Source organism: Chelon labrosus (genome assembly GCF_963514085.1).
Source record: "Chelon labrosus genome assembly, chromosome: 3".
In the NCBI taxonomy this organism is placed as follows: domain Eukaryota; kingdom Metazoa; phylum Chordata; class Actinopteri; order Mugiliformes; family Mugilidae; genus Chelon; species Chelon labrosus.
Genome location: NC_140339.1, coordinates 25,115,785 through 25,396,594, shown reverse-complemented (window position 1 = coordinate 25,396,594; position 280,810 = coordinate 25,115,785). Strand labels below are relative to the sequence as shown.

General features: G+C 40.2%; 17 protein-coding genes and 1 pseudogene across 24 annotated transcripts; 11 read left to right on the top strand and 7 right to left on the bottom strand.

Moving 5' to 3' along the window:
• Positions 1–21,741: 21,741 nt before the first annotated feature.
• alx4a (ALX homeobox 4a) lies at positions 21,742–37,351 on the top strand (the record flags this gene model as incomplete). Its single annotated transcript, XM_084540819.1, is given in 4 exon segments — positions 21,742–22,289; positions 36,288–36,307; positions 36,309–36,416; positions 37,031–37,351. Coding segments are annotated over 4 exon segments (801 nt in total). The 5' UTR covers positions 21,742–21,937.
• Positions 37,352–41,519: 4,168 nt separating this feature from the next.
• ext2 (exostosin glycosyltransferase 2) lies at positions 41,520–60,673 on the bottom strand. Of its 2 annotated transcripts, XM_084541694.1 has the most exons (16): positions 60,414–60,673; positions 59,637–59,993; positions 59,327–59,550; positions 58,544–58,633; positions 57,478–57,594; positions 57,122–57,317; positions 56,568–56,707; positions 56,382–56,475; positions 51,771–51,902; positions 48,225–48,414; positions 45,487–45,653; positions 44,726–44,869; positions 44,458–44,586; positions 43,728–43,810; positions 42,627–42,800; positions 41,520–42,507 (listed from the first exon to the last, which is right to left on the bottom strand). In XM_084541694.1, the coding sequence occupies exons 2-15, from the start codon at positions 59,949–59,951 to the stop codon at positions 42,662–42,664; spliced, it is 2,160 nt and encodes a 719-aa protein (XP_084397820.1). In that variant the 5' UTR covers positions 59,952–59,993; positions 60,414–60,673; the 3' UTR covers positions 41,520–42,507; positions 42,627–42,661. The 2 variants fall into 2 exon arrangements, with proteins under 2 accessions (XP_084397820.1, XP_084397819.1); XM_084541693.1 differs by having other exon boundaries at positions 41,520–42,800.
• A 1,020-nt stretch (positions 60,674–61,693) lies between these two features.
• Positions 61,694–98,788, bottom strand: dagla (diacylglycerol lipase, alpha). Its single transcript, XM_084541564.1, has 20 exons — positions 96,699–98,788; positions 82,362–82,463; positions 82,042–82,253; positions 81,752–81,853; positions 81,512–81,650; positions 81,312–81,399; positions 80,799–80,933; positions 80,624–80,701; positions 79,994–80,118; positions 79,488–79,638; positions 78,385–78,468; positions 76,088–76,165; positions 75,751–75,831; positions 75,391–75,533; positions 72,809–72,877; positions 72,653–72,725; positions 72,081–72,289; positions 70,774–70,900; positions 66,619–66,785; positions 61,694–65,855 (listed from the first exon to the last, which is right to left on the bottom strand). The coding sequence occupies exons 2-20, from the start codon at positions 82,454–82,456 to the stop codon at positions 64,751–64,753; spliced, it is 3,261 nt and encodes a 1,086-aa protein (XP_084397690.1). The 5' UTR covers positions 82,457–82,463; positions 96,699–98,788; the 3' UTR covers positions 61,694–64,750.
• A 4,539-nt stretch (positions 98,789–103,327) lies between these two features.
• On the top strand, positions 103,328–105,004 carry polr2l (RNA polymerase II, I and III subunit L). The gene is made up of 3 exons (XM_084575009.1): positions 103,328–103,489; positions 104,005–104,109; positions 104,505–105,004. Exons 2-3 carry the CDS (start codon positions 104,015–104,017, stop codon positions 104,611–104,613), a joined length of 204 nt encoding a protein of 67 aa, XP_084431135.1. The 5' UTR covers positions 103,328–103,489; positions 104,005–104,014; the 3' UTR covers positions 104,614–105,004.
• A 100-nt stretch (positions 105,005–105,104) lies between these two features.
• Positions 105,105–111,614, bottom strand: LOC311486047 (cleavage and polyadenylation specificity factor subunit 7-like). The gene is made up of 9 exons (XM_084541803.1): positions 111,065–111,614; positions 110,354–110,557; positions 108,851–108,954; positions 108,562–108,707; positions 108,113–108,458; positions 107,854–107,957; positions 107,116–107,260; positions 106,735–107,009; positions 105,105–105,429 (listed from the first exon to the last, which is right to left on the bottom strand). Exons 1-8 carry the CDS (start codon positions 111,143–111,145, stop codon positions 106,739–106,741), a joined length of 1,401 nt encoding a protein of 466 aa, XP_084397929.1. The 5' UTR covers positions 111,146–111,614; the 3' UTR covers positions 105,105–105,429; positions 106,735–106,738.
• A 1,116-nt stretch (positions 111,615–112,730) lies between these two features.
• On the top strand, positions 112,731–115,194 carry LOC311486154 (butyrophilin-like protein 2; the record flags this gene model as incomplete). The annotated part of the gene is made up of 3 exons (XM_084541915.1): positions 112,731–112,785; positions 113,742–114,068; positions 114,893–115,194. The coding sequence occupies 3 exons, from the start codon at positions 112,731–112,733 to the stop codon at positions 115,192–115,194; spliced, it is 684 nt and encodes a 227-aa protein (XP_084398041.1).
• Positions 115,195–117,855: 2,661 nt separating this feature from the next.
• dkk3a (dickkopf WNT signaling pathway inhibitor 3a) lies at positions 117,856–121,519 on the top strand. The gene is made up of 6 exons (XM_084541914.1): positions 117,856–118,270; positions 118,482–118,586; positions 118,669–118,728; positions 120,815–121,040; positions 121,124–121,280; positions 121,402–121,519. Exons 1-6 carry the CDS (start codon positions 118,073–118,075, stop codon positions 121,487–121,489), a joined length of 834 nt encoding a protein of 277 aa, XP_084398040.1. The 5' UTR covers positions 117,856–118,072; the 3' UTR covers positions 121,490–121,519.
• Positions 121,520–123,157: 1,638 nt separating this feature from the next.
• Positions 123,158–141,501, bottom strand: usp47 (ubiquitin specific peptidase 47). The gene is made up of 28 exons (XM_084541407.1): positions 141,204–141,501; positions 136,490–136,684; positions 135,327–135,440; positions 135,038–135,191; positions 134,849–134,945; positions 134,608–134,753; positions 134,411–134,490; positions 133,191–133,340; positions 132,949–133,044; positions 132,712–132,864; positions 131,852–132,013; positions 131,307–131,438; positions 130,379–130,455; positions 130,128–130,183; positions 129,922–130,034; positions 129,709–129,810; positions 129,364–129,571; positions 129,069–129,184; positions 128,838–128,957; positions 127,888–128,710; positions 127,459–127,634; positions 127,290–127,370; positions 127,060–127,175; positions 126,845–126,963; positions 126,498–126,628; positions 126,322–126,369; positions 126,106–126,236; positions 123,158–125,402 (listed from the first exon to the last, which is right to left on the bottom strand). The coding sequence occupies exons 1-28, from the start codon at positions 141,246–141,248 to the stop codon at positions 125,228–125,230; spliced, it is 4,116 nt and encodes a 1,371-aa protein (XP_084397533.1). The 5' UTR covers positions 141,249–141,501; the 3' UTR covers positions 123,158–125,227.
• Positions 141,502–143,740: 2,239 nt separating this feature from the next.
• clec3a (C-type lectin domain family 3, member A) lies at positions 143,741–145,048 on the bottom strand. Its single transcript, XM_084540726.1, has 3 exons — positions 144,845–145,048; positions 144,667–144,753; positions 143,741–144,289 (listed from the first exon to the last, which is right to left on the bottom strand). Exons 1-3 carry the CDS (start codon positions 144,948–144,950, stop codon positions 143,892–143,894), a joined length of 591 nt encoding a protein of 196 aa, XP_084396852.1. The 5' UTR covers positions 144,951–145,048; the 3' UTR covers positions 143,741–143,891.
• A 1,462-nt stretch (positions 145,049–146,510) lies between these two features.
• On the bottom strand, positions 146,511–158,052 carry vat1l (vesicle amine transport 1-like). Its single transcript, XM_084574997.1, has 9 exons — positions 157,767–158,052; positions 157,115–157,248; positions 156,742–156,953; positions 156,251–156,393; positions 154,361–154,464; positions 153,758–153,813; positions 153,428–153,622; positions 149,114–149,197; positions 146,511–148,118 (listed from the first exon to the last, which is right to left on the bottom strand). The coding sequence occupies exons 1-9, from the start codon at positions 157,979–157,981 to the stop codon at positions 148,020–148,022; spliced, it is 1,242 nt and encodes a 413-aa protein (XP_084431123.1). The 5' UTR covers positions 157,982–158,052; the 3' UTR covers positions 146,511–148,019.
• A 1,309-nt stretch (positions 158,053–159,361) lies between these two features.
• bola3 (bolA family member 3) lies at positions 159,362–161,718 on the bottom strand. Its single transcript, XM_084574544.1, has 4 exons — positions 161,475–161,718; positions 161,227–161,350; positions 160,919–161,007; positions 159,362–160,722 (listed from the first exon to the last, which is right to left on the bottom strand). The coding sequence occupies exons 1-4, from the start codon at positions 161,541–161,543 to the stop codon at positions 160,657–160,659; spliced, it is 348 nt and encodes a 115-aa protein (XP_084430670.1). The 5' UTR covers positions 161,544–161,718; the 3' UTR covers positions 159,362–160,656.
• A 998-nt stretch (positions 161,719–162,716) lies between these two features.
• Positions 162,717–179,083, top strand: LOC311485509 (polycystin-1-like protein 2). The gene is made up of 41 exons (XM_084540977.1): positions 162,717–163,260; positions 163,855–164,013; positions 164,114–164,302; positions 165,441–165,551; positions 165,825–165,972; positions 166,059–166,288; positions 166,387–166,797; positions 166,889–167,016; positions 167,135–167,282; positions 167,935–168,136; positions 168,481–168,592; positions 168,677–168,818; positions 168,963–169,190; positions 169,467–169,609; positions 169,709–169,888; positions 169,981–170,118; positions 170,543–170,689; positions 170,780–170,904; positions 170,999–171,119; positions 171,519–171,647; positions 171,730–171,955; positions 172,094–172,284; positions 172,383–172,613; positions 172,778–172,879; positions 173,004–173,182; positions 173,268–173,414; positions 173,531–173,730; positions 173,886–174,112; positions 174,200–174,416; positions 174,498–174,970; positions 175,298–175,394; positions 175,482–175,622; positions 175,711–175,896; positions 176,228–176,558; positions 176,887–177,020; positions 177,128–177,255; positions 177,357–177,517; positions 177,820–178,030; positions 178,148–178,249; positions 178,336–178,467; positions 178,640–179,083. Exons 1-41 carry the CDS (start codon positions 162,939–162,941, stop codon positions 178,802–178,804), a joined length of 7,494 nt encoding a protein of 2,497 aa, XP_084397103.1. The 5' UTR covers positions 162,717–162,938; the 3' UTR covers positions 178,805–179,083.
• Positions 179,084–180,669: 1,586 nt separating this feature from the next.
• On the top strand, positions 180,670–213,462 carry nfat5b (nuclear factor of activated T cells 5b). Of its 5 annotated transcripts, none has more exons than XM_084541378.1 (13): positions 180,670–181,040; positions 196,513–196,638; positions 199,737–200,364; positions 201,183–201,369; positions 202,398–202,588; positions 202,882–203,054; positions 204,223–204,357; positions 204,447–204,499; positions 206,199–206,331; positions 206,659–206,733; positions 206,959–207,020; positions 207,293–209,111; positions 209,304–213,462. In XM_084541378.1, exons 1-13 carry the CDS (start codon positions 180,968–180,970, stop codon positions 209,534–209,536), a joined length of 3,888 nt encoding a protein of 1,295 aa, XP_084397504.1. In that variant the 5' UTR covers positions 180,670–180,967; the 3' UTR covers positions 209,537–213,462. The 5 variants fall into 5 exon arrangements, with proteins under 5 accessions (XP_084397504.1, XP_084397503.1, XP_084397505.1 ...); XM_084541377.1 differs by having other exon boundaries at positions 180,671–181,040; positions 206,959–207,056; XM_084541381.1 differs by lacking the exon at positions 196,513–196,638 and adding an exon at positions 199,214–199,276 and having other exon boundaries at positions 180,969–181,040; positions 206,959–207,056.
• Positions 213,463–214,899: 1,437 nt separating this feature from the next.
• On the top strand, positions 214,900–223,167 carry LOC311485769 (lysine--tRNA ligase-like). 2 transcript variants are annotated; one of them, XM_084541382.1, is made up of 15 exons: positions 214,914–215,057; positions 215,695–215,862; positions 216,122–216,254; positions 216,360–216,525; positions 216,607–216,700; positions 216,889–217,075; positions 219,288–219,413; positions 219,654–219,773; positions 219,929–220,091; positions 220,891–221,064; positions 221,229–221,314; positions 221,391–221,476; positions 221,549–221,675; positions 221,781–221,924; positions 222,487–223,167. In XM_084541382.1, exons 2-15 carry the CDS (start codon positions 215,723–215,725, stop codon positions 222,556–222,558), a joined length of 1,818 nt encoding a protein of 605 aa, XP_084397508.1. In that variant the 5' UTR covers positions 214,914–215,057; positions 215,695–215,722; the 3' UTR covers positions 222,559–223,167. The 2 variants fall into 2 exon arrangements, with proteins under 2 accessions (XP_084397509.1, XP_084397508.1); XM_084541383.1 differs by lacking the exon at positions 215,695–215,862 and having other exon boundaries at positions 214,900–215,057.
• A 3,196-nt stretch (positions 223,168–226,363) lies between these two features.
• On the top strand, positions 226,364–231,236 carry LOC311485474 (lysine--tRNA ligase-like; annotated as a pseudogene). Its single transcript, XR_014699920.1, has 7 exons — positions 226,364–227,340; positions 227,581–227,700; positions 227,858–228,020; positions 228,913–229,139; positions 229,214–229,338; positions 229,444–229,587; positions 230,258–231,236. The product of XR_014699920.1 is annotated as a lysine--tRNA ligase-like (transcript).
• Positions 231,237–234,415: 3,179 nt separating this feature from the next.
• On the top strand, positions 234,416–239,067 carry gcshb (glycine cleavage system protein H (aminomethyl carrier), b). Its single transcript, XM_084542015.1, has 5 exons — positions 234,416–234,629; positions 235,704–235,783; positions 237,780–237,843; positions 237,942–238,073; positions 238,227–239,067. The coding sequence occupies exons 1-5, from the start codon at positions 234,479–234,481 to the stop codon at positions 238,322–238,324; spliced, it is 525 nt and encodes a 174-aa protein (XP_084398141.1). The 5' UTR covers positions 234,416–234,478; the 3' UTR covers positions 238,325–239,067.
• Positions 239,068–240,797: 1,730 nt separating this feature from the next.
• rpl13 (ribosomal protein L13) lies at positions 240,798–244,827 on the top strand. Its single transcript, XM_084541441.1, has 6 exons — positions 240,798–240,845; positions 241,304–241,421; positions 242,230–242,371; positions 243,511–243,684; positions 244,148–244,204; positions 244,625–244,827. Exons 2-6 carry the CDS (start codon positions 241,318–241,320, stop codon positions 244,781–244,783), a joined length of 636 nt encoding a protein of 211 aa, XP_084397567.1. The 5' UTR covers positions 240,798–240,845; positions 241,304–241,317; the 3' UTR covers positions 244,784–244,827.
• Positions 244,828–252,443: 7,616 nt separating this feature from the next.
• On the top strand, positions 252,444–280,533 carry cpne7 (copine VII). Its single transcript, XM_084540777.1, has 15 exons — positions 252,444–252,792; positions 256,466–256,648; positions 257,580–257,654; positions 261,396–261,470; positions 264,995–265,078; positions 265,168–265,257; positions 265,515–265,613; positions 265,808–265,894; positions 266,274–266,333; positions 266,940–267,073; positions 272,855–272,909; positions 276,992–277,043; positions 277,787–277,920; positions 278,733–278,969; positions 280,001–280,533. The coding sequence occupies exons 1-15, from the start codon at positions 252,619–252,621 to the stop codon at positions 280,151–280,153; spliced, it is 1,692 nt and encodes a 563-aa protein (XP_084396903.1). The 5' UTR covers positions 252,444–252,618; the 3' UTR covers positions 280,154–280,533.
• Positions 280,534–280,810: the final 277 nt, after the last annotated feature.

The window sequence follows — 280,810 nt, the reverse complement described above, 5'->3', positions numbered from 1 at the left end:
TACCAGGTTGGACAAATATTATTCATCACTTAATCATTCAAAACCTGCACATGGGCAAATTTCGCAACAATATTACTGTGACCGAGGATGCATGAGTAAATGTCTCCTCAGTCACATTAAACTTTCTTGGATGAATGAGCAAACAGCTTTTCATTTTTAAATGTTTCCAGTGTCAGAAACTATATTTAAGGAGGAGATGGACAACTGGAATTAAAGAATACGTCACCACTGCTGCTGTATTTGGTCCCACATTTGTGTTGTTATATAAGATGCCTATTATCTTAGCTAAATAACAAAAGATAAAATTAAATGTGTCAGCTTATAATTCAGTAGTAAGTGAGCTCAAAAGACCATTAAGGCTTCAAAAACATGCTTTAAAAACACCCGCAGAGAAAAGTTCAGGCATATTCGTTGCATTGTTGTTGTTGGATGGGCAGCTATCACTGTGAGGAATCAAGTTCATGAGAAGGTGGAGGAAAGGTAAAATATGACCTCTACTTCCTGTTCTGCATTGCGTGACTGGTGTTGGCAAACCTGAGCACTGGGTCAATAATAACGTGGTCTGCACAGTGACAGGAATCCAACACACGAAATGATTTTATCTGGAAGCGTGAAACCAGAGCAGACCTGGCACCTCTGTCCTACAGTGCTCGGCCCACAGGGCATCTTTGGAAGCCAGCTCGGGGAAAAAACACCAACAGAAACTAAATTTGGAAAAACATCTGTCAGTCACCGACATGGTTTGGACAGATCTCAGAAGTTTCACAATTAAATCAATTCACACAGAAGAGATTTCATTCTCAAATGTCTTTTATTATTTCTGGGACTGTACAATTGTCTTAAATAAAAGTGCTTAACATATATCACGCAATATATTACATCACAGCTTGGAATATTTAAGATGAATCTTCTAGATCAAGCATAATAAAATTTGAAGAAGGAAAAACAATGCATAATATAAAACATTCTTAGTCAAATTCTTATGGTGTATAGAAGTACATTACAACTTCTATATGCTACGCTAGTATGAATACATAAAGACACCCAGAAGATGCACACAGTCTGACTAGGAAAGTCAAACAATGCTAGATTTTAGTAGTTCCTCATCAGAGATGACAAGAGATGCGTTGATCTGAGCTATTCACTGCTTTGAAACATTTTGTGGTTTTTGTTAAAACTCAATCCATTTTTCTCTGTCATGTTTATTTTGTGTTGCGATCTGAATAGTTTAAAAATAAACTCTGTGCCAGATATCCTCCATTGTTGGTCTGTGTATTGGAAGAGTTTTGGACTTCCCATGTTTCCTCGGGTGAAATCTATCCCCTCTGGAAAACCAAAACAAAAGTAAGCAAGTCAAACAAGGAACATACTTCTATGCAACCTGACCATGAAGATGGTATCAACCTCCAGTTGTGTATGGCCACAAAAATGTCTGACCTCCTTGAATATCTAGTACAATTAAGTTTGTGTTGCAACAGTAGAAATGAACTCTATCAAATGTGGAGCTGTGCTATAACAGCAATAGATCAATAACTATGAAGTGAGGAAAAGTTGAGGCTTTCGTGAACTGATTTTATATAGCACCCGTCTAACTGTATATGTGAAATATGAAAAGGCAGGGTGATGGGGAGGACTTGTACGGAAAGGAGTGTATGACTAACTTGGAAACATAGTGTCTAAATATGAAACGTAATACACACTCATCCCATGCCAAGTCAAAGCTTACACAAACAACTGCAGACCTGTGCAATGACAAACGCACAACTGTTTTAAATGTGTGTGCAGAGCTCTCATACGTGCATGATTGTTTCCGATAAGCATTCATGCAACATCAGGACACACAGGCGGCTGATGTCTGGTTTACATCCTCAACAAAAGTCTCTGTCACGTCTGCCCAGTATCCCAGAATTCCCTGGGCTTCTGGTGAGGCTTGTGCACCGAAAAAGAGAGTATCTGGACCCTGTCAGTGTTTCCCCGAAGACCTCAATTATACAGGGCACCTTAATTAGATCAGCTTTGATTGTTATTTCAAATGATGGGAATAACATGGAGTTGTGTGTTTGCCATTCCCACCCATCTCCTGCTGTCTTATTGCCGTTGGTGCGCTGTGTACAATTCTGTCTAGCTCCAGTGTCTGGAGCTGGTGAGTCAGTGGGTGTTGTGATGTTGATGAAGGGCTGACGTGGCAGGTGCTCTGCTGATGATCTTGGGTCAGACTCTAGATTGAGCTTGAAGAGCTTTCAAGGAAAGGAAGGGTTTTTGACATTGTGCACAAGGCATCTGCCACAGTGTGTGGATTTGTACAGAGTAACAAGCAACGTCAGACTCCATTACGGACAAACACACCCTGGCACGCACACAGTGACACCCCCACAAGAAGAGTACCAGAAGTAAAACTGGTACACCACAGTGATGAGGACCAAGTTCCACAACAGGTCTTCATAGGAGAATGTGAACAGAGTGTACAGGTTTTTGCCTGGCTGGTAAACTTTCACATCTACCGAATGAATATTGTGTACGCGTGTTTGCAAGTGCATATTTACACATGCCCCATGTTGTCAAATGTTGTATGTGCCACAGAGATGTTGCATGTTTGTTTTTTGTTTTTGTTTTTAAAAAAAGAGCACGCTTTTAATGATCTTTTGGAAACCTTTTTTTTTTTTTTTTTTTTACCATGGAGCTCCTATTACTGAAACTGTGTACATCATTTTAATGTTCTCACAGCAAGGGTTTGATTCCCAGGCTATGAGATTAGGGTGGCAAACGACCTCAATGTGCAAATATCTTGGTATTCATTACGTGACGCAACAGTCATTTTCTCTGATTATAAACTATTAGTACCAAATGGTACTTAAAAACGTTTTAGTGTTGTTACATTTAAACAGTGTGTTTTGAATTACTTCAGCAGTTTTGTTCACTTATTCAACCAACTTTACAGGGACTATTAAAACTATAAATATGAATGAACATTTGACTGATTTTAATAATAGTTTACATTAGAAAGTTCTTGTTAATTTGAATGTGTGAAACATGAACTAGAGAAAAAGAAAAAAGGTGTTTCTGGAGAATAAATTAAACACGGTCTTTTGGATTTCCTTTTCAACATGTTTATAGATACTCACGTACAAAGACAGACAACAGACAAACATCATTATTTACTTATAAAAGCGTGCAGTCAGTCGTCCAGGGAGAGGCTGTGGCAGGCAACCAGAGAGAGAGGGAGTAGTAAATGACTGACATATGAGGAGCAACATGTTATTAAGTAGTTAAAGCTGAAAATCAAGTGTTACTGGTGGTGGTGTGACTATGCATTCATTGTGAAGCCGCTGTATGCTGCTTCAGGTAGAAAAAAAATAGAAAATTGAGCTTGGCTACTTTCCCATTGTCAACCATTAAACTGATTGGGTGTATTAAGTCTGGGCAAAATATCCTGAACATCTATTTCTAAAACTGATAACACAGCAGAAATTTCAAAGGGCAGCCCCTTCTCTTACAGTCTCTCTGAAGCACTCGTGCAGTTATGCAGCAGCATGTGTAAGCAGTAACTGTGTCAAACTTGGATTGAGTCAGCTCTGGATTTTAAAAGTGGTCTTCACTGACAGAGGAGCAAGTTAGCAGAAATCCAAAATAAGTCTTAGTCTGTTTAGAGATTTGACTTCTTGGACTGTGACATTCCTTGCTAATTAAACCCAGTAAACCCAATCACTCCGATGACACAAGCAATGAAAGCAGCAAAGAAAGACAAACCAAGATAGATGAAGGAGAATAAACTCTGTACCCACCACCTTCACAGACAAGTGATGAAATAAATCAAGAATGGAACCATTATGTTAAATAAAATTATAATGCTGGGATGTGGGATGGGGATACAAATTACTTTCTGACTTGCTAACCTGTGAGCAAGTCCATTTGTTAGGCTTGCACCAACAAGACTGTTAAGCATGAAGTGCTGCGCTTCTGCATGTGCAAACTGTATGCATATTGGTCAAACATGACATCTGTTTGGCTTGTCTTGCTTTGACTTATGTCAAGCTGTGGCTGATCCCTCCTGTTGCTCTGTGTCTACATGGGAAAGAGGAGACAGCAGAGATGCTTGGATTTTGCGCTCAAGCTGAGGCCTTTGATGTCCTGTGACCCTGTGATCTTAAAATAATTTTTATTGCTTATTCGCAAAAACTCTTCAATTCTGTTTATTGAATGCTTTTCAAAAATGAATTGGATATATCTCTGCTAACTCTCTTTCTTAACTCAGTCAAGGAACTGTAAAAAAAAAAAATGCTGAAACTTCCATCATGCCCGATCCGTTCATATCAATAAACATCTCTGGAGGTCAGGGGGTACAAGTCTAGATCCTTGAGGATAGGAACAGAGCTGTGGTTCTGGTTTTAAACACAATGTATCTGCCACAGTAGGAACAGAGAGCAGTTCACTGAATGCAGGCTCTCCTGTCAGTGAAATAAGGCCAAGCCATGCAGATAGCCAGCAGGGCTTGTTTCCCCCTGTCAGTGAAGAGAGAAGACCATGAACAGCGTAAATAAAGCACTTCCTCCTCCTTCTCTGCCTCATGGTTTTCATTCTCTCCTTCCACTCTGTGCATCTTCTTTGCGATCTTATACTGACAAAAGCATGCACAGTAACACACCGACTTAGGAATGAAAGCAAGTCTAAAAGAAAGCACATTAGAAATGACAAAAGACAATATCCAATTACATGCTGGCAGAACTACACAAGCAAAGATTATCTTTACACACTGCACTTGATTGTTATTGAGTTTATTTCTGCATATTTGAAAAAAGAAATATGTTTTGACATAATTCCTCTACAGTGTGGCTACTTTACTGGAAGCCTAAAGTATGCAGAACAAAGTAATTATATTGACCTTAAAGATGCAATCAAGAGAGTTCGCTTCTCTTTGTTCCACAGGACACTCTTAAGCACTTGTGTTTGCTGCTTGTTCTACAAAACAAACAAAGACAAGCAGAGCTGGAACAATGATTAGAGAAATCAACAAATCCTCAACAGGACATGAGCACATGGGCCTCTAGGCTGGATCAGGTTCTTTGGAAAGGGTGAGTCAGTGATGTTAGAGGGCAAAGGGTGAATGCGAGGCGGGAAGGGGGGTGGTGGTGGTGCGCAGGGGCACTGTGGGACCAGAGGTGCGAATTTCAAGCCGACAGAGCAGCCTCTCTCAATTTAGTTTACCATATCCGTCATGGGAACATCACTTGTATTTTCTTTTCATTACAAGACCAATCTCTTCACAATCCTTCCAAACAACAGTGGAATAACAGCTTATTTGCTCTGTGTGGCCTCTGAGGAGTGAGTGTAGCCCGTCTGGAGGTCCGCGGGATCGTTTTTGGGCTCTGTGCTCAGTGAAGGTGGAAACCATTTTTGCATTCATTCCCTCACTCACTCTTTTTTCTCTGCTGAGAGATCTTACAGGTGCACAATTAATAATGTTATATATACTTTATATTCACGGTGTATGTACAATATCAAATTAAAAGTGGTCTCAGAAGAAGCCACTTGGATGAGTTACATCCAAGTGGCTTCTTCAGAACTGAAGAACTTGGATGAGTGGTGAAAACTCAAACAAGCCCAACTGGCTTTGTTTAGCCTTATCTTAGATATGACGTGGCTGTCTCAGGGTGACCTGAGCGTGTGTAGGCTGAAAAAATTAACAGACAAACAGCAATAATGATTTAGCTCTGTAACTAACTAGACTTTAGTAAAAAGTAAAAAACAAATAAACTAAAATAGTGCTGAATATTTTGCTGTGTAGCTGCAAAATTCCCAAAGAGCAAAATGGGATGGACATACAGTATTTTTCCCAGTTTGAAAACATGAGCAGATGTTTCCCTGTCTAGTTTGTTTTGGCCGGACAGGTGAGTGATGCTGCCGTGGCTTGGTCCGCCTGTGCACAGCTCAGTTCTTTTTCGGCCTAATTCTCATTCCCACACATGGCCTGGTTCTGATCAGATCTGACAGAGTGTGCACAGAAGACATCCAAAATCCCTCTCTGGGTACGTGTGAAACACTTTAGGGTCTGTTTAGAGTTTCCCTGAGGACTTGTTTAAGATGTGTTTAATTGCTCAGATGGACCTGCCTTTGGGGCTTGGCGGGGTGGGTACTAGTCTGAAGAAGAGATGGATGAAAGTTGATGATGGCAGGACAGAAATAACTCTAGAGGAGTTTGTGAAGCTCTCATGCTCACAGTAACATGACTTGGCAAATGTGATGACAAGCTTTGATATTGTATCAGTAAAAGTCCGAGTTAAGTAACAGAGGTTTCTTCTATATATCCTAATAGATATATCTCCACAACATTACAAGCTAGTTTCCTCCAGTATATATAGTCTGAGAGAGGTAATACAATCAAAGCAGTGTTGGAGAAAATTCACATAATAACATTTTATTGAAGCTATGTGATATGATAATTTAGGGAGCTCTATTTGCTGAAATGCGTATGGTATATCTCCGCCAGGAGTCCTTGAAATAGTTTCCTGCCATCACAGCATGTGTGAAAAAGAAGAACATCAACCGCTCATTTTAAAAATCACGTTAACACCAGAGTGGAACTGGAAAATGTCTGTTTTGAAAAATAAATCCTGTACTTATCTTGTGAGTGAATCAAAGGGATCTTCTGAACGTTATGTTGGCAATTATTGTCTGCGGACTGCGGCGCTATCCATTTGAAACAGCCAGACACTCTGTGTACCCCTTTTTTTTTGTCTGGGTTTAGCTTTTAATGTAACTGCAATCAACCACAACAAGATTTTTGAGGCCCAGCATTCATCCCTTAGAAATCCCACCAAACGTGAGTAGTATTGGAATTCCGGAGCACCATGCCAACCGTGAAGCCTCCCTGCCTCTCACAAGCACTGCGTGGAGGGGCAATTTTCCTCCGGCTGAACTTCCCAAAGCTGCCTCACCTGGAACCAATCTGTAACACAATCGAAGGGTCCTGACTTGAAAGCCCATTCCTTCCCTTTGATAGTCTCCTCTTGGTAGCCTGCATGGTGCTGGAAACAGGCCCTTTGTAATCTGCAGATACAAAAGAGCCACGGATTGAGACGAGTATCCACCCATCAAAGTGTATTATGCAAATAATTGAGAAATAAAGCTCAGATACCCTCTGGTTTTTCCTGCCTTTTTTTCTGGAATGATAGGGAAATTGGGCTGGTGTTTGGAAATTTTAAGCATTGTTGTCATCCCCTACTTTCCACTAGATAATGCCACGTTTTCCCCTTTATATTTGATGTTATAGCCTTTGAAATAATAGTGGAAGGATGTCAGTGCACCTATCGGTCGACCCTTTAAATGACAGGTGTGATTCAAGCACAAGGCTACGACAGCTTTCTTTCTAGTGTAGCTCTAAAATGTACCCCCACCAGGGTTCTCAAAGCTCTTCCTATAGGCACGGGGAGCAATTAAAGTTTAATAGCTGTCCATTTAGGGCTCCTGGGAAATTTTGTCTTGAGTCAACATGCCAAAGCTTATTTCCTTCCTTCACTTCTTCCTCTGTAGGCAAAAGCTCCCTCAAGCAAAACTGTGTTACAGACCCTTCTTCACTGATGTAGTTTGTGGTTTTGTTGTCGGTAGTGCGGTTTCCTGTTTAAGAAAAAAAAAAATATGTGAAATAACAATAAGAAATTTCAAAAGATGTGCTGCAAAATACAAACCAGCCTTTTTTTTATATACAATGGGTGCACTAGGATACATCCGTACATCCAAAAAGGTTATTTTTGCGCTCAGTCCTTTGAATAGCCATTTACTGGCTCATACATGTGATTTCAATTCAGTGATTAGCTGCAATTGAATCAGCGGCAGAGGAGCAGAGCTTGTGGATGTAAAGCATGAAATGAAAAGGACATTTGTTCGGGGAGCCCTCCTTCCACACAGTCACAGTCCCTAAGTTTGGCAATCAGCAAGTCACAAGCATGTGTCCACGCTGTGCCAACTGTGTGCTCTGTGCTGCCATGCACTCCAGTGTGAAGTCCAGCCAAATTGTACACTCTTCTGTTCTTTCCGTAATCAACTTATCCTGCTCTGCTTTTCATGTTTCTTGTTCTCACATGCTTTTTTCCTTTATTGAGAATGTAATTTTCAATTGAAAGGTGACTTGACTTGTACAAAGGCTTGGACCTTAGTTCAAAATCGGGTTGAACGCCTCTTTTATAATAATCCTTTGTAACCTCTGTTGAATACTTGACTTGCCAAGATAGGCATACAATTAAGTTTAATCAAACTCTAACTCCTAAGGAAAGTTGAATAATGATTTTGGACACTAAATGTTCTATATCAGCACTACTATATGTATTTCATGCCTGTCCTTACCCTAAGGGAGTTACTTGACAATGGTTTTCATACTGAGAACCTAAAGAGACAACCACTGAGCCAACATGCCTACAATATTGGAGGTCATGAGGAAAATACCCCTCAGAGAATCTTGCGGGAGTGCTGCAGTATGCCTGGAAAAATCTGAAAATGTATATTTAAAGCTATCCATAGTCTATAGAACCTCTGAGAGCAAAAAAACAGCTACACATCCAGGGACATTTGATTTCTTTCATTAGCAGCAACACACTGACTTCAGCAAACACTGCATATTGCATAGAGTCATATTTTTGAAACACTTTATATTCATTTTTTAAACTATCCACTCTTCTTGTGCATGTGACAAATACACCTGTAAGTCATTAAATCCTTGAGTCACTTGCTATGAATTTCATGATGTTATTAGTCCCTTGCAGTGATGCTCCTTAAAACGTTTTAACATTTGAACTTCATTGTCTTATTATCGTATGACAGAAGAGTGCCGCACCACATGGTTGTCGCATTATGTTAAAATTATTGCATCACAAGATTCCGAGTGTCTTTGAGCTCCATTCAGTGCTGTGTATGTTTTTGACTCCAGGCAAGTCCGCTTCCTCATTTATCTTCTCCTTCCTCTACCCCCTCTGACTGGTCACCTCTCTCTTTCAGCCAGCGGATGTCATTTCCTACTAAAACAAATTGATTTGCCTTGCTTTTTCCTGCTTGCCTTCGGTTTGCTCTGATTCATTTGCAGACCATGTTTGAGTTCAGGCTTGTGTAAGTACATTTATTTTTGGAATCTAGTTAGAGAACAAATACAAACACAATGTGGATTTCAAACAGTATTGCAGTGCAGACAAAGTGGTTCAACCCTATGGTTAAAAAAGTAAGACAATGGCTCTCTGTGTTTATCTGAGCAGACTCAGGTCAGAGTGATCCAAGTCTCTGCTCTGTGCTTGTAAGATCAGACTCTTTTGTGTTTGACTTGCATGACCCCAGCCTCAGTAAACAACACATGCACCTCTAATTAGAATCACTTGGTCACCCTGAAGCAGGATGAACAGGGCTTTGTTGCCAGCATGGCAGCTCCCACAACTTGAAATATCTTCAAGGAGGTGGCAGGACCACAGAAACCAAATGAAATGTCATGACCTGTGACAGTCACAGCACTTTTATAAGACTTCTGGAGGTAATAATTTGATTATCTTAAAATACTGAGAGCAAAAACTGACTGTTTCAAAGTCAGCACTGATAAAAATGATCAGCATTTAGAGTCAACTGCGCCAATTTGGTCTCTGATCTGAAATACTGTACCAAATGTGTTAACAAGTTTTTAGAATAACTGGATCAGTAGACTTAATTCCACTTAATCAACGCTTTCCAAAGATTTATGGCATTATGTTGTGGCATATTTGTTAAGAAAAAGTGTACTAGGTGTTCCTTTGTTGTTCTTGCATTTCCTTGATACCAACACGCAGTCACGATCATAAAGCATGTGGCTAGACCATCAGAGATGTACAGGTTCTGATTTCTGGATAAATGGATTGTCTGTCTCCCTCATGACAAATCAGACCTTATGTATAAATGACCGAAATAGTAACCACTCATTCTTGAACGATTTCTCAAACTTCCTTAAGTGAATAAAACACCAGTTAAAGAAAGGAGCATCTGCGTATGTGAGAATGTCCCCTCAAATTAAATGAAGAGCATGACTCTGATTAAGATCCTGTTTGAAAGAACTTTTTTTTTTTTCTTGCAGCTTCCAGGACATTCCAGGATATTAGACCAGTGAGTGGGCTCTCTGTTTTCTCTTGGTGCTGACCTTTGCTTGGAAGGTCACTTGGGTTTCAGTGCTGATCGTCAGTGCTGTTTCACTGCCCAGTGCCTCAGTAGCTTGAGAATCATCATCACAGACTAGATGTGCTTGGCTTATTCAAGACTGACGTCAAAACCTGGAAACAGAAATGAATAAGCTCAATCAGTGTTAGCTTCTTAAGTTTAGTAATTTAATATGCGCCCTGTTTGCAATTAGGCTACTGATAATGTAAGCAGTTTAACTGATTGTATATTTATTTATTGTCTCTTCATCCTTGCAACACAAAAGATAAAAGATATCATCTCCTTATCTGTATTGGAAAAAGGAGAAACATTTGTGAGGATAAACAAGTTCACAAACACAACTTTTATGAACCCGTTCTACAGCCTCTCTAAGTGTTTAACTGTTTTTTATTTATTTATCTTTTTTTTATGCATTAAGTCTCCAGAGTATCTCTCTGTGTGAGGCCCCAGCCCACTTTTTCTGACTCTTTTTAATGTTTTTTTGGAGCTGGGCGTCCGCACAGACAAAAATGGAGGACTTGCAAAACCCATAAATCTGTCTCTTATCAAATGCTTACCTCTAGAACAAGACAGAAGGTAAAGATAATACATACTGTAGCTAAAAATGAAGATTTTTTGAGACAGATGTCAGCAAAGTTTCTGACATTTTTATGACACAGCATAATCTTTATAACTATTTTCAGATATGAGCCTCAAACCCACTGCCATAAAATGCATACTTTAAGAGAAATACAGTTCTGCTACCTGTGGTGCTGCTAAACAGGCTTGCAGAAGGTCTATGGTAAGATCTTGGTTATCACTTGGTAAACAAGAGTTCTGATAACACCACGTGTCCTGTGAATGCCATTTGGGGTAATTTACTAATCCATCCACTGATGTACAGTTGAGAATATTATTTCTTCTCATGATCGAATCAAATCAAATCAAATCAGATCAGATCAGATCAGATCAGATCCGATCCGATCAGATTAAATCAGCTTTATGTCATTTGCCATAAAATCCAGTGGGCAGCCATGCAAGGCACCATGGCTATGGAGCTGCGATCTCAGCCACAGCTCTCCCCAGATGTCATGCAAAAGGCCACATTCATGTTTTCCAAATGGCGGCTTTAAGTTTTATTACTACTTTTATTATGATTTTCAGCCACACTAAATTTCTGTGTGACTTTTTCTTTACATCTGTGCACATGTTAGGCAGCAGTCCTGCCCTTTAACCTCTTCCCTAAGCATCCCGCACGCTGGTGTGGCCCTGGTCTCTGGAGTCATGATGATGTCCGGCGGCCGGAGTTCGTAGGTCACAGTGATGACAGCAAGCACCTTGCTGCGAGACTTCTATCTGCCCACCAAAAACAAACACAGGAGGGCCCGCTCCAGCCCTCCCACAACACACCCTGTCCATCTCTGACCGAGTCTCTGAGATTAAACGCTAAGGATGAACAGGATGCTGCCTTCTCTAATCAAAATACTGTCAGGGTCAAAGGTTGAGCTGGGAGATCACAGTCAACTTTTATCCCAGCTACATTGTTCCAGAGAATGTGGCTTTACTTTGGCGGGGAGGGAGAGTCTTGGCTGTTTTCCTTTGCTGGACTCCAGTTTGAGGAGCTTATCACCACCACCTGTTTGTCTCTATCTCTTCACTGCTTACACGGCCTGTCTTCCTCAGTGAACGAGCTGAACGTGCATATCATAGTTTGCTTAGCCCGTTGCCACTGTGACACACCTTCAGGAAAGCAGGCAAAAACTGCAATACAAAGATCGTACCTTTTGCCATTCATGCCAGAAAGTGACAATACAAACTAAAATTAAAGGTCTTACAAGAAAACAGCATCAGGATTCTAGAAACACAGCAAGACCCCTTTTCTTACCTGAGTAGGGGCCCTATAAATTGCACCTTTTGCTGCATCTAACACTCCATTACTTCCAGTCTCCCTCCATTAGCACCATCAACAAAGATTTAAAATGGCCAAAACAAAAAATGGACTAAAAATAAGACAATCTGATTCATTTTCCCCTAATGAATGCAATGAATTTCAAAGCAAACAGTACAGAGTATTTTGCATCAAGTACCATTTTGTGTGTTGTGTGTGTGTTCCGTCAATGAATCACTGAGTACTTTACTTATTTTACTTTACTTACAAATTTCCACACTGTGGGATAAATTAAATAAAATCTTATCTTATCTCTGTGTGTGCAGATTAGAAGTCTATGACTAATTTCTTTGATTGCAGCCATGATTACATTCACTGGTTAGTAAAGATGATGTTCATTAAACACTGAAAATATCATCATGCCCAGCATCTGACAGTTTGAACAATACAAATGGGAATTATGCTTTTATAGCCATGAGCAAGGAAAAGAAAATCTTTCAAACTGAAGCATTCAAAGTGCAGTACAGGCTGTGCCCATCATTGGGTGGTGTAGATCTCTTAATTAAACTGTGGATGAAGAAGAAAATCAAACTAATAAAACAAAGAAATGAGTATGTAGTTTTTGGGGCAAAAGACCTAAAGTCGAGGTTTGGATATGTATACAGTGAAGAACGTGATTACATGTTTCTCTGCTTGATATGATCAGTATTTGCTATCATATTAGTCAGGCAGTGCAATCTGAGAAATTGTCTCTTTTGTACCCACAGTGCCCAAAAGTATTCAGTTGAAGCTTAAATTAATAAATAAAAAAATATCAGAGAACATGAAAATTTGAGGTTAATGTGAATCCAGATACATCATGTTTCATATGACTAGGCTCTAATAAACCAATAAGGGTTTCTGATATAATAAGCTATTCGCTATTGAAACAAATCACTTGGAAAACCTCATAAAACCAGGCCAGATACATTATGGTTTTATATCAGCTTTCATTTTTGAGTTTCATGGTGAGGAACTGAAATTTTAGCAACAAGGTTGAGGTTAGTTTGAGGGAGAAAAGCTCCAGTTAGTGACCTTGTAAATATCTATCCATATACTGCATTTAAATTGAAAACAGTTGGCCTCACTGACTGTCAATGAAAGTCAATCTCATCTTTAAAGAATAAATAGAAGTTAAACTCTTTTTTTGGCAGTATAGCTTCCCTTCAGTGGTTTTCCAGACTTTAACAAGCAAGTGACTCCATGTTTGGGCTTTGACGACATCCACATTTCTTCCCTGTCTGGGAAGCCCTGAACTATTTTTGTATTAAATATGAATTTGAGTGCGTGAAACAACAAACTGCACAATGAAAGGAGAGCTGATGGAACCCCGAAAAAGCTGACAGCATCAGCCAGCACTTCAGCATCTGGACATTTACAAAGACAGGGTGGTTGGGAGGGAGAAAACAAATTACTGGACATTTGTGTAATTTATTCAGAATACGGTGCCCTCTAGATTGCAGCCTGCAACCTATTTGCACAGCATTATCTCTCAGAAGTGGTTGGATTGGGTGAGGTGCCAGCGCTGCATCTCTGAAGACTCTTTATACTGGTACATTAGAATCACATGTACCACATAACTTGCTGTATACTCAACTTGCAGTTTAACTGATCCTGAGAACATATTTTCAGAGTATGTATCCCGCAAACAATGAAAAGATTTACCAAAACAAACAAAACAAATGAGTCTGGCTGTGGCTCCAAGTTATTATTCAACAAACTAATCTAATGTATGAATGTGATTTGTCTTTTCTTTGAAAGTCGGCCACAACATTGATTTTAATGAAAGTGATTGAAACAACACCCCGCAGCACACATGTCATCGCGGGCCTCCAAAATATACACGGTAGCACATTTTGAAGCGCTGCCATCACATTTGTTGCTGTGAACTGTGCATTCACCACGTCCAAACACTAGACCTCCCTAAAGGTTTTCTGCCCAATCAAGCCAATACAATTACTGTTGGGAAATACATTATTGGTGGGGCACACATGAAGAAAGAGAGTACCAAACACATCAAGCATCAGCTGTTCAAATGCCAGCGTGTGACTCCTAAACAGTCAAAAATTAGTGTAACGGCAACAACTTTATCCTTGTCTAATACATTCTCAATGAAGGGTTGCCTCCCTCGCTGTTACTATGACATTCTGTCTGTGTGCTGGCATATTATTAAAAGAGGTGGACAATGTATCTTGCTTCTACTCTACACGATGTTGACACGTTGGCAAGAGTGTACATATTTGCAGCTTGATTCTTGTTTTTAAAGCAAACACCATGAGAAGGTCACAGGTAAACCTGAACAATTAGCAGCTTGTAAGCAGCTCAGCACTTCACAGCAGGCACATATGTGACCGGTAATGGAGGCCAGTAATGAATGTTTTCCCACTAAAAAATTTTCACATGCAGCGGCAAAGGAATACAGTCAGTAGTGCGGGATGGTGCAGTGGACAGTGGGATGTGTCACTCGGTCCCAGAAGGAGCACCCCGACTGTTGAATGAAACACACACAGTTGGATGAGTAATATCTTCCAGAGGTTATCTGATTGCAAGAATCTGCTAACTCTAGCTTTAACCGCTCTCCCCAGAAACACACACTTCTCTCTGCTTTGCGTGCTTTGTGTGCCAGCTGGGTGTGCTCTGAATTTGATGAAGCAGGATAATTCTCTCAACTGATCATATCAGCAAAGGAGGAATCCCAAGATCAACACCAGATTCTGGAGGTAGTCACATATGGGACACATTCTTCCAGATCCTAATAAACTTTCATCTGTGGATTTTGTGTATGTTGTAGGGGCCGGATGGGCTGGGCACCAGCTCCAGGCCTCCTATAAGATCTGCAGAGCCAAAAAGTCAAGGTGTTTTAAAGAAGGCAGATGGAAAATAATAGCCGTGAAGTGACTCCACACTGAACTGCACAGACATGCATGTTCAGTAAAAATGCTTTTACATACAGTGAGTACTATCCACACAAGGACACGTCAAAACATAGAAGAGAGAGGGAAAGAGACTGCACAAGAGGAACACAAATTAAAACAAGATTTTTTTCTTTTTACATCACATGTACTGTATATTTATTGAAAATACATTTGGAAATCAAATTCTCTGCTCATAAACCAGAAACACTGAGGTCCTCTGTGAGTTTACCTGTTATCTTTTAACCTGACCAGATGTTTAAAACTCCACCACAGGAAGTCCAGCAGATGTTTCACTGGCACTGTGTGCAACACTGTGTACACTACGATTATATACCAACCCAAACTCTTCACAAGAACGAAGCCACAACAGATGCTTTTCCTATCTCTACCTCCGCAGGCTTTTTATATTAAATTCAAGATAAATGCAACCATTTTTGCTTTTCCTTCTTTCTTTCTTTAATTCAATCAGAAAATCTGCTGACGCAGTTCAGCGGCCCGCTCATGTGAAACCAATTTAAGGCAGCACATAAATGTCTGCTGCTGCATTTCAGACAGACAGAGAGGCTGCTCATCCTCACCCTCATGGACTGGCCATGGATGTGTCAACCTGCAGGTGTGTTGTAACCACTGACGCAGAGAGGGACTCACACGTTTAATAAACCTAACAGAAAAATCACACAACCTGACTGTGAGTGAGCAAAGCAACAGTTTTATCAGTATGTCCTTTGTCACAGGCAGAAAGATGATGTGGTGGCTTGTAATCTCAGCCAATCATCTGTATGTTTGATTTCAGTGTGATTTCAACAATTAATTACCTATAATGTGTCACCTAGCTGGTTTTTAGCTGGAAAAACATAAATTATGTGAGACAGCAATGTAAACAAGAGGCGGGCAAGGAACTCGGATTCACTCCTGTTTTTCCCTTCTGCAGACCTTGGCTGCTATTTCAGTATTTATAAGAAATTAATGTAAATGCAGTTTTACACTGAGCTGCAGTATTAGTTAGCAGTTTTGTTTATGCCAAAACACAAAAGTAAATGTTTCACTTTAAAAGACCCCTGAACATAAGCTCTGTTGTGTCTTCTCTCTTACAAGGTAGCATTTTTCAAAGTCTTACATGAGTTGTGCAGTAAAACTAATGCTCATGTATCTGTGTTTCATTTAGTGAATCAGAACATATATTGTGATTTATGGTTCACTGATGTACTATGATTCAGAAAGCATCAACGAGATTCATGCGTCTGCGCAGAATTTTGTTCTATTTCTCTCGCATTCATCGGCACACACATCTTCTTATTGCCGCCCTTTGTGCCAAACACCACAGCGAGGACTCACACAGTAGCCTGATTTACAGTTCAACTGAATGACACACCACCAAACAAATAGTAAAAGCAGGAATGTATTTGCATACCTACACATTTTATGCTTTAATAAAGCATAACTTCACCTCACTTCAGTGTAAAGAAACTACTTTTGAAGTCATTCTTGTACCACAGTAATACAAAGACGACAGGGCTACTCCCTAATGATAAAGGATTGGTTGATTCCACCAAATTAGACAGATGCACTTTTTATGAACTGACCAAAGAGTGAACTGAGGATGTTGCTGATCTTAGTTGCCTTTGCTCTCTAAAACGTGTCATTAAAAATGCAATTCAGAGGACCTCACTCACAATCCTCAAATCAGAGGCACTGGCTGAACCGGTGGTTTCAGAACGTCTCTGATACACATTTTTTTAGGACTTTTAAAAGGTTTAAATCCAGATCCAGTAACTACAGGCAAAATCACAGTAAGGAACAATGACGTTGAAGTGTCTTAATAGTAACTGGAAAAGTGTTCTGGTCAAAGTGTTCAACAAACCACTGGTGCCATATTGTTATGCCACACTGAAAACATTGTAATAGGATATGACAGGAGAATAATTCTTCTTTTATGCAGATACACCGCAAATATTTGCATGTCGCAAAGCTTGGCTCATTTTTACACAACAAAAGACAGGAAATGCGGTCAAGACTAATTACAGTCTTTAGGGAGGGCCACTCATCATTATTATTTTGAGCCACTACCTGGTGGCTGGTGCCACTGTAATGTTATTCCAGGCATATATATTTAGGTCCACATGCAACGTGTTCAAATAGGCACAGGCTGATCCGTTTTGGCTTCAGGAACTCCAAACCTCAGTTGTACACACAAGCAGTGTTATGATCCCCAGTTTGTGGAGAAAGTCTGTGCTTTCATTCAGCGAGGTGCCTAAACAGGCCTCGTGAAGATGGAATGTCTCTTTTTATGTGAAATTAAATAAGATCAGCTTATGGGCCTCTCTCCTTCCTGTTCCGCTTTCCGTTTTATGTTCATTTCCATTCCCGAACAAAGCCGTCTCTCCACGGTGTATTAATGCCCATCAAAGGCCTCAATCAAGTTGCTTTGCCACAGGCTAAAGTAAAACTGGAGAGGCTAAAGTTTAATGCTGTCAGTGCAGCGAGGATGTGGGCTCATGTCCCTTCTCTGTGTTTTTTTTAACCCCTACATTCACATATATCTGGTTAATGGAACAAGGCATCGGAAAACAGCACAAGCGAAAAGGCCATTTCAAGGTCACCGACTATGACAACAGTCTCACTCATTGTGCTACTGGGACAATGTCTTTATGTATTTCACAGAGAGAGCGGAAAATTCATCAAATAAAGGATAATTACACAGAGCTTCCTAAAAAATTTGTCACGGCTATGAGTCAATAGACTCACAGTTTGTATCCGGCAACGAGAAAAGATTAAGCTGCCGGCTGTCTGCTGACATTTTCTCTTCCTAAGTGGAATATTGTGCTTTTGTATCAGTCTTAATTTAACTTCCCTATTAACCCTACATGATGTTGTTGTTGTTTTTAACTAGAGCAGGTACAGTGCATGTAATGAATTGATCAAACTATGCAACACAGATGGATTATACAGTTGTAAACATATTCAATTTCTCCCATTTTACCCAAATAAACTGTAAATATTAGGTAAAAATACTCTTAATCCTGTAATTTATTCATATAACAATACCACAAATTAAGATTAAATAAATCCTCCGCTGTCTGCCACTGATTATTCAAGACGCTTTACAAAACCTGTCTGAAAACCCGGCCTGAAACCCCCAGAGCAAGTATGAAGGCGGCGGTGGCAAGGAAAAACTCCCTTTTAACAGGAAGAAACCTTGAGCAGGACCCAGCTCATATGGAGGGACCCATCTGCCTAAGGCTGGCCAGGTAGAGACAGAAAAAGAGAGAGAAGAGAAAAGATAGGAAGAATGAGATAAACGTACATCTGTTATAGATACATACATCTGACTAAAGCATTCATATAGAATCTAATCGTGATACAAATACAAGATATGGCTGGTGCATGTTACATGACGGTTCAAGAGAAACTGTCACAATTTATAATTGTCTATAGAAAATAAAATACATATATATTTATATAGTATTTAGTAGATGTACTTTAGATTTTATTTGTTCACTAAAGTCAGTTACTTCTGTCTAAAGGAAAATGCTTGTGTTTCTCAAAGTAAAATATGATGACAGTGCTTTATTTTCTTTGTGTATGCGTGTGTGCATCTGTGTGTGTGTGTGTGTGTCTGTGCGTGTGTTTTATGTTCCATTATTCACCGCAGGTGGGCCTACTGTTAGGGGGAAGCTTTCACTCATGGTGCCAGAAAACTGACACGCAAATAATGCTCCACTAGTGAGGACCACAGTCCCTCATGCTCTCTCTTTGACCATCCCTGGCTGCAGTGAAACAGACTCTGCATGGTTCTGATAATAAAGCAATTACAGTTAGTAAAACTGGGGACACTTTTCACCGGGAGATAATAGGAGATCAAATTGCACTTGCGGCCAAAGCATGAAACGCCCTCTAAACATGCCAGTGGAAATTCAAAGCACACGATATTTCATCTTTATTTACAGCGGTTGCAGACATTCTGGAGCTAAAGCTGAAGGCAGATTAGACAATGTGCCCCGCAGAAAATGACACATTCAACTTCTTATCTGTGAAAAGATGCATTCATTATTTGACTTTCCAGTGGGGAATATTAAACTCCTTCAGTGAGTTACAACCGCATCAGAAAAATGCTGCAAAACATGACACTTTATTTCTTTGCAGTGTAGAAATTAACCCGCAACCTCTGCCTGAATTGGTAAATCTGTGTAAATACATTATTAAATTACAAGAGCGTTACCTAACATGAGTACACTGCTAAGAATAGCACAGACAGAAAGTATACTGTTTCAGCAGGTTGAAAACTTGGTTAAGTGATCATTAAGTCTGGTTCACTGCCATAAATCATGCGGCTGACATAAGGAGAGGGAGAGAGAGTTTGAAGTAATTAGTTCGACTGTATGAGATGAAACATAAACTCATTTTATCTTTTCCCCTGGAGACAGCTTAGAGCTGAGTGTGAGCTGGGTTTTCAGAGGACAAACACTGAGTTAGACATACAAGTGTATGGACACCTTTCAGTCTCATGGATTTCATTTGAAATCCAATCAAGCAACTGCTGCATTTCTACTCCTCTTTCACTCACTTGCTTTCTTCTCTTTCTCAAACACATGTGCTTTGTGTGCATGTGTCCACCATGTGTGCAGGACTGTTGGAATACGTTTGTGTCTTTTGTAATGTATTGTAGTACGTACCGCATGAAGCTTCTAACTGTGAGTCCGTCAGCTTTTCTGCGGGCTGCCCCGTAAGCTCATGTCACATTTCACATTTTCCACAAAACCTCTGCTGCCCAAGAGTGCCAGTGCAACATCCACACAGAAGAACTGCAAACATCATGTGCAAGAACGGAAGGTAAAGAGTGTTGCATCTGAACACCTCCAGCAGAAGATGCAATAAATCAGTTTGTTTATTTTATTTGTTGATCTTAAAATTTAAAAAGACCGTGAAAAGTTTCTGAAAACACATACTCAAAAGGAACTGGGGCTAGATTGTATATATTTAAATCTCAAGGCACACTTCAAAAGATTACTGGGTGATCATGAAAACATTGTGTAGGTATCATGCTGGGATGTTTTAAACCTATTACTTAGAAAGTTTTGTTTTGTTGATTCACTGAGTTTCCTTTTCCTCGATTCCTATTTCAGTTTGTACATGGCCGTAAATGATTTAGCAAAAAAAATGTTTTTAAATTGTAAAAATTCACCTCATGTAGTGTAATGTAGTGGCAGCCTAACTGAATGAATGAATACATTTATTTAATTATATATAATGTAATATATTTGTTATTACTGTGGTAATTTGGGGAAATAATGATTAAGATTTGAGGGACAAACATAAATAAATACACATAACAGTGTTTTCTTGTGTGCATAGTGACTCTTATTTCATCCATAATATACAGGTATGTGTGCCTTAATCTCACTGACATGGCACAGCTTTTAGAAGCCAATAAAAACGAATAAAAGCTTTCATTAAAAGAAATTAAGTCGTATCTGAAAATTAATTGTACATCATAATCGTTTAAGGTTGACAACTTGATTCTTAAAAGCGATGGACAAAAATAACAAAATTAAAGGCTAAGTATAAAACATCACAAAAGTGTGGGGATATAAGTTTCTTGTTGCAGGATTCAGAACCTGTGACACAAAAGGTGGATTCGGGGCACGTTAAAAAAAAAAAAGAAAAGCTCTGAATGTCGTCCTGTTAAAAGCACACAAAATATACAGACAATAAGTAATCCTTACGCATGCCTTCTGTGAAGTCGTTAAATATCGACGAGTTTCCTGCTACTACGTTTTAAAAAGACGCATTGATCTGTTTTTGTTTAATCTTACAGGGCTTCTAAACTTTCCATAATGTTGCGCGAGGTTTGGGCTTTAAACAGTCACAGATTTCTGCACACAAGAAAACGGGACTTGCAAATAATTACCCAAAGAAAACAGAGAGAGAGAGAGAGTAAAATAATAGCCTAAATCTGGATATCAGAATGTTTATGAATATTGTTAAAATTAGGCTGTGGCATTCATTTGTTGGAAAAAAAGCTAAACGAAACGCCAAATTAATGACAGTCATAATTCAAATAATTCAACCCAGTTGGGCCGTAACTTTAATAAGCCTGGATGGCAACATCATTTTGCGGTAGCATTATCACTGTCATTATAATATTTTACAACAAATTTGTCATGGCAATCCTAAAATCGGAAGAAATATAAAACACCTCTGCAAAGTTAAAATTCCCATATCGTGACAGATCAAATTGATGATTTTTATGGATGAAATAAATATAAGTAAGATTCGAGTGACGCTAAATTTCGTTCCAAATAATAATGAAGTCATAAAACAGCTCTTTTAAACTCAAATTCAGAAGCCGCAGAGCTGGAATCGGCTGAGTGTGGGTGATTTGCCCTTGATGAACCATTGCGAATGAAGCGTAAAATTGTGCCCTCTCCGCCCCAGTGCCATCACTCATAGCCTATATTCATATCCAAATTGCATTAATGTCATGTGTTAAGCCCCCCGCCCCTGTTTTGCAAACTTTTTTTTTTTTTTTTTTTTTCAAATAAACGACCTTACTCGCTCATGTCATCGGCGTAATCACTTGGGAGAGGTCTTTAAGGCAGGAGATCTTGGTCCCATTCTCTAAGGAAAGACGGGCTTGTGTAACTCTCCTCAAACCTGAGGGGGAGTTTTGGAGTGTTTGGTCAACGACAGTGGTTCCTGGAAAAGATCTGAATCGTTTTATAACCAAACCCAGCTGCGGTCTGGTGTGGGCTGCAGTCTCTGCATGCATGCGTGTGTGTGTGGGTGTGTGTGCATTCTCATTTGAATGAGGTAGAGAGAGAGGAAGGGGTTTCTGCGCTTCCCTTTCCAAGAGAGTGATAAGGAGGGAGAGTGAGCGAGAGAGAGAGAGAGGGAGGGAGAGAGAGAGAGAGAGGGGGAAAAAAAGTTTGGTCTTGTTCTCCCCTTGACTCTTTTTTTAGGCATGAACGCCGAGACCTGTGTTTCATACAGCGATATGACATCCATGGATTCATATTATAGCACCTCTGCTGCGCAAGGTAGGGATCACCAGACGGACCACTTTAGGACATTCCCAGCTTCTGACACCAAATACAGCCCCACCGCCTTCCTGCCCAACAAAGGTCAGGCTTACGGAGAAAAGTCCCGGAGCCCCTTCCAGCAGGAGTGCCAGTCATTGGATGCCGCCACAGCTGGGCAAGGCACTTTCAGCAAATACCACCTCTTCATGCAGAGGTCTTCATGCAAAACACCCCCCGAGGAGGACAAACTACACCAGGAGAGGGGACACAACGGAGCGCTCATCTCGTGCTATGGTGAGTGCAAAAAAAAAACTGGGATGAGGCAAAACGACGAGGGTTAAATTTGACGAGTGTTTTCTTCACTGATGAGAGGAATCGGGTTCGAAACAGCAGAACACAGTGGAAGTTAAGAAGTAGGTCATGCAACAAAAGTCACTCCAGCCATTCAGGATGTTTTCTCTCTTTCTGAGTGCGTCTGGGAAACATTACTTATATCATTCCATATGTGATTCGCCATTTTATTGCACAGGTTTGAACCTGTCAGTCACTGCCCAATGATGCACTTGTCACCACAAGCAGGTATAAAAAGTTTAGATAGCACATGGCACTGTTGCAAAACCTGGATCTGAACTGACAGACATCAGTTATACGATGCTTCTTGATGAACTGGTTGATATATCGCTTATAAAATAATAATAATAATACTACTAATAATAATAATCTAATTCTACTTTCTGTCATCCCTACGTGAATCTGTCTCGGGGTCACCAGCAAACTTTTTCCCCACTGCAGCACCAGCGCAGGACATCACAACTCGCAAAGACGCGGCCCAGCAGTTATGTGCGTAACACAGTTAAGAAGAGGCGTAATCTTCCCGACTATCAAATTGTCTCTTTGGCCATCAAAATTAAATTAGGGCCCGTTTAATGCGATAATCTGCATTACAATCCTTAATATTGGAGTTGAGTCGCACAATTGAATTAGCAAGTTTTCAGATGGCACAAATAGTGAGCCCCAAACTGATAATATTTTCATTTCGCTGCGCCGTCTGATTGGCTCCAATTAGATTTAATTGCGCAGAGGCGCTGCTGTGATGGGTCAATGAACGCGGGTGCGAATAAAACTTTGACCCTCGTTGGGCAGGCGGCCACTTTGAAGCAGCATTAATTCTTGTTTTTTTTATTCACGTCAAAACTCAATTTCCTCCGAATTAAAATACTCAAGGGGGCTAGATTTATCGAGAACTGCTGTCCAAACAGAGGAGTAACACGCTTTTGGCAAATTGACCGTAACTGCTTCTCTGATTGATCATAAAGGAGAATACACTCGGAACATACTAAATATATCAATGCTAAAAAGACTAAAAGACTCAGAAATCGGAGGATGGACATCATATATGTCATCATTTTTACTGATCTGACATTAAGTCTTAATCACAACATTTAGCTGAAAACAAAATCAATAAAATAAATTAAATAAAATCAGTTTTACTTTTGAGGTTATGTGGACAACTTGACCTTTGCTTTCTTAATTTAAATCACAGCTCATGTGTTTTAAACACATCCAGTAAGCAGACCTAACATATCCGTTTAAAGTCTAATTTTACAATTAGATAAAACGAACAATACATTTTGTGACCATATGACCTACAAAAATAGTGAATTCACATAATTTGTTATTTACAAAATAACACGTTTAAATAAATGATTTGAGTAACAACATTAGACTTTAGATGGAAGGACGTCTTCTTTTACGCATGAAACCCTCGCAACCTTTTTATTAAATGAATCAATCAATCTTCTTTTAGTGGAAGTACATTTATTTTTTTTTTTGACAGTTTCCGGATGCTGGCCTTCTAAAAACCACTTTACAGCTCCATAATGTCAAGAACGGAGATCAATCTTTTCAGAAGTTCATACCGGTTATTTAAAAATGGTTGTTAAGTTTTTATTACCCATTAACATTGACACAGATCCGCGGTAAACTTGAGATGGAATAAAAAAATTTATATTAGGTTGTAAATAAGCCGCAGTTATTAGACCCTGAGTATGAACTCACCTTTTTAGTCGGGACCATGAGGAGAAAGAAAGAAAGAAAGAAAGAAAGAAAGAAACCAAAAGCTCTTTTAAAAATCTAAATGTCCCAATTCCTCTACAACACTAGGGCTCAATTTATTTATGTATTTATTTATTTGTCAGTCTGAAAAGAGAAACTGGTGATCTACTGCAGATCTACTTCAGTTCTACTTTGGTTGAGAAAAAAAAAATCCTAGTTTTGTTCTTAATTCAGTTTTTGAGTTAACTATAAGTTCATTAAGTTCTCTGGTTAAAATATATGATGATTGAACTGAGACTGAAGAAGGCAAGAAAAAAAAGGAAGAAGATCTGTGACAACTCAGATGTCAAGTGCTTTTATTTTTCTGCTCATGGCGACTTAACTCCCAGACACAAACATCCTTTAACTCTTCAGAATGGAAGAGAATTATTTTACAGATGCACAAATAAAACTGTTACACATTTTAAACACCTTGAAAATCTTGGATACCGTTCTTTGACACTGGGGCCTGTTTTCCTTCTTATTTTCGCTGACAGAAAGTTTATTCTGACTTCTACTGCTACACCACTGACGGACATAAACTGAATGCAGCAATAAAATATTCTGAATTTGCCTTCTGTGAGAGAAAAAAAAAAGACAAATAATTGCTGCTGTTTTTTACGGGAAAATTCAGAAGCATTTTAACTTCCTGGTTCATTTCTTTTATTAAACCTGCATTGTACAAACCATGAGGTGTAGTTCCAAATTGTCAGAGATTTGCTGTGTTGTTATAATTTGCGGCTTGATCCGATCAGTCAAAGGTGATGTGATGACTGGTCTCAGAGCTGCCTGGAGTGAAAGCTGCGAGCTATGACTGAGACATTTTTTGACAGATGGAAAACAGCATGACTGTCTAATGAACGTTTACATACATTAGAGTTACTAAGAACACAGTTATGATGTTTATACTCAACATGCTGCCAATCATGTCGTTACACGAAACCAACAAGGCAGCTCTTGGAGCATGAACAGCTCTGAGCTCAGGTTTAGAGCTGACAGCATCTGAGTGGAACTGGAAGAAAATGGATGAGAGAAAAAGATTACAGGCTGATCATCCCCAAGAGTAAAACAACGAAACAAAAAATAAACAGTAGTAAATGTAGATTGGAAAACCACTTCAATAAGAATAAAAATCCCACATTCAAATGTTGACCCAAGCAAAAATTACATAAATATTATTAGAAAACTGTATCAAGTATTAAAGATTAGATTTTAGTTAATCAGCTATTTTCCATAGTATGGAAAGGGTCAAATTGTAGCATTATAATGCATGCAAAAAAGGGTTAACTATGGAAATCAAGTAAAATGTATCTTTGAAATCTAAACAAAGAAAAGCCTCACAAAGTGGAAACAGCCCACAAAAGGGAAGGCCTTAGGTTAAAATATAAAAGTGACGTGATTCATTTACCATCTCAAAGTCAAAACTTCACGCAGGAAGAAACAGGGCCTTATTCGAGGATGATTCAATCTTTGCGATCCTCCAGAGACGACACACTTCGTCTTTTGATGTGTCCGCGTCTCCTCTCAGCGTCTGTGTGCTGACCTTTAGCTCGGCTTCCCTGCCCTCATCTGTTTGGAGAGGAGGGCGAGTTTTCCTTTCGTGCACGCAACCGAGAAAATCCATTCGAAACCCCCATTTGAAACTCTCTGGTGGTCAAGACGCACCTTTTTGCAACATTTGGAATTGGACTTTTACACAGTGGACATTTAAGTGCACCGTTAAAAGGAAGTATGTTACTTTGTTGCATTGATGGTGTCAAGCTATAGGCCTCAGGGTAATGGGTTGGCTATTATCACATCTCCTGACACACTCATGGTACAATTTGAAGACATTAAAAGATGCTGTTTATTCCTGTTTAATCTGTAATAGATTTTTTGGGATAATGTGAGAATTCAATACAGTTCTTCCCTGTAAGTGTGAATATTTAATACCCTACAGAGGAAGTTAAACAAACGACCTGAGCTAACATCCCGGCGTGATTACACTGCCTTGAGTGATTTTGTCACTTACCCATCTACAGCTTTTTTTCTTTTGCAATTTCACCATTTTTAATCCAACATAACCACTGTAGCCTCTCGTAATGGCCATGTGTGGTGATTGGTTCGAGCGGGGCGTAATGGGAACCAGCCATGCAGCCCAGACAACTGAGGCACACTTCAGCAAGTCAGTGACATGAGTGGAGGTGACAAGGACTCAGGATCATTTTACCATTTAGCTTAAAGTTTGGCAGGGTAATTTACATTAGGCTCAGTTTGCACGGCCGAGTAAGAGCAGAAGAGTAAAAAGGCTCATGGAGTCCAGGACTTGCGTTGGTCTTTTTGTCACTGCCTCATGTAAACTGAACAGTCAACACAGAACCAGAACGGCAGAGCCAAAAGCTTATTTCTACCAACTGTAGATGTAAACCATTTTTCTTACACCCGATCAGTTTTATTTAACTAATGATCTAAATAACTATATACTATATTTTCAAAGCTTTTTAAGATATGTTTTAAGGTGTTACTTATGCACAGTCATATAGTTTCACCAGTGTTGCAAAAAAAGGATATGCAGTGTAATTGACTTTCTAGCTGTTATTTAATTATTTTTTTTTTAATTCTTTAAAACTAATGATGTACTGAAAGAAGACATTTTTAATGTGCACAGATTTTTATTTTCATACTTTATGTTTTGCCAGTGCTTGCTCTTGTCGGTCTGTCACACTGCCTTATTTCTCTTTCATGGGCGAGTCCTTAAGACAGTGATAATTTACTTGTAGATTTCACTGGTGTCTGAACAGATGTATATCTGCCGTTGGATTTTATTCTGTGAAGCTGACAATGTGGGTTGCGATTTCAAAACTTGCGGGATTGCTGCAGGACAAGTCGTTAGGATTGATGTCTTTTGGAAGTTGTCAGATAGAAACTGGTTGCAATTTGTGCTCTCAAATTGTTGTTTGAAGATGTGGATTTTCACTTCCTGTATCCTCAGTAGGGAGAAACTGTGTCGCATTTTCTGAACTGAGTTTTCTAGAAAAGTATTTTCCATTTTGCGTGCATGCAAGTTTTTCCCATTCGGGCGGAATGCTCTGCTTCGATCAGACAACAAAAACACAAGATGGAGGAGACTCTGTTTTGCTCTAAAGTAGTCAGGGAGAAACATTTGGAAAAGAGCTGGTGGAAAGGAGAGACACACACCAAGGGGGGGAGTGTGAGAAAGACAAAGAGTGAGTGAGGGGTGATTTATCAGTTGTTGGCTGTATGTCGTTTTTTGTTATAGTCTGAAATTTGCCAAGCCTGCAGAGATGGATCGTGGCTCTGATCATTCAGCAGTGTTGAATCCTAAGGTCAATGGCTACCAGTCGTATGGCCACAAAAACAAATAATGTGCTAATGATTCCTGTCTTTCTATGTGTGAGACACCTCCATTGCTTCCAACGGAGAAATGGAATTATAGTGCACTGCGTCTAAGGGAAACATGCGTACGTTACGTTTGTGTGTTGTCCTAGAGCGATGACTGACTCCAACTGACATTACACCAAGCAAGTACAGCGCCAAGCTATTCATAGTCGTGTTATTTGTACTTCCAAAAGAGACAAGGTCAGATATCAAGAACAGAGGGTCAGAGAAACCTTGTTTGCAACTACAGCAGTGGAAGAAATGTTGACCTCTTTTACTTTAAGTTGCTGTACTCAATATTTTAACATTAACGACATATCCTGACAATTTGAAAACAACATGAAAGGGGTCGCCCAAGGTGCTGAACATACGGAGAACCAGATTAATGTTAATGTTGGTTCACTCTCACTGTTCATATAGCAGTGACAGCAAACAAAAACAACAGTCAGACAAAGTCAGCAATCAGCTGGAAAACATAATGATCCTCGGGTAGAGACCAAAACCAGAGCAAAAAGGGAAATTTGGAACTTACATTGGTCAAGTCAAAAGATACTCAAACGAATGATAGTGTGCTTAAAACCACTGGGTGTGTAAATAGGCAGCCTAAAAGGTTCTCCTACTTAATATTTAGTGACATAAATAAACAACATAAATCAATGTTGCGCCTACAAATAGTTTTTGCTGCTGCCAAGAGGTAAAAAAAAGACCCCCAATTATTTTTGTTTATGTAAAAGAAGCATAATTATGGTAATGGAAATTCTAAGCAAAACGTACGCATATCAACATTTTCCATGTCTGTGATATATTATGCACACATGTGGTAATAAGAATAAGAATATTTTTTTCTGCTATAATTGTCCTCTGTAGAAATAAAGAAGTTGCATCTTTTACAGCTGAGCCAAAACAAAACAAAAAATCCTAAAAATATATTTGATGCACGCCTTTCTTTTCCGTCATCCCCATTTTTTTTTTCCAGCTGTTCACCTCTTTCCTTCTTCACAGTTTTCCCTGTTTGAGATATTTCTTTTTCAGTTTGAGCAACATGTTGTTAATCTTTCTCAGTCGCCGTGTGGTGTGTAATTTATAGTGTTTCCTCTTAACACAGTGAGCTGACCCCAGTCATCCCAGTCAATAAAGAGGCAGGGAAGGTGCCCTGTCGCTTTACAGCCATTTAAATTACACTTTGATGTTGCCCCCTCGTTTTCAACTGTGAATTATTAGCTGTCTGCGCTGAGTGTCTGGCCCACAAGAACGCCATCTTGGCACCGACAGACGTCACAATACAGTGTGTAGGGCACAGTGAAATAACAACTTTTGACGACATGAACGTATTAGAAATAAATATTAAACTGTTGGATATGCTGCATGCAAAAATTGAGACGTATATTTAGGTATATGTAAACGGCTGTGATTGTGTAGTCAGGTAGGAATATTCATGTGGAAATTACCGCTCAGTTTTGATGCACTTTTTGTGCATTTAATTTCTACAGACCTGTCTCTGGGCTCACCACACGGAGCTGCAGGCACGTCTCTCTTCACTGTTCATAGTAACTGGAACAGATGCTGACTGTTTGATCCACTGCAGAGAAAATAGAACATTCTGTGGTTGCAACTAGAAACATTTTTTCATCTGGAAAAAACAAGAAAGAAAAGAAATTTGGTGAGTGAGTTTGTTGGATTTTCGTCGGGTACAGGTGTGAGCGAAATAAGTCATTTGTGCACATGACTATTGTGAGGTTTTAATGTAGCATATGTTTTTTATAGTCGTCTTTCCCGCCTCCATCCAAAGATCCTGACAGACATAGTTTTCTGTAAGGCTTTCTTATGTTCTTTATACATATGGCGTTCCCCACAGGAGGGCCCTCTGCTGTTCATATTTTGCCAAGTTGAAGAACCTCACGACTACCACACGTCGCATGGATAGCATGCGGGGGACTGTCACAATATTCCACCCTTGCCAAAAAATAGCAGTGATGCAACATAAACAACTGCCTTTGATCAGAGCGAGGCCTCATGGTTTTGAACAGCACTTGCGTTGGGGATGTCAGCCAGGGAAATATGATTTAATAACTGTATAGTATTTAAGCCTGGATAAAACACATTTGCTCCCTTCAAGCTCAACAGGATGTGTTAGTCATGGACAGCGAGGCATTAGACATGCAGCAAGCAGTCTCAACCAAAACACAGCTCTTTAGCCCAAGTCCACGGCCAGCTTTGTCAGGCAAACATCAGAGGAACGTGAGCCTCCTTGAACCATGTTGGGTTGAAATGCATTAGGTCTTATGCATGTTTCTGCAGTGACATGCTGCAGGATTCAGACTCTCTTGCATTGCAGAATAAAATGAAATAAAACAAATACAACAACTTTTGTTGCCAATGGGCTCCTGCATGCACAGCCGTCGAGAGCGCGGCTTTAGTTGGAGTGAATAAAAACAGGCTGAGTGCCACTACCAGACCTGGGCAGCAAACCCCAATTCTATTTTAGTACTGACCGTTGTAATACTGAGTATCAAAAACAGTCAAGTATTCAAAGGAGCTGATTTTTATTCTACTTCGGTATTTACTTCTTAATATTTTTTAAAGGTTCTTGTTTTAAATATTTATATTTATCTAAATGAAGTAAGCATTATAAGGTATTATTTTGGTATTGGTACTGACATGTATTGTATTGGCCAACATTCAACAGTTAACATTAAACATTAAAAACACAGCAATTACCTCTTACTAATATTGAGGCCTCAGTAATTTCATAACATAAAATGCATTTATACTCAGCCATAGAGTTAAGTATTAAACGGCCTGTTGTCAGAACGTCTTTAAGGAATCGGTTTCCATCTGTGGAGGTTTTATGTTTCATAATGAAGAAAGATTCAATTTCAGCAATTAATTTAAACACACACAGGGAATACTTTCTGCACAAAATATTTAAGTGTTGGTACAAAACAAACCTGCCGTTTGACGTTACTGACGTATGAACGGAGCGAAATAACATCAACACAGCAGTTTTGGGTCTCTCTGTAATCACATACAAGACTGTGATCTGCATGCAAAACAGAAGAGGTTCAAGTGTCACATAAAGACAGAGAAATGTAGCCACAGACAGACAAATCGAATATATTTTCAAATTATAGAAAATATGTACAGAAATATTAGTAGTAACTCTTGTTGTCAAAAAGCATGAACTTGAAAGATACACTTTCTGCTATGGAGGGGGAGTCAGTGCGGGACAAGCTATCACTTCACCTCACCTTGCAGTACATTACCCAACATGGCTGTGAATCGAGGGTGACCGAATGTTTGTGAGACATCTTCTGAGTTCTGAGAACACACACACCTACCAGCTCTAACCTGACAAATTGTTGGGTGAGCGGATGAGCTGAGATGTCCTGAAAATAACTTCAAGTGAGACCCCACTAGATTAAACCCGAGAGAGGCCGCGTGTGTCCCACACACACTTTCAGCCATTGCAGCCTCATGGTAGGAACGTGTACTACTGAAACGATGTGTTTACAGACTGCTTAGTTCTGCGCGGGGCAGCAGCAGAGGCAAAGGAGCTACCAGCTCAGACATTGGCAGAGGCAGTGGCTGTAAAAATGTATGATCAGAGAACCGCCTGAGGTTTTAAACTACAGCCACAAAGAAAGCAAGTGTGTGAGACAGAGAGAGAAAGCGAGATCTATATCTCTTTTTGCTTGACTAGAAACTACTTCACAGCGTTTTAATGTTGACAGTGTTTCTGCCAGGTGACTTTGTAGCCTTGTAATAGATTTTTACCACATGCGAGACTGATAAACAGCATCTGAGTGGAAGACACAGAGAGTGGTGTGTGTGGGTAGGCCATAAAAAATCTGCAACTTTCTGTCAGTCTCAAATTATGGCAGAGTGTCTGCTCTCCAGAACATCACAGAATGATCTACGAACTACAACTGGATCCCGTAAGCAGCTGGCGATCCAGACCATCTATTACTTAGAAAGACAAACACACTGACACACATGCACAGCACTGCGCACCGACACATTTCACAATTGTCACAGAATTTCCTCACAGAGTGAGAGATTCATTTGTTGATCATTGATCCTACAAATAAATCATCAGTTATCAAAGCACTGCCAGAAGCAAGTGCCATGGATATTGAAGTGGAGCACAATAGATGCTCAAAGGCTATTTTTTAAATTTGTTTGCGTTTGGATGGTACTGACAAAATGAACAGTGTTTGCCTCCGGCTCTTATCACTGTTGAAATAAACCACAGTGGTGTATGGCAGCGTTTTGTGAGTCCTAAAACTCTAACTACCAAAAGCTTTTCAAATTAAGAGCTGCAAAAAAGTTTAAAATCTTTGAATAAGGTGCCAAAATAGGGAAAATAGAGAGACCTTTGAAGCTTGAATGTGAACAGCTTTCCCTTTATTGTTTTATTCACTGATTTAAGAATCTCCACATGACTTAAATCAGTGAAATGGCAGCCTTAAATCCTGAAGAACAGCAGCAGGGCAAATGCGTTAAATACACATTCATCTTTTTATGCTTTTATATCCTATCCACTGGAAGTGACAAATGTTTCCCAAGATCATGTAATGACTTTCCTTGCTTTTGTCTTCAATTAGATTCACAAAGATCTTTTTTCTTTTCCATCCGCTCTATCTCTGCAGGTAAAGACAGTTCAGGTCTGACAGACTCTGATTTGGCCCCGGACTCCGACCCACCTGGAATGGACACCAGATTCCTGTCTGTGAAGGATCAAGGTGTCAAGGCGCCCTCTGATAGGCCGCCGGGCACTGACTTATCGACCCCGCTGGACAAGGCTGATGGCGGCGAAAGCAACAAAGGCAAGAAGAGACGCAACCGCACAACCTTCACGAGCTACCAACTGGAAGAACTGGAGAAGGTTTTCCAGAAGACGCACTATCCTGATGTTTATGCTCGGGAGCAGCTCGCACTCAGGACTGACCTGACTGAAGCCCGTGTTCAGGTAATGTGGCACACTCAGCAACTGTGTGTTGGCAAGTGTCACATGCAGCTGAATGGAATTTGTACAACTAAAACATAGTAACACAAACCAACGTTTTCTATTAACTTCAGGTTCATTGAAAAAAGGTTTTATTTGCAGCAGTGATGCTGGCAACGGCCCCTGTGTAACTACATGCCTGTCCTATCAATAAGAAAAGAAAAGAGCCTTACAGCACAGTGTTTAAACAACACAACCTCATGGATCCTTCAGCATCTGCAGCTCTGCAGAGATAACGTCACTCTCAGAACAACATGAGAGATTTATCTAGTAATGTGGGAGTTGGGGGAGAGAGTGGGGGAGTGGGAGCTAACAGAGGCCAAGGGGCCCAGGGGGCTGAGGTTTGAGCTGTCTGGGCCTCATATGTGCAGTTTTAGGAGAGCAGACTTTCATCCACATATGAGGAGACCCGTGCGATCGTGTCAGTGGTTTATTTCTTCGGTTTAGTTTCATTCATTTGTGAATGCATTTCTGCCTCTAGTAGCCCGGCCTGACGTATACAGCATCTCTATGACCTTCTGACCCATCAGCACACAAACCGGTCGTGACTGTTGTAATGCATTCCAACATTAGTGGACAGAGAAAGAGAAAGACTCGGGCCCTTTCTCTATCAAGTCTGTGTGTGGTGTCTGTATATGACTGCCAAAGCCCCTGGATTTTCTGTGTTTTTCTTTCATTAACATCCTGTTCAGACAAGAATGTGTCCCTGCTGTGGTCTCCAGAGTAGGTGTGAAATCCTTCCCATGGGCTTTGAGTACGTCGGCAGTCGATATTTCAAGTCATATCTATTTTGAGGCAGTTTTTTTGACAAAACTTTGCACAGATTTAATACTCTGGCTACTTTTTTGATGCGTGCCAGTCGCATACAGGGGATGAGATCCAAACCCATCTTGATCAGCTGGAGCAGAAATCGGTAAAGCTCCACTGTGAAACACAGGAAGTCTGAGCAGCCACAAGGTTATAACTCAACCCTGTGAAGGTATGCTGCCCCGCTCTGCTGCTCGTGCTATCACAGACCTGCCGGCTTCAGATGGATGCGGCTTTACAGCCCTCGCCTCTCCCTGCGGCCCTCTTAAACACTCAAGTTTAAAAGATAAAAGACACGAGATGCCTTGTCAGTCAAAGAACAGGGCTCTGTGCTCTGTTTGGGTCATTCACACGCAAAAGAACTCACAGCTCATCAATTCGGCATCTGGAATGAAAAAAAAAGTTTAGGGAACAAAGCTGTAGTACAGTGAAAAGTTTAACTTTTAATGCAGTTCCATTTAGTAACAAAACAAAATTCTGTGAAGGGTAATATTAAACCTGCCTGATGGTTCTCACACAAAAACACGGGACATTCAGTTAAACAACTTTAGGGCTGGGAGTTGTTTGCTTTTTCAGTCTCACGGTTTCAAAGGCAGAGAGTATGTTCGGATCTGAGTCATATACACTACACGGGAAGGTCAGAGGTCAAGGGTCAAGGGTCTCAATAGCATCACATCTCTCAGATTTGCTGTTCTGTTTGTCCAGAGAGCCGAGGTGGCCTCTGATGTGGAGTCTACCAGGTGTCCCTACAGTTTATAGATCCAAGCAGTGAATGAAAGATGAAGATTTGATAAACTAAACTGCAAAGGCTCAGTACTAGCCTGCTGGAATGGATTCTGTAAGTGAGCAATTGAAATTATGTTGTAATATACTCATATTGTAAGTCAAACGTGCAAAACCATTTGTCAGATCTAAGGGTGAGTTCCTGGTCAAGACAATAAAACTCAGCTATTTTGAGAATAAGCTTTTACAAGCAAAAACTTTAAATGGCCACTGCTTTCAGCTTTGTAATTATGGGAACTAGGCTTTATATGTCTTATGTGATACCAAACAGAAATCTTTTCTGTTTGGTATCACATAAAATTCACAATTATGAAGATATAACATAAATTGTGACAGACTTTCGGATTTGTAGACAGTTAATCAGGAAATAGCCAGATTAACCAACGCCTTGTTAGACCTATTGGTAGGAATGGAGATGGATTGCATGATACTGAAACTGTTAAACACAGGTTGAGCATGGAGTATATTTAAAACAGTTGCACAGCAGTATAGAAAAAATTGTAATTGCCCAGTCTGGGTCCCAATTAGCAAAAGCTAAAAGGCAGACTTAAAAGATATGTTACTTTTTGTATCAGTACAGTAGTGTCCTCAACTTACCTTTAATTGATATAGGAAATAAGAAATCATGTGGTGGAGGATTTTGTAAAAGAGAACAAACTTACATTTAATGAACAACAACACTGGTCCGAGGTGTTTCAGCGATATTATTAGTCCTTTGTGGGTGTTGGAAAACTGAAGCCAGGCTCAGCCTTGGATTTCTTTTGACTTGGTTTGGAAGCTGACATGAGTGACAGGAGAGGTGGGTTATCAATCCTCTGAGCTGGTCTCTCACTTCAAAGTGTTTTCAGACCCATACAGCTCTCCTGCTGGGGCCAGTTTGGTATTTCTCTGCTCTTTCTCTCTGGGGCTGTAACATAAATAAAGCCTCATTGAAAGTCCAGCAGCTACTTAAGCTGTCAAGGTCTTTACCAATTACTGTCACAACGCAGTGTGCGCAACACAAAAATATGTTCTCCCTGTATAATAGCCACCAGACTTGGCACAAGGCGAGGATTGGGCAGATGAGAGTAACTAGCAAAACACTGTAAATTGGGAATAATCACAATCATTACAATCATAAAGCCGTCTTTTCAGAGAAGCAGTGATCTTGTATTGGATTCTGGGTAAGATATAGTAATAATAATATAATAATAATAATCATAATAATAATCATAATAATAATAATAATAATAAATTTTATTTATAATGCACTTTACATCAAAGATCTCAAAGTGCTGAGAGGAAGATGTATGAAGACATAAAGGAAAGAAGGATTAGGTCCTCTGGTCTGTGTGCTTCTTTAATGTAGAAGGAGACACACTCTCAAAGCCAGGAGTTTTAGGCTTCAGGAAATTAAAAAGGAAAATGCAAACAAACCCCAGTTATAATCCCTTCTCACTTTCCAGTTTCCTAGATTGCCTCCTTAGATTTATATTGGAGCAAAGAGCAGATACACAAAACAGGAGAAATCATATCAGAAACAAGTCAGAAAGAAACTTTTTTGTTGCTAGATGTGAGCTAGAGTCAGTTCAGTCTGGTAGTTGCACTTAGAGAGTCAAGAGCTGTAATGCAAATATTTAAATTTTGACGTAGGAGACAAGCAAGGAGGGTGACATCCAAAGCCAGCAACAGACAAATTCATTTAGATTACTTTCACGAACTCTGATTGTAATTCAAACAATCTAATGCTTTCAACAAACACTGGGTTCGGATGTAAACGTCAGAGATGATCACAGAAAACAAAAAGCACCCTGTTCTCGCCAGACAACAAATAGAGGCGAGATGGACGAGATGTGTTTACATTTTAGTTTTTGGAACGTTAACTGAAGTGAAGGCTGCGGCACCTCGCTTACAAGCTATTGTCTTTTCATGGTTTTCTGTATAATATCCTTACATACGTTGAAATAACTTCAGTTGCCTCTGAATTGTGTTCCAGTGCACTGATATTATTTGTGATACCTTTCGGTATGCATGGGATTATTATTCCCATTTGGAAGGTTTGTATCTGTGGAAAAGGATTTCCTTTTAACTTGAGAGAAAAGATCCTGTTGATCTATCAGCCTCACTGTGACTGCAGACCTTGAACAATCAAGGCGAAGATGAAAACAAAGATTCTTTGTTCCACTCAGATAAAATGGCAAACGTTGCTGCCAGTTTTATGACGCTCAGACAATTTCTACTTGCAGGTTTGGTTCCAGAACCGGAGAGCAAAGTGGAGAAAGAGGGAGCGCTTTGGTCAGATGCAGCAGGTCCGAACTCACTTCTCGACAGCTTACGAGCTTCCTCTTCTAACTCGTCCTGAGAACTATGCACAGGTACAGATGGAGGTATTTTACACATATAGGTCCACTGTCTGCTAAACCCTAATGTTTTGTAGGGGTCAGGGGTGACATTTCTACAGCTTTCATGCTTTGTTTAAAAAACTTGATGCAGGTAGCAGTAGTAAAAAACAAAAAAACATCAAAATGGGTTCATTTTGTAGCTTTTGTTAGCTTTCTACAGCTATCTCCAATCATAATTGTTAATGTAGACTAAAACCAAATCTGTTACTATAACTGTGACAATGCACAATGAAAACTACATTATACTTTAAGTGTGTAGGTTGTGGATAGGTGTAGCACTTGTTTGGGTTACATTTAGGTTGGGATCGGGTTCAAATCTGTAAAGATGACTGGTCAGGGATCATTTTAGTTTTGGGTAAAGGTAGGAGAAACAGTCTCTGACAAAACACCTGCCATAATCGAGTGTATACACAAGTTTTAGTTAAAGCCTTTTAATTTTTGACAGTCAATCAGTGTTCACAGAAATTGGGGGCCTGTGGGACAGGGGTTAGAGAAGCAGCTTTGGGACAATTATGCCCATGACTGAGGTGACTTGAACAAGCACACCAGTTGAATGCAGAGAACATATTCCTTGTCCACTATTTCAGATTCAGAACCCTTCCTGGATCGGTGGCGGCAGTGCAGCGTCTCCTGTGCCCGGCTGTGTTGTTCCCTGCGACACCGTGACTCCCTGTATGACACCGCATCCCCACTCAGCAAGCGGGATGTCAGATTTCCTGGGTGTACCGAGCTCCGGGGGTCACATGGGACAGGCTCACATGGGCAGCCTGTTTGGGGGATCTCCCGGCATGGCTGCAGGCATCAACACGTACGATCTCAACATGGACCCTGACCGCAAGTCCTCCAGTATCGCTGCTCTACGCATGAAAGCCAAAGAGCACAGTGCAGCCATATCTTGGGCCACATGATGTGTCAGTACATGTTGGATGGGGGAACTGGCTGACCCCTAAAAATGTCTAAGCAATCCCAGCATGGGGTGAGGAGGCACTAAAATCCAAACTTTAAAGGCAACAATGACTACCTTCAAAACTTGCTGCAATTAAATGATTATGTAAAGATAAAAAGAAAAAAAAAAATTGGCAAAATAAGTGGTGCCATGTTTTTCAGTGCCTCTGGTGGGAGAAAGCCTTCACGGTGAGCTGAGTGGAAGCCTGGTGGGAGGTGGGTGATGCTGTACTGTATAACAGGAGATGCAGTGTAGGACGCTAAGAAAAGTAATTATTTCAAACAAATTCATGCACTTATTTGCTCAAATACAGAAAATTCTGTTTGTACAGCGCTTTCAATGTCTGCAGCTCTTTGGTTGGTGCTGTTTTATTCTTATTTAAATTTTAAGTGTTAATGTTTTTTCTCTTGGTGGTTTGGATTTTATAAATAATTCAGCAAAGATCCTTAAAAACTGAAATTCAGATTTAGTTTTTACATGCCAGGTACATATTATTTTAGGGCAATCTTTATCAGTATTAGCACATGTTTAACTTGAGTCATTCTGGTGCTAAGATTAGGCTTCGGAAAACTATCCGTCACATAAAGAGGCTTCTCAACACACAAATGTTAAAATAACTTACTCTGGGTTTGTATAACAGTAGCTGCAAATGTTGGAAGTGGTTCTACCCTATATAATTTAAAAGTCAAGCAGATGAAAAGTGGTTTGCTTAAGTGTGGTCAGGGCGAGAGATCCACCTGCCGCACTGAATCAGCCTGCTGATGCCGAGGGAGAGGAGGAGATGGAGGAGGAAGTGGTGTGTGGGAGTAGGAGAGGGGGCACAGCAGGCCTGCTGCTCTCAGGGCTGAAGAGCCTGGGAGCGCCAGCTTCCAAACAGACGCCGCTCTGTTTTCAAGAGGACAGACTCCGAGTGGACATGACTGTGGCCCTTGCGTTTCTAGTCCCACAGGTTACGCAGAGAGAAGTGCCTACTAGTCAGTCAGACCGCCAGGAATAACAGAGAAACCAGCAGCAGTCTCCTTTGAAACGGAGGAGGCTGGTGGAGATTACACATAGAGTGTTGACACTTCTAAACACTGAAAGGATGTCAGTGTTCAACAGCCTTTTCTGGACTTTAACGTGGCTGTGAAAGCTGACCAGTAAACGGTCCCGAAGCAGCACTGGCAAGTGTGTTATTGTGTTTCTTTCTTATTTTTTTCTCTCTCATCGTTTCTGTCAAAGGATATGCAGAGTGATCTATTGTGGACGTGGAACCTAAACACCACAAAAAATATATAAAATAAATTTTAAAAAAAGTCCTATTCATTATATATTGCAGATATCTTTAGGGTCAAGTGGATTTTAGAAGGAATAGTTGCAGCTGAAGGATCAAAAAAGACCCAAACTCCCAGATTCACTGTGTGTCAGATGGTTTTTGGTCATTTGATAGATATTATTATCTATATTCTGTATTATTATATATTAATCTTGAGGCCGTGCCTTAGCAGGTCGATGTGTCAAAACCTGAAACCTTAAATATTTTATTTCTATAATCAAAGAACTATCTGACACACAGGAAAACTGGGGATTAGTAACCGGGGAGTATTCCAAAAGTGCACTGGTTGGTTTCTGCACCTCGGGGAAAAATATAGTGAATCGGGCATCTACAGTGAGCTGTCTTGGAGAGGGATGAGGAGGCTAAAGCTCATTTCTCCACCTGAGAGGCTTCCCAGGGATTGTTTTTTTAATTGTAAGAAATATTTCCCTAAAACTCAGAGGTTGAATCTGTCCAAGAGCAACAAATGTTTGTGCCTATAGGCTCGTAACACTGTGGCGTGATTAACTGAGAGGATCTGTTTATAGAAAGGTTTTAACATGTCAAGATAAAGTGCCAAAAGAGCCTTTCCTCATTGTTTACTTCTATCAGGGCCAAGAACAATTTGTCCGTATTTGTTTGTAAACCCTTAGTGGGAAGAGGAAGAGCGAAGTAGAGGTTAAAGTGAGCTAGACCTAGTTAGGGATGAGCTCCACCTCTTGGAGCCCAAATCATATCTTTCCTGGGGGTATCATTCAAATATTTGTAAAGTAAACATAGTTTTTTCCCCCCTGGTAACAGCCTTCTCCAGTGACAGAAATAGCACATAAGGTTTTCAATTGTAGTATCACAAGGTTATACACGCTTTTCTTTGTTTGCAAAGCCTGATTTAGGCCTGAAGCATAACAAAAGTTCTTCATGGTCTCAGAAAGCGAAACCGATACCTTGTAGTACACCTTGAGGCAGAGCAACCATTACGAATTCCCTAAACCGAACCACATTCAGCGTCCTTCTGCATAGGTAAGAGAAACGAGGTGCGGACTATAACCTGTCAGCAGAGCAGAACACCTCAAAGTTGTCCAAATTACATCCAGTTTCACTGTTCACTCCAAATGCAAGGCATGTGCATGCGTAGAGGACACATCTCAGAACCGAGAGGGTCTCCTTGCAAATGTGAACATGGGGCCCCTGTGCTCTAGCCGAGGGGTTGGACGGAGGGCGAGCCGTGAGGGCGTCTGCTGTGTTCCGGTGTTCTGGGAAAAGGACAGTGCACACAGCTGCGCTCAGGGGGTAAATGCAAAACAAACATGCCTCACACATGCTTCCCCCTCAGCTGTCATGGTTCTGCTTTCAAAGATTCATCCCCCTCATCTCACACATTGCACCGTGCCTCTCCCTCTGCTCACTTCCACTATGTCCACTGGCCCGAAGCTGCAGCCGCTCATCGCAGTGTTCGAGGAAGCCAACCCAGCAAGGCTTTTTAATTAACACTGAGCCGTGTGGAAGTTGTAGACTGCAGTGTTGTGTGTCAGGATGGACAGCACCGCCTGTCGCCTGTCTATAGTGTAGACTGTTCCTCTGCACAGACATACTGGCATTGCTCAGGTTTACAGAATACATATGTATGTTTTTTCTTTCTTTTTTTTCCTCCTGTGTTTTTAAGCTCCATTGTTCTTGGACTTTTGATGCAAGATTAGCTTCACATGAAAGCCTCTCCTTCCTGTATGCTGCATAACGCCAGGCTCGAGGGATGTCGTCATCATCCACTTTTCTCTCTTTCTAATACTACTGAAGTCAGGCAATCATTATAGGAGTAAATATAAGATGTGTTCTTGTGTGCATGTGCATTTTTGTGCATGCTGAATGGATTGAAGTGTAATATGACTTACTAATTTTATTCTCCGTTTTACTTTGTGAGACTTTTTTCCCCCCCAAGTATTTGTGAGTGTATCGCTTTTGTTGAATTTGGTGATGTTATTATTGTATTTTCTGGTTTCCATGTGTTTGAATATTTTTTTTTTTCACTTGATATGCAATTTCCCCCCGAGTTTGTATGGCTTTAAGCTCTCCTTTAAAATGAGTATGAATTTACTTGTGCTTGTGTTATGTTTTGTGTGATTAAAATTCAATAAGTTATTGCACTTTGATTCAGAAGTGATTTGTTATAAAATGTAGTTCATGTTTAATAAGCTGGAAAAAGTTTCTAAATATATTTATTACAATTTCTTGCCACATAACTGCGATGGTCGCTCCCTTGAGCTTCTCAGCAGACCATATATCACACTGCCAAAGGAAACTAAAACAACTATTCTCTAATTGGTATTTAGATATTAGTCAAGTCACTCCTAGTTTGCAGTAAAGTCTTTAGAGGGATCATTTAAAGACACTGGTTGGCCACCACTAGCGAAGAGGCTGTCTGAGGCTGTCAAAAAACCATGAATTTGCTCCGTATTATGATGTTGGAAATCCCGCCAAAAATATTGTGTCACCCTTATAGTCACATTCTGAAATCCCCGTGCATTTCAGTCCCTTTGAAGGGACACGAGAGCTGAAATGAGATCGCGCAACCCGCTAGAGTATCACACTAATTGAAGTTGACAAAAATACGAACTGCGCCCTTTTGAACTGCTGACATTGAACGGGGTGGATTAGGCAGCGTATATTAACAACAGGTGACAGGCTGGAGGGAAACGGTGGATCGGCCGTGTCACGGAGGGTCTGCTGTGGACGGTCAAGGCAGCCACGCAAAAAGGAAAGATGTCTCATTTCACATTCTACTCGCTTCGCTCCTACATCAGTGGAAAAGAGATCATTAAAACTCTCAGATACGCGTGTATGGTACTTTACTTATCATGTATTAAAAAGTCATATATACACAATATTCACTTCTGCATGAAAAAGGCAAATTAAAACAACACAAGGCAATGACAACATCTTAAAGTCAGCGCAGTTCTCAGCTAGGATGACTAGTGATGTTTTGGAGAAAAACAGAAACACAACAGGTAAAATGGAAAAATAAAAATGATCTACTGTACATGTCATCTAAAAAAAAAAAAGAATATTGTCTATTATTCTTACACATCATGTCTTCAAATATATCGCAAACAAAACATGACTGCTATGCTTATGAAGTCCTCACACACATAACTAATGAAATGACTTGATGGATGCCTTAATAAGCATTACTGATGTTCATGTACATTTATAAATACAACAAAAACCTTTATTGGGCCGTACAATATCTAAATTTAAAATGTTCCATCAGGTCAGTATCTCTTCTTTAAATCAGCAGTTACTCACTCTAAATATTAGATGTATGGTAGCAGCTTTGTCTAATCGCTCAGCCCAATTGTGTAAAACAGAACAAATGTGAAACATTTACTGTACATCACCTGTGTACAATCACATTCAGATATGTCATTTATATATCATGCAAGTTCAATATTTACTACTTTTTTCTTTTCATATAGTAGAAGGATCAGGTCTATGTCAGCCTGGGAAAAAATATACGGACAATTCTAGCAGGAGAATCATAAATTAGGACCATCATACAGCACTGCTGAAAGTCACAAATATATACAGTGTATATGGTGATTCAAGTCCAAAGTTCCCAGCTCCAGAACTAGAGAGGAACTAATAGCCTCTAGTCAGTGAGCCGGTCAATCAACATCAGACTCAGGGTGACCCTCGGCAAGCAGTTCATGTAACATGATTGGTAGATGTTTGGCAATAACTAAAGAAATCACTCTCGTGACATTCAGTGATATCCTCAGGTTTCAGTGTTCTCTGTGAAAAAGGACATTCACTTCATGTCCTGCAAAAGTCTGTGATTTAAATTCAATTAAAAAAAAAGAAAAAAAAGTTATTTGACCAGAGAGGACAAACGAACATAAAACACTTTAGTCTGAATGCTGACATTTTCATGATTTTTTAGGAAAGTCACCAAGTGTTGAGGCTGTGATGAGGTCCAAGTATGCGTTACAAGCTGCCGATGTTGGGAAAGCTCTTGAGCTTTTCTGGGAAGTCGTCTTTATAGAGCACTGGGTCTGCACGGTGCTCCACCACCTTCAGAGGCATGGTTCCAAACACGGATGCAAACTTGTTGATGCACTCGGATCTACGATTGAAAACAACTCAATTACAGCACAACTGGATTTCAGGGAAAATTACAGTAGTTTTTTTTGAAAAAGTGAAATTTCATGTCACTGCGTTTTTTTTTTCCGTTTGCTACTAGGAACTTTAAGAAGTAATTCAAAACAAAGCTGAGCAAACGCGGAAGTGAATTTAACCGGGAACAAAATACAAATACACTGCTGCTAAACGGATATTTAAGTAATTCAATGTAAAAGAACATTTAATAATATATATATACACAATACATAGTAGTTTTAATTTCTCATGATATTGTGAAACAACATTTAATGAGCCCTGTAATAAGGTGAGAATATTCTGGCACGATCCAGAATTGTGTCTACTAGGTAATCTTCGAATACTCACTGGATCCTTGACGAAATCCCAAACCAAATTCATAGATATTGCTTTATGTGCGGTCAGAAAATGTATTGCTTTGACATGGAAATGTGATTCTCCCGTCCTTATTTCTAGATGGTCCTTGGAAATGAACAGTTGTATACCTCTTGAAAAAAATCCATATAATATAAAGAAGGGATACAAAACCTTTTTGAAAATTTGGCAGCCATATCTAGACCATATAGATGCACCGTTGACAACTTGTGAACTCTTATAAAATGGTCATTTTTGTATCGAGAAATGAATGATTTTTCTTTTTTTTTTGTTAATTTGTGTTAATCTGTGTTATGTATGTTTTGTGTTTGTAAATGTGAAAAGTTAAAATATATTGAAAAAAAAAACATTTAATGTTTTTTCACGTAAAAAACTATATGAACTATATAACTATTTCTAGAAAAATAAATATTTTTCAGCTAACATCTCAAACATTATCAAATTAATCTGAAGGGTAGCAACATTGTGTACAACAAGTATATGTACACAAGATATTCAGCAGCAGAACAAAGTGGCATACCTCTCCACCATGTGTGTCTGATCGAGGGACAGTCCATCGATGGCAGTACACTCAGGGCACTTGAACTTTTTTCTTGGGGTCACCTAAACAGAAGCAGAGCAAAGTCAGACGAGTAATGTCACTTCAGCAGTTAGTTAAACCTCAGGAGCCCAGACAGAAGCTGTGTGATGAAATAAGTTTGTGACATCCTAAAAGAACTTTTATCAAGCACAGTGCGGAGAAACATGTCTTAAGTCCCATCAACAGAGTCAGACAGAGACGCATGTATGGCAACACCCTAGCACATACTGCCACCCAATGTTCTGAATCTGTTCTCCCTGAATGTATGCACGTGGAGAAGAAAGTAATACAGAGGAGGGAAGATCGAACAGGGACTGGACAAAGAGGGTGAGTGTTTGCTAAAGAAAAAGGTTGGAGATATAGTGGGATGAAATGATGGATGCAGGTGTAGGGAAGTGTGCAGCCTGTGATTTGACGGCAGCGTGTGCATGAGCCCCGGCGAGCTTAAGAAAACAAACTCAGAGGGGGAGTGCCAGTGAGTGACACCCAGATAAGGGAGGTTAAGGTTGGGCTTTAGCTCAGGGCCCCTGCACCTGGGCACAGTCAGAATGATGGGGAGGGGGAGAGGCAGTGATTTCGAAGGGTGAGAGCTGATCAGACCCAGAGACGTTGGTCTGCTCTGTCAGGCTTTGGCGTCCCCCTGCAAGCTGAAAACATGCTATGAATGTACCTTTATGGGGGCTTTGCCTGTGATGTTAGCCACCAGGAAGTTCATTGCAATATCTTCACAGTTCATGTGAGCGTCCACCCAGTTCTTGATGTCTCCTGGCATCTTGTATGTGTACAAATAGTTGAAGTACTGAAATAGAAATAGAATTCAAAATTTGTTCCTGTGCATTATGCTTAAGTCACGGTATCGCCAGTAACTCAAAGATAAAGTTGTGTAAAAGCTAAAGCAGCTAAAACTACGTAATTACAGTGAGCCTTTTTAACGTTACCTTGTGGTAGAAGGCAGCTCCAGTTAGAACCATGGAGACCTCGTTGGTCCACTCTGACTCATACTTCCACTTCCCCATTTCATGGTCCCAGAGGTGCAGCCGTCCAGGATAGCCCACCAGCCTGTCTGGGAACTCCCTCCACACCTGGGGAAAATGACAGACAGATTGTGCAGCACATTGAGCTCAGTAAATGAAGGTGAAAACTGATAGTTTACACTAAAAGATGCTTTAATTTAAACTCTAACCTCATAGCTCAGAATGAAAGGGTTTCTCTTAAATTTCCAAATATCACTGACTGATCTCTTATCTCTAAGCCAGAAATCATTACTGACAGTCAAATTGTTGAAAAGCTGCTGATCCAGTCCGATCCTTCTACTGAAGGCAACAAGCACTTTCCAATCAGACAGACAACACCTCCATCCTGCCTGTAATTCAAAGTAATTATCCCTAAACTGAGCACAATTTTATTAAATGGCTTCTAAATGGATTCAGGTGAGAGTGCTGGCCAAAGTGGGGCCGGGCAGGTATGTGGGCATGGTAAGCATCGGCTTCAGACCTGTCATCATTCGTCACACATCAAACACATTTAGCAGACAGTCAAATCCCAAACTAGTGGAGAATGAGACCGTAATCTCCCTGAATGATTCTAAATGCTGAGATCAACTTGAAGTGGTTCCCTGAATGCCTGCCATTAGGGGAAGCATAGGGAAGTATGGCCTAGGTTTTCTTTCTGTCTTTTTGATGTGGGGTATTTTTCTCACCTCGTAGCCAAACTGCAGTTCATCAGATGTCAGCATTATGATGTCATCATCAATCGCCAGCACAGCTTCGGTCTCGATCTCGTCGTAAGGGAAGAAACGGTTACTAAGTTTGTTCTCTTTGGTTCGAACAACTTTGAGAGGGACACCGATTTTTGGCCAAAGAGATTCTGTCAGAAAGACGGTAACAAAAAAAAAGACAAAAAACAAAACCACATTTTGAGTGTTGAGGCCAAGAAATAATTCAGTTGATCATTTGGTTAACAGAAAATGAACCGGCAACATTTATTTTTTGAGCATAAATTGACAAAACATGCTGGTTCAAGCAACTCAAACACAAAGAGTTGTGGGCTATGTTTGCCTTATGTGATGGTAAGTTGAGACTATTAGGACCTTGGACTGTCGGTCATTCCTGAGAATGTCACATTGAACTCTAGGTGACTGTGATGGAAATTTTTAACCACTTTTTGGAAATTTCAGTTACCAAATTATTGGACTGAGATAATAATAATCAAATTAAATAATGTAAAGTTGGGTTTAACCATACAAAGATACATATATACAGTCAATAATAAAAGACACTTTAATTCACCTTTTTCAAACATTTTAGGAGTTAAAGAAAGTTGACAAACATGTCTGTAGTTGGGTGTGGAATTGTGACATCATTTACCACTGACTGAGATTTTGAAATCTGTACTGGCTGTGGAAAATAGTGCTCTGGGAGTTTAACTTCACTCACTGACTCGTATCGTTGCACTAACCTCAAGCACGTGCAAATCTGACCACACTCCGATTCTCCACGAGGCACATCACCAAAATGTTTTGTCAGGGGAGCGATTCAAATATCTTGGGTGGTGTCCATGGCACGGACTATGGCACGGACAGATCACACAGAATGTGTCCACTCATTAATGGAGTAACTGGGTCCTGGCAGCCTAAAAGAGGAGCTCCAAGTCCTCCTAACCACGTCTGAGGTCTCCTGTCAAAAGCTATTGTCAGGAAAACTGCTATGTTAAATGCCCAGAGTTTCTTCTTTCACTCTCTCCATGTTGAAGTCGTCCCTTTCTAAGGTTGGAATGAGACCATAACAGTGAGGGAATTATAGGCTATTTTTAAAAGTTAAACTCTGACATGGATCAAAATTTACACACTTTTTTTTTTAATTATTTAAATAATTTTTATTAATAATTTTTGTGGTACCTCTGTAAGAACATGCAAATATATAATCTCTATAATTCCTGTTTACATTTGCACTACATCCTCCATGGACAGTTTGGAAAGTTAAAACACTGATGGCATAGTTTTTGTTTTTTGTATATACTGTGCATTGTTCTCACACATAATGCTGTTCACATGTGCCTTAAATCCAAAGAAAGTTTTCTGAATCTGAATCCAAACTTCTTTAACTTCATGTTCTGAAGAATAAACTGTTTTTATTCATGTCTTCTGCATTTATTGCAGCTCTGTGGCAGTTGATATCAGCTGCTGCAATTTTACCAGAGACGTAAGAACAAACAAAAGCGGGCCAAAACATGGCCTTTAAACTTACAAATAGATTGTGTAGCAATAACGGGAGCCTGGAAACACATCAGATCGAGGCTTGGTGCGAATGGGGAAGAAATCTGCCTTTATACTGGTCTGAGCCCCATGAGTCTGACCCGTCAATGGCCCCTTGTTAATTCTAATGGGACACAAAGCTCCAGCCAGGCGCCGCTGATGCCTCTAATGAAAACGCAACTCACACCACGAGGGAGCACTTCAAAGTTGCCTCAGTGCTTCATTACATTAGCCAACAGCAGGACAGATTTAATTTTAGGTCAAAGACAGTCTTCATTTGATTTAAGCTGTCCGAGGGGAAAGGTACAGTCAGCTGTTTTGTACTTAACTGCTGTATTAACGCAAATAATTAGAGCGCATGGTCCAATAAATAACAACTAGTCAGAGGCCACTATAACAAAACTCGCATGGACTACAACTGTTGAAGAAACCAGCACCTTAAGGTTATTGTATGCGGGCCGCTTAAGGGATGATGAATAAAGTATGAACATGTCAATAGTCCTGATTTTACTTTTCAGTGATTGCTCTTTTCAGTGTGTTACCAAAAAACTCTATATGTCCTCCAGCCTCTGTGAAACTGAACAGGAAGTCAGAAAGATGTGGCTCTGGTTTTTAGCGTGGATAAATCAGGCTATTCCCATTATCACAGTCTGTTAACCCAGATGAGTCAGTTCGGGTCTGAAGTATCGCTGTGGCATCGACAAAGAATGGAGAAACTAGACCCAATCACACGAAGTTCCCTTATGATTTCAGTGTGGTTATTAGCTTAGCTACACTTATTAGTATAACTGATTAACTGTCAACTTGACTGTTGTTGTGGGAGCAAATTGGGAGTAATTTGTAAGTAAACACTAATAAATCACTTGCTAAACACTCTGTGTTATACTGAATTAGAGCAAAACTGAGGGACTTAGAGAGGAGCACCAGGCGTGTTAGTGGTCACTTCCTGTCCGAGTAATAATTTGAAAACGCCTCTCAGTCTAACTCAGAACTGTACAAACATTACCACAAACCACAGTCTGAAGCGTTATAATCTAAACTAAGATAAGGATTATGGTAGGGCTTCTGTATTTGGGTATATTTTTTTTAGATTGATAAACAAGGTGTTTGTTCCAATACATTGATTGGAAAGTTTAATTAACTTATTATTTTTTTTTTTTTTAATGAGAATCTATTACACTCACCCTCAGGAGGACTCTTGTTCTGGTTATTCCACACAACCAGAAGCTTAGCCAAGCTTGGCACCTTAGAGATTTCTGTGATGACCCGGAAAAGACTCTCAACGCGATCGTAGGTTAGCACCACTGCTGTGAAGCCAGGAGCCCTCGGTGGGATAAGTGGCAAGAACAGAGGGCTGTTCACACTGGTCCACTTCTACACAAGAGGAAACAGAGAAAAACATTAACTATTGAGGACTGAAACATATTTTTTCATCCTTTATCAGTCACTCTGTTATTTCCATGGACAGCAACAGTTGGCCTCATGCATTCTGTGTCAGACTCATCTGTCATGGTTTCCATGATTTAATACACTATAATAGTGCTTCACTGGACAGTGAGGTCACCTGCGGTAATTTCCAGATGATTTTCAGATTTTTATATTGCAGCAAATCGTCCAATAACATCTCTCAGGGGCTAACAGGGGCGAGTACTGAATGCCAAAAGCTTCCAGTCTAAGTGCCAAATAGACCATACGGAAGCAGAAGGTCAGTAAGAAGTATGAGAAACAACAAGGCTGGCTATTCTCTTGTGTCTACTACTCTCGTGATGTTATTACCGTATGACAAGTGAAACTCTTGTGGGAAAAAGGAGACATGGGGTGGGACAAAGAGAAGAGGGGGTGGAAATAAGGAACAGCGAAATAGTAGTGTTTGCCAGGTTGTGACTAGCGACCATCTATCGTCAATGTGGAACTTGGCTTTTCTTTCATTGCTGCTCTTTAAAATGGCCTGTAAATCCTGGGAGTCACACTGACTCCACCTTAGATCAAATGGCACTGTTAAAGAAGGGAAGCCACAGGAGAGTTTCTCCGACGATACAGTGGTATGTGTACACTTAATGCTAAACAAAACTAAAGTTTTGCCAGTTTTTAACTCCAGAACCAGGCAACTGGTATATTTTCCAAGAGAAATAAAATTACAACCCATATCTTTCACTAACAGGCTTCTAGCAAATATAGAAGCATCAGGTTTTACTCTTGATAAAAGTCATCAAAGGCTTCAAAAATGGTTCCACTCTGGTTACGGTGACAATCAGTCTGGGAAGGGCAAAGAGAGCACATCTAACACAGTAAATCTGTGGGCTTCTTGAAGAACATATTAACCCTGTTTCTTCTCTGGTCCCAGGTGGCCACAAAGTGATTATGTGGCTCCTTCCACAGCATCAACACAAGTCTGTCAACAGAGACACAGCCACCTACACAACATCAGTCACCCCACCACCAATAAAAATTCATTTTACTGGCAAGTGGAAACTTCCCTGTGGTCGTTCTCACGTTGTCAAACAATCGGAGGGGGAAATAATTAAACTAACATATATACGCAGTACAGACGCATCAAAGCAGATTAAAAGACGCAGATAGCACTTAAGTCATTTGTCAAATGGAGGATGAAAAGAAAACCACAGCTCAGTATATCACTAACAGAAAGAGTTGCTGTTTTTTAGACTTTATATCTGCACTAACAAGAAGAATTTTATTTGGTAATTTGAGCTGCTTAAGCAGTTATTTGCTAATCTTAGACACCCTCAAATGTAGGGAGATTAACAAGATAAAAAGAAAAAGCGTCTGGTGTTCTGTCGTCTTTATCTATTCAAACAGTCACTTCAAATCCCAGCTGAAGCCAGAGAACTTTAACCTCATGTGAGTACATTCATTGCAGATCTTCTGTACAAGGCCAAAGTTAAAACTAAAATGCCAAAATACTTAAAGATTGTCTTGTAAACAAGATAGTGATCAGATATGACTTTCATATGCCCAGGCTCAAATTGCCACAAAAATGTTTTAAACTCTGGCAAATTTGAAAGGCTCAGATGCCTCAGTTAAACCTTATAAGTATGCCCCCTACCTACAAATCTCAAACAAAAAGCAGCTTGTCCCTTATTCTGAAACCCCCTCTCCAAATGCACCAGCAGTCCCGGGCAATGTGTTTTCAATTACCACTCTAAAGACTATAGTAGGAGAGGGGGAAAAATGTCTGCCTGATTTATTTAGTGCCGTGCGTAAGTTCTTCTCACCATCCATTCACTGAATCCATCGAGAAAACACTTCATCTCCCAACTCAAGCACGAATGAAGGTCTGTACTCTGACACAATTAACCTTGTGGGTCTGGACAAACTTTGAGGCCACAATACTGCTGATAGATTGGACGGGGGTTTGTACACTCTGACAAAACATTTTAATTTAAGTGGACAATGTCAAGTGTACCTGTTGAAAACAACCTACCTGCTAATGAAGAAGCCATGGTCAAGACTGAGCAGCTGCTTAACCAGTTAATTCTAAATTAGAGAATCTCATTCTGACTGTCACTGCTCTAATCTTTGCAATTTAGTAGTTCTTCTTACACTAGGAAACTTATAGACATCTGACAGATCCAAGTGCATTAGTATGCAACAACACACATGCTGACATGCGCACGCATCTATCCCACAGGCAGAGGATGGAGGAGACTCCAGATCAGACCGGGCTGATTAACAACTCCTGAGAGATGGTCGCCCAGCCAAGATGTCTGCAGCCACAAACTCCCTCAACCACAGCGACGCTAAACACACACACACACACATCATTCTTCACATCCAGCATACTCTTTACAAACAAAATGACTCAGATGTAAAGGAACTTATTTTTCACCACAACGGAGGCATCCTCCTAGTGCAGAACTGCTGACACAAACTGGCTGCCTCAGAGCGATCTGGGTGTATACCAAACTGTGAAGCACTGCATGTGTGGCGCTTCAGAAAGAGGGAGGGCATCTATTGTCACTCAAGTACAGAGACTTCGATTTACAAGTCACAGGAGAGTAGGGAAAGCTTATGTGGCACTGTGGGCGTCTGTACAGCCAAAGCTTCATTCTGGATGAGTGTCATTCAGATGTCTGCAATAAAAACACATCTAGGAATAAAACTGAGCATCACAGCATCATATAGTTGCATATTGGAAGAGGACAGCCTTTAGTGTATAGAGCTAGCAGAACAACAGAACACAACTCAAAGAAGAGAAAGGCCCGGACACACCAAACCAACATCAAAGAAAGGCTGACTGGAGAGTCACCTCACATTACCCCTCTCTGGCCCAAACGTTTGCATTTGAACACGCCGCAAAGACTATGGCCAAAATAAGTTCTGTACCTGTACGACCGGAAATAACTCTTGGGAAACTGAAAGAGTTACTATTAGCTGGAAGGCTGTGAAGCCAGGAAAAGCTACAAACTGTCACACAGAACTTTGTGTCATTTCAACACTTCAAATTTTCTTCTTGTGTACCGTTCACCAAATTTAAGAGCCAATCGGAGAGACCTCTCCCACCGACTGGTTCCACTGCCAAACTCAACAAGCTGAATTGGATGAAAAACAGGTAACAGGGTCCAACGGTGAAGAAGACACTAGGGTCAGAAATGTTCAATGACTGTCTGACACAGGAAAACAGACAACGGCCGGCTTGGCGTGTCAAGGCCCTAAGAGAATATAAGAACAAAATAATAATAAAACAATCTTGCTAATCTTGGTACACATACCACAACAGGTGGATTGTTCCACTGCTCGTAAGTGCGTGCAGCATATGGGTAAATGCGGTCATTGATGATTTGGAGTGTTGTCAAGCCAATAGCCTTCATGGAGCTGAAGTAGGCCTCCCAGAACCAGCGTGCCTAAAGACAGAAGGAACACAGCTTTTAATATGTATCCATACAAACAGAAATGGTCAGGAAAGAGCAAACACAAAACATACTTCAGTATCAGCAGTGCACAAAATATAAATTTTTTCTTATTCAACTTTTATAGATGTGAAGAGAAGAAGAGAACTGAAAATTTAAACTGACAAAAATGAAAATTGTTATTATTTAGAAAAGTCTGCATAGAAGTGTTGTGCGGTTTGTCAATGGAAAAATCAATGAACAAGTAAACTACAATAACGTACAATAATTTATGGCTGAACTGAGGACCATGTTTACGTGGACTACATATGGTGACCTAACTCAGAATAACATGTAAACAATTCCACTGTGATCGTATTGCTTTTAAAACAAGTTTTGTATCTTATTCTCATTTTATACAATAATGTACGGCCTCTACAGAATAAAACAACAGAGTAAAGTCAAGACTGTAAAATCCAGAAATCCCCCCTGTATGTTTCCCACCTTCAAAGACAATTCTGCTGCCCTCTCCAGCCTCTTATCCATCAACAACTCTTCTTCTAAAGCCCTATGAAATCTCTCGACTGTGCCTGTTTTACTTCAACAGATCTCGACTTTGAATAGCAGACTTTATGATAAGTGAAGTCATATCTTAATGTTATCACACCGGATGCAGGAATATTCAACTCCAAATGCCTTCATTTTCCCTTCACTGTTTTTATGACTGGTAGCACGAAAAACAACAGTTGTTCATTGAATTTATAAAGTCCCTGTAGTTTATTAAAGCTCTGACTATTAAGAAACTTCAAGGGACAGTTCAGAGACAAGAGAACCTATAAGAGTTAATGAAGCTTCAAATAACACTGTCTCCTGCCAGGAGGCACCATGCTACACTGATCTGATCCCACCCCACCAGTTCCTCAATTCTGCAGAGTTTCTGGATGTGTATGTTTCAGTGTTTGCAGGGAGTGCACGTGGCTACCATATACTTCTATCCTTTCCTCCTAATGGTACATTATTGACTAATGTGTGTACTCTGTCAACAAAGACTTTGTGAACATGCAAATTTGTGACCATTTTCTCAATTATCCATCAGATGCGTGACACAAAAGACTGGAGATGTACAACAACACAAAAACTGAATTTATTTTTACAGAGAGGGTGAGGGGAATCCTAAAAGACTTTCTAATCTCAGGGGGGAATCCCAACGGCCTATAAATCAGCTAGTGATGAAAGTTTCTTTTCCGAACGGGAGGAGGCAGAAAGCAAACTGTGCTGGCTCTAGGGCTCATACCGCCACCCTCCACCCTCTCCCAGCGCCTGCAGGAATTTTTATGAGCAGGGAAGAACAGACATCATTTCAAGGAAGAAGAGAAAACCCTTACTCCATCTTCCGATTGCAGCTTTACGCCTACTGTCTGCTCTTTCTTCTTTGTTCTACTGCTAAAACACAAGATGCGTTGAAGTACAAATATGGCTAGTCTGACAGCTCAATCCACGAGTTATGCAAAATGTATTTCACCAATTAACGTATGTGTAATGCAACTAAAGTAACATTCATCTAATGTAATGCTAATCGTGGTAAATAATCTTCTAATTTCCTTCTAGTTTAAAAAACTCCATAAGTAGCCCTTGCTGTTTTGTTGGTTTACATGTTCATATAAAAGGTGACGGAGAGAAACAGTTTAGATGACAGTAGTTTATGTCGCTCGTTTAACACTGTGGAAGTGGTCAAGTGCCTGGCGGATGATTCGAGCTATAAACCAGAACTGGCAGCCATTGAGCTGTGGACAGACCCCGGCAATCATTAGTGTTTATGACATAATCAAAAACAGCAGTAAAAACCAAGCGTGTTTCAATCGTGTGAGCGGCTCACTGGGAATATTGTTTTGCTCAAGATTTATTAGTGCTTTACTTTTAACTGTGATCAAAACATTTCCACACATACACACACACGCAATTTAATAATAACAACCCAGTGTAAATCAGACCTTATTAGAATGCCCACAAATAAAAACCACTCCTACAGCAGCGATCCCTGGTGCTAGTGAGCCCCCAGGTTTCCTTCATTAATCCCTACCCCACTGATATTCTACAGCTTGAATGGCTCTAAAACGTTGTGCAGTAAAACACAGAAGAGGACCATGAGACGGTACTGTATGATCCTTTACACATTACATTTCATATTTAATACTCAGCACCGAGGTTCTGAGAATTTGCTTATTTGTAATAACAAGGTAAAGCGAACAGGAATCCTGTCATCTAGATCAGTAAGGGTGTAAGGAATTATGTCCTTAACCCGACAGAAGAACCGGACAGAAGAAAAGCACTGTAGAGATCATCTGCAGCTGGTATACTGAGTATAAGAAACAACAATGCATTTGGGAAGACTGGTGAGCTCAACAGATTAAAAGAAAACACTGTTGTGAAGCTTAATACCAAGGCAATAGTTGGGGAAAGGATGTGAAGTTAGTCAAACTCCCTCCTCGCATCTTATATATCTTAATTTAATAACAGAATTGGCTGCACAAATCTAATAAAGGGCTGTAGTGTATGTGTCCTATTTTGAGGGTACGACCCAAACAAAGCTCATGGGAGTAAGAACACAAACATGGGATCAGCCGTCTTAGAGGAGCGCTGTTAAAATCTCAAACTGCTTAGTATGTGGCCTTATAAAATGTGACCTAAATGGATGTTATTATATCATCTCAAATTTGAAAATTAGTTTTGCTGTCAGAACAGAGTCTGTTGACTACTGAGGTTAGCTCAACAGTAGTCTATCACAATCTGACAAGGTCTCTAATAAGCCTTGCTCCCTAAATTAAATGTTCTTTCCCTGCAGCGCCACTCTGCTACGGTCAGCAGAAAAAATAAAAACATACTTAACCTAAAAGAAAGGCATTTAATGAATAATAATTAATACTATTTTGGGGACTATCTATTAGCTTTAGTCTACCAACCCCCAAACAATCAATCTTTGCCAATGATTCTTCTTCGGAGCAGCCATTTCCTTGTGATATCATAGACACTTCTCTGGCATCTGACCCTTAAAAAGAATAACTATAATATACTTTTATCTAGACTAATGAAAGAAAAGATGAGTTGTTCGTTATATATATATATATCTTTTGAAGTAAGTATGCATAAGTACATTTATATTTTCTCACTCAGTAAACATGCATTAGACCACAGGGGACATAGGCACACTACATGGGGCTGCTGAGCCCTCTGCTGGCAAAACGACAGAATATCTGATTTAAGATATCACTGTGATTTTATCGTCTTCTGATACAAACTGTAATACTGTGGGGTTAATCTTGAATGGTGTGCAGTATTTGTGTTTGGAGATGATCTGGACGTATTCATGATAATGGCTCGATGACCTAATATAATAACGGTTCATACTCTTGCAATCTTAACAGGCAATTAGGCACTGTAGCGATAATGACAAATACATCTCACAATGAGGGACTTGACTACTCCCAAATATAGTGGAAAGTAATACTGTTTATCCCCTTTGTGGCATAAATAAAATGATTATGTTATCTTATCATAAACAAGCTATATGTGATTGGATATGGATATTTACCAGATCAGAAACAATGCAATCGTACCTTATGGTCCTACAGAGATTTATAATAACAAAGGTCTAAATGAAGCCAGTCAAGTTTTATTGTAGGATTGTTTTTGTTTTCTTGGTATTTTACCTGAATAAACATTTATATTTTTAATTACGTGACATTACTTGAAAGAAATGTGTTTTTCTATGTTTTTGTATATTCCTGTCAAAAAAGGAAAATTATATTGATCATGATTCCATTTATAAAAGCCGTAAAAGAGGAAAACAACCATGGAGATTTTGGGGCACTGAACCTGTGAACATCCTGACCCTGCAACCTGGTGATCACGCCCTGTTTTTGAGCTTGTCTGGTGTAATCCAACCTGGGGCCCATCTCTGAGCCCCAGGTCTAAAAAGTCTGTTTGGCCAGTGTAATTGGTAAATGGACTAGAGTTGATACAAGCGAATGAGGACCAGCTGAACCGGTGTACTTCTCTCATGGCTGCTTTCACTTTTGTTTATTGAGGCTCAACGCAGATATCAACTGGAAAGCGCAGGAGACGTCTTTCAGTGCATTTCACTCAAGCTAAAATCAACATCCTTGAGTCTTCTAAGAGCCTTTTAAAATCGAGAGTGAGCAGAGAAAAAAAAACTAAAAACTTACAAAAACGAGGTCAGTATCCAAATTTCTGTCTTTTGCACATCACATAAAATTTGTTCTGGCTTCCACTGACTTCCTTGGAGGCTTGGCCGTTTAGGAAATGAGCACACCTTAGACATGACATGCAAGTGGTCTAACCCCTGTGAAAGCTCCTTTGACCGCCATGACAATCTGACTGCTCCAACTGCGATCAAATGTAAGGCTCTGTAGTTTTACTTTAGCTTCCTGAGAATTTATATCTTTCTTTTCTTTAGCTAGACACTTTGGTTGTTACCTGTCTCTGCATTTCTTCCACTTGTCTGTGAGGAATGCTCTTTAGGATGGTGTACATTTCTGACAGCTTCTCCTCTGGAATGACCACGGATGCCCTGTGCAAAAGCAGAAACATTAAATTGGCAAAATGAAAACGACAGGCTGTCAAAACATTTACATGTTTTTCCGTTTTAAGACTAAAGCAGACCTTTTCCAGTCAAGTACTTCAGAGAATGGCAGAATGTAGGAGTCAGCCAGGATGACGGGGACACAGCCAGCCTGCAGCACATCACTCAGGGCGGCCTGACCCAATCGTGCACCACGCAAGACCACACAGAATGAGGACTCCTGAAGAGAGATGATGAGAGTAAACAAACAATGGGACATGCGATATAGCATTGTAGAACTAAAACCAGGCCGTGCTGACCAGTTTTGACTTTATGAACTTTACTCAAAATTGGACAACAAAACAGTAAAATTAATTTCAGGTTTAGTTCCTTGAGTGTAAATGCTAACTCCAAAATAGTTGATAGTTATGGAAGGATGAAGAACTATCAGGTCCGGGGAACTGTACCACTCTTTCCTCAGTACTCAATTAGCCATTTTATCAATTGCATAATAAGCACTTTGTGGTTGTTTGTGGTACAAATATTAAGGTTTGGGTGTTGTTTGTAAAGCAAATAAAAAAAAAAAAACATTTGCGTACCAAAAACAACAGCACTTATGAAAGACAATATATCTTGATAATCTTCAGCTTCCCACCTGTAGGATCTTTGGGTAGTCATACACCTGCCCCTTGTAGCACCGTTTTCGTGCAGAGGCAGCACCCTGGGAGAGGTTGCTGCACTTGTCCAGAAGGAGCAGCGCTTCTCCATTCTCTTCCTTCAAACGCTCCAGTTCAGCACGGTACTCTCGGTGAATGGCAGTTTGTGAAGACAGAATAAAGTAGTGCCGTGGCCTGGTCAATGAAATCAGAATTGCTTTTGTTTTATTGAGTATATCATAAAGACTGAAACATGCATGTACAAAGGTTTTTCAGAGATAAGTAAAGTGAATGTAATTCAGTTGTGGTGTAAAAATCAATCGATAGTATGAGTGTTAATGTGTGTTGTTCTCACCCAGGCTGTCTCTCAGGCAGCTCAACATCAGCAGAGAGAGGGCTGTAGACTGGGATGCTGACATCATAACCTTGTCTGTAAGTCCACGTAGAAAAACCACCTCCTGCCAGCAGCGCTCTGAAACAAATGAATCCACAGTGTTGGTATGCTTCCACACAACGGGGATCTAAACAGACCTGTGCCACAGAAACATACTCTTACACATAAATTCATTCACTTATGCTTTTGCCTTGTGTGAGACTTAGCAGCCTGTTGTAATCCAGTGGTGATAAAATTAATTTTGTATTATTTTCTGTTCTTAGGTAAGGTGGATGTTTAGTGGAAGCACACCACCACTCACACCTGGTTCTGATGAGGATGCATGCCAAATGGGCTCCAGCTGGATGAGCCCAGGAAATTCCTTACAGCTAAAGATAGTGTTCACTGTCTCAAGCCTGTGTGTTCGCAAAACCCACCGTCTTCCATCCTTAACAATCACACTTGCCTAGAGGAGATCTTGAAACACATGTTTTTTTTTATTTTTTTGCTTCTAAACACAACCAGATTTAAAACACCACCTAAAAGCCTCCGGAAACTACATTAACTCCTACCTGCTTGAAAAAAAGCCCTTTAATCCTCATTAAATTCTTGTTCTAAACACTGCAGTTATGATAAATGATAATTTCACAATATTTTTAAATGAAAATAAAGTTAACCTGCGCCAGAAACAGAATACACAAACCAGGAATTACTTATCCTTCTTATTTGTACCTACAATTTAACATGCTTCCCTCCTTTCTGGCACTCAATAATTCACAATAAAATTAGTTGACATTGTCATAATATGCAAATTTTTTTGAGATCATTTTTAAGCTGTAAACAGAATTCGTAAACAGTTCTGATCTAAATATAAGGAACATGTTAACTACATCTAACTAAACCATTTAACTAATTCCACAGCATCAGTTAAATATACACTACTAAGGCTCACAGAATTAAATCATTCTTCTCAATTCTGGATTTTGAAGTGTCTCATATTATAATGAATCCATTCTTATACACCAAGATGGACTTTAGACATGGCTACCTGTCTCTGGGCACATCCAATGCAGTGTTGTAGTCAGGAGGGCCTCCAGGTAACATGTTGAACAGTAGGTGATTCATCCCTTTGTCCCATCTACCAAAACATAACCAGGATTAGTGGTGAAACAATAAGTTAACTACTTATCTGAACAACATAATATTAGATGATGGCAATTTTGTAATACAGCAGCATCACAGAGTTGCCAAGGAAATGGCAAGTATAATAGCTAAACACTTTTAGCTGTTGTGCATTGCTACTATATCTTGTGTACAGTAGAAGAAGAAGGTATTGCTTGTTGTTTCTGACCTTTTAGGATGTTAATAATAAATTATTTGGCATTTATAAGAAATAGAAAATGCTTTATTGATATTTTCAAAAATATTGGTTAGATTAAAAAAAAATGACGCAATGATGATACAATACATCATGATATGCACGCTTCTCTCTTTCCATGTTAATTAACACACTAGTGATCAAATGGACACAAATTAAACTAACCTTTGGACCGTTGGGACTGCAGCCAATTGGTCAAATGTGTGTGTGTGAATACAAGGCCCATGTATGTGATGGGTCAAATGTTGAATATATGTGACTGTATTGTCTTTTGTGATGTGTTCATTGCAGGTGTTCATAGTAGTAAGTGAATGAAAATTATTATTTTTTTGATCAGGACTTTTAGAAGCTTTAGAAGAATAACTACAAAGCAACTGAAAGTGAAAGTGACTCCACTACATGATTAAAATGTATTCAGACTGTTTCAATATAGGGTGATGGATAAAGGTTTACCTGGGTAGCATTGCCAAAGCCTGGGCAGTCTCTCTGATCCGCAGGGAGTTCTGATTCAGCACATCAATAGATGGGATAAATAGACAAGCTCTGGTGACGTCATCAGTGTAAAAGTCACTGTCAGAGATGGCACTGAGCAGGTCGTTGTATTCTCGAGAAAGTCCAGTGCTGCTGATGGGAACCCCCAACTCATCCACAAACCTCTGCAGAGGGTAGATGTAGACCTGGGAGCGCAGCAATTTTAAAGTGGGTCAACAAACAACACTGCAAAAGTAATGAAGCTCAGTGGGTTGCTTTGAGATGAAGTTACCTTGATTCTGTTCTTAGGATTGTAGCCACATCTGTACACGTCAAAACAGGTGTGCATGCGGCAACTGAGGTCACCCCTCTCGGGTATGGGACTGGAGACAGGCAGGCGAATCAGAGGTGCGTCGTGGACACTGCGTTTATCAAGGGTCCAGTCTGCTGTTGACTCAATGGAGTGGGGCCAGAACTGAAACATCCCGGTGGCGATGAGTCCAAGCAGCACCACAGAGAAGAGGGTGATGTAGTATATGCGGTGCTTGGTTTTCATCCGCGGGATGAGAGCAGGCCCCCGAGAGCTGTATTTTCCCGAATTATACATGTCTGACACCTCTGTCCAACCAGCCGCCGTAAAGACAGGCTCCTGATCAATGACAACACCATGTACAATGTTAAGTACAGTCAGCCAAACCTAACAGGCTTTAAAAAATACCCATAACGGTACGGTAACCTTATTTTACGCCTTTTGCTGTCACGTAGCTACATAATGTAAATGTTACCGATGCGTGAAAACAAGCAGTTATCGGTAGAGAAAAATATTTGCCACAACGAGATACGGGAACTGTCAAGCTAAACTAACACTGAGCTCTCACAGTGACAGAAATTAATATAGAAACGAACTTGTCAAACAGCAGCGTACGCAACCAAGTAGTAGGTTAAAGCAGCTGTGTAAACATTCGTGCTAACTTAGCTCACTAACGTCAGCTACTAGTACTAACCGTTAAAAACCGACAAGAAAAAACGAGTATTATTATTTAACTTTATAAGTAAATGTTTTACCCACCGTGACGCTAAACGGAATGGACAGTTTAGTCTTAATTCATGGTAACAATTAAAAAGACAGGCTCTACTATGAAATACAGTGTTTATGCTAATCTATAGCTTCGAGCTAACACCAGCGACTCCAGGAAGTGCTTCAGTGATTTACGGAAGTCGTTCTTCTTTGCTTCTCTCTGGCGTGTTTGTGACTCAGGACCGACGTACTTCACTTCCCTCTGCTGGAAAAAACGTTTTACTGCTGGTGTCCCCTTCAACATCTGCTATTAGTCATAGACTGTAATGTTAAGAAGACTGAAAAAAAAAAAAGTTCTTTAGGACCGTTAACAACCAAAATTTCTACTTTCACACAATCCTTTAACTATCTTCAAATCCACCAATGTTTTATATATAATCATTTAATTGTTTATCTGTAATATCAACAGAGAATCTCTGTTTAAACACATTAAGTGTTTACGATCTGTCCATTGCAACTCTGTTTATATGGGAGTTGATAGTTATAAACTGTGCAATAAATAGTTTGAAGTCAAACATGCACTGTAAATTACATCAAGTTTTTCTGGTGTAGCAGGTACAGTGGTGGGAGTTGTGCAATTAAAAGCTGGCGTTTGAACAATTGGAACAAAGGTTTCATTTCACTCATTCTAAGCTTCATAGGATGGACTTGCTGACTGATGAATTATGTTGGAAACGTCCAATAGAAACAGGAAAATTGTTGACTCATTTTAGGATAAAGTAGTCGAACGCATGGGGCTGTGGATAGGTATGGCACAACCTAACCCACCAAGGATATGTCTCATATTGCAGAATATTTTACCATATGACCTGGCTTTGATAAATGTAGGGGTTGTCTTTGCTGCTCGAGTGATCCCATCAAAAAGCTCATCACCTCTGGATCTGAAGAACTGAATGGAATGTATGCTACATGTATGAACACGTTAGCTAGAGTCAATGATGAAGGTGAAACCTCTAAGAGGCCATGGGCACGCTTTGTTGTTTGTAATATGTCTGTTACGTTGCAGTGATTTAGTTGTTTGTGGTACCAAGGTGAGTGACAAGTTTTTGATTTTTTTTGATCATTGTCATGTCATGTCTTTAGTTTTATTGCATTTAATAACATCATGGTCTGGTTGCTGATATTTCAAAGGGGGAAAAAAAGTTGAATGACAGTAAGCTGACATTTGAATGGTCTGCTCCACCTTGAGTTCATCATGGAGTAAAGCAACACTGACCTATAAACAGATGGATATAAACAACAACCTAGAGCTACTGGGAGTTCTTGTTGTATACTTGCTTATTATTAGTAGCACTAAGGTCTTCCTTGGTGTGGTTGCCTACACAACAGGTTGAAGGTGGATCACTGCCGTTATTAAACACGCACCCCACGCTGCATCATTTGACCCATGCCTCCTCTATAAGCCTCAGCAGTATACTCTGGTTTCTGTCAGGGCTACTGTACACTCATGCAGCACAGCACCTACACATGGGCTTCAAAATAGCTCAAACAACGCATTCCATCCTTGCTCAAAATACATCTGCACTCAGCATTTTCGAAAACCGATGACACACTCTTTGCATCAAACCTAAAGTGTAAACTTTTTCAGAGCGGGGTCATTTGGCAAAATATCAGCACTTAGCTCAGACGTTTGAGTACTTGGCACCAGAAGTCATGTGTTTAAATTTTCCAACAATATACAGGAGGAGAGAGGCAACACGACACTCCCACTGTATTCTTATCACTAGAATCCAAAAGAAATTTATCATAGCAATTCTTAGACAAGTTGACCCAGATAACATGCGATATTAAGTACAGCTTATGTCTCATTTAAACAGCAATCAAAGCTTAGACGAGAGTTATGACAGACATTCATAGGTTTTTTTTTTTTATAGTTTGTAGTTTATTCCATTACAGGCAGGGCAGTGAGGGAAAGGGATTAAATACATTCTCATTGTGGGGCAGGATAGGAAGGGAAGCAAACCAGGTAAACATGGACAAGACATAGTTGAATTATTCATTTCAATATAGACCAATTTGTAAATCTGCCAATAGTTGGAATAAATAACTTTCAGATGATTTTTTTTTTCTCTATACGTCAATACTGATATCTTTTAATATATCCATTATCTCCTTACTGTTATATAGTTGTTTTCTACATGACTCTATTGGAATTTATTTAGACATCTGCATAAATAATTACACATAGAAGATGGTGCTGTACACATCATGGTGAAAAGTATTGGTGCTTTCTTTCAGCAGTGTTTCGTATATGACCAGCTGCAAGCGTAGCTACTGAATGTAGGAGAATGCTGGCCCAACCTTAGTGTGTCTGCTGGGACTGGCAGCATGATTTGAGTAGTGTCAGACTGTAAACTGGCTGGAGCTGCTCTGCTGTGAGTAACCGCAACAAATCTCATTCCAATTAGAGACACTGGCGTAGACAGATCACTATGGTGACTCCAGGCTTGATGGTGGCTTTGCACCAAAGGTCGCTGTGAGAAGGCTGTCACTTTTCAGCGTGTCTCACCACTATGACACATTTGCAAAAGAAAGAAAAACATATTGTCACCATGCCGTGGCAGAATGTCAAATACTTTTTCACTCGGACAGAAAAAAAGCTGAAATACATAATGTCCTACGTTTGGGAAAGTTTAAAAAGTTCCCCACACTGTCCTAAAAACTGAGATAAAAACCACTGACATCAAACCAATCTGTTGCAAGAGCAATAAGGATAATCATACCATCAAATATAGCAATAAAACAACATTAACTGTAATAAATAATGCAAATTTTGAGCCACCTGTTACACCCAGAGTGATATGGAAGATCATATGCCACAAACCGTTTTAGGATTTGGGATACGCAACGTTCGAGCCCATTCCGTCATTCAGTCCAACCTCAAGGCTGTTTGAGATGAACCAGATTAAAGGGAAGCAAACACCTTGACGTCCAAAATGACTGAGAGCACCTTCAGAGCAATAGAAATGATATCCTAGGACACCTTTAGCATATGCAGTTTGGTCCTATCTGGGGACCTGGGCATCAAATAAGCCTCTCAAAAGTTTACATATGATGATTTCTGGACATATTCATAGCTTATTTACTGTGGCTTAATGACAAGACTTGTTTTATACCAGCCATGCTACTCTGAAATGCATAAAGCATGCAAACTCTGACCTGGGCACACTGCTAACAGCTCTCCGAGGAGAAATGTACAGTATTTATGAAACTAGGACAACTATTAGCAAGTTTGCTCTTTGTTTAAACCCAGTGTGCAGAGGATCCGTTTTCAAAATGAAAGCCATGGCAGTGTTTAATGTCAGCATGACATAGTTTCCGTGGTGTTGCTGTGTAACAGTCTAAATGGGAACCAATCAAATGCCGTGGGGAGGAGATAATGAAATTAGCTTGTGTTTAAATAAAGCAATATCCATATACATATACAAAATTACATCTCATAAATACATTTGGCAAGACAGTGTATTCATTTTTTGGCAAAGGGGGGAAATTCAGCAACATAATGTGTGCAAGTATAACCAAATGTCAGTCTAAGTGGCTTAGTGACAATTCCTCTTCAAGAATAAATTAAATTAAAAAAAAATGTCTTCATGCACTATAAAGAGTAACTGAAAGACTCAAAAACATCCATAGGCGTCTGTTATAACTTTGTCACAATCACTAAATGTTTAAGACACATGGATTCTCACCAATGTAACACACTTACTCTCTTTCTCAAAGTCAATTCATTGTAGACCTGAGGAACATTTCTTAATGTCTTCTCGCTTCTATTTATTGACGAATATGTCCATCTTCACATTCCTGAATTAAAAAAATAAAAATCAAATAAACGCTGGACAAATTTCCGGAGCTGCTGAGGGTGCAGGAAGTTGTACAGTACATCAACCCAGATGGTGTGCCTAAGCTAACCTCTTCTACAGTGTGAGTTTTGAATCCCTGCTCAGTTAACTATTCTCCCTTTGATTGAAGTCAGGGAATCGATGTAATGCGGACGTGTCCCCGTGTGGTTGAGACAACATTGTTTTGGAATGGCATTGTGAAGCTACAGTTATCTATATTCACCCAAAAGCAGCACAGCCCCCTGGCATGCAGAGAGAGGTATCTTTTTTTTTCTTTGTCATTGCAATAGTGTGAAAATGCTATAAACAGAGTTCAAAGGGGACACCTGAAGAATGGATAGAGTTTGTGAGTTGGTCAGTCAAGTTCTGTCACTGAATCTCTGATGAGTGACTGCATTCCACTGCATGCATGTACTGTGATATGTTTTCAAATTTGGATGACTGCACCTCTCAATTTAGAGCAAAGGACATTGGAGCCTTCAGAGAGCGCTACACCATAGAGGATAGCGTGTTCTCCTCAGGGCAGTGGCAAGGGGTCGATGTCCGTAAGGAGTGCATGGCTGGCGGGGCAGCCTCACTGGGGGAGAGATCGTTGAGCTCCTCAGATGACGAGAGAGGGAACGAGGGTGACAAAGATATGCCTGAAGATGGGTCAGCAGACCCAGCAAAAGTGCGTGGGGGCTTGGGGACTAGATTAGGCTCCAGTGTTGCTCTGGCGAGAAGCTGTTTGTCATCCAGCCGCTGTCCATCTCCGAGACACTCACCCTGCCCAAAAGAGCCCCGGCCTGACTCGGACTCCCCGTCCGACAGCTCCAGAGGCGGTGAGCTGCTGCCGTCCAGTCTGAACAGAGAGTCTAAGTACTGGGCAAACTCCAGCACTGCCTGGCTGGGGTTCCCATTGGATAACTGTTGTGGAGGAGTAGAAGCTGCCTGTCTGATCTCCGCACTTAACTGTTTATCTGCAATCTCCAGCTCCCAGTCTTCGTTTTCTCTATCCATTGGTCTAGAGCCTATTTGTGGGCTTAGAGGAGCGTTAGGAGTGCTCCCAGGGCTGTAGACACCGGGTATCTGTTGGTGATCCCCATCAGGAAGTATTTTTGAGGTGGCATTAGGCTCTGGTCTGAAAGGCTGAGCCAGGGCACTCTGGTTCAGCAGAGTCGGGGAATGATGTCCACTGAAGCGTGGTGTGGCAGGAGAGAGACGCATGGGGTAGTCCGGGGGGGATCTGGATTCTAGTGGGGTAAAGAAGGGCCCAACCTCACCCAGGTGCTCCGGCGTTGCCTGGCAGAGGCAGTCTGCAGCGAGTAGTTCAGTGCGAGAGCTGAGGGATGGGTTCTCCTCTGGGATTGGGGCATCCAAAGGGAACGGGAGGCTGCCTAGCATTGGAGAACCCCTTAATGCAGCCGAGGAGCGTCGGGAATCCAGACTATAGAGGGACTCTGCGTCTGACAGACTCTCCATGACAGCCAGTGGTGCTTTGCGTTCCCTTAGCTCCACTGCCAGGCGCTCCCGTGCTCCACGCAGCACTACAGGCACTGGGGGAGGAGGGCACTCAGAGAAACCATCCAGAGAGATTTCCGACTGAGCACACGAACTAGAGGAGAGGAGAAGAACGGGTTGGAGAGTAGTGACAGGGAATGGAGAGGAGAGGGGATTCAAAACACAACACAGACATGAGAAAATAGGTCAAAACGACTTACGAAAGGTTAAATAAGGGAAATATGGGAACATATTAGTACTAAAACCATATCTCAATTCAACGGTGAACAGGTGAACACCATAACATGTTACATAGATGGAAGAAAAAACAGAAACGGAGAGACTGGGAGGCCAGGAGTGTATCCAACTGTAGTGCTCTTGTATTAGCATCTAATACAGGAGAGGTAACATCGTAATTCTACCATCACTACAAGGAGGTCACACTGGCTTTGGACAGGGGCTAAACCAGAGAGGACGAGGGGGGAACTGAATACTACCATACGTTGTAACTGCTCTGTGGTCAGACAGCGTGCATGCGTGCATGAGAGAAGGGACATTATGCAAAATTAGTATTAGCATGCTTTGCTTACCGTAAAAACTGTTTTTGTCTTTTTTTTTTTTTTTTTTAAACAGAACAGACAGAAATGATAAATTTGAGAGAACAAAGTATCAGTTAGTAGCAGTAGTATTTCTTTTAGCACTAGCTACATATTTAAGTTAAAATCAGACATAGCTAAATGGATAGCCCTAGAGTTTAGGATGAGGTTTAGTCCATTACATATTGAGGTAAGACTGCAAACTGGATACATAAAAGATCAAACAGCTTTTTATATTCTTTTAGGCTCAAACACACCCACAGCTGTGCCTGGTGTACTAACCGAACACTACTGTTCCTGCGATGGTGGGTTGTAGGCGTCGGCTGCTGAGAGGTCGTTGATGTATCCATGAACATCGTCTCTGGGTTCAAGTCCACTTCTGTGGGGCTCACCATGATCTTGGCTGCCGACAGCAAAGCAGTCTTCCCTTTGTTGTAGTTCTCCAGCACCTGTCACAAGCACAAAAGTATACACATGACTTGACAGGTACATGTAGAGCTAGATAGCAGGGAGAATCTGGAGTGGCACTGAGAATCAGCGAAAACTAAATAATCCTAGAACTGCTACTTTTTCAGATAAAACTAATTTTATCTCACTGACTTATTTCATTTCTGCTATTCCCAAAAAACTAAACGCACAGGGATCTCATTTAACTGACAAATTGAGCTGACATGTTTATCTTTATGTCTGCTTTACGTGAGCATCAGGGATTAAATCCACAAGACAATAATAGTTTGGGAATGCATCAAGAACACACAAAGTCAGTTTTCAGTCATATTCACTGGTGTTACTTATCAAGTAACAATAAATGCAAGACCACAATGGTCTAGTTAAACATTTGGATCACCATTAGAGGGCTCATTGTGGTTTCAATTATAATATCCAAGTAACCACAACTACTAGTGGAGCCAACAGCACATGCAGAGTGAAGGCGTCTATTAATATAGTGTTACAAAACTGTGTAGTTCAGAGAAATGTAAGTGCAATCTATCGGTGAGCTTACACCTACTCCAACTGATGTTAAACACCCACGGCAGAGTCATGAAGTCTGAGCAAGAACTACGCAAGACCTACATTACACCTATGATAAACCATGAGAAAAATGGATATGCAATCTAGAAAACCTTGCCCTACAAAATATGAACGGTGTTATGTTCACGGATCTAAACGTGAACATAACAAAGGCTAATGGCAAATCACATCAGCACACAAATATGCATATATCTGGTTTACTTTAATGACTTAAAAACACAACAAATTAGGGTATAAAAACAACTGAACAGCGAGGGGATGTAAACACACTCATACAAACATACAATACTTGTAACAATGGAAATGACTGATAAAACTACATGGAAAATAACATTAAAACCAAGAGTGACTCTCTTACAGACAGGTTTAGTAAGTTTAAAATGAAACAAGAAGCAAACATGTTTGGGTTATGCAGATGGTTATGGATCACATGTGAACATATGATGATGTTAACTGTGTGAGTGTGATCAATGACAAAAAAAACTACAGCAAAAACCAACATTATCAAACATATCACCTGCAATTTTATAGGCACAGCGACCAACCAATGGTAACAACAAATATAATAACATTAACCACATATAAAATAACGTTTGTAGTTCTGCATCAAGCAATAATACAGGGAATCCCCAATGGCCATGAATTCATAATGCACATTATAAAACATCCTTATTACTGTGGAAGATGAGATAGCCCTCCCCCGTCAAGACTTTTTTTTTTTTTTTTTTTTTTTTTTAACATTTGTTAGACACATCTGTTCCCCGTTGTTACTTCATCTGTGGCTGATGAGTAATTGACACCTTCTTCAGGGGATTATAACTGAGAAAAGATGAATATGTGCATTCAAACAGCAAAAAGGACACCCGGAGAGGAGAGCTGCAGCTCAAAAACTGAAAAGCCCAGCCAAGATGGAAGAAAGAGCAGTTAATGTGGAAGAAATTAGGTTACCATGGAAACTTTGAGAATACAAAGAAAACTTGTTAGGTCGAGGAACAGGGTTAGAAAGTGCATGCCAAAGCACTTGACTGAATGTTCTGAAGCTGAAAGAGGACGGGAAAAGATTAAGGGGTTGATTTCGGGAAAACTGGATGAGGAATCTCATTAACAAGAGATAGAGATGCAGGTGGGTTTGGACTCATCATATAGGAATGTAAAAGCCATTTAAAGAGATTGCATACTCATTAACCTGTGATGTATTTCAGGAGCTATTTATTGCTAGAATTTACCACATCACCTTGTGGTTCCTACTTTTCCTGAGACACATTTTAATGCTTTCCAGTGGATTCGCCTGGAATTGTTGCATCCAGCCAAAGGTTTATGTGCAAGTGGAAAGGCCACTAGTGCCAGCTGGAACATAAAGGGAGGAGTTTTACCATTTTTTCTTGACTGCTATTGCATTTTGGCTGCTCGGAATCCGGGTCTTTTGTGGCCTCCTTTAGTGGAAGAATTGGAGTGTTACCAACTCCTCTCTGATGACTTTAACTGTTGGTTCCAGTCATTTTGGAAGGTCCTTAACCAAAGACTGACACCAAAACCTCATACAAAATGTTCCTAGTGTTGACCATCACTTTAGTCTGGTCATTCAGTCACAATATTCAAAGACTGAATACTAGTGAGGCAATTGACCAGTAAGTGTGCCCTGACTACAGAGTCTGAGGAGTGCAGGGTTTCATAACTTTATACAAGAGAATCATTAACACTGTTTTGCAAAGAGCTATGTGATGCTACCATCTCGAGAGGAGTGTTTTCTTTCTGAGTAGTGTTAGACTCATCTGCCAGGAGTTCACAAATAGGGGTAGCAATCACATCTTCACAGGGGTGAAAAATGGGTGGTTCTGATTGGGTTTGCAGTGGAATGCATGACTCATCTTGAGCTGGAAATATTTCTGTAAGAGGCTTGGAAGGGCTGTTACAAAGTGGAAGGACAGACACCAAACATTGCTCAGAGGTAGAAGTACAGTCTGACAGAGGAGGAGGTTGAAGAACAGAATCTGCATCTGGAAAAGAGGTAGAAGCAGGGACTGTCAGAGGGACAGAGGTAGACTCGGTGTCTCCGAGGGAGGAAGCACAAGACTGATCTTTGTGGGGGGTAGATGGAGAGTCAGAGGGAAGAGGACTATGGTTTAATTCTTTTTGTGAAGTTAGGAACACAGAAGGACTGCTGGTAGGTTGACTGACTTCCAGTTCCTCTGGTTCCGAGTTTTCCTGCTCAGACAGGGGACAAAATGGTTCCAGTACCTGCAGAAACACCAGAGGTATCATACTACATACTAGGTATGGCACACGTAAACACACAGTTCGTACACACAGTGTACACACTTATAGAACTATTAAAAGTCCATCCATTAAAAATCGTACAATATCAAGGAAAACACACGGCAAACAGGGAAAACTTACAACATTAACTTTGTAGCCACAGGAAAATGCAAACCCCAAAGTGGATCGTTTACATGCAAACATACACGTTAAAAACCCTTTCATCAAAACAGATGTTCAATGTCCATGAAGAGTACGCTCAAAAAGATCAGAGAAGACCATGAAACCAACCACGAGTGAACCGTTCCCATGCTTTGAGACAGGAGCAATGTGGAGAAAACAAAAGGGGTGGTAAGTTGTAGGTTAATGATGAGTCACGTGCATAAATTAATGTTGGAGTCAGATTTAATCTGGGGAAAAAAAAAAAAAAAAGAGTTCTTGACTCTAACACTGCGGCATACCACAGAATTTCAAAATAATTTTCCCCACTGTGTCACTGTATCATGAGCAACGAGTATATGTGATGATTCTCCATTTGGTTGTGATAATCAACAGTTGTGAGATATGTGGATGTAAAGGCCAAAAACATGATAGATGCATCCCCTATCTTCTATCCCTAGAAATGTCAAAGTTCTTAACCAACTGAAGGATTATCCATCTGTTCGTAATAATACGTTGAATGCATTGTAGTAAAATTATAAAATTTATAGCAGCGTTTTTAACAAATATGATATAAAAAGTGGAGCAGATCTAAGATTGTCTATGATTTATTTATGACTTGTTGGTAAATTTTCAGTTTACATTGTTCTCGTCTAATCCCTCCGCCTCTTGAGCTCACTACTGTCATTCACATCATCACAGCAGACAAATAAGATTTAAACTGTAAGATCAGTAACTTAGCTAAATTTCTTCTTAGGTAAATCTTTAACCAATATCGATGCTCTCCTTAGATTTAATTACAACTAACCACAATATAACCACAGTTCAACTGCTAAATTGTAGCGTTAATGTTTAAATAAAAATCTGCTTTACTCCAGTTCAGTCCCCCAGTGTTAGAAATCAAGAACAACTTTTCAGAGCCATTTCTTCACCATTTCAAAATATCCCCCCAGAAAGAAATCAATCTGCGCGCACACAGATAAAACAGACCTTGTTGAGGCCCTCCATCACCATGTGGGGCATGTGCTCGTTAAGCATGGCAGGCGAAATAATGACCTCATTGAAGGCTTTGTTGTCCCCCCACAGAGCAGAGTATGTTGGCTCTTCCTGGCCACAGCTGCAGAGCAGAGAAAGAGACGGATTGTCGATCACAGTGAAATAAAGTGAACTTGCATTCGCCTCAGCGTCTTTTGCTCACAATACATTAGAAATGAAATAAGATGTCAGAAAAGCATAATCCAGGCTGTCTTACCCTCGAGAGTAATACTTTTGTTACAAAAAGTCAGAATAGATTCATAGACTGCGGAAAAAAGCTGATTTGGCAAATTATAGAATGACTCAAAGTGAAGCAAGGCAAGTTTATTTGTATAGCACACTGAAACAACAAGCAAACAAGAGGCAGTGTGGTAAAAAGAGAAGACAAATACAATGAGGAAAGCAGAAAAGAGAACAAAGAATCATCATTGCTTGGCAGCTGTGTTCTTTTTTTGTTTATTGGACATAAAGGCATAGTGCCATCAAAAAAAAAGAAAGAAAAAAATCACTTGCACCTCTAGAGTTGCACCATCTGGCAGAGGGTGGATAAGGATTGCACAGCTACTTGTTTCTGTGTAATAGATTGACACATACAGCGGCACTGCAGAGTCAGTGAGCTACAGAGGTCAGACTGCTCCACCTCCATGGACTACCTTTAAGTTAATTGGAGATCTGCAGTGCTGCCATAAGTTCTCAAAGGTCTTTTTTCCTTTGATGGTGTACAGAGGCCACTAACTACGACCTTTAACTGGTCGCTGTTATCTGGATTACAGAGCAGCTTGCATGTGTCTGCATTGTCTGACAATCCGTACAAATACTTTTGTATTTTGAGCCATGACAGTATTGCAGACATTAAGATTTTCCCCCTTAAACACATTCCCAGACTGTAAAAATATATATATAAAAAGAAAACTTGGTGCAGAGGATAGGAGGAGTATAGAAAAAAATGATATGAGACTGCAGCCAGACAAACAGGGAAGTGCTGCGTGACACACTAGAAGCCCACACTGTCCCAAGTATTCAGCGATATACCTTTTCCCACTGGGCTGCCAGTTCTTTTATGTCACAGGTGTGAAACAAATGCAACAATCGCTTTGAGGTGTCCGCACATCAGTTACACAAGCACTCAGCCATTTGCGAGCTGCACTGTATGGTAAGAAATGTACATTTTGCACAAAGCACCAACACAGCGACAAAAATAAGAATGCTTTGTTTTTTTAATTGTTATAATCCACCCACAGCTTTCAAGACAGTTTTCTTACCACGTCTCTGGAGGATGGTTGTGCACCACGTGGATGATCCTGCCTGGAGGGTAAAGGGGTGTGGAGGCTGACAGGGCAATACTGAGGTCACTGGGGTGCAGCCACAGGCGACTGCTGGGTGGTGCTGCCGGCTGAGACTGAGGATCATCATCCTCTAGTGGAAGCTCTGATTTTGGGATACATTTAGTGCCTCCCGCAATGATCCTCCACTGTTGAAAAGAAAAATGTGTTATTACATAACTTTACATTGGCATCTAAATTTATATTCTGTATATTGCATATTTTTCTGCAACAGCCAGGGGCTGACTGGTTGGTGCTATAATTACAGTAAAGATAACTCCAGTGATGTGGAAGTTAGTGTGAAAACATGTAGTTCATTTTAATTAGTCACTGCCCAACTTGGAATACTGAACAGATGTTCCAAGGTTTTGATTCCTTATTTTGATGGATACAATTCAAATGTGCTGTGAATGACACTTTAATTATTCATTGATATCTGTAAATATACAACAGCTTTTATGTGTTCATAATATAAATGGTCTGCAGGTCTGAGTACCAATAGTTTAACTCACCTTTGGCTTGTTACTTTTTTGTAAGACTTCCAGAAGGTGGCGTCGGAAACCCTCCAGTTGTGACAGGCCGAGCCTTCAAGAGATCAGATACTACTGTAATAATACTGCAGAAAAGTAAAGTTAGCATCAGTATCAGAAATACTGCACAAGAAATACCTTGGCACCAGATCTTTTCCTAATACCACCGATGTGACAAACTCTTTGGAGTACTCCATGGCATCCTCACTGGGAAAATAAAAGTAAGAAAATCCATTAAATCACGACATGCAGAGAGAGTACTGGATGTGAACCGAGAGGACAAACTTTGGCAACGTGGCAAACATTGACCCAGAAGTGCTTAAAAACACCAAGAAGCATGTGCAAACAATGCTTTATAGACTGTGCATCTTTCTACATTAAATATTTCAAATTTATTGTATCTAGCCATTTTACATGCTACAGAAAAAAAAAATGCTTTTATGGTTGATAACATTCAGTTACTAGAAAAGGGACTCCTGGTGTGATGTTTCGAAACTGTAGCTATATCACTACAGAGGTACACTGAGTCTAGATGAGAAAACCAAAGAACCACTACTCAGTCTTACAACAGTATAGTCCGTTTGGGGAATGCAATGGCTAATTTAACACATTCATATGTTGAAGTTTTGATCCAGGGTGTATCTTAAAATCACAGAATACTATATTTATCTATTGTAGCTAGTGTGTACCCACATGGTAGTGGTATTTTACAGCAGAATATAACTTCCTCCAATACAGGCATTGTAGGCACATTCACCAGATAGGATTTTATTGTTAGTCACATCATCATCTGATATCAGTAACACATTAAACACATCTGGAATACACGTGAAAGTTATATTTGTAGAAGAATGACTTTTCAGCAAATTCTAAATGTATATAATTAAAGTTGGACAACAAATTAAAGAACCTACATAAGGGGTGCTTGTGCTTTCCTTTCTTTTGCAGCCATCTTGTGTCTTCTAAAAACTGCCTTGTCTTGGTTTTAATGAAACGCCAAAGGTACACTGCAGCATTTAGTTATCTCTCGGTATAAATCCTCTTTCTACATGATTTGCATAGCAAACACTGTTAATGCTGCATTCAGCTGTATGGCAGAGTACTGGATAATGTCCAAGTATAGACAGACAAGATGAGAACAGGCAATTAAAATTACTGTGCAAACTACAGCTTCTTTTTTTTTGAAAAAAAACATACTGGATTTGGGTCACACACTGAAATGAGAAGAAAATTTGGGAACGGGTCAGACAAGAATCTAGTGAACAACTTTGTCTCATGGTGTGAAGCAAACCACCTTCAGTACAGCTAAAACCAAGAGATGGTCATGGATTTCTGGAGGTCCAGGCCTCACCTGCAGCCTATAACCATCAACGGGGAGTCAGTGTGTAGAGGTGGTTCAGACCTATAAGTACCTGGGTCTACAGCTGGATTACAAACTGGACTGGTCAGCTAACATTGATTCAGTATACAAAAAAGGTCAGAGCTGTCTCTATTTTCTTAGGAGACTAAGATCGTTTGATATCTGCCAGAAGCTGCTGGACATGTTCTACCAGACTTTTGGGGAGGCAGTACTAAGAAGAAGGAAACCTTGCGGTTGGACAAGTTGATACAGAAGGCAGGCTCTGTGGTAGAGGCAGAGCTGGAGTCCCTGACATCGGTGGCAGAGACAAGGACCTTGAACAAAGTCTGGTCCATCATTAACAATGTCCACCACCCTCTACACAACACCATAGTCAGGTTGTCTGTCCCTCATGCCATAAGACTATACAATGCCTCCAACCAACTGGATCTCTCTACCTATCCATCTTCAGCCCTGCTCCCAGTCTGTGTACTGCAGATCTGCTGCCATTTGCAATTAAATTAATCACAATGAAATTATTTTAGGATTACTATTTTTCTCAAACAGCTATTTCTGTGTTTTTTCCTCAGCATTATTCAAAGGGAACTTCAGTGAAGGTCTGACTTCCAACCTCATTTCTGACTTGCCCCATCTTGTCAAATTAAGTAAACTAGAATTGCCGCCCTGTGGTTGTAGGAATCTGCTGACTAATCAAGTTGCAATTTACACCAATGTCTATAGCGGAATACTTTTCAGCGATAAATATGTTGTCTTCACTTAGGTGGGCAACTAAGACTAGGGTCTGCAATTCAGTGTCTGACAAAATGTGAAAGGGTTATGATCTCCCCTGAAAACACTGAATGATGACCAGAAACATGTTTTTGAAGAACATTATGATTTAACAGAGAAACTGACCTTTGACCTTCTGGATATAAATCATCATGACTTCATTATTTTATCCAATTAGACATCTGAGTGAAGCTTTGTCACAATTAGCAGATGCATTTTTGAGCAGACAAAATGTGTGATGTGAGGACACAGGGACCTTTAACCACTAAAGTTGAATGAACTGTAAATGTCTCTGCCAAATTTGAAGAAATTCCCTAAGGTGTTCCTGAGAGATCGCTTTTGCAAATGGGACTGACGGACAGACAACCTGAAAACATAACGCATCTAGACTTGGCGGCTGCCAGTGTGGGGGTATAAAAATGTTTGTTGACACCACATTGTTCACACTGTCACAATTAATGTCCAGTGTAAACGCATGGAATTAATGTGACAAAGTGTCAAAACAGCCTTCCTACAAAATGCATTCAATCCGAAAGTCTGATGTTCTCTTGAAGTCCTATTTGGTATATCCTCTAAACACAGTCTGACTCACCTAAGAAGGCCACCAGGTGGAGAGTAAGAGTAGCAGTGAAGTGTTGGGTACTGACGTCTCAGCAGGAAGGAGAGGATAGCAGCAGTGCCTGCACCAAGAGAGTGCCCGACTATCACCAGCCCATAGTGCATGGTGCCCTTGCTCTGTGAGAAGAGTCATTGGAACAGCAGAAGACAGCCACTTTAACAAATTCCTTCTACAGCTTTTTATAACAGAATTTGTTGTATACTCTAGGTGTAGGGTTATGGTAATGTTACACAGCCAAGTATAGCCCTAAATAAGGCACTATAGTGGTGTCAATAAAAATTCTTCATCATCACTGAGCCTGCCATTCTTTACACAGAATACTGAGTCACGTACCAAGTCTCTTCCAAAAGCTTGTGACAAGATCATTTCCTGCTCCAGTTTCTTCTTAATGTATTCTGCTGAGTAAACCATTCCCTGAGAGTAAAAAGAGAGAGGGAGGGAGCACGGTGAGAGAGACAGACAATATGAACAGGAAGTTTGTTCATTAATCTCTAATTAAAATATCCATAACAATTACCCAACCATTAAGGAGCTGAAATGACATTAGGGAACCTGTGATTCCCGTTGAAACTGCACTATGGAGAGCAGATTAACGTAAAAGAGGAAATGTCCCAGAGGACTTTACAGTGGAGAATGATATGAACTGTAGGTGAGGTGATTAATCTCTAACCTTGTGGCCAAGCCAGGTACCGTGCTGCTCCTCTACAGGCAAACGCTCAGAATCCCCCGTCAGATCCGTCAAGGCATCCTGACGCACACAAGACAAATTAAAATCTTCTGCATAGACAGCAGAGAGACTTATAAAGGTTCACAGATTAAGCACAGAAATTAAAAGTACCCTTTATAATCATCATTGTAAATGTTATTATGTTTCATAGCCTAGAACCGCATTTGAATATCCCAAGAGCCGCGAGGCTACAATAATGGAATAGGCTTGTGATGTAAAACTCAGTTTAACTTTATATTTAAGAAATCATGATTAGCATTCTTATGTAATTTGTGAAATAAGCTGAAATATTAGGTGTACAATGATACTTCTATTTGTCATGCAAGGTTTTGCTTGGCTCAACATAAGACTACAGTAACGGTTGACCCTTAGACGGATATATTAATAAACACCTTGAATATGCTTCTTCCCATCTGCAGTACTGTATAAATATAAACTGGTCAAAAAAAATAAATAAAAGGAACACTTTTTAATCAGAGTATATCATCAAGTCAGTTAAACTTCTTGGATATTGATCTGGTCAGAGGGGGTTGTAAGGGTTGAAATTAAACACAGGTGCACTAGAGGGGCATCAATGAGATGACCCCCGAAACAGGAATGGTTTTACAAGTGGAGGCCTCCACTTGTAAAACCATTCTGTTTCCAACCCAACTGTTTCCTTCCTTCCTTATCTTTTCTGACTGTTTTTCACTAGTTTCGCATTTTGCCTACGGTCAGTGTCACTACTGGTAGCATGAGGTGATACCTGGACCCCACAGAGGGTGTACAGGAAGTCCAGCTCCTCCAAGATGGCACATCAATACGTGCCACAGCCAAAAGGTTTGTTGGGTGTCCCAGCACAGTCTCGAGAACATGGAGGAGGAGATTCCAGGACACAGGCAGTTACTCTAGGAGAGCTGGACAGGGCTGTAAAGGTCTTCAACCAATCAGGAGAGCCGGTATCTGTTCCTTTGTGCAAGGAAGAACAGGAAGAGCCCTATACAATGACCTCCAGCAGGCCACTGGTCTTTATGTCTCTGAGCAAACAATCAGAAACAGACTGCATGAGGGTGGCCTGGGGGCCCCACGTCACTGCCCGGCACCATGGAGCTCGACTGGTATTTGCCATAGAACACCAGAATTAGCAGGTCCAACACTGGCGCCCTGTGCTTTTCACAGATGGGAGCAGGTTCACCCTGAGCACATTTAACAGACATGAAAGGGTCTGGAGAAGCTATGGAGAATGTCATGCAGCCTGTAACATCAGTTCTGTGGTGGGTCAGTGATGGTCTGGGGTGGCATATTCATGGAGGGACACACAGACCTCAACAGGCTAGACATTGGCCTGATGCACGACAATGCCGGGCCTCATGGGGCAAAAGTATGCCAGCAGTTCCTGAAGGATAAAGGAATTGATACTATTGACTGGTGACCTAAATCTAATAGAACACCTCTGGGACATTATATTTCAGTCTATCCGAGTCACCAGGTAGCTCCTCAGACTGTCCAGGAGCTTAGTAAAGCCCTGGTCCAGATCTTGGAGGAGATCCCAGGACACCATCGTCGTCTCATTAGGAGTATGCCCTGATGTTGTGAGGCATGAATACAATCACGTGGAGGCCACACAAACTACTGAGTACCATTCTGAATTGCTGCAATAAAATTTCAGTTAAATGGACTAGCCTGACACATCATTTATTCACTTTGATTTTCAGGGTGTATTAGAATTCAGCCCTCTGTAGGTTGATCATTTTTATTTCCATCCTTTCATTCCTAACACATTAACCAGTCCATATCAGTATAGATATCCAAAATTGTTAACTTCCCCATTGAGATCTGATGTGTTTTCAAAGTGTTCCTTTTACTTTTTTTGAGCATTGTAGTATGAGTATGAACAGTACAGGGATTCTGATTTGACAACCCTGATGTCTCATTGAGTGAGTATTTATTTTTCTCCCAAAAGGCCTTTGTTCTAAAACCACAATTAATGTCTTTGGTTCATCTCAAGCTCAGAGAACTACAAGATTCTTCTCAATTGCTTACATAAGGACACCTTAATCTCAGAAAGTGGCCAGTCACGTTTCTGCTCTATGCGTGAAGGGTGTAGGAGTTCGAGAACAATGCATTCAACCATGAGAACTTCACCTGCTCTGGAGGTGTTGGTGTTACGAGGCACTGAGGGGAGCAGGGTCAGCTAATGTTTCAAAAGGATTGAAGAAATACCAACATTAACAAAAAAAATTAAGAAACATAAAAATCACCTTTGGTGAAAGGGTTCCTCTGATACTAATAACAACTTTCTTTTTCGCATGATCCACTGCCACAAAAAATGGAGTCTCGTAAACCTGTTAGAAAGATGCAGGTTGAAGCAGAGTAGAGAAAAAAAGAGAGAGAAGAAACTGAGATGAACATGCGAGTGGGGAAATGAGGAGTAGAGTAAATACTTGTGTATCATAATTTCATCTGCAGCCAGAGCAGTTCTTCGAGTATTGTCAACAAAACCTTACCGAACTTGGCACAGTGCTCAGTCATGTAAATGAAGGAATTTATAGACGGAAACTCAGCGTTGGTTAGCCTCACAAAAAGCTCTCTGCTTTACAAATCACTACCACTCTGTGGCTCATGTCCAAGTTTGAAGGCTACATACATTTGATATAAAAATACTATTATTATGAAAAATGTAATTTTTGTAGTTTAGCTGAACAGCCTTAACATAGCACAGCTTTGCAAGACAATTTACTACAAAATTCTACAAGATGATGCAATACTAGTCACAGAGTTGAAACAAATCCCAACATCACCTTATTCATCACAGGTGAGTATTGCCTTTTTGTCACCACACTCGTGCAAAAACGTTTGGCACTCCCTCCACAGGGGAGGGATCTCCTGACAGTTCAGTATTCACATTCATAAGACTTAGGACTGCAAATGAAGCACGACTACTACGTATGTTGAAAGCAGGAATGCTTCCAGAGGCCACCGATGAGGACACCTTCCTTCTGTTCATGACAATCATAAACACAATCTGTGACAAAGCACAGGCTTGACGGAGTTCAGCCTCTACTGAGAAAACACATGCCTTAATGCTGAGGAGGAAGACACAGCTCTCACTCAGCTGCCCATATCTCAACAACTAAACTGCTGAGTGAAGCGTCATCAAAACGGATACAAATGTCGACTCAAACATCATACATACAAAGGTCTCTGTGTGCACAATACAAGGGATAGCATTATCAACCTCTGCAGTGTGTTATGAAAAAACTAAAAAACAGAAGCTGTTAAACTGCTCTCATCCTTTATGTTACGGAGGAAGTAAATCCCAAACACCTCTGCCTGCTTATTGGCCAGATGTCGGATTACTCACAGCATCATGGCAGGAAGTGTAGACAATGTGGACCTGCTTGAGATCCCTGTCCAGGAAGTGTCTGCGTATGGCCAGGACATTACAGCCACAACAGTTGTCCTCCTCCACTGTCACGGACTGAGACAACCGAGAGCCAGACACTGATGTGCAGCTGTGAAGAGAGAAGTTTCAGAAGAAAACAGGATGACAAGCAAGGATAAAAAAAGAGATCAATGGTAGATTTTTTTTTATAAATAGTAGGTGGAACAGACACAAGAAAAACACTGAAAACAGGTATGATTACACAGACATAATTAGTAGCCCATTGCGGCAAATCTGTATAACAGTACTCAATTAATTTGACATCGCTTCTGTCAGTGAGTGGGTCCAACTAGAGCTGTATTGTCTCAGTGGATCACCACTTGCCAAGTGTTGACGCATTTGAAATTTGCTCCGTACTGGAGAGGCTCAAGAGACACGGAAACCAAATAGATCAAAACTGTGCGGGTGTATGTTTGAGTGCTTACGGGCAGGAGCTGGCAAGGCGGCACAGCCCACAGGCCGGCTTTCTCATCAGGTACATGGGCCAACCATATGCAGCCAGGGCAAAGAGCATATAATAGCACACATCCTTGTACATGTTCATCTCGGCCTGGGAGAGGAAAACACACACAAGCCTGCATCAGAACAACTCAGTAAATAAGAGTAACACATTCAGAGATATTGAGGGTATCATTCAGATCCTCGAACACAACAACAGTGAAGAAATAAACAATGCACTACTGCAGGAAAATAGGTTCGAGTAAACTGGATGTCAGCAGACTAATTGTTGAATGTGCGTGAAATATATATAAACTTACTTTGCAGGGAGCCATGGCAAAGTAGTTAGTGGCAAGGTCTTCGCTGATTTTTATGAAGTTTAAAAAGTATCATCTAATTCACTGTTTATAATCTCAGAAATGCCCGGAGAAAAATAATAATGGTCTTTTGAAACCTTCATTAGCCCCATTATAATGAGCCCTCTCTTCGTGTGAGAGGGTAAATAAGACCCAGAAGAGCTTTTAAGAAGAGATCTGAGTTGTGAAGTGTTTAAACTTTAAAAAGAGTCCACTTATCCGTGTGATTTAGCGTGGCATATAAATGCAGAGAAAACTCACCGTGTTCTTAAGGTCCAGGTATCTCGTGTTACGAGTGACAGGCATTCCCGATAAGAAGGCTAAAATATCATTGTTGGCCTTTGGAAGAGAAATCAGAACAAAAAACTGATTTCATTTCAACACTTTAAATACCTTTTAAACTACAGATTTTAGTATATTTTACAGATAGTGATACCTGGTCCAGGATGGCAGATCTCTTAGACCTCTGTCTCTGGCGGAGAAGCACTAGGCCAGCAATAATATCACTAGGCACAATGTCCAGGTCTCTGAAGAACTCTGCAAAAAGGCTGGCAACTTCTGAATACGCGTCCTGGAGAAGAAAGGAGCAGAGTAACAAAAAGGACACTAAAGACCACAAAAGATACATGTTGTCATCACGTAACATTTGAATTCCAGACCAGATATTTCTCAGCACCTCAAATGAAATCTGAGCTGGTAAATGGATTTAGCCTGAAATGAATCCATTTTACATTCATTCATTCATTTTATATTAAATGCTGAATGAAACTGGTAAGTAGCTGAGCAAATCCCTGCTATATCACAGTCACAGTCTCTATTAAACCACTCAGGGCTTATTAGAATAACCGACTCACGGGATGTTGAGCGTGACACATTTCTGCTTTTATTCTTTTGTGTTTGTCCTTTAAGTGCAAACAGGAAATGGGGTTCTGTGTGTTTTACGACTCACTGATTGTGTATCCTGGGCTCTTGTGCAGCACATGAAGAACTTTAGTCTCCTGCTCCAGCTGCTGGCTTGGCCTTCCTCTAGCCTGTGTCTAATGGCGAGACAAAGGCAAAGAATTTCTCACGATTTTATTTAGCGTGAAAAACAGATTTTTGTATGAAAACGAAACAACAAAAAAAAAGATCCCAAGAGGCTGTTACTACCTGAGTGTGTATGTAGTTAGGTTGCGCTGCCGCCGGCGAGTTGCTTTCAGTTTGACAAAAGTCCGACCCGTAGGATCGAAGGTGCACATGAGGGTAATGCAAACGCTGAATATGACTAGCCAGTTGCATGCAACGATCCCTGCAGAACATATTAAAACATTTAAGCATAAAAAACACATGCACAAACTAATTATTTTAAATATTCATTCCCTATTCCCCTTGAAGTCCTCTGTCACTCACCCAAAGCCAAATTTTTGGCAGTGACATCAGAGCACGGCTGGTAGTACTGGACAAGCCAGGCTATTCCTACTATGGCATACACTAGCTCAACCAGCAGAATAGCTGGAGAGAGAACAAAAAGAGGGAGAGGGTGTGAGGAGAACAGAGATCAATATCTGCCCAATCAATATAAACAGTGTTCAGATCTTAACTAGAAACATAAAATGAAACCACGCAATCACCACCTTCAACCCCAACGAGCATCAAGACATAAAGAAGCGTCCCATAAGAAAAGCCTCAGCATGTCTTACCTAGCCGTATATAAAGGACATACTGCACAGCTTCCCTGGGCTGTGTGTACAAAATGCTGCCCCTCATGCTCAACCACATGATGGCGCTCTCACATATCAGGCAGCTGACCAGGATGCCCAGGTACCCTCGGCCATGGTCCACCAGTGTTATGGAACAGGACTGCTCTGAGCCATACTGAACGCCGAACAGAACCACTGACAGAACCACCAACCTGACAATGAAAGGCAAGTGTGAGGAGGACGTTGTTCAGATGAATTAGCTTCGTACAGAAATCTACAGATAAATAAAAAAACAAAACAATAAAGCTGAAGAAACTCACCAGATGCAGTGTAATAAAAAAAGGAAGAGGGCGGGCAGCACCAAGTCATCACTGCCGACTGACCAGCGCCGCCGAAACATCACCATTCCAGGCATCACTGCCCTGTGGGAAAACAAGAGGGAGAGAGAAAACTTCAGGAACGAATGTTGTCATTTAATACCATGCATTTCTGTCTTGCTCTGCATCCTACACATTTCAGGTGTATTTTGCAACCTATGTCTTGCACACTGAGCATCATATGCTGACATACGCAGTATACTGCATGCAGTTGTATATTTACACTGATCAGCCACAACATTTAAACAACCTACCTGCATAAATTACTACCATTGTCAAGGAAATGTCATGAAGAATTCTCTCATGCCCTGTTATATGGCTTTATATTTGGAAACTGAAGTTTGATTGTAAATATCTTTAAAAAAACAATATAATTAATTCTAATAATAGGTTTAAAGAATAATAACAAGAATGCCACTTGGTATATATTGATAAGCCACAACATTAAAACCACTGACAGGAGAAGTAAATAACATTGACCGTCTTGTGACAATTCAATGTTCTGCTGGGAAACTTCTGGACCTGGCATTCATTCATGTGGATGTTACTTAGACATGTAACACCCACCTAGACCAGACCAGGCACCCCCACCCCATAGCAATGACACTCCTTGATGGCAGCAGCCATCCCCAGCAGGATGCAGCCTGACACAGACACAGACACAAAAACGGTTTAGGAACAACTCAAAAAACATGAAGAACAGCACAAGGTGTTGACCTGGCCTCCAAATTCACTAGATCCCAAACTGATCATGTATCTGTGGGATGATCCACAGAGGCCCCTCCCCTCAACCAATAGGACCCAAAGGCCCCCACTAACATTCTGTAGCCAGACCAGACACCACAGGACACCCTCAGAAGGCCCATGTCTATTCTCTGATGAGTCCCAACTGTTTTGCAGCCACAAGGGAGACCTACACAATATTAGGAAGGTGGTCATAATGTAATGCTTGTTCAGTGTATAAGGATGCAGGTCTTATACAGAGCTCAGTATCCTCAGCATGATGGAGCAGTTGCTTTATGCATTTATTTTCTGTTTCTTAAAACACGTGATATACTAAAATGGAAAAAAGTTTCAATTAAAAGAAAATTGAAAATTGCAGGGATGATAACCAAAATATGGCCTTTCACCAATTAGAGATAGATAATGGGAGCTGCAGTAGATGAGACTAAGTGGGTGAAAGGATGCAGAGAAAGTGCAATTAATTAATGTAAAGACAAACAAAATCCAGCTACTTTATAAATGATGTCACCATACAGCCACAAGGAAAAGCTTCTTTTGTGTCACTCTGTCCGTTCTTTGCAGAAAAGGCACGCCATGATTACTTAGGCCGCCTCTAGGCTTAAATGAAATGAACTGTAAAAGGCATGGAAAGAAATAGTGAGGAGAGAAGGAGCCACAGAGAGGCTGAGGCAGGCCTTATGGTGCTGATACAGGCTGATACAGCCTTTATGGTTGCTGCGAATTTGGTGAAAGCGAAAACAACTTCTGTCAAAAAAGTATGCCATCCTTGTGCCAAAACCACTGACTGCGCTGCATATAACATCTATCTATAGCGTAAAGACAAGCAGAGCAACTGATAAAGTGAAAGAAAATATTCGTTACTGGTCACTGTCCAGCCCTCCTCTGCTTTTTAATTTTGTTTCAGAACATTTTTCCAAAAACAGGCAACACCCTCTTTGCTTCACCCTTAAATACCACAGTCATCACACTTGCTGAAGTCTCGCTCTGCATTGTACCTTCATAAAATGTCAGAAACACTTGCGTCACTCCCTGCTCCCGTCCTGTCTGCAGTGGATTAATATACATTCAAATACATGTCCAAGGCAGTGCTATCAGTAGCTGCAGGAGTAATTTGATGGGCCCATAAATGACCAAAATGGAGAAGCTGCAGGACCTAGGTTGTTAACTTAAATGGATCAAAAGCAACACTGGTGTTCAATTGTGCATTAAAGCTGGTTCCAGCTGGAACTGGTCAGATTGGACCGAGTACTGGCCCAGCTCCTCAGTGGTGCAGTTAAAATATTTATTTGGCTTTACTTTAATATTTTCCAAGTTTGGTCACACTTTTTTCCTTTGCAGCTTTGTCTTTTTACTACTGCAGTTTTTTTGTTACACAATTTCATCTTCATTTCATTTTAAATTAACTGACCTTATTGCCTATGTGCATGTTAAAGTGCTGACAAGAAAACACGAGTGTCTAGTCTAGAAGGGATCAACGAGTGGCATTTTGAAAAGGTGACAGTGCAAGCTGGCAATTACAGTGAATCCACATAAACAAGTGCTCGTCTGTACAACAATAACTTGTGTAAGTTAACACCTGTAGCACGGTGCTTTACAGCACAACCTTTCCACTGCAAACAATAAAGTAGCATATATACAGCAAGCAAAGCATTCCCTGACCTAATAAGGATGATGCACAGACAGTCTCTCAAATGACTTGCTTTTAAGAGAGACCTAGAAGTGTCATTGCTGCCTCATAGTATTGTAGCTGGCTGACTGCCAAGCTGGACAGAAAAGATGTGACCCTGCACAGACCACAAACAGCCCTCCTTTTAGCATCCGCATAAGACTTGAGAATGAAAATTAAATCAACTGCTACCATTACATGTATTCAATATTACCAGCTCAGCACATGATCAGGAAATGAGGATCAATTGATAGCTGCTCAGAAGAAGGGACAGCGTTGAGCCTGACTAATCTCATGAAATAAGACAAAAATATAAACAAACCATTCGTTTGCAGAGAATATACTGTTCCCGGTTGGTACTTCAACAAAGAATGAACCTAATTACCTCTGAAGGGAGAAATCAAGCAAAGAAAAAAAAGCATTCATTGAGGCACTTGTGCTACCACCTACATACAGTAGCTCTCAGTAGGGATGTGTAGAGTATAACAGAAAAACATTGGCATTTCCTCTGTGCAGATCTGGTGAAGAAGGTGCTTTTTTTTTTTTTTTTTTTTTTTTTTTAACAAACCCTTCTCTGTTCTGTTACAACACAAACAGAAACACCAAAGACCTTGTAGTCAGAATGGATTCCCATGCTCCCCCAGGTCCACAACACGTGTAACAAACAATGTACCAAATTCTAGTACTCAAAGTGCAGGAAATTTGCACTGGCAAAATAAAAGCTCAGTGTTCATGCTGAATATATGGAAATTTAAAACAACATCACACTTCATTGCATCTTTATATCACTAATGTTTTTCCATGTGTTACTTCTCGCTTTACTTTCCAAGTGGTTTCTTTGTGAATCTAATGCACTGATTTGCACCGTGTCTGAAAACAAATCAAAGGCTTCCCAACACAAACATGGGTCCCTATACTACTCAGCAGGATTGTGACCGTGGCTTTTCTCTTTTCTGTTGTTGGTTACCGAAAGTCATCATTTCAGTTTCAACAGATGCAAGTACAACATCTTTTCTGACTTATTACACATGATGAGATATAATTCTACGGTAAAACTGTGACAGACGAATACTGACCAAACTGATGAAAACAAAACAGGCAATCAGATATGTTTTACAATATGTCCCACGTTGCTGTGACTATTCTGTAAGGAGCGCTTCATTTATTCCCTCGTCAAAATGTCCACACATGTCAGGAGCAGTATTTAGCATCATTGTGTTATTATGATTCTGAAGTGAAGGAGGGGACAAGAACAATTCAACAAGTTTATCGGCTGGTTCTGTCGTCTCCAAAGCGTTTACATAAAAATCATACTAAGGCTGGATATAAGACAGTTTGTACTAGCCTGTCAATTCCTCAATTTCTCTGATGCCAAGTTGTGTGGGTTTTGCATGTTTTTCTTCCACACACAAACAACACAGGAATCTGCACAACCCCTCGAGTGATGCAGTACACATTACTGCCGACAGCTCTTCACACTATTCTTCTGGTCTACATGTTGCAGTAACACGCCATAAAAAGCAGCAACGCACTAGCAAAGGCGGAAAGAAGAGACTGATCAGTTTACACTTCAAAGTTTTTGAATGCTTTGCAAATGTTTCACTCGACACATTACCCAGCTTGACTATGCTGCACCCCTTTATACGTGCACCAGAGGTATGGAGACACTGTGGTAAAATAACAAGCACTCTTCAAGTAAAACAAGTTCTGCTTTATGACCAACCTTATTAAAGCAGGCAGCCAGTATACACCCGACTGTGAAATGCCTGCTACAGTTGCTTGAAAATTTACATTCGCCAGCAAAGAGGCCTTGTGATCATCTTTTCTGCGATAGAAAGCTCCAAGTGCTCACCCATCGACAATTAGACCCTTACCATCACCGGCAGACTCTTTTCATGTTTGCTTGACAACACAAGTAAACTACATTCTCAGGACACTGTGACATTCAAATGTTAGAAACTTAAGTGCATAACTTTGATTTTCTTTGAATAAAGCACTGTATAAATATTGTATAATAGCACATGATAAAACCAACTTCTATTGATGTCGGCACAATTATTAAAAGCCAAGATACTTTAAAGGCCAAGTAACAACTACTTCCTTCAGTGTTTTAATGACACAAAAAGATGAGGGAGGCTGGGGAGGTGGGATTAGGAGAGCCTGTAACCACAGAGCCTTTTGTAAATTCTGTATCTTATACTGAATAATACTTAATATCTTATACTGGTTCTTTAATGCATGCTGATTCTGTCACCGTACTGTAATATCCATCCATCCATCCATCTATCCATCTATCCATCTATCCATCTATCCATCTATCAACTCAACTTGGCTTGAGCTGTGTTATCCTGTGATTACAAATAGCTACACGCATCAAAGTAATGGGGTCAAACCATGAGCTATGGAGTGACAGTATGATGTTTTTCCTTCCAATCAAAGCGCTACAGCAGGTGGTTTGACTGACTGGCAGACTTTCAGCTTGAGAGGACAGACAGCACAGTGAAAATCAGCTGCGGTACTGTTTGCTGGAATAAAAAAAAATAACTGTTTACGCTCAGTCTTCGGCAGTAAATGTTGTGAAACCCTGATGTAGAGTTCGTAGCGTTGCTCCAAGATGAAAAAGAAGAAGTAAGGTCAACCTAAGGTCAAGCCTAAAAGTCAACACATCATAAGAAATGTTGACACAACTGTTAAGCTACACATTTTACTGACAAATTGTTCTGCAACGCAACTCTTTAGCTTTGACAGTGAAGAAAAGAAGGGTATATGAATGGGTTCATATGACTGAAGTCATCTCACAGCTCCTTGTAAAACTATCTGGGTTGGAGTAACATTAAAGAGGACAGTGGAGGGAGGGAGGAAGGGAGGAAAGAAACAGGGGGAAAATTGAGCATCTGAACCCCCCCGCCCCTCAAATCTCATTGAGGCCAGAACAATCAGGCCACCGAAATCAAAAAGATCTCTTTTAAATGCAAAGGCACATACTAAACCGCCAGGGACAGTGTTATCAGCACTCTCCTCCAGGCCTGTTGTTACAATATGGCTTAAACTCCCAGCAGAGGCCTCAACACTGGAAAAGTCAGTATGACATAATTACAAATTAAATGGGATTAGAGAGTAACGGTAAACCCTTTCTGTTTTTTTTTGCAATTTCTTCCAAACTACTTATGCCATTTTCAGGAGGCTGAAGACTAACCCAGCATGCACCGGATGATTTTCAAATTTTTGCAGCATAAACAAACATGATTTGGGTTTTTTTTAATCAATGTAATTAATCTGTTATCATAAGGGACAGTGATGATCTCTCTGATCTAATTTTCTAGTTAAGAGAGCAAAGTGAGGGTTTATACATATGCAGTGAGCATATTCAACCATTTACAATCACTGCTTGCAACAATATTTCTCATCATTCATTTATTTATTTATTTTTATCACGGTCTCTGGTTTGATTCCAGTTGGTTGTGACTATGCTGACTACCAATATTACTTTTTAGCTATGCACACACGAATACAATACGAAACAGAGAAAAATAATAAGTCAACCCCATATCAATTATTACCTCTAATAAAAAAACTAATAAAAATTGTAATTTTAATTTTTCTTAGCTGATTAACTGACTAATCAATTAAACTCCCTTTTAAATTGTTTTAGCAAGCATTATTTTTACCAGACTATTATTAGCTGTCAGTGTAATCTCACTGAGCATTTTAACACAACCACAAGTAGACCAGACAATGTTCTACTCATTCAATTGGTTTTCAGGATGTATTCTCACGTTTCAGGCCTCTGTTAGGCAATAACAGTAACCACACTGATTCTGAGGTCAATCAATATCCTATTGATCGCTCTAGAGGTTCTGAAGTGATCAATGTGCGAAAAAATGCATCAGAAAGACGTGCCTTTGACTATCACTGTACTCTGCAAATGCAGCTGGAAATGAAGTCCTCAAGATGGAGTCTGAACTTCCCTTTCAGCTCTGCACGTAAGTAACCAACAGTGACCCCTGACGAGAATGACTCTGCTAGCCTAATTCCATGGAAGACGACTCTGGCCCATCGTGTCTCTACCATCCTCACTAATAGCAGTTGCCTCCTCCAGAGACTTCTCATCCATCACCCAGAGAATGTTAGCTTATTAGTGGTGCTGTTTTGCCTCTACTCTAGACATTAGCAGATGCACTTAAAACTTTTCACCACAGTCGAACACTACTACGTCATACTGACTCTCCGTTCAGCTTTTATATTTCACAGTCATCCCAGCCTTGAAAAAGAAAAGAAAGAAATTTTAAAGCACACGGGTAAAAAAACAAACAAGAGGATTATTTCAAGTTGACCCTGATCACAGTTACTCTTCAAAAGATTACGAGTTGTCTTCTTCCAGAAAACAATTTTCCAGTAAATAATTTTAACTGTGTTGTAATGTACACCAATCAGGCATAACATTATGACCACCTTCCTAATACTGTGTAGGTCTCCCTTGTGCCTCCAAAACAGTTGTGACTTATCAGACTCTTCTGAGGGTGTCCTGTGGTGTCTGGCAACAGAATGTTGTTAGTGGGGGCCTTTGGGTCCTATGGGTTGAGGGGAGGGGCCTCTGTGGATCATCCCACAGATATTTGATCAGTTTGGGATCTAGCGAGTTTGGAGGCCAGGTCAACACCTTTGCTGTTTTTGTGTCTGTGTCTGTGTCAGGCTGCATCCTGCTGGGGATGGCTGCTGCCATCAAGGAGTGTCATTGCTATGGGGTGGGGGTGCCTGGTCTGATCTAGGTGGGTGGTACATGTCTAAGTAACATCCACATGAATGACAGGTCCAAAAGTTTCCCAGCAGAACATTGTGTTGTCACAAGATGGTCAATGTTATTTACTTCTCCTGTCAGTGGTTTTAATGTCGTGGCTTATCAATATATATCAAGTGGCATTCTTGTTATTATTCTTTAAACCCATTATTAGAATTAATTATATTGTTTTTTTAAAGATATTTACAATCAAACTTCAGTTTCCAAATATAAAGCCATATAACAGGGCATGAGAGAATTCTTCATGACATTTCCTTGACAATGGTAGTAATTTATGCAGGTATGTCTAATCTCAGTGATCTGTAAAGGCAAAACCAAGACATACAAAGGCTGCCAAATTCTGTCCCTAAAGGGCTGTAATTTTACTCTTAAAACATTTGGATGGAAAACCTCCCTGGACACACTTGTCTTACGGCGATTTATGGTACCATAATGATCATTTTACTGCCGACACACAGCACAGACAGACACCTTTTCAACAGACAAAGCTGACTAAAGCTACTTTCACAAAGCAGGCACACCACTGCATTTCAAATCCCACAATTCTCAAGCCCAAATACTATTAGAACGTGTCACACGTGGATGTCACTTTTGGTGTAATTTCACTCTATAGGCCGTAGTCTAAACGCGCAAGGTTCTGACTGTGGCTACTATTGATGAAAGATACAAGTTCAAATGGCTTTTATCAAATGTCTATGTGTAAACACTCTGTAGATTTTGAACAGTGAACAAACCATGGCTCTAACTTATGCAACCCTTTTCTGGCCAAAATGTAATTACAAAACTCTTAAGATAAGACAAACTGGATTTCTGTTTTTCTACAGTGCTCAGTACTGTGAGCAGTTGTGGGTAGGATCTTTTTTATGAAAGTGAAGCACATAAGTGAAGTACATTGCCTATGCTTCTAGATCAAACAAACACTGATTGGTGAGAAACCATCATGCCTATATAACTGCAATTTGATTACACCATCCAAGCTATCAAAATAACTGTATTACGGTGCATACTAATTCAGTGTGCACACTATTTTCTCGTGTTATACACGATACCCTTCATGATTTTCTTATTACAGATGCTCAGCCAGGATGAAAGCAAAAGCAAAGCGAATCCATTATTGATGCTGTGGGAATAATTGAGAGACTTTCTAATGTTGTTAATGAGGTGAAATTTTAGATTTTGAAACCTCCTCAAGCAATGAATATGCTCAATTCCAGCACCTGAAGCAACCACATGGCCTGCTGTAACCTGAGATCAAAAGAGCAACTAAATGTCTCAAACCTGACCTTTAGCGTGACTCTACTACACAGTCGACTCTCGGGTCAAGGCGCTGTTCATGACTTTGTAATGATGGACGCATTCTGCAAGAGGAATGAGTCATGCCAACTCCGGACTCTCATCCTGAGCTAGTAACTTCATCTGCATCCAAATGACATGTGTTTTGTGGAAGGACTGTGATATATCCCCGCATGCGAGCAAAGCTTTTGTGCTCTACACAGCGTGCCACTGTGTGCCAGGCCCATAGCCACGTGACGCAAGAACAATGATGTAACAACAATGACAGGGTTCCCCGTCCATCATCGTGGCTTTGTGTTCCGCATGGACAGGCGAGGCATAGGTATGCGGCACAGCATCCAAAATCTATTACTGAGGCTGACCGAGCTGTCTGATGCATCGTCTCCTCCAGCAAAAACCTACCGACATCCACAATAATCTCTTTCTTACTCACTCAAAAGAAAAAAAAAAAAGAAAAAAAAAACTCCAGCTGCTCTGTTATCTCTGCACACAGTAAGTAAACACACACATGCGCCTTTGCAGATAAAAGGTAAAAACTCACCTGGTCTCACTGCTAAAATAATTACACAGAGCTATGTCGATAAATCAATACATTACACCCCTGAGGAGCCTCAGATACTGGACCTGAATCTAAAATCTGCACAAACAGCACGTCCCATCAGCACTGTTGTACATTCCTCTTTGATTCACAGAGAGCTGGTTGATCTGGTATGACCAGCAGCAGGTGTTCTAGTATCCTACTCTTCTCGCTCACTCACAGTGAGTCTACTGCAGCAACAGCAGCAGCATCAAGCCAAGTTGTGGTACACAGCCTCTTTATTTTCTATCACATTCTTTCCCTGACTAACCTCTCCATCTATCACCACTGTAAGCAAGCTCAAGAACATTTAGTTTGCATCCCCCCCCACACACACACACACACACAGACGAAAGCAGACTTTACAAACTGGTTTGAAAACAAACAGCTGGGAAACGCTGACCCATTACCTTAACAGAAGATTGTAATTCCTTAATCTTAAAGGCAACAACAAATATGTTACTGTAACGTAACAATTTCTAACACTTCCCTTTCAAAATAATGATGATAAATTACCACATTTCCTCCACACTGATGCTATTAATAGATCAGTTTAAACCCAACCTTAATCAGAGGGCTATTTGAGTGTTACTCATCACCTATTTGCTGCAGTGGAAAGTTTCTTTTCTCATCATGTTCAGACTGTGGTCAGTTTAACTTCCCTTAGTTACAATGTTACAAAAGAGCCCTGTTTTCATGTTGGGACATGTGTGAGAATGCACACAGGAAGAACCCAGAGTCATTTCCCATTAAGTGCAAATTACCATTTTTTCTGCAGGGGTTGACAAAGAGGTTTATAGATATTTTGACACTGTGCCTTGTGAAAACTTGTCACCAGTACCTTTCAGAGCCAGAGCGGGCTGGGTAGGTCTACAAGCAACTTGTTTTATCACAGATACATTTAGTCTGACTAAAAAGCAGGATGTCCCGTTGTCTTAGAAACTGTGAAGCGTGTAGCAATGTGTGCATTTTTCAGCACAAGATTAAACAATTATGAAACACTGTTCCCTTTTCATTGTGTTGAGTGGGTGACTGCTGAATCTGTAACTCAGACAGTAAAATATCCACTGCTGACTTTAACAAATTATATATATATATAAATATTACCCACGTTTATCCTGCAGACACACAAACAACTATGGACTCTATTTAATAATCAGCACAGGCAATTGCTCAGTGTTCATAGTAGTTTTGCAAATAAAGCATCGACACTGACATCAACATGTCAGCGTTGAATACACTTTCACTGGGATTCATGCCAGAGAGGAGCAGACATGTAAACTAAGGTGTGTCCAACATAAGTCTTTTCTTTTACACATCCTGGATGTACCCGGCAACTACTCCAGCACAGTTTCTACTACAAACCTTGGGCTGATGCACAGGATGTGAATAATCTCGTGGTGCTTTCTGTTTTTGATTTAAAACTGAATATCTTTAAAACACCTAAGAATATTGATTTTGAATGCCATCCTGCCTGTACACACAGAACGAGAAGGCATGACTTTAGTGACAAAGTTAACAGATCACATGTACATATGGAGTACAGAATCCATCCAGACCAGAGTGGCCGACATCAGTGAAATGTGATACTGTGTTATGGGTCTTAAAGGGTTATTGAACTACTGCACCAGTAGTGCTCGGTGGGCACATTTGGGCATACATATATATATAGCGGCGTCCCTGTCCCGCAGGTAGCTTGTTAAGTTGTCAGAATCAGTAAGAATCAACTAGCAAAATATTTGCTGGAGGGGACCGTGAAGGCAGACTGAAGAGGACTTGGCATGCAGAGAGGTGTTGAGCACAATCCTGGAGAGACAGGCTACTAAGAATGTCTACAGAAATGCTGAGGTTATGCCGGGTTGGCACGACTGCAGCGCCATCCCAAATCTCTCTGTCTCCTCTGCTGGCTGTCATACATCCATCTGCTGTAGTCTCTCTCTTTTTCTGCCTGGGTCAGTGTTACACTCGCTCAGATCAAGATTGTCTCCAACATTTGTCACGTCCCTGGCTCCGGTCTCGCCGTCTCTAATCATCCCGTCTCTCCTTATTCTGTCACACAACAGCAGTGTTCTGCCCGTCCTAAAGAATCACACCCTCTACTTTCTCCATCTCACCCTTTCTCTTTCTCATCATCCTTCTTCCCGTCTTCATGCTCTCTCCTACCCACACACTCATTCAGTATTCATATTTTAGAGGACATTTATGAGCCTGAAACCGAGCGCGTGCATCTGCACCATTTTCGGTGCAGAGAGAACCTACATTTTCTCCTTCTCCGCCTTCCCCTGTCCCCCTCCTCTTCCTTATCTAGCTAATCCAGATTCTGGTTTTGGTTTCGTGCTGCTCATCTTTTTTTAGACTGAAAGCCATGTGCCACTCACTCCTACTCTCCCTCTGCCTCTTTCTCCATCTTTTTCTCCCACTGCCACCCACTCAATCCCTTTCACCTCTTCCCACTCCATTTTATCTTCTTTCCGTTGATGTGATAGTATGCGCACTGAAGATTGCATGAGTGCGTTTGTGTGTATATGTTTTTTTTATGTTCGGGCGGTAACATATGTGGTCTGCCAACCTGTCTGTGGCTTGCTGCCACAAACCATGTACAGCTTTGTTTGCCATCGTATCTGGTCGGATACTGAAAATAACTGCAGCAGTACAGTCCATGCAACACTCTCCTGCAGCCATAGGTTTTCGGCAGCGTGCTGAATTTATTGTGTAACATTACATTAGCATGTGCACCAAACTGCATTGAACGGTTTAAAGATTTTGCAATAAATGCAAGTCTGTCTAGAAGGGGGCATGCACAACACACACCTGCCAGACCATCAATACTGTCACAGTCACTTTATCATTGATGCAGTTTCACGATCACCTACGACTGACTGTTACGAAGAGTGTTAAGGTGCATGCATCTGTTGCGCAATAATACTGTGCGAGAAAGTCTTGCACATGCACCGGATATTTAATAGAAGGTAATTATCAACGGCTTGTTTGAAAATGTTAACTGCCTCGTTACATCTCATGAATATGCATTTCAGCTGCTGTGTCTGGCAAATGGATACACGCCGGTCATTTGAACTCATTTCTCCTTTTTTTCCAAGACTCTTGTTATGAATTACTGAATGCTCTGAGAAGAGAAAAGTCTCCATTTCCCTTTCAAATCAATTGTATAATAACATTTTCTTGTTGCAACCTGTTGTACGTGACCCGGTCTAACAAAAAGGAAAGGGGCCTGCAATTCTGAAATGTACTTTCTACACGGACAACAAAATAAACATTCAACCTGAATATTTTTTCAGTTTGACCAACAAATGCGTTCCTCATGTCGCATCTTTGTTAAATCGACAATACATGCAAATACATGAATTGACGGAAACACCGGTATTTCCCTAAACACAGGTACGAGTGTCCTGCTAGTCTTGCGCACGCTTAACAACATAAAAATTATTTAACGCAGGATTATTTCATAAAACATGTTCTTTAAATAGTCCACTCACACATGGTGTTTATTGAGCGGAAATACACTGTGCACCTGCCAAAGATGTTTATGTTAAGTCAAACATATAAGAAATGGGAAGCATGGGATAAAGAATTGGAAATCATCAACCTCTCATAAGAATTCATATTTTTTTTTACACTGTCAGACGGAAAACAACAGCCTGCATAATTTAACTGTATCTAATGACGGCCTGGGACATAATATCAAGGACTTATGTTGACAGGAGTGACAGCAGATCCGCAATTACACCTTAATCGTCGGCTATGGTATAGTCATGTTGCACTTTCACACCCAGATTATTTATCACTCTTGATCTTAATTCTAGCCACTCCCCATTTATACATGCAACAACATTCACGCACCCATTTATGACTGCAAATTGAAAGTCACAAATTAGCTAATGACTGTGCTCCATCTGTGAAGTTGTTGGTTATGTGCAGAACCAGAACCAGTCAAATACTGCTGAATTCTCTGCTTTGCTGCAGCTTCATCCCAAAGCACCATGACTATTTAACTATATGTATACACCATCATTATGTTCTACTCAATCAGATTACATAGATAAGTCAATACCAAAGAAGAGGAGTAGCTTCCTGGCACGAGAAAATGACTCAAATGTAACCACAACCCACTGGAGTTGTGTTTGCCGTCCGCCCGTGTGAAACTTTTCCACGCCTAAGATTGCATCAGTGAATGCAGACCACCTCCAATCAGCTGAGCGGTCTGAGCAGTTCGGCTGGAAATCATATAAAACAAGGAAACATGTAAACAGTAGAAGCTGGGACGTATTCCAGGACTCAGCTGTGTGCCACAAACATGGCATAAACTGCTGCTCACAACACACCTATTCAGTGCCTCAGTGTAAGAAAAGATCTCGATAAGATTGTGTCACACTTTATGTGCAATGAAACTAACTCTCCCTCGTTATTCTTCCCTGAACTCACATGTTTTCAAATACTACGCCCCCCACCACCACCACCACCAGCACCCCTTTCTGACACTGAAATATTACATACATTGGGACAGCTGGTCATATATGCTGCAACATAATGAAAATAGAGGAAACACCATGTCCACAACTGGAAGTCGTGAGAGAGGAAGGGCCCAATTAGCAGTGAAATATTCAGTGTGGAACATAAACAGGTGTGATATTACCCCATGACTGCCACTGCGCCAGGTCTTTTAAATATTTATTTATTTTCAGGAAAGCATGTCACCTACTGCTGAATTTCAAAGCATGAAGTATGGGTAGTGTCTAAGGATTAAGACTGGTTAGTCAAGTCTCCTTCTAGCAATGAATAGGTACAATATGAGTGACAAATCAGGCCAGTAGTGAATGGGTCCTTTAAGAAACGGGCACATCAGTTTGGGCTCTACTAACTTATTATTCTGACATTGCATGCGGTTAAATCTCTGTAGGATTGTTAAAAAAAAAAAAAAAATAATAATAATGTTAGCTGCAGCCCTGTGTGTCTGTATGTGCAACAGCATCGTAATGTGTGATTCCAACAAGTCGATCAGCAGCAGTAGTGCCTAATCTCATGTAATCAGGACAGCTGCTTAAGGTGGCATCCTGCGGGCCTAGCTAATGGAGATGTGGCCTAAAAGGGATAACATGGGTTTAAAAGCCGGGTCACCCTGCCCGTGTCGTGGCGGGCACACATCTGAGGGCAGTCAGCCTGCTCGTCCGGTAGCATGCCGCTCACCTGTATTTTGACGATGCCTTGCCAAGACCCACTGCATCGGTTCCGCTCTCTCTCCCATATCCCTCCGACTGGCGGGTCGCCTCCTCAGCCTGGATCTCCCCGACACCGGCTCAGCGTTGGGCGGATTAATTCTCAATCGTCTCACCGACAGATTTATAACAACCGCGCGGACGTCATTACAGCAGAAGGATGAATGGACCCATAGACGTCAAAGGAAAAAAAAAAAAAGAAAAGAAAAAAGACGGAGACTCCTCACCACCTCGGTTATGTGCCCGCCTGTCAGGCAGACCCGGTACATACCATCAAGAGCAATTAACTGCACCGTCCGCTTCGCTTTGATTCCCGCCGGACACTGACGGCCGGCTCGGTTCTCGGCTTAATTGCAACACGTCGTCGGCTGTGGCTTTTCCCAGAACGTGTGGATCATTTTCGTGCCCTTCCGTCGGAGCTAGGCATTATTATAATCAAAGCCACAGTGGATAACAGCTGTCCATAAGGTTTGGCGAAGAAGAAGAAGACGAGCCCTTCGTGTTTGCAGTCAGTAGACTGAGTGTGCCATCAGCCGGACAACTCCCGAACCCCGACACCGAGAGCGGCTAAAACGGAGGAAGCATTTCCCGAGATTCTGGCCCATCCCATAGGACATTTTTCCCACCGAAAAATACGTACGAATTGGCTATTCCCCTTCCGCGTTCGGCTGCGCAAATGCCGTACAACGTTTACGCACACCTGACCGTTTTTTTTTATGGCAAACCGCAGCCACTCGGAGATCCAGTGGAGAAAGGGCGCTACCGGTGGTTGGTGAATATCAAGGAATCAGCAACTGGTTCAAAGAGTGCACTGTTTTTTCCAGAGGTTGCCGCTCCCCTTTGTTATGTCACACAGAAAGACCCAGGGGATGATCTGACTCTCTCATTTGTTTGTTCAGTTGTTCCATAGTTACAGAATGCTCCCACTTATGAGCGCAGCGTGTAGAAAACAGGATATGGGACTTTAAAAGTAAAAGTGTTCATGCTGGAACGGACCGACTGTGCTGCTGCGCCTGCGCAGTTTAATATTTACAACGGTCGAAAATGACGACACTGAGAAAACCTGTTTTATAGGGAAAATAAAGGCGCATTTGAATAACATTTTAACCACCAAATCATGTTTTAAACAGTTTCGACTGGCTTTGTCTAAATATTCCATAGGGCACATTTTAGTCCTTGCGTGTGTTTAAGCTTCATTTAGCCTATTTTGCACCCAAATAAAAAGCAAATGCTCACATTATATACGGGGATGTTTTTAAAAAAAAAAAAAAAAAACATTTGGCGAAAAAAATCGTTTAATGTAAAAAGGTCTGGGTGGTTTCTGTGTTTGATAATAAATCAAGGTTTTCTAGATGTTCTTGTGATTTCGTGTGTTCACATTCACTAAAAAGAACTGGATCAGTAGCTTCAACGACAACCACACGTTACCGATCACTATCTTGACATACTGCTCTTTGGGTTGGCGTATAAAGGGCGTGGATCGCCGTCACTTCATGTCATCTGCACATGAAAACACAAGTCCTCTGTCAGAAGTGTTGAGACGAGGTCCAATGAATAAGGAAATCCTCTTTACAACCTGAGTGAGTGAATGCTCATCAGAGCACTTGGCTCACCGTCACGGGCACTTCTCCCTTTCACACAACCTGCTGCCAAGACTGCTGACCTCTGGAGTTATTATTAGACTGGAAATACATTCAACAGCTGCCTGCCACTGGTTTGCAACAGGAATAATTGACATACATACAGTATATCAAATAGTGTTTGGGGAATTAAGGCTATAATGTGAGAAACATGTCTCTCTGCATATTTTCTCACATATCGTGTTGCACATTTGCATAGACGGGGGCTATACAAATATTTATCTGTAATAAAGTATGCAATAAAATATGATGTAACTGAAATACATTAATTAGTAATTATGTGAAGTATCTGTCTCTGTCTGTCGCTGTGTCTGTCTTTCTATCCATCTGGTTATTTGGCACACCTGTTCTTGTTCCTCTTTTTTTCTCATAATCATTTCTTATTTATTAATGTTTTTGATGTCTTATCTGTCTAACATATATACACAGGATTACATTTAATTTGCAGTCAATTTTACTGAACAAAAGTACTAAGTCTTACTTATTATCTTACTATTTATGGGATTTCCCCAAAATCCAAACAGTAACATGTATATATCTGATGAATGTTGCAGAATCTGGGCTTTGCCTCCTACAGCCATCTAAATTCAAATGACTTCAAATGTTAAAAAAAAATAAATACCAAAACCAGGATGCAATCAAATAGAAAAGTAGGGTCCCCCTATTTTGAGCAGCAGATGGTACATCCCAGTCTCTCCTCCTCTCCTTCTTATTCTCCTCCCTCTTGCTCTCAGTGTCCTCCATCTCTCCGCTTTCTGTCATTTTCTTGCACTGAGGACATTCTAACTTGCATAGGCTGCTGTGCTTCCTCGTCCATCTGCTGTACTCGGTCATCTCTACAGAGCTGCTATAAGGTAGGTAAGACCCATATTTCCTCTCATCACAGCAGCATTTAGACTGAGGCATTTTTGTAAAGATGTGTCCAGCCTACTCTCTGAAACATTCAAGCTGCTATGATGTGATCATTAATCTCAGCAGTATTTATTCCTCTTATTTTTTTTCCCCACGTATTTGCATTTTCACAGATTTCCTCTATCGCAGTTGCTGTGGTCCTTATTTCTCTCCTCCATCTTGTCCTCCATTTATAGCACAAATGACTCATGCGGGTTTTACAGTGAGAGAACAGGGAGCAAGACAGAGAAAGACATCAAAGCTTTTTATTACTGCATCTGGACTAGACACTTGTGGGGGAGATAGAAATAAAGATTTAATCCTTAACTAGGAATAAGCTTTGCAGCTACAGTTACATTTCCCCTACCACTGTTATAAAACTACCAGATAGTGCCGTAAAAAAAAGCTTAATATGGGAAGCGGCCATGTAATTATGTCTTGAGTGGACGGTTATGTCATAGCAGCTGCGACCAAAATAAGCAATTTCCTGTTCCTGTGAGCATCGGAGTATTCCCATCAATGTCATCTTCTTCCAAGGTCACATTTAAGGCCTCTACACCCCGTGACTGATTTACTGTTTTACAGTGAATACATGGATAACTAGGAGTCTTTCATATGTTAGTGTCTCTACACTCAACAGAGCAGATAACACTGTGTCTGAGCCTAATTTAGAGAGATAATCTGGCTGTGTCTGTTTGCTGTTTTTCCTCAGTGAAGCAGCACAGAGCTGACCTTATAAAGACTCCACCAGACCAGACCACACCTCTGTCTCAGAGTCCATGGAAGCCAAGACCAAGTCCGGGGCTCCAGCGCCCAAAGCAGCATCCAAAGCAGAGAAGAAAGAGCCAGCAGCCCCACGCAAGGTTGACCCTGCCCCTGCGGCCCCTGAGCCTGAGCATCGCCCTCCCTCCCAGGATGGAGCAGCAGAAGCTGAAACAGGAGCAGGTGACGAGGCAGCGGCCTCCGGCACAGACTCTCTGGAACACCTGAAACCCTTTCTCATCGGTGGTGCCGTTATTGCTGCAGGAGCCATCTTGCTGGGAGTGTTGCTACTGGCGAGGAGAAATTAAAACCTAAATATTATCTCAAGTTAGAGTATTTATTGGTTGGTGAGTTAGAGCGTGGTTGCTGGTTGGTTCACAGACTATCACAGTACAGACAGGGGATGGGGAGCCACTGTGCATTTTACTTTTCTTTATCTTTTTTTCTGGCCTGCTTTCACTGTAGTGAATCAAACCATTCAAGTTTTGATCACCGCTGTAAATTTAGCATAATTATACATAGTACTATATGCATGATGTCGCTACAATACTGCACCTGAAATGTAATTATCTATTTCTTAAAAAATAACTTACACTGTATTACTGAGCTTAAAAAGTCCAAACTCTCCTAAAGGTAGCTTATTCAACTGCTTTATCTTGTTTAATCCAGTTTGCACAAATGTTGAATTGATGTTGCAATGTTTGTACATTCCTGCACTGGAAATTAGTTTGGTTCACTTTGCGAGAAGATGATGAAAAACTGTATTTGTAATGTTGAAACTTACGGTATCGGCTATCGGCTAGGGTTTATTTTACTTCCAAATAAGCCAACTGAGAGAGAACGTTGGAGAACAGCTGGGATTATGCACTGTGATGAATTGCACATGTGTAGGCTAAACCAATGCATAACCAAAGGGATGGAGTACATGGTAAAATACACCGAATCCCTGCATATAAAAAGATAAATATAGAATGGCATTGTGCAATTTGAAAACATTTTCAGAGACAGAACATACAATATAAGCATGCAGAGGTTGAGGATTAGCATGTAATGGGATTGTTGGACATAAAATATGTACACTAAGGAACAGAGAAAAATAGTGAAGTTACTCTTGCTGTAGAATAAAAAAAGATTTATTTTATTGTCAAATCATATCATAAATCAATAACCTTTCATGTCTTTTACATCCACAGTCACGCTGCTTCAGGCTCTTTACATCTTATAGTAGATGCTTAGCTGTAGCAGGCTCAACAGCCATTAGTGTTGCAGTATCATGTTTAAAACCTGCTGCCAAAACATGGGAGTTGCTTCCATCTTCACTATGCTCCCCATGTATTTTCAAAATCTCATTCTCAAAACCTCATTAATAAGTAAGTACAACTACAACTTAAAGAGAGCATCCAAGGTTGCTTATACAATGAATGTTGGTGTAAAATGAAATACTGTCATGTAGTTTACTCAAACAGAAAAAGAATGTTAAGCTGTCGCAATTCTGTTGCTGCGCACAACCAACTGTACATGTGTACACACTGTTTTCATTTCACATTGGAAAACTCATGGGGTAGTCCCTGTTGCAAGTAGGTAGCAGAAAGACAATTCATTGCTCCATTTTAGTTGTATAGTTACATACATAATTCTATATGTCACTGGCCAAAATATTGTATGAGCGTACCACGTTGACCATTCACCCCAGACATTTCCAAAAGATAGTGTGCCAACACCAAAACAAACTTCACCTTACATTGTACAATACAGTGTACTAAAAAAATATATAATAATAATCCTATTTTCATAATTTCAACAGCGTATAAATGCAATAATTCAGATAGGATTCCTCATTTAGCACATGTGCTGTAGCAAGTTAAATTACATTAACAATGTAATAGTGTATGATGCAAGAAATGGAAATGGCGATGATGTTACAAATGATGATGATGGTGATGACGTTTTTCATGGCGATTGTAGTGATCAGAATGATGGTTATGATATATTTTTTATATATTTCTAACATACTTTCCTTATGCACCCTCCCCTCTGCCCCAAACTTCTAAATGTACAAAAGAGTTTGAAATCCAACCTAATTAAAGGAAGTGAACCAGCCCAAGTGAGCATTTCTTTTATAACAATTGTATCTTTGCAGGGTGGCACAGTGGCGAGGTGGTTAGCACTGATGCCTCACAGCAAGAAGGTCCTGGGTTTGAATCCATGGAGTGGACTCCATCTGTGTGGAGTTTGCATGTTCTCCCTGTGTCTCCGTGGGTTCTCTCCGGGTACTCCGGCTTCCTCCCACTGTCCAAAGACATAGTCATCAGGTTAATTGGTGATTCTAAATTGGCCATAGGTGTGCATGTGAGTGTGAATGGTTGTCTGTCTCTCTGTGTTAGCCCTGCGATAGACTGGCGACCTGTCCAGGGTGTACCCCGCCTCTCGCCCAATGACAGCTGGGATAGGCTCCAGCAGACCCCCGTGACCCATAACAGGATTAAGCGATTACAGAAGATGAATGAATGAATGAATGTACCTTTGCAGACAGAACTTCAGCTGTGTATGAATTAATGAGAAGTATAACAGAACATTCATTACAGATCCATTTGTACAATATGTCAACAATATAATGGCCTGCTTTTTATATGTTCGACTGCTGAAGCATCATATTTAGTCATTTGCTCTAAAATCTAGAATTCCTGTAATTAGTCTTTGATTTGATTTCAGATTTTTTTTTTTTTCTGTTGCTTTTTCTCCATTTTCCATTTCAAATATCACAAGAAAAAAGCAGAGCTAGCAGTGTTGGATGACAAATATTAAAATTGAACATATTTAAAAACTTAAACACAGTTTGGAGAAGAAGGCTTTGCACTGGGAAATATTCATTGTCTTACCAGACTCAAACTAAATAGTTTGATTTCAGTACGATTAAGAATGTGAATCTAGATATGTTTATATCTGCAAGAACCAAGTCTACGGTTCAGCATTTTAAATGTCTGGCAGCAGATGCCTCTATCTTTAATTACACTTTAGTAACTATATTTGAGGGATTGTTGGTCAGTGTTTCTCTATGCTTCCTGATATTTACTGGGCCTGACCTCTTGCTCTAACAGCACACCAGTGAAGATGTTTATTATACCAGATTAGATCATAGATAGTGAATAGTACAGTGTCTCGTTTTGGGATGTCTGCAGTTTTCCCATACACACTTATGTCAACTTCATGGTCAGTTTTAAGGCTGTAGTTTTGAGATGATAATGAAATGTATACCGTGATAATGAAAGTCTGTGTTTTTTCCTGCATCACGTTATCTACGATTTTATGAACTGTTCACATAATGAAGCTTTTATTCTGAAGGTTTCAGAACGGAAGTCTTACTGTTGCGGCTGAAGCATTGGGCTGGAGAGAGAACGAGGGAAACTATAATCACTCTGTTGTAGAAGGGTTCTCTACGTTTTAGCTTTAAGTAACTGAAGCAGTGACGGTGAGTCAATAAAAAGTGACTCTTTTACCCTACATTTTGTGTTTTGACTGGTAAATAACCACTAGTATATCAACCCGTGACAGCATGTTGCTAGCGGCTAACGTAAGCTAAACGTGTACAGTTGTGCTAGTCGCGTGGCTAACAGTGAATGAGCTAGTTATCTTGACCCATGAAGTTTAACGGGCGTTTCTGATTATATTAGTAAACGAATTCTGGTTAAAATGGCATTAAATCAACACTTTACACAGTGTGGAAACTGTGTAGCTGAAGGCATCTTTCGTTGTTTGTTTTAGTGGGTAGACACAGTTAGCATGGCTACGTTTTGTAGCTGGAATGTTAGCAAAACAACGATGCTAGCTCTCTGATATAGCACTTGGGCAACAGTCCGAGGAATACTGTAAACATTAACATTGTATATGAGAAGAATAGGGCTGGCCAGTTGATTGGTGGTTGGCGGGTTACTAGTTTGCATTCCATGTGTTAATGTTCATAGGGTGATGTGTCTCTGTCCACAGGTATCCTACAATGATTATCCCTGTACGGTGCTTCACGTGTGGGAAGATTGTGGGCAACAAATGGGAAGCATACCTCGGTTTACTTCAAGCCGAGTATACTGAAGGGTGAGAGAAATAAAGCGGCAGGCTGTGACTGCACTCCAATTCTATACGTCTACATTCGTAGTTGGGGAGTAATTTCCTGGCAGTGTGTCATTTAAAACGTGAATAAGCCTTATTTAGATCCTGAACAACTACACATCTTCATGATCTTATAGCTGTGCGGTAGCACAATACATATACCTTTTCTTATTCGGTTATCACAGGGTATTTTTTTTTTTATTCTCTCTAAGGTTTCAAATTGTGTATAGACTTAGGATGCAGTACTGGCTTTTACGTGTGGCCAATTACAGCACTCCTCACTAGCCTGCAGTAATGTCAATGTGCTTTACTTATTCATTCAGCAATCTGGATATGTACCATGCATTAGGACTAATATTGCTCCCTCTCTCCTTTTTAAGTGATGCCCTCGATGCCCTGGGCCTGAAGAGATACTGTTGTCGGAGGATGCTCCTTTCTCACGTAGATCTTATTGAGAAACTCTTGAATTATGCTCCTCTGGAGAAATGATGACTGGAAGGACTCTGTGGCTTGCATAGATTCATGTCATTATATTAATGTGTGACAACAAATGCAAGCCTCAGTGAAGCCTGTTTGATCTGTTCGTTGATGTGTTTTTTTTTTCCCTCAAATAAAGATGTTGACATTGTTACCTGTATTACTGGCGGGTCTAGTTCCTACAGTCTTGTTAAAAGTAACGTGAAGTGAGTCCTGATGCCGTGCATGCAAAACAGCACCTCGACTCTAGGAGAGTAACAATTAGGAAGTGTACTTTATTTTTGTACTTATTTTACAAAATACACAGGAAACTGTTATGCTACTGTTTTTGCAATATCACAATGGTCAGTGACAATAAAAACCAAGTATTGTCACCAGTTAGTTTGTCACCAATATTTTCTTATGTTTTATCAGATTGAAATAAAAATATAGGAAATTATTTGATGATTGTGTTCCCCACTAAACAGATGTAGTAAAGTATGAAAGTTTTTTTTTAAAGTGAAGGAAAAAAACACTGGAATTATATTTTCAGGGAATGTTTTTTAATTTGTAGGTTTGATACAAAAAAGGTGATCAAAACATTACACTAGGTGTTAAGATGTGTTACTATGCATGCAAGCACTGAAATCTACAACCATGGTTTTTCTCTTAAAACAAGTAAAAGTCTCAATACGACTGGAGAACCAAGGAAGTACACTTCGGACTTTAGAGATATTTGATGTATACATCTTCAGGTTCACTTTATATTCCTCCAGCTTCTTATACAACTTTGAACAAAAAAACAAAGTCCTTTCGTCGCTCTGCTTCACGCAGAGAGAGTCCACCGGTCTAGGGAGGGGGAAAAACATACTTTTCAAACTCACACTTAAACCAAATATCAACTGTACTGGTCAACATAGAATACACCTCTCAGGTGAGACTTTTGCCCTATGATTTTGGACAACTGCTGCTATTTACACAACTAAAGAACACAAACACAGGTGTTACACATAGCAGCATGAACACTATATCAATGTTGAAGTTGTGCATATTTGGCACCAAACCATATATATTGTCTTTGAACTAGGAAAGTAGGAAACTTAATAGGTTGATGCAGAAAAAAGTCTGGTGACATCATGGGCTGCAGACTTTGAACCGTGTATTGCATTGTGAGACCTTTGCGCTGAAAACTAATTCACTGAGCTTTACCTTATGGACTAATCTGTCAGAAAGGTTTTGGGAAACTTGAAATAGCACTGAGGACCTAAGCATGCAGTAAGTGTTAAAGAGACAGCAGGGGACATTCAAATATACATAAGCAGTCACACACAGAATCGGAGACAATCCCACATAGTCTTATGAACAGTCCATAATTAAGTTAACATTTATCTATAGGGTTGAGGTTTGTTTTAAATGTACATTTAAACAGTGTAAAGCACTGCAAGGCACTCTGTTTATGTTTACAATTTATTTACAAAGTTTTGTGGGTATTTTTAATTTGATAGATGGAATACACTGAGGCAGCTTATTAAAAGACCAGTGTTTTTCACTTCTAAGAGATAGGTTTCATTGAAGGCCTTAGCGCTACACCTTGCATGACCAGGGGTTAAGAGGGTTGAAGATGGTGACTTTATATACAAAATACATCAGTAGTACAATTGCTCAACAATTGTATATCACTATTCTATGGTACTCACTCCGCAGCATCAGGCTTACTAAGCAAGGAAGCTACAGGACGTCACAGAAGGTAGACTAAACAACAATCCCTGTGCCATTCTTTTACATTAACCCCTATTACATTTAAGAATTTCAACTTCTGTTGCAGTCTTGGTGTACTTCAAAACATTAAGGCTCAATATGCTAAGAAAATGATAACAGACCTCACAGCATTTTTTGTCTTACAACAGAAGCACAGGTGGAGTTGGAAACATTAGTAATGACTCATTTCCATTAAATAGTTTCAGTGAGACAGCAAGCATAATACCAGGACTTGGTAGCCCATCACTGAGGACTCTGCCAGAATAATGTGACTGAAAACATTCCTGCTATAACAAGTTAAATTGTCTCCTGTGAAAAGTGTCTATAAAACACATGAAACAGATGTAGGATGTTCGTGTACAGCAAAATCTATGTATAAATTAGTGACAAGCTTACCAAGTTAGCGGTATCGATCTCTGTAATCTCTGTGCCTCTCCCGTTCCCTTTCTCGTTCTCTTTCTCGTGAGCGGTCTTTGTCCCTCTCTCCACCCAAGGAACGCTCTCTGTGTCTCCGAGACATTCCCGCGCCTTCCCAGCCAGAAAAATCGTCTCTATCGCGTTCTCTATCGCGGTCCCTCTCACGGTCTCTATCGCGATCTCTCTCACGCTCTCGTTCTCTGTCACGGCCTCGGTCTCTGTCTCTCTCTTTCTCCCTGGAACGGCTGCTTTTCCTGCAAATAAATAAGAATGCTGTGTGACAAAGACTGATATAGTAATGGTTCCATGACGATTATCTGTATGAACAACATCAGAGTCCTGATGGGTACGTATACAAACCTGTAGCCAAAATTGTTCTGGATAGAGACTAGACAGTCTTTAAGTGAGGTGACCAGAGCTTGGCAGCGTTCATCTCCATACACTCTGGACTGCTTAATGATGGCAATTGCAGTTAGTAGTGTCTCCATGGCCACCCCCATGTCTCCTGCATTAGCAATTGTGGAGATTAGATATTAGAAACAATTTGTTTTAAGATATTAAGGAATTCAAAGCTCCTACGGTTATGAGGTTAGAGTTATGCCATTGTACTCAAGTTAAAAACAATAAACAGTTAGCAGTTAGAGCACCACATTTGCATCAGATACTTTCATTTCAGTTTTCTGAATAATCACATTATTCATATGAACATACCCAGCAGTGAGACTGGTTTAGAGACTAACAAATAAAAACAGCTGCATCCTGTGTAAAACCAACATCCACAAAAAAAAGTAACCGAGCTACAATAGCTTCAGTCAGTATCTAGACAATAATTTTTTTCCTCCACGTTGTTGTTATGTTTCGAAATTGTTTTGGCAGGAATCAATGAACCAAAAGCAACTCTAAGTAACTGTAGAACTACACTGAATAAATGGTCTGAATACAGTACAGCCTTGTATCACATTGCCTCATCACTAATATTTACTTCCAAGTTCCAATGTAAAATGGGAGTGTAAATTCCTGTCCCTTACGCACATACTGTAGCTTAATAGGTTCCTTGTTATTTCTTCCATTTCACAGATTCTGATCATCTGTACTTACCAGTTGTTGCTCCAGACACAGCCTTGGTGATTGCACTGCTGGTAATAGCTCTATTTCTGTTCATTAGCTCCTCAAAATCTCCAGCTGTAGTTTGAGGCGTGTGACTGAAAAATAGAAGGAACATACCGAGGGGCAGAATTAATAAACCATCACCACAAATTACTACTATAAATAACAATATTCTAAGTGCTTTATTATCTGAAAAATTATAAAACATCGCTATCAGGAGCAATAAAAATAAAACAGTGCGCGTTCTGACCTTTGCTGGCTGTAAGCTTTGCTGCTTTGCGCGTCTTGTGCCGGGGGGAAGAATGCAGGATTTATATGCAGACTGGGAGACGGCTGGCTGGGGATGTGGAGGGGAGGAGGAGGGATCAAATGGGGTGGCATGGGTGGAGGGATTGTTGGGGGCATATGCGGGAACGGCGGTGGCGGATGACCAAGAAAAGGGTTCGGTAATGAAGGAAACCGGTTTGCAAGTGGATGTGATGGAAAAAGTGGAGGTAGAGGGGGAGGGCTGGGCTCCTGCGGTAATAATGAGGGAATCTTTTCTGAAGTGTTGGATGATTCCTTTGTGTCTTTGGCATTAACACGCAAGGGTATACCTGTGGAGAACACGTTGTTTTTGTTTTTTTGAATGGAGGATAACAGTAATAGTGACATTTTGCAGTACAATTCAGTAATGTTTTAAACTTGTAGCGATCTTACGTTTATTCGCGATGTCCTCAAACACATTAAGGTTCTGGCGAGTGGCAAAGCGACAGTCTATCCTTTCCCCGTTGAGTTCACATTGGGGCAACTTTTCCAGCAGAATTTTTAGCGACTCTTCTGTGGTTACTACCACTTCTGCATACCTGTAATCATAGCAGAAGTGACAATACATTTATATCCACTAACAATACATTATATCAAGACCTTTATGGTGTATCAAAACACAGGCATCCTTTCTCCCAATAAACAAGTGGGGTTTTTTCTAAGATCATTTGCCAGTACTCACCCTCTTGACTGGCCGTTAACTTTGTTCTCAGCAAACTTGATCTCAGTCAAATCCTTCACACCCAGCCTCTGGGCAATGCACACAAGGTCCTTGTCAGATGTCCACTGCAAAAATGACAGGTTTGGGAAGAGGGAATGATGGAAACGTAGAAGGGTAGTTAGTAACTAATAGTCTTGCTTTGACTGATGTGTGAAGCTGGGTTTATCTAAAATTTGACCAAAATCTTAATGTCAGTTTGTCGCTTGTATTAATAGAGATCCTAGGAGACGCAGCTATTTTACAGCACAACAATTTTGGCAAATCTATGGGCTTTCTACTGTTCATGGTACAGTGTCCCTCCCTGCCTACAGGGGTTGTTGTTATGTTTTTCAGCTTCCTGTACCCTAGACCATAATTGGAGGAGAGCTGTTGACGTCCCCCTCAAAAGGAGCCTTCATGGAGAAGCCGGTCGCTCTCCCTCTTTTCCTGAGACCAACCAAGAGCTGAGCCACTCCAAGTTCCGAGCCTATTGTACACCCACAAGTTTTAATGTCACCACTGCAGTCCAATTTAGTAGGGGTGAGAAATCAGTTTTTTGTTTTCTCTCTGTTTTTGGGAGTCAGGGAAGGATTCCCGTATTTTTTTTGTATGTTATGCACTGGTTTCCCCTAGGCCGGTTGTATCACTACACAACAGTAAAAGTGGAAATGTTTTGTGAGGATGTTTTACCATACAAAACAAAGTGTTGAATGCTCCGCTTGAAATAGACATTTTTGAGAAACATTCTGATAAAACACTTCAAAGGAAGCAGTGCAGCAACCAACACTGTCGGGGAAGAAATTACACTTATAGTTTTTTGGACTCAGTACCTGGAAGGAGAGATTTGAGACGACATTTTGTATACTCGTCATTGTCTAGCGGCATTGTTTTTTCCACTGCTGAAGACAGCCTACACCACCTAGTAGACGTATTAAATAAAAAGAGCCATCTGATTCTCTGTCTAATTAAAGCGATTGTACACTTAATTTGTTCGTTCTGTCCCAAAAGGAGAAGTTTTGTGTTGTGACTCTAGGAAAGATCAAATCTGAGGATATACAGTGAAGCTATGAGTAACATTACTCCACAAATTCTTGTGACAAGGTATAGCAGACCATCTATCACATCTCTTCAACTTAATAATCAGGCACATGGTGGCCAGCTAAAAACTAGGTGCACATTTGAAGAAATTCTGAGAAGCATAGGTGTATTTATGCCATGTCAGGAAAACTGACAACATAGACTATCATTTGATTACCTAAGTCCCAATGTCTGAAATGAGAGGGGATTTATAGACTGATCTCTTTATTTTCTTCTTAAAGGTCTTCTGCACACGCTGCCAATCAGTTCTGCTCATTCTGACAGATTTTCTTGGTTCTGCTTGCAGATCTTGGTGATTTGCAAGCGCAATTAAATCATTTGAAGAGCAGTATTGGGCGACAGAACAACAAACAATCAGCATTAACCAGGAGAGAGGCTGTTACTCACCCAGGGAAAATTTCCAATGTACAGCGACAACCTCCTATGTGAGTTCACTACTTTTTTTGTTGCCACTTGTGTTGATTTACTTCCCTCTTCAGCTGGTGTCTCCTTAGAAAGGGCGACACCGGCAGCATTCTTCTTGTCTTGATTAACTGAGCCGGTCAGAACTGCATCAAAAAGCTCATTTGCTTCAGCAATTCTGACCATATCCTGTGTGGGATAGAAAATACAGACAAATGTATCTTGGTAAACAAAGAAGAAATACGAATCTGTCCCATAGTTTGTGGGATATTCACAGATTGTGGCAGAACATGAAGTTTAAAAAGACAATGCTGACATCCTATTCGATTCAGTGTATTGTCTACTCCAGATACATATCAGTCATGTGCATCCTAATGTTTACTTTATAAAAATACTCTCACCAGATTTTATGAAGCAAAATGCTTCAGTGAGACAGAAAAACGTTTTAAAAAGGTGTCATTTTATTCTAAGCAGATATGAACTATAGTTTTATATAAATGTCAGTAGATACATATATATATCTTAACTTCCTCTTTGGAAACTTAAGACTGACACTACAAACATCATTTGCTCTCAGTTCACACAGATATCAAATGCAAATGTACACTTAAACTCGGACAAAACAAGGCACTAACAACATTACATGAAGTGATCTCACCGATGCATTTGAAAAAAATACGCTCATGTCGGACTCACCTCGTTTTCATTCAGGTCGCCGTATAAATCTATGAGGTCCTCTTTGGCGCTTGGTCCATCTTCTGGTCCTGCTGCAGCCATCCCGTGGGCCTAAGATGGTCAGCTGCTAGCACCGTAGCTTGAGTTTTCGTCTTGATTTTTTCAGGGCGGTTTTCACATGCACACTTTGTAAGTTGTCACTGCATGTCGACAGCAGGTGCACAGAAAATGTTCGACAATTTTCCTCGTTTTCTCCTTGTTTTGCTAGCTGCTAACTGTAACGCTCCGCTGGAGACCGCAGACAATGATGCCGTAGCCAAAACAAAATGTAGCTAACCACATGTAGAACAAGCAAAAACAACGTAAGGGATTGTTCTTTTAATTAACGCTTTGAAAAACATGCTCGGTGTTTCGTGTATGAATGCACACACAAGTTACGGGCTGCTACATGCTCGCTCTTTGATCTGCTAATGCTAATTTTGCTAATCTTTCGGTGCGTGAACATTCCAGTCCGCCGGGGATATTTAACCGGTTTAGAACAACTATCAACATTGGTTCCTACGGCCAAGCCCCCTTTAGGTTCAGGTGTGAGAAACGGATGGGTTTAGCTTTTACATCCATTGCACTATTCCATAACGATACACGTATTAAATACTCACTTTTAATTTTAGATTTTTGTCTTGAATTGTGTTTTTACTGTAGCAAAACATTACCTGACATTACTGTTACCTTAGCAATATGGCGGTATGTGTGCGCCGTTAACAGTCCCCCGACCTGCCGGTGTAATTTTTGTCGGGAACAGGTGTCGTGTCGGAATGAGTTTCCTCGTCGGGATGTGTCCCAACTTGGCACACCCCCCGAAAACAGCGCAATGGCCGCGCGTCGACAGCAAATCTCGTCCACGAACTAGTATATACAGTCAATGTCCACGAATTGTGTTGTTTGTACAACGGTTGTACGGAGAGCGACGACGACCAAGAGTGACGCTGTTCGTGATTTTTTTTCTTCGTGTGGAGTTCTGTTTTGTTGAAGAGGAATGCAATTCTGTTGTTGTGGTTTATGAAAATGACATTGAATCAATTAAACACGATCAGTGACGTGCTTCTCTGTGAAGAGATCATTCATTCATTCATTCATTCATTCATCTGTAACCGCTTGTCCTGTGAAGGGTCGTGCCCACTTTGACAGTATATCGTGTTTTTAATTTAAGGATGTACTTATTTGCATAAACATGCATTTATACTCCAAATATCTGATTATACCACATTGCCTCATCACTGATATTATTAATTTGAACACATTCTGACTGCTAGTATCTTGACTCTCAGAATGTGTTCCCCAGTCTAAACCTTTATAATCCAAATGCTTGCTTCACGTTGCCTTATCACTGACGGTATTCATTACAACATGGTGAAAATGTGTCTGACAACCATGATTGATTTCCTGCAGTAAAAGTTTTTAAGGTTTTGTATGAACTGTGTGAAACTGATAAGATTTCAGAGTCAGGATCGAATGTGGTCCTGCCAGTAGACGTTCAGTGCACTAAGGTTTTCCTCTGGTGTCAATCTACAGAGACAATATCTGCTAGCAGTTGAAGTTTGGACTGTCTGAAGTTGTTCTATTTTCTTATTGTTCAATCAGGTAAAACCCTCTGTCTGATAAGTATGTGGAGAACCATGCCTCTGAAATGGCTGACCGCAAGCCGTGCGCGTGTCTCGGATGGACTCTGACAGAGGTGTGCGGTACCGTTTCCGCTATCAGTCTGACTTGGGGGTTCCGGATCCAGACTGAGCCACTTTCACGAGTGTCTCTTCCTCTTCTCCGTTGTCACCGTCGTTATTTTTGAACTTCTTTATTTCATCATGGATTCTACAGTGAAGTTGTTCTCTACATGGTTTCTGACTGAAGTTTTTTTCTGACGGTACGATCTGAACATGACAGTAATACCGTTCAAGGTAAGACATTAAAACGCTGCTAATAAGGTTTTCTTACAAGAGTTAAGTTACAGAAACGGAATGACAGTCTACAGAGCTTCAGCAGATCTGTTATCATGTCTGAGATTATTCATAGGTTTCGACAAAATGTTGAGTTTCTAAGATGATATATTTGCATAAGATACAGGATGAAAGTGTGTCGTTATTATAGATATGTTTATGTTGCGCTGCCACAGTGGAAAAAAGATTCAGTATCCGGCTCATTGAACCTTGTGCTGTTCTTCATGTTTTTTTTAGTTGTTCCTAAAGTGTTTTTGTGTGTGTGCCTGTGTCCTGCTGGGGATGGCTGCCTGCTGCCATCAAGGAGTGTCATTGCTATGGGGTGGGGGTGTCTGGTCCGGTCTAGGTGGTACATGTATAAGTAACATCCACACCAGTGAATGCCAGGTCCAAAAGTTTCCCAACAGAACAATGAATTGTTACAAGATGGTCAATGTTATTCACTTCTCCTGTCAGTGGTCATGATGTTGTGGCTGATCGGTGTGTATATCTGCATGCAATGCTGTGTTCCACTGTGGATGCTCTGCTGCTAATTTTCATGCAGCCTAGGTTTGATGAGCTGAGGATATTACTGAGCTGCACATTCTGTGTGAAAGAGATGTCTTCAATCTGTTTATACAGAATCAATAGAGATGAATTCAGCTGACATGAAATGTTAACTCTCTGTTTGTTGTTGATTTAAAGTTAATGATTGTGTCTTCCAGGGTCAGAGGTCATCAGAGTATTTGAAGGTAGTGACGTCATCTTACCGTGTTCCCTCAAGGAGAGTGTTGTACAACATCTCTTTGACTGGAGGAAAGATGAACAGAAGAAGGATGTGTTCATGTACGATGCTGGTCTTCATTATAATAGCGGTCTACCAGGTCAAGATGATCAGTTCAGAGGACGGGTCTCACATTTTCCAGAACAGCTTAAGTTTGGTAACGCCTCCATAAAGATTAATAACACAAAGATCACGGACAGTGGAGACTACACCTGTGATTTTCCACGTCTTGTTCCAAGACAAGCATTCAACATCAAGCTTGTCGTTGGTGAGTTCTAACTCTTAATTCCTGATACCAGTGGTTCTCATATAAAAGCCAGAAGGTGGAGCAGCATTAACTAATGAAGACTACTAGTTCATTAAAAGCCTCTCATATAAGCCAGAGGCCACGTTCTCTCAGCCACTGAGGTGAAGACATATTCAGGTTGTTATCTAGGTATTTATTATTATTTTGTCTCTCGTCTACTGGATTCAAAATTGATGTAGTGATAATTATTTAAAGTGTGGTTAAACAACAAGCACAGTTTTAAATCACATGTTTTTCAGATCAGGAGAAACCTCTGATGAGTCACTAATCTGAACATCTGTAATGTGTGTGCTACAACTCTGTAGGTCTCAGTATCAGTCAGACACTTTGATGCTGAATGTTGGTTTGAGTTGATCACTTTACCCTGAGTTAATCTTTGATTTAGTTTCTATAGCCATAAATACACAATGAATATTCAGATATATTAACTCAGATCTTCAGGTCTTTATGTTAGAGGTAGAAATGTTGATGTTGTAGTGGACACTGATGTCTGCACTGATGTCTACATCTGTAGTGTTGATCAAACAGAAACAGGACGACGTCTGAATTTATTCAGGAGAAAGTTTTCTATCAAACGTTTGGTTGGTACTTGACTTGATAAGACATACCTAACTACATGAACACACTATCATTCTTTACTCTGGTTAAATTAAACTGAGACGACTTGATGCAATGTTTTTATGTCTTTAATGTTTCAATGCATTTACAAAGAGATATGAACACAAAAGTACATTTCTAATGTTTTAACAATCATTTATAACTTTGTCTGATTCCTCTGTTCTCAGGTTCTGTTCCCAAACCCACCGTCACAATATTTAATGTGACAGATTCTGGGGTTCAGCTGAAGTGTGCGGTTCAAGGAGCTTTTCCAAAGCCAGAGCTACGGTGGCAGGACAGTGACGGAAACATCCTTCATGCTGAGGAGGCTAAGATCTCAGAGAGAGACGGCTGCTACGACATCACCCTCCAAACTACTGTGACCTCCACCAGAACCAACTGCTTCCAGTGTGTGGTCCAACAGAAGGACTTGAACCATGAGACTGGTTCTAACATCACTGTGTCTGGTGAAATTCCCTCTAGTCTTTAATAATTATACACGTACAGCTTTAATCAGTCTGTTAAACATTTATATTCTCAGTGTCATGAAAAGGTTTTGTCTCATGTCTTTCAGAGAAACTGTTTGTGAACCTGTGCAGAAAAGTGACCAATGAAGGGTTGCTGACTGGAATGATGTTGTGTGTTGTATTCGTGGCTGCAGTTCTAGTTTTGGTTATGTTTATGTGGATCAAACTAAATTCGATTAGAGGTGAGTTAAATCATTTGTATGAACGTGTCCAGTTTGTTCAGTCACCATCATGTTATTTACTTTGTAATGTTCTTATGTCCAGAGTCTTGTTCTTTTCTCAGATATGAACCATGTTTGCTTCTGGCTGCTATGTTTTAGGACATGTTGGAAAATATAAATAATAATAGGACCCAGAAAGAGGTTAGCCTAGCTTAGAATGAAGTCGGGTGACGTTCTTCTGCTAAAGCTAGGCTAATCTCCTCTCTCCTCCTACTTAATGCACTCTAAACTGATGTGGACTCTCCATCTAAACGTCTGTATCACTGGAGATTTTACATCTAATGTGAAATCTTTCTTTTATTTAATTGATGCCCTGTCCTGCTCTCAGTGTTCATTGTTAACAGTAAAGTCTTGAGTCCAACAGCTTCTTTAGGTGGTATGATGTGTTTAAGTTGGATGTTTATCTTTATTCTCTTCTAGCTGTTACTGCTGGAAGTTAAAATCACCACGTTATTAAATGTGAGGCTTCACTGGTTCATGATGTTTAGTCGACTCAGATTCAGACTGATCCTTGACTGGACAAATGCTTCCATCAGTCTCTGTTATTAACAGTTTGAAAACGTTTCAAAGATCAGATTAAGATAAATGGAAGAGCTCCACAGACAATAAAAGATTATGCTTTATGTGATAGAAAATCTGTTTTCTCCTTTGCAGAGAGAGAGAAAGATGATGATCCTGAAACTCAGAAGCCACTCAGTTCTACTCATGTTTGAGGATAATACAACTCAACATTACAATCTGCAGCCAAGTCATCATCACTTCTCTTCTCAGTGGAAAGAATAATAACCAAAGGATAGTCAATAATAGTTAATCCTTTGGTTAAATAGGGAATAAAGTATTTTAGAGTTTTATCAAGTCGACTTCCAGAATCTCAGGGGATCAGATCAAACAGTCTTGTCATTATTGTAGTTTGAAGTGATGAGGAAGCTATGCTGTATTTTTTTGTTTTTATTTCTCATCAGGTCAGAAAGTCATGGAGGTTTGTTCTTTGCAGTGCCTTCAATGCTGTAAATATTTTATATGAAGCTATGCTGGCATCTGTCTTTGTTTTCCTTATTGGAGTTTGAGCCTTTTGAACGTGTGTTTTCACATTGTCATATTTTATTCCTGGTGTAGAGATTCTGATGAGGTTGTACAAATGAACTGAGCAGATGTTTAGAGTTTAAAATAATATATATTTGTATTAAATGGGACACAAAACAAAAATCTATATACACAGTCTTGTAAATATTGTGTAGATAGATTTTAGTTTTCCTATTTTATTTTTATTGTTTGTTATGTATTATGTTTAGTATGCTGAGTGTCTGTACATTGAAATCTGGTATTAATAAATTATCTATCTATCTATGTATCTATTGATCCCAAATGGGGGAATTCTTTCTCATAGTATATGCATTGAACATAGTTCAGTAGTGGAGTCTATCCCAGCTGTCACTGGGACGAGAGGCGGGGTCCACGCTGGCTAACACAGAGAGACACTTGCAACATAACCAGCATGTCTTTGGTTGGTGGGAGGCACAGACACAGGAAGAACATGCAAACTGCACATGGCATCAGTCGGCCCATGGATTAGAACCCAGAACCTTCTTCCTGTGAGGCATCAGTGCTAACCACCACACCACTGTGCCGTCCCTCCTCAGAGTTATAAAACAAAATGAAATGAACAAAGTCATTCTTGTTGTAGCTGGTGAAGGTGGAGCTCTCTAACTATAGCTGAGTGCAGTATTTGATGATGCATCTAAAGATGGTGGGAGCGTGTGGATTGATGCATTTAACAAAAATAAAATAACTTCTATGATTACTACTATGTCTCCCTAGGTCTCTCCAGGTCTCACCAGGTCTCACCATGTCTCTCTGTCTCTCCAGGTCTCTCCATGTCTTACCATGTCTCATCTTTTCATGAAATAAACCCTTATTTTTGTGTCTCTGTCTCTACTTGATGAATTGTGATCAGCTAGATAGAAGATCATCATTAGTAAATCGTTTCATTACCAAAATAATATGAACTCCCAACCATTTCTGGTCAAATCAAATGATTTTACAGATTATATTCCTGTGGTTTAATCCCATATCCAACACTTTAGCGCCCCCTGGTGTCTGAAACGCATATTCCCTCCACGTTGTGTCAGTTCCAGTCAAACCTTTATTTCCTTCACACACTCAACGTTACCTTCATTTATTGAGGGCTGTTTCACTGAGAGCAATGTTCAGACGGATTAATGCGGGATGTCCGATGTAGGAACACATGTACAGGTGTCGTATTGTTTTTATTGTTTTTATTGTTTATTTGGATCCCCATTAGCTGCAGCAGAACTCTGGGCTATTCTTCCTGGGGTCCGACATATAATACAATACAAGAAAAAAAAAAAAAAAGTGCTTAAAATCGTATTTTAAGCACTAGAGTGATGGCTCCTAACAACTTATGGAAGAAATGTCATTATGTGACTTTTTCAAGGTTTGATCTCTTCCTGCTACGCTTTTTACATGTTAACAAGGCACAATGGATATTAACGTCATGACGACCCTGCTGTGACGGAGACATCAGCTGTTTGTGTTTCTCAGCATCATCACCACACCCTCCTCAGAGTGCAGCAGCAGCAGCAGTAGCAGCAGCAGCAACATGATGCCAGCCGGTTTGCTAATTTTGGCTCTCTCTGCAGTCTGTGATGGCATCCTCCCTGAGATAGTGCACTCGGGCGTCAGTCACATCCTGCAGGAAAATTCCGACCCGGGACAAACGGAGCTGGACCGCATGTTTGTGGAAGTGGAGCAGCTCCCAGAGGAGCCGCAGCAAAAGCCAGAGGATGCGTTTCAGCAAGTGAGCAGCCAGTTGCAACTCTCAGTTATCATGTGTTTACGTGACACAGCACTATTTCACTGCTTATTACTGAGAACAGACGTAGATTAAAACACTTTTCTCTGGAGTGAAATCTAAGAAAGCTAAGAGACATTGGAGTGAGCTAGAATATGATAATTATTTCTTAATGCACATGAAGTCTTGTCACTGATCCTCTGCTAAATCCTCCTAGACAAACAACGGCACTGTCAGCCCTCCTCCTAATAACCCTTATCCTAATGAAACGACCTCTAATACAGTGGCTGATAACGGATCTGTCCAGTCCTCAGAGGACCAGGTAGGCTTTTAAACAACTGGCAAAATGAGCTGTTTGTTTCCTCTTGTGAATTAAACTTAACCGGTGTCCCACCTTCACACAGGAGACAAACAACATCACCACATCCGTCCAGCCCAGTGACCCGGGGAACAGTATCCATCGTGTAAGTTTACCTGCAGCATTTTAGTGATGCACAGTCTAGTGTAAAGTCAAATATTTAAAGGGAATTCACGCTGCTCAGTCTGAATTTCTCAACAGCTGAAAATGTGTGAATGTCTGCGCCATCAGCGCCGCTGACTTGGCGTTATGTCTGCAAGAGAATAAGTGTGTGCCATGCATTTTAATGTTCTAACTAAAAATTGGAAACTAAAGTTGGAAAAATGCAAATATCTGCAGCTGATGTGTCAAGTGAATCTATCAAAATGATGACTGTGCAAAACAGTGACTAAATAAATGGTTATGTGTTCTTTTGCTGCTTCGATCCAGAACATCTTTTCCTTGCAATCACACAAGTTTAGAAACGCTGGTTGTTCACAATATGACACAATGTCTAAACTCAATTCAAAGGATGACTTTCTCTACTTAATTTACTTCACTGGCAGTGTTACAGTGTAAGTAAGACAGCAGTTAAAACATTTTCCTGCACTAACTTGATGTGGATCTTGGATTTGTAGTGAATGTCTTGTTATCTTCCTTCTTTTACTATATGTTGTAAATTAACACAAGGGGTGGCTTGTCTAGTTAGAGGTGATACAAATAAAGCCAGAGGAGCCCCATCTATCTTCCTAAATATGCTGCAGTCTTTTTTTCTCCTTGTTTGTCTGCAAATAAGCAGCTGCAACCTCCAAGTGTTACACAGACCGATCAGACAAAACATTATGACCACCTTCCTAATATTGTGTAGGTCTCCCTTGTGCCTCAAAAACAGTTGTGACTTATCAGATAATGGACATGGGCCTTCTCAGGGTGTCCTGTGGTGTCTGACAACAGAATGTTGTTAGTGGGGGCCTTTGGGTCCTATGGGTTGAGGGGAGGGGCCTCTGTGGATCATCCCAGTTTTTTTTTGTTTTTTTTTAGTTGTTCCTAAACCGTTTTTGTGTGTGTGCCTGTGTCAGGCTGCATCCTGCTGGGGATGGCCTTCCATCAAGGAGTGTCATTGCTATGGGGTGGGGGTGCCTGGTCTGGTCTAGGTGGGTGGTACATGTCTAAGTAACATCCACATGAATGCCAGGTCCAGTTTCCCAGCAGAACATTGAACTGTCACAAGATGGTCAGTGTTATTAATGTTTCCTGTCAGTGGTTATAATTTTATGCCTGATTGGTGTATTTCATTTGATGTTTTTCACTCTGGACAGATTACTGTGATCCTAATGTTTATCAAGTCGAGAGTTTGATAGTAGGCCATCACCTTAATTAATACTTATGAAGTTAGAAGACTGGTTGGAAAAGATCAAGCCCCCTTGTGTAATTCTTCCTCTCTCCTTTCTTCAGGGATGCATCAACGATGACGACTGTGGGAGGGGGAGGTATTGCCTTCACGACACACACAATTCCAAGTGTCTGCAATGTAAATCAACTGATGTGGTAAGTGAACTTACAGTAAGCTGCCCTGTTACTAGTGCCTTCACTATTGTGGTTCATTATCTCCAAAATGGACCATTTCAAGGATGTGTCGCTTTCAAGTACACACACACTCTCCCAGGTTACTGAGGTTTCATGCTGACTGCATTGCAGTGTGTCCACAAGTGTAACTGGAGTGTGTGAGCAGTCCGTCATATGAGCTTCACATGAAAGGACAAGCACGTGCCAAGGTTAAATGAGAGCTCTTTGCGTCTCCCAGAGAGCATCTCGATAGAACAAAAATAATAATGAGTCTTCTCATCGCTCTGGTTTTATTTACAACTCACTTATTACTCTAGTGCTGAATCTGTAGCCTCCACTGGATGAATTGGTCTTAGTCTAACGGAGTATAAAGCAACGCCAGGGGATGAAGACACTGGCAGGCTGCCAAAGAAGGTTACAGCGTCCAGGGACAATCAATACACTGAGTGCAGGGTGTGTGTCTTGTCAAAGTCTCTGCACTGAAAAACTGTGAGTGGAAATAACCAGAACATTATTCGTCAGGTCCTCACATTTTCAATTCATTCAGAGTGTTAAGTTATTGAATTCTTCACTCTGCTATCGGAGACCAGTTGACCTGCCGATCACATTTATACTGAAGCAGACTCAGAGCTTATTCATTTCATTAATGCTTTGGTGAGTCTCAGCTGTGTTCAAGTCTGCTGAATTGTTTGCAGAAAATGCTCCTCAGTAAATGGTTATTCTTTCAGCCCTGCACCAGGGATGAGCAGTGCTGTGGTGAACAGCTGTGTGTCTGGGGCCAGTGCAGCCCAAATGCAACAAAAGGAGAGGCTGGCAGCACCTGCCAGTACCAGACTGACTGCAACCCAGACCTCTGCTGTGCAATACATAAAGGTACAGTACATTGTGCTCTGTGCTTCTGTGTATGAGTCAGTCTCTACTACCTCTAAGAAAATGTCTTTCTTTTCTGTGTTCAGTCCTGCTCTTCTCCGTTTGTTCGGCCAAGCCCATTGAGCGTGAACGCTGCTTTGGTGCGTCCAACCACCTGATGGAGCTGTTGTCGTGGGACATAAGGAGTGACGGACCCAGGAAACATTGTCCCTGTTCAGGAGATCTCCACTGCCAGCATCTGGGGTGAGTACGGCTCACTTAACAGCACAGCAAGTCTTAAATATCTTCTAATGTTTCTTCAAATACAGTATATGTGATATTAAAGCTTTAACTAAAATACTACAATGTGATCCTGTTTTGACAGGCGAGGATCCATGTGCCTTAAAAGAGAGGACTCGAGTGAAGAGAACCTGACGGACACTCTGTACTCAGAGATAGACTACATCATCTAACAGCTTTAATTCACATTGCCGGGTAAACAGCTAGACAGACTTCTGCAATGACTCCTGAGCTTTTTTTGCAAAGGGTGTCACACTTTTTTTGCAAGCTTAATCCAAAACTGTAAAGCGTAAGAGCATGGGAAATGGATGAAAAAACACTTATTTCAACAGCTGTACAACTGAGCTTTGCAATCCTTAAATCTTGAAGAAAACGTACGTATATATAAATATTGCTAACACTATGCAAGAAACTAAACATCTGCTGCATTTCCATGTTCTTTTGTAAACTTTAATCCTATCTAATGCTAAACCCGGAAATGTAACCACAGCACGCTAATACTGTAGACTGCTCACTGATGATCACATGATCTGTATCACGCTGCCATCAGATGATGCTACATTTAGTAGCAGCACTTTAATAACCTGAGTAACAAACAGACTCTATGTTATCTCCCTCCTCGACCTGTAAGACCAATTAAACAGCAAGCATGTTGTTACTCAGAGAGCAAATAACTGCTGCCAGTGACTACATTTCATCATACTGACATCTCGGAGGCAACTTAGCATAAAACGTCACAGTTGTTTCTGAGGCAGTCTGTTTCACTTGTTATAGCTGAGAAAAGTTTTGAACAAACTCACTGGCTTCATCCCTGATGCTGATGCTGAACAGGCTTGATGTTAAACATGTTGAGGCCTCTAATCAGGCTTCAGCACGTTTGCCGCACAGAGATGGTGTGTTATTATATGCATGCCAGCTGGAAACACTGTCCAACATGCCATTGTGTGTGTTTTTTTTCCATGGTGCTTGTATGTACACTGATCAGCCATAACATTATGACTGGTCATGATCACCGGTCAAGTGAATAACACTCCTTATCTGGTTATTATGGCACCTGTCTGTCGGTCAGCGGGATAGGCAGCAAGTGAACATTTTACCCTCAAAGTTGATGTGTTCGAAGCAGGATGACCGGGTCAGAGCACCTCCAAAACTGCAACAGCTGCGGGGTGTTCGTGGTCTGCAGTAGTCAGATGGGGTCATGGACGGCCATGGCTCATCGGTACATGTCGGGACCAAAGGCTGGGCCGTCGGGTTCGATCCAACAGACGAGCTGCTTTGCTCAACTTGTTTAAGTTCTAGATAAAAAATATGTCTGATGCTCCTACACCCATGTAGGGCCTATAATGATCATCATGTGGACGGCCCTGGGGTGACTATGTGTCACTTATCTGGGGAACATATGGCACCAACATGCAAGGAACACCCCCTTGTCTTTGCAATGAGGTGTGCGCTCATTCTGCAACAATGTCCAGGTGCTGGAACGTATTAAAGTAACATGAATGCCAGGTGCCAGGTTTCCCAGAAGAACATTTCATCGTAATAAAATCATTCATTTTATTCATACAACCTGTTGGTGGTTTCGATGTTGTTGCCGATTGATGTGTCCACTACTGTGTACACCATCAGTGTACAAACTAACTAGTTCCAGTGCTTCTGATTAATCTGATGGTGAGGTGCAAACTTAAACTGTAGCGATGCCGTATGTTGAAAATAAAATAAGAGCTTCAGGATTTACAGCAAAAGTGCTAAGGGACTGCATTAGTTGTAATTAATGACCCTTTAGTTGAAGTAAAAATATGTAAAAAGTAAAAAGGCCAGTGGTATATTTTATTTGTTTACTGAGTAAAACATTTGAAGACCTTGCACACTCACACGTGTGTGTGCAAGTAATGGCTGATTATTCCTCTTGTCAGATTGAAATTGCCTGATTAGAGAACAGCCTCTAATCAGGCAACATAAAAACAACGGTTATGGAGTTTAACCAGAATTAAACAAAACAATCATTAAAGCACAACAACAACGATGGGGAAGGAAGTCAACTTAATTTAAACTGCTACACTACATACAACATTAATGGGAAACTGAAGCTCTGTCTGTTGCCTTACCCCGACAGTTTAAGGTGACTATTTCCATGTATTTGATAAGACAGTATGGAGGCAAGCAGAAAATAATGATGAGTGGAGTGGCAGTGACTGGAACCAGATGACTTTGTATGTTGTGCGCCTTCACCAACCAGCCATCAGGATGCTCCAAATATGTTTGTTTGTGTATGTATGTGACTTCTTTAAAAAGCCAGGCTGGAAGTTAAAATATTAGATACCTAATTTGTGTAAATGCAGTAGTATAAGTTACTTGTGCCAGACGTTAACTTACAGCAACAACTGTCAAATATAACCTCAGCACTTTATGCTAAGCAGTTTATACAACTCTTTCACCTTTGGGCGAATTAAAGCATTTTTTGAGTCAATTAAACCACTGTAATTTACAGTGACAGAAAACTACACTTATCAAAAAAAGCAATTTAATTCATTTCTAAAATCCTATTTTCACACAGGATCTGAAATCTCAAAGAAATAAACAACAACAACAAAATGAAAAGATTTTCTTCTGGTATTGGCATTTCTACAGTGAATAGCTGGTGGCAGCATCAGATGCCCAGGAGGGGGGTGGGCTGGGATGCTGAGCGACAGTCCACGGGCAGACTGAGGAGGGAGTCCAGCAGGCTTTCTACACCATCTGGTGTCAGTTTATCAAGCAGCAGCAGGTAGAAGCGCAAAAAAAAAACAAAAAAAAAAACCACCACCCCAAGCTCTGCCAAAAATCCAGAGCGCTCCCTCCCCTCAATACAACACCACACACACAGACAAGTGGATGAAAATAGACATGTACACCCAGTTCACATGGTGCAAAGAAAAAAACAAAGATATCCACTTTCTAAATTAAAGGTTAATACAGGAAAAGCAGATGTGTGCCTGGTGTCTCACAAGACCAAACTGAACGATTAAGTCTGGAGCAAAAGAATAATTTACAGCAAAACAAGGAGATTCTTGACATAGTCCACTTGCTTTAGTTTCATTGTACTTTGAATTAAAGAACCAATAGCCTATGTATCACTACATCTAGTGGAAGTGATGTAACAGGCAGAGCTCCTATAAAGCACAAACAGCAGCAGTAAGAACATCCCATAATATACTACTCTGCCATTATAGGAGCATTGGAGGAGCAGAAACAACTTTTAGTTTACAAATTCTCAATTGTTGCTTTTTTGATTCATTAAATCTTGTGAGTGAATGACTGAACTTCAAAGTCACTGAGAGAGTGAGGTTTGTCTCACCAGAAATAGAGAGACTGAGGAAGGCTGGATAAGTAGCTCTGGGTTGAACCTGTTGTTGGTTTTAAAGTTTCTAAAGGAAGGTGATCAACATAAGACGAGAATGATTTCTTACAGTGCTCAAAACGTGTCTACACATGGACACAGACGGCCACAAATGAATACTATGTCCAAAACAGGAAGATCAAAGACGCAGTGACAGGGAGGAGTGAAAGAGCCTGATGTAAAAGGAGACTGGAGACTTGAATAGATGCCCTCCAGGCCAGTTGCAGTCCGAACATCTCTGCATCCTTCTCTGAATCTTTTATGTTAAATTGATTTGTCTATACAGTATTTGATTCTTTTTCTGTATGAATAGCTTTTGTACTTCCCTTTAAACTTTACAGTACAATACACTATAGTGCACAATAGGGATTCTGAGCCAGTCCTGGGGCTCAGAGTGGAGGTTGAGAGCACGTCAGCCTCACTGCGCTGCTTGATTTCAAGTCACTATCGGGCCTGACGTTCAGGGTCCCGCAGCCTGGTTGCTTTTGCTGCAGCAGCCAGACGATCCGAATCACAGAGAGTGGTTGTCTGCGTCTCAGTCCTGCCCCGGGTCCTTGGCAGGGCCACCGTCCAGGTAGATCTTGAGGGCCTTCTCCTTGCGTGGCGAGTAGCTGACGCGGTGTCCTGTCTTGAGCAAACGACTGCTCTCCTTCTTCATTAGGTCGTTGCGCTCATCCTCCGACAGCTCCAGAGGTTCCTCTGTGCTGTCCCTGCACAAACAAATGCCGCTGTAATGCTGGTCTCAAGTCACAAATATTTAAATTCCTCTAAAATGTAATATTTTCCTCTAAAATTTAAATATTAATCAAATATTTATATTGATACACCAAGAGGTGGCATCTAATCTGTGGACTTCATGTGTTAAATATTTTTGGGAACAATGAATAATAGAACAACTATTACACAATCGTATTAAAACTGTATATTTCAGCTTAAGGGCTGGTTTCTTTAAAACATGACACAACACATTGTCAACATTCAGGATAAGATAGCAGCATATGTAAAATTTTGGTAAGAGGGTCTGCAGTGCCAAACTATTAGCAGTAGCAGAGAAGCTCATAAACAAGCCTCCTGTGGTAAAACTGAATTAACTGCAGCAGCAGTCATTACTGAGACTGTGATAGGAATAAGACTGGGTTTCACTTTACAAGTCACATTACTCCTAATTACATATTTTTATTTCTCTCTTATGACATGGAAATTAATTTAAATGCAACTACTAGTGTGAGAAAAAGGCAATTGGTGCACCTGAACAATTTTGTGACATTAATTTAAAGGTTTGTTGTGCCCTTGTTGAGGCTTCAAGGAGATATTTATAGTCCTGCTCAACCATAGCCTGGTGTTACAACATTTAAGCATTTAAGACCCAAGAATCAACCTGTACTTGAAGGTACAGGACTATTTTTTTTTTACCTGTAGAAGACCACAGCTCCATCATCACAGATGTAAAGAGGCCACACATTAAGGGTTGACACCTTGGGATTCCAGTCCAAATCCTGATGGATCTCCAACACAGAAATATCACAAGGAAATGTTCCTCTACCCTGCAGAGATCCAACAGAAAGCTCATCAGTAATGCAACAGAAAAGTTTAAATCATGTCCTCTTGTAAGTTATTAATTTCACATACCTTTGCAAACTCCAGGTTTTCAAGGGGGATCTCACTTATTTCACTGAGCTGCAAACAGAATACACAAATAAGCCACAAGAAAAGCTGTGTTGCTTAGAGCAGTGAGTGTGTAAAATAATTTCAATCCCACACCACTGTAGCACTGAGTGAAAACAATTATCAAGTGATAGACGTACCTTCTCTTTGAGTTCTTCGACACTGCTGCTCTCCAGAATGACCTCCTGAAAAGGCCCCAGCTTCATTGTAGCCGGGCTCCATCTCCGAGTCAGAACTGCGAGCTGTGACATGGACTTCATCTTCTCTGGTTCTGAGAAACAGACAGGAGACCACGGATCAATCAGCTCAAACTTAAGCAGCTAGGTAAGAGGTTTAGGAGCAATCTGGATCTAGTTTCACCAACTACATTTTTGTCTCAAGTTTTTTTTCCAGAGCAAAGGCATAAGGTACCAAAACAAGCATATAGTATTTATTTATGTATATAATATTCTAACTAGTTTGAAAGAAACTTTAGATCATGTGTTACCATTAAGGACTTCCAGGAAAACCTCCCAGTTGGATGAAATGCTGATGTCTTCCTCATAGACATGGTAATCCAGAAACACTGTGCCTGGATTCTTCCACGTCTTTTTCCGGAGACGAACCCTGAACCCCATACACGTACATAATTAGTTTTATACATACCTATACTTCATTAATTTTAGCTTAGTCTATCAAACTTTGATCAGTGACTTAGCTCACCTGTCAATGCTGAGGTCAAGCTTGCAGTGCTCTTTCAACTGAGGGAGCAGCTCTTCTTTGGACTGTCTGACAGTCATGCCCTTGGCAAACACAGTGTCCACAAGAAACTTGCAAGGCTACAAAAAAATAACATACACTGGATTACTATATTTCAGATCACGATAATAAGGAACATATATTATTAAAATCAAAACCTTGCCCGATCATGACAAGATACACTCTGTTCTCACCTCTGGTTCATTCACTAGTAGTTGGTACACTTTAACTCTGTATTCACCCTTCTTCAAGGCTCTTCCTAATCGAATGGTTATCTATGGAGAGTAATAAGTCAAGTTTTAGCTCATCTCACTTCCACACAAAGGGTAGCAATGATATTAATAAATCCTGAACATTCCCGACCTTGTTATCATCAGAGAACGATGACAGTGTTTCGTTGAGTCGTACACTCTCAAACTCCTGGTTGTTGGCGTAAACCCGAAACACCTTGAACTGGGTTGACGTCACTCCTACATAGGGCTCCAGGTTCTGTTTAAACGCTGCTAATGTTATTCTCTTGTCCACATGAACCACTAAGCCTGAAGTAGAGCACAAGAAATGTCAATATATCAGAATGTAAAAAAACAAAGCTGATGAATATGTTGGTCACTCTCCTTTTGTTAGAATAGTTTAGATAACAGAACTTAAAGTTTAAATTAAATGAGGGAGCAATTCAAGAAAACAATATATTATAATTTTTGTCTAGAAAAATTGAAAATGTAATTTCACCCAAATCAAACTAGTTAAGGATGAGAAATCTTTTACAACACATTATAAATAAAAGGTGTATACATTTTTGTGCATCCCATGCAGCGTCGTCTTGAGAACAAGGCTCTGCTCTGAAGTAAAGGTACTGAGCCTCTGCCTTGCTCTTTCCATTGTCGTCATACTCGCTGTCTGTTCCAGAGTCTTCTTCAGCAGTGTCCCAGGTCTCCTTTTTGCCCTCGTGGGCTTTAGAGCGTCGGCTACTTGTGATGCTGTGCGAGTCCAGGCCATTGGCCAGCTGGATGGGGCCGCTGTCTGCATTACACAGTGTGTCACTACTGTGGCTGGAACTCAGTATGTCACTGTCCACTGAGCTGGTGCTGCGGTCATTGTTCACCTCAGAGTCCGACCGCTCCTCAGAAGCAAAGTGGTTCTCAGGGTCAGAGGCACCGCCGCCACCTGCAGATGTGGCCCTGATCCGGTTCTCTAACTCTCTGTTATCTGCAGCCACACAGAGTGAAGAGTTTGAGTCAGCCTCTTGGGTTGGCGATTCGATATGTTCAAAGTCGCTGGTGTCAGAGCTTTTCTGGCTGTCACTGGTGCTGGAGCCCTGCTGTTGTTGCTGTTGCTGCTGCTGCTGCTGCTGCAGAGACAGATTCTTTAACTTTTCTGTGCTCTCCTCCAGGATAGCCTCCACAGACTTCCTGTTACCCTTTGAGCCCTCAAAGGGTGCATCAGAGTCACTCCCTACTTTTTGGCAAAGAGTTCTGTTGGCCAGGGTACCAGGAGACTGTTCGGGCAATAAGACCAACAGTCGAATCGTGTTCCCGTGACGATCCAACAGTTTCCACAAGAGTGAGTCAGTGAAAGCAACCTGATGATCTGTCAACTCCGAGCTCTCAACAAAAACCTAATGGAAAAAAAGTCAAAGTTGTGTTAAAGTGGACGTCGACTGCAAAATGTTGCACAAATCTTTAGGAACACAATGCAAATACAAGGTAGCACAACACAAGAAACACAGAACATAATAAAGGGACCTTATTACTCCTGAAGAATCCCTCAGCTTTCAGTGTCTTGTTTGGGACATAGAGGAGCCGGAGGTCATTATAGCAGCGCTCCAACACCACACGCATGGCTTCTGCAGACAGCCCGGTAGCCTGTATACAAAACACACATTGAAATATGCAAAGCTGATCTCATGTTCTCATTCAATGAACATGCATTTTACAGACTTCTGTATTAATGGTCAACTGAGAAAAGTAAGAAACCTGTGCAATAAGCTGCTTGAATTCAGTGATCGTCTGGTTCAAGTACGCTCGAACACTGACTGGAGAGGCAATGGTCTCAGTCTTCAGATCAACAACATGAACCTTCACCATCACCTCTGTAAAAAAATCAGAAACACACCAATACTGACAAAAAGCACCTAATTCCCATGGAATTCTGATCCTCTAGACATCATTGTGCACTTCACATAGTAGTGTAAACATTATTATCTCCAAGGCCAGGTCATTCCTAACTGTTATTACTAAATGTTTGACTTGAAAGTAGCAGAATACTGACCTCCAGGTTTGTAAGGCTGGAACACTTGCTCTGGTTTGCGGGTCTCTAGCAGCAAGTCAAACATGTACGAGGACTTTACTCCTCCCAGCAGCAGGCCCATCGGTGTGTCCTCTTCACCCTCATATGAGCACTCCAAGTATTCATGGAACTCATCATACTTTACCAAGCGACAGCAGTCCAGAGGGACGACTCCCTCCAGCTCCATCATCTGAGGTACAGAAATACACAAATGGTCACAAAAGCATTCATGAGGACAAATCATCTGTTTTTTTGTGTCTAACCACTTATTCAAAACGTATTAGATTAATAAAGTTTATTATAAAACCACAGAGCAACTCAACAAACCTTGTAGGCCATTTCAGTTGCTTCTCTCAGAGTTTTGTCCTTGTGCACTTCCAACTTGCTCTCCATCATCATCTTCACAGGATGCATGCAGAAAAGCTTGATCTGGTGATAAAGAGTATAGCATTACCAAAAGTTCCAACTACATTTTAATAACAAGCAGTAATGTATTAACTGATCCTTATTCAGAAGCAGAACAGTGACCACCCCAAGTACCTTGCAAGTGTTGCGTTCAATCTCTCTCTGTCTCTTTTCTTGCTCTTCAGACTCTTTCTCCTTCTTAACCAAACTCTTTATGTGCTCTGGGAGGTCTTCTACTGATAAATATTCTTAAGAAAGAACAAATAGCACACATTTAATCTACTGGTGTGGGGAAACCTACAGGCTAGGACAACTGCATATTTAAATGAATGATTTCTTACTCGCATTCCTTGAGGGATCTTTCAATCTATAAATCAGCATATATGCATTTGTAGAGCTGCGGGAAGAAAAAAAAACGATGTCTTAATAATAATTACATTTTTTTTTTAATATAAGCTTGTTTATTACTCTTTGAAAACAGATGTAAAACAGATTTCAGTGTTTTTCCTCTTTTCGAAGCTAATGTACTTTGAGTGTGTGATGTCAGTAAATCCATGCAGTGCTGGAGAGATGGATATGAGACACAACAGACCTTGCAAAGGCACTGGAGTAATAGCCTCTGCTCCCTGAGGACCCCCCATAAGTCTTCCTGATATCATCCTGGGTGATCTGTTAAACAAAAATACACAGACTGATTCAACACATAGTACCAACAATAAACAGCATGTTAAAATGATGGCAGCAAAGAGCACATTTGTGACCTCGTTTATAGAAAGAGTGTAACAAAACTAGCAGAGACAGTCTTGTTGAGTCATTCTGGGTGACATTTACACTGCCTGGCCAAAAAAAAAAAAAAAAAAGTGCAATGAGGAGCTTCTCATTTCCTAAACAACCATGTTGAAAGATACATCCTGACCCTTCTGTTTGAGAAGGGTCAAATCACTGGCATGTATCAAGCAGAGAAAACAAGAAGAGAGGCAGGTGACGTGATGCACCCATCATGCCTAGTGCCTACTGTACCTGTGGGGGCAGTACTGTGATCCAGGTCAGCATACTACCTGAATATACTGAATGACCAGGTTATTCCATCAATGGATTTTTTTCTTCCCTGATGGCACGAGCATATACCAAGATGACAATACCAGGATTCATCTGACTCAAATTGTTAAAGAGTGGTTCAGGGAGCATGAGACATCATTTTCACACATGGATTGACCACCACAGAGTCCAGACCTTAACCCCATTGAGAATCTTTGGGATGTGCTGGAGAAGGCTTTGTGCAGTGGTCAGACTCTCCCATCATCAATACAAGATCTTGGTGAAAAATGAATGCAACACTGGATGGAAATAAATCTTGTGACATTGCAGAAGCTTACTGAAGCAAAGCCACAGTGAATGTGTGCTGTAATCAAAGCTAAAGGTGGTTCAACGAAATATTAGAGCAGGAGACCTTTTTTTTTGGCCAGGCAGTATATTTTCAGAAAGAGGATGAAACAGGTCAATCGAGGACTGATGCTGACCTTGCTAACGTGCTGATCATTGAAACTGTACCACTGGCCGTCAGTGAAGGATTTAATGCAGGCGTAGTAGTGGCCACCCGCAGCGCTCCCAGAATGGACCATAACAGAGAACAGCTCAAAGGTCAGCAAACTCTGAAAATAAATAGGTCATCATTGTACAGATAAAAGCAGCAATCAAGTTATAGACATTCCAGGTGATATGCTTTTGTGTTGTAAATTTACAGCTAAAGATCAATGTCTGTCGGTCGCTATTCAAGTTAACACTACAAATCAACCTCGCCAAATGCTGGCTAGATCAGCAACTGGAAAGTGTAGCACATATTATAAATGAGAGATAGACGTCACACGTAACAAAAGCAGGGACATATAATTTTTCAACCATGTCTCTTATCCCAACATGTACAGATGAGAGAAAATCTTATGGGATATACTGTTACAAGTTACTTGTTCAGGTGCTTGTATTGATCAAATGCATTTTCACATACTGTAGATGAACCAAGGAGGCTACCAACAATGTCTATAGCATCATTTGACAATATGATTACCTTTGGCTTCAACACCCTCTCTGTGCTGCTGCTGGTGCTGTCCAAGCAGATGCCCTCATCCACACAGTCATCGGTGGAAAAATCGTTACTCATCTGGTCACTGTGGCAACTGCCTTCATTCTCCGCTCCACTGTCAGTGCAACTCTCTGTCTGAGGTGACTTCTAGAGAAGAGGCCATTTGAAAATACAATAACAAAAATTAAAGGTTTAAAAACGAAACAAAAAAAAAAAACAAAAAATAACAGACACAGTGGTCAAACATATGTACAGCCCAGCTATGACTCCAAAAGGCAGGATGCTCAGAGAGGAAAGAACTCCAGAGTAACAGAGGAAATCTTGGAACTGGTTAACATCCATAATCCACCATAAACGTTATGGTGCTTGATTGGGTAGGGAATGCTTCATGACTAAATGAAGGATTTTTATTTTTATTATTTAGTACTGATTTTTAAGTACTTTTTTTTATTTACTTTTTTTAATAACAGTCACTGTTGAAGTTCACCATCACTGATGACAATTAATTACCCAATAAAGACAAAAAACAGCTGAAAGACAGTGGGAATGTCTAAAGTTGTGACTTAATACAGATCAGATCAGATTGTATGAAAAATGTAAGTGGAAAACCAGGAAATCTCTCTGTCTGTTGGAAGAAATGTGCCAGATGTGAAAATGTAAAGCTACACAAAGAAAATAAACAACAGAAAACATGAAACAACAGCTTATCAATTATCCATCATCTTTTGATGGTTAAAAGTAGAAAAAGGGAAAAGAATGGCATTTAGATTAAGCCACACAGTGTTCACTACTCTGAAGGCCTACTAATCTAATTTAAATGGCTCAAATCACATTGCTGCTCTCACCTCATCCTCCACATCAATGAATGGACTCATGTCAAGCTCCTCAGGGAAAGTCATGCGGTCATTAAGTTTGATGCGATGCATAGTGGTGTAGTCAAAATCAAACCTTTTCAGCTGTAATGTCAGCAGGTAGGGAAAGTGCAGAAATCTCAGACCCTGTGTAGAGAAATATTTGAGTCAGACAACAAAACGCTGAGTTCTCTCAACACAATTCCTGTGTCACATCTTCGGCATGCTCACCTTCCGGGCATCACATTTCTTTTTGCAGCGCTCACAGAAATATTGGTTGGGCCCATCCAGAGTTTCTGGCTGGATGAATGCCTGCAAAGCCTCCTCCTGTGGCAGCAAAATTATACAGGTCCATTTAGAAGAAAGCTTAAATACTAAATGAAAGTACTCAATTTAAAACAGCATTTAAGTTACTGTCCATTTTTGCCAGTGTCTAAAATGTTTAATGGAGCAAAATGTAGAGAGATACACACCACACTGCCATAGGCCTGGCTGGCTCCAAAGGGCCGGATCACAAGAGGGATGTCCAGGTAAGTATCAATCCTCCAGCTCTCATAGCCACACTCCAGACAACGGACATAATCCTTCAACTTGCCCTGGTATAACTGGTTGATCAAGTCAGCCTGTGGATATGGAAGCGTAACAGTCAGGTAGAGAAAATTTTCTCTCCACGCTAAACTCTTTTACTAAAGAGAGCACCTATGTGCAATTACTGATGTGTGGCATCACCTGAATTAAAAGTAGATAGAAAGACACGCCAATTCAAAGCCATAACAACATGGTTGCCTTTACACATCTCATATGACCTTTTAAAACACACTGCAGAGTTAGAACATTAACCTGATAATAACTTGGGCTGGGTATCGCTACAGATTTCCTGAACTAATTCAACTCAATCCAATATCAATTCGTATAGAGATATTACAATAGACTAATCGTATCATGAGACTGGTTTCACATGACTCGTCTTGCAAAACTACAAAAAGATTTCTAAATAGATGATGCAGCTAATGACATAATTAAAATAATATAAAAATCAATCTTAGGGTTAGGGATATTTGATATTTCAAATGGAGATCGCTTTGAATCTAAAGAAAAAATAAATCTTTTTTGAAAACCAGCCCTACTAACAACAACCAGCACCGATTTCAAAGTTCGCTAGTGACAGAGAGTGTGACCCAGACTGCGAAAACAGTACTGTATACAAGCTCAATACGACAACTGTTTTCACAGGTTCAGAACCAACAAAAACCAACAGGGCATGAATATCACTAGACAGACAGTTCAAATAATGGAGATATGCAAGCTTGGAAGCTTGGTGTTATCTAGCTGTCCAGTGATTATCCTCTTATTAGTGTAGTTTGTAGCTGAAAATCAAAACTAAACAACAAATCCTTTGTGGCAGCATGTTACTTATGTTATTTTTAGTGGGTTTCACATGCATTCAGTTTGTCCTAACAAAGCTCATGTGCACACACCACATGGTTGTACATACGCACACTGGATCAAGTGTTTGCTGTTTTTAACTTACTCCTGAGATAAGAAACACCAAAACCCTGGGGCTTAGTAGCCCACTGCAATTTTTCCACAGTAGGTCTTTTGTTTCCATTTCGGGGGGGGGGGGGGAGCCCTTCAGTCTGGTAGCTTAACTTTTGTTGCTAGAAGTCCAAGAAAACTTCTTGATTTCTCCTACCTGTTCTGTTTGCTTCCACTTCTGCTCCAGGGCATCAAACATGACCCTGCACAGCTCCTGGACGTCATGCTGTTGCCAAGCTAAAAACAAACGAGCAAAAAGTATAATTAAGTGTACAGATGCAGAGGCACATGGTCTCTTCTTTGACGAACACACAGACAAGCCATGTGAGTCTAGCCACAGGAGAGTATGCTCACCCTCACTGCTGTCCCAGCCAAAGCTGCGCGTCACATCTGTGGTCTCAATGGCCCGTTTCTTACTAGTTTGCAAAAGAACAAACAGCCTTTGCAGCTGGTAGGGGATACTGGTGACTGGATCCTCCTCTGACTCCTCAAACTCCCAGCTGAAGTTAAACAGCAGGTACAAAACCATTTTCAAAGGATACTTGATGGGTATAACTTCACAATGTTCACAATATGTTCTAACATAGCTACTCACTTGTAGAGTGCATTTCTGAACTCTGGGGTCATAAACAGCGTTTGCAGAAGACTGTTCAAGTAGCAGGTCATAGCTTGGTTCACCAGGCCCACATAACCTGTGGGTGGAGCAAGATACGAGATGTAAAGAAACAGATTGGTGTTGTATAAATTTAGTGGAGTTACATGTCAACAAGAAACCAAACCCCACCCGTGTCAGATTTGTTGAGTATGGACGAGTAGGAGTAAGATGGACTACTGTAGTCACCACTGCAGCCTGCAGTGCTGTCTCTCGGGAGGGGCCCAATAAATCGCTCCTGGGAACTATCATCCATTCCACTACTATCTGCTGTTCCTGACTCATCCTGCACACAAACATTAATGTTAATATATTTAATTTACCAACAGCAATAAATATTACTGTAGCAGTGTTCAATAAAAATATGTTTTTAAATATGTTTAAAGATATAACATACTCATTGTTAATATAGACTACTTACTGATGCCACCTGGGGCTGTTCTCCATCTTTGTCCGTAAGCTGGAGGAAATTCTTCTTACCAGGCTCAAACCCAGAGTCTGAGAGGGACATCACACTGCTATGGTCCAGTGGTGCCTAGAGCAAAACAAAGTAAAAACAAAGATCACATAAACAGATCGGTAATGTTTTACCCCGAGGTCAACAATACAGAAGATTAACAGCCGACAAACATTCGAAACAAGCTGCCTGGCAACAGACTACACATGGGATGAACTCACACCAACACTTAAACTCCTACTGAAATCATTTTCAGGAAATTCCCTGTATCGATGTGTACAAGGAAAGCACGTTGAGGCCAACATGTGAAGAACGATACCCAACTGTCTTTCTCCAGGGTCAAGCTGAGAACGAGCAAGCAAAGTGCTGCAGTGGAAACATGCAGTAGCTTAATCCACTGACCTACTCAGTTAGATAACAACAGACACAGCACCTGGGCTTTGGCCTGGGTCAGCAGCAGGATTAGCCTGGGCTCATTTAAGAAAAGAAATAATATGTACGCAAAGAGATAACACAACAAACTCAGTACTGATTAAGTACATTAAGAGTGCAGTCATTCTACACTGCGTTAGAGCTGTAAGAGTACAGGTATTAGCTTTGCTGAGGTCATGATACGGTGGCACTGCCCTTCCAATGCAGGTAGTGCAGGAGATACTGAATGTAAGTGAACCATGAGTGAATAGCAACTGTAAACACAAGCCGGCCATTATAATGAATTTTACGACACACAAGCCACCAGATCCCACCAGAAATACTCAACTACACCGAAAAATACATAAACAATAATAATAAACACAGCAATGACACATCATCACTTGTTAAAACTATTAATTCACACATAAGCAAACAATTACTATAAAAATAACAATATAAATACAGAACTTTCTATGTAACCACGTTAAGTCAACTATGTTTTTGTTCAAACATTTACTTTAAGTACGAGGGGAAAAGGACTCCTACAGATTCAATTTCAACATACAATCAACGCAAGAAACACCCCTTTGCATGCAATGACTATTATACCTTTTAGATGCACCTGGTTGACTGTAATGCAAATTTTACCCCACCAGAGATCCACACATTGGCACAATCAAAAGAGACCAAAAGAGATGAATTAAGTTCCTAACCATGTCCTGTGTGTTTCCCCATGCAAGGTCAAAAGTGCCATTCACATATCCCGCTTTGTGGGCAACGTCTTCATGAAGCTTGGAGAGGGTAGTGGAAGCAGGGAGGTTGAGGGTTAGCCTTTCGTTCACCGTCTTCGCACTGGTGATATCCTGAATAATACACAACACCCGGGGCTCCTCAGCTGCATTGTGGATCTGCAAATCAAGAACAACAGAAAACATGTTACCAAGAATTACCAGCTTTTTTTGTGTGTTCCAAGCTTAACATTAAAATAAATACTGTGAACCTGTGCAATAAATGTCATCATCACAAACATGCCAGCACACAAAAGAAAACCCTTCACCGCATGCCAGCTGGATAAAGGCTCATTTAAGGTACTGCAAGACTAGACGCTGTAACCTACACACGTAGCCTATGCCAGTTTGAGCCAGGTATTGAACCGAATTAGTTTTTTATTTTCCCCCTTTTTTTTTTTTTTTTAAGCCTATCAAAATAAGAAAAAACAATAGCTGCAATACAATTATTGATTGGGATTTTTGTTTTAAATGGACAACTTTTGAGAATCAAACTTTTTCTAGTTAAAAGGTTTTACAGCCAAACACATTTCCATTCTTCAAAATATGGTATTGGCTGAAAATAGTTCATTTCACATGAAAACTGATGTTGGTGATGACATGCTAGAGGTTAGTACAAAGGATCATATCTTTCTTTTTGCCACTGTGGTTCATCAGCAGTTAATAGGAATCTGCATTAGATAGACCAATTTTCAAATAGGCAGAGAAATAGATGTTATCTCCTTATACACATAAGCAAGAAACTTTTCTTCACAAGACAGCAGGCACAGGTGGTCAATTTTCCTCTAAGTTATCCACAATTTCTTTTAAAAATTGCGGACTCATGCTTCATTTTGCCAACTATTTTTTAAGTGGAACCTGAGTTTCAAGAGGTGGCCAATCACTCTGATCAAAGCGCTCCCAATAGCTTGTTCTTAGATTGGTCTGGAATGTACTGTGACTCCTCAAGCTCAATTTGCAGACTGAAAACCAGTACCAAAACCGCAAGTAGCATAAACTGAAAGAAAAGGTCACACAGCAAGAATGCAATGATATGCCAGACCTGTTTCCTTCACTCTAAGAACTGGAGGACAACTATATAACATTTATCATTATAATTTATTAAACTGAAATATATGTTTGGGAAAGTTAGTATGAAAAGTTAGTATAATACACACAACAATACAGTTTCAGCTGTATTGTTGTGTGTATTATACATTGTTAAAAATCACACATTAGAAATCCTAACCAAACACTATTAAGTAGTTGAAATTACAGTGAGATATTGTTCAAATTTTTTTTTGTATAGTATGGTACTCATTACCCAAAATTTAATTTTGATGCAGTGGTTTACTTTCTTGATTGTGGTCTATCCTCAACAAAGTATGGTATTAAAATAATGTTGGTGCTAGTACCAAAACTGACAAAAAGGTATTGTGAATTCAGAATGAGACCAGCGTTGAATGTGACAGATAAGGTATTACAAGTTGAAGCTGACTCCTAAAATGGAAAACATGTCTTGATTACTGCTTGAGTATGACAGTCATCTAGGGTCCTCCTCCATGCATTTATTTAACACCATGCTTTACCATGAGTAAACTCCCATGACACACACCTGAGAAATCCTCTTCATTTCATCAAAAATACTCTGTCTGCAACTCCAAAACACACCCTAATATGTGGAGATAACTGGGATGAAGAACAACTTAAAACACACACAAGTAAAAATAAGTGTTCAAACACACCTGTCTTATATACTCCGCTCTCATTCTTATACATCAATTTTAGGCCAAAAGAAGGTGGTTTGTAAACGTACGACTACTAGTATTTGACTGGCAAATGAACCTCTTGGCTTGTAAAAAGGTGACAATTACAGGAATATATTCAAGTCATCCCAAATTTGCAGCCTCTTTGTAAGGTTTGTGATCTTGACTAAATGTGACTGACAGGTCCTATAAAGAAGCTGTAGCTGACAACACACAAGTGTATTATGAGATTAAAGGTTATTTTTACCATGGATATAATCACAAGGTGTTGACATGAAGCCACAGACTACCACAGAACACAGGCAGTATTTCTTTAATAATCTAGTTATATAAAAATTAATTATTAATGCAACAAAATAATTAAAGACCATAATGTTGTGTAATGTCATTAACCATGATCACACACTAATGCGTTACTAAATGTCACAAATACAAAAACAACAGAACAGTAATGCATGCTCTGAAATAAATGTCAACAGTTATAGAGATGTAATTACATTTTACAACATTTTTTTCGACCGAACATCGCATAACACCAAATAACCATCTGTCAACTTGGATGGATTACTGGGTCCAAAAAATTGTTTAGGCAAGTAATGACAGTGGCTGGTAAATCAATGACCATTGAGAGCAGTGGAAAAAAACAGATGAGGTGATAACACTAAACATTTAATGTCACTAGAGAGTACTGCCAGATCGAATTTCTGACTTGTTGTGACTTGTACAAGCAAAGAAGACCAATATTCAACACATCCAAAAGTCTTAATCTATTCGTTTTTTCATGAATTATTAACCATGACGAGAGGCATGTTTTTGCAAGTGTCTTTTTCTAAAGGTTGTCAACACAATGGGCTTTGAGGCAAACGAGAATGAGAAAATATATTCTCTCATAGAAGACACTATCTGACCTTGACAAGTAATCATTAACCATAAATAAAATCCAAGATATGACAAAGCATGTAGGCATGCCATGCCAATATCACTTAATTTATAAAATAAATCAACCACAGATCAAAAACTGTATATTTTCAAATGATGTCAGTAAAAAGCTTAGCATATGTGAGCGTGATTATATCACTATGTTTATTAAATGGGTTCTCCTCTCATTCCTGTCATTTGACCACTGACATAAACACACAGCTCCCTCTTGTTTCCAGTGTCCCAGAATATCCCACAACCACTTCCTTGTATTCTCAATAACACATGCAGCTTACGTTAGTTTAACATCAACTTCAGCTGGTTTAATTAAAACAACCACGAGCAGATCACTAATAAATCTACAACAAAAGGATTCCATTTCAAATAAGAATAAAAGGGACCTTTCTTTTATTCCTTTTTTCTTGATTGTTATAAAACTGACAAAAGTGTGACAGTCAAATTACCAAATTGAAATTATTGTTTACATTGTGATGACTCAAAAATATTTGGGTTATTACTCAAGCATATGATTTATAATCTGGTAAATTTCATAAACAGCCTGAAATACACTTTGACTGTAAAAAGTGATAAAAATGTGCAGCAAAATAGATATGGTTATAAGAAAATAATTCACCATTCATCCTCACAAGTGCAAGTCATTTTTCTTGCTTGTCCTGTAGAGTCTATTAGTCCCATAATAAGCTGTGTGTCTAAATGATATAACATTAAATGTGCAACGCTGCATCATTAAATGCAATTTAATGTAAATGGGTTGGTGCATGCCTCTGCAGCGTATGTAAATGTAAACAAAATGCTATAAAAAACAGGTAAATCTAATCTTAAAATGAATACGAAATAACTTACAATACCCTGACTGGGACGTCAACAGTACCCTCTAGAACGTTTTCCCTTAAAAGTCACCCTGTTAATCTAGGGCAAAATATCAACTGCAAAATCACCATCTGGGACAGTCAGAGAGCTAGAGTAAATTAATGTCCAACATGTGTGAAAAACACAGAACAGCACTATCGGAGATTAAAAGATTATTGTTTAAGGAAGTATACTGCACGTCAATGTTAGCTAAACCACAAAGCCAAACATGTCAAGATAAACAAGCAAATGCTTAGTGGCCTGGCATGTTGGCAACTAAGTTAATAAAAGATATCAAAATAGAAAAGGCGAATATTTTAATCAAATGTTTATATTAACGCAGTGTTGACAAATATCTGCAGCTACACCAGTAGCGTAGCTAGCCAATTCCGCTAACATTAGCGTTAGCTTGCGAATTTCTGTTGCTAACATTAACGTTTACAGTAAAGCTACAAGTTCGAGTCAACTGCAAATGAGTACAAGAAATAAATCAAACTATGCGTATTGGAAAAGTAAGCATTGGGCTACACGTCGTTTCAGCCCTGGCCGTCAGGTCAACTGGTGTATTAGGTTTAGCAACTTCAAAAACATTTAGATTAGCTGGAGCTGTTGCAATAGACGAGATTTAAATAGGCTAACGACGGTACCTAGCCAAATCCTACTAGCTAATGTTATGCAAGTTAGCCAAGTAATGTTGACAAATGTCGTATTTATTTGACGATATAACAGACTGTCAACTTCAACATTTGGAAAGCTCGAACGTTTTCTGAGTCTATAAAGGCAAATCTGAAGGTTAGATAGTCGAAAAATCATTATGGTAAAGGTTTTGCAACCTACACAAATTCACTTCGTCTGACATGTAGCTAAACCAGTCGCTAACTGATTTTAGCAGTTTCCGTAGTTAGCCATGTCACGATAGGCCGTCCAAGTCATGTTTAGCTAACTGCTAGCAGCTAAGAGTTAGCCTCGAAACGATGAACCAAGACCGAAAACTCAAAAAGTGGTGAGAAAGTGTGTCATTATTTATGTACACGGTCTGCAAAGGTGACAAAGCTAACACCCAGAGGTAGACTCTCCGTCCGGAGCTGGGTCCGTAATAACCTCACCTCTTTGGGTACGAACTGGTTCTCCTCGCTAGGCACCATTTCCATTTGTGCGACAGTTTAGACAAGCATCTATCCGGACAAGGGTGTCAGCGAAAAAACTTTGCAGCGGTAAACACAAACATGGTTTGTGCTCGGTTTGATGCAAGTTTGGATGCTTGGAAAACTAAATTAAACTTGCCAAAACTTGTAGGCGTATCAAAGTGATCGTAACACTCACGGTTACACTACCCAGGCACAAAGTGTCCTGCTATAAATGGAGAAAAATGGCCGGTGTTTCACTCCGCGAGACTTCACTCAGGGAGCTCTGGCGTCACATTCCATCTAGACAAGCGTGCGTGGTGTGTGCGGACAGGATGACGTCGGTGTGCGTGTGTGAGGTTTTAATTGTTTTTAAAAGGACAGAGACGACAGAAACACACAAAACACCGAAGCATTAACGCTTTAGTTTGTGCGTGTTGGGGATTCGGGTCAGGTGTGGGTCATTTAGAAAAAAATGCTTTCAATTTTTAGAATGCAGCGCCGCTTTTCAATTCATTTTGATGAGGGATGACGCTGCGACGGAGGGTGGGGGTAGTTTCCAATAGGCTGAGGATTGCTTACACTTTTTACACATATTTTTTAAATGTAAATGTGAATAAATGTTTGTAGATTTGTACTTTGTATTTTCTTAATATCAAATATTTTATAATGCGATTTTCTTATGCACATTTTTAAGTGACATTGTTAAGCACAGGGACCCACATCTCCAGTTTATCCATAATATTACCTGATCTTGTATTTTTACCATCTTTATTATTTCAGATGAAATTTTGAATGGGGCATGTACACCGATCAGCCACACAATAAAACCACTGGCAGCAGAAGTAAACTTTTGGACCTGGCATTCATGTGGATGTTACTTAGATATGTACCACCCACTTAGACCAGACCAGTCACCCCCACCCCATAGCAATGACACTCTTTGATAGCACTGATACAGATACACACAAAAACGGTTTAGGAACAACTCCCACAGGACACACCCTCAGAAGGCCCATGTCCATTCTCTGATGAGTCACAACTGTTTTGGAGGCACAAGGGAGACCTACACAATATTAGGAAGGTGGTCATAAAGTTATACCTGATCTGTGTATGCATTTGTATTTAGTCAAATCACCTCACAGCAGGATCAGGTTGTTAATAAGGGACCATTTTTGAATGGGGTCCTGAAGCAGTGTAATCCAGCATCCAGCTGTGGCCACACTGCAGGTTTTAACTGAGCCGACTGATAATTAAAAATTCATTCTGTTTCTCAATCAAGCTAACTGATCACTGTTGAAAAAGAAGAAAACAATACTGTTGGTGGTTCAGGACTCACTGTGGACACAAGGTGCCCAATAGAAATGTTTATATTTCTGGACATTTTTTTTTTTACACACTCAATACTTCACTGTTACAAAAGCAAGTCAGAGCAAACAGTGATGCATATTTCACAATGTCCCCCCAGAGCAAGAAAGGTCAAGGTGTGATAACAGCCCCTTTCTGTATGTTTGCGTGTTCTCTCTGTGTTTGTTCAAGTTTATTTTGTTTCCCACATTCCAAAGAAAGTTCAGACTGGCGACTCTAAATTGCAAATGCTTTTTTACTGAAGAAAAGTCTGGAGACACAGGCATGGGTTTAGGGCTGCACCCAAGTAGAGCTGTACATTTAAAATAATTAATATATTATAATATAATATAATTAAGAAAAAAAATGTGTAGCCATGCAGAAAAAGCACATTATGGATAAATTCCTCTTTGTCTGTTGTCAATTGGACATCAGTGTCTGCAGTAAATAGAGACTGTATTATACATTCACTAAGCTCTTATGATGTCCTGGACTCCATACATAACCTCTATATTATGGGAAAACAATTGGCTGTCTGGTTTGCATTTCATTTGTCAACAGGTGCTTAAGTCACCTAAAAGCCTCTATGAACCATTATAAACTGGGGGGGAAAAATCACTGCAATAGCGTGTCATTCCCTTCTTTTGCACTTGTAGACTATTTCATAAAAGTTTATCAGAGCTTCTCTGTGCTGCACTGGCCTCATAGTCAGGGTCTAAACTCATGTTTGTACATTACTTACCATTCAGGTTCTCTTAGTTTAGTTTCACTGTGATCCTTGAACTGGCAACAGAATTAAAATACTTCCTCTTACATCAATGCTACTTTCATGCAAATCTCTACCCCCACATTTGCTGAAATGTAGTTCTTCAGTAGTTTGCAGCTCAGTAGTAACACAGGGAACTCATTTCTGCTTATGTATACAACTGTATCAAAGCAGAGTACACTGACAATTGTCAGCTGGTATCTGCAAGGTTTACAAAAGAGTGTGGACAAATGAAAAAGTTGTACCAGAACAACAAAAGTGTACATTATTGTTTATTTCTACAAAACAACATTTGGAATTTCTTACTTCTCATGCTGCTCACTCATTGCCTGATGCTTTGCAGTGTGCAGAAAATGAACATGAAGTTGTCTGGTATCTTACTACAGACAAATTACATGCTGCCACCTGTTTATCTGAAGATTACAGTTTACTACTGTGTGTTACAGATTCATTTTATTAAAAGAAATTTCAAAACCAGTAACATTTCTTCCATTGACAACACAATTTTGTACAATTTTAATCAATTAAACCCACTTGTCAACAACCTCTCCACTCCTTTAGGGAATGACATATTCGCAGATGTACTTTTTTAGACTGCGACACACCTCATCATACCATTTCCCCTGCGCTGCCACTGAAAGAGCAACACAGCTCTCCCTCTTCGTTCCTGTGGGCTGCTTCTTGGAGCGATCCCAGTTGAAGTAGTTGACTGGCAGGCTGTTGACATCAACATACTGGCCTTCTTTCACTATGTCTGCAACCCCAATCCAGAAGTCCTTGGATCCCGGAGCGCTCCTCTTTGCATAGTCTCTCAGTTCATTGTTTTCTGTCATGTCCCGTGGAGTTGCAAGAGTTCCTCCTTGTGCAATGCAGTCTTCATTTGCTTCATGATAATGTTTTGGTTCCTCAATTGTGAGATAACATTTCTTGTGAGCTTTGATGCCTCGGAGACAGACTGAAAATACAAAGGACTTACTTCAGCAGGGAATTTAACTGCGATGTAAAAATATGGAAGTTATAGCTATTGCAGTGTTTCCTCAATAACACATTTGTAACAATTTGGTATGCTATCGTGAACCAATCTGCAATTCATAAATACTTTGCCATTTAATTGTTGATTTGAGTGCTACTGCCCTCTACTGGCAAACTTGTTATCTCTCAGCAATGTTCAGACTCTTACATGGCAGCTCAGTGGCCTAAGTTAGTTATATATAATCATCAGATCATTTATTTTCCTTTTTAAAAACAAACAAAACAAACAAAGAAAAATCTAGTATTTGAATCTACTGTCATCTTCTCTCTTATTAATCTTGTATTCAGAGAGGGCAGTACCTGTCTGCAGCGCCTGCGCCTCCTTCAACAAGTTCACCTCCTGCCACAATTTCTCAATCTGGGTCTTCACATCACTTTCCTCTGCGGCTGCATCTCGACGAGGAGGAAAGGTAAACAGGTCAGATAAACACCACTGCGAGAAGATTATCAATGAACGGTGTGTGATATGCACAGGTACCTCCAGACTGTCGAGCCTCCTTCCTGGTGCGAGACGGACGGCTGTAGCTCACGTGGAGCAAGGAGAAGCAGAGAACGAGGAAGACGCGGAGGGCCAGCCGGGCCATGTCTGAAGCCAGTGGATCCTACCGTGTAGGACACAGTAGCACACCTTGTACTGCTGTGAGAGGAACCAAAAACTGTTGCCGCTGCTCAATATATACTGCCGCCCTGTGTGCCTTTCTGGGCTCTCTCCGTGCGTTGGCTCCAACTCAGTTTGTTTTTGTCCAAACATCAGGAGGAGGTGAGGGAGGTAAAAGGGTGGAGGGAAATAATGATGTCCTTGTGTCTGGTTATTTTTAGATAAATATTTACTTGGAACAAGCTGTGCCAAGCAGCATTCCCTTTCATTTCAGAAACAAACTGGAAATTTTTTGGCTGCCTCACTTTTACAGAATGTTCTTCATCCAGTCTCCATCGTGCGACAGTTTTGGACACGCTAAGTCACTTTCAAACAAAGTCAAAAAGTGTTAAAAAATGTTTGCGTCAACTCAGCGCTACATCTCCTAAGAATGCAGTGAAATAAAAAAAAATCATGTTCACTGAGTGGAATCAATCTATATACTGTAAACATGTTTAATTCCCTATTTCAGTGTTGAAATTGCTGTATTATAAATGTAACATATCTTGTTGATGTTTCATCCACAAATACACTGTTGTGTAATCATTAAAAATAAAGCTGCAAATAGAGTCCTGGAAGCCCAGCTCCTAGCTCACGTGCAGGCAAAGATATTTTTAGAGTGAGATGTTGCATACAGAGAGCAGGAGGGAGCTAAATAAGAAAAACCAATAGGCATATGGGTTTAATATAGCCATACGACTCTCAGAACCAGTTTTCCTATTTTAGACACATAATTTTACATTTCTAAGCTGCACATTTTATTCCCTAAGTGAAATATTGTGTAGGACAATTTATCCTAACTGAACCTGGTTATTGGTTAAAAAAAAGTGCAGAATCTGTTTCTGACAATACAGATAACCTGGGAAGATTAGGGTGAAGTTAATCATTTGTATATTTAGCAATGTAGGAGCACGTATTACGTAGCAAGTGTTAATTAAGTCACCAACATATTTCCCCTTTTCTCCTCTGAGTCATGTATTTGGTTCAGTAATCGGAAAATTCTGAATCAATTTCCTTATAACCTGAAATGCCTGAAATTTTGTTTTTGTTGTCATCCGGTGCTACGCTTACTTTTAAAGTAGAATATTTGAAGCCTCGTGCACAGACGTTGACTTTTTATTTGAGCCGCTGTGTCTTACATACGTATATAATAAATTCAAATAAGTTTTTGTTTGAATATTTTAGAAGATGACAAACTTTTTAACGCACCATGAAAAGAACTGGAAGTTATAAAATTTTTCATTTTTTTTTACGGAAAATAAATATGTTGAAGCCAAAAAAATAACCAATCAAGGAATGCTTTGCAGAAAATTTTATTCAAGTAAACAGAGCTGTACACAAAGAAAGTACACAAGAAAGTAAATGTGACGAAAATATACGACCACAGGTAAACCATCGCTTATAAGGATTTTGTGAACACACTACAATGCTTAACAACTCTTTGCACGCATTTTTTTGTCCTTTTTTTTTTTTTTTTTACAGGGCAATATGAATACACACACTCAAAAACACGCGCTCTGTCTCTCACACACTCGCAAACAAATCAGGCATTGGAATTTAGATGAGAAAGTACCTTTTTGGATGTGTGGTCTGTAAAGTTTAAATAATTCAGACAACCAGCCGATATAAAACACACAGAGTAAGCAAGGCCGAGTAGACAGTGAAAACAAGATACTATGCACTTTGTTTTCATAGATCTGTCATCTGAACAGGGGAGTGTATTTTATTAACAACTCAAAAGGGCAATAAAACAGAGCTTGTCAAACTAAAGTAATACACAGTGTTTCTCAAACCGAAATCAGCCTGCCTATAATCACCAGCTCACTGTAAAAATAATCTATCTCGGAGTCTTATGGCACTTTTGTTGTGAGGCACCAGCGAGTAAACAACTTTGGTCAGACAAGCAAAGCAGAGAATCCACAAACCTTCAGACTGGAGTTTGACCGACTACTACTTCATGGCACGGGATAAATCCAGGATTTTCATTCTTTGTTGCATTTAGGAAAAAACCTGCACGACGTAGATATGAATTTGAAGCTCATTTTTGCCCTGTTTTACTTGAGTGTTTAAAGTACTGCCAGCTTTTTGGGGCCTGACAATAAACGTTAACACTGTGTGGTGTTCACTTCAGCGGGGTAAGCTGTCCAATAACTACGTAAACAGAGCTCTGTTGGCGCCACAGATTCTCCTTCTTACAAATTATGTGATCAGGCATGTGATTTTTTTTTTTAAGTTTACACATCAATTTTCATATTTCACTTAAAAATACCTTTTTGTTTGTTCAATGTGAACGTCACACGAGGAATACATTTCAAGTATTGAACACTCCTGTAGCTCCAAGGCACTGGTGATCCCATAATATTACAAGGTATCATGCAAATATCTACACACAGACTTTTCTATGTCTCCTGGCTTGACAGACTTACTGTAACACAAGAAAGTGATTCACTGACTTGCTCAGATGCATCACAATACAAGGGTCATTTTTTGGTCACTGTGGTCAAATGAGAATTAAAACGCACTTTTCCAGTGCTGTGAAATGTTTAGACATGTTACTTGTTTGCAACTGTTTATGACATTTTAGTGCTTTGCTAAATCTCTGGTTAATCACTAATAATAAACTGATAACAGCAGGTTTCGACGCTTGACGCTAATCCAGTTAACTGTATGTAGATGCAATTAACTATAAAGTGGACACAATCCTATTCACATCGTTAGCTAGCATAACATTACTTCATAATACAGCAAATAACGTAACACTGTTCTGTGAATGGCTCTTGCACTTGTTGCCTGGGTAACAAACAATAACCTTTGCTTGACCAATCAACTGACAAACAGCAGGTAACAAACAAAAGGCGCAAACATATATTGTACATACGTACATACATTCATGCAAACATGCACACAGCACATGCATACTTACAGACATACACACTAGTGTGAGACTGTGTTCCTCTGTGGTGAATCTGTGCAGCTTCTCCAGTCTCTAGGTGTGTTGCAGTGCGTTGTTGTCGGTCTAATGGATGAAAGGCATTCGCTCCTTGCTGTCATTGTCTCCCTCTGGCTCCTCTTCTTCCTCCCCTGCTTCACTGGTCTCCGTGCTGTCGCTGGCCATCTAGTGGTGAAACAGTATTCAGCTATTATTAACTGTTCACTGGGCGTCCCATGCAGAAAACCAAGGTAACAATAAATGTGAGCTGACATCAAGTGGTGCAATAAATCTGTAAATGCACCCTCTGCTAATGGTCAGCTGCATGCAGATATGAGCATCTAAAAGTTTTTCAAGGTTTTATGTTGACATTACCGAGGAAAAAACGGCCATAAAACAAGAGGTGGTGCTGCTCCTTTATCACCCTGAATTGACCTGAAAATGTGCTGCAGACATGTCAAATATAACTCTTATATCAAATACCACACTGAAGCCAGATAATCCGCTTATGTTAACAGCAAACCGGAAAACCATTTTCACTATAGATTTAGTTTAAAATTAGCTCCACATAGGCGCATGGGGGGCATATTTAACTTCTTGGATCTTTCCGAAACTGTTTTTGTGTTATGTGTCCAGTGTCAACTGATCTTCCTCTTGATTACCCTTCCTCCTGTCAATTAATGTACCTGTACCATCATTGTAAATGAGCCACTGATATCAGTAGTGATATGAGTATGGCCGTCATATGATTAGTCAGTTATTTTCACATTTATAAGGGTGCATCAAACAACAAATACATTCATCAAAATGTTCTTCAATAAACATTTCTGAGAGCGCATTCATACTGAATTAACAACTGAATCACTACTTCACTGTACTGTGCTCTGAGTTTTGATAGAGGACCCTGAGGTGCAGAAGGCCTTGCTTTGGCAAAACACATTTGCAGTCTATCTGCAGCCATCGCAGTCCTAAACAGTGTGAGGGACATACACGTTTTGATCCCGCTCTGTTTGTGTCTTCTGCTGTGTGGCATTTTATTGTGTTCTTATGTCTAAACCTACTTACCTGGATAACTAAATAACTAACTAACCTGCCTTTGATCAATTTATGTTTGTATGTTAGCGTGCTCTCTGAAAACTAAGATGACTGGTTATGAATAAAGTCTTCAAAAAGGCTCTTACCAGAGGGGTGGGGGTCTTCTCCACATCCAAAATGAGTTTTCCTATGTTTCCTCTGTCATGAATTCTCTGCATGGCCTCTTTTACCTGAGAACAAAACGTGACATTAATTCATTTTCAACAAGCTGAACACCTCTTATTTTCAGCTTACAAATATGGCCCATATGAATGTTGTTACTTAGAAATAAAACCCAAATGAAATCATAGAACATAATTTGTAAATTGCAAGATGTTTTTGTTGAGCAATTTTAATTGAACATAAAAGTAAATGTGCTTGTCTGTGAATTAAACGTGAGAAGGGCTGTAACAACTCTTGTGGTAAAACTACATACTGCTATAGGTTTACTCCAAATTGTTTAATAGAAAAAAAATAGTTTCTTTTTCACTTCTTCTGAAATGGTGAGTGGCACAGCCTCAAGAGCCTGCAGTAACACTGAAAATATCAAAACACCCCCTGAAACAAACCTCTTCATCTTGTCGACTGAATCCACACAAAAACCCGTTTTCCAACAATTTCCTCGTCATTACAGACGCTTACTCAGAACAGCTATTACTCTGTGAGAAACGTTAATAGGCTTAATGTTGACTAAATGGTGCTGACTCACTCTGCCGGGCCATGTTTGACATCACACAGAGCACCTCGGTGCCTGCAGTAATGATGCAAGAAGGTTTATATTAAGCACACGAGTGCACTGCGTCACAGAAATTTCAGCTGGGAAACTATAGGCTGTAGTGTACATGACCAACTGACAGAGCAGAGTGGACATGAGCATAAATAAGTGATGTGAATAATAAACACTGCTGCAGCTTTACTAGAAGACACTTTATAGCAAGTCACACAATCCTGTAAACCAAATTGTTTTCATATTTTAATATCCTCCTTTATTTTTCATTAGCTATATAGTAGTATAGTGACTGCAGTAAGGATGATTTCTGCATATTTAAATGTCACTGTGGACACAAACCTCTGCAAACTACACACAGCATTAGGGTTATCCAACATAATCCCACTTCTTGTTAACTCCCATCTCCTAATCTCTACACTCCCATCTGATAACAGATTTAGGCTGTGAGACAGTTCTTTGTTTATAAGAGCTACACTGAAAATTACGGTCTGCCATCAGGTAGTCTGTGACAACACATTCAACAAACCTCAACACAGCTACAGCTTTGTGAACATGTCAGTATGTCAGAATCTAATAAGGCTCTGTGATCTTACCAGTAACCTGTCATTTTACCAATGACCTGCTATGTGTGTGCCATATACGTTTAACAAGGTGGTGGTAGCAGAATGAGAGAAGCAGGACAACTGTTTTCACTTAGGTGATCAAAGTGGAGTTGCACGGTTTGCATTTGCATGAAAATAATGCATACCCAAAAACATGTTCAGTATATACTCACTGCATTTGGCAGCTTCAAACAGCATGTTTCAGTTTCACATATTTTAAAAAACACACTTTATAACTAATGATGGCAACCGTCAAACAAAGACATGAGTTTTTACCTCAAGTTACTCGTGTTTTTTATGAAGTTAATGAATAGTCACCCTTCACAACAATAGACCGTGTTTTACGTGGCTCTGCATCGCCATCTAGTTGCCACGAGCTTAAAAAAAGTAAGTTTGTTGAAGGCTGCAACACTTTTTCTAAGAACAAATGTGCAATTACTGTTATTTTGGTTTTACTGTCAAACAAAACATCTTTGTATACAACAACAGTACACAACAGTGCTACTAATTAAAGATGACTTATTGAGAAAAATTTACAAACCAAACAAAATTACTCAGGATGCCATATCTTGCAAATACAAGTGAATATGTGGCTCTTTGTGTGGACGCCATTGTGTCACAAGCATTCAATTGTTAAAAGAAATAGTGGAAATGAAGCCAAGAGCCAAATTAGGTCAGAAACTCGTCCAGCACTTTGCTGATTGGTGGAAAACTTTTCAGAAGAGAGGGGATAAATTCCACTAGGACTCTGTCTACAACGATCAGTAATCACAGTGAAATATTAATCTAGGATCTGCAGGCTTTTTGTTCTTTTGTATCCTAAATAGCATTCACAGAGACAACTTCATATTTTATTAACTGAAACCACCAGTTGTCAGAAATCCTCTCATTATTCTGTACCAGCCATGCATATTTTCCAGCTTTCATTAGAGAAATGTTGCCATGGTCAACGTGTAAACTAACACCCTATAAATTCTCCTTCCAGGCATATAAACAAGCGAGGCATGCTGTGCCCCTGACACTGCATCCCACGCCATCCTCCCCTCTAATGAGATTCTTCATGGGCAGTGGTTCCAGTGAATGGCCTGAGCAATCTGCCAAAGTTTAATAACAGTAAATAGGACGTTTCCCATGAGAAATGAAAATCTGAAGGCAGCAGTCATTTCACCAACACATCTCTCTCTCTCTGACAAAGTTCAGAATTACTTATAGTCATCTTCTTGTTAAGAACTGCATTACTTGCACTGCCTCTGCTTTCATGTAAAATTCCTGAAGAATGTTTGGGTGTGAAACAAGGACCATGGATAAAACCTTCAGCTTCTTGTACTATATTCAGTCAGTGGAATTTGTATTACAATAAAATGGCACAGTTTGAAGTCCCTGCATACTGTTAATCTGGCCAATTGCACCTCTGCTTGGTTTGAAGTCCAGAATTATGCAAGGCCACTTAACATCATGAATTACTAATTATACAAATAGGAGGAAAAACCTCTGTGGGTGAACGATGGATGAGTGGAGTCTTTAAAACGGTACTGACTGACACTTTTTTTTACTGACACGTTATTAATTATCTGATTGAAATTAAGAGAGTGGTGAAAATGTAGGCAACAAGACTTAACAAAAGACATGCAGGACAGGTTGATGCTTCCAGTCTCTACTGTAGCTCATGCAGGTACACGTAGGTAAACAAGAGGCAAATGAACAGATTGATCTTTTTCACAGAAGATTATTTGACTGGTCACAATGGAGAGAGCAACGGTTTATCAATACTGACTTCCATTAAGTGTGAGTAAGCCATGAGAGTGAACCAGCAAAAGGACGACTGCAGTCATCATTAACAACCCTGTGCTTTCCCTATTGTGACAGGTCAAGATGTGCGCTGTGAGAAAGAAGGTCTTTCTGTCCACGTGTGCGCTCCCTCTTGATCGTCAACATGTACCTGCGGGGCGCTAGAGTAGACAGACACAAATGAACTCAGCATGGATCAAACACACACTGATTAAACCTGCATCATATAAAATGTGCGTCTACTGCCTGAAAGTCACATTACAGTTAGCGAGTTCACATAGGGTCCTGGTGAAAAAAACAAAAACAAAGCAAAAAGAAGAAACCAAGAAGAATATTGATATGCTGAATACAATCTTGCCCTGACTGACTCATAATGTTGGGGTTTCACAGATTCTTAAAACTAATGAGATTTTATTTCAGGGAAAACAAAACAAATGGTGTATCTAAACATCCCTTGTTATTTTGTGGAGGCAAACTTTCCAGTTCTGTGGCTACATTTATCAGTGAGTGGTGTAAAGCCTGTACAGTGTAATGCAGTTACATTATGTGTACATTAAATCCTCTGCAGTGGCTTATAAACGGATCCAAGTCCAAAACATGAAATATTATGTTGAGAATAGGTGTGCATTCAACTATATTATGAAAATGACAAAACTAGAGTGATGCGAGTGATGTATGGCCTGCTGCCTCGTGGGTGGGAAATAATTGTGGTAGAGGAAGAAGCAACCTGCCCACCATCTGTGGAAGAATGTTCCAGCTGACGATGTCTCACCGAAAGCAGCAGCGACAAACAACCGATTTTAAGATGACCAGGATTTTTGCATAAAATCATCTTACGTCCAAGAAACAAAGCTAAGACAAAGGCGGTGGGAGTTTTCTTGAAGACCTTTCATCACTTCTTCAGTTGTAAGCGGCTGTGGTGGAGTAGATTTTTATTAGGAACATTTGTGGGTGGTGGCCACTTGAAACTCACATGCCTACGATCTGTTTACTACACAATACTCCCCATGCAATTAGAGGGTGTTGTTCATATTAACATAAGAGTCACAATTTGAATCTGGAGTTTCCATTAATAGGTCCTTATCGTATACCATTCACTGGGGAAAAGCGGAACACCACCAGGTTAATCTAAACAACACTCTCTAATTATGTATAAGTGACAAAACGCCTTCAAGGAAACACATCAGGTCCAGTTGCCCTTATTTTAGCTTTGCTTTTTGATATACCATGATCTGGATGAATCTTCACAGACATAATTTTAAATCTGTCCTGGCATCTCTGCACTTTGTGGTCACTCTTACCTCCTCCAGCGCCCACAAGGAATCCACGACTGGTTTGATCTTCTTTTCTTCATAGAGACCCAACAGTTTATCCATCACTGATTTCACAAGACTACATCTTCCCTGTTTGAAGAGAAGGCCGAGGAGCGAGAATCCAGCTATGACTTTGTTCTCCTCGTATAGTTTAATAGGGTTGACCTTCTCCACCTGCCACCACTGTTGAGAGAACAAACCAGAGTGACTCATCTGTGTCTTTTATTTGCCATGAAATGTCATTCATTGCATAGCTACGATGGTAGCGATAGGTTTGTTTAATTCAAATATTGATGACAGACTGCATCGCTGACTCACAGATTTTGCAAAGCTGAAGAAACTCTTTGTTTCCCCAGTTACCATGTTTGACGCGCCTGAAAAAACAAAAATAAAAGGATTGCTGGACAGAAGTGACTAGTTAATAACAAGCAGCCATGAAGCATGAAGGGCAAGCTGGTGGTGGGGGTCAGTTGGCACCTTTAGACCTTTAGATCTGTGTAAGCATGCCTCTGCATATATTCAGTGTAACTACAGATAATGAATTAATCTCCCTCTAATGCAGTAACTTCATTCATAAGGCTGGATAGGAACTAATGTAATTAACATTATCAGAAAAGAGTGGCAGCTCTGAAGGACAATATGTTTCATTTGCAGGCTCTGGACTATGTCGAAATTCAAATGAGTCCCCCAGACCAGTTGCCAGCACATTGAACACATACAATAGATGTATTTGAAAAAAAATAAATGAAACTGTAGCCTGGAAGACAGTTATCTTAGCTGAGGATAAAGACTGGAGACAGCTAGTTGGCTATGTCCAAAGGTAACAATGCACCAGTGCAAATTTAGTTATTAACACATAGGAAGAACTAAACTGAAAAGCAAGTGTTCCAGAGACACACAGTAAATGTGTTGTGCCCCTACCATAGAGGATGTAAGTTCCCAGCGGCTTCAGCAGACTCAGGCCTTTCCCTGTGTTCTCCCCACACAGACAGTCGAGCACGATGTCTACTCCCTCTGGAGAAATCCTAAAGCATCAAGGACAAAGAAAAAGTGAAATCCACTGAAAAAAGGTATGGACTGCACATTGAAGGGTCGACTAAGAAATACATTCATTAGTGATTAAGGAGTCTTCCCTAGATAATTGTTTTGTGGAGGCAGTACCAAAGCCACATTTAGTTTACCTGTTTTTACTTTATAAATGACTCATACAGTTACTTTGAGTTAGCCATGCATTCATTGGTCAATTGAGAAAATTATTTTGTAATAATATTTTGTCAGTTTTAAGCTTAAAATTAAAACAAGACAAAATAAAACCAACAAAACAAATTCCCCATCCAGAACCTTTTAATGGACACACAAACTGAACTTTTAGTTTAAGGAAATGAGGCTATTACTTTTCTTCAAACTACTGATATTAACTGGCCAAAATATTAAATTAAACAGCAGACAGAACTATGATAAAAAAAATAAAAATAAATAGTTGCAGGCTGAAAATAGCTGCAGATTAATCTTCCGCCCATCCAGTAATTACAAAACAGACTAATTGTTTCAGCTCTACTGAATGTGCAGAAAGGTCTACAAAATAAAAAAGGCTGAAATAAAGAATAATTAGAGGCTAACCATTGCAGTGATATGGCTGTATAACCCTGTTTATAACTGAATGTGAAAGTGCAAATCATATTGCATGACTACATGCATTCATTGTGAGTATATTCACACTCAGCAGCTTCTGCTTCACAAGAAATGAACCTCTGATTTTCTTGAGTGTAACTCTGAGAAAACGTTGCTGTGTACTACCCACGTTTAGTTTTTTTAGTCTGCCTCCAGATTTCTTCTACAGAGATTATTGATGTTCTGCTGTGCCCCCATGACTCCTCAGCAGCAACATATTTAATATCTTGTTGTCTCGTCAAACAGAAAATCCATCAGACGAAAATGAGACTCATTAAAGGAGCAGATATAAAAGAATGTAAGGCATGCTATTATCAAGTGGACCATAAGTCTTTACTTTCTGCCTTGTGGCCCTGAACACCTGCTTGGCTGAACTGCTTGGTGGTCTTGTGATTCCCATGGTTTTTGCCTTTTGTAAAAAGACTAATTTAATTGCACTTTGTACTTGATCCTAGGAAGAATGTGTGAGCCAGAGAGATGAAAGGCCCATTAATCCACTACCACTGCTGATATGTAGACAGAAAGCATGAAACATCAGTTGCTAATGAAGCTATTTGATTGTCTGTGAATTATAATCTGACAAATACTGCACGCTTCATACATGAGTTGTCCGTGCACACTGGTTATAATTAAAGCCACAAATGATCAATTACTTAAGCTCTGTGAAGCCGAGGAGACTGTGCAAAATGTTTGTAACATCTCCTGATAAAAACTTTACAGCTCAACTGTAGTAAACCTGCATCAAATCTCACGTGATCTTTGCCACAAACGGTTTCTTTGTAGCACATACCGAATGACAGCGTGCTGTGTTGTCAGTGAAATGATTAGGGTATCTCCGCTCGGCCCTAATTAGTTCAGTTGTTCCACATTGCCGGTGTAGATCTCCACCCTACACAGTGTTGCTCTCTAAGCCGAGCTGTGTGTTGCCATGGGGACCACTGCCACGCAAGACCAAATAGGCAGCCCAGAACATCTGCATCCTCGAACAGCCCTCTACCCTCAGCAAAGTCCACGTTATCACATTAGTTTAGGCGTGGAACAGGCTACAGCGGAACGACTTGATGATGCGTTCAGGTCCAATCTTATTAAACAAATGGATACACCACTCGGGACTAAATATGGACTCAGATTAGTGCTTACTTTTTGACTTCTTGTATGTAGTCAACGTTTCTGTCAAAGAGGTGAGTCACAGAGTCTCTAATAGCAGCATGTTTGAAACATGAGGCGATCCCAAACACAGTGACATTAGGTAGAGTGGAGCACAGCTGAGCCACAGCTTGACCCTGAAAGTAACAAACAGTTACAAAATTTACCAGCATCTGAGACCTCAGATGAAAACTCTCTTACTTTCAATATAATTATGCTTTTTAGGTACTTAAATTTAGTTACAACAACACTATTAACTGTTTAGAATAAGTATTTTTGTCATTGCAAAACCTTAATTACTAAAAAGGATATCCAAGAAGAACAGAAATTATTTGAAATCTACTCATTTGCACTGTGACATAAACTGTATTTATTAGGAAATAACAGGGAACAAACAACCTGTTCCTTCTGAAGACATATATCCAACAGTTATAATGAAAGTTTGTTTGAAGTTGTATTTAAAAAAAAAATAAAAAATGACTTACTACACCACCTCCTGCTGAGTGGACCAACACTGACATCCCCTCCCGCAGATTGGCCACCTCAAAGAGCATCATATAGGCAGCCACAAAGTTCAGAGAGAATGCTGCTGCCTCAGCGAACGTCATTTCATCTGGCATCTTGTACACAAAATCCACGGGCGTGCAAACCACCTCTGCCCAGGCATTGTAATTCACAAAAGCCATAACTCTGTCGCCTATCTGAAAGAAACATGTGAGGGTATACGATAACAAGAACTCATGGGGCAAAAGGGAGTTTGTTATTGGCACGTGTTAGAATCTGCATCACCTTTAGCTTTATTGATTATGCTGTTCTGGTGGCATTTATCCATACATCACCTCACTGACAATCTGTTACTAACCTCAAATCCCTTTGTGTTTTCACCCACTGACTCCACTATTCCAGAGCATTCAAATCCAGGGACAAGGGGGGGCTTTGGAGGATTATCAATAGTCCCCTGGCGTACCATCAGATCCAGGAAATTCAAGCCACTGCAACCGAGAATAATTATCGTTTGTTGACATAAAATCCATCTGATTCAATACCACTGACAGCTTTTACTGTCATATATTTAGTGTGAAGTGTTAAGAGATTTAAGGCTTACCCAGCACTGTTTATATTATGATTATCAGCAGTGAGTCACAGGCTATCTTTCTGTGGATGCAAGGCCAGATTCAAGAAATAATCTCCACTAAATAAAAATCACTTTAATTTGAGTTTGCCAACAATGGCCTTGGCTCTGCTGCAGTCTGGAATCAAACGGAATTAATTAAATAAATGAATTTGGTAGAGAAATGCTGAGATCAGGTTTGCTTGTTGTCTTCAGCCAACCAACCTCCTGCACTAGAAAAGACCTGTGGCTTCACAGCTTCGATAATCTCAAAAGGATGTGCTAGTAGTCGGTGGTATCACTTGTCAAAAATACAGAGTAACGTCTGAGTAATAATCCGGATCACATCGCAGTAAATAAGCAGGTATAACATGTATTATGGACTGTCCTCATATTTACCATGCTTTGACGCGGATCTTCACTTCACCATCCTGTGGCTCGGGCATTGCCTTCTTGGTTACCCTGAGTTTGTTGAGACCTCCAAAACCTGCCAGAATCACCGCCCGCATTTCTTTAGCATTGTCGGACGGCTCCACGTTTTCCGCTTCTTTCACCACGTTCTTGTCTATCATGAACTCGGTTTCCTCTGCCATATCTGCTCCTTCCTTAGCCATGTCGGAGACCAGCTGCCTCTCCGCTCTTTCTCGAGTGTGATGTGGCGGGCAGGCTGCACGCAGACAGGCGCTGTGAGGATCCACCACAGTGGAGCCTGAAATCTCACCGCCCGCAGTTTTTTTTCAGCCATGCACAAATCCTAGACCCTAAAGTCCTAAATAAATAAATAAAATAAAAAATATCCTCAGCATTTAAGTCACAGAAACGATGATTATACAAAAGTTTTCCATTTCAATAAACAGGAAAATATTATCATTGTGTTATCCCTGCTCACAACGGTGTATAACGTGCACCATCTGGTGGCGAAGTCAGTGAAAAACATGTTAATTATTAAAACTGATTAAAGACTGATATCGATTTCCATGAATCTAAAACTGAGAAAAGTATTGCAATTCATATCCTACAACAAGTGTTATACCTTCACCTTCATTGGACGTTGTATATGAATAGAACCCCTTGGCTTATTATTATTACGAGAAAGCAATTCTTAACTGCTCGGGTGTGATACTGTGCAGGACATAGTTTAGGCATTCTGTATACAAGGATATATACACTATGATGAATTTACATATGAAGTATTTCGAAAAAGTATAGGTATACGTCCAAAGTAACAGGCGTACGTCCAAGAAACAGGAAGTGCAATGTCGCCATACAGTCAATGGTTGCCATGGATAGACCTAGTTACACTGTGAATTGCAAAAAATGTACGTCACCCTCATTTCTCATGTCCCAAGAGCCATGTTGCTACATTTGATGAAATCTTTTAGAAAAGTCTAGAAAAAGCCAGTACCAAACAACAAGTACTCCAGAGCCTTGCAGATTTTGGCCTACCACATCAGCATTGCAGCCAAAGTACTTAGACTGGCAGAACAGGAGGCAATGGGAAGCTCTCAGTGTCTGAAAGTAACTTTCATAAAATGATTTAACCTGTACAACGTGTCACACATATCGAAGGCTGTGAGACCACACTAAGCTGCAAAGAGTAAGTGCTAAATTGTTTATTTCCTGTGTGTGACGGCCTGAACAATGGATGGAGCTTTTGTCTTTACTGTCAACATTACAGACTTCGGACATATTTAGCATTCACATATGGGACATAAATAAAAAGGCTTGAGTACCCCATAGGTCCTCGAGCCTCTACAGTCTTTTTTTTTTTTTTTTTTTTATTGATTCCACATATCAATATTCAGCATTTTACATATACAATTTTTCAACAGTATAAAACATTCCTATACTTCTCCACCAGGGAGCAGATACAAGGATAAACACATAATCTCAAAGAGAGTTACCGTATAGTAAGTTTGAAAATAAAAAATAAAAAAAAAACATACAACAAAAACCACTTTTTCACTCCTGTCCTTATTTTCACATCTCTCTTACATCGTCCCTTTACTCCTGGTGGAGGGTAAACATAATAAACATATGAACAACAATTAACAAATTCGTAGCCTGAACCAAGGGGATCAGTAATCTGCCATACAGTGTCCTTACTGCACAAAGTCTGCTCTCAATGGAGACACAAAATTAACCCAGTTTTCCCAGTAATTTTTAAATATCTCTGTTTTTAGTCTAGTTGAGAAAGTCAGCTTCTCCATTCTATAAATATTAAGCATTACCTCTACCCAGTCCTCAATTTTTGGTGCAACAGTTTTTAGCCAATTTCTGGTGATGGCTTTTTTAGCTGCCACCAGAGCCTCTACAGTCTTAATGCTATATTTTAACTGTCCGTGCTGTTGAGATGGGGTTGCCCACAGTAGCCTCAAAAACAGCTGCAAGTTTTTTGTGGGCCAGCCCACAGTGGGTTGCCCTACGAAAACCCACGAGGGCTAAACTGCTACGGGCCCCACACGGGCAAACCCACAGGAGGCCCGTATGGGAATAATGTGGGTTTGCCCTGCCCACACCACCCCACAGTGAACCAACATTTGCCATGGTTTGCCCACACAGGCCTGTTGCTGGAATGAGTGGCACAAGTGGAATTTCATAAAAATAATATACCTAACATGCCTTACAGTAAGTACGGTTTATTTATAAACTTAAAGCATATTTTTTGAAATCACCAAGCATACTCAATCAACTAAAGCAGTGTGTTTTTATTGCAGCTGGGGACGTCAATACATAGGTAGCATGAACACAAGGTCTGTGTACAATCCAATGTTAATAATCAATTTCCATCACCTTTCATAGCTTGCAACACATAAACTGTGTACACAATGTCACTGCAAACTAATGATTCATAAACAGATATTTTTTTTAAAACCTAATTTAAAGTAAAGGTTTGTAGCTGTTCTATTTCATGGATTGCTTATTATTATCACGCTAGCATCGCTATCGAACCTGAGAAGATCCCTGACTGGGAAGAAACACGACTTGACATTTTACCAACATTTAAGCAAGTCATTTTGTGCGTATTATAGCCTTCACTGGTTATATATATATAGTCTCTCAGAGTAGAACATATATCACTAGCTTAAAAAAAAGAGAAGTGTAATCTTACATGTATTACACATTTCACAGGGACTGCGAGAGATAATTTCCCTCTGCATTTCTGCCACTGACACATTAACAATTATCGCAGTGTTAATTTCCGACTCAATACCCTCTTTACAGCTGTACATTCATAAGATATAGGGTGAACAAAGAAAAAGGTTGCGGGTCAACAGTGGACAGACTTTCATTGTTTCGGGACTTCTGTGAATATTCGCAGTCCATGCATTCCTTGAATCTCATCCTTAAGTGCCTGTGGAGGACAAAACAGAACAACTAGTGAATTTTAATTAAATTAGTACAAATACAATTATATAAATCTCGCAAGAATCGGTTTACAGACTATTAATACACTGACCAAACAAAAGAAAGAGGGGAATTAACACATTGTCTTAGATTATCCATTATTTTTACACTTCTACAGGTAATACATGGCAATGGACACTTACCTGATTGACTAATTGGTGTTGCTGAACTGTCCTTATTCCTTTGAACTCACTAGATTCTATATGGATCTCATACATGGCCCCACAGCCACCTAAACACAGCACAGAATCACATATGTCCATTCAAAAGCACGTGATGTGACAGTCTATTTCAAAATGAGTATTTCGTCTATTTTAGTCATCAATAATAATATACACGTACTACCACTTTACAAGTACACTAAAGTGAAAAACACTGACTATGGTGTGGCGTCACCCCAGATAACGTTATAAGTGCATAGAATATATGAAGTCACGTTATCTTCGCCTACCTGATATATCTACCACTTTGAGTGACGAAGCTAACGGAAACTTCTCCTTCAGTATCGTTACGATGCGGACCTCTCCGTCTGTTTGCGTGGACAGACATCTGTGCACTTGGCCAGAAACAACAACCTGAGGAGACGAATGATATAGAGACGAGCAGCTCTGATGGTGAGATGTGTCAAGTTTAACGAACTTTTGTTACCGTTAAGCTAGGAAGAAATTCAGCAGAAGCGACGCTTAAAAGTGTGCTCACTTGATTACTGCGAAGAACCCGGAGAGCGGAGACCATAGTGCCGGTCAGGCTTCGTTTACAAGCCAACATCGTGAAAACGGAATGCCAGTTTAACCATGGGACGTTTATAAAATTCACACCGGTCGCTCAAGAAGTCATGTCCTCGGACATCCGTCCCTCGAATATGACGTCAAACATCCGGGTCTCGCCGCGGGTCGTTCTGTAATCATAATGGTCCAACCGCCATAAGACATATAAAACATTAAAAATAATCATCTCTAGGGAAAATGTAATCAGTGAAGGATCCTTTTGTTTTGTCATTTGTTAATGGTGGTCATAATATGCGTGCTATTCTGTTTCATATAACATTAGTAATTCTATTTGACCTATTAAACAATGGCAAGAGTCATGCTTAAAAGTGTACAATTTTCAGACTTGATACCCTGCACTGGAGATTAAAGAACAGTATTTAATTTAATTACTAATATAAATGATAATTAAGTATGGCATGTGTAAATGACTGTGCACTGACTGCCAATGATGTTAAAAATGTGAAGGGTAAAAACTGTTAGTCAAAACATGCAAATCGTTCCACAAGTATCATTCTAAAACTCAAAAATTCAGCAAATAATTTTTAAAACAGTTTCAATAAAATTAATGTTGTATGATTCAGTGTTTTCACTCTAATTTATAGTTTTGCTTAGGAGTAGCAAAATATATTTTTTTCCTGATTTTACTCTGTGGTGGTGATGTGTACAGAAAGATTTCAGAATTCTGTAACTTGTCTCTTTATGTCCTGAGGCCATTTTGGCCTTACTTTTTTATTTGTTACTAACTAAATTTGGGGATGTTGTCATGTGGATGGATTAAAATACAAACACTGAGTAATCCCAATGCACATGTACAACAAAAAGATACTTTGATATGTCACAAAAGATGCATATAGTAAAATTAATCATGGCTGAATGCTGCTGAATGCTTCTTCAGTTTCATGGTCCTGTTATTGTAGATTACTGACACACCATCATTACTCACTAGGACACTTGAATACAACAGAGTTGCTGCTGACGTGACTCTGTTCTATTGTGTTCTACTGTTTTCTAATAATATTCACACAAATCATTTTCACAATTTTAAATTTAGGAGCATATTGTTTTTAGTTGGTCTGATTTAAAATAGGGCCACAGACCGTTTAAGTTTGCCTTTCAAAGCTCCCATTTTAATGGTAGGTACAGGTCTGAATGAGAAGCTTATCTCACTCTGCAGGTTGTGGGACCTGCAGTGATAGAGCCAGAGGAGCAATCAGTGGCTGTTGACAGTGGCTGGCTCTTAACTCCTTTTCACAACACGCCTGAGCTTTGTTTGTTCACAAGAATTATGGGAACTACACAAAGCTGAGCAGCCATCCCTGTCAGAGTTGCTGACGTCAGGACCCTTTAAAGAGAAGATGCTTCCAGAGAGTCCGAACAGTTTGCGGGTTCAGAGATGGACAGGACCACTTTAACCACACTTGCTTTGATGCTTTCCCTCCTCAGCTGGAGTTGTTTTGCAGAGGAGGGTTTAGATGTCCCGCTCTGCCCAGAATACCAGGAGGGTTTTGACGGTTCTTGCTACGAGTTTGTAGGTCTTCAGCGATCTTTCCTCAGCGCTCAGGGATGGTGTGAACGAGGCGGAGGACACCTAGCCTTCATCCTGAATGATGAAACGCAACAGTTCCTTCAGAAGCACCTGGCGCCAGAGAAGGACTGGTGGCTCGGGCTGGCACCTGCAGCTTCAAATCTCACACTAGACTCTGCTGCTACTGAGGGTGAGAAGAAATGTGGGCAATGCGTGACTTCTAATAACTTTGTAGAGATTATTCTTGTGAACACCCTGTCAGTAGCAGCGCTACGTGAATAACAAATCTAAGATATCTGTGATCAGTGATTATGTTACTAAATGGACCAAAAACTGAAAGGAGGACATCCTTGCCTCAGCTGCTATCTAATTAGGCAGCTTGCATTTGTATTGTAAAGAGCTGGGATGAGTTTGTTTACTGACATTTGCTGAGGGACAGGCACTTCTCAAACAGCAGGTGTAATGAGAGATAATTCTCGGTCTTTTGAACGTTTCAAAGGGCCAGCTGTCAAGTGGCCTGATTTACAAATGTGTCTTTATTTCCCTTCACAGATAATGAGCCATACATTCACACTATCACTGGCTCTGTCTGTTGCTTTCTTGCTTTGTGATCCCTAAATTCTAAGATAAAAATATCCTTATGAAAGAAGGAAAGATATGAAGAAGAAGAACGCTGTTTTCTTGTATAATGATGTTGTCATTTATACTGCATTTTGCATGAAAAGCAGATTTAAAAATAATTTTGGATCCAATTAATTCGTTTGAATTTGTTGTCCTTTTTCAGGTTCCCTTGCATGGTTGGATGGCTCAGATGTCAGTTATAGTAACTGGGTAAATATGCCAGATGCAAAAGAAGCCTGTGGACATATTCAGGGACATTCAGGCTTTCAGTGGGAAGCCACAGAAAACTGTAGCCAAGAACTGAATTTCATTTGCCAATTTGGTAAGTACGCCTAAATAAAACAGTGTGTTTCATTAAAAATCGCATTTACTCCACCTATTTTAATTGTTAAATTTAATTTTATTTATTTTTTTCATCTCAGATTCAGGGAGGTCTATTGCATGCGATGGCCAAAATGCTACCCTGCAGTGTGGTTCTGGTCAAGTTATAGAGATTGACGACAGCTTCTACGGTCGAAAAACAATTCACTACTGCCGATCCAAAATTACAGCCTCACCCACGTCCTTCCAGGAGGAGTGCAGCTGGATAGATGTGGTGGATTCAGTAACAGGTATTACCAATAATACATATTTGTTAAGTTTAGAAAAAAGCCTTTTTTTTATCGCAACTATGGCATAAATATGTAGTATCTTGTTATTCCACATTTACTTGACTTGTAAACCTGTACTTTGGTATAAATGAACATTGTTTGAATTTATTTGCATTTGCATTAAATAATATGGGAAAATATTTGTTTTTGTTAAAGCAGCTTTAACTAAAAGTCAAGATGAAACACTGGACTAAAGCCCCTACAAACTATGTTTTTGTGTCACGATTTGTGTCAGACACAAAAATTATGATTGCTCTATGATTGCTGACAAAAGGGTTAGACTGCCGGAAAAAAAACGTTAGTGAAATCCTCTCTTAGAAGCTGAATAAATGGGGTGAGGTAACTATGATTTTACATTCATATCACCCTGGAATTGGTTATGCTGGTTTTTGTTCGTTCTTCTTGTTAATGCACCTCTTTAAAAAGCCACTCTTTGGAAGTGGTTGAAGAAGTATTCAGATGATTTACTTGAGTAAAAATTCCGAAGCGGCAGTGTAAAAATACTCCATTATTAGTAAATGATAGAGATGATTGATACACTAATATTTTTTTAGTTTTTAGACACATGTCCTAAGCTTTGTTTTTTTCATGAGATATTAGATAATTTGACCTTTTATTGAAATAAAAACATCTGAGATGTGGATTTGGAGGAGTGGTTTGCAATTCATACGTATCTGAAATGTGATCCTGACTACACACTGTCATTAAAAGCTGTCAGAAGCCAAAATGTTCATCTTTAATAATGTGTTGTATATTAAGGCATTTTATATTATCCAGTGATTAAAATCCACCTTAAAAGCATCTAAGAACTAAAATGTGAAATAAATGTAGTGAGACAGAGAGTACAATATTTCCCTCTGAAACATAGCATACAGTAGCATAAACAGGAAATAAAGTAGAAGCACCTCAAAACTGTACATATGCACAAAGTAAAAAGTACCCAGCCACTTGTCTTCACCACTGCTTCTAATGAGTAGCATGAGCAGCACGAATATTATAAATGAATAGGATAGGGGATAGCGAACATTAAACAGAGGAATGTTTTTAAAACCTACTTAAACACATTTTGGTCATGCTGTCTTCTGATGTATCATTCCAGCTCATTGCCGCGGACTGCAGGCTTGCCAGGCTCCAGTGGATCTGAGCTCTTTTGGTGAACCATGTCCTGTGTTGGGAAGTTACCTGTCTGTAGAGTACCACTGCAAACATGGTCAGATGTTCAACTTGCACTTTTTACTTTGATTATACATGGGCATTTCCTCTATAAAAGTAACACTACTAGGCAATATATATAGTGAATATAAAAGTGGTTGATGTTGTCTTGTATTCCTATTATTCTGTCCAAATTTCATATATTTGACTTTTCAGTTTTTAGCGCCCTTCACTTGTTGCATCACACGCATCAGTCTGCATTCAGTGTTGACTGTTTGACTAGAAATGTATGATTCCGTGATTCTAATTCAGTGATGTGATTTCCTCTCAGGACTTCACCTACTCATGAGCAAACTGGCATCTGTCTTTGATAATGTCACCATCACGGTGAAGTGGCTCCTTCACCCATTTCAGGGGAACTTAACATGCACAGTAAATGCCGGAGATGGCCACATTATTGATCCATACAGCCCAGAAGAGTGAGCAAGACTTATTTAACCAGATACTATAAACGTACCTCCGACTGTATTTATATAACAAAACTTTTACTTGACCTTTCACACAGGATGGAGAGCAGAATTATACACAAATTCAACCATCCTGGTGTTTTCATTGTCGGAGTGGAGTGCACTACCAGTGACTGGCATGTTACAGCTCAGAAAGCCATTACCATTCAGGAGCCTGTTGGAGAGTTCAGTGTGATCAAGTGCTATAGCAGGAATGTGTCAACAGGTGGCACTAAATGCAGTTCGCTTTATGGCATTCCTGTTCAAATCCAGCTTATGGTAGAGGCAGGTGAGTCAACATTGCAGAGATATATCGTAATACTTAAAATACTTCATATAAAAATACAAACAATTGAATCCCCCTTTCCTCCCCTTTCCTATAAAAAGGTACAAATGTCTCCTACACAATTCATAATGGAGACAATTTGGTTGCAAACTTATCGGTGGACAGAGGAACCACACCACACAACATTACACTGAATGCTAATGAGGTGGAGAAGCTCGGACAAGGCTGCCACAATTTGATTGTAGCTGCATCTAACAAGGTCACGACCCGCACAGTCTCCGCTGATCTGGAGCTGTGCCTGCTGGAGCCTGTCGAAGGGCTGCAGGCCTCTGTGATAACAAAAGAAGACGTGTGTCCAGACTCCACTGATCTTGTCATCGGTGTCTCGTTGGAACGAGGAGACCCCGCGGAGCTGCTCTTCACTCTCACCGGAGCCGAGGACACGCTGTCTGAGACCAGAGACATGCTCAATCACAGCTTACAACATTATACATTTTCCAGCCCACTGGAAGGTACTTAAAGTTGAACGGTTATTAAGACTACACAATTAATCACGATCTAAAGTATTGCTCAGTACTCATATTACAAACTCTTTTGGTAAAGGATTGCTGACAGTGAATGTACGAGCCATAAATGCCCTGTCTGCCTCTGATGTGGATGTGGATTTAGAGAAGATACTTCAGGCTTGCCAGAATTACTCAGACTTTTCACCAGACAAAGATGAAAATACAGTATGTAGACCATTAGTTTTAACAGTGATATTCTAATCGGTCATTTCCCCAAATTCTAATTCTGCACAGCTATCTGTTTGTTGCTGTTCCCGCAAACTGACTTTGTTTTCATCCACAGACAGATGATATGAGTGTTGACGACTTGACTGACTTGGAAGTAGTTGCCACTCCTGACACGGTGGTTGACTACACTCAAAGTGTCATGCTGAGAGTAACTGGAACAGAATCATTACCCAGCGAGGGACTCATGTTTGAATGGAAATGTAGTAAGCACAACAATTTCACTGACTACCATTTTCTATGACTTGTAACAGTAAATTAAAATCCTTATTATGGTAGTCATGATGTCTACCGACAGCTCACACAATCCTTTGTCACGTTTCCTCGTAATCTCTGACTCACCACGCTCATCCAGTCTCCGTTATTTCATCACCGAAGGAGTTCCTTCAGCTGTTTCTTTTGATTGTTTTTGTTTGGCCATTTTATCACCAATAGCTGAATCAGCACAGTAACAGGTGCACCAACTGTACATGACAGAGAATAATCAGAAAGCTTAGTAGGATGTTTGTGTGCACGGTATTTCCATTTCTCTTAGTGTAAACTCAACTAGCACACTCTGGTTTCTGAAAACTAGTTTCTGAAATCAGGACATAACGTTCCATTGTCAAAATTCATAATCAGGATTATTCTGAAATGAGAAGAAACATTAACACAGTTAATGTGTCAAAGAGGCCAACTTTATAGTAAATTGTCTCAGACTGTGGTTGTTCACTTGAAATTCTGCTGGTTTGTGTTGTATATATGATGATTCACGTTTTTGTCTCCCTACAGCAATGTGATATGCATGTAGTGTATGCATGTAATATGGTTTTTGTATTGATGTTTTATTAACATAGCGTTTCTGATTTGTTCATACAGAAGGAGACTGCAAATGCAGAAACAAAACAAAGGAGGAAACTCATGTTATTGAAAAAGACTGCCTACCAAATCCATTTGAAATGTTCACATATACTTTAACTGTGAGGAAAAGAACCTGGTTTAGGGAATGGGTCAAACTCACTTCAGCTTCCAAGTGCATCACTGTTGTTCCTTCAGAAGAATTCACCGATGTCACCATCAGGTAACAGAGCTGCATGGAGAATTATTAAAATGTCCTCAAAATAGGCTTCCCATAGAAAAACAGTTATCTATGGGGAATTAATTTACAAATCAAAGGTAATGAACAGTTTGATTTTTGTTCATTTTGTATATAATGTTACATTAAGCAGGGACTGACATGCAACATTTCTTGTTACTCTCAAGAATAAAATATGAATTAATGAGATAAATTCATGGGATAACTAGAGGTTTTGGCTTTAGAGACCAAATAACTGGATTAGGAATAACCAGTCTAGACAACTATAAATAATTATTGAAATGATTATATATATTTACTCAGTTATATGTTCGTTTTTATTTTTGCAGCTGTGATAACTGTACTTCCACAAGTGTGAACGAACATGTGCGGCTAAAACTGAACTGTCTGACAACTTGCCCGGATGTTGTCTGGTACATTGAGAACCCCAAACCCTTGACAGTAAGTCAGAAAAAAACCTCTGCATGTAATTTACAAACGTGTCATTAACCGCTGATGTGTCATTAACTACTGATCTTTTCTCAGGGTAAACTCAGTAAATGTTACTCCAAAGCAGGAAGAAGGCCACCTATTGAGAAGCAGGATGGAAGCACTGAATATGTTGTACACAGCCAGCATCTGAAAGTTTCAAGGGACTTGCTGCACAACATCAGTGTGATTGCTTATGGTGCGTTTTCATACCGTATTTGGGCTTAAAATTGTTTTCAGAGAAATGTTTAAAAGAATAAAGTTCCAGTACATCTTTTAAATTTTGTACATTTTAAAGAAACTGGAATGTTGATTTAAAAAATAAATCTTTTGTTTTACACAGGCAAGAATGTGCTTGGTTTTGCCAAATACATTCTTCCAATACCAGGCCCTGAGCCGACCGAACCGGCTGCAAACTCGGCCGTGACAACTGAAGAGCCTACAGACCCCACAGTCCCCTCATGTAGCATCTCTCCACCATCAGGGACTGTACTCGATGCTTTTGACATTACCTGCAAAGTGACCTCTTTCTGCTCTACAGGCTGTCTTTACTGCTTCAAGACTAACGCAGGTGAGAAAGTAGAGACATGAAGCAGGAAGCCAAAGATGCATGGGTGAATTTCTACGATGGTGGCTTTATACATGTTTCATTAAGTTTCCAAAAATAAGAAATACTATATAAATGAGGTCCCCTATTTTTTAGTATAAAATAAATGACTGATAGACATCAAAATGAAAAGTAAATAAAAAAAAGCACAAAATATCACGAGTCTCTGTGATGTGTATTAATGTTTTGTTCACCGGTGTTGTAATTAATATAACTGCACTAAACTGTTTTGTCTTCAAGGTAAACATCTGCGCTGCAGTAATGCAAATGAGGTGAAATCTGTCTTCTTGCCCCTTGGAGATCAAAACAATGATTACATGTTGTCTGTGGTGGTGACTCTGACAAATGAGCAAACCAAATCCACCACGACTGTCACAACTCAGGTTTGTCACGTACCAGCATTTATGTGTCTTCAGCAAAAAGAAAATTGAAGAAATCAACGTTGCAGATTAATTAAATGATGGGATTTTGTCTTCCTCAAGGTACTGGAAAGTAATTCCAGTACCTCCATAGAAAGTCTCAAGTCTACAGTGGAGAATACTGTGAGTCAGTTAGAGCAGCAAGGGCTGCTCTCTGGTGAAGCACTCGGACAAATATTCACCTCAGTTTCTGACATGATCAATGCACAGGCTGGCCAAGATCAGAAGGATGCAAGATCGAAGGTAACAGAATGCACTGATGATATAATTGTGGCTATATTTGTGTGAGACCTACAAGTCGAGAGTACCATAATGAGCACTTCCTTGTCTTTCAGCTCAGAGAACAAATGCTGACCAAAATGACTGCGGTTCTGCTGGACTCCCCCAGCAACACAACTCAGGAAGTGGAAGTGACAGCCAGAGCTGTGGCTGGACTCACCAAGCTCTCAGACGAGCTCAGTCCTGCTGCTCAGGTACAATAGATTAGATCACTATCAGACATATACAAATGTATAATTTTTAAATTAAATATGTAAGAAGATCCTTTACAGACAGATTTTCATATTACTAGCAATTGCATATCAATACACAGGCTTTTATCAGTACCTTACACATTAAACATAATTGTCTTCTAGACTGTACTTGTGCACATCAGTTTTTTAAGTAAGGACTCTTAAGAGTTTATCTTCTGTTCAGGATGTAATTAATGAACTGTTGACTTAGTCTTTGCAATGCAAAAGCCACCTGCAACAACATGGGAATCAGGCTAAAATTGATCTTGAAAATTTACATTTGCAAATTTGCTTATTGTCTTTATCAACTCTATCAACTCTCAAGTTGGGCACAGATCGACTCTGGTATTTTTCTGTTTATTCTGTTGCTGCATTTCCTCTCCAGGAAGAAGCTGGTTCACTGTTGGTAGACCTCAGCTCCTCCCTCCACACTATCAGTGTCAATCAGCACAGCGAGGACGATGAAGAAGTTGTGCAAGCAGCTACACCAATAGTTGACGCAGCCAGTAATATTCTGAATGTTTCATCCAATGTAAGGATAAAACTATCACTGATATTGGCAAAAGTCATTCCTCTGCTCTCCCTATGGTCCAAACCAAGTTATACCATATGTTTTCTTTAGAAAAAGGTTTCAGATTTTCTTCTGACTGGGATAAACAATGTTCAGAGTGCTTTGCTGAATAATAAAAAGCTGAACGGAGACCCTGCCATCATTGAGTCTGGTCAGATCAGCGTGTATGTCAATAGGTAAGAACTGGTTGGTACTTACAGGAACATGCACATAAGAATGAACTAGGGTTTTCTGAAAACCCTAAAACAATTCTGATTGTGCCTCCTGCAGAATATCTCCAGGAAACATGCAAATTCAAGATATAAATGTACAGAAGAACAGCTCATCAAGGTTTTCCTTTCCCACGCTGCCCACTGATGTTGTCTCTCCAGAGGAGCCAGTGGATGTCAGGGTAAGTGGGTGCACATTGCAACATAGCCTGAAGGCCATCCTCATACAGCATGGACTGCTCTTTATAATTGTACTAGTGCTATGCATTGTTCCAGTTTGTATAACATAGGATTTTCCTTACTGTTCAATGTACAATTTTGATTCGGTGGACATATGTGCATTATTGGATTTCACTTTCAGTAATAAATAAGTTAAAAGCAAATGATTTAATCAGTCATAAATAATAATACCTCTCAGTTACAAAAGGACCACCTTACCTGTAGTGTTTGCCCTCACCCTCTCTATTAGCAGAAACAAGTGAGCAGAAACTGTTGAAGGACAAATTAGATGAAGTTACTACTGAATAGTCACTGTTATGCAGAACAGTTATTTCTTACACGAGTGTACGCCTACCTTCTAGATGATGAGTTTCGAGAAGAATCCATATTCTTGGAGGGAAGCAAACATCACTGGAACTGTAGGATCCCTTTCTCTCACCAGGCTGAACGGCACTGTCATACCTGTTGAGGACTTGCCTGAAGAGATAGAGGTAATATCTTGTATGAGATGGCTTTCCGTTGCTTTACCTTCATAGCATATAAGGAATTATGTATTCTTTGGCCTCTTTTCAGATTCTCCTACCAAGGCTTGACGTTGGGCAGGAGAACAGCACAGTCCTGGACCTCGCCAATTTTAGCACATTAATAATTGACGTTCCCTCACCAGATGTAACTCTCGTGCTGAAAATGGAGCCATCTGAAGACATTTCCTTGGTGCTATTTCTGGGATATAAAGAATATCCAAATGATGACAATTATGTAGCCAAGACTCAGGTCCCCCTGGAGAACGCAAAAGAAGGTCAATATAATGTCTTGTTTTTGGGGGAAATGACTTGGTATGCATTACAATGTATATATATGTGGTGTACACAAATGCAACTAAATTTTGTCTGCATGTACATTACATATTTGTGTTTAATGTGTCTTTCTAATGCAGAAGAAAAATTTACCTGGGTGCTGAGTCCCAAAGACAGAACAGGAGATGTTGGAGTGCATTACCTTGTTATGAGGCCCATTGTAGAGCCAGGTGTCAAATCCATTAACGCCACTGTCACTGTCATTTCCCTTGCTGCCCAGTGTAAATACTGGAATGAAACTGAGTCTGCTTGGAGTGAAGATGGCTGCAGGGTGGGTGAAAACATTACAGCCATCTATAGTGGTTGCATTGATACATAATTGAGCTGTTGGCTGTGAAGCTTAACCGACTGTTTTTCTACTTTCTGCAGGTTGGTCCGCTCACCACGCCTTTGGTCACCCAGTGCCTCTGCAACCACTTAACTTTCTTTGGCAGCTCTTTCTTTGTCATGCCCAATTTAGTGGATGTGTCACGCACCGCTGAACTTTTCGCTACATTCACTAACAATCCTGTGGTGGTGTGTTTTGTGGGGGCCATTTTTGCTGCTTATCTACTGGTGGTTGTGTGGGCACGCAGGAAAGACATCCAGGACTCAGCCAAGGTACTTTTCAGTAAAGGCTGTAGATTTGGATCTTAGTTTGGATCATTTAGACTTTCAGGCTCACGCAAATTTCATAGGTTCAGTGAATTTATAATTGATTTAAATACCTGACACTGAAATACCTGAAAACAATGACTCTTGTGCCTTGTGACATTCATTTGCAGGTCAAGATAACTGTACTTGAGGACAATGACCCATTGGCTGAGTATCGTTATATGTTGAATATTAGCACAGGGCACCGGCATGGTGCATCCACTTCCTCTCAGGTCAGTGATGTTAAAGTTTAGAGGGATGCAAAGAAACAAAACCCTTGGATTTTTCTGTTGTACAACATTTATGATGCTAACAGCTCTCCACATCTCTATCCATCCTTGTCCATTTCTTTTTTAGGTCACAATAACTCTGCTGGGTACAGAGGGAGAAAGTGAACCGCACCACCTCACAGACTCCGAGAAACCTGTGTTTGAGAGGGGCGGGGTGGACATGTTTCTGCTGACCACTCACTTTTCTCTCGGGGATCTGCAGAGCATCAGACTGTGGCACGACAACTCAGGAGAACATCCTGCATGGTATAAGTTGGAGGGCAAGACACGGTTTGAATTTTTATCACTTTCATGAGCACATTGTGGTAGTAATTAATTATGGAATGTGCAGGTATGTCAACAAAGTGATGGTGCAAGATCTGGAGACTGGTCAGAAATGGCACTTTCTGTGTAACTCCTGGCTGGCTGTAGATGTGGCAGACTGTACTCTTGACAAAGTCTACCCAGTAGCAACAGAGTCAGATTTGAAGAGGTTTAGGTGAGGCCTGCCATGCCTACATACTGTATCACTCAGCACTAAGCAGCCTGATTTGACTCTTTTTCCTTCTTAATTGTTTTCTTGACTCTATTTTTGATGCTCCTAAATCTTTTTAGTAACCTGTTCTTCATGAAGACAGCCAAGGATTTCCGTGATGGCCACATCTGGTTCTCCGTTATTAGCCGACCTCCCTGCAGTACTTTCACACGTGTGCAGCGGGTGTCCTGCTGTTTTTCCCTGTTGCTGTGCACCATGCTGACCAGCATCATGTTTTGGGGTATCCCCACGGACCCCTCAGAGCAGACCATGGATCTAGGTAGGTAACAAAATACAAAGCTCAAAGATGCAAAGATTTAAAGAAGCTACAAATCATCGTGGATTGGTATTATTGTGTCTAAGAAATTTAATTCAGGGTTAGTTGTTTCAGCACATGCATTTAAACTCAATTTAAACTAATACTTTACTTTGCAGGTCACATCGAGTTCACCTGGCAACAGGTGATGATCGGAGTTCAAAGTTCAATCATCATGTTTCCCATTAACCTCCTTATTGTGAGCATCTTCAGAAACACTCGTCCTCGAGAGAAAACCACCAAAACCGATACATCGAAAAAAGGGAAGACTGTTCGAGTTTCTCCCTCACAGACTTCGTCCCCTGAGAAAGAACTCAAAGACATCACACCAGACACTGTGATCAAGGTAAAGTCAGGCATCCTCATTATAGCTTGGAAGTAGTAACTACTCTGTTCTCTGTGTCTGAAGAGCTTGATATGGTTTCTTCAATAGGACATAAAGAGAATTGCTCAGTCACTCTCAAAGGCCATGAAGAGTCCACTGCCACATCTGGAACTCCATCCTGGTCAGCAGGCTGACATCAACACTCTGCTGTCTCTGGTTGAGGACATCATAAGACAACAGAACCGAGCGGCTGGAGACTTCTACAGTGACACCTCCAAGAGGGATCGCTCCATGATCCTCAGTTTAGGAGCAGTGAATCTACAAGGTAAACTGTACCATAATCTTCATACCACACTTGATCTCATCTCTTTTTGGATTAAAAATGTGTGTCTGTTTTCATGGACAGAAAACGGAGTGTGGGGGAGCCCTGAGAAGGCTTCAGATGAAGTTCAGAAGAAGAGTAACAACAGCCGGTACCTGTACAGGCAGCTGCGTCACGTTGAGAAGGAGCTTGGTCTGTTGGGACCTTATCGTTTCCCAAACTCAGAAAGCTACAACCGGGCCATGCAGCAAGTTCAGGGAATGAAGGGTCTTCTGGAGTACCACCTGTCCTCATGTAGCCTGGACGGAGACCAGCACGATCACAGCCCCAGTCCAGAGGACAACATCGATGGGAGCACTAACAAGACGAGCAGCAAAGGAGGGCTGCCATGGTGGTTTGTGTTTGTGGGCTGGATATTGGTGATCGCAACCAGCGGTGTGTCAGGATACTTCACTATGATGTACGGGCTGACGTACGGGAAAGACCGTTCTGTAAGCTGGCTTATCTCCATGGTGGTCTCCTTCTTTGAGAGTCTCTTTATCACCCAGCCTCTGAAGGTAGGCAACATTACAGTGCATGGTCAAAATATACAGTCAACAGTATCACAAATGTTGGATGGATGGATGCACTAGGTATCTTAGCTTGCAATTTAATTCCATTTTGTCTGAATTCAGCTTACAGGCAGTAACTAATCCTGCTCTATCCAACAAGAAATTTATTTGCACAACATACAGTAGTTTAGTAGATGACAATTATATGGTATAAATATGAATAAATGTAAATAACCAACACAAGGAAATAACTATACATACATGTATATGTATGCATGTATATTATACAATGCTCATCCTTTGGGACTGAAGTCTAAAAATCTCTTGCCCCAGGTTCTTGGATTTGCTGCTTTCTTTGCTCTTGTTCTGAAGAAAGTTGACCAGGAGGAGTACGGCGAGCCTCAGATAGATGAGAGTCTCAGAAACACAGGCACATCTATTTTTCTCGTTTCCATTTTTTTCCCCGTTATTTTATGAGAAAAATAATTAACACATGAGAACAAATTCCCACCTCCAGGTGATCCTGACGCAGTGCGGGCATGGAGAAGGGACAGCACATGCAGCTTCTATCAGCCACCGCCTCCCACCAACATTGAGAGGATTCGGAACAACATGATTAAGGAGCAGAAGGTCTTTGCCCTCATAAGGGAGATTCTTGGTGGGCAGGCCTCTTTGACCCATAGCAACATAAAAAGAAATATAATAAAGTCTGAGATGCTGATGTCAGATATGTGTTTGTGATGCAGCCTACATGGGATTTATGTGGATGTTGCTCCTGGTCGCATATGGACAGAGGGATCCCAACGCTTACTTTTTGACACAACACATTCGCCACAGTTTCAGCAAAGGGATCTCAGACAGCATGAGTATTCAAGATGTGTTCAACTGGGCAAACACAACTCTGCTGAACAACCTGTTTGGAGAGCACCCAGGTCAGCATTATGTAAAGTTCTTAAGTGAAGCACAGTACTGCTTTTCATAAAACATTTTTACATCTTTTATATTTAGCCTTTGTGTTTGTACATTGCTAATTTCTTCCACAAAATTAAAACCAGCAAAACTGAATTAAAAGATCTTAAAATACTATATTAAGAATTGCAGTAATATATTAAAGGATCTTTGGGGACTACAAATGAGAACTTGAACTCTGTTGCCAGAAGATATGTAAGCTGTGACCAAATCTGATTTTTTTATGACAATTTTATTGACATTTTTTTATTGACTGATATATCCACTAATGCCTGCTCTTCTTATCTGCCTCAGGATTTATCACAGATGGAAACTCAAAGCTTGTGGGTAATGCTCGTCTCCGCCAAGTGAGGGTTCAGAATAACTCCTGCCACGTCGCTCGTTCAATGCAGAGGTCTGTGTCAGACTGCCACGCTCCGTACTCATGGGAGTTGGAGGACATGGGCTCCTACGGCCCAGGCTGGAGTCACTCTGTGGGTGATAACGCCTCAGTTAACCTTCACAGCCCGTGGACGTACCAGTCTCAGGCTAAACTGAGGGCTTACCCCATCTGGGGCAGCATGATGCTCTACAGGGGAGGAGGGTTTGTGACTGATCTGGGCCCAGACTTACAAAACTCCAGCAGGTAAATATTTTTAATTACTGAGGAAAGTTAGATATTTGTTCAAACAAAGATGCCATGATATCAAAATAACTGCAGTATCTAGTATATATGATAAGGAAACTGAGCTTTTGCACTGTTAGTTTAGAAAAACAACCTTTCTAAACCACTGGCCTTTAGGAAATAGATTAGAGGATGAATTATGATTCATTGGTTTTGATAAATTATGTGGCAGAACAGATAATAAAATTATTGTTTGTTGCAGAGCAGTTGGAAGTTGGGATCGAGAGTTAATATCTTGAATCATGTTTTAAGGGTCAACATATATAAATCACAATATTTGTCTCTGCAGAATCCTTCAGTACCTTTACGACAACACCTGGTTTGATATGTACACCCAAGCAATCTTTGTTGAGTTCACTGTGTACAACGCTAACGTCAACCTCTTCTGCATTGTCACATTGATGCTAGAGACCACAGCCATAGGTATGATGTTGCATAATGTGTACATAATAGACATAGTGAGAATTTAAGAGAGATTATATATGTACCATATATGTTCCATGTTATAAGATACACTGTGTTTCTTCCAGGAGCTTTCCAGTTCCGCAGTGAGCTTCAGAGTGTGCGTCTTTACCAGTCGACTGGTGGCCTTCACATCTTTGTCATGGCTTCGGAAGCCATCTACTTCCTATTTATCATCTATTACATGTTTGTTCAGGTGCACACCTCGATCCTTACTTAACTATCGTTAAAAGTAATAATCCCAAATGATTGGGCTCACCTGCACACGTGACCCAAGCTCCTCTTGTGTCTTTTCAGGGAAAGCTGATGAGGAAACATAAATGGACTTATTTCAAGAGCAAGTGGAACCTGATTGAGCTGGCAATCATCGTTCTCAGCTGGAGTGCGCTGTCCGTCTTCATTAGGAGGACTATAACGGGGGAGAGGGACATGAACTATTACCAGAACAACAAAGACCAGTAAGCAATAAGAAAAACTCAACCCATATATTGTAAACATGCAATCAAGGATCTTACTTGTGTAATGTGTTCATTTCCTCTGTCAATTTCATCGTTACTCAACACATTTTTTGTTATTATTTTGTCCTGAAAATAGCATCACTCATGAACATAGCACCACATTTCCAAATTGTCTAGTACCAAACGTGTGTTCTGCTTGACATCTGCTCTGCTTAAAGTTTCTGTTTTGTGGAAAGAAAAAATGTGTGTTTTTGTTGTACTATGAGCAGAAAACGATAAAACATCTCATGCTCTGTGTCCAGATATGCCAGTTTCCATGAGACGGCCAAGGCTGATGCAGTACTTGGGTATCTGATTGCCTTCCTTGTACTGCTAGCTACAGTCAAGCTGTGGCACCTGCTGAGACTGAACCCCAAGCTGCACATGATCACAGCCACACTGCAGCGAGCCTGGGCTGATATTTCAGGCTTCCTGGTGGTCATGACCATCATGTTCTTGGCCTACTCCATTGCTGTGAGGAGTTTCCCACACTTAACACCCACATGCTGCATGAGTCCCTGCTTCTATTTATATTTTATTTTCTATTTAAAAGGTGGTTAAAAAGTCAGAAATGATCCTTTTATGTTTCAGTCCAACCTGATGTATGGGTGGAAGCTGTACTCATATCGGACTCTGCTTGATGCCGCACAGACCATGGTTAGCTTGCAGCTTGGCATTTTTAACTACGAAGAGGTGAGTAAGAGTCTATCATAACTCTTCTGCAGTTGATTATGACAGCTGACCCTTCTTCAGTGTATTTCCCCCTTCTGATCCGTCAGGTTCTGAATTATAATCCAGTGCTCGGTGCTTTCCTCATCGGCTCCTGTATTGTGTTCATGACCTTTGTGGTGCTGAACCTCTTCATCTCTGTCATTCTGGTGGCATTCAGTCAAGAGCAGATCCATCACAAGGTAACTCGCCAATGTTTTTGTCCACTTGTCATATCAGCCAACTGTCATCACCATCAGAAAATGTATTTAATACATGTATCAAGAGAAGTCAGAGCTCACCACTACACAAACAGCATCATGTGGTTTGATAATCCCTGGATTTTGCCTAACGCTCACTTTTTTTTTTTTACAGCCATCAGAAGAAGAAGAGATTGTCGACCTGATGCTAATGAAACTCTGCAGTTTGTTTGGACTCAAATTTAAGACACAGGAAAATGGTGGCGTGACTGAGAAGATGGATGTTTCATCTGCAGCATATGACAGGCCTGCAACCATTTCTTCTGGGAATATCCATTAGGGATAATTTGTGACACTACAGTCATTAACATAATAAGGCACAAAAAATGCCTTGCTTCAGATATTGCTTGCCGTATCGTGCTTCATTTTGCTGTCATGTTGTCATTTGGTGACTAAATATTCACCCTTGACAGTATATAGATTATATCCTTATGTTATTCACTGAGGCATTTTATTTAGGGTGCACTACAGTTTGTCAAACAAATAAATTTGTGTTTCTCTAACTGAATGTTGTAGAATAATGGTGCATATATTCTTGTGAAACGTACAGTTTGGCTAGCTTTAGAAAAAATGTACTTTAAATGTTAAAACCAAAACAACAAAGCCAGCTGAACTTGTCTGATTTTTCTTGAATGAACAGTCTCCTCTAATTGCAGGTGAAGAGCCTAGTCAAGTAAGTTTCAAGTGGGCACCACCCACAATTGTTCCTAAACTCCACACAAACAGAACAAGAACAAGTGAGTGGTGAAACTTCTTCAAAGAAACTCAAACACGCTTTGTTTTCTGGATATATTCAATGACCTGGATGACCGAGAATCTTTAGAGATGCTTAAAGACACTTTACTTTTACCCTTTACAGAGACACTTAAAATGTTATGTGTAATTTCCACTTGCCGTAAGCTTATGTTTCTCACAAATAAGTATAAATAATTTCAGTGGGTTTAGCATATGATGCTGCTAACTATGAAACAAGGCCAAGAGGCTGTAGAATACAACTGATGTGGTATAAGCGATATACTGTATAACTGCTACTATCTGTGAATGTTGTAATATTCAACAAGAAGTTTTACTTGTGTATATAGTCAAAATACAAAGTACTGTGTGATATGGTCTGGAGATCTGTGAACCATACATATCACACCTCATACCAGTCACTCCAACACATACTAGCATAGTGCACCAACTACCCCAGTGCCATTAAACTGGAAGCATCAAAAGGACGTTTGAAAAGTAGAATTAAATTTTATATTTTTTGAATTAAACCGAAAATTCATCTTAGCTGTTCTGTGGAGGGAACAGTCCGGGACCTTGACAACTAAAAGGCTGGATTTTAAATTTGCTTTAAAGTATAGCACATCAAGGATGATCTGACCAGTAGACTCAACAAGCAGGAATGGAAGACCAACTTCTGTGATCAGGCTGCTGGTGGACAGTCTAGAGAGGCAGCTCAACAATGAACTGGTAAAAGTGGAAAGCCACACTTGTTTCTCTTTGGACTGACCTACAGTTGCACACCTAATACTCCTAATATATATATATATTTTTATATTAGCAATAGTATAGTAGTATATATTTAATATTATAAACTAGACAATAGTACTATTATCTATCATATATCAGATGTCTTTCAGTGGCCAGACACTCACAAAATGTCTAGTTTATTGAAAACAACCTAAGAAAATGAGAACATAGAAAGCTAATATACACCAATAATAATAAAAGAATATGGACGAAATTGACACTGAGGGAAAAAAAAGCATGTAAAAATAATAATAAAAAAAAATCCGTAAAATCCCAGACCCTCATAAAACAAACCAAACTAACATTTTAAAAAGGAAAATTAAGCTGGTTTAAACCAATAATAATAAAAGAATACATCTGTATTTCGCGTTTACTGTATGTTTAGTGGTTGCCTTGTAACTTAATTGCACTTGTACGTTTTGTACTTTTATTTCTATTCTATTTTTCCATTTAATGTGCATGTTTTTAACATTTACTATCATAAATCTTGTTTGTTGAAGAGTAAGTGTATATCAGTAATGATAAAAGAATATAGATGAAATGAAAAGAGTGAAAAAGACAACAACAACAACAAAAGTTTCGTGGTCGTTAACCAGCTCTGAACTAATGTTTCTCACACTCCATAATTTTCATCATGATCCCGACGTAATTTACGTATTGCGTCACCGGAGTGGGCGTGCCCCCAGCATGAGGCTCTCGGGTCGTCTGCTGACAACAAACCTGCGTCGTAGGCGGACCGAGAGGGGATTCAACGGCAGAGTGACAGTGGGGACAGTTAGCCAGCTCTAACGACAAACTCACGTTGGTTGTCGTGAACACAACTTTTACGCGTTTCTGTCCGTCACAGAATTAATAATATAGTTCAGCGACGCGAAGCTCTCTCTGACCCAAGGTGTTCGGTTTCCTCAATTTGAGGGTTGCGATGCCCTCTGACTTTATCTCCCTTTTCAGCGGGGACCTCGACCTGAATTCTCCCAGATCCTTGTACGCCAAAGGTAAATACTTTTCCCTTATTTAGTTTTTTCCCCAGTCATGTTTGGTATTTTTTAGGTTTCAAATGTGTTTGAAACTTACCCCCTACTTGTGTTTGGTCTATCTGTTCGTGTGTGGGTGTGTGTGTGTGTGTCTGTGTGTGTGTGTTGGCGTTCATCCCGGTTCAGTGTCAGTCATCTATAAAGTGCCTCCTGTCACATGCCTGCTGATAATAGTTGGCGGCTGAGTTTTGGATCTTAAACAGTCATATACTGTAGGTGCCCGGTCTGCCCTCCACTCTTGGTTTTGTTTTCTGAACTAAGTTTTTTCCTCAAGACTGGAGCCCTCAGCAGCTGCATGTACACCGGTCAGACCAGTTTACCTTTTCCCTGGCAGCTGCAAAACAGCACTTTCTATTTTCTGTGGGTTGTTTGAATAGGTGATCAGTGCCCCCCGCCCCCCTGAGGCACCACACATGCACTACAATGCCCCGAGAGTGGCGCTAGTGGCCTCATTACCATAAACTCTTTGATCATCAGCAGGGCAGCCTCGAGTAACCTGTAGATACTGAACTTTGCAAGTCGGAAAAATAACTTTTCTGCCATACTTGTTCACATAAGAAGTTAATAATGAGAAAATGTATCCATTGTATAAGACACACATGGAAACAAATGTTCAAACTGGCATCATACCAGAGTTAGGAGTTGGAAAGAAAATCAGTTTTCTAGCTTTTTTGCTAGCTTGGAGGTCAGGTCATCCACAATGAGTCAATATCAATATTTGAGCTTAAAAATATTAGGTATGCTCTTTTCACATTTTTTTAAAAACATATTATGCTTTCAGACGCACATTTCATTCTGATTTGGTGCATTTAACCTTGGTTTGGATCATGTTCTTTGCAAACAGTTTTGTGATGGCTCAAAATTCTGCAGAGAATTTGGATTTCAGGAAAAAAATCAAATGCAAAATGAAGCATCAATGGCGAGTGTGGGCACTGGCATTTATTCCTGTTCATTAGTTCATGCATCAGTGTTCTGTATATGAACAACATGTTCAGTTTGATCAAGCATTTAGGCTACACACAGAAAACAGCATTTTAATGCATAGGCTGAGCAGGTGCACTACTGCTGCCAGTCATGTCCGAAGGAGAAGACACACCCTGCAAGCATATAATGACTTAGTCGTATCGATCCCTGGGTAACATGTGTTCTCACTGACAATGAACCGGCCAGTGGGTGATTGTAAATATGTATATTTAAAGTCTAAAAACAGAGACAGCTGGACTTGTTTGAGTCTTCTTGGAAACGTTTCACCACTCATCCAAGTGGCACCTTCAGTTAGGATTATACTGTAACCTGGATGACTGAGAACCTTGATAGATGAATTCCTGTCAATGTGATGGGACCCCCACTTTGCCAATGCAGGGGGTCTTGGTGAACCAGTTCGACCTGGGTTAGCTTTTGTTTCATGTGTTGCTATAAAGCCTTTCTATTACTTGCAAGCTCACTCTCCTGGTAGATGTAATTGTATTATAAACAATGTAATTGTACATTGTTTATATTCATTACTAACCTTCATTGTGGTTTTTGTAATTCCGAAAAGAAGCCATAACAACTTTATTTAATACATACTGAAGACCTGAAATGAACAAAAATACATTTTTACTTCAAGTTAGAAAGAGCAGATTAAATGCCTGTGTAATGTCTTTATACAGTGTAGTGTATGCCTTGTAATAAGCTGTAATGTCTTTCCAGAGTTTTGAAATCCTCCTTAATTATTGCTTCGCACTGGTTTGGCATGTGGTATGTCTCAAAGCTATTATTCAAACTGACTCCTGAATTGTATTCTATCATCGCGCTTGACAAAATGCAGCAGTTCCAGGCTAAACATCTGCTGTAGTATCTCTCTACTGGATGTAATGAGGTATTAAAGTTCAAATACTTTAGCATATTTTCCAAAATACCAATATCTTCTTGGTTAGCCAGCTACTCCATTAACTGAGTAATAAAGAATTATAATACAATTACCTTTGGCATGGTGTAGTTGCAGATTAGCCAGAACCCATCTATGTGTTTAAAAGTGAAAAAAACACTGCTATTGTTATAATATAGTATTCCATAAAGAGTTTAATAAGTCTTGATCAATGGTAACTTGCTACCTTGTTTGGTCACTAATCACACTATTGTGTATTTGTGTAAACATATTTGACTCAGTTGTGTGTTTTGCATCTTGATTATAAAGCCAACCCTTGTCTGTATATTTACTCTTTTGTTTGAAAGAAAAAAGTTCAGAACAAAACGGAACAATTGTTATATATGCGCACAGATTACATTAGATAATAGCATTAGTTTATTTAATTTGTATATGCGTATGTTTTTTGTTTTTTTTGTCATCTACTTTGGACAGCCAAATCATGATGAGGAACACATACTTTTGGTGTAAGAGCAGTCCAGGGAATACCAAGGAAAAACAACACAATATGCAAACATGCAACATAGGAAGCAACATAGGAAGCCTAGTCATACTACCTTTTTCTGGTTGGTAAAGGACTGGAATTTTATGGATGCAGTAAAATGTGTTCCCATCAGTTTCATGTTAAAGGTGAAGAATGTTATGGACTTCCTGTAAGTTCCATCAAGACTGGTTAACAATTGTTAACCAATTGTTAAGACCTCAGATCTTGACATAGTTTTTTTTTTATTGACCCCTGGTCAAACATTAACTCTCTGGCTGCTCTGTGTATAAACCCCAGCTTAAATAGCACTCTATTAATATTGACTCTGCTGTGTTAAGCAAACTTAGTGGCATGCGCTTAAAAATACTTGACTGCCTTGAAAGCTTGTAGATATCGGATGATGAAAGAAAAAATACTGTAGAAGGGACAACCATGAAGTAAGTATATTTCGAGCTCATCATAAAATGTTTCTGCTGTGGACAAATCACATTGACATAGTGTATCCCTTAGTTGTCTTGTGAGCTTGAGGTTATTGTAAACATTATGAGGCAGATACTGGATTTTATAGTCATTCAGAACCTCCTCTGCAGTGTCTTTATTCTCTTTAGCATCAACTCCAACAGGGTCAACACATTGCTGCTTTAGCTTATATAAATTTGGTCCATATGTTGCCATGTGAAACAAAATAAACTACCTAATGATCACTGCATTGATGCATAAAACGTTTTGTCTTCTCTGATGGATTGTCATCCATACTACTGTGCAGATATCAAATTAAGACACAGTTGCAAAATGAGAGTACAAAAAAAGCTCTGTGTCTGGGTTATCATTTCCAAAAGTCTGAGGTTCAGCCCCTCCATACTAAAATACAACTCTTGAGTTCTGAATCCAAAAGTGGGTGCACAGCATTTCCAAAAGCCTCTGTTTTAGGGCTCCTAAAATGCAAGAGCAATGTGGAAGAATGGTTCGATACGAAAGCAATATTTTTATATTCAGTATCGGCTAATCCGTGTCCCGATCCGATCTTAAATAACGAAAATTTCCTCCCATGGAGATTCATAAAGGGTTTTTCTTCTTTTGCTTGTATTCACCTAGATCACAAGTGCACCATGCGACTGTATTCGGTTTAATAAATGGGGCTGTCAAAGTTAATGTGTCAAATTTCGAGAGGGTAGCTTGTTCTTTGGCTACAGAATCTCCAACAGACAGTAAAAACCTGCTACAGAAACGGGCCGGTCATCCATTTTCTCTTCTTTTAAACGCAGCATTCAGTGTTAGTTGTTGTGTCTGGATCTTCCACGATACCAATCTCCTGATACCGATCTGGACATGTCCTTGATGTTCATCACAGACTTTGGGTTCTGGGCCGCTGTCATTTTGCAAGTGCTTTACTGATTGGTTTTGTTGAGCGCGTCACCAGTATTCAGATTTTACAGAGTAGTGTGAATCCCACTGTATATTTTGTAGCCAACTTTATGTCTGATTTCTGGACATTTTTGACGGAAAGTACTTAGCACCAGTTTTGCTTCCATTCACTAATTCTAGGTTAATACTCTCCAATGACAGAAGAACTGTTGAGGAGGAGTTTGTAGTATTGTATTGGCTAACCATATCTTGTAATGTTGTTGACATTTACACAAAGCTACATACAGCTGACTTTTCGACTAATCCAAGGAGAATTAGTCAAAGAGCAGCGAGGAGCTTCATAAATGAGAGAAGAAACGCAGCTCCTGGCGACATGTTTCCTTTTCTGTTCCACCACAGTGTCTCTATTTTAATAAGTTTAATTATCATATGGTCATGGAACTTATCAAAAATGATGCAACATTGCTTTTAAAACATTATCTAATGCATAATTATTTAAGAACTCCTAGACACCTAGGTTTTGAATTTATATTAAAATGTACCCATTGTACAGTTGTCATAAATTGGTAAATTAGCATTAGAGACTAAAACCATTTTTGTGCCAGGATATGATCATGTTTATTTCTGCTGTAAGGTCAGTAATTTTAATGGGAATTCACTCACTTTTGGAGTCAACCTCAAGTGGCCATTCGAGGAACTGTAGGTTTCTGCAGCAGCTTTACTGTTCAGTCCTGTGAAATGAAAGAGGAATTCTTTTTTATTTACATTTATTAATAACTGAATAACTTAATGCTGGTGATGGGTGTGAATTTATATTAATATATTCATAGTTAGATCATCTGTTGATGGTGTTTAGAAAAACCAAGCGATGTAGTGAGTGCAGATTACTGACACCTATAAATGTCTGATGAGTTTACTCTCATGCCTTCTTTTAAATCTCTTGGATCAATTATTAACATTAACCAAACTTCGGTAAGTAGTCTAATCAGGGTCAGGTCAAGATATTGCCTCCTCTGGTATTTACAGCACACTTGTGACTTTGGCCGCAGCAAATCAATGTATGACCAGCTTAACCTCTTGGGGTGCTCAGCTGATGCTGAAGTGTTCTGTTTGTGTGATAGTCGAACTCTTAAACCATTGCATGTGTTTTGCTTTTGTTTTCCTGGAGAGGTCCTCGGAATCCCAAAGCTATAACAAATCATTTTCACGAAATTAAACATCAGTAACATGTGGCAAAATGCAAAAAACAAAACAAAACACAACCAGTCAAATATTTAAAAAATATCCCCAAAGCATTGGCAATAATATTAGTAGCAAAACCTGTACTGCTTATATCGATGTGATTTGCTTTGCCAGAAGATACAAATATCTTTGGACACTTTTATAGATTTCATGATCTGCAATGAAGCTGGCAAACTGATTTAACTTCTGAAGTATTACAGGCTTGTTGCCCATTAAGTTTTTCTGTTCTGCCAGAATTTATTTATTTTTTTCTTTTGAGCGAATACTTGGAAATGTTTGTCTCATTTGCCTACTTTAGTTGTGCAAAATAACTGCGTTCACAAAATGGAAGTTATTTTTTGCTGAATGGAGAAAGTTGGCAGTGTTGTATGAAGTTGCAGTACGTTGTATATCTGCAGCGTTTTGTTTAGTTTCTGTTTTACAACCGGATTTTTGCCTCTCCACCCATGTGTTTCAGTTTTATGTGACTGGCATTGGACATATTTTTAGCGTTGGATTTCCCTTCATTAATGTGTAGATGATGTTGTCTTCACAGGCCAAAATGAAGAAGAAAAGATGCATTATTGGCTTTAGCAGGTATAGTGTTGACACAGTGTCTGCCCAGTCTAAAGGAAGTATGCCAGAATTCGAGATGTCCAATGCTTTCACTAGCACTCAGCTTCTGGAAAATTTCTCACATTGGTTTGTAAAAAGCCCTAAGCACCTGTGAGATCTAACAGCCAGCCCTGGTTTTTCTTTCCAGAGCAAGATGATTCTGAACTAAGACATTAAATATTAAGTGTGGTGAATCTTGGCTGGCCAGGTTCTTTCCATTGGCAGAAGCGATGCCACAGTTAAGGTGAAGCTCATAACTGGGCAGTGCAGAGTGTGTTACACACTGCCAAGTCATTCCCTGGCTCAGAATGGAAGACAGTTTTTAAACAATGGTCTACTGACCTTTAATTTATTCAATATTTTCTCTAGTAGTGTGTGGCCAGCCTGTCTATGTTAAATAATGACTGTGGTTTATGATATACTGTAGTTAAACAACAAATAGGACGTAGAATGTTGATAGGCCAATTGTGACTATTACCAGCGTAAAAGCCATGTTTGTTTTACTGTATGCTGAAACAGAAAACAGAACACATACTTTATGCAACCCAATATACCTGCCTTACAGTAAACTCCCTCTTTGTGAAGCTTATCAGATTCTGTTTTTGTTGAGAGTGTGCCAGAGAGCTGTTGATTCATATGGTTTGCAGCAGCGGTTCTCAGAAGTGGTCTGGTCCTTTTGAAGGCTGACCTCTAACACCAGTACTCGGATTCCCCTCCCTCTCATGATGCCTCTCCTTCTTCATCAGCTGTCATGTACTCTACTATCATGGCTGGCAATAACTTCGCCTTGTTGGTAATGTGAATTATGCTGTTATGGGTCGGCTGTAATCACCTCATCTTTCATCCTGCCCTGATGTCTTTTCACCCAGTGTAACCCTGAAGAGTTTTCTCTGTTGCTATTACAGTTTGCAGTGATACATTTAATACAGATCTGTATGATTAGGATTAATAATTACAGAATTTTGTGATGACAGCACAGAGTTATGGCACGTGATAGTGATTGCCCAAATACAGATTAGGACAGTGGACACGCAAGTGGTTTGGTGACTGCATACAGTATGTGTTCAGTCATGTTTGTTGGCATATACTGATTAGGTTGTTTATTACAGACACAGGTTTGACTCCCGGCTTTGTCCTAATCTAGGCCACCAGATACATGTTAGAGGCGGTGCGTTGTACTGCTGCCACTGTGTATAACCAATCTCAATTTGCTCGGGTCAAGCGCATTTATCATTAGGTTTCTTTTCCTGTAAATTGGAATTAGGTCTAAGGGCCAGCGCAATTTTCCTTCTTGTTTATTTGCGTCTGTTTGGTAATTTCTTGGCACAGAATGAGCGCACTTTGCACCGAAGTGGGAGGGGACGTGTAGCTGAGGCTGTATGCCTATTAGGTAGTGCAGTTTTGGTGTCATTACGTGTCATTTCAGTTTTGTCATTTGTGTCCCACTACCCTATCAAGTAAAATATTTCCAGCTCATGACCGCATGTGCCTCCTTTAGGTTTGCTGCCTACAGCCATGAACATTTCGAGACACAGTATAGCTACAGGAAAGGAGTTTCAGATGAGCACCATCCACAGATGCTCCTAATAGAAACCCAAACTGCGCACCAGTCTGGTAACTGAAGAAGCTTCTTGGGGAAATGTCTTCAAGAAAATTCAACAAGCCCAGTTGCCTTTCTCTTAACTTTGTTTTTTGGATAAACCATGACCTTTCAAAAGCACACTACAGGTTTGCAGTGCGGGTCTGTTCTCAGTGACATTGTTTCTGCCTTCGAGACATGACATACCTTCTTTATAGAGGCTCATACAGAAAGGTCTTTCATGACCGTAAGAAATGCTGAAAACCTTTGGTGCAAAGTAGTCAAGCAGTCTTTCCCAAAGCCCGACAGTTGTGGTATTTCAGTATCCTGTTGGGTCATTTCTGTTTTGTGAGTCATCTGCTGTTTCCTTGGCAGACTGGCAGGGCTGGAGTGAATTGCAGCATTGGGCCGTCCGATTTCCTCCTATATCCTGTCATTGTTTGTATTCTGTCATACTTGCTAGACATGGACACCCCCAGTAAAGACACTGTCTCCTCTTCCCAATATCCAACACAGTACGACTGATGACAAGGGCTGAATGCAGCATAGACTGCGCTATTTTAGTCATCTAAAGATCATGTAAGTGCATGGGGTTGTTTTAATTAAACATAAAAAAGTATAAAAAGTATAAAAATTGGTGTACAAGGCCTGGCACCTCAGACTATTTGGAATACAACGCTTTAGGAAAACATCCACTTATGTATAGTATATATGTTGGAAAGTTAAAATCACACCTATAAACGCTAGAGCATGACAACCGGTCACAAGGCCATTAACTGCCTAACAAACAGTAGCTACTCAAAGTCATCTTAGCTCCTGACTGAATTATGGTCTTTTTAACCTTGTGTTAAGTTGCTCTGCCATAGTTTCAATTAAAAGGTCACATTTGCGTTCAGCCCCCACTCACGGTATAAGTGTTTGTCTCAGAACAAATCTGGACAAGACAAGGTGAACTTGAACTCAGCTGAATTTCTTCTAGCAAGTCATGCAAGGTATTTTTTATGAATCCTCAGTCATATTGATGGAGATGCCATATTGAACTAATCCTCCTCATACAGTGGTTGTTCTCTCTTTTGCCACTCCTTCATACACCAGAGTTTAGTTAAGAGGATTTTTTTCAAGAGTTAAATAAGACTTCATCAGCAGAAATGACAAAGCTCGTCTCCCGTCATCTTAACAAGCCACAACTTGCTCAAATGTTGAGCAAAAGTAATATGACTCCACAACTTCATACCTATCTCTGATTTTATTTTACTGAGTCGACATGTGTCGTGCTTCAGTATGTGGGACAGGATAGTGACCATGCAGAAAATTCAACAGAAGTGACATGGACATGGATCAAAGGCTGATATATAGTGTACATGTAAACAGTCCAATAAAGGCCAAGAAAGCTGTGTTGTTTTGTGATAGTAGTGTCTGCAGGTTTCCTTTCCCAGGCTGCTGTGGTTATGCCTGACTAATCAGCACGCATTCCAAATCATTAATGAGACTTTACACCCAATCTTCTTAAGTAATTAATAGCTGAAGGTGTAGGCTTAGTCTAAATCTAAGATGTGTAATAACAAACTGTAATAAATCTGGCAATGGCGAGTTTTAAAGAAATAACATTTGAACAAGGACAGAAAAAAAACTACCAGTATGGATAAGCTCAAAAGGTTAGAGTTTTACAGGGCCTGAGCAGACCTGCAGGTGTTTTTTGTGTAAAGCAGTGATTATATTGAATTGACTTCTCAGTTTACAAAATTCTGGCATAAGGTTTCTAGTCCTACATTCGTATTCTCTATTGTTCTATTGTGAATATCGGAATGCCTCAAGACTAAAACAAACCTTCCCAGTGTATATGAGATCTTGTCCCAGTGCCAGCTTTTTTTATATTTATTCCCTCTTTCTTATCAAAAGAGTCAACAGCTCTCATCATTCCACAAGGTTTCCGAAACTAAACCTTTGTAGCACCGCAATCTGTTTTTAAATCATGACCACTGTGATTGCAGATGGACTGTGCCCTGTGTAAACGAAGATTGACTGCAGTCTTTGGGTCTTTGTCTCAATCATCTGCTCAAATTGTTTTTGATTGCATTGTAAGGAGTTACTGAATGGACAGCCGCATGGCAGGCTCAGTCTATTACTGCTTGTCTGACACTGATGCATTTCCAACCATGAACCTTTTTCAACCATTTTCCTGCAGTAATCCTTAGTTCTTTTCACCTTATTGTATTGTATTGAGAAGTTGTTGTTGTTCTCCCAGATCTTTATTTTTGATTGGTAATTGTGCAGTGGCCTCTTTTGCGATAACTAGTATTCAGTAGACTGTCTGACTGGCAGCTTAAATTCAGTTTTTGCTGTGATTCCTGATTGCGGTTAGCATAGCAGCTCAGTGATGTCACAGTGTTGCTGAGTGTGTGCGTGCAGTGTTGCTAAAGGCTGTTCCTGTTGCCTCAGCCTGGTTTTCCTGTGAGCCAGACAAAAATCCCTGAATTGGCTCACCGAACATTTTTGAGCTGTTCCAATTAAGTGATGGCTGTTGATATTTCTGTATGTGTGATTTCTCATCTGATTCAGAGGAATGCAGGAACACGCTCCTCATCACCACTTGGGCCTGATTTCATTGGGAGTGTTGTGTAGATGTTTAGTACATTCCTATATTTGTGTGTAAACATTTTTTGGTGGGTGCGCATGTGTGCGAGCCTGCATGTGTGTGTGCTGTCCTCTGGAAATAGTTTGAATTCCAATGCTTTCTGAAGTCACGCTTTCATGTTCACTGTCTGTTTCGTCTTTTGAGTCTGCTGGTTGAAGCTGACGGTTGATGTGCTGTTGAGCATTATGCTCGTTGACAGTTTAACTATGTTTTCACCAGTTGTATCTGCTCAATCACACTGCTGTGAGGACAATACACACAACAAAACAGCCTGCTTTGTTTTCAAACATGACTTACAGCTGGGTGGTTAGGCCCACACAGGAGAAGTCTCAGAGGGTTATTTTGTAAAGTTAGGATAGTGGTAGGTGTTTGTTGAAAGTAAGTCCTGTAAACTGATGCCTGGAGGTTGTTCCTGGTCACTTCAGGATTAGCTTCAGAAAGAGCCACAGACTCTCAGCCTGGTGTGGCACACACGACTCTTCCAAAGCTTGACTGACTTCCACTTCTTCAAATTACAACATAAGATTTGAATTGTCAAACTTCAGCTGTAATTGTGTCTGGAAAAAAATATATTAAAAAAACTTTAGCCACATGTAATAGATGCTGTGGTTCCTGCATGAATGTTTATTTACCATATTAATCAAAATTGAACTCATATTTTTTTGCCCTATTTGTCAAATACTGCTTTTCTTTGCTTCTGTTTCTGTACGCAGAATTGAAGTTTAAAGTGTAGCTTGTGTACCAACACTGACCTCATACACAGCTATGGCCCGTATGAAATGAAAATCTGAGTCACAGAATCTAAACAGATATCATGAGCGGTGGATTATTTGTTTCCCTTTGTTCACAGTTAACCCTTGAGGATCCAGTGGTTCACTATTCCTGTTAGATTACAACCAGACTAGGCAGCTTAGACAGTAAGGTAGGTTTAGGTATGTTGCACTTAAACTAACTAAAACTTCCATCTTCCGTTTCCCTCCTATTGCAGTTAACTGATCAAACATGTATGCTGTCATGTGCAACAGTATCTACTAGTGTAATAATCTATTGGGGCCAGGAGCACCGCACTCTCCTAAATAACTGTGATTTCGCACGTTTCTGCTGTAGTTTGGTAATCCTCATCCGTTTCTTCATCAAGCACAAATTCAGTGATGGCGTCATGATACTTCCTGAATGCAATAATTACATGCAATAACACTTCAACTCACATATAATGGCCACTGTTGTTCTGTAGCCTGTAAAGTAAGCCTTTTTTCTCACAGTTATGAATCATTGTGCAGTTATAGTAGTTGATTAAAGTAGATGATATTACATTACAGGTAAATAGAAAAGATAAGTAGCTACACTACTTAAATAAGTGCCTTTTGTCATCCGCTCTCATCATCTGCATTGACGTACAGCAAACCCTCTACTCTCACCTCAGATAGTCTGATTTGAACATGACTCATAACCTGTGACAATGGCAATGGTTACATATTACATCACAAACAGTAACTAATGTCTTATGATGAGAAATGCATGATTAGGATAACGTGTTTCAAATTTATCCGCATTATAAATTCAGCAGAGCCCCAAGTTAGAAATATTCCCCCTTGAATCCCCACATGAATCAGCTCTGCGTTTTTGGTTATAACACAAGTTTGTGTAATTTCATGCAGTTACTATCAGGGAGAAATAAATGAAAGTTATGTCCCTGTATTGGAGTTTTTAAAATTTTAGCCTTGATTTACCCCCATAGCAATATCTGACAGATTAAAAATACTGTAACACTTTAACAATAAACTAAAACTAAAAAATAACAAATCAGGATATTTTGCAGTTAAATATTAAAGTGGTCAGTGCTCTAATAATATTTAAATATAAATTTCAAATCACTTCCACAAACAATGACCAGATGCAGTAAGGCGAAGGCCGTCTAATAGCTGAACCACTATGTTGCCAGCTACATTAATGAATATATGACCTAAAGATTGACTTTGTAACTTCATTATCCACAAAGTGTTAAATAATTAATCAGTTACAATGAGCAAACTTAATTATGTATTCATATTAAACAAAAGTTGGAATATATCGCCTATAGGAATGAGGAGCTATGCATTTGCTATGAATCAAGATGTATGTCATATTATAAAGGTTATCTGGTTAGCTTGTATGTTGACAAAAAAAGTAACTACATTTTCAGAGCTGTTTCAGATTTTTGCTACCATGTAATGCTGCTCATGTAAAAGCCTATATTGCTAATGTTTGGATAACTTATTTCCTCGTTCTCTCTTCGTCGGCTCACAAGAGACAGAAACGCTCAAAAGACTTGTCCCCTGATCTGTGTTGCTATGGAGTCCCTGGCAGCCTTCATGTAGGCTTGGCTGTAAACATTTCAGGGTTGTTGTACATGGTTTGCTGCAGGTGCCAGACCCTTCACTTTTTCTTTGCTTCTCTGCTTGGAATAATCTCCAAATGTTCTGACAAGGTGAGCTTGAGCTTGTCTTTCTCGTCACATTTTTTTTTTTTTTTTTTTTTTTAAAGTAAAATTCCACTAAGTTTAGACAGTCCACTTCGTAACTGTTTGGCCTGAATATTTTTGCTGCAGGTAGGTTATACTACTGCTTTGTTTCTGCTTGACAGGATTCCACATGACAATAACACTAACCTGTTGAGCAAGATGCAGCACAGAAAAGGGTCTGGAGCACAGTAAACAACAGAGTGATAGAGAGGTAGGTGGAGTGGAGGAGGGGGACAGAAGGGAGTTAAATCAGTCACTCAGCCAAAAAAACAGTGCCACGCCCCAGGTGCCAGGGCTAGTAAGAGCAAGCAGCAGGAATGTGAGGGAAATGAATGGGAGTGTAAGTCCTGCCATTCACATGGTGAGTGCTTTCTTTTTTCACCTTTAGCCTGCACTACTTATCATATAAAAATATCACAAGGCATGGTGAGAGCAAACAGATTTGGGTGTTAGCTCCAAAAATATCTGTGCAAGATTCGTGACGTGAAATTTGGATTGTAAGTGTTTGTTAATCATCTGTGCCGAGCTGGAAACAGTGTATGAAGGTGGCCTTTTATGGTTCAAATGTTGAAATGCATATTAAAGGTTTATTAGCACGAGCACCACTAACGACTTGTGTGTCAGTGTGGATATTTTTTAATCTGTTGTTGTGATTATCACAGAACATTAAAGTTTTTATGTGTGGTCAGAGGTGCACAACATGAACGTAGTCTTAAGGAAACATGAAAACATCACGTGGGGTGTGAGTCAGTACGGTTTATTTTCCAGCTGACAAGTAAGACCATTTTAATTTTTTTTTTTATTTTCTCCTGTGTGAAAGGGACAGTATTTTGTCACATGTAAATAAAAATGGCACTGTCTATGCTTACGAGAAAACAAATATGCAGTAAAATATGACTTTTTCTATCTTTTAAAACGTCAAAGGCACTGTGGAAATACTTTGAACAGGCCAGCCAGTGATTCGAGACCACTGCTCTGAGAGAAGAGTACATATTTTCTGTCTGTGCGGTTGGCAGTGTGTTTACTGGAAGGGCTCACTCAGAGCACATGTTGCTGCATGTGCAGTCAGCGATTCCCAAGAAGACTGTACAGTTAAAGTGTAAATGCAGGAGCAGAGAAAGTGTTTTTGTGGTCTTGTGGGGGTGGGGGGTGGCGGGGTGTTTGCGTTCTCGCGCATGCATGCATGTATGTCTGTGATTTTATTTGGAGAACTTAGCAAATAACCAGCAAAACCACAGTAGTCTCCTGTGTGTATGTGTGGTTCAGTGTGAGTTTACTGAGTCCAGTTTTAAGCTCCCTTTCTGGGACCCAGCATTCCCTGCTCTTCTAAAGCGAGCTGTAAGGGACTGGAGGGCTTTGGGAATGAAGATGCATGGGCTGGTTTCAGTATGTCCCAGGTTTGTCCATTGTACACAGCGAGTGGTAACAATGGGAGGGTTAAGTATCTGATATACACACCAAACCCTGGGACTCATCTGCAAGTAATTAAAGCTGGCAGTTGGCAGAGAAGAGAGTCAGGCGACTGTAATGGCCGCTCTAAGTTCATACCATAATATTTGGATGATGAATCAGGCTGCTAGTAAAAGTGTTGTCATACTGTTGACCCAAGGCTTTCTCCTCTTCCCTCCCCATGTCCTGTTAGCCCCGAGGGACGCACGGAGAGGAGAAAAAGGGCTTTGTATGATGCTGTTGTCTGTTTGTAATGAGATCTGCTGTTTATTTGGTATGAAACAGCTTTTTCTTTGACCTCAGTTGTCTCCTCAACTTAGTCTTCTTGCAGTCCTCCTTAAGGTGTATTCAGAACCCTGAGTAACCAATCTTTGATTTGTGAAATGGACAGTGTTGTGAGATGAACTGCAGGAATATTTGCTGTGGTTAACAAAAGTGTCACACGGGTTCAACCGAAGATTATTTTCATTATCAACAAATCTGCAGTTTATCTTTGGCTTGATGGTTTGTTTGGTATTAAAGGTTACAGGTGACATTTATAGAATCCTTGAAGTCAGCACAAAACCCAAAGAGGCTCATTCGTTGCAGCATCAGTCACAATCTTTCAGTTGTATCACCAATCTCATTATATAAGTTACTGCTGTTAGTACTGCTTATGTGAAAAAATGTGCATAATAGCTTTTGTGGCTGCATGAAGTGCGCTGAAGTGCCCCAAGTAATGTAATTTGAAGACTGAAGTTTTCAAACTGAAAAGAAATTGTAGGAGTTAGAAGAAAGAGGGCTTGCCTTCTCATCTCTGTTTGAGACCTGCGACTTGAGGCTACATTAGTCCCAAGTGCATAACAGACCTGAATCTCTTGTTGAACTGTTGATCGTGTGTTGTGTTATGGATATTGTCAACTTAGATTTTGACCAGACAACATGTTCCCGGAAATGATTGGAATCATACATGTCAGTAGAGTGATAATTTCTATATCACAAACAATAACTTGACTAGTAATTCAGCTGTGTTAAGGAAATACAGTGCTGTGTTTTACTAAGTGACTATTTATATTGTCGTGTGGTGCAGAAAATGGTTATTGTGGTTTACATTACTACACTTGACTGTTTTGAATGACGCTCGGATCAAAACCACCACCATGAACAAGACCACATTTATTTACTCTCTAACGTCAGTAGGATCAAAGGTTTTTGGATTTCTCTTGTTTTTTGGTGTGTCAGCAAAATAACGTTGCATTGGGTTTTTATTTGTTTAACTGATTCTGCCATCACAGAGAGGATGGACAAACTTGCTCAGTCTTTCATAGCAATAATAAGAAGTGAAAACCTGTTTGGCATCTGAACTGATGATGGTATCATCATTGTTGCACTGTAGACGTCGTATCGTACCTTGTCATTTTGTCTGATTCATTGGCAACCAGGTCATGGGTTTGTTCTGCGTATAAGTGATAGTGTGCAGTTGCTGTATCATGGTGTGTAACACTGTGATTACAACATCAGCATTTCTTTGTTAGAGGAAGCCATGATTCCCAAGAAGCTTACATGTTACTTTCATGTTGGTCATCGACTCAACAAATTTGTTTAATGATTTTCGTTTCCCAACAAAGCTTTTAAATTCCTGTTAATATGTAACGCTATTATTCCTTTTATTGCCCCCACTCTACCCCCCACAACAGAGTCAGTGTATGACCTTCTTCCCAGAGAGCTGCAGTTGCCTTCCTCCACTCAGCAGAACCCTAAAGTCATGAGTCAAAAGAGCGGCGGAGAGGCAGGGCCTCTCCCTTCAGCGTCTCTAGCATCAGGTATGATCCTGCTTCTCTTATTCTTATTTCTCACTTGCAAGCAGGACTGATCATGCCCCACCCCAAAACAACACAACTCATGCAACAGTCTGTCATTTTATTCAAATCAACACCTGCTCACGACAGGAAAGCCAGTCAGAGAACCAACCTGGTGCTGTAAAGTGTCCAAAAAAAAAAAAGAAAACAGTTTGAGAAGGAAGTTAGTATCATAGGAGTCAGATCAGTTGAACTTGCCGGCTGCTGCGTCTATGTACCTGTTTGTTGTGATTTACTGTATTTTGTGGTCTCTTCAGCAACAAGGTTTTGAAATGTAGGACATGCACAGCATGTTCAAAAAGCATTTAGACCATTTGGCCTTTCCAGTTGTTTCAATATTAAACATTGATCTTAGTTTATGTAATGCAAGATTCATTATTAGTTTAACTGTACACAGTAATGATGTGAGACCCTGGCCAAGACTGTTTTGTGTACTCAGCACAGACTAACCCTACTTTCACTTTTTTGGAGAGTTAAGCCGAGTGGCTGTAATTCCCTTGTTGAGCAGTTTGCAGTTCCAATGTGCAGCCATTGTTCACAGAAGTAAATCTTATTAACAGATAAACATAAAGTCCAAAAATATAATGGCTTTTGAGGTTGGTTAGGTGTTGACCATTCCACTATTGAGCACTGCTTAGTATTTTTTATTTTTTTTAATATATTTTATCTTGATCATTATGTTTGCAGTGTGGATTCTGGACAAATATATATAAACGTAGTTTGGTTTGCTGCATTTTTGATAAACTTTGTAAAAAGATCAACAAAGGACGTAAGGTTTGAAGCACATTTAAAGTCCTAGGTTTAGTTGTAAAGTTTTTTCATTCAAAAGTTGTTGTGCCTATCACTTTATGCATAGTGGTGTCCAATTGCTTCCTCTAAGAAATTACTTAGCAGCTGTTCCAGTTGGTAAATAATAATAGAAAAAGTATGCACAATAAGCGGTGGTTATTGTTGAATGCAACAAAGGTTGGATATACAATTAAGCAAAGCAGGCAAGTGAACTCAGGGCTCAGAAACAGCAGGAACCCTAAAAACTCCAGACTTCATATGTGTCAAGTGCAGTGTCAACTGGCTTGATGAAGGACTTGCCTAGTCTTGCCTTATTCTAACGCACAAAAAAAATAAAGAATGGACTGGACTGCAATGTCTTTTAATGTTTATAATTTATATATATATGATCCACAGTTTAACAGATTGTGAACAAATGAAGGAGATTCAAGACGACTGTTGCCCTCCACATGAGTGGACGACCAACAAAGATCACTCCAAAAGTAACACACATTATAGTCTGAGAGGTTAACTTCTAAGCAACTAAAGGCCTCTCTCACATTGGCTAATGTTAATGTTCATAATTCCACCATCACGAAAACCCTGTCCTCATGCACTTCCATAACATGTGTTGTAAATATTAGATTGTGACAAATCCCTGATTTCTTTCCAACAAAGCGGGGCGCTGAATGACACCTGAGGTTCTTTACATTGACTGGAAACTCTGAACAGATGGACTCTAATTTGGCCTTGAAATTAACATGCAGTCCTTGAGATATACTTACTCTTGCAACTCACAGATATGTAATATTGGGTCATTTTGGTGAATAAGTAAATACACAAGTATAATATTTTTGTATCATTTGTTTGATTGGGTTCATTTTGTTTACTTAAGGAATGTGAGTTATTTTTATAACTAGAAAATTCTGAAGAACATGAAAACTTAAGTAGTCCTGCACAAAAGCACCCTTTGTGACTGTTAGTTTATTTTGAAATAGCTTAGAAAGCTGGTAAATCCAACTGTATGGTCATTTAGGAGGTTGTAGGTTGTGGTGCAATTGAACTATATTGAATTAGTAAAGTGTTTCTTTATTTAGCTTAGCACACTGAAAAGGGGCTGTTAAAATAATGGAAAGAAACATGTGTTGGTACAACACAATACAGTTCAGTAGTGCTCCACACCACAGCCTCCAAAATGAAAACAGAGTTAAATGAACAGCTCTCTTAGTTATTTTAAACAAATTCTGAATACCATACAATACCACCTTCATGGAGCTAAGATTTAGTACAGACTGATATATTAGAATGCATTATTTTTTGACCAGTGAGTGTGTTTAACAATTGCCTCAGTTGTTTTCATGCAGCTACGAGAGAATGTCATATAGTTTCCAATGACGTGTTTCAGGTTGTGATCATGTATGTCTTTATCTTTTCATACTTGCTCAAAATGACACTACCTCAACGCGTTTTATGTGCCTCTTTTTCTTTCCGACTCTGTGTTTTGCAAACTAATGAGTCACCAAACATTCAGAACGTCAGCAGCAGTCTAACGCCTTCTACCACTTAACCACACTTTCCCCACTCTTCATCTAGTTCATTGTAACTACTTGAGTGCTTTTGAAGTCACAGTGTATGTCAGCATGCTGGAGCAAATTTTTTTTGCCAAACAAAATACCATATGTTATTCTGATATTTTTTTTTTTTCAATCTGAGTACATTTTTTGCTGTTCAGCTTTTATTGCTCATTCGCTGTCTCATTTTTATATTCCAGGAAGTTCCCTCTGAAGCAGGGAGTGTCTGCATATAAAATGGTCTGCAGTTCTCTGCTTCATAGGTCAGAAGCTTGTTTATTTTGTCTCTGTGGCTACGTTCAGTCCCAAAAAATGAACTTTTGTAGCAAAAAAAATAAATAAAAGGAAAATGCTCCAATAATTGGCATGCGCCATATTGAACATATTACTGTTTTGAACTTCCCTCTCCATTTCAACATTTTGGCAAGTAATTTGAACATAAACAAAATGCTAACAATAATGATAAACACATTAAGTCAGTTTTTTTTGGAAAACTGATTTCAAAAAGACTGCTCACCTCCCATCTCATATTAGCCCCGTTTTAGTCACAACTCTTCAAACACAGTCACACACACAGACACGTAAAAGCCCATGAAAAGGGGGAAATAAAAAAAACTAAGCAATCATGATCAAAATCATGAACAAATTTTGCTGCTTAAAGGGGACTGCTAGCCAACACTGTTTGAGATGTCTTTATTCACTGTCGTATTATTTGCGCTGTAGATGCCATGTCCTCTTCTATGACCATGGAAGGCCCCCGCAGTGCTTTTTCCACCTCTTCCAGCTCCGCCATGCATTCCAATACTTTAGCCAGTGACCAAAACCCAGTTCACACCAGCAATGTTGATCCAGAGGACAACAGGAGCAGCAGATTGGTACCAGAGGTGGTCGGAGCAGAAGGTGGGACTGGTAACGGCGGCAGTGGTGGGAACGGCAGTGGCAGCAGTGAGCTCGGAGGAAGATGTGTAACATCCCAGGAGGCCCAGTCTCATCACCAGATGACCCCATCTAAGCGCCGCACTATACTGAACATCTCTCCACCTCCACAAGACCTGTTTGATGATAGTCACATGTCCTGCCGCGATGAAACATCCCTGGACTCAGAGCAGAGTGACAGCATCTGGATGGATGACTCTCTCTCTAACTTTAGTGTTATGAGCAATGCCTCTTACAATGACAACACAGAAGTGCCACGAAAGTCCCGGAAACGTACCCCTCGCCAGAGGCCTGGTCCTAAGAGTGTGGCAGCGGAGGAAGCCAGCATGGATGTGTTTGATGCTGACAGTGCCAAAGGTCCTCACTTTGTCCTGTCACAGCTAGGTCCGGACAACAAGACAGGATCTAAAGGAAGGTTTGTATCTTGTTTGGAATACGTGTCCATGAAGCGAAGACAAGGACTTTCAAAGACCAACAAAAACAATGGCCTTGTATAATTTAGGATGTTGTTTAATCAGTAGTTTATTAACAGTTTATTTAAAACTTTCTTTAGTTGCGCCGCATTCTTAATTAGGGAGTCATTATTTATTTTATCTTAATGTTTTAGGGCACCTTTCTGTATAATCTCATTCAGCACTCATCCTGATTATCAGAATAGGTATTATCAGGAAATGACACAATGACACATACCATCAGATGGAAATCTTTAACAGACTACCCTGGCTCTGAATTTCCCACCGCACTTTGACTGAAGGAGAGCGGTTAGATCAGAGGGGAGGGGGAGGCAGGATACTGAAGTACAAACAATGGTCAGCCACAGTGAATCACAGAGCCTCTCTCAAAGACCTAGGATAAGCAGAGCAGATTAAATAAACAGATAACTCTGAACGTTTTAAGAGCTGGGGATAGAATATGTTTAGTTGATGGAGAGCCTCTTAACTCTGCAATGCTCAGAGCACCATGACAACTTCTGGGCATTTTTCACAGTTGTGGCTATGTGAGAAATTTACTGCAGCAGGCCCTAGCCAGATATACTGTATATTGTATACTGTATACAATATTTATAGTTGTGTCTTTCAGTCGTTGGGTTATGAATCTTACATTGGTGCACACAGAATCACCTTATTGTATCTTCCTATAAAGAAAGGGGTTTAATATTTGGTCAAAGCAAGTTTAGGACATTTTTTTTAGATTAGTGATTTTGATACCTTTGTTATATCTGTCTTTTCTCAGCACCGATGATCCCCAGAAAACTAACCAGAAAGGAGGAACACTTTCAATGCAATTCCCTCAGAAGAGTGAGGGGAAAGAGCTGAAGATCCTTGTCCAGCCAGAAACTCAGCACAGAGCCCGCTACCTGACAGAAGGCAGCAGAGGGTCAGTGAAGGACCGTACTCAGCAGGGATTCCCTACTGTAAAGGTAACAGTAAAGCCGCTACCACATTTTCTATACTGAGCTTTGTAGTCAGTTTCAGCTTTCGTTGTTGCCTGAGGTCTTGAAATATGATCAAGTGCTGGCTGGGGACTCATACGGAGAAGCATTTTAATGCCAGGTGTGACCACAGGTACTTAAAGCTGGCCACTTGCGATTGGATTGCCCAGCTGGACGTTAATACAAGGTCTGAACGGGGCCTATATTGTGGTATGAGAGGAAAGGGTCTGAGAGTCCGTAACACTTTATGAGACTGCAGGTTTCCCCTACTGTTCACAAATGAGGAACTTTGATTAGGAAATCAGCCACTCAAGACCATCAGTTTACTCACAGCAGCCTGACGTTCACTTGAGTACACATGTAAAAGTATGAACCTACTGATTGGACTTTTTGAGTGAAGGCCAAGCAAGATGGAATAATTGTATGCAGCAGCTGTAGTAACTAAGTCCTAACAGCAGGAGAGGACCAGACTCTCGGCAGAGTAGAGACACTGGCATTATTTGGCCAGTTTCGTCTTCAGGCCAGCCCTGGGGGTGATCTGGACGTGGGCACAAAGAAGTCTGAATTCAGTTGTTAGTAACTGGCTTGTTTGTACTGTAAGAGCTCAGGAGAAGCAGGTGAATCCAGATGTAGAATAACGTTTTCAAAAGTACAAGGAACAAGATTGCACAAGAGCACAGAATAAAAACTCTAAAGAAAACTTTAAGCCTAATTGCATTGATGACTGATGTCAAAACACACTTGGGCAACATGCTGAGGGCATCATCTGGACAGGTAGGGAAATATAATTAGTTATCTTCAAAATAAGAAAAGAAAGTACACATGTTCAGCTGCAGGTACAGCTTTGACAAGACAGTGCAGGACAGGATAGAGCAGAAAATGGTCTTTTCATCACCAGAGTGTTTAGTGGTTCTTAAATTTTTTGTCACTGTATTTTTGTAGCGAATGTTCTTACTCACACAAGACAAGACAATCAACTCTCCTATCTTATTCCTTTTCTTCTTTCCCTTATGCAGCTCGAGGGTGTGAATGAGCCGGTGGTTTTGCAGGTGTTTGTTGGCAACGACACTGGGCGTGTGAAGCCTCATGGTTTTTACCAAGCTTGCAGGGTGACCGGTCGCAACACCACAGCCTGTAAGGAGGTTGACATCGATGGCACAATTGTCATTGAGGTGCCTCTTGATCCAAGCACCAACATGACACTAGCGTACGTACCTTTCTTGAGCTTGAAATTAGTTGTGTTTACTGTTAAATAACAGTTTAAACCGCAAAGTTGGATTTGGACGGATTGCTTAACAAAGTGATTGCTCAATGAACACACATGTCAGCTATAACGTAGGTAAACATACTTACTTGATACCCTCAGGGGATGTCACATTTGTAATGACATGCTCAGGCGTTGAGTCTTGTGAAGAGCTGCAAGTTTAGTAAATACTGTAACGTCTGTTGTTTAAAGTGCAAGTTGAAACAAGTCCAAGCTAACAGGGTCTTTCTTTGCAGGGTGGATTGTGTTGGAATCTTGAAACTACGTAATGCTGATGTTGAGGCTCGTATTGGTGTGGCTGGGTCAAAGAAGAAGAGCACACGTGCTCGTCTGGTGTTTCGGGTCAACATCCCCCGCTCAGATGGATCAGTGCTCACGCTACAGACTCCCTCATCTCCAATCCTGTGTAGTAAGTCAGTCTGCTTGTGTCTGTCTCCAAATGTGTACGAAATAACTTTTTATTTGAAGTGTGTTATTGACTACTGTATATTAAACCATGTGATAGAAACTGACAGGTTAAATGGAGGAAAACAGACCTGTTACCCATTTAGTCGATAATTACCATTATTCTATAAAGAGGGATTTTTCTTCTTTTCTGTTCAAGAAGGGATCCTATTTCTAACCTTTAATACAACCTGAGATCAGGACACTATTGTCTTTTGATGTCAACGTTTGGGGACAATCTGGAAACATCCTGTCTGATTCGGTTATTTAATAATGCCTTTAGTATTAGGGTGGGGTTGGTTTCATAAACAGGAAAGACACTTGGGGCCATAAGAAAATGTATGTGTAAGTGGATTGCGGTGAATTGCTTTGAGAGAGACAGGGAAGAAAGAGAAGAAAAGGACTAAACAAAAGAGGTGTGTGGACTACAGTTGTTTACTTAGAGCCGACATGCAATACAGGGAAACATTTTTCCACAAAACAAGAAAAAATAGTAATCCCTCTTGGCATGTGCTAAAGGGAAATAGTTTTGGTCTTGGTCTTGTTCTTCAGCATGTTACATCTATTACCATTTTGAAGACCTGAAGAAATATACAACTATTTGTAAAAACTGACCACAATGAGTTATAATTTTCGCTCTGTAAGTAAGAGATCATTTAGTGTGAGAGTTTGGACTGGTTAAATGTGGAGTAAGCCATTCTTGAGAAAGACTGTTGATATTTGAAATCAGCAGCCAGACACACCCCTCCCTTTGGTGCTCCTTCAAACGCTCTGCCTCTCAAACCCTTGGAAGCCCATTGCCAAGACAGCACTAGCAAGAAGAAATGAACAATGATACGACAATTAATGTAGCAAACATTAGATGCTACAGTTGCTGCTGCAAGGGACACATGCTTCAGCAGCAACAGGCTGCTTCCCTAAGCCTGCAAATTGACTCCAGACAGCTATTTAAGTCATTTGAGGAGGAAGCATAACATTTTGCATAACAAAAAAAGAACAAAAATGAGACTTGTGTATACCTCTTTCACTTTGTTTCCTTTATGCCTCTGCACTGTTGTAGCCGATGAAATGTCAAATGGTAATTTTAAAAAATAAAATGAAATAAATGCTGTTTTAATCTGCTCTGTTTACAGCCCAGCCTGCAGGGGTGCCTGAAATACTGAAGAAGTCACTGCACAGCTGTTCAGTGATCGGTGGAGATGAAGTCTTCATCATTGGAAAAAACTTTCTTAAAGACACTAAAGTCATATTTCAAGAGAATGTTTCTGGTAAGAAATCAGCCTTTTGAAATATGTTTGGACCCGTTTTTGATTTGCAGTTTTTTCTTTAAGTGTGAAACATGGTCTGTGTGTTCCAGATGAGAAATCGTGGAAGGCAGAGGCTGAAATTGACATGGAGCTGTTTCACCAGGTGAAATGTTCTTGAGTTATTTTTGCACCAAATGACTAAGGGCAATTGCTAACAAGCTAAGTAGACATATGCAGCCATTTCAGATTTGTATGGGGCTTTAAATGTAATCATCTTAAATGGCTGCTGGTTCAAAGGTTTGAGTAGTTTCATTGTGTTCTGACCTAATTACACTCACAGTCCTCACTGAGTGTGTCTCAACAATCCAGTTTATACCTTCACCCTTGTAAACAAACTGAAATGACCAGAAGTGGGTGAACTGATGAATCTTCAACTAGACATTGTTCTTTGGATTTTGTTTTAATTGGACTTTGGAGTTTCCTTCAAAAGATACTGTTTCTGACTATGAAGTATTTTCAAGCCCTAATAAACAAAATACATTCCATTTTTGGAGCATTTTTAAAGACCCCTGTGATTGAGGCAACCCTGCATTTTTCAAAATTTTACTAGCATCAAATTTAGTGAGGTAGAATAGTGTGAAACTGAAGCATACAACTGTTGTTATTATTACTTGTTAGATTTCACCGCAGTCTCACATTGTCTTCACTCTGTCAGAATGCCAGACTTCATAACCAATAAACCTTTAAGAAACAAAGTATGTTTAAATATAAGCACAGCATGGACACCAGCTTAACTAAATACGAACTTCAGCTGTCTAACTATAAATTGGTGACAGATTTTTGTTGCACAATGCAGAATAATAATTTTGTCAGTCTAATGTAGTCACAGGGCCTGTTCAGACCTGTTCAGACCTTGCATTATTACCTTGCAAGTACCTTGCAAATATTCTACTGCTCATCAGATGAGCAGTAGAATATTATAACAGCTGATGTCTCAAATGGATCTCTACCACTTCTCCAGAACCGAGAACAGAGCTGTTTCATGTGTGTGCATCATGACTTTGGCATAAGTTATTATTTTTTGATCTCCCCCCTGACGTTAGTTAGACCTGCAAAAAATTTATATTGTAACTCCAACCCTGGAAGTTTCCAAACGCACTGTAATCTCTGGTAATAAAGGTAAATAAAGACATCATGATTGAGGAAATACCACATGCGGCTCCTCGTACATCAACATGACCGCAACAATAATTAACACAGAATCACACTAGTGTACTTATATTAAATACTTTAATTTGTAAATTCTTACTTAGATTTCTGTGTTTTTTTTGAACAGCTACAAGGATAGAATATTTTAAAAGGCTCACATTACTAATGAACAGACATCACTTACGGTGCTTTTTCCTTTTTAGGTGACCATTTATAATAGCAGTCGTGTGGGTTTTTTTGATTGAATGAGGGAAAACTCGTCTGATACAGGAGCATCCCAGTTGAGTATAGGTGGTCTTTAATGTGACTCAGGACATATTGCTTTCAAACTACCATAGGAATGCGGACACATGCGACCCAAACCACCTCCAAATGTGGTCAGAGATCAGATCTCTCAAATGCGATCGTAGTGCATCCTGGGGGTGTTCACGCCTGTCTTTTACGTGATCGTATAAATCAGCTCGGATCTCAGTGCAAGGTCTAAACGAGCCCAGTCACAGAAGTGTGTATGTAGTTCTGCTGTCTGTTTTTAAATGTCTCATCAGCTCACCTTGGTAACTTGTGGCTTCCCTCAATATTATAACTCAGCTTACAACTTACTGTTGTATTCATTCATGTTTGCTGACTTTATTTTTTATCTGTTCATCCCAAAGAATCACTTGATAGTGAAGGTTCCTCCATACCAGAACCAGGCCATCACCTCTGCAGTAAGTGTGGGAATCTACGTGGTGACAAATGCTGGGAGATCCCATGATGTGCAGCCGTTTACCTACACTCCAGATCCAGGTTTGTTTGCATACATTTTGAGTATTAACATAGAAATTTGTTGCCAGTGTTACTAAACAGCGCCACCTACTGCTCAGGCAGTAGGCTCTAGTATTAACTTTCAGTGGTAGAATACAACAAGTTTCTTAACTCAGGATTTCCCTTTCAGAACTCTTATTCATCAACATTGTTATTTCAAGATATTTTCTGTCCATTTGGTGAAACATTGAAGATGTGACCTACAAACAAACTAAAATTAAACAATGTACAGTCTTTCCATTATTGTAAACATGGCTGTTAATGGTGATGATTTGAACTTATTTTCTTGCTTTGTGGACCCTCTTGCAGCAAAGAATGAGGTTCCTGTGAAGACAGAGACACCTTCTCCTGTGAAGACTTGTTCTTTTGATGAGCAAATTAAAGGTTATTTTTTTAACTATTATGCTGTCAATAACTGTAAGAGTTTAGCCAGTTTCTTTGTATTTCAGGAAACTTTACACTTATTTGGCTGCTATTTTTGAAAGTTGTGTATCTTGCACATTGAGTCAAGTGCCTTCATTATTTCCTTTTTAATCTCAAACTAGACTGTACAGCTGAAAATAAATGCGTATAATAATATAGTAATTGATCTTGCTCCTACAATTCTAGATGGTGCCTTGATGCCTTCAATATTGCCTTTAGTGAAGAGAGAAGATGTCACACCAATGGAGGTAACATGCAACCTCCAATCTTCTGGAGTATTTAAGGTGATTATAATCAGTATGTCCATTAAAATACCTCATTAATAATTATTACAGGATGAAAACTTATTTAAAGTTTTAATGTTGCAAATTACATTAACATTCATTTCATACATTTTTTTTTTCTTTTAGAGATATATTCGATGTGGTTCTAGGTTATTAATTATGAAATAGCACAGTAATGGTGTGTAACATGCAGGCAAAATGAGAGCTTTTGTCTAATGTTTATGTGTTTCAAACAGACTGGTGACATCTGTCCAGCCCAGCAGAACACAGACGTGGCGGTGGGACATCAAAATAAAAACAGGGCATTCTCCAACAACCTGTCTCAACCTCCAGGCGATCCTGACAAAGGCCAGACACCTGTTTTTACCAACACTGAGCCATTAAGCACTATCCAGAAGCAGGACATTTCTGCCAGCAGCTCATTCCCTGTGCCTGCAGAGTCCCTGCTCCAGCAAAGCTCACCCCAGTTCATGTTGGAGCCCAGAGATGGCCTCAGGCAGGAGAGGGCGGGCAGTGGCTCTGCAGCTGTGGGGCGACTCTGTGGGGAACCTGCATCCCAACAGCAACAACTGCCGCTGTTCCCTCCAGATGAAGTGGCACAGCTGGAGGAGGCAGTAAGACAACTTAAAGCCAAAGGGTTCTGTAGCTTACCACTTCAGTCTGACAACTCCATAACCAAACAGCAACACATCCAGCACCAACAACAGATCCAGAAACAGCAAATTCAGCAGCAACAACAGCAACAAATCCAGCAGCAGCAACTTCAACAGCAGCAGCAGCAACAGCAGCAGCAGCAAGTTTTGGAAAATTTACAGCAGCAGCTGTTTCAGTCACAGATTCAGATGCAGTGTGGCATGTTTCAGGAAACTTCCCAGAGCAAAAGTGCAGAGCATCAGGGCCCATCACAAGGGGTAGTTCCAAACCAGGGATCTCTTTTCCAGCCAGCCCAACAACAGCAACAGCAGCAGCAAGCAGCACTTTTTCAGCAGGCAAATGACCTTCTTTCTATTCAGACCAACTTCCTCCAGCAGACACCCTCTCACCCTTCACCACCCATGTTCCACAATCCCAGCTCCTTGGCTGAAACCCAAGATCCACAGGGGGCTATGTTTCAGAAAGCCTCCCAGGAGCAGGTCCAGGCTGCTCTCTTCCAAAGCACCATGACAGTGCTACAGTCTCCAGAGCAACAGCCTTCAACCCCTGGACTTTACCTCCCCCAGGCCTCCCTGCCCACACAGCTTACAACAACTAGTTCCCAACAACAACAGCAACAGCAGCAGCAGCAGCAGCAGCAGCAGCAGCAGATTGCCTTCCTTAATGCTCTACAGTCCTCTTCTCCTGAACCACAGTCAGTATTTCAGACCCAGGCCCAGATCTCCCCCATACAGCAGAGAAGCCCCATGGAGCAGCAGCCACCCTCCCAGCCACAGCCCCACACACAGCCAGCCCAGCAGGCTTCCCTTTTTCAGACCATCTCCCCACATCCATCTGCAAATGCACTCTCTCCAGGCCAGCAGCAGCAACAGCAGGCAGGCCTACTGTTTTGCAGCAATGCCTTGTCCACACCAGACCAGGCGTCCAGCCTCCTTTTCAGCAACCAGGGCCAGATGCCTCCCCTGACCAGCAACAGCATAGTTTCTCAAGAACCCCAAAACCCTTCTCTGCTCTTTTCTCAAGCCAACATGGTGACAGTTAACCAGCAGGATCGCTCTGAGCCCATGGCTTTAGGGAACCCTACTGATCCACGACAGCAAGTCATGTTTCAGGAGCAACAGCCTATGCAGCTAGGTGGCAGCACCAGCAACCGGCCAGAGCAGCCTGTGGGGCTCTTCATGCCTCAGTCTAACATGGCCTCTCTGCAGGGGGGACTGGCTGCTCAGGAGCTCGCACAGTCAGCCATGTTTGCCTCGCAGAATGGGGTGACAAACCTCCAGACAACCACCTCTTCCCCTGTTCAACAGCCAGGAACTTTGTTTCAGACCGCTGTGAGTGGGAGCATCAATCAGCCCAGCCAGCCTCAACAACCTGGCCTTTTTCTTTTTGGTATTCAAAATGGTAAGGCATTCACTCAAGTGTTCACAAAGAGTGATATGACTCTTTTGGCTCATTGATAAATAAATTCTTTCACAGTCTTAACCTTTGAACATTTAAACATTCCTTCAGATTCAGTACTCTGTAATCTATTCTAAAACAAAAATATATCATATTTCTTGTTTGTAAACTCACTTTTCTGTTCCCTCCTTGCAGAGTGTGGCCAGCTGATGAACACTCCTGGAAACACGGTGTCAGATCAGATAATAGCAATCAGTCAGTCTGGACAGAACCAAAGGGAGAGTGACGCACGCATCCAGTCTCTGCTCAGCCAGTCGCTGTCCCAGTCTGGGCAGGGCGGCATGTCTGCCCCTCAGAACATAGAGAAGATGGATGACCTGCTGGTCAGCATGCAGGAGCCAGGCAGCAACTTAACTCGTTCATACTAACCTTCATAAAGGTTCATGGATTTACCCTTTCTTTTTTACTGTTAATGTCTAAAATAATTTTTAGAGGCAGAAAGGTCCAAACATTGTTGGTAGAAAATACTCACAGGTAGACCTTTGTGGAATTAGCCCAGTTTCATGTGCTTTTATCTAGTCACTGAATTTTTTTCTCCCCTATAAACATAAAGATTTGATCTCTTTCAAAGCCAACGATTGGTCAGACAATAACTGTGAAAGAAGAGAATGAGAAGTTGGCAAAAAAAACGTAACTTTTTAACTTAATGACTGACTGACTGACTCCCCGTTGTGTGAAAATAGAGATGAACTCCAGGTGGAGAACAGCGTGAGAACAATTACGCTGCCATGACAGAAGTGGAATTCTGCCTCTTCTCCAGCTCTTCCTCTGGAAAGACAATAACATACCCAACAAGGAATTCATTTTACTTTTGAAGTTTTGTTTTTATCTCTTAGTAGATATTATGTGATGTTAGCAGAATCTTTCTGTTCTCGTGGTGTTCTCCAAAGTGTTTAGGGGTTTCCATGAATGGTGTTCCCTTTAATCATTTTTTTCTGTATTGTATGGTAGAAAGTATGGTATGGCAGGAAGATTTGGAAAGTGTTGTGTGTAAGTTTGAAGACTTCGGAATCAGTGACTGTTGGTTCGAAACTATGTTTCATTTGACTCAACAGTGCAGGAAGTGTTTTTAAAGATGGTTAGAGGAGGGTGAGAAATGAGAGGAATGAGGACTGTAGAAATGAGCAGATAAGATGCGTAGGCACAAACAAGTGTCTGTCATGTGTGTGGGTGCTTATTATGTCAGTGTTGTAGCATCTAGCATGCACCTGTAATATAAATTTATGCGCTATAGCTGTCTCTGATAGCTACAACATGACTTTGGTAATGATATGATATAGAAGCTGCTCAGTAGGTGCTGTCATTTACATAAGAAAAGTAATGTACAATTTGCTGTTTCCTGGCTAAATGAGTCTAATGTAGGCCTGACAGTAATATCTGCCAGTGTGACACTGCACAGGAGATCATCACCTCCATCTCCGTCATAGCATACACCTTTGTAATAAGGACAAGCATTTTAATACCTTACAAAGAGGAGTCTCTTAAGAAAGTGTGGTGGTGGAAATAAAATTTTTATCATGTTGGTCTTTGTGACTGCTTCTGTCATAAAGGATACAGCACGCTTTTGTTGTTAGCCGCCTCTTCCTTATTGTTTACAATAAGGAAGAGACATTTTCAAACAACGGTGTGGATCATAAAAAATTATCTCCACTCTTTTAAGCCAGTATCGTTAAATATGTCATAATCGGTTTCTTCAAACCAAAAATGTTTCTGATATTGTCATATAAATGCCATGTTACAACTATTACGATTACTAAACTACAACTATGAAAAAATGTGGATCAAGAGATTTTCGTTTTTAATAATGTGATTTCACTTGACATACACCTTTTGTTTAACTAAATCCATCAATAGTAGAGAGAGAGTAGAATGTAATATATTTTGCGTTTTTGTGTCATTTCGATGGCGTCATTCTGCGTCAGGCACGCATGAACTGGAATAGTATTCTCAAACCAGCTAGCAAAGAGCCTTTTCACCTGTTTTCTAAATGTGGTGGATTTAGTGAATGTTGACAAGAAGCAATAGTTAGTTTGCTACAGCTGCACATCTCATCCAGGTTACGGTATTAACATGCAGGAACAGAGCCCATTTTCCACATGTTTTTCTTGAAAGTGCAAACTGTACATGTTTTACAGACTTAATGTTCTCATCTGCTGGTGGCCTGTGGCCTCAGGACCAAAGTTCGACTTTGCCCAAGTCCTGATGACAGGCCAGTTTTATGGCTCGTGAACGATTTAATGTTTTTTTTCTTTTTACCGACTTGCGATTTAAGTTCAGTGTAGTAATAGGAAGATTTTATTGTTAGTGTCCTGCTGCCACCTTATTCTTTCTGTTTGTGTTGTGTTGTTTTGATTAAAAGAAACAGTTTGTGTCACATCTGGTTTCGCTGTAAGTGTATGAACAAGGGGCTGGTCTCTGATGATGATGGAATTATTTCTATCCTATGCCTCATTGTTGTCTGTGTACAGTTTGTTATAAATACATCAAAGCGGTTACATTTTATACACTTTAAAATCAGACACAGCTGTTGTTTTAGGGTGGAGAGTATGCAAACTTGACTAATGTGATTTGTGGAACTGTGATGTGTCAGTTTGAGCAGTCTAAGTTTTTTTTAAAGGGACCCTACTCCTGAAGGAAACCTGACTTTGGAGAAAAAGAGCTATTGGCTTTCTTCAACTTGTCAAATAGAAGAACTAATATTTCCAGTGTTGAGTATTTATGGTGTTATTGCTTTTGTCTGTAGAAAGATTTTTCTTTTTTAACTGTTTAGTATTTGTGCCTCTTTTCACATATCTAATTTATTTGTGTTGGTCGTTATCAAAATTGTTTCCCGTAATCACAGTTGTGTTTGTAAGTGTGTTGTTGACATTGATGTGATTCGGCCCCTGCTGATACTTTCACCTTGTGATGTTGGGGGTTTTACCTTTAAATTTCAGATTCCTCTGTGCAGTTACTCCTGTGGTTTTCAGGAGGTATAAACTTTAATGTATATTATCACATGTTGGCTCATGGTTTGTAATTGGACCACCATAGCCCTGTAGCTCTTTTTGACCAAATGACAGCATGACAAAATGTCACGAAACAGTTGGACCAGCAATTTTTTTTATTTCTGCAGTGAGTACAGGGCTAAATGTGTTTATAGAACCAGAATAGTCCTGGATACGCATACAGGGGAGGTAATTACTTTTTTGACAACTCATCATACAGTGAAAAAGAGGGAGATTGTTGATAAAAGTTCTTGTGTTTTTCTCAAGATGCCACAGACTCTTTCGCCATTTTTTGCAAAAGAACAAGATGTGGTTTTCTTTTAGCATTACCAGTAAACGAATTGAGTTATAGTTCATTTTTCACAAGCTTGTTTGTACATGTGCCTTGAGGAGATATTGTTGTAGCAATCAGACTGATGTTTTACCATTGCTGTCTGTTTAACACCCTGCTGTTCCAGCCAGCGACAATTAGCCCTCATTAACTAGAATGTTGAAAGCCATAACACTTAAAGTGTGCTTTAAATGCTCGACAACAGTGACCAGATAAATGTGGTTGTGGTGGATATATGTGTTGTGCAATTCCTGTCATGCATCTAACTTGGTTGTACTGAAGTATCCATCGCATTTATGTTATTCGACGTAGATGCAGACAGATTTTCTCTGAAACTGCTATGCAGCTAATATATCTTAAATGTAGATCTATTACTTTTTGAATATATATTTTTCTATATAGCCTCTCCCGTTTATAAAAGGAGAAACCAAAATAGATGTTCTTTCTATTATTTATGTTGCTTATTCAAATATTTTGTGATGCTTTAAGTGCCGCCTGAAACTGATTAAAAAGCAACATTCTCCACTTGTTGAAACAAAGGTCACAAATTTTTCCTATTGAGTTTATTTGGAGGCTTGCTGTTTACTGGTGCAGTGGTTCCCAGTCTCCCTGATACTGTCATGTGATTTTTGTTTTTCGGACCAGTAAAATGCATAGTTGTTTTTTTTTTTTCTGTACATTAAAACAGCAGTGCTCATTGGCATTTGTTTCTAATGAGTCTGACATTACTATTTCCCCCAAAACCGTTTTCTCGCTCTACACTTTTGTAAAAAGTCACTTCACTTCCAAGTCAGGGTAGAAATTTCTATTTTTGTTTCTAACCATGTGAACAACTGTCAAATAATCACCATAGGAAATAACTTTCTTTATTTTTGGCTTTAGTTGGGACATTTTTACTTCCATGGCAATTCATTTTCTGTAAACTATCTGTTATCTATATTAAAACAAGTGTATAAACATATACACTTTAAACTGAGCTGAGTTTTTATTTGACACAATTATTCTTACATACACCAAGCAGCCACAACATTGAAACCACTGACAAGAGAAATAAATGACACTGACCATCTTGTGACAATACAATCGTCTGCTGGGAAACTTTTGGATCTAGCATTCATGTGGATGTTACTTAGACATCTACCACCCACCTAGACCAGACCAGGCACCCCCAGTCCATTGCAATGACACTCCTTGATGGCAGCGTCCCCAGCAGGATGCTGGGATGGCACCTAGCAAAGCCCCCCACTAACTACATTCTGTTGCCAGACACCACGAGACACCCTCAGAAGACCCATTTCCATTCTCTGATGAGTCACAACTGTTTTGGAGGCACAAAGAAGACCTACACAATATTAGGAAGGTGCTCATATTGTTAAGTCTGATCGGTGTATATTAGTTGTTTACCATGCCGAAGCAGAATTTAAATAATAAAGCATAGATTAAGAATCTGGTGTGTTTGTCCTTTTCCTTGTATTTATTTATTTATTTTATTTATTTATTTAATAGGGACAGTGCACATTAATGAACATCTATTCAGACAGCAATAGACATAAATATGCCGAATCATAGCAACAATGATAATTTGCATCCCTAGGCAGGTAACACAAAAACATGGTTTCAAGATAGGGCAGGACAATAGATCACAATAATAGCACATTAAAAGACAGTACATTACTAAGCAAATAAAAGTCAGTGGTTACACAACCGGTTTGCTTTCACTGCTTGAGGTGAGCTTTGAAGGTTTGTAATGTGGGACACTCCCTTATAGGGTGATTCAACGATTTGGCATATTTACATCTGCCAGCGACCAACATGTAATACAATATTCAATGTCTGACAGAATCATTGAGTGTAAAAACATTCTAGCAGCACCAAGTGTTACGAAAGGTCGTATTTTAGACCAACAATACCCAGTGAGTTGGAAACCATATTATGACATTTATGCAAACCGTTGCATCAGAACACTCTGACATCCCAACATTTACTTTGTTTAAGTCAAATAACCAGGATAACATGGATATGTGGTTTAAAGCTGATTACAAATGAATTATATACATATAACGATAAAATAGAAGATAGAAGATAAATCAATGGATATCGAACACTTGCATCATTAAAGCAACCAACTACCGAACCGAAACTATACACGCACGTCTGACTCAGAGCGAAAGTGAGAGTTAGAAAAATAAATAGGACTGTAAAGCAAATTTATGTTTGATTGCACTAGACTACTGTATGGTTTCAAACGGATAAAATAATATTTATGGAAGATCATGTTTCTTATTTTGCATATACTTATATATAGTCGACAAACCGAAACAATTCAACTGCGTCGAACGTCACTAGTGACGTAACCGAACCACGCCTCGCTCAGCATCTCGTATATAGTCGATGCTCGGCACGGTGGCTCTTCACAACCCCTTCTTGGGCTACCGCGCATGTGTGGGAGCCTCGAGTGTCAGAGGACCGTCACTATTTGAAGTACGCGCACGTCCGTTGCTCTTTCCGAGCGTGCAGCATCAAGAACATGGCCGACGTGACAGAGGTGGACGGAGAGAAACTCAGCAAAAAGTGAGCATATTCAAGTCCTCCTTCGCATTTTCTCTATTCTCTTCTCCCTATACAGTTGTCTTTTCTGCACAGATGTGGCTCTTTCTACGGTTCCGACCGTTTCAGCGTGTCTATAAAAACCATTAGGTCCGATAACGAAAGCGTTGTGAAGGTCCCATATGGAGGCACGCTGCAAGCCTACACAAACCAAGATTCAGTTCGTTTGTGTCTCTGGGATTTGGAGTCCTAAACGTGATTTGAACCCACTCGCATGTGTGCTTTTGCCTCTCAGTAAAACTACAACATCAATGTCTTCTGCATATTTCTCATGTAATCCCGAGGTTTTGTAGCAAACATTTGACGTTTTCTAAATGTTGTACCATTTCAGTAGCAGGAAAGGTAGCCATTGCATATTTGCATGTTTTACAAATTACGATTATGTTCACTTTCTCTTCTCGTAACGCTGTAGAACCGGCCACACCCGGCTGTCAAACCGCAATTGTAAACCAAAAGTAAAACAAAAACTGTGTTCATTTCACTTGTTGCCTCACGGACTAGTGACCAGAAATAGCTATATTTCCGCAACAGTGTTTTGCCTGGGGGGCAGAAACCGCCTCTGATTTATGTGCTGCACACTGTCTTTGCATATTTTCCTCAGGTCTGTCTGCTGACTGTGGTAGTTCAGCATGCTGTGCCTGGTCAGAGCAGCCAGGCACCAGCTGTGCCAAGCCTTTGGGGTCAGGGGACAGTGGTTAAAATATGCACCCCCATGTACAGCTGCAGGCCCAGCTCAAATTTGCGGAAACCGCTGGAGAGGTGACAAAAGGTTGGTGGCTTTTCCATTCCAATGAGAAAAACAACCAACCTTTTGTCATCAGAGTAAATGTCTTCCTCATTCGTCCTTCTGCATGATTATTTGTTGTACCTCATAGATTGTGCCGTGCCTGTGTTTGTTGTTTAAACTTCAGATACCAGGATGGAATAAAAAGTATGTGCACCTTGAACAGTACAATAGATTTGAGTTGGGGTTTCATTAAATTATGATTTATAACTCAACTTTGATTGCTCTTATCTTTGATTATCAGTGAGCAGAAGAGGCGAATGAAAGCGGAGAAGAAGGCGGCCGAGAAGGAAGCCAAGGTGGAGCAGAAGAAAGAATCCAATGACGTGGCAGGTGAAGATGCCAGTGAGCTGGAGGAGGAGACGCTTGACCCAAATGTGAGTTTAGTGCATGTTCATTACATCTTATTTATTAATCATTTAATGAGCGTCGTTATTGTTTGTATCAACGATCATCTTTTTTTTTTTTCCCCTGTAACATAGCAATACTTCAAGATCCGCTCTCAAGCCATCCAGGACCTGAAGGGCACAGCAGAGGACCCGTACCCACACAAGTATAATGTAGACTTGTCACTTACAGACTTCATCCAGAAGTACAATCATCTCCAGCCAGGAGACCAGCTGACAGATGTTGTTATGAGCGTGTCAGGTAACAAGAGTTGTTCACAATTTGTTCTGTATGTAATCTAGCAACAGATCCCTTGTTAAACTTGATAACTTTGTTTGGTAGGCCGTGTCCATGCCAAGAGGGCCTCTGGTGCCAAGCTGATTTTCTATGACTTGCGAGGGGAAGGTGTCAAGTTGCAAGTTATGGCAAATTCAAGGTACAGTACTGAAAGTGTTTTAATTTTCAGTTGTCTCGTTACATAAAAAACAGAAGCAGATTTGTTCATGGTGGCATGGGTGGAGCTCTAGAGGTACATGCTGTATAATTGCACCTCTAACTACTCTCTTCATGTGGACACTGAAGTGTACAGTGGGTTGATTTGTGTATTTTCTCCAACTTTGCCAGGAACTACAAGTCTGAGGAGGACTTTGCGGCCATCAACAACAAACTGCGGCGAGGCGATGTGATTGGTGTCCGCGGTAACCCAGGGAAGACCAAAAAAGGGGAGCTGAGCATCGTTCCCGTTGAGATGACCCTGCTGTCACCATGTTTGCATATGTTGCCCCATCTCCACTTTGGGCTCAAAGACAAGGTAATGTCCACTGAGTTAGGGTGCTTTCTCACCTATATTTCCTTCTGATTCAGGGAGCATTTGATGAAATATTTTTACAATATTCCGTTTAACCTTGGGTTGGTTCGTATTCAATGAGCAATCAAGACAAAGTTCTGAAAAGAGCTCAACAGTATGTTCTTGCAAACAGTAAGTGGTCATAACTTTGCAGGAAAAAATTGATTACAGCAAATAATATAATCAAAAATGAAGCATCAGTCAACTTCTGACTGTGGACACTGGCATTTATGCTGTTCTGTGGTACGTGTACCAGTGTTCTGCATATGAACAACATTTTCAGTCTTACCAAGGCTATGTGTAGAGATCAACGTTTATGTATATGCAATGAGAGTGCACACTATTGCTGCCTCTGTCCGGTGAGCTGCAGTGCACACTCTTCCAAAGACGCATCAGGTGAACTGTCTGGTTATATAATTACAAAGTATTCGTATCTGAGGCGTAGCCATGCATACCTTGTGTTCACACTGCATATGCACCACTCTTCCACCGTTGGATTTGATGAATAGAGTGTTTGATCGCTGTGTTCAAACACTCCCAAATTAACCGACCTGAGGGACGCTTTCGGTTTTAGAACCTGTCATGCAAAAGCCATGCAAATAAAATGAAGAGACAACGGTTAAACGCAAAGATTAACAAATATTTTTAAACAATAAAGTCTGCGACCCACCCATAAGATTGAGATGAAGTTTGTGTGGGAGTATCAGTATGTCTGTCGTTGGGTGCATGGCGTCTGTGTATTGTTGCAAGGTGTGAAGATAAAGTAAGTATGCCAAAGCCAACGGAGCAAAAACGCGATACACAAACCACAACCTAGCGAGAGATGCCTTGCACATTTGCCCTCTTTTTCTAAAAGAGACTAAATAACCTGTATCTCCAAATACTTAATTTAGAAAGTGACATCCAACAATAAAAACTGCAAGCATATGTCTCAAACTTTGGGGACAAAGTTTTTTTTGAAGCACTTGCAGTATGAAATATGTGCACAGGAATATTAACTCCTGGCCGAACAAGAATTAGTTGTACACAAACCGGAATTCAGTTCGTTTGTGAGATTTGGAGTCCTAAATGTGATCTGAACCCACTAGCATGTGTGCTTTTGCTTCTCGGTAAAACTACAACATCAATGTCCTCTGCACATTTTTCATGTAATCCCGAGGTTTTCCATTTTTGTAGCAAACATTTGACGTTTTCTATATGTTGCACCATTTCAGTAGCAGGAAAGGTAGCCTTTGTATATTGGTATTTTACAAATTAGGTTTATGTTTACTTTCTCTTCTCGTATCGCTGTAGAACCGTTCACACCCACCTGTTAAACCTCAATTGTGAAACAAAACTGTTTATTTCAATTGTTGCCTCACTGACTAGTTACATTCTCTGTCGACAGTATTAACCAGAAATGGGTATATTTCCACAGCAGTGTTTGGCCTTGGGGCAGAAACCGCCTCTGTCTTTGTATATTTTCCTCAGGTCTGTCAGCATGCTGTCCCTGGTCAGAGCATCCAGGCACCAGCTGTGCCAAGAATTAGTTGTTGTTGTTGTTGTTGTTGTTTTTTAAATTACAATTTAACAGCAAAAATTATGCATAGTTTGGTTGTTACTGAGGTATTCCATAGTAGACTCAAGTCAACTCTCCCAGTCTGTTTCTCTATCAGAGCCAACCCACACTTGACTGATAACACTTGAAAAAGAATTGTTTCTTAATGATTTTCTCCTGTTGGTCAGTTGATGTTTATCTGAATAGTTTTTAGTCTGTACACCCAAACTTGCCCAACAACTTTGCATCAGCCAACTGCTGTTTTGGTTGTGTTGGTGAATACATGGTAGCCATGTTGACTATTGAAGGAGAGTGAGTGTGATGTCACAGTTTGATCTCACAACCAAGAATGCACCGACATTGATAGTTCTGGTATATTTGGTACAATGTAACCAGAAAGAATGAGGACACATGACATCCTCTTCTTATCAAAGATTGAAGAATCTGATAAAGAGTGGTTTCATTTTCACATTAACCCACTTTGGCTGTAGGTCCAAAGGGGCCTCAAACCTTTATTCTGTTAAAATGATGTTATTATTACTGCAATTTGGTCACAACACCCTGTGGTCATAGGAAGAAGACAAAAAACCTGTTGTTACTTATGTTATTCAGCATTTTTTTGAATTCTTTCTCTCAAAGGAAACACGGTTCCGCCAGCGTTACTTGGATCTGATTCTCAATGACTATGTCAGACAGAAGTTTATAACCCGCGCCAAAATCATCACATACCTCCGCACCTTTCTGGATGAGATGGGATTTTTGGAGGTGGGTAAAGCCATTTGTTGTGTATTGGAACAGCGAAGTTTTCTACATCATAGTACAGCAACATTAAACAACATATCTAAAGTCTTAAGCTTAAGTGAAAAATATTGTATTTATGCTTGAACTTGAACAATGTTGGGATTTTATTAAAGAATACCTAATAGTTTCTACATGTATTTATCATTTGAGGCAGCTGGAATTAGCCAGTGCAAGCTTTGAATTAAAGTTTTGCTGTTGCTTTAGATTGAGACGCCAATGATGAACATTATTCCTGGAGGAGCAGTGGCCCGTCCATTTGTTACCTACCACAACGAGCTGGATATGAACCTGTACATGAGGATTGCTCCTGAGCTTTACCACAAGGTAATATGCTTTTTTTAATGAGTAAGGCTTCCAGAGGGAATATTTTGGTAAATTTGTATTTTTGATCAATAATTTTATAGAAACACACTGAAGGGCTCTTGTTGTACTTTTCTCAAGCATCAAAATATGTATGCTCTCCTTTAAATCTCGTACAGATGCTCGTGGTCGGTGGAATGGACAGAGTGTATGAGGTCGGCCGTCAGTTTAGAAATGAAGGCATTGATCTCACTCATAACCCAGAGTTCACCACCTGTGAATTCTATATGGCGTATGCTGATTACCATGACTTGATGGACATCACAGAGAAACTGCTCTCAGGTAAGTGATAGTCGACTGGATTTTTGAATCCAGGTATCAAATAGTTTGCTGCTTTACCTGTCAGGGATTCATGTAAAAAAAAAAAAATGTTGCCACTGGCAGACTGCAGGTCTGTCTTTAACATCTGAGAGGTGGTTTACACCGATCAGCCACAACTTTATGACCACTGACAGGAGAAGTAAATAACATTGACCATCTTGTGACAATTCAATGTTCTGCTGGGAAACTTTGGACCTGGCATTGGTGTGGATGTTACGTAGACACCCACTTAGACCAGACCAGGCACCATAGCAATGACACTCTTTGACGGCAGCATCACCAGCAGGATGCAGGGATGGCACCTAGCAAAGGCCCAAGGGCCTGCAAAGGCCCCACTAACAACATTCAGTTGCCAGACACCACAGGACACCCACATAAGACCCATGTCCATTCTCTGATGAGTCACAACTGTTGTGGAGGCACAAGGGAGACCTAGACAGTATTAGGAAGGTGGTCATAATGTTATGCTTGATCAGTGTATACTTGTTTTAGTTGTTACCTTGCTGAATCTCCCTTCCCGAATACTGGGCCATACTACGGATGGTAGTTTTTCACAGTACTTTAGTTTTCAGTGCAGTGAAATGTTTGAAGTGCAGATATTTTCTATAAATATATATTTTAATCTGTGTAGTTATGTCATTGAAGGTAATTCTGTGACAATAAGTTCTATTTTTGGTTAGAGCTTTCTCAGACATGTCAAAATACAGTAAATAAATAGAAAATTGCTCTTCCAAACTTAATCATTCCCTGTTTTCTGCAGGAATGGTGAAGCACATTACTGGAGGATACAAGGTGACTTATCACCCTGATGGCCCCGAGGGGCAGGCCTACGAGATTGACTTCACCCCTCCATTCAAAAGAGTGAGCATGACACACGACCTGGAGAAAATCATGGGTGTCAAATTCCCCCCGACTGACAGCTACGACAGCGATGGTAAGAAATGTAGGGATGGACTTCATGTGAGAAAAGGTCTATGTGCTCTCTCAACAACCTTCGTCAGGCACTTAACTGGACATTTAGATTTCATTAGGCAACCTGCATAGGTATTTATGCCTCAATCCATTGAACTGTTCTGTCTTTCACAATTTTGTCTTCAGAGACGCGTAAATTCTTTGACGACCTGTGTGCCCAGAAAGGAGTTGAATGTCCTCCACCTAGGACCACTGCCCGCCTCCTTGACAAGGTCTCTGTTCACCAAATACACACAGTTCATATTTTTACTTTCCTGTACTAATGAGTTTTTTTTCTCTTCTCTGCAGCTGGTTGGAGACTTCCTAGAGGTCACGTGCATCAACCCAACATTCATCTGTGATCATCCTCAAATCATGAGCCCCTTGGCTAAATGGTGAGGAACACTTTCATATTTATTTAAAAATGTAAATTTAGGTTAGTACTAACACTTCCTTAACTGTTACAGGCACAGATCTGAAAAAGGCCTCACGGAGCGTTTTGAGCTCTTTGTGATGAAGAAGGAAGTCTGCAATGCCTACACTGAGTTGAATGATCCAGTCAGACAAAGAGAGCTCTTTGAGCAGCAATCCAAGGTGTGTGAGAATCCAAAATGACTTGATACGGTGTCCCATTATCTACCGTTTTCAGTGTATATATACGAGTATGAACACTAATTATTTGAGGCGGATCTTTTTCAGGCCAAAGCTGAGGGAGATGATGAGGCCATGTTCATCGATGAGACCTTCTGCACAGCACTGGAATATGGTCTACCACCAACTGCTGGTTGGGGAATGGGCATCGATCGTCTCACTATGTTCCTCACTAACTCCAACAACATCAAGGTGAAGTTTTTCATGTGAATCATAATGAACTCATGCAGTCCTTAACAAGTTCTCATACTTGACCAAAATAAGAAAATGAAGGTATATTAAATCTAAAGTCGTTGCAGAGGTTCGGCCCCAGATTATCAGGGTTTTAAAGATCCACTCTTAAACCACTCACGCAATCATCAGAGCCATCACAGTTGTTATCAGACATGTTTGACATGTTGACCAACTAGTTTCTCATCCACACTCTTTTAGCCTTCTGCTTTTGTTTATCGTCTCTGCATGGTTACTGCCACCTACTGGACTTGAGTGCTTCAGTGAACAACTTTGTGTAAATCTACAGCACAATTGTTGCAGTGGTGTGTTTGAGTTTGAGATTAGAGAAGATTATTTGTACTGGTGGTATGATGCAGAGAGATTTCAAACACAGGCAGGATTTAGAACCATTTGTACGTCTGAGCTCTCTACGACCTTCACAGGACAAGCAGTTACAGAAGAGGAATGAATGAATGCAAGTCTGAGCCCAACGTCAGAGAAACATTATCTCACAGCTGACAGTTCTTTTGTTCTTCTGCAGGAGGTGTTGCTGTTCCCTGCAATGAAGCCTGAAGACAATAAGCCAGCGCCCTCAGATGGCACCTCCGTGTAATGACATGCTCTGAAGGAGTCAGCAAGAAGTACAAGCCTTTACCTCACTGTGGTCATCGGTGGAGACTTCGGGTTTTTTGTTTTATCAATGTTAGTTTGCCAGATGTTTAATGATCAGTAAGGGAAGTCACCTTGGCTCAATTACATGGTTGATTGGGAAACAGTTATAACTGCTTTTCTTTCTCTTTTGTATTTCTTACACTTTTGCCATTATATTTGCTGTGTCCTCCTTGTTCGACTGTAGGGAGGCATTTTAATCCTCTTTGTCATCCAAACCAGGAATGGATGTTATTTGATCAGGAAGCCATTTCATGTGCTGTTGTATGCAGACTTGAATGTGATACTTCTGAATATACTTTGAGCTACTTCAGGAGGTACCTGATTTGGTCGACCATCATCTGGATACACTCCACATAATCATAAATCTCTAGTCCCTCTAATACTTGAAGGGTTCTCAGTATATTCATCTGTTTTTACCAGGTCTGCTTGTATTTCTGCTTGTATTTCTCATCTAAGGTTTTTCACAGTGGACTCCACAAATACAATATTCATCTGCCAAGAAGATTTAAGATTTAAAGAGGTATGCTTGAATAAAATGCATAAGAAGCTCTCTCTTGTGGATTTTGTGGTCTGATTTTCATGAAAACGATAAGTCAGCCTGGAGCGATGCTATAGTCTTAAAACACATTTTAACACATACTTCACAATTGTCTTTTTTGACATAATGGTTTTAGGAAAGTGATATTTTTAACTTTCAAATTCTGAATGAAAGCAGGCCTCTTGTTCAGTGCATAATGTATGTTCTTAACACTTCTATAACCAGTGTTTTGGATGGTTAGGGTTCTTGGTCATATATGGAAATGTGACATCAACAAGAGAGAAACCTAAATATGAGGCTTCTGATGATAATAATCTGATGATAATAATCTCTCTAAATTATATCTCAACAAATGTCTTCACAAATTTTTATGATCATGTGATCAGTTTCTGTCTCTGAAGGACATAAATAATCACTCATAACTCTCACTAAGAGAGTTTTGTAGGTTGGTCATACATGCACTGACCTTACATTTAAAAAAAAAAAAAAAAACTACACTAAATGATGCGAGAAGAAATCTACACAAATATGACTATTGGTTGTCGTTTTCCATTCAAAATATTTATTAGTGATAATTATTAAAGGGGCAAATTCTGGCAGCAAACTGCTCCAACTGGATAAACCAGAAGTAAAATGACATTCAGCCATTCGGGTCGAAGCCACAGAGACACCATGACCACCAAGGTGTCCACTCCCCAAGATCTTTATGTTACATGGGGGTGTAATGGACATACATTGAAAGTACAGCCAGGGCCATGACAGCATCTGCTGGTGTAAATATTGATAAGGCTCAGAGGGAGTCATCAGTATGTAACAGAGCCTGGGATTCCACTTGCATGTATCTGTCTACTCACTGACTGCGGCACAGTGGTCCGGCTTCCTCCCACCATCCAAAGACATGCTCGCTTAGGTTCACTGGTGATTTTAAATTGGTCATAGGTGTGAGTGTGAATGATTGTCTGTCTCTCTGTGTTAGCCCTGTGATAGACTGGAGACCTGTCCAGGGTGTACCCCGCCTCTCGCCCAGTGACAGCAGGGATCGGCTTCTTCCTGACTTCCTCCTAACTCTGCCCTGAATGTAGTTAAGATAGTCTTGATTACACGCTGAAAGGTGAATTATAATATTGCTGCCTCTTCCCACCAGCCCCTGGATGAATATGCCAAATGCCCTTAAGCAGGTCTGGGGAAGCACAGTAGTTTTCCAGGTGATGCCAGTAGGAAGAAGGCAGCTTTTATCCACTGAGACACCTGTGGCGTTCCTCAGGGTCTCTAAAGTCGCAGCGCTCGTACAGACTGAGCGTCAGCAGCAGTTGATGGCCCAAGTGTCCATTAGTGGAGCCCTTAAGTGCTCTGGACCTCAGCAGCGGCTTGATGAGCAAATCATCCACCAGAAGCTGACAGTGACTGTATAGAGACCTGGAAAATAATATCTCTGAGAGGGGATTTATGGCCCTGCACTTGTGAGGGCTCAGTTCTAAAGTCACATACGATATAAGACAAAGATGAATGCAGATTCATTTCAGCCTTTGTGCTTTTAGAGTTGGGGTCACTGCGTCACTCTGGTCAGGGTGTTAAATGTATTTATTGTGTACCCTGGAGACAACTAAGCACACAACAGAAACAGGATACAATCTGCTAAACTATTCATTCACTCTATTTACCAAACAAATGAGATCAGTGTCACAGTCACCCTCTCATTCTGAATGACCAGTGAGAACATTTTACAGTAAGCATATCTCAGGAACTACAAAAAAACCCAAAACATAATACTCAAATTCAATGGTGGAAGTACTCAGATCATGTATGTACGTAAAAGTATATGAAGATTATCAGCAAAAGATACAGCATACATGCAAGGAAAGTATTAATTAAATCTGAAAGGTCTCAGTCAGTGATATATTATAACTATAATCTGCAAGTAAGGGGCGGGCCTTTCTGTGTGGAGTTTGCATGTTCTCCCTGTGTCTGTGTGGGTTCTCTCCAGGTACTCCGGCTTCCTCCCACCGTCCAAAGACAGTCATTAGGTTAACTGGTGATTCTAAATTGACCGTAGGTGTGCATGTGAGTGTGAATGGTTGTCTGTCTCTGTGGCGACCTGTCCAGGTTGTACCCCGCCTCTCGCCCGATGACATCTGGGATAGGCTCCAGCAGACCCCACGACCCTTAACAGGAACAAGCAGTTACAGAAGATGAATGAATGAATCTGCAAGTAAGCACCTTAATACTGTATTTTTATTTTTATATATTATATTTTATTTTAAACATTTTATTTTTGTATTTTGCAAGCAGTAAATCTATTATTATTATTATTATTTTTGAACTGTCTGGTTATATAATTATAAAGTATTCCTATCTGAGGCGTAGCCATGCAGACCTTGTGTTCACACTGCATATGAACCACTCCTGCACCGTAGGATTTGATGAATAAAGTGTTTGATCGCTGTGTTCAGACACTCTCAAATGAACCGACCTTCGAGGGACGAACGTTTTCGGTTTTAGAACCTGTCATGCAAAAGCCATGCAAATAAAATGAAGAGACACCGGTTAAACACAACGATTAACAAATACTTTTAAATAATAAAGTCTGCGACCCACCCATAAGATTGAGATGAAGTTTGTGTGGGAGTATCAGTATGTCTGTCGCTGGGTGCATGGCGTCTGTGTGTTGTTGCAAGGTATGATAAAGTAAGTATGCCAAAGCCAAAAACGCGATACACAAACCACAACCTAGCGAGAGATGCCTTGCACATTTGCCCTCTTTTTCTAAAAGAGACTAAATAACCTGTATCTCCAAATACTTAATTTAGAAAGTGACATCCAACAATAAAAACTGCAAGCATATGTCTCAAACTTTGTCCCCAAAGTTTTTTTTGAAGCACTTGCAGTATGAAATATGTGCACAGGAATATTAATTCCTGGCCGAACAAGAATTAGTTGTACACAAACCAGGATTCAGTTCGTTTGTGTCTCTGGGATTTGGAGTCCTAAATGTGATCTGAACCCACTCGCATGTGTGCTTTTGCTTCTCGGTAAAACTACAAAATCAATGTCCTCTGTACATTTCTCATGTAATCCCAAGGTTTTCCATTTTTGTAGCAAACATTTGACGTTTTCTATATGTTGCACCATTTTAGTAGCAGGAAAGGTAGCCTTTGTATTTTGGTATTTTACAAATGAAGTTTATGTTTACTTTCTTTTCTCGTATCGCTGTAAAACCGGTCACACCCACCTGTTTAACTTCAGTTGTAAACCAAAAGTGAAACAAAACTGTGTTTATTTCACTTGTTGCCTCACTGACTAGTTACATTCTCTGTCGACAGTATTAACCAGAAATGGGTATATTTCCACAGCAGTGTTTGGCCTTGGGGGCAGAAACCGCCTCTGATTTATGTGCCACACACTGGCCGACTGTGGTAGTTCATCACGCTGTGCCTGGTCAGAGCAGCCAGGCACCAGTTGTGCCAAGAATTAGTTGTTGTTTTTTTGTTTTGTTTTTTAAATTACAATTTAGCAGCAAAAATTATGCATAGTTTGGTTGTTACTGAGGTATTCCATAGTAGACTCAAGTCAACTCTCCCAGTCTGTTTCTCTATCAGAGCCAACCCACACTTGACTGAAAACACTTGAAAAAGAATTGTTTCTTAATGATTTTCTCCTGTTGGTCAGTTGATGTTTATCTGAATAGTTTTTAGTCTGTACACCCAAACTTGCCCAACAACTTTGCATCAACCAACTGCTGTTTTGGTTGTGTTGGTGAATACATGGTAGCCATGTTGACTATTGAAGGAGAATGAGTGTGATGTCACAGTTTGATCTCACAACCAAGAATGCACCTACATTGATAGTTCTGGTATATTTGGTACAATGTAACCAGAAAGAATGAGGATACATGGCATCCTCTTCTTATCAAAGATTGAAGAATCTGATAAAGAGTGGTTTCATTTTCACATTAACCCACTTTGGCTGTAGGTATTCCCTGTGGTCATGGGAAGGAGACAAACAACCTGTTGTTATGTTATTCAGCATTTTCTTTACCACTCTGAATTCTTTCTCTCAAAGGAAACACGGTTCCGCCAGCGTTACTTGGATCTGATTCTCAATGACTATGTCAGACAGAAGTTTATAACCCGCGCCAAAATCATCACATACCTCCGCACCTTTCTGGACGAGCTGGGATTTTTGGAGGTGGGTAAAGCCATTTGTTGTGTATTGGAATAGTGACGTTTTCTACATCATAGTACAACAAAATTAAACAACATATCTAAAGCCTTAAGCTTGAGTGAAAAATGTTGTATTTATGCCTGAACTTGAACAATGTTGGGATTTTATTAAAGAATACCTAATAGTTTCTACATGTATTTATCATTTGAGGCAGCTGGAATTAGCCAGTGCAAGCTTTGAATTAAAATTTTGTTGTTGCTTTAGATTGAGACGCCAATGATGAACATTATTCCTGGAGGAGCAGTGGCCCGTCCATTTGTTACCTACCACAACGAGCTGGATATGAACCTGTACATGAGGATTGCTCCTGAGCTTTACCACAAGGTAATATGCTTTTTTTAATGAGTAAGGCTTCCAGAGGGAATATTTTGGTAAATTAGTATTTTTGATCAATAATTTAATAGAAACACACTGAAGGGCTCTTGTTGTACTTTTCTCAAACATCAAAATATGTATGCTCTCCTTTAAATCTCTCGTACAGATGCTCGTGGTCGGTGGAATGGACAGAGTGTATGAGGTCGGCCGTCAGTTTAGAAATGAAGGCATTGATCTCAATCATAACCCAGAGTTCACCACCTGTGAATTCTATATGGCGTATGCTGATTACCATGACTTGATGGACATCACAGAGAAACTGCTCTCAGGTAAGTGATAGTCGGCTGGATTTTTGAATCCAGGTATCAAATAGTTTGCTGCTTTACCTGTCAGGGATTCATGTAAAAAAAAAAAAAGGCACTGGCAGACTGCAGGTCTGTCTTTAACATCTGAGAGGTGGTTTACACCGATCAGTCACAACTTTATGACCACTGACAGGAGAAGTAAATAACATTGACCATCTTGTGACAATTCAATGTTCTGCTGGGAAACTTTGGACCTGGCATTGGTGTGGATGCTACTTAGACACCCACTTAGACCAGACCAGGCACCATAGCAATGACACTCTTTCACAGCAGCATCACCAGCAGGATGCAGGGATGGCACCTAGGAAAGGCCCAAAGGCCTGCAAAGGCCCCACTAACAACATTCAGTTGCCAGGCACCACAGGACACCCACAGAAGGCCCATGTCCATTCTCTGATGAGTCACAACTGTTGTGGAGGCACAAGGGAGACCTAGGACCAACCCTCCATGTCTGACCATGCAATCTCGTTATATGATACTTGTATAATATAATGACAAATAAAGGCTCTTTATCTCTTTATCTCTTTAGACAGTATTAGGAAGGTGGTCATAATGTTATGCTTGATCAGTGTATACTTGTTTTAGTTGTTACCTTGCTGAATCTCCCTTCCTGAATACTGGGCCATACTACGGATGGTAGTTTTTCACAGTACTTTAGTTTTCAGTGCAGTGAAATGTGTGAAGTGCAGATATTTTCTATAAATATATATTTTAAGCTGTGTAGTTATGTCATCGAAGATAATTCTGTGACAATAAGTTCTATTTTTGGTCAGAGCTTTCTCAGACATGTCAAAAGTATACAGTAAATAAATAGAAAATTGCTCTTCCAAACTTAATCATTCCCTGTTTTCTGCAGGAATGGTGAAGCACATTACTGGAGGATACAAGGTGACTTATCACCCTGATGGCCCCGAGGGGCAGGCCTACGAGATTGACTTCACCCCTCCATTCAAAAGAGTGAGCATGACACACGACCTGGAGAAAATCATGGGTGTCAAATTCCCCCCGACTGACAGCTACGACAGCGATGGTAAGAAATGTAGGGATGGATCATCCTCAAATCATGAGCCCCTTGGCTAAATGGTGAGGAACACCTTCATATTTATTTAAAAATGTAATTTTTTAGGTTAGTACTAACACTTCCTTAACTGTTGCAGGCACAGATCTGAAAAAGGCCTTACGGAGCGTTTTGAGCTCTTTGTGATGAAGAAGGAAGTCTGCAATGCCTACACTGAGTAATGATCCAGTCAGACAAAGAGAGCTCTTTGAGCAGCAATCCAAGGTGTGTGAGAATCCAAAATGACTTGATACGGTGTCCCATTATCTACCGTTTTCAGTGTATATATACGAGTATGAACACTAATTATTTGAGGCGGATCTTTTTCAGGCCAAAGCTGAGGGAGATGATGAGGCCATGTTCATCGATGAGACCTTCTGCACAGCACTGGAATATGGTCTACCACCAACTGCTGGTTGGGGAATGGGCATCGATCGCCTCACTATGTTCCTCACTGACTCCAACAACATCAAGGTGAAGTTGTCGTGTGAATCATAATGAACTCATGCAGTCCTTAATAAGTTCTCATACATGACCAAAATAAGAAAATGAAGGTATATTAAATCTAAAGTCGTGGCAGATTATCAGGGTTTTAAAGATCCACTCTTAAACCACTCACGCAATCATCAGGGCCATCACAATTGTTATCAGACATGTTTGACATGTTGACCAACTAGTTTCTCATCCACACTCTTTTAGCCTTCTGCTTTTGTTTTTTGTCTCTGCATGGTTATAAGTAATTTTCCTTGTTTGGTTTGTTTGGATGTTGCCAAACCACTTTGCAGGCGCATTACTGCCACCTACTGGACATGAGTGCTTGAGTGAACAACTTTGTGTAAATCTACAGCACAATTGTTGCAGTGGTGTGTTTCAAGGATTCAAGGATTCTTTATTGTCATTACAACACATGCTGGTACATGGGAAGTTTGAGTTTGAGTTTGAGATTAGAGAAGATTATTTGTACTGGTGGTATGATGCAGATAGATTTCAAACACAGGCAGGATTTAGAACCATTTGTACGTCTGAGCTCTCTACGACCTTCACAGGACAAGCCGTTACAGAAGAGGAATGAATGAATGCAAGTCTGAGCCCAACGTCAGAGAAACATTATCTCACAGCTGACAGTTCTTTTGTTCTTCTGCAGGAGGTGTTGCTGTTCCCTGCAATGAAGCCTGAAGACAATAAGCCAGCGCCCTCAGATGGCACCTCCGTGTAATGACATGCTCTGAAGGAGTCAGCAAGAAGTACAAGCCTTTACCTCACTGTGGTCATCGGTGGAGACTTCGGGTTTTTTGTTTTATCAATGTTAGTTTGCCAGATGTTTAATGATCAGTAAGGGAAGTCACCTTGGCTCAATTACATGGTTGATTGGGAAACAGTGATAACTGCTTTTCTTTCTCTTTTGTATTTCTTACACTTTTGCCATTATATTTGCTGTGTCCTCCTTGTTCGACTGTAGGGAGGCATTTTAATCCTCTTTGTCATCCAAACCAGGAATGGATGTTATTTGATCAGGAAGCCATTTCATGTGCTGTTTTATGCAGACTTGAATGAGATACTTCTGAATATACTTTGAGCTACTTCAGGAGGTACCTGATTTGGTCTACCATCATCTGGATACACTCCATATAATCATAAATCTCTAGTCCCTCTAATACTTGAAGGGTTCTCAGTATATTCATCTGTTTTTACCAGGTCTGCTTGTATTTCTGCTTGTATTTCTCATCTAGGTTTTTTCACAGTGGACTCCACAAATACAATATTCATCTGCCAAGAAGATTTAAGATTTAGAGAGGTATGCCTGAATAAAATGCATAAGAAGCACTCTCTTGTGGATTTTGTGGTCTGATTTTCATGAAAACGATAAGTCAGCCTGGAGCGATGCTGTAGTCTTAAAACACATTTTAACACATACTTAACAATTGTCTTTTGGGACATAAAAATTTCACTTTCCTAAAACCATTAACTTTCAAATTCTGAATGAAAGCAGGCCTCTTGTTTAGTGCGAAATGTATGTTCTTAACACTTCTATAACCAGTGTTTCGGATGGTTAGGGTTCTTGGTCATATATGGAAATGTGACACCAACAAGAGAGAAACCTAAATATGAGGCTTCTGATGATGATAATCTGATGATAATAATCTCTCTAAATTATATCTCAACAAATGTCTTCACAAATTTTTATGATCATGTGATCAGTTTCTGTCTCCGAAGGACATAAATAATCACTCATAACTCTCACTGGGAGAGAGTTTTGTAGGTTGGTCATACATGCACTGACGTTACATTTAAAAGAAAACATTTACACTAAATGATGCGAGAAGAAATCTCCACAAATATGACTATTGGTTGTCATTTTCCATTCAAAATATTTATTAGTGATAATTATTAAAGGTGCAAATTCTGGCAGCAAACTGCTCCAACTGGATAAACCAGAAGTAAAATGACATTCAGCCATTCGGGTCGAAGCCACAGAGACACCATGACCACCAAGGTGTCCACTCCCCAAGATCTTTATGTTACATGGGGGTGTAATGGACATACATTGAAAGTACAGCCAGGGCCATGACAGCATCTGCTGGTGTAAATATTGATAAGGCTCAGAGGGAGTCATCAGTATGTAACAGAGCCTGGGATTCCACTTGCATGTATCTGTCTACTCACTGACTGCGGCACAGTGGTCCGGCTTCCTCCCACCATCCAAAGACATGCTCGCTTAGGATAACTGGTGATTTTAAATTGGTCATAGGTGTGAGTGTGAATGATTGTCTGTCTCTCTGTGTTAGCCCTGTGATAGACTGGAGATTGGTCCAGGGTGTACCCTGCCTCTCGCCCAGTGACAGCAGGGATCGGCTTCTTCCTGACTTCCTCCTAACTCTGCCCTGAATGTAGTTAAGATAGTCTTGATTACACGCTGAAAGATGAATTATAATAGTGCTGCCTCTTCCCACCAGCCCCTGGATGAATATGCCAAATGCCCTTAAGCAGGTCTGGGGAAGCACAGTAGTTTTTCCAGGTGATGCCAGTAGGAAGAAGGCAGCTTTTATCCACTGAGACACCTGTGGCGTTCCTAAGGGTCTCTAAAGTCGCAGCGTTCTTACAGACTGAGCGTCAGCAGCAGTTGATGGCCCAAGTGTCCATTAGTGGAGCCCTTAAGTGCTCTGGACCTCAGCAGCGGCTTGATGAGCAAATCATCCACCAGAAGCTGACAGTGACTGTATAGAGACCTGGAAAATAATATCTCTGAGAGGGGATTTATGGCCCTGCACTTGTGAGGGCTCAGCTCTAAAGTCACATAAGACATAAGGCAAGGATGAACGCAGATTTATTTCATGAGCCTTTGTGCTTTTAGAGTTGGGGTCTGAAAAAAGCATCACTCTGGTCAGGGTGTTAAATGTATTTATTGTGTACCCCGGAGACAACTAAGCACACAACAGAAACAGGATACAATCTGCTAAACTATTCATTCACTCTCCAGCTCTATTTGCCAAACAAATGAGATCAGTGTCACAGTCACCCTCTCATTCTGAATGACCTGCAAGTAAGCACCTTAATACTGTATTTTTATTTTTATATATTGCATTTTCTTTTAAACTTTTTTTTTTTTTTTTTTGTATATTGCAAGCAGTAAATCTATTTTTTTTATTTATTTTTTATTTTTTACTGTACATTGGGTATTGATGATGGAGAGCTGCGCAACGAAATCTCCCTGGACAGGTTTTGTGCAATAAAAATAAAGGAATTCAATGCAATTCAATCAATGTTATTAACATGCAAGCAACATTTAAATAGTGCCGGTCACTGAGGTGGAGCTGATTTTACTCTTTTTATATACTGTCATGTGGTTTAAGTTGCCGTGTCACAATTCATTATATTTTGCAACATCAATTTTTTTTTATCATGAAAGGCTTTTAAAATCCTTATCTGCTGTAAAGAAACTGCAAGATGTTACATAATTTTCAGCTGCATAAAGTAACTTGTAACTACACCTGTCTGATAAACGCAGAGGAGTAAAAAGTAGTACAGTATTTCCCTCTGAAATATAGTATAAGTTGAAGAAGAGAACGGCATAAAATTAAAGTACTCAAGTTAAGTAAAGTACTTGGTGGTCTTTAATGTGTCCCAGGACACGCTGGTTGGATTGGTTCATGCTACCAAAAGAATGAGGTCAAATGTGTCCCAGACCACTTCTACTTTTGGTGAGAGATCATGCATTTGTGTCCTGGGTGTGTTCAGACCTGGCCTTTAAGCTGGAGTGATTAAATCACTCAGGACGGATGTTAATGTGAGCTCTCTGCTGGGGAACCTTTTCCACAAGAGGTTGTAGTAGTAAAAAATAACCACAGACGATCGAGAAGCTCTGGCTGCTACTACAGCATAATGTTTAGCTTTTTCCTAATTGTCATGCATTCCTTTTCTGAACATCACTCAATAACTCCAATCATATCCAGCATAATATCACTGCAGTCACCTCACCAATGGATAATCTCGTGTTGGTTGTACTGCAACACTAATTTTGAGTATTGTTTATTAGGAATTTAGCTCAACAACTCCACTCTTGTTCACTGAAGGATCATCTAAATCATCTCACACATTCACTTGCTCATGCTGAACACTCAGTTTATAAAAACACTGTCTGTCACTAATTTTCAGGATTTTTTTAATTCCAATACGGATCAATAACTCCACCCATAGTCAAGACTGGCTCACCAGACTCGACTTACACGTTTAAATTTACAATGAATATCGTTAAGTTGTTGAATATTTCTTTGTAGACGGTCCCTGCACACTGTCTCTCAGTCTGGTGCGCAAATAACCCAGTAATTAAGATCACCTCCCCTGAAACCAGTTTATCCACCATTACGAATTATCAAATTACGACGCGTAACAATATAAGTTATCACGTTATAACGTGAAAAGTTTTGTTATAACAAGATACTGATCCGTTTTTTCGGATTCTGCTCTTTTTCGGGCGTCATTAGCAAAGCAAATAAAACCACCACATTACATCTGTTCGTGTTGCTTCCCTCTTTCTTTAGCCCAGAGGATATTATTATTATTATTATTATTATTATTATTATATTATTTTTATCCCCATCTTCTGAACCCTACTCAGTGTCCAGGGCTAAGTTACTTTACATCACTGACAACATCAAATAGAATATCCCAACCTTTCTTCCGGCAATGTCAATTTGTTCAGATCAAAGCATAAAAAAAAAAAAGAAAGAAAAAAAAAACTGAGTCACCTCCTCCTTCCCTCCTCCTACCCGCACCCGTCGGGAGCCCGTAACCAGTGGGATGGTGCGCGCTCCCGCGGTCAAGTGTATGTGCACTCGATTAAACAGTGGGTCCACAGTGAGTGAAGATGGCGATGAGGGCAGCGCTGCGGTGCCTATCTGCAAACTTTTCGCCCAGACTGCCTCAGCTCTCGTCAGCAGCGCAGCTCTCTGCGACTCGGCTGCTGTGGAGGAGCGGCTCCCCTCGGACTGTGAGCACGACCTCGGCCCTGTCCACAGGTAAAAGGAAAAAAAAAAAAACAGCAAACAGTCCGCATGTTAGTAAATGTACCATTACTAACATGCGTGCTGGGCACACATTCCTGTCTGGCTCTAGTGGGCGGAAAGAAAACACCTCCCGGAGTTTGTGTCACTTTTACTCAGCGGAGCAGAGGAATGCGGTAGGGAGGGAAGTTTCTGTCTGACTCGGAGGGGCTGTACGCACCGAAACTTCAGTGCAGATTGTAGCTGCCACATGTTGGCTAAAGAATACAGCAAGGCTTAATGTCCTCACTGTGCTAGTGGAGGACAGTCAGACCGCAAGCCTCATAAAGCAACTAATTGCATACTGTATGTCTTGTGCACCAAGAAGCAGCTCATGAAGCAACAGTCACCATGTGCCATAAATAACTGTGGAATAATGACTGTCATGTGCACATGTGGTCTCAAATTTTAACATAATTTCCTCCACGTTTTCAGTTATTCATAATCCCAGATATTTAAATTATGTATATGTATCATATTTAAAAATGAAATGCTAAAGCTTAAAAAAACTGTCACCCCACAGAAAAAATTATTTGGAATTTCATTGAGCCCTTAGATTTAGCTGCAAACTGGTCATGCATCAGCATCTTGCACAGTTCACAATCTGGTTCAAACCTGTATTTTTCTGCATGGTCTGATGTCAGCACTGGGAATTGTTGAAGCATTACTGTTCTTCCCTTGGGGCAAAGATGTCAGCATGAGCTTGGGATCAAAACGGCTTTAATTCTTGTTTTTTTTTTTTTGTAATTTGACTCAACTGTGATGTATTGTTTTTTCATGTTTTACTTACACCTGTCAAAGCAATAATGACCAGAATCCAAAACTGCAGTGACAGACAACATATAGTGTTGCTCTAGTAATAGGCCTCCGTTATGCCGTGGTCCATAGTACAGTTTTTTGTTCTCGGCCGTACACGTGCTTTCCCTCCATACCAAGAACGTGGTTTGTGTGGCTCAAAAGATCCATCACAGCCCAATAGTTGATACTTCATATTTTCATGTTGTTGTTTTTTTTTTTACACTGATTATCTGATCTGTTTTTTCTTTGTAGCCCTAAAGTTCACAGATAAGCATGAGTGGGTGCGAGTGGAGGGCAGGATTGGTACTGTTGGTATCAGCAGTTATGCTCAGGTACGTTATTGGGGTCGTCTTTTTACTAATCAATGAATTTATGGCTTGTTTCTGAGGTTCAGTGATGGCAATCTAAAAATAGTGATACGCTAATGTCTGTAGTGTCCGGTTCAGTGCTGCACTTTGCCCTCGGCAGCTCCACTATAATCAGCTAATTTACTGTTTTATGGCTATTGTTTGACACAATTGATCAGTGGGACACTGCTTAGCCTTGCAGAAAATTTCACATGCAGACTCTTGCTTAACTACAGACATTCGCGCCAAATTTAAAAGTTCAAATGATTTTTTTTTATTTTATCTCCACTGCTGATTGGTCAGAAGTCTGATTGTGTTTGATGCAAGATGAGGAACTCAGTCTAATCTGTTTCTAAGACGACGCCACAGAGAACATGATTAACATTGTCAATTATTGTCTGGCTTTTTCACAGCATTTGTATCACCGCTTCAAAAAAATACTCATTAACTGTGGATGTGATTATTCCCAAACAATGTGTGGACTTTAGCAATTTGTGCTTCTGCTGCACTTGATCTGAACTTTTTGCAAAAGTCCAACCATGTGTGTTCACAGCAGAAACAAAGATGGAACAAATGATTTGTCTGTTCATTTCAGACAATTTCTTTCTATATTTCTTTTATATGCTTTAGATCACTAATAATGATCCTAAAGTCTCATAAAAACATTAACAGATGTATTCAAGAAATACGTCAGTGTTTCTTAAAATATATTTTATAGAATATAATATGCTTTTGGCAGTTTTAGACTTCATTAAAAGGGTGGCAGGTCAATCCAGGATTGACCACAGAAGAAGGCTCAGTGTATGAGTTGAAGGAACTCCTTGACACTAGAGGTGATTCACGCCACCAGCCGAACTATGTAAAAGTGTTCTTTAATGCTATGTATATTACATTTGCCAGCATAACAGTTCAGGGTCTAGAAATAGTTAGTGTTGACTACTCCTTGTTAAAATGTGATGTTTCCTGACGTAAAGGGAACATTTTGATTATTTTGTTTTAAATGAGCAGTTCCTGCAGTTTGTCATTGAGTACGCAGGTATTGGCGTTTAATAATCAAAAACACATCTTGTGCAGATAAACATCTGCTCTATGTACATTTTCAGCTTTATCTTTACAGTGTTGAAAGCGTGAATTAAATTCCCAATTTTTTAGTTATTCTACCTTCATACAAGCTTCCTTATCAATATCTCAGCACTGTCGAGAGCACTGATATCAGCCCCTTCCTCTCAGCTTCTGTTGCAGAAATGTTGCCTTGACATAACTGACAATTTAAATACTAAATTCTTATAATTCTATATGTCTAAATGCTCCACAGTATAAGGCTTTTTTAAAAAAATAGAAAATAGATTTCTGATCACAAAGGACAAAGTAACCTGTCACTGCAAACACAATCAAGGAACAACCCTGAGTTGTGTTTTCCAGTTTGAGTGTAAGTGAGCAAGGGCCTGACGACATGAGCTAGTTGGAGTCTTTCATTTCTCTCTTTCAGAGGTTTACTGCAAAAGGTACTTTATGAATGAGTGGCCTACTATGCAAGTAACATGTTCCTGTGGCTGTATTTAATGATGGCCATACAAAAGTCTTTATGCTACCTTTTATGATATAATAATTTTATCAAATTGTATGATGAAGTTCAAAACTAAAAAAAGCACATGAAAATTTCTATTTATTTTTTTTTCACTACCATGAACATTGAACATAGACACTGTTTATTTAGTGTCAGTCGAACACACACACCGTCCTCCTGCTGCATATGCCCACTAGGGCACTATAATGTAGGGCTTCCTAAATACACTCTATTATTAACTATTTCTGGTTTTGAAAGTTTTTACTTTTGCAAAGGACTACAGAGACACCTGTTTAACTATTCAAATAGAAGTATTTAGTAGTAGTTTCTTGACCTTAAATATCATTACACATTTCTTTTTCTCAGATTTGTATAATACTTTATGTAAACAGTCTGTTATTATTATTATTTTAGGAAGCATTAGGTGATGTGGTATACTGTGGACTCCCTGAAGTTGGCCAAAGCCTTGAACAAATGGGTAAGAGCCTGCAATACACTGCATACTTAGTAAGTAATTGGTTCTAACAGAAGTATCACTTGTGTGTGTGTGTGTGTGTGTGCATTTGCATGTTGTAGAGGAGTTTGGTGCCTTGGAAAGTGTAAAGGCTGCCAGTGAGCTATACTCACCGCTGACAGGAGAAGTGACTGAGATCAACACAGAGCTGGCAGAAAATCCTGGGCTTGTGAATAAAAAATGCTATGCCGAGGGTAAACGTCTCACACTCACTGCTGTCACATTTGTCAGGAGTAATATTCAGGAATGTAGACTTTTTTTTGCCAGAGTAGATGACATGTTGTCAAACCAGACAAATGTTACAGCTTGTTCCCGAAACCAGTAACATGTGAACTCTTATCTTTCAGGCTGGCTAATCAAGATGACCATTGAAAAGCCAGAAGAACTGGATGGCCTCATGGACCAGGCTGCATATGATAAATTTATCAAGTCGCTTGACGAATAAACGGTGAAACTGGCTGTGGTGCTTTGTAATGTAATTATGATCAAAGATTTATAGGCAGGGTAACTAACATCTTGTGTGACACTATTCTTCATCTGTGGTATTTATTTTGATACTGGAAATGTGCTATCAAAATAATTTCAAATACTCTGTAACGACTTCCTCTTAGACAGGTTTGTTTAGTTGCTAGCAAATCTAAAGGGCTCTTAACCTCAAGATCTGTCAGTATTATTGGGTCTTGTTCCCGGTGCTTCGCTCCATTTTTAAATGTACACAGATGTGGTAAAATGCTGGAAAGCGCTGTGTCAGATTGATTTAATAAAATGTGATCTTTAAGTATGAGTTGATATATCTGTCATTATTTATTTATCTTTATTTATCCTACAGTCTAAATGTGAAATTAAATCCCTTTGTGACATTCTTGCCAACTACAGTATGTATTGCGATGGTGTTAAGATGGCACCAAATTGACCTCTTATAAAACAAACCTTTGATGTGTTTGAGACAGATATGTTCATTTCATGTCACTGTGCATGTGCTGACAGAGCATGCTGCTTCTTTTTGCTTATTATAGTTCTGCACACCTTGACCTTTGCCCTCAGGTGAAGATAGGCTGAGATTGCTGAAGCTAGTTGATCAATGATTAATGCAGCAGCGGTTTTAAAATCAGTGACTCGACAAAGCTCTGCACTCTCAGACAGATAATGAAGAACAAAAGCTTTAATTAATATACCAGACTAAAACAGGCTGTTAATCAATTGTACCACACATAATTGGTGCATGAAAAGTTATTTAAATTAATTTTATATTCACATATCCTTGCAACTCTTTACTCTTTAAAAGAATTCTATATTATTAAAAGTGCATTTTTCCTATCCTTTAAACTTGACCTCTCTCTACTTGATGTCCTTCTCCAAAAGTAATAAACGTGATTCTATTAAAATGATATGTTTCTCAGTTTCTGCTGATATTTAAAAACTACTATGAAACAATGTGGGGTCACTTTGTTTAATACATGTGCATGAGTTCTTAAAGTAGGCTTTAAGAACTCATGCACATGTATTTCAGAGTATGCAGCAGTTCATTCATTCATTCATCTTCTGTAACCGCTTGTCCTTTGGAGGGTCGCAGCAGGAGAGCTGCAGTCACTGGGCGTGAGGCAGGGTACACCCTGGACAGGTCTCCAGTCTATCGCAGGGCTAACAGAGAGACAGACAATCATTCCCTCACATGCACACCTACGTCCAGTTTAGAATCACCAGTTAATCTAACAAACCTGTTTTTAGAACCCACACAGACACAGGGAGAACACGCAAACTTGCAAAAGAAAGGCCCAGTCAGTCGATGGATTCAAACCCCAAACCTTGCTGTGAGGCATCAGTACTAACTAAACCACACGCGGCAGTTCAACTTTGGTTAAAACAACTTACAATCAAGTTCTAACAAGTAATACACTTATCCAAAATCTATCCATACTGACATCATCATATAATTATTCTGACTAACCAGTCCTTTAATTGCTGAAGTAAGAACCAACTGTCTCAGGGATGCAGACAAGTTCAGGCGGGACTGATATGGCTGGTGCTTCATCACTTGTGTATGTACTTTACAACTGTCATTGTGGACCATTCTGCTCAATCTTATTAGACTCCACAGATATTCATTTATTTTTTCAGCATATTAAAAGGTCCAACACTCACTGGTCCTTACAATTTGTATTGTCAGAATGAAAACCTGTAGTACATTTCTTTTTATTATGAGATTAATGAGATTATGAGATTGCTTCCACAGTCTTGTGTGTCCACAGCAAACCCAGGTACCCCACGCACGAGATAAGAAAACTGGACAGAATTGCGTATTCTACTATACTACTAATAAATAATATTTAATTTCACTGTTGGCATATTTACATCGGTGAGGATGTTTGAAAAGCCTCTGCTAGGAAACCTAGGTGTCCCTTGAGACTGATAAAGACTGGCTTTACTCTAGTAAAAGCCTTTCTACTTACTGTGGGAAATTAAACAAGATGCAGCCAGGCCTACTTTCAGAGGGTGTTAGGTCTACATCTAGTGGCAAGTGCAAAAACTTCACCGCTTGTTTTAAGTAGGTTTATCGAGCATGTGAACACACGCAACCCAGTTAGCATCAGGTTGCAATACATGTGTTCAGACAAAGATGACGCTTCATCGCAAATGAGTACTTACTGTTACTTCCGGTTTTGCTTAAATGACCGATTTCCGTCTTTGCTCCGTTTATGTGTTTTAATAATTCAACGTGTATATGTGTGCACACAGCTATAGTACATGTAGCTCATAACTGTAAATAACCCGTTGTTCCACATAAAAGAAACGGAGGTATATCCGTTCCATTTTTTTTTGTTTTATCTACATATTTTTGTGAAGGGAATGCTCCCTGTATACTCTTTGACCTCCCACCTGTTCGACCATTGGCTGGTTGTTACATATCCCACAATCCCCCGCTTTGCAACTTCCTTTTTCCTTTCGGCCATTTTCCTCCCTCGAAGGTATGAGAAATTATCCTCCAAAGATTTCAAAATAATCTGATTTAATCCTTGGTATATTATTGATGCTTGTTAATTTCATTTACGACCTGAAATAGAGTGTTCCGTCATCTTTAAAATCATATGATTATTGTTATAGGTTTCTTCGCTGAATTACTTGGTATCTTAAGTTTTAGTGGCGGTGCCCGGTCTAGTGGTTGCTAGCATTGCCGTGTCGGGACTGCTTTTTGTTGCTCTGTATTTTAACAGTGACCCTTAAAATAAAAAAATGTCGATACAGCATGAGTGTCGAAATGGTGAAGGCATGTTATTAAGACATGTTGTAAACTTTAACAAGAATGCCACCTGCCATTATCTTAAAGTGAACATGCTAGTTTAGCATCTCGGACCTAGCACTGTGCGGACTGATAATACGCCGGCATGACAGCCTCCTCATGTCTGTGTGCCACGCTGTGTTTCAGGGAAGTAGGCAGCCATGGCCCCCAGCCGGAATGGAATGATCCTGAACCCTCACTTCCACAAAGACTGGCAGAAAAGAGTGCGCACCTGGTTCAACCAGCCAGCCAGGAAACTACGCAGGTGAGCATTGGTGTTCCATGCACAGATGCTAACTCGAGCTAACCCCGTCTCACACCGCTTCATGAATTACTAAGAGAAACAACTCGGGCAGGAGTGTATCTTAAGGCACCAATATAGGAGATAAGAGATGCAAATAAAGCTTCTTTCTTGGTGAAATTTAATGTACTGGAAAGATCTAGAGTCCTTTAGACGTTCATTGAAATTACACGTTTTGCATTCATAAGTTGCCTGCTTGATCCTATTATGTTTGGATGGATATTAACAGCCAACTGATGTGGAGGCAGTGGAATTTAAACACGATTTAGTTAATTGGTCAAACCTGATGCCACAGGTTTTTAGATGGTCTACAGTTTTCTGAAAACAATTTGTACATGTTAGTAACTTTTGTGGATTATACAGTAGCGCAATTGCGTTTAGTCTGCTGTAAAAATGTAAAGGAGTTTTGGTCCTGATGATGCTGAGATCTGTCTCAATGTGCCTGTAGTGTCATATTGAGTACAAACATGATTAAAATCAAGTTAAGGATTTATTTAGAAAAATCCTGTACCAGTGTGTGAACATGAAACCAAATAAAAGCTGTTATGTATGAAACGTTTAACAACACTAATCAGATTGGTTCTTGGAGATTCTTCCTACATTTTCAAAGTGTTTTTCCTTTTTTATAAATCTGTTTGTTCTTGTGGTAGAAACGGGCGTGCAGATAACTGTAGTCTAATAAAGGAGCGTTTTGTTTTCTGTGGATTTTGAATGTATGGACTGACAAAGGTCTTAGGTTATTCTAGTCTGACTAAAAGTCGTCTTTCCTCAGGCGAAAGGCTCGTCAGGTCAAGGCCCGCCGCATTGCTCCTCGTCCTGTTGCTGGGCCACTGAGGCCACAAGTCAGGTGTCCCACTGTCAGGTACCACACCAAGGTTCGTGCCGGACGTGGCTTCACCCTGGAGGAACTCAAGGTAATACTTTAGTTTTCTGTGCTCACTTTCTATCAGGTGGAATAGTTTATTTGAGATCTCTTGTGCCCTAAAAAACTGGCAAGTGTTGGAAATTATGTGTCTCGGGATCGAGTTTTCCATTAATTGAAATGTGCATTGATACAGTAGACGACTTTACAGCAACAGATCAATGTTACTTAATTGTGAGCTCTGGGAGAAATGTATTTGTTAGAATGACCTAAACCTCTGCTTCTGTCACGGTGGTTTCTACATGTGAAGTGCTGTTGGCATTAACTATGGGTGGAAGACAGAGCAAGCTCAACCTTTGTGATGAATCGCCCATCCCTCTGAGCCAGAAAACTCAATAGCTGTAGAACACAAAGTGCTGCTCAAAGACTTGATGTGCTTGCCAAAGTGTACCTTGCTTTTCCTCCCATGTATTTTCCTGTTGTGGGAGGAAGGCTAAATGATGAATGTTGATGTGCATCACCCCAGAGCATGTAGACCTGTTACTTGTTTTTATTCACCAGAGGTAGGCTCAAACATGAACCACATTTTCTAAGTGAGCTTATTTAGTGGAGGTTGGGGCATATGTAGTGGTATTAATATGGCAAATAAGGAATGTCCATGTAAATACATTGCTATTGCTATGAGACAAATTTGTGAGCAAACATTTCTCAGCCAAGCATCCCATATCTGGCAAACAACATATTATTGGACATAAGAGGCTAGTAATGAACATTACCATAATATATACATTTCACTTTTGTAAATCTATTTATAAAACTAAAACAAATCAAAAATGGGCCCAAATACAGTTGAGGGTGTAAGCCTGTTCATTGTTGGTCACTGTGAAAGTAACTGGGTTTGAAGTTGCTCTCTGTTCCATGTGGCTTGAAAATAGCACATTCAGTACTTAAGGGCAGACAAGATCAGAAATGTAAAAGCCGTTTTGTGTTGTTGCAGTCAGATGATGACAAATCTCCGGAATCTCTGTATTTGCTTGATGAATGCTTTGAACCCCTTTTCTGATGACTGCTATTTGTTATTTAAAGTGAAAACCCACTTTGTCACGATCGGGACGTCAGTAATTAATCATATGGAGGACCTGCTGTTCACATCAGAATATTTAATCTTTAACTTAATGCTCCTCTCTGCAGGCGGCTGGCATCCACAAAAAGACAGCCCGCACCATCGGCATTGCAGTTGACTCCCGTCGCCGCAACAGATCCACAGAATCTCTTCAAGCCAATGTGCAGCGCCTGAAGGAGTACCGCTCCAAGCTCATCCTGTTCCCCAGGAAGGCTTCTGCCCCCAAGAAGGGAGACAGCACCGTAAGTCTCTTTCATGTCTATACATGAACATTAAGATAAGAGAAATTTTGCATTAAACAAAGGCATCTTATCCATAGCATTGATTTTTATGTCAGATTGAATGATTTTAGACAATTTTCATAAGATTGCTTATTGCAAAAAGTGTAGTTTATATAAAGATTCCTGGCCAAAGTAAGACTTCATCTTGGTTTTTGAAAATACTATTTGTGTTGCCCGCACGCATTCATTGGAAAGTGTATTTCCAATTTGCACTGTAGACTTGTATTGGGTTATTAGATTAGGTGTGGGATTTATTGGACTGAGTGTGGTTTGAGGATAACTAATCCACTTGTGCTGATAATTATTTTTAATTATTTTTTTTTAAAAAGAGTCCATGCTGTTGCCAAACCTTTACAAGTCTTTACTCTGTAGTGTGGATATTGTGTTTTTTGTTCCATTGAAATATTGACTGTCATTATTGCAGGAGGAGGAACTGAAGATGGCCACTCAGCTCCCTGGTCCAGTCATGCCCATCAAAACTGTAAGTTATAAGTCCTGCACAGCTTCACACTATGTTATAAAATGTGATAAGCTTTTCTTTATAGTTACCCTTTATTTTGTAATCATGTTGATAAATTCTCCCATTTGAAAGTTATTGGCCATTCTTCCTGGGCCGTCATGGCTTCAGTGATGATGGTAAAAAGACTGAAATTAAACAATCTGAACATTTTTCATCGTAGCAGTCAAGTGATGACAAATCTCCGGAATCTCTGTATTTCTTTGATGAATCGTTTGAACCCTTTATCTGATGACTGCTACTTTTATAACAATAAACTGGAAGCTTAAAACCAACTGCTCCCAAAATTGGACTTTCAGTTCAGTTGACATGAGACTGGTTGGAATTAGTGATTTGCCAGCTATGAGGGGTGAAAAGTAAGAGTTCACTGTTGTCTCTCTTCAGGTTCACAAGAAGGAGAAGGCCCGGGTTATCTCTGAGGATGAGAAGAACTTCAAGGCTTTCGCCAGCCTGCGTATGGCCCGTGCCAATGCTCGTCTTTTCGGCATTCGCGCCAAGAGAGCCAAGGAGGCTGCTGAGCAGGACGTGGAAAAGAAGAAGTGATGATAGTCACTATGGAACTTTGCAAAATAAAGTGTTTAAAAGGATCAGCGTGAGAATTGTCATGATTATGAACTTTTTGAGATAGAGAGATGGTAGTTTACACGGTCTGCTGGATTAACAGCAAAGATGTGATTTACAGAAACTGAAATAACTGATCCAAATCTAACAATATCCTAGAATATGAACTAGGTTATACTATATCTGTAAGAAGTACAAACAGATCCTCCACAAATTACAGCTGGAATGAAAATGTTTGAGTGTGACCTTAACAGCAATCAGGTTTTCTTTTAGAGAATTTTTAGAAAAAGCACAAGTCTTACTAATCAGGAGCAGGTCTTGTCTGTTCAGGCATGGCAGAGTGGTAGCACACAAGTTTTTCTGGTTTCTCATCAGCTGTAGAATGAAAAATGAGTATATACAAATTATTGGTCAGAACCACTGACTACAAAATGTATATAGTCAGAACTGGCCTGAAATGGGATCCACTGTGTGAGTAAGACTTGTATTTACAGCAGTAGGTGGCACTAGAGGCACAACATGTAACTCATTAATGGAGACATAAAATCAAGTGGACATGGCTGTCACTCTGGCAAATGATTACAAGTATCCTGAGATTAACAACATCTAGTTAGCAGAAGGAAACTTGTTGAGTAGTAATTTAAAGTCAGGAAAATTAGTGCCTTACAGAGATAGTTTGATGTACTTGAGTGACTGTCATAATACTAAAATACACTATATTGCCAAAAGTATTCACTCACCCATCTAAATAACTGAATTCAAGTGTTCCAATTACTTCCATGGCCACAGGTGTATTAGTCAAGCACCAAGGCGTACAGACTGCTTCTACAAACATTTGTGAAAGAATGGGCCACTCTCAGGAGCTCAGTGAATTCCAGTATGGTACTGTGATAGGATGCCACCTGTGCAACAAGTCCAGTCATGGAATTTCCTCGCTACTACATATTCTACAGTCAGCTGTCAATGGTATAACAAAGTGGAAGCGATTGGGAACGACAGCAACTCAGCCATGAAGTGACAGGCCACGTAAAATGACAGAGCGGGGACAGCGGATGCTGAGGAGCATAGTGCACAGAGGTCACCAACTTTCTGCAGAGTTAATCCCTACAGACCTCCAAACTTCATGTGGCCTTCAGATTAGGTCAAGAACAGTGCGTAGAGCGCTTCATGGAATGGGTTTCCATGGCCAAGCAGATGCATCCAAGCCATACATCATCAAGGGCAATGCAAAGTGTTGGATGCAGTGGTGTAAAGTACGCTGCCACTGGACTCGAGAGCAGTGAAGACGTGTTCTCTGGAGTGATGAATCACGCTTCTCCATGTGGCAATCTGATGGATGAATCTGGGTTTGGTGTTTTCCATGAGAACAGTACTTGTCTGATTGCACTGTGCCAAGTGTGAAGTTTGGTGGAGGAGGGATTATGATGTGTGGTCGTTTTTCAGGAGCTGGGCTTGGCCCCTTAGTTCCAGTGAAAGGAACTCTGAATGCTTCAGCATACCAAGAGATTTTAGACAATTCCATGCTCCCAACTTTGTGGGAACAGTTTGAGGATGGCCCCTTCCTGTCCTGACCTCAACCCGATAGAACACCTTTGGGATGAATTAGAGCAAAGACTACGAGCCAGGCCTTCTTGTCCAATATCAGTGTCTGACTTCACAAATGCACTTCTGAAAGAATGGTCAAAAATTCCCATAAACACACTCCTAAACCTTGTGGAAAGCCTTCCCAGAAGAGTTGAAGCTGTTCTAGCTGTAAAAGGGTGGCCGACGTCATATTAAACCCTACGGATTAAGAATGGGATGTCACTTAAGCTCATATGTATCTAAAGGCAGATGAGCCAGTACTTTTGGTGTAGCTTTCCAATATCTACAGTATGCACAGGTAATACATGTTGAGGTCAATAACAACCCCTGAGGCAGAGGAATGTGAGGAGAGGTGGACAGTAATAGAGGAAAACCATCATCCCAGTGGGACAGCTCCTGCAGGGAAGTTGAATTTTAATTTTCACGCATAAAAGTGTGCTGGTGCACATGACCCAGAACAGACTGCTAGTAGGGAGCTGTTCACCAGAGGTCTCGACACGTGTTGAGTGTACTGTGGTGTTTCTGTAAAGTGAAATGAATAAAACCAACACAGATGCAGGGAAAAGGTGAGATTCATGCATTATTCTACTAGGATAGAAAATATCCATCTATGAAGACTGAAAAAAAAGGACCAGGACAGGGTTGACTGAGTGTCCTTGTGTGTGTCTCCTTGAGTGTCTTTCTGTGCTTGAGCAGTCTGAATGTCCATCAATAATTCAGTTAATGAAGGTAAGTGGACAGCCAAGTTGATTTGGACTAGGAGTGATTGATGTGGTTGAAACAGGAACTCAAATTGATGCTTATCTTTAACGTAGGGTATTGAAAAAGGAATCAATTAACTCAAACCCAGATGTAACAAGACTCTAAAGATTATGAGAAATTATTAATCAGCAGCTTTCCTAAATGACCTGAATGTGTTTAAACCAAATCAACATGAGCCCTGAACATAACTGACTCATTTAGTTGAGATTTAAACACCTCCAACAGTAAGATGTATACTCTGCAAAGTCTTGTGTTCTCATTTGGGGGAGGCTGAGGAAAAGATTGTGAAGTCAGTGTGCATACAATTTCAGTGAATGGTCAGAGAGTCTTTATCTCCAGCGCAGTTGGTCAAATTTCATTTGCTGCCTGGAATATTTTGGAGGTTGTGCACTGTTGGCATCGACTCTATATTTTAGACTCCATCAGAAGAGGAATTCACACCAATCATCCATGAAATTATGACCACCTGCCTAATATTGCTTTGGTCTCCCTTTTTGCCACCAAAACAACTCTGGCCTGTTGAGGCTTGGACTCCAGTAGAGCCCTGAAGGCAAGATGTTAGCAGCAGATCCTTTAGGTCCTACAAGCTGTGAAGTGAGGCCTCCATGGATCATACTTGTTTCTCTAGCACGTCCCACGACCACCGAATTGGATTGAGATCTGGGGAATTCAGAAGACAAGTCAACACCTCAAACTCGTTGTGTTCCACTAACCATTTCTGAACTGTTTTTGCTTTGTGGCAGGGCGCATTATCCTGCTGACAGAGGTCCCAGCCATCAGGGAATACCATTTTCATGAAAGTGTGTACGTGGTCTGCAACAGTGCTTTTGCAGGTGATAATGTCAAAGCAACATCCACATGGTCTCTCAGCCCAGAGCGTCACACTGCCTTTGCTGGCTTGCCTTCTTCCCATAGTGCATCCCCAGGTGAGCGACGCACACGCACCCATCAATACACGTGATGTAAAACAAAACATGATTCATCAGACCAGGCCACCTCCGTGGTCTGCTTCTGATGCTCCCATGACCATTATGGAGGCTTTATAATGGGCAGGGGTCAGCATGGGCACCCTGACTGGCCTGAGGCTACACACCCATGTACAAAACAAAGTGACCCACTGTGTATTGTGACACATTTTTGTCAGAACGAGCATTAATGTTTCAACAATTTGAGCCACAGTAGCTCATCTGTTGATCACACAGGCCAGCATTTGCAACTGACCACAGCAAACCCCACAGTAGCTGCAGTTTGTTTTTTGAGATATCAACTAGCATCAACATTGAATACTTGTCAAATTCACTCAAATCCCTCTTCTTGCCCATTTTCCTTCTTCTAATACATAAACCTTGAGGACAAAATAATCACTGTATGTCTGATACATCCCACCCACTGACAGATGCTGTGAACAAGACAAGTCATAATGTTGTCTTGTTCCATTTGCTGCAATTATCAAAATGCCTTACATGAACCACTTCATTCTACTATCTGCATTCAATAAATGAGGCTGGGCATCCTGCAGTGTCAGCTTTATCTCTATGATGGACTGTATTGTGTTTACTGTGTAAAATATCTGAGACCACACAATTTGCAGGTCAGTGAGGTAGATGTAATGATGGCGGAGGATACTGCTGGGTGCAGAAACACAACCTCTGGGATTGATTTTCATTAACGGGGATGCTCCCATTACCAATAAGAAAGCATTTCCAATCAATAGTGTCTTTGGGAAAAAGTGTCTTTTTCCGAAAACCTACCTATATACAAAAAATACCTCCACTCGGGGGAGCTGCTGGTGGAAAACCGCCGATGATGTTACACAGATGCACCTCCCTTTTTGAGGTTATTTTTCGTGCAGCGTGGTCAGCAGCACCAAGGTGAGCACTGAATGTGACTGGGGAGAAGCAGCATGGGGGGTGGGGGTGGGGAGGGGGTCTGAATAGATAATCCATGTGTAAAGGCAGGGAACGTCCTGTGAGGTGCTGAACCGACACAGCAGCAGCAGATGGCCGTTGTTTGGAGCTGTGGCGTAACAGGGCTCAGGTGTGTGCCCCACAGCAGACGCTCCCTACCAACTCTGAATACCCATGGAGGAAGAGGCAGTGAGGGTGAAAACTGGAACTGACTTGAGGCAATGTAAATGAGTGTTTGAAAATCATGGATTTCCTTCTTTTTAAAAAAAAAAAAAAAAAAAAAAAAAAAGAATTTCAATAACAGCTCGTACAGGGAGTTTAGGGAATCTTTCAGTGTTTTGGTCAACAGAGCAGATAATTAAAAAGCAGGGAGCCATATGTTTTATTTTTCCTGCTGCTGGAATAATTTGATTGGCCTGCCTGTCTGTCTGCCTGCCTCTTTTGAAAGCCTCTCATTGAATCGGCTGTGTCCTCTTAAAATCAAGTTGTAATGCTGCAGAACTCTATGAAATAAATAAAAGAAAGTTCCCTCCGCTTGAAGGCCATTTTAGAAATATGAGATTCAAAAACCATCAAGACTGAAATGTTACAAAAGCTGGAGCCTACACAATTTCATTATCCTAAAGTGCACTGCAACTAAGAGCCAACCACACTAGCTACTTTGAAAAAGCTAAAACAAAACTATTTTTACTTTGTATTTTGATGAACCTAAAATCCCTTTCACGGCCTTCAGATGTGATCTGACGAAACCCGAGAGCTGCTGTTTTGACAATGCAATCTATAAATGTTATGCAATGTCTGCAAAAACATTCATGAAAATAATACATTCGTGGGTGGACTGTGAAAAGGTTCAAGCACAGAAACAATACGTTATGTAACATACATAGCTGACAAGTGACTGAAAATCTACACTTTGAATCAGTCATTTAATGTCGTACACTTGGCTTAAGCATGTGCATGTGTGTGTCTTTGATAATTGTCAGAGAGTTCATTGGATGTCTGGAGCTCCTACATAGAGAGATTTGATGGGTGGTGTGCTGCTGCCGGACGATCCGTCTTTTTGAGCACCTGTTGTTTTGTTGTGAAGATGCCTCCAAAGCTTGCCGCCTATGTACAATATGGATCTTACTGAGAGGATTATCATCTAGTCAGCTGATTATTTATTTTTTATTTTTTATTTTATTTTTTATGATCACATGTGGGATAGAGCTAATTTTAGCTTTAGAGGCTATTGCCAAAAGAAGGTCCAGTAAATCGTCCTTAATCTAAGAGGAGGAGGAGGTTCAACATAATATTTGTCAGCTCAGACAACTGTGGATTTAAATGGCTTTTCCTCTGATGCATATCTACCGGGCACCGCATGTGTTTTGAGTGCAATGCACATCATGTTTTAGACAGATGTTATACAGGGATGCAGATGTCCATTTATTTAGTGTCTATTTTTACACCAATCAGCAACAACATACAAAACCAATGAAAGGAGACGTGATTATCATTACAAACCAAATTCACTAGATGCCAATCTGATCATATATCTGTGGGATGATCCACAGAGGCCCCTCCCCTCAACCCATAGGACCCAAGGGAGACCTACACAATATTAGGAAGGTGATCATAATGTTATGCCTGATCAGTGCATAGACACATTCAATACATCCTGTTGTACCATTCAAAGACTGTTTTTAAGCTTAAATCATTGATTAGCTGCTAGCTGCGACAATAAATATTGGAATATCTGGGCACAGACAGTATGACACCTCATACAGTGATACTCTTTTTATTGAGCCTGCACAGAATTTATTAGCAAACAGAGATTAACCTCAGCACAGAGAGAGTGGGAAACAGTAGGAAGAGGCTATCTCTTTCCACTAAGTTCTATTTATTTAACGTAATTACTCAAAATCAATGCACACCTTCTTAACGCCTTCTCAGGTTTTGCGCTTTGTGCGAGCTGTCAGATGCAACGGCTCATGTTACATTTCTCTTCCCCCCGTTATATAGACTCGGTTTTGAAATGAACTCCAGATAATCGCGTCCCAGCGAAAAGCCCATCCTTACATCAGCAGCTGGACTCTCTCCACTCCACATCTCTACAAGCCCAGCCTACTCCCTCCTCACCAGTCTAACCAATGAGTTTCGGCAGAGGAGGAAATAAAAATCAGGCAGTGTGTTATGGGAGCGTATTAAACAAGTGTGTTCAAGAGTAGAGAAGAACGAAAGGTAGGAAGTGAGTTTGTCCTTTTTAACTTGACCGTCAGCACAGCCTACTGTTTTTTGTTTTGTTTTGTTTTTTTTGTTTTGTTTTTTGGATGAGGGCTTTAAGTGCGGTCGCTGGTGTGGTTTTTGTGTGTCCGCTGCAATTTGTCTTATTTGAAGTGACTAAGATCAGTAAATGACAAACGACAAGTATAAGTGCGACGCTTTGTAAATAGGAAAACTAAAGCCAGATCGTCGCGTAGCTGTTCTACAGATTTGCAGGGGAGTTTATTCATTGTGATGATTTTTTGACGCGCCTTTCAGGAGCGTTTACTGTATCGTCTTCATTAAGTTGCCGGCTTGAATCTGCAGCCTTTCGCTCATGAGCTTTTACTGAACGAGTTTTTCTTCAAAAGATAACACTGTGTCGTATTTCATGGCTCGTTTTCTTGAGTTAAGTTTCAGATGAACGCTTTTGGGTAACATGTGGTTTCCAGCTGCAAGTGAAAACCTCGGGCGCTGTCCCTGGTGCTGAAACCCAAACACACACGTCTGTTTGTGTCATATTGTGACACTTTCTTTAAATTGTGCTGAAAAACGATCCCCGCCATGATACTTTTTTTTTCTCTGAAAAGGCAGTTAAGACGGGTTAACTGTTTTAGCAAAATTTCCTTTCTCAAGTGCACTTCAGCAGGGCGGATGCTTGCCACATTGGAGCTTAAACAAAGCTAAGTGCTTTCTTGGCTTATGTTATTGTCTGGATAATGAAGGCACTCAGCCATGTGCGTTTTGGATTCCTGATTTTATCAGCCATGTTTTACCTATTGTTCCTACCTTTCATTCCTCTAAATACGTTTGCTATCTCATGTTTAGTAACGGACACAGAATTAAAACAGTTATTAAGGCAGTATGTGGAAAATAATTACACCAAGTCAATCATTTTGTATTTTAATTTTATGTGGAGAGCTCTCTAATTCAGAGAGACTCCCTCCTTCTGTGTAATTGAGGAACTGAGCGTTTAAAGAGGTGGCACTCAGTTTGACCATCTTGAATGAATTTTTGCAGGAATTTGATCTAGACTCCTAAAAGCACCTTCATGACCTGTCTCTCGTCGTCACCGAGGTGAGATGATATCCCTCACAGAGGGATAAGCTCTGACAGGCAGTGATAACAGCTTGGGTTTAGTTTGGTCCCCTGGGACTCAACAAGAATCTCTGTTTTTGTGACATCTGTACCAAGTCAGAAGGGCCTGTCTCCTGTGAGCGTGCCACGTCTTTACTGAGATCCCTCAGCCGCCTGCTAGATTGTCTTTCATCCCTCGGAGAAACCAGCAGCCTCCCACCGTAGCTCCTCTCTCCCTGAGCCAGGATGAATGATGTTCAGGAGGCCACCTCCCCTGCGACCAGCCTCAGTGGTCCAGCTGCCTGTGTCTGCAAAGTAGAGCTGCGCGTGTCTTGCAAAGCTCTGTTGGATCGAGACACGCTCAATAAGTCGGACCCCTGCGTCATACTGATGGTACAGACCAATGGACAGTGGACTGAGGTGAGGCCCCTCTTTTTCTCCCATATGTACAGTTGATGTACAAATCAATCCACCATCTCTTTTAATCTCCTTGTCTGAGTCATTATCCACATTATTTAAAAATAACCTTGACTCACCCATGAATAAGAGCAAGTCAAATGCAGCATCCTGGGGTTGATCTGAGCAACATGTTTCCTAGTGATTAAATAATAGTTGCTCAGCCCTCCCTCCCTGTATCACATATCTGGAAAGGCTGAGATTTTACAATTAAACACTGGTGATGTGTGAAATATTACAGATTACAGTGATATTTCTATCTCACTCCAGTTATCTCCAAATCTGTGCAGTCAGTCAGCCAAACGGTTTGGTTAACTTGCAGCTGTCTTGTGGAAAACATTATGGCACCACAACAGCTGTCTGCTTCACAGTTACAAACAACAAATAGAGTATGTACAGTACAGTTGTCTGTTTCCACAGTGCAATAATTCAATAACAGATTGTGTTGTCTGCCCTGAAGGATACATATTAAGTTTGACATGTCTACATAGACAAACAGTAATTTGCAGCATGATGACTTGTGTTCCGGTTAAAATTGTTAAGTGTGTTGGTTTGGTCCCAATCTGATTCGGAGTGTAGGCAGCCGGTCTCCCATTTCCCCGTTAATTAAGTCATTTAGTTTGTGAGCGAAAGCCAAAACACAGGTCTCCATTAAGTAGAGGAAAGTGTGACAGGGGATATCTAATTATATAGATTTTTTTTCCTCTTCTACTCTTCATCTGACAAAAAGCTCTCCTTTCAGTGAAATAGGAGATAATAATTAACTGTAAGTCTGCCAGATCTCTGCCACATGGGAACCATTTGTTAAAGATGCTCAATGAAATGTTTGGGCTATACGAATGTGGAACCTCCTCATGCTATTCTTAGGCAGGGATGATTAAAACCACTTGGCTGACAGAGCTTTGGAGTTTTCTAGGTTTTAATTTGAGGTTGTTACATGAGAGGACTGACCTGGGTTCAATGTAGCATCAATTCATAAGTGGCTATTTTTAGCTCCTTTAACGGAAGCAAATTGATATGAAATCACATTGCCCCATACTCTGTTGTCAGTGATACATCTATCTATCTATCTATCTATCTATCTATCTATCTATCTATCTATCTATCTATCTATCTATCTATCTATCTATCTATCCGTTCATTCATACGTACATCACAGTTGTCCAATGATTTGCTGTCAAATGCCTCAGTTCTGGGAGGCACCATTGCTTGTGCAAACTGTTTACTTACATCAACGACTGAGTAAGAAGCAGAGCCCACTCACATCACCAGCATGTCTCCCTCTTTCTCCTTTCTGAGCTCAAGCTGTAAGGCCCCAGTTGACTTGGAAGTGCTAATTGTTAAACTGCACATGCATTATTCCTTATTTCACCACCTGTTTCCTCCAAGGACAAATGCAGAATCCGGGTGGAGATGACATGACATTTTCTACTGACGTAGACCTGTCTGCTTTTTCCTGGAGTCTACGTGCTCCTGTGATAATGAGTTATTTCAAAAACCTGATCTTTCTCTGGTTCTCTAACCTAAGCTGCATTGGCTCGCTATGGTAAAGATACATGCTCGGCCTACCTGGAAGAACTGACTGAAGAAATGAATCTCGCATGACAGTTTTCTCTTTATACCTCTGGCCCCATGCCAACAACAAACAGGCGTCACAGACCTTGGCGCAATCTATCCTATGTAGCTCTGATTAGCTTTCATCAACAAACAGACTCATCAGACTCATCCCAAATCTGTCCATCCAGATGGCACAAAGAGACAAAGAGGAGGCAAGAAAAAACAATAAAGAAGGTAAATGAGGGTGAGGAGGCCAAGTCCTAGTTGGTAGTTCTTTTCTTTCTTTGTAATATCTGCCTGCGTATAATGGAAAGAATCGAGCAACACCCTATCCCAGTATTATTATATAATCGTTGCTGTTAACCAGACAGTTATACTAGTTTATCTGCCAAAGACTGATTAGTTTCAACCCCGAGCAATTAAATTTTTCTTCAAGCAAATTAAATAAAATGATATTAAACAAGAAAAAAACGCCATTCATTCAGAACTCACAGGGTATAATAAAAAGGATTAATGAATTAACACATCCAGCCTAGGCTAAAAACCACAAATCAAATGCTTTTGTTCAGACGTTTTAGGCAGATGCCCTTTCTCATAATGTAAACCGGCGAAATAAGATCAAAAACCACAGAAATACAATAAACAAGGTTTTACAGTGCAATTACAGGCAGCTTACAGGGAATAGAGCAAATGCAGATGCTTCCACACAGGTGGGAGGCCTTTTGTTGTTTTGATCGCCTTAGAGGGAGGGCTCAGTGCAAATGAATACAAATATATTCTGACTCATCACCATTCCCACAATGAAACATTTCTGTCCCACCGTGAGTGTTTTGTTTTTTTTGTTTTTTTCCCAGGAAGGCAACGCCTCCATGTGACGTGTCACTGAAAAACAACATCAGTCATGTTTTTCAAATTCCACAGTCGCCAGGGTCAGAGTGTGACCATAAACTCTGACATAAAGGGGAAATATGACTAAAAATTTTGTATGAAAAAGCAAAGTCTACTATTCAACTGTGGTAATTGAAACATTGGGAAATAAGGACTTCAGTAATGTATGTCCATACTATCCTTATTCAAAACGAAATTATAGCTTTAACCACGGGATAAAGACGACCCGTCAATCAGCGTGTCCGACATTATTCGTCCAACATTCCACTCGAAAACACAAAATGAGGAAACACCTTTTGGATAGTCTATAATTGGGTACTAGGATAACTAAAGGTGTTTACTCGTGTAGAAACAACATCTGCTAAGATGTTTGTAAGATGTGTGACTCATCTGTGGTGTGACAGTATGACCGTACTTCTTATTCGAAATACTGGGTTGTTGTTGGAATGATGGAGAGTCCAGCTCAGTCCTTTATTAGATCTACACCTCACATTATCTCTCCCAGTGCCACAAATGAGAGACAAGAGTGAGCTAAAGTCATCATGACACTATCTCTGCAACTGCTGCGCTTACAATGAAGGCATTATTTTTCAGGATATCAAAGTGTACGTTGTTTCTCCTTTGTGGCATACAGTTTTGGTACATTTAGGCTTAAGTGCCATGCAAGCATCCCACATTGAGCATCCTCATGCATTGTACATCAACCTAAATACAGTGTGCATTGAAAAGTCGGTGTCTGTTTTTTGCTGTATATATTTATGAATATCCGTAGACTAAAAATATTACGTTTAATGATGATTTGCCCTTGTGACAAACTGGGCAGCATGGAAATGTTCGTGGAGCTGTGTGGGGGCTAAATCCTTCACCCTGAGCAGATGGGGTCTCAGAGAGCTCAGCTTTTCCTTGTCAGGCAGTCAAAGACAAGCACGGATGTTTTCTCAACGCTGAGATTAAATGTCAGAGCCTTCCAATCATCTCTCGTATCATCCTCTTGACGGAATGCAATAACATTTGCCCTCCTATATAGGCTGGTGTTCCTCAAAATAAGTAGGAAGACGAATATGCTGACATAAGATACAGCGTGTAAAATAATTACCCTACGACCAATTTTTGCTTTAATTACACTGTATTATGTATTGCGATAAGGAATATTAGTGTGTGTGAAAGTCTAATTTGGTGTGCTGCTTCTCAGCTGGACAGGACAGAAGTCATCAAGAGCAACTTGCACCCAGTCTTTGGAAAGGTTTTCTCCCTGGATTACTACTTTGAGGAGGTTCAGAAGCTGCGATTCGAGGTCTACGACATCCATGGCACTCACAGCATTGGGACCCGTGACGATGACTTCCTTGGAGGGGTGGAGTGTACTCTCGGCCAGGTAGGCACATGCTCGCTAAACCATTCTGGTGGGTTGTAATAACAGTGGTTTCCAAAGTATGCCGATGCTCAGCTGTGGTGGGCAACTGTTGCTATAAACCCTGAGGTGACCCGATCAGTTTCTAAATTTAAAGCAGGCTTACTGGACATTGCAATAAACAATTGTTTTTCGATGTTTAGCTCAGGTTGCAGTATCACCAATTACCACCTACTTAAAAAAATAAACTGACTGTTCACAATCATTTTATTCAGTACGTCATGTACAATTCTTTATAGAGGGGTACTGGGATAAATAATGTGCCATGATTTGAAATATTTACAATTCTACCATTGCACCTAATATAAAATAAGTGCAGTCACATAATTCACATTCAAATGACATCTCTCCCTTACGTTAAAGCAGCAAGTTAGCCTCTCAGTGAAATCAGACATTCAAGTGACTGGTTCTTCTGTGTTTCACAGAGATGTCTTGATCGCTACCTAACTGCTAGTCATAGCAGTCCAAAACCAATAAACAAAATAAAATTAACAGGCTGTTAATTACTAGGGTAAGCCATGTCATTCAGAAAAAAAAAAACATGAGAATCAGTGAGGACAGCTGGAACGATCTGCATCCATACTAACATCACCCAAAGGTCCAGACTAACGGTACTCCTTGAAAAGTAACTGACTGGACTATATTCAGAGCCACAGGGTGACGGTACAGTAGAATAAATTTTTCTGCCATAAACACTGTGATCTCTGGGTGTAACAGAACCAAAACATGCAGATGAATATCTCTGTGTCTATGATGTACATAGCAAATATAACAAATGCTGCATATTCGCTGCTTAGATTAAGTGATTGATACTTATCGCTGGTGTTGATAACTCAGATCTTGGAGTGCTGCTGAGGACTGAAGGCCAACATCGTCTTTATCTCACTCTTTGCAGATTGTGGCTCAAAAGAAGATGGTGAAGCCTTTGTTGCTGAAGTATGGGAAATATGCCGGCAAATCCACCATCACAGTAGGTTACAGAGTTACTTTGTACTTATGACCTTACTGCTCGGGTGAATTAAATTGTCTGGATTGCTGGACATCAAGAAAGTGGAAGAGCTGAGCGAAATAATGGAGGGTGAATCGATGGGTAGTAGCATTAAGCACAGCAGTTCATACTCGGGCACCATAATGTATCTGAACATTTTCTCTGTATTGCTTTTCCAGCCCGATTTGATTGGAACCAGTTTACCTCCAGTAAACCCTAGAAAAAAATAAAAAGATGAGACTGAAGACACTATAGGGTGGTGTCTATTTTTAGTGGCAGCTACAAACATGCTAACATACACACAAGGAAGCAAGACAATCCATAAGAAATGATGCACCTATAAGAAATCCTGTCTCAGATACGAGAGAGAAAAGCCGGTGGTTAGTTTATTAATCACCATCACAGAGTTAACAAACCAGTGCCAGTGGTTAAGCTCTATTATGCACTCTGGTCTGCAGAGTAACTGCTGTATCTTGTTTGTTTGGAAATTCACAAGAGAACCTCCTCTTCTAATGAATTTATGGCAGGCAAGATGCTGCAAGGCCTGTTCTTGTCCACGATATTGGATTGCTTCATGCATTAGAGATGCTTCTATGGTCTTGTGTCAGTGAACTTGCAAAGTTCTGCCTGAACTCAGTCCCTTTTCTCACAATGTGCAGGAAATCGCTCCTCATTTATTCTCCTCGCTCACTGCTTACAGAAACGACCTCAAAGTCAGACTCATCAATTTTAAAATCCTTACAGTTTAAACTCTTGCCAAGATATGACTTTATTTAAGCTGGAGCCAAGAGCAAAGACCAAATATTGATAATTCAGTGCACCAGCATAATGTTGATCCATTACCCAGTATGTTGTGGCTGCCCACATGTGACATGACTGCACAGATATTTGTTTATTTTTAACAGGTCTTCACATTGTGCATTTTGTTTGTGCTTGTCTCACAAAGCATGTATAAAGGTTTTTTTGTTTGTTTGTTTTTTTTTTTTTGGTGAAACCAAGATTAGACACCCAGAAGAGGGCTTTAGGTAATCATTAGGTAAGTTCAAAATCTGAGCATGTGGATCCATTTCCAGAAACAAATGAGACAATTTGGAGAATTTAAACAAAGTTAGTTATGTTGTTGTCTACAAATTCTCTAGGCAAACAGCTCAGGCTAGAAGACTGCTTGTTGGTTTTGAGGTAACTAGTCGTTACAGAAGCAGCTTTGGGACCTACCTCACTTGTTCTTGTATGGGTTAAATGCAGAGAATGCATTCCTGGCAAATAAAGGTGACTGGGTTGGAACTCGGCTCATTAGATGCATGCAAAAATTGCTATTAGCAGTTCCTGTTTGCAGCGTACTCATGGATGTGCAGCCAAACCAATGCATGACTTCTATACTGAAAAAGGGACGCTTCTGAAGTTCTGGAGGCAAAAAGAATATATGATTTCTGAGAGAACTAATGAACCTGCACGATCGACATTAGGGATACATCAACAAGTGAAAGTCATACACTATCTAAAATATATCTATGTATCACTCACTAGTTCAGACTTAACCGAGATGTGCCTCTAAGAGGAAGAAGAAGAAGAAGAAGCTTTGATGTCAGTTGGGCAGCATCTGTCTTAATGTTATAGGGTATGGCTTAAGGATAAATGAACATCTGTTACATCAGCTAATCAGGGTCAAGTAAATAATAAATCTGATGTCTGTGGTGACATTCCTGCGCTGGTGCGCTAGGGCACCGTTGGTGATGGCCTTTACGTCAAAAAGCAATCATTGTTTATCAGAACTGAAGAGGGAAATAACTATAGCTATAGAGATGGAGTAGGCCATAGCAACTAGAAGTATGGTGAGCGCTGAAAGAAGAAAGGGACTGTAAATTGTTGGGATGTGTCATTCACATGCGTCAGCAGTGACTATATATTTACACTCATTACCAGAGGGGGGTTTAGGGTTCTTGTTGGTGATGCTTTGTCAAGATCACCACCTTCAAAAAGTGAAGGATTATGCTTGGAGATATGCTTATCACCACTGAGGGTCAAATGCAGTTACTATGCGTGGATCAAATGCTGATTGGTTGAAAGGTTGACTGGAGTAGTTGCTGGAAATTATAACAGATAGAAGATGTTCGTAGCTCCAGTACAGTACCACGTCAAAGTCTTTGCAGCACCTTAACCATGACAAGCAGATGACTAATCCCAGCCTTTATCATAAAAAAGATCTCAAAATGTCCAACAAGGACAGACATTTCAGAATACACACAGAAACAAATTCTGCATGCATCTGTTAGAAATGTTTTGATGTGGCTTTTCCGTCCATTACCGGCCACTGTAGAGCCATAGTTCTTGCAATCCAGTGAGACGTTTCTGACAGTTTCAGTCAGAGGAGAAGAAAGCGAACTTCTCTGTCTTGGTACACAGAAAGCAACAGAGCCTGCTCTGTGCTTCAAAAAACAAAACAAACAAACAAACAAAAACACAAGTCTAAAGAAACAGAACAGCAGCCATTCAAAGAAGATAGATCTTGGATGTTGCACTACACTGTACTGTATGTGATAACTTCAACACCCATAAAAAGTTAAATCCACAAGTTGAGATAACCTCTGATAATGGGGGTCTCCAGTTTCTACCTAATGGGTCTCTCCACTCTCTTGTTTTATGTCCAGCAATCCTGTAAAAGCCACTTCAAAAGATTATCTATGTCAACGGTGCAAAAGCAGAATCTTTTTACAATAGCAAGGTCAAATTATACCTAGCAGATATGCACAGGAAAAATACATACGCATATACAGTATACACCAGTAAAGTAAGTAGCATGGACCATCTTGAGACTATACAATGTTCTACTGGAACCTTCTTGGACCTGGCATTCATGTGGATGTTACTTAGACATGTACCACCCACATGGCACACACATCTGGCACACACACAAAAACGGTTAGGAACAACTCAAAAAAACATGAAAAACAGAACAAGGGGTTGACCTGGCCTCCAAATTCACTAGATCCCAAACTGTTCATGTATCTGTGGGATGATCCACAGAGGCCCCTCCCCTCAACCCATAGGACCCAAAGTCCCCCACTAACAGGATTCTGTTGCCCGACACAAGGGAGACCCACACAGTGTTAAGGAATCAGGTAATAATGTTATGCCTGATCAGTGTATATTTATATATACAGAATGCTTGTAAGAAGTTAGACTTACAGTAAGAGACTCTTCTATTAGATCTCCTTCTTGAATTACAGCACCTGTTGTATAAATATCTGCACAGTCGAAGCACTAGATTCAGGTTTGCAGTGTAATTCGTGTGTATTTATACCGTCATGGACAGCATTTAGATTGCTTTTTTAAGCTTTTACCTAAAAAGCTATGCAATGTGTTCGTCACATCACCCTCTCACATGCATTAACCTACCATACAATTGTGATGATTTGAGGGTGCAGTGTCTTCAGTGACACTTTGACATGCAAACTTGCTCGACCATGGTAACTTCCTAAATGAAAATAACTACTCACTATTTCCTTGCACATTTTTATTTAATTTTTTTAATGCTGGCAAACAATGCCCACCTTCAGAAGTTGTATCTGGCTTTTATAACTGTCCCTCAAAAGTCTTTATTTACAGCGTGGAGTTCAAATCCTAACATTGGTGCTATTTTGTGAGCTTTAAGGTTGTATTTGTAAAATTAATAATGGCTTTCCCAACATCAAAATATTACTGACAAATCCTATTTCCTTCCAGGTGCATGCAGAGGAAATTTCTGGCAACAACGGATATGTGGAGCTCTCCTTCTGTGCCAAGAAGCTTGATGATAAGGTGAGGGGAGCACACATTTTAATGGAAATACCAACACGGCCGTTTTATTACATGTGGATTAATAGCACCAGACTAGTATTACAGTCGTAGTAATATGACACCCCTAGCCACAGAAAACACCCACAATGCTTCACTGGCACTGACATTATTCACACGTAAGGGATTATTTTTTTCAGTTTTCAGGTCAATGCAGAGATCATTATAACAGAGAGAGGAAAACGTGGAAAGACACATGTGGAATGTGTGTTATTATTTGTTTAATTCTCATGGTTCCACTTAACTGCTGGATATCGCTGACCTTAGCTGCTCCTGGTCTCTTTGCTGAAGGCATATTTCAATCAAAAAGACAGCGGGAGCTTACATCCAGTTACAACTCCGACGATATGAAGTCACACCATGCTCTCAGGAACAAGCCTTAGGACTCTACACTCTCAGGTCATCCTTCATTCCCAGCAGCATTGGGAGAATTTTTTTAATTTACGACGGCATGCGCATTTATTTTTGAAATCACAGTTTGATATTTGCAGCTGCTCTGACAGTGAAATTGAACCGAACTCTTACGTGAGGGCAATAATCGAATAAACAAATCAAAAAGATCATTTTATAAAGTCCACCTTCTCCTGCTTGTAATATTTGCTTCATGTATTCAGTTTGCTGCTTGAAGTCTTCTTGTTTCTTGTTGAAGCCCAGGAGAATTAAACTGATTGCCCCTGAGATTTCTGCACATTCACATAAATCTCTGCTTACATTACTTGTCAAGCAGTGGAGTGTAATCGTGTGCCACGGTGACACAAAAGTGCTCACATGTTCCCAGAGACAACAGCAGCTTTATTGATGAAGCATTTTCTTTGCATGAAGAGCCACTACATATTGGTTGTGGATGCCAAGATGATAATGTGTCTACATGCATGAATGATTTTATTGTGGATAGAAAAAAATAACCCATTCTATGCTATGTCATGGTATTTTATTTATTTAATTAGTTTTTTAGATTAGATGTTGTAGAATAAACAAAGGAATAGAAGGGAAAGTGAGGGGATGCAACTTCCATAACTCCAGAGTTTTTATCATGTATTATTTTTTACATTCAGAAATTTAAAAAGTGTTAGCACTGATGCCTCACAGCGAGAAGGTCCCGGGTTCGAATCCATGGGCCGACTGGGCCTTTCTGTGTGGAGTTTGCATCTTCTCCCTGTGTCTGCGTGGGTTCTCTCCGGGTACTCCAGCTTCCTCCCATTGTCCAAAGACATACTCATTAGGTTCATTGGTGATTCTAAATTGGCCGTAGGTGTGCGTGTGAGTGTGAATGGTTGTCTGTCTCTCTGTGTTGGCCCTGCGATAGACTGGCGACCTGTCCAGGGTGTACCCCGCCTCTCGCCCGATGACAGCTGGGATAGGCTCCAGCAGACCCCCGCGACCCTTAACAGGAATAAGTGGGTACAGAAGATGAATGAATGAATGAATGAATTTAAAAAGTACAATCCTGTGTTAGCTTTGCAGCTCAGCTGTGAGATAGGGACTACATGCAGGTCCTCCGAACTATAAGACCTATTCAAACTTTACGTTACTTTTGTAGCTCAGAAACTAAAGCAATGGTGTCATTTGGAGTCCTCTTTATGAACACATGGAAGTACAGTATCTACTAACATTTAATTACTAACAACTATTAGTTATAACGATGCTAGTCATAGACATCATCTGAGCTCTGTGGAGTTGAATTAGTTTACAACTAAATGGCTCTGGTTGCAGGACTATCCAATTGCGTGCGATACATGCCTTTTAATGAAGTCCAAATTTTAAATTACAAGACTCATATTCTGATAAGAACTGCCAGACCAATCTTCACCTGCTATTCCCACACCTTAACAAAAGCTTTGCATTAAAACCAAACCAACCTGAATTAAGATTCCAAAACACTCAGATTTATTGGTCCATTATTAGTTTAAGAATCCCGAATGCTGGTTCGTTCATGTAAACTAAGCATTGTATGCTGAGGCAGAACAACCTCTGAGCTATTTGCACACAGCAGTGGGCTATTTCTGTCAAACTAAGAAATTCGATTTTATGATTGATTGGGTCTTTTGTTAATTTGTACACATACATTTTTAACAATGCAAATTAGCTGTGACAGAACACTTGCACGCTTCAGTTTATATAACAAGAACAATAGATGATGACTGGAGGAGCAAGCTTTTTCTAATTGGCAGCTTGTCACCCAGATCACCTCGACCCACTGCAAACATCGAAAGGGCAGAGGGGTGATGTCGTTATGAGACGACAGATCGCAGTAACTGGTAATGATTAACATTACTCTTATTGTTGAGATCAAATTTTGGCGATTCAATTTTGACATGTGTATTTCATCAGTCCATGGTGCTGATGCCACTGGCTCTGGTTGCCACGGCGACAAAGAGCGGATGCTACGGCCCTTTTTTTTTGTGTGCTCCTGTCCCTCAGGAGATGTATCTGACTAATGTGGCGGGAAATGCATCTTTAACTGTCTCGTTGGGTGTACACAAAACACACTCACCCAGCCAGCCGCCACTGTCACGCACACAGGCAAGCACACGGTAATTATTTGTTTTCCTCCCTCAAGAATCAATTGACCTAAATAATCAGTTTTGCCTCTGCTCTCAGAAGACGTCTGTACTCGAGACTCATGGGATGATTTAAGATTACCACAAATAACCATAAACGGTATAAGCATTTCACATGTTATCAGTTAAGCGATTATGTAAATGGACATAACCGTCATTGACTTAATTTGAATGCATGATGTTAATAACAGCCCAGTGCTGTTTTTTGTGCATTTTGGACATGGAGAGTGCAAAAGAAAATTGAAATTCTCTGCTCGTGAACTTCAAATATTGGATGAATACACCAATAATGGCATTTCAGAACTGCTTAAAATGCCGTATGGAGGGAAAGGGAATAAGCCTATTTGCTTAAGAAAAAGGTCAGTGATTGAAAAAAGAGAAGTAATAGCCAGGGAACGGCAGGTAGAAGCCTGTAAAATATTCTCAAATTCAGCACTGACGATCTCTCACCCAAAAGTGCCACCACGCTGTGCTGTAAATGTTGTACCTCTGTCTCTGTGACCTTTAATCACAGAGACAATTGTCTCTCCTCTTGTAATCAGCAATGATCAATCAGTATCAACAGCCATTTGAACAAACTCAGTTTCCTCTCATATGAATCATCTGAACAACCCCTAGATACATCCTGAAATAATGCTGATGTGAGTGTGAAGTCCATCATGCCAACACGGTGAAATATTGCCAATTACAGTTTACAAAAATATGCTGTAAAGCAAATTAAATAAACACCTCAGTGCTAAATCTGTCAATTTTACATACTTATGGGTCATATTTTAGCAATACTACTGACATAATGCTACCAGAATAAAGAAAAAGAAGGAAAAAGAAAAAAGATAATTAGACATTTTTTCTATGGACTAGTTGTTTAAGGGAGCACTGACATATGTAGATATTGGCTTACTAGTTTGGGATTCTTTATTTCTGCAGGATCTCTTCAGCAAGTCAGACCCGTTTTTGGAAATATATCGAATCAATGATGATGCAACCGAGCAGCTCGTGCACAGAACTGAGGTAACGTCTCCACATTCCCCCTCCATTTCAACCTGTTACTGCAATTTCTAGCACTTTGCTTCCTGTGTAATGTGTTCCTGCTCCAACAGGTGATTAAAAACAACCTCAATCCAGTGTGGGAGCCCTTCAAGGTGTCACTCATATCTCTGTGCAGCTGTGACGAAGATCGGAAGCTCAAGGTAGGTCACGTTTAAGAAACGTAGATCCACGACTGTAAAAACCACAGGAGTCAGTGACTCAAAAATTGTATGACCAGTCTGATTCAGCCTGAATCAGAAAACAGAGCAGAACAATGAAAATTTGTCCCTTTGATCTATATATGGACTGGAATAAAATGTGTATACTGAATGTTTGATGGATAAATATATATATCTTGTGTACATGGCCATGCTGATGGAGAGAAATTAGTAAACGGTGTTGTGTGTGTGTGCCACAGTGCCTAGTGTGGGATTATGACTCCAGGGGGAAGCACGACTTCATCGGCGAGTTCTATGCCACTTTCAGGGAAATGCAGAAAATTTCCAGTGGAAATAAGGTCAGTGAATGGAGAGGCAGAGCAGAGCGGAGCAGAGAGACAGCCGTGTAACTGTTTCATCCATTTCCAATATGCCGCTCATTTTGCTCTGCTGAAATCCATCACAGATGAAACAAATGTCGTGGAGCTTTTATATCATCAAAATGCCCTAAGCTGTTGCTTCTGTTCTTTGTCTTTGCTTTGCTTTGTTGAAGGTGTCGTGGGATTGTGTGAATCCCAAGTACAAACAGAAGAAGAGAAACTATAAAAATTCAGGAGTTGTGATTCTCTCTGACCTCAAGGTAGGAATCTTCTCCAGAAACAGAAAGAAGTTGAATCAGCCAGGATTACATTGATACTGGCTTTTGTTGCAACTATTTTACATTTCAGGAACCATGTGAATTAGTTTTAGTCATATATGTCTGTTTGCATGTGAGGTAAAAACAATCTCCATTATTTTCTATTACTGTTTATCTTAGTAAGAATGTGTTTCCATCAAGGAGATTTTTAACTTCAGTAGCTTTGCTGCATTACATACAGTTTTTATCCTTTACAGTCAAAAGATTTGCTGAGTTCATTCTGTTTTAATGACCACATGCTTACACAGCTGAATATTCGCTCTCCCACCCAAACATCACTTCTGAGGTTTTTTCTTAACGTATCTATATTTTTTTCTTGCAGCTCCACAGAGTTTACTCCTTCTTAGATTACATCATGGGAGGATGCCAAATTCACTTCACGGTAAATTGAGCAGTTTGTGTTTAGTGACGCTTTACTGTCATTGAACTCCAGCTGCACTGGCCTGCCATCAACATCTTCTTTTAGTTGGTCCATAAATATTAGATATTTTCCCCATTTTCTTCTAATGAAATACAACAGTATTTAAAGATATTTGAATCTCTTGAGGGTGTTTTGGTCTATGAGTACAGTGAGTTTCCATGTTACGGGCAGCTTCTTGGAAAAAATGCAAAACTTCTTTGACTCTTAGCCTTTGGACGGTCCTCTGTAGAGCTCAGTCTCACTCTCTGGCTGGATTACAGAAGCAATGAATATTAATCATGAGGACTGCTGTGGTAGAAGCAGTTGATGAAATAGCTAACTGCTTAGATCTACAGTGTATAAGAACTGTAGATGCTGTCTATGTGGGTGTAAAATATACAAGTTCTTTCCTCTGATCATATAATTTATGCTGCCGTTAGGCATATTCAAGGCTCCTTCACTCATAATGGTATATAACATTGTAAACAACCCAGTGGAAGTCTTTGCAGGAAGTTGAGTATCAAAAGAAACTCAACTTGTGCTGCTGTGATGTTCATCTCATACACTTTGTAATTTCTTTTTTACCAGGTTGCCATTGACTTCACAGCCTCCAATGGAGACCCCAGGAACAGCTGCTCATTGCACTACATCAATCCTTACCAGCCCAACGAGTACCTGAAGGCTCTGATAGCAGTGGGGGAAATCTGCCAAGACTATGATAGGTTTGTCAATTTTCTGTTCCTCAGAAAAGTGTCTTTTTTGCCTATAGGGGCTTTTGACATTGTCCCCTGTTGTGAAGTAGGGCTGCCGAGTGCTCCTTGTATGCCATTTTACTGGAATGTCTCACACTGAAAAGAACCACTCCACCCGAACCACCGCAAAAGGTCTGTGATCGAAATTGTGAAACAGATAGACAGAGAATCCGGCAGGTTATTAGATTTCAGATCTCCAGTTTGTTATAAAGCAAACCGTTGAGCTCTTTCTTTCTCCTGTGTATTTCTTCACTGAAAAGTACTTTGCATTTGGAATTGTTCCTAATAGTGGCATTACATAGGCAGTTATATGAGGCCTCATTTATTTATTGTCCACATTGTGTTCAGATTGTTCAAATCAGTTTTAATCCGTTGAACTTCTTGTTAAGTAATGGAAACTGTTTGTACTTGGGGGAATTAGAGCAAGCAAATTTGGCCTAACTGACATTATTTATGCATGAGACTAATCTGGGGCTGAAGATGGAACTTGGTCAAGGACGGCGGCACAATATTCTGGAGACACTTCTTTATGTATTTATGGCCTTTTTCACCGGATATTTTTAAGTATCCATTCATTTTCATCCTTTCCTCATCTTCCTGTCAGATATTTTGGCCTTTATAGCCGCAGGCATTAAAATCTTATGCAGACATTAGTTACTGACAGCTTCATTACAGGCATTTCCAAGAGATTTATTTCTAACACATTCCAGTGTTATAGATAGGGAAATCAATGAATCGATGAATGTCACACCTTTCACATACTGACATTTTTCAGTAAATGAGACAACAAAGCAAATAAAAGTAATCATTAAACGGGTACAAAATTGACTGCCAATAAATGTTGTCTTTTTACTGTGATTACAAGTACTGTCATCAAAATTGCAGGGAGAAGAGTGATTAAGTATCCATTATTATTTTGGAGGATGTAGTTTGTGGAAAACACAAAATCATTTCTGTTATTTAGCCCAGTCCATTGGCTACAATGGGCCAAAATAATAGAAATGCGCGTCAGTACAACACAGTTCAATTCAAGGTTATTATTACCACACATAGATGGACAAACCCACAGTGACGTCACACAGGACTTGTGAAGAGCTGATTTGAAGATTTGTAGCTTCTGCTGTGGCCATCTTGGCAGTGCCTGTCTAATTAAACTCCTGGCTAAATGAAAAATGGGTAAAGAGGTAGAGTGTGAATGGAACTGAGGCAGACACCGATGTGGAATACACCCGTCACTTAAAGTGGCCACACCCTACTTTATGCACGCGTTTTATCCATGGTATAATTTAAAAGACTTGAGTTAAACAAAAACAGAACTGAGGTAACCAACTACTACAGCTGTCATGAATAGGGGAATTAGCTGTAGAGGCCAAAATAGTGTTTTGTACCAGGTTGTAAACCTGTCGAAAGTTAGACATTTTGACACGGAGGTCAGTGGCATTGAATTGTTTTTGTAGTGCAATTGGTCATTTGCACAATAGCAGTTTTGAACAATTTTGGTTGCCTTCATTTTTGATATGCTGCTTGAAAATCAAGCCAATGCAGAAGTGGACAACTCAGTGATATATACTGTGGCTGTCCTATATTATTATGAAGAAAATCATTAAAATTCAAATACAATTTTATTGTCACTATTAGGTGTGCCCATTCAACTATTGGTGCCCATAGGAAGAAAATACATTTTAAGAATAAGGTTCTTGTATTGCATTTAATGCCATTCTACATTTATGGATGAGGGCATTTCTTTCCTTTTCAACCCATTTCAAAGAAATCTGGTGGAACTGAATGAATTTTACCCACATATACTAAAATCTCTTTCTAAAAGTATGTGTTTTCTTTTGTTTTGTTTTGTTGTTTTTTTTTTTTTGATAGTATGCTATTGGCATGCCTGCATAGGCTTTCTCCTGTGGATAACTCAATGATACAGTTTCTTCTTTGCATCTGTTGGAGCCACCAGCCCCCCTTCTTAGCTTGCATAGGCTCATTACCCTGGACTACAGACGAGCACATGCAGAGATAGGGACACCAGGATAGCAGGCACTTCAAAAAGAAGTGGGAGGCATTATGGCTGGAGAAAAAAACAGCATGGTGTGGAATCAGATGTAAAGACAGAGGAGGTGCAGCATGAAGCTGGTTATATTTTCATGTGAGAATTCTTGTTTCTGTACATGTAAATATTTGCTGATGAGGTTTTAGCTTGCATTTAAAACGACTGATTGTCTGATTGAGATAAAAACCGTACAAATGTGTACAAAACACAAAATGTATTCCGGACAGACTTGCAGTTATTTGCTAATGAACAAGTATTTTTAATATCATCTGTTTCGAAGAAAGACCCTCTCATCTGCCGAAATTAAGCCAGATGAGGATTAACACTCTGACTCCTGATTTATGCAGATCCTCCTATTGAATATCAGGGAGAACTGTCTGGCTAATTATAGCATCCAAGAGATAGCACTGGAGACACTGAAAACCTGCCTTAAAATTAGCAGCTCGTCCTTGTGGCTTCATGATTTTCCGTTTACATATGCACAATAGCGTCACAGGTGGCCTTTGGGCCAAACAGTGACTGTAAGTGTAGGCAGCCCTTCCCTCTTAAGTTGGAATTGTTGTTGAGGTGTAAAACGTGGGCAAGCAAACCTTTTAGCCTTTAGTGAATATAGGTGATGTGGGATTTTAGAGTCTTTGCAGAGGAGTGCATTATGGAGTTGGAGTGACTAGCTTTTGTCTGCGTGGGTAGAGGCTCGCTTACCTTGCTGAAAGCGCTATTACACCAGGCACATCTCCCCATGGCTCCTCACATGTGCTGAGAAAGTGAGAAAGCGAGGACCACCATGCGCTTCGCAGCAAAATTAATATGATGAAAATTACTTGTCAGTAGTCTTCTCTTCTCTCTCTTGTCTGGGCTGGTGTTATGTCACATATCATACATCCACTGAGTTGGATGATCTCTGAGAAATTTGGACATTGCGCTACAGAACATTTTTCATTAATGTTCCAAGAGCAAATTCATTCAAGTATTAAAAGTGTTTATGTAACGAAATCACAATCACAAATATATTTGCCTCGTTAACAATAGCAGGAAGGCACAGTAAAATTGGTTAGGCTTGAATAACTCCCTCCCTATTAGATATTTTCATTAAAAGTCTGTATCTACATTGGCACAGTCTGTGAAACCAATAAAATACCCAAAACATATTTGTTTGTTTTTTTCTATTATAGTGCATTGATAAAACATGCCTCAGTGTGTTTGAAAGGTCACAGCAGTGGGTGGAAGGCTTGTATTCAGTGGATGAGAGTTATTTTGATGAAAATGAATAAAACTTACATAAAATGGATAAAACTATGTGAAAACACCTAAATGTTGAAGGTGAGTTTTTCATTTTTCAGTTGTATCAATTTCAGAACCTACTGAACAAAAAAACTCTATTCATTTCAGTGTGAATATTCTTCCCGGAAGCCATTCATATCTGGACACTCTACAGCACATTAGCCTAGAGCATTGTGGAGAGGTTGCACTCAAGAGACAAAACAGTGGACTCATTCATATGTCTAGCATTTCCTTTTTTGTGTGTCTCTTTTTTTGTTGTGGCTTGGAACAGAGAATAATTGTGGTTACCAAACATGTGCTTAAAATGCCCCATGCACTACGCTCAGTGATATCTTTCTAAGTGAGCTCCATTCTTCAGAAACTATCAGCTGCTGTAATTAACAACAAGCTGCATTATCCCTTTTCACCATCAGTATTCTTTTAAGAGCAGCAATACGTTTGTTTCGGCGGTATGTGATACAGATGCTGCTACAACAAGAGCAGTTACCACTATTACTCATTATTTTAACAGATCTAAAAGTCGCCAAACTGAGTTGCTTCATTTAAGAGTCATCAATTAGGAGTTACTTCTCACTCAGTGTAAATATCACCTCTCTTCCAGGGTTTATGTAAGGCTACACCCATCAGAGTAATCAAACACTTCTGATAGTTCTGAAAAGCAGCCTCAAAGCTATGCTAGCCACTATGAGTGGACAAACAGCTCTCTAATCAACACTTGTCAACACTTCCTGACACTAGATTTTGCTGTGTGCTCTTTGAGGCACCCACAAGAGCATGTGCAGAGTAAATGAATTAAAGACAACAAATGTTTGTGCTCTTAACTATGGTTATTTTGAGGTGGAGATTTTATTTGTGATTTCACCGAGCTGGAGAATTTGGGGTTGCTTTGTCGGTCATGACGGCAAGAAATAAAATGAACGTTCTGATAACAGAAGCAGCCATTACAGAAAGCTGTCTGTGGGCAAACAGTCCACTGATGTGACAGCTCTTCTGATTATCCTAACAGCAACAAATTCTATTACATATTACTATCTGTTTATACCGAGAATATCTCTCTGGGGCAGAAAAATTAAGACAACGCGGAGTTGACAATAAACTGTTCCTCAAATGTCCCCTTGAGGTTGGCTCCAAAAGTCTCCATAGCCCCCATGTTAAAAGGTACAACTATACTGTAGAAATCATCTTATTTGTCGTCTGGCACAAAATCTGTTTTGTTTTTTGTTGCTAATTTTATTAATTGAACTGCAGTCTGTTAAAATGCTATATAACTAATTGTTTAAATTACATCATGGCTTTAAATTACGCACAATTAAGGGAATGCTTTGAATGACAGGTGGGTGCTAACTAGCTGTTAGCCTACGTATCACATGGCCTCCTCAGCTCCACTCAAGGTCCACCTGTTTTGTCCATTTTTGTCCATTTGGTTGAGTCAGGCATTGGTAATATGGCTACAACCAATGCCAACACACTGAGGTTAATCCATCTTTATGCTCCATATAGTCAATGGTGTATGTTGTATGGATGTTGTTGAAGGGGTAATCCAGGAAGGTGACATGTATAAAGTTAATCTAAAAGGTAAACGTCTATGTCTTGTAAGAGATGATTGCTACAGTACATTTTTCTATCTACAGCTATAGCTGGTAAAGATATTCCATAAAATTTTAGTACTGGTAACTTGCCTTTTTTATTTCTTGGTTTATTGGATTTTTATTTTACCTATAGTGCTGGAGTGTGAGCAGGGAGAGTTTTGAGCATTGCCGTGTATTGTGTTTAGTATTCCCTTTCTGTACTTCAAACAAACCTCTAACATTTGATATCGTCTGAAACTATGAAGCTACGTTTTAGTTTATTTTAATGCTGTTGCTTCACAGTTACAGTGCAGACATTTTTTCAGGTCTATAAAGCGACATGGTTATACTTCAAGCATTTCCATCACTTTGTTCCATTACAGGGATTTGTAAGGGCACGATTTAATGATTAATTTAACAGAATTAGAATTCAGATATACTGTATTCAAATAAAATAGCAGTGTAGAAACGGTGTATGATCGTTCCAATAGGGAGATGTTTCAGATACATCATTTGTCTTGTTATTTATACAAAACAGCGCACCCTGGCCAAAACACAGCAGAAGCTCTCGCAGTAAAATCTGCCCGTGTAAACAGTACAATGAAAAATGGCGAGATTAAAGACTGTGAGGAGCTCTTTGAACAGGTGCAAATGTTGGCTGCAGGGACTGCGGAGCAGATTTCAAACTGTAACTCAAGCTTTTAACAGGTCATGAAATGCAAACAAGCAGGGGATTTGTCAGAGGAAACCTTAACAGATGGATAAGCCGTCAATATTTTCCTGATTTCTGTCAAAAACTACTGCCATATTAAACTGTAGTATAATCTAATCTTTATTTGCTTATCATTTCAGTGACAAACGATTCTCAGCTTTGGGGTTTGGTGCCAGAATCCCTCCAAATTATGAGGTGAGTATTCTTTATTTATTTTGTTGCTTCAACTTAAACCTCTCACTTTACTATTCTGTTCAAGACACTGACCTTTCCTTCACATGGACATTATAATGCACACTGTATATTCATGTGCTCTTATCAAAGCCTAGTATGTTTCCACTTCCCTGGGACTGTATTTTAAGCGAGTAGATTTCCATGACCTATTTTATGACACAATTTGTCATTTTGTCAAAATCTCACATTTAAAAGTAATTACTGGGTATATTTTTATTCATAAGCCCCTTGTCTTGAAATATCAACTTGTCTTGAGAAAATATCACGTTCAGATGAAGTAAAAGCCCCAGAGTGTTGATGCTCGATTTACATAAGAATTCACGAGTGTGTGAGCATTTGTTTAAGCAAATTGGACATTAGGAAACGAAAGCCTTCAGTGATTCTGAATGGCGCCCTGGGGGAGATGTCTGACACATGAAGAAAGAGTGCATGTGAGCGCACACACGAACAGCTGAAAACAAAATCAAAAATGGCCTATGTTCAGCGAGAGACTGTAATGTGCTGCGTGTCACTGTGAAACACCAATAATTATCATTTCAGTCATGCTAAGATTTGCAGCTCAGTAAATGCAAACTATTAATTTCCGAATTTGCCATGACAGTGATTGCCTTGCTGGAGTGAAATTTATTTTACTGTTGGTACACTGTGGTTGGTGGTGCAGGTGAGTTCTAATTATGTCATTAGACTAATCATGGACTGCATGGACTTGTGCGCTACAGGCTCCATTACACTGGGTGGACCAAGTTTGATGGACCGAGCCTCTACTGGCTATTGTATCCTTAATTTTGCATTATGCATATTAATTGAGAGACTGAGATTTTCCAGTCAAGGATGCATCACATCGCCCCTTGTCGCTATGCGTCTAAATATGCATAACTAATTACAGTATGCACTAATCAAAGCTAACAAAAAAAAAGCAACCACTTTGGTTCAAACTGATGCGGATGGCCAGAAGTAGCAGATACTAACCATTATGATGATTTAAACTAATATTAGATCCATCTTCTGATCGTAAACTGTTTAGGAAGCAGTATAGAGTATATTTATGTAAATCATCCAGTAACCACGGTAACATATACTTTGCACACAGAGCAATTATTATAATATGAAATGATTGACTGCTGCACAGCAGCAGGAGCAGCAGGAAAAGCACAAGTGAAACTAATGAAATTACCAAAGCTTGAAGGTGCTTCATTCCATTGTGTGTCACTTTAAGCCTGGCCTACACAACTGGAACATTCACTGTAAGTGGAAGACAGCCATTAATAATGTCATCAGTTACACCTGTAAAACACGCCTGTTAAATGAGATACAAATCTGGATTGCTTATTTTTGCAGTGCCCTAATGGAAAAACTCTGCGGTCATCCATTTTATTTTCATGTCTACCCATACTGACACTGCATTTAAGCTGTCACATTAAAGACACAAATGGCTTTGAAAATGTGTAGCCAGCTGGAGAGGAGTCAGTTGTCAGTGGTCTGGTAGACAGTTGGTACTTGTGGAAAAAACTGTTTCATGTGAGAAGAGGAATCAAGAAGGGGATTTTATTTTTGGCCTAGTAAACCGTTTTGAGATAAACAAAATCTATCTGATGTTCGGATGGCAAGATTGGACCAGATAAAAGGACAGAGGCCTTAATTCCTTTTCAGAAAGCAGATATTACATAGCACAATGATATTACATATAGCACATGCTATATGTTCATTACTATATAGTGTGATGAACAGATTGAGGTCAGAGTCAGGATATTAATACAAGCAGTATGTCACATAACAAAGTATCATTGTAAAATACCTTTAAGAATGTGGAATTACTTTTATGTGCTTGAAATTTAATTGAAATTTAATTTAATTTTTTTTATATATTATATTATTATACACTGCTTGGCCAAAAAAAGTCGCCACCAAAAAAAAGGTCACACACTCTAATATTCCATTGGACGAACTTTAACTTTAACTACACCACATATTTGCTGTTGCATTGTTTTGATAAGGTTCTCTAATGTCACAACATTTATTTCCAACCAGTGTTGCATTAATTTTTCACCAAGATCTTGTATTGATGATGGGAGAGTCTGACCACTGCAGAAAGCCTTCTCCAGCACATCCTAAAGATTCTCAATGGGGTTAAGGTCTGGACTCTGTGGTGGCCAATACATGTGTGAAAATTATGTCTCATGCTCCCTGAACCACTCTTTAATGATCTGAGCTCCATGAATCCTGGCATTGTCATCTTGGAATATGCCCGTGTCATCAGGGAAGAAAAAATCCATTGATGGAATAACCTGGTCATTCAGTATATTCAGGTAGTCAGCTGACCTCATTCTTTGGGCACATAATGTTGCTGAACTCAGACCTGAGCAACTGCAGCAACCCCAGATCATAGCACTGCCCCCACAGGCTTATACAGTAGACACTAGGCATGATGGGTGCATCACTTCATCTACCTCTCTTCTTACCCTGATGCCCCCATCACTCTGGAACAGGGTAAATCTGGACTCATCAGACCACATGACCTTCGTCCATTGCTCCAGAGTCCCATCTTTATGCTCTCTAGCAAATTGAAGCCTTTTTTTCCCTGGTTAGCCTCACTGATTAGTGGTTTTCTTAAGGTTACACAGCTGTTCAGTCCAAATCCCTTCAGTTCCCTTCATATTGTACGTGTGGAAATGCTCTTACTTTCACTATTAAACATAGCCCTGAGTTCTACTGTTGTTTTTCTTTGATTTGATTTCACCAAACGTTTAAGTGATCGCTAATCACGATTAATCAGGATTTTTTTCTGACCACATTTCTTCCTTGAAGACGATGATTCATCACTATCCTTCCAGTTTTTAATAATGCGTTGGACAGTTCTTAACCCAATTTTAGTAGTTTCTGCAATCTTCTTAGATGTTTTCTCTGCTTGATGCATGCCAATGATTTGGCAGACTAACATCTTTTCCGCGACCACAGGATGTGTATTTTGACACGTTTAAGAAATAAAAAGCTACTGATTGCATCAATTGGGGTTAGATAACTTGTTGCCAGCTGAAAGATAATCAACCATGCAGTAATTATCCAATAGGAGGCTCATACATATTTGCTTAGTTAAATCCAGGTGGCGACTTTTTTTTGTATGCTATCAGTTCATGATTAAATATTTTTCTCTTAGTTCAGTATTTGCCCATAATTTCCCTGCCATTTAAATCAAAACTAATTAACTAACTAACTAACTATCATCAAAAAAGGAGTGCCAGAGATAGTCTGTAAAGAGATTAAATTACCATTAAAAGAGAATTTATATTGTTTGTTACATGGTCAGTTGAAAGTGCCCACCTTATTTCTGGTGTTCATTACATACATAAACATGTTGTCATTACGATAGATGTCAGTATGGACAGTGGACATAATTGTAGTTTACAATTCAATTCAGTTCAATAAGGAGAGATCAAATCAAAGAGATCAGATAGATGAAGAATTAACATTTATTGAAGAAACATGAATATGGCAGGTAATAGTTTGGGGGTAAAACTCCAAAAGTGACGGTATCTAGAAATGAATCTCAGACGATGTAGGTAGATATGGACAGGACACCACCCTGAGTTTAGACGCTAGTGGATTTGGTGAAGAAGAAGAAGCTGGCAGGTGGCTGAAGGAGATATCTGATAAAGACATCTAGAATGACCATGGAGAGGTAGAGATGTGGGGCGCATTGGACAGCCTGCGGATGGAGTGACAGAATGAAAGTGACTTTAAAGCACAGGGATGAGGGAATGATTGGCTGGGAGAGACGGCTAAATAATTCATTGGTTTGAAGTGGTGATGTAGTACTTGAGGACGGACTGATTTTGACAGCGTGGGAAAATGGAAGAGATAAGGAAATAGAGCGACAGCCCACATTCACTGGAGAGTAACAGAACGTGAGGGGACAGATCTTCTTTATTAAACTTTTGCCGAAGCTTCATAATAATGGCTATGCAAAAAAATTTTTTTTAGATATACTTGTATAGCTTTCTTCTCTAAACCCAGTTTTTCACAATTGTATCTGTCTCCATTCACAGGTGTCCCATGACTTTGCCATTAATTTCAACCCAGAAGATGATGAATGTGAAGGTGAGGAGTGGCTTTGTACAGTAATTTTCTAGGGAAGTGTATGTCTATGCTGATGATACTGGAATTAATATACTGTACATCTGTATTCTGACAACACAGTGGCTAAAACTACAATACTGATCAACAGGTCCCTAACTGTTTCCTCAATTCGTAACTGAATATATTAAAATCTAGCACATAAGATAACAGTCTAATTTGCACACATGCCTTCAAGCACACACCAGTTTCGATGCTAGCTTTTAAGTAGCATCCAGTTGTACAGAAGTGACCCCCCCAATCCCAGTGTGGCCTGACTGCTTCCATCTCTGCTGTCTTCCATTTTTTAGTCACAGAGGGGCTCCCACCAGCACAGAATTTTGTTGAATGTTATTGATTGTATTCCCATATGACTTTGAGACTGAGGTATCATTATCAAACATTGTACTACTCTTGTCTGCAGTCTAACCATGATAAAGTTTTAAGCCTAATTATATTTATGGATTTCATAACTGATTGGAGCCCTGTGATAGACTGGCGGCTGGGATAGGCTCCAGCCCACCCCATGACCCTCCAGAGGACAATCAGTTACTGAAAATGAATGAATGAATAATTGATTTATTGTCAAATGAATTAACTTAAATCTAAAACTTTGCTAATTACAACTATCTTTTTTAATTGTGTGAAACGGGAAAGATATCGTTCTTTACTGAGTGTAGGTAACTGAATTCGTGTTTCCTCCATTTTGCTGTTTTCTCTTTGATCAGGGATCCAAGGCGTGGTTGAGGCATATCAGAATTGCCTTCCTAAGATCCAGCTGTATGGCCCAACAAACGTTTCTCCAATCATTAACAGGATAGCGAAGCTGGCAGCTGGCGATGGCAATATTAAAGACGCGTCTGTAAGTGCCCCTTTGTACTCTTTTGGAAAAATATGGATGTAATACAGCCTTTGTTGTTGTTGTGCTTCCCAGTGAGATCCCTGAGTGAGTAGCCTCTGGTTCACCTCAGTGTTTATAGCAAGGATGCCCTACAGCAGCACCATTGCTCATTATGGAGGGAATTAGTATTCTTTAAATTATGGAGTGAAGTTGTACAGTGCTGTACTGTTGTCATCATTCTTGGACATATTTCCATATCATTGGCATTTTATGTAAAAAAATTACCTCAGGCTCTGCAGTAAAAGCATAACTAATAGAATTAAAGATTACCTCATTTTCCCTAATATCACTTTGGTTGTGAAAACACAAGTTCACTGTGTTCTGTTTTAAATTTTACCCACCGCCTGCACAGACATTATGCTCTAAGCTATAACACTACTGTAATAGCCCTGACCTTCATCATAATTTTCTCATCAATGATAATCCATCTTTTTGATCACAGTCAGGGGACCAACAAGCAAACCAGTGATCACAGGACCTACTGACAATGCTTACAGTGTGTTGAGGCTTCTTGTTGTGTGGTACTTTTTTGTTGCATGTTTTGCATTTTTCAAAACTTGTTTTTAATTTCCTTGTTTTCTATGTAACATTTTAACAAAAGGCCAAATACACACAATCATTTCTACACAGTGGAGGCTTTAAAAAGATACAAAAACAGATGGAAAGCCTCCTTCAGACGACAGCACACGCTAAGAGGTGTCCTTGCTTAAGGAGTTAAAATGTTTAATGGTAAGATGGATTCATTTACAGTGAAAGCTTGTATCTTCTTCCAGCGTTACCACATCCTGCTCATCCTCACGGATGGTGTAGTGACAGACATGGCAGACACGCGTGAAGCCATTGTAAGAGGCTCTTACCAGCCCCTCTCCATTATCATTGTCGGTGTGGGCAATGCAGACTTCACAGACATGCAGATTTTGGATGGAGATGACGGAGTCCTACGCTCACCAAAGGGCGAGCCGGTCCTGAGGGACATTGTGCAATTTGTGCCCTTCAGAGACTTCAAAACGGTTAGTTTTTTTCTCCATCTGTCAGTCTTCACTTGTTGACTTTCAGTATTCCTTTCAAACCCACCACTGACTGAAGTGCCAGGACTGCTCATGAACAGTGAATCCTTCTTATATGATGTCTCCAGCTCTTGTTATTTAAAAGTAACAGGCAGCTTTCGGTTGTTTTGCCAGTGCTACAGATGGGCACCATGGACTGGAGGAGATCCAGAAATGTGTTCACATTTAAATGGATCCTGAATGTTGCCACATGCAATCAGCAACATTTCTGCAGTGTGTTATAAATTATATGTCTCATGTAAAAAAGAGAAACATTTATCCATTAAATGTACACACAGATAAATGAGTAGAGTGACTTCAACATATCTAACTATTTAAAACAAAAGACTGAAGAAGACTTTTGGATGAGATGTAACGTTTTCAAGAAACTGAAGCAAGCCCAGTTGCTATGTTTTAGATTTAAATATGGCATGACCTGGACTGAGAATCCTCACAGGCGACCTTATACATACACTTGTAGTACACAGAGCAAGGACTCACTGCATTACCTGAATAAAAATGATATGTATGAAATGCTGCATCAGTTGAGGGAATGTATGCTGTAAGAATGGTGTTCCTCTCAGCTTTAGCTGGCCCAATATCTTCCTCATTCAAGTATACTATGTTTAAAATCTTTCATTTCAGGGAGTGATATGTCCAGAATTTGCACAAAAATTATATAATGGGCCCCGTGTGTATTAGTAGACACCATATGTAGATGTTTTAAGCTGCTGAAGATGATTTTATTAAACTGTGCTGTGCAATGTAACACCTGTTGATTCCATCACATAACACTGAAATTCAAAAACAGCAAGACATGTTTTTAATGTCCCTTTCCTGTCTGACAATGGCCTACCTCTTTAAATTTTCCAAAATAAGTAGTCCTAACACCACCAACAGTGTTGTGATTGTGAAAAACCACAAAGGTTTCACTTGAACATGTTTGTCTCTCAGATTAAAAACTATGTTTAACGTCTGTTTTAACTCTGTTGCAGGCTTCACCTGCAGCCCTGGCCAAATGCGTTCTGGCAGAGGTGCCCAAGCAAGTCGTGGAGTACTACAGCCACAAGGCCATCTCCCCAATGTGTCCTGTTAGGGACTTATCAACCCCCATCCTCAGCCCAGTTGCCACCACCCCAACTGAATAATCACCCACCCTGATCTGGTGACCGAGCTTCGACCACAGCACCAGTCTGGCAAACTGAGAGAGAAAGAGGACGCATGCCTCAATACTTTGGACAAGAACTGAAGAGAAAATCCTTCTAAATGTGTCGTTACTCATGTATTTCATTTTTCACTCAAAGCAAAGTGTTTACACAAGGACAGTACTACAGAGATTGGGGGTTATATTTCTCTGCTCAGTGTGGCTCGAGCTCTTCTCCCTTGCTGTGCTAATTGACCATCCGGCCGTTTCAGCATCATGAGTCTAGAGATTGCATTTTTTTATTTTTTTTATTTTTTTATTTTTTATGCATGCAGGCCAATTCTTCAGTGCTGATCTATTGATCGGAGACAGGCTTATTATTCCCTATTGTCTGAAGTTGAATGTCACTTTTTTCTTTATACCATTTTTTGAAAAGATACTGCACTGTTCAACTTAAGTCTATTGATAGTATTCAATTAAGATAAATGAACAGAAAACACTTTTTTATGTTGTGACCTGAGATCACATTGCACTTCCCCCGCATATCAGAGTCAGCCAGGATTTGGCCTTACTTTGAATTTCAAACACTGTTTCCTGATCATCATTTCAAATCAGCCTACCACGAGATATCACTGCAGTGGACTAAAAATGTCCAATACTG

Coding starts and splice junctions, on each gene's coding strand:
- ext2 (XM_084541693.1), bottom strand. CDS start 59,951: ATGTATAATTCGGGAAAATACAGCTCTCGGGGGCCTGCTCTCATCCCG. Junction 59,551..59,636: donor ATCCTAAGAACAGAATCAAG/GTAACTTCATCT, acceptor CTGCGCTCCCAG/GTCTACATCTACCCTCTGCA. Junction 45,654..48,224: donor GAACAAGAGTCCTCCTGAGG/GTGAGTGTAATA, acceptor TCTTTCTGACAG/AATCTCTTTGGCCAAAAATC.
- LOC311485509 (XM_084540977.1), top strand. CDS start 162,939: ATGGACAGGACCACTTTAACCACACTTGCTTTGATGCTTTCCCTCCTC. Junction 171,648..171,729: donor ACTTGCCTGAAGAGATAGAG/GTAATATCTTGT, acceptor GCCTCTTTTCAG/ATTCTCCTACCAAGGCTTGA. Junction 177,021..177,127: donor GCTAGAGACCACAGCCATAG/GTATGATGTTGC, acceptor TGTTTCTTCCAG/GAGCTTTCCAGTTCCGCAGT.
- nfat5b (XM_084541377.1), top strand. CDS start 180,968: ATGCCCTCTGACTTTATCTCCCTTTTCAGCGGGGACCTCGACCTGAAT. Junction 181,041..196,512: donor CAGATCCTTGTACGCCAAAG/GTAAATACTTTT, acceptor CCCCCACAACAG/AGTCAGTGTATGACCTTCTT. Junction 206,734..206,958: donor TTTTGATGAGCAAATTAAAG/GTTATTTTTTTA, acceptor CTACAATTCTAG/ATGGTGCCTTGATGCCTTCA.
- bola3 (XM_084574544.1), bottom strand. CDS start 161,543: ATGTTGGCTTGTAAACGAAGCCTGACCGGCACTATGGTCTCCGCTCTC. Junction 161,008..161,226: donor CAAAGTGGTAGATATATCAG/GTAGGCGAAGAT, acceptor TGCTGTGTTTAG/GTGGCTGTGGGGCCATGTAT. Junction 160,723..160,918: donor AACACCAATTAGTCAATCAG/GTAAGTGTCCAT, acceptor TGTCCTCCACAG/GCACTTAAGGATGAGATTCA.
- dagla (XM_084541564.1), bottom strand. CDS start 82,456: ATGCCTGGAATGGTGATGTTTCGGCGGCGCTGGTCAGTCGGCAGTGAT. Junction 81,854..82,041: donor TGTCCTTTATATACGGCTAG/GTAAGACATGCT, acceptor TTCTCTCTCCAG/CTATTCTGCTGGTTGAGCTA. Junction 78,469..79,487: donor ACACTTCCTGCCATGATGCT/GTGAGTAATCCG, acceptor TCTTTCTAACAG/GTTTACGAGACTCCATTTTT.
- clec3a (XM_084540726.1), bottom strand. CDS start 144,950: ATGGCCCGGCTGGCCCTCCGCGTCTTCCTCGTTCTCTGCTTCTCCTTG. Junction 144,754..144,844: donor GGAGGCTCGACAGTCTGGAG/GTACCTGTGCAT, acceptor GTCGAGATGCAG/CCGCAGAGGAAAGTGATGTG. Junction 144,290..144,666: donor GGCGCAGGCGCTGCAGACAG/GTACTGCCCTCT, acceptor TTGTATTTTCAG/TCTGTCTCCGAGGCATCAAA.
- dkk3a (XM_084541914.1), top strand. CDS start 118,073: ATGATGCCAGCCGGTTTGCTAATTTTGGCTCTCTCTGCAGTCTGTGAT. Junction 118,729..120,814: donor CGGGGAACAGTATCCATCGT/GTAAGTTTACCT, acceptor TCATTTCATTAA/TGCTTTGGTGAGTCTCAGCT. Junction 121,281..121,401: donor CTCCACTGCCAGCATCTGGG/GTGAGTACGGCT, acceptor CTGTTTTGACAG/GCGAGGATCCATGTGCCTTA.
- polr2l (XM_084575009.1), top strand. CDS start 104,015: ATGATTATCCCTGTACGGTGCTTCACGTGTGGGAAGATTGTGGGCAAC. Junction 104,110..104,504: donor CAAGCCGAGTATACTGAAGG/GTGAGAGAAATA, acceptor CTCCTTTTTAAG/TGATGCCCTCGATGCCCTGG.
- LOC311485769 (XM_084541382.1), top strand. CDS start 215,723: ATGCTGTGCCTGGTCAGAGCAGCCAGGCACCAGCTGTGCCAAGCCTTT. Junction 219,414..219,653: donor ATGAGATGGGATTTTTGGAG/GTGGGTAAAGCC, acceptor CTGTTGCTTTAG/ATTGAGACGCCAATGATGAA. Junction 220,092..220,890: donor CACAGAGAAACTGCTCTCAG/GTAAGTGATAGT, acceptor TGTTTTCTGCAG/GAATGGTGAAGCACATTACT.
- rpl13 (XM_084541441.1), top strand. CDS start 241,318: ATGGCCCCCAGCCGGAATGGAATGATCCTGAACCCTCACTTCCACAAA. Junction 243,685..244,147: donor CCAAGAAGGGAGACAGCACC/GTAAGTCTCTTT, acceptor TCATTATTGCAG/GAGGAGGAACTGAAGATGGC. Junction 244,205..244,624: donor CAGTCATGCCCATCAAAACT/GTAAGTTATAAG, acceptor GTCTCTCTTCAG/GTTCACAAGAAGGAGAAGGC.
- gcshb (XM_084542015.1), top strand. CDS start 234,479: ATGGCGATGAGGGCAGCGCTGCGGTGCCTATCTGCAAACTTTTCGCCC. Junction 235,784..237,779: donor GTATCAGCAGTTATGCTCAG/GTACGTTATTGG, acceptor TTATTATTTTAG/GAAGCATTAGGTGATGTGGT. Junction 237,844..237,941: donor CCAAAGCCTTGAACAAATGG/GTAAGAGCCTGC, acceptor TGCATGTTGTAG/AGGAGTTTGGTGCCTTGGAA.
- LOC311486047 (XM_084541803.1), bottom strand. CDS start 111,145: ATGGCTGCAGCAGGACCAGAAGATGGACCAAGCGCCAAAGAGGACCTC. Junction 108,955..110,353: donor ACATTGGAAATTTTCCCTGG/GTGAGTAACAGC, acceptor TCATTTTTGCAG/TGGACATCTGACAAGGACCT. Junction 107,261..107,853: donor TGTGTCTGGAGCAACAACTG/GTAAGTACAGAT, acceptor TTGCTAATGCAG/GAGACATGGGGGTGGCCATG.
- cpne7 (XM_084540777.1), top strand. CDS start 252,619: ATGAATGATGTTCAGGAGGCCACCTCCCCTGCGACCAGCCTCAGTGGT. Junction 277,044..277,786: donor AGAAGATGATGAATGTGAAG/GTGAGGAGTGGC, acceptor CTCTTTGATCAG/GGATCCAAGGCGTGGTTGAG. Junction 278,970..280,000: donor CCTTCAGAGACTTCAAAACG/GTTAGTTTTTTT, acceptor ACTCTGTTGCAG/GCTTCACCTGCAGCCCTGGC.
- usp47 (XM_084541407.1), bottom strand. CDS start 141,248: ATGGAAATGGTGCCTAGCGAGGAGAACCAGTTCGTACCCAAAGAG. Junction 134,491..134,607: donor TGGCTGGGACAGCAGTGAGG/GTGAGCATACTC, acceptor GTTTGTTTTTAG/CTTGGCAACAGCATGACGTC. Junction 133,341..134,410: donor AGTGGAAGCAAACAGAACAG/GTAGGAGAAATC, acceptor CCATATCCACAG/GCTGACTTGATCAACCAGTT.
- vat1l (XM_084574997.1), bottom strand. CDS start 157,981: ATGGCTAAGGAAGGAGCAGATATGGCAGAGGAAACCGAGTTCATGATA. Junction 156,394..156,741: donor ACTCAGCAGGAGGTGGTGTA/GTAAGTCATTTT, acceptor TGTTACTTTCAG/GGTCAAGCTGTGGCTCAGCT. Junction 153,623..153,757: donor TCTTCAGCTTTGCAAAATCT/GTGAGTCAGCGA, acceptor TTCTCTCAACAG/TGGTGGCAGGTGGAGAAGGT.